At 46.7% G+C, this 271,448-nt stretch overlaps 5 protein-coding genes and 1 long non-coding RNA gene across 11 annotated transcripts; 3 read left to right on the top strand and 3 right to left on the bottom strand.

Moving 5' to 3' along the window:
- The first annotated feature begins 3,303 nt into the window (after positions 1–3,303).
- On the top strand, positions 3,304–43,450 carry CCDC175 (coiled-coil domain containing 175). Its single transcript, XM_079991948.1, has 21 exons — positions 3,304–3,446; positions 8,455–8,540; positions 9,114–9,225; positions 10,690–10,825; positions 11,900–12,128; positions 14,692–14,814; positions 17,555–17,664; positions 22,812–22,893; positions 23,384–23,520; positions 25,705–25,815; positions 26,823–26,894; positions 28,428–28,563; positions 30,637–30,768; positions 32,452–32,590; positions 34,306–34,385; positions 35,988–36,140; positions 37,843–37,945; positions 39,568–39,611; positions 41,209–41,370; positions 42,281–42,401; positions 43,327–43,450. Exons 1-20 carry the CDS (start codon positions 3,368–3,370, stop codon positions 42,299–42,301), a joined length of 2,247 nt encoding a protein of 748 aa, XP_079848074.1. The 5' UTR covers positions 3,304–3,367; the 3' UTR covers positions 42,302–42,401; positions 43,327–43,450.
- LOC307208904 lies at positions 29,468–30,630 on the bottom strand. The gene is made up of 3 exons (XR_013835263.1): positions 30,481–30,630; positions 29,870–30,437; positions 29,468–29,725 (listed from the first exon to the last, which is right to left on the bottom strand). It is a non-coding gene; the product is annotated as an uncharacterized lncRNA (long non-coding RNA).
- Positions 43,355–51,842, bottom strand: JKAMP (JNK1/MAPK8 associated membrane protein). Of its 5 annotated transcripts, none has more exons than XM_079958775.1 (7): positions 51,734–51,842; positions 49,839–49,927; positions 49,418–49,572; positions 48,376–48,582; positions 47,141–47,322; positions 46,557–46,633; positions 43,355–43,990 (listed from the first exon to the last, which is right to left on the bottom strand). In XM_079958775.1, the coding sequence occupies exons 1-7, from the start codon at positions 51,735–51,737 to the stop codon at positions 43,772–43,774; spliced, it is 933 nt and encodes a 310-aa protein (XP_079814901.1). In that variant the 5' UTR covers positions 51,738–51,842; the 3' UTR covers positions 43,355–43,771. The 5 variants fall into 5 exon arrangements, with proteins under 5 accessions (XP_079814901.1, XP_079814903.1, XP_079814904.1 ...); XM_079958777.1 differs by having other exon boundaries at positions 49,839–49,921; positions 51,734–51,812; XM_079958778.1 differs by having other exon boundaries at positions 51,697–51,745.
- A 779-nt stretch (positions 51,843–52,621) lies between these two features.
- Positions 52,622–62,329, top strand: L3HYPDH (trans-L-3-hydroxyproline dehydratase). The gene is made up of 5 exons (XM_079963697.1): positions 52,622–53,197; positions 58,191–58,360; positions 59,353–59,475; positions 61,575–61,712; positions 62,163–62,329. The coding sequence occupies exons 1-5, from the start codon at positions 52,636–52,638 to the stop codon at positions 62,286–62,288; spliced, it is 1,119 nt and encodes a 372-aa protein (XP_079819823.1). The 5' UTR covers positions 52,622–52,635; the 3' UTR covers positions 62,289–62,329.
- A 4,104-nt stretch (positions 62,330–66,433) lies between these two features.
- GPR135 (G protein-coupled receptor 135) lies at positions 66,434–67,777 on the top strand. The gene has a single exon (XM_079953135.1). The coding sequence runs from the start codon at positions 66,454–66,456 to the stop codon at positions 67,774–67,776; it is 1,323 nt and encodes a 440-aa protein (XP_079809261.1). The 5' UTR covers positions 66,434–66,453; the 3' UTR covers position 67,777.
- Positions 67,778–75,899: 8,122 nt separating this feature from the next.
- Positions 75,900–258,044, bottom strand: DAAM1 (dishevelled associated activator of morphogenesis 1). Of its 2 annotated transcripts, XM_079986770.1 has the most exons (26): positions 257,787–258,044; positions 196,502–196,724; positions 174,613–174,702; positions 145,120–145,191; positions 136,138–136,232; positions 133,655–133,988; positions 131,907–132,017; positions 131,001–131,104; positions 129,768–129,834; positions 128,865–128,982; positions 126,571–126,709; positions 124,008–124,066; positions 122,836–123,023; positions 120,476–120,784; positions 119,516–119,623; positions 108,860–108,889; positions 105,571–105,674; positions 96,347–96,431; positions 94,852–94,958; positions 93,122–93,210; positions 92,255–92,423; positions 90,754–90,861; positions 88,290–88,350; positions 84,930–85,061; positions 81,331–81,501; positions 75,900–80,502 (listed from the first exon to the last, which is right to left on the bottom strand). In XM_079986770.1, the coding sequence occupies exons 2-26, from the start codon at positions 196,682–196,684 to the stop codon at positions 80,293–80,295; spliced, it is 3,243 nt and encodes a 1,080-aa protein (XP_079842896.1). In that variant the 5' UTR covers positions 196,685–196,724; positions 257,787–258,044; the 3' UTR covers positions 75,900–80,292. The 2 variants fall into 2 exon arrangements, with proteins under 2 accessions (XP_079842896.1, XP_079842897.1); XM_079986771.1 differs by lacking the exon at positions 108,860–108,889 and having other exon boundaries at positions 257,787–258,043.
- Between the last annotated feature and the right edge of the window lie 13,404 nt (positions 258,045–271,448).

Raw genomic sequence — 271,448 nt, 5'->3', positions numbered from 1 at the left:
TGAGCCTCTATGAGCTTGAACCTCTGGCTCATGTACTCCATTTCTCCCCCTCCTATGCGGTCAAGACACAGACTTCTGCCAAGTTTAATTCTGCTTTTCAAATAATCTCAGCATGAAGTAGAACCAGGCATCCTGGTTTAAAACAAGCAGTAGTTAAACCATGGTTTGCAGTTGACATGTTTAACAACTGACCACTGTTACACCTGACTAATACATAACACTGTGTCAAGATTATTTAAAATCAAACTAAACTCAGCTGAAGTCCTGCGCACAAGGAGAAGGCAATGCACAAGCTGAGGGCTTGCTCATGGAGGCTCACTTTTGCGGCACTAAACTATGGTTTAGTGTTATGTGCAAAGGCAGTCCGTGAGAACACTCAAGGCAGAATCAGTGCAGGCTCCCAGAGTCCTAGGAACTCACTATGCTTTTGCTTCCAATCCCCAAGACAGCCTGTTTCAAAACGATCTTGGACTCCAGGATCGTACCTGCAGTCACTACCGTTAAATTGCCTGGAAACATTGTACATTCTGCATGGCTCAATATAGCCAAATAGTTCTGGAGGGTTTTTTGGCTGCAATGAAGTGGCAACTTACGGTTCATTTAAGTACAGGGAAGACTGGAAATGGAGCAGAAGGAACCAGGAGATCTTACACTTGTTAAGGCTCTTCTCACAATGGAGCATTTATATGGCTCCTCCCCTGTATCAAATCCAATGCCGAACATGGCCTGATTTATCCCTAGAGCTTTGCCAGAAGACTGAATATCTACCTACTTCCTCCTCTGAATGTATTCCCCCCATACCGAATAACGATCTCACCCAGATTCAACGCTTTAGGAGCGTTTGTTTCTGAATGGTTTGTACAGTTTGTAGTAAGGATCTCGCTCCGATGGAAAGTGTGGCAAGTAACGGGGGGGCTGGTGATTAGTAAAAATGGAGCACCGCTCCAGCAACCTCAATCTGCCCTCAACCAGCCTCTGTACTCCTGCCTTTTAAATTACAATCCAGTCCATGTGGTGGCCTTGGCTGGGTTTCCCTTGAAGAATTTAACAGGGGAGAGAATGGTACCAGTGGGGAATTGGAATTAGGTGCCTCCGCTCTCAATGGCCTCTGTCTCCACCTCCTGTTGATTTCCCTGTCTTCTGCCTTGCCAGTCCCAATGGGAACCAGCCAACACAGTCAAGCAGGGAGCAATTTGGGTATATTGAACTCCTGGAAGCAAAGAGACACATTATTTTGGCCCGCTAAGAATAGGGAAAGGTATATTCTCTGCATGCCTCGCTGAAGATCACTCTGTTTGGCTGCCTAGTTTCTCCATCTCCAGATGTGTTCAATGCTGAAGATACATATAAGATTTTTTTTTTAGGACTGGGACAATGGTGGTTTGAAAATGGTTACAATTCCCAGCGCCCTTAACATATTACAGTCTTCAGAATTTTGTTGTGGGTATGAATGCAATCGCGGCGTCACATGCAAACATGTTTCTTTTCTGCCCCAGGATGAGCTCTACAAAACACATCCTGCAAGTTTTCCAGATGGCTAATTTACATCAAGAAGCAGGGGGTGGGGAGGTGTTTGTGGGCAGTGTTTATTAGCAACTAGCTAATGATGCCATCGATACACCTATCTCTTCAAATCTGTGAAACAATTCTTAAACATTTTTAAAAGAATGTTTTGTGATGGGGGAAGGAGGATGGGAGTATACAGTAACTGTACACATGCTGTTTTAAAAAAACCAAAAAGGCAGATATCCCACCTAGTACATATAAGGAGAGGAGTAAAGCTGATAGCTGATCCAGCATTTGACTTGCTGGGATGTACTGTAAATCTATAAGGCTATGTATGAAGCTGGATTTGCACTGCACATGAAGAACTCATAGTGACTTCTCTTGAAGTGTTATGGTTATAATCAACCAGAAATGTCCCTCTACTGACTTCTCCATTCTTTATATTGTCTGTTCATGATGATTTATGCACATGACATTTCAGGGTAGCCATCTGCAATCCTGCTTTCAATACTATTTCCACCTGCAGAAGTTTTAGAGTGGTCTTGCTGTTTCAGTGAATATCTTATAACTTTTTTTCTGAATCCTGTAGCTTTTCAAACCACAATTGGTCTTTTTGTGGGGGCGGGGGAGGTTGATCCACTTTTGTTGTGCTATAGTCCCTCCAGACAGCAATAATGTGGTAGCCTTGGGAGAGCACTGCAGAACAATTAAAAAAGCAGAATAACTCCACCGTCAAGTAGATGCTGCAGAATATATATACCTGCAGTGAAACTCGAGTCTGGAGCAGCTCCGAGGGGGAAATACATCATGGAAAGTTGTATTTCAATTTTCATGGTTCTTGAGCATAATTCAAGAGGCTAGCAGCTCAGATGCTACATATTTTCGCATTTGTACACACAGAACCCCACGCACCAGCTTATGCTGCGTTGTTACACTGTATTTTTGTAATTCAAGAAAATCTTTAATAAAAAATATATTTAAAAAGATGAGAAAGAAACTCGGGGGTGGGGGGAGGGAGCCACATATTGCAAGGAAAACATTGTGGAGAGGAGTGTTGTCTTGGGGCCAGAAGAGTCTGTAGGCTAAACCACAAATAGTTTGCCCAGCACAGGTGATAAAAACCACACATAGTTTCAGGACCTTTTCATATTGCTTTTAAACAAACCGCTTTGAGGGTGGTTGTTTTTTGTTCTCTTTTTTCTCCTTTTTACAACCTGGCGGTGTATACATTTTATGAAACAAATAATTTAAAAAAAAATTCTTTTCCCTTCTATGTCAGTCATCATGTGAACTGAAAGGGGGGGGGGAGCTAATAATGATCAATTCATTCTACTTAGGATGTGATGATTAGTTAGACGTGATCATTAAACAGGGAAGGTAAGGTAGGCGCATTATTGCACATGCAAGTGCACACGCTGTTTAGGAAGTTTTTAATGCTTAATGTTTTAGCATGTTTTTAATAATCTGTTGGGAGCTGCTCAGAGTGGCTGGGGAAACCCAGACAGATGGGCGGGGTATAAATAAATTATTATTATTATTACTATTATTATTATTACTATTATTAATTTTAAAAGCACCCCTTTAAAAAAATCAATGAAAGCCTCAAACAAACAAAAAATAGGGAGAAGGGTTCTGTTCGTTGTTTTTAAAGCACGGGCAGCGCATTTGAAGCGTCTGCGGTGTTGCTGCCCGGCCCCTGCAAACAGCGCAGCTCCCTGCAGGCCTCCTCAGAGGCAAACCCCACCGGATCCCATGGTTCTTGCTCCCAGGCAGGCGCGCGCAGGATCGCAGCCCGCGCGCTAGGCCGCCTTTCGTCCCGTTGCCGTGGCAACCGCGCGGCCTAGCCTGGCTTTCGGCCGCCATGGATCCCCGGCCTCCGCCCTGCACCCGACCCGAGTCCACGGCGGCAGCGACGGCTCTGGGCCACTTGGGCAGCGTGGGTGAGCTGCTTTCCCTCCTCCGCCCCGCGGGAGCAGTTTCCTTCCCGGGGGTTCACAGGAATCAGGGTTTCTTTTTGGGGGGGAGAGAATGAGGGGAACCCCCAATTTTGGCTTTTTTTTTGGCGCACAGCTGGTGCTGCTCTCTGAGCTGGAGTGGGGAGACATTATTCTTTCCCGCGGCCAGCCCACTATCTGTCTGTCTCTCTGTATCTATCTATCTATCTATCTATCTATCTATCTATCTATCTATCATCATCTATCTATCATCTATCTATCTATCTATCTATCATCTATCTATCTATCATCTATCTATCTATCTATCTATCTATCTATCTATCTATCTATCTATCATCTGTCTATCTATCATCTATCTATCTATCTATCTGTCTATCTATCTATCATCTATCTATCTATCTATCATCTATCTATCATCTGTCTATCTATCTATCATCTATCTATCTATCTATCTATCTATCATCTATCTATCTATCATCTATCTATCTATCTATCTATCTATCTATCTATCATCTGTCTATCTATCATCTATCTATCTATCTATCTATCTATCAACTATCTATCTATCAATCATCTATCTATCTATCTGTCTGTCTGTCTGTCTGTCTGTCTGTCTGTCTATCTATCTATCTATCTTTCTATCTATCTGTCTGTCTGTTTATCTATCTATCTATCTGTCTGTCTGTCTATCATCTATCTATCTATCTATCTATCATCTATCTATCTATCAATCATCTATCTATCTATCTATCTATCTATCTATCTGTCTGTCTATCATCTATCTATCTATCTATCTATCAACTATCTATCTATCAATCATCTATCTATCTATCTATCTGTCTGTCTGTCTGTCTGTCTATCTATCTATCTATCTTTATTAAATTTAGATCTCGCCATCATTTAATCTGAACTCCGCCTTCCTATGGTTAGAGCCATGCTCAAGGTGACTTGCCAGCCAGATGGGCGGGGTATAAATAAATAAATATATGATGATGAGGAGGAGGAGGATGAAAAATAGCAGAAGTAGTCATAAACCATAAGTAGAATAATAGGAGTGTAGAATTGGCAGGGATCCCCCAGGATCATCTAGTCCAGCCCAATGCACATCGAGAAGCATCCAGTCATAATAGGGTTGCCACGTTCAAAAAGTAAAAATCAAGATACAAAAATTTGCCGAAATCTACACAGGTTGCCATACATCCAGATTTTCGTGAACAATTCTGCAATTTCCTGCCCGGAGGGTTTCCGATGGCCGAATCCCAGCTATGTCTGGGAAATTCCACATGTAGGGCAGCCCATGATTGAGCAATTTCCACATAAATCATAGAAGTTGGAAGGGATCCTGAAAGTCTACTAGTCCAACCCTCTGCTATGCAGGAATCTCAATGAAAGCATCCCTGACAGATGGCCACCCAACCTCTGTGCTTTGTGGTGTAAGAAAAAAGCAGAAGCTTAGCCCCCCCTTTAAAAAAAAATAATAATTTTTATTAAGTACAAATTAGAAAACATACATATTTACAACAAAAGAAAATACAAAGGAAAAAGAAAATACATATAACCAAGGGAAAAAAATTAGAGAATACTTTGCCTCTTTTCATATTTACAGTTATTTAAATAAATAATAAAATAAATAGCTTAGCCCCTTTTTGATTGTCCTTTTCACCCTTATTAGTCCTGATTGCTGTTGTCTTTTTAAGAGCACTCCTGATGCAGAAAGTTAAATTGAGGGTGCTTTCCTATGTCCTGCTCATTTGAGCGTTCATTGCAGGGAGGTTAGATGAAGCTGACGTGTTTTTATTGAGCGGGTTTTTTTTTTATTTGTTTGCAAGTGGGGAGATTAGACGAAGTTCCATAAATAAAGCGCCACCCCTGCCCTGCATCATTTTTCCTTTTCACTTTGGGAGAGCATGTTTGATGAGCCAGATCTCCAAATCGGCTTTAATTGCCCAACCTAAATTTGCTGGAATGTGATTGAATCTCCCAGCCAAAAACAACCATTTGAAACTGCCCTAAATCTTCTGCATTTTTTACTTCTGTAGTACATAAAGCTTGCCTCAGACACATAGCAATGAATTCAAGCTGTATCGCTAAAGCTGGTTTGGAGGTCTGCTACAACAAGCCCACTTCCTTCCAAAATTGGACCTTTTGCAATAAGGAAAGTGACAGGAAAATGCTCAGTTGACTTCAAAATTATTCAAAATCACAAGCAAAGGAATATTTTTGACATGTCCTGAGGTTCCCTGTGCACGTTAACAAGGTGGTTGTAATACTATTAAAACAACAAGCTCTGAAAACTTTGAGAATCCAAATTTGTATTAAAAACATAATTAAAAACCTTAAGGAATCCCTTATTCCCCCCTCGGAATAAGTATGCTATTAATAACTATGCTATTATTAATAATTCTATTAAAAGAAGTACCACAATCTTGTTGCTAAACTCTGCCATTATTGCTCCAAAGTAAGTAAGAGTAATGCCAGCTGTACAAAAACATCTTCGGGTACACAAATCTCACGTCCGGAGCATACCAAATCCAGATTAGAAGTCTGTTATAGGAGGAATGGAATAGTTGATGATGCATCTTCTGTGCAACATATGCCAACGATTCGTAGTAGCTTTTAATTATAGCTAGTGGAGATTTCACCAGACTGGACTTTTCTGGGAATATGTTGCAAGGCTCATTTCAAAAGTTGGAGGCTGTGAATCTTTATGGTTGTTTTTGTTGTGTTCTCACGAGAGAGACAAAATTGATTTCTGTCATTCAGAACTACTTGGAAATATGTTGAACGCTCTTAGGATGATACCGCTGAAAAATGGAAGCTGGCTCAGGAAAGCTGATAAAAAGAACTTGCCTAAATAGGGATTGCAACACTTTTTACATGAATAACAAAGCCACCCTTTTGTCACCTATTCTAGGTTTGATAATCTAAAGTGCTGGGAATCTTGGACTGGCAGTATGATGGTGGAGCCCAGACATCTAAGGGCCAAACTATATATTCACTTAATTACACAGTGTGAGGTTTTTCCGTAAATAATTAAGAGCCCAATTTTTAATGGGAAGGCAGGATGAGGAAACTGAACACTAAAGCCCTCCTCTCCCTGTGCTTTTCCTTCCCAGTAAGACTCAATCTCTCCTATGCTTGCAATTATTTAAGGAAATGATATGTGGCTGTATGCTGCATAATTATGTGAATATAATTTTGGCCCTTTATTCTCTGCACTGCATTGCAGACTGAAAGAACGATGTTTCTGATCTCTGCTGTACTGCAGCGCCATCACCACCAATGGCCAGAAGGTGGCATTGCAGCTCCCTCTCCATCAGGGAACTGCTGTTGTGTAGAATCAGTAAGAGTTTCATCTGGCCCTATAAAGCTGCTGATTCTGGCTTACAGTTCCTCATTGACTGCCTTCTTCCTTTTGACTGTTTGCCTCTGGGCCACCAGCCCTGACAGTGAAATGTAAGGTATCGAAGAGTGTGTTGAATTGAACCATTAGCAGATTATTGTAGTCAGTATGGCAGGAGATGACATAACATCACAAGACAGCTGTAAATCTTAAGTGCGGGTGAGTTCCCTTTTAATGCGCTCATTGGTACATAATATTTAGCAGCTGGCAAAAGAAAACTAAAATCTGTTCCTTTCAGCTGATCTGATGCATAAATCTCGCAATCTACCTCCTAGATTGCCACACTGTCTTCAAATTAGAACAGCATTTTTAATTAACGTGAGGACCCAGGTAACAGTCCGAGGCAGCATAATTTCAAGGCTCACTAGCCAGATTATTTTTTCAAAAAACTTGCCTTGGTTGGAAGAACCTTGAGTGCCAGCTAGATTGAACAATGTGACATTCATTTATATGGTATACTCAAAGGCCCGATGAGCATTATCATTTATAGCTCTAACTGGTAATGCTACTTTGCGATTAACTCAAATAACATTTAGTTTATTATCTGTTGATCTGTAGTTTCTTTTTTAACCAAGCAGAGTTCATGAGACCACTGGGGAAGACCAAGGTCAACATGATTTTGACTGTTTATAGTCTATTGATATTTTTGCATGCTGTGTGATATTTAATGAGGCACATTTGTTCTGTTTATGAATATTGGGTTTATTTATACTCTTCATGTTTGGATTTTAATTTTTTTGCTTTGGATACAGCTAGAGATCCATATTGTTCATTTTTAATTGGTACCATATTACATTAACTTTTTTTGTATTACATTAGCTTGTTTATATTCTTTCATTACGCCTTTAGTTCGTCAAGATTTACTTCCCTTTGACATTACTTACCCCTGGAGAAATTACAGCTGGTGGTGGTTATTATTTTTAATTTAATAAAATGTATTATGTGCCCTTTACCAACAGGTACCCCAGGTGGGTTACAACAGTATAAAATTCAGAATTGAAAACTGTTAAAACAGATTAAAGTCATAGGGATAGGGTTAGTTCAGAAAGAGCTGAGCCCAGGCTTGGACAAGACACTCAGCCAAAACTTAGCTTAGCTCAGTGTGCCAGCAGAATGGAAAGGCCGAAGTAAAGCAGCTGTGAGCTCCTTTCTGGGAGCCAACACACACACATTCACACTATGACAAAGTTTGGATTAGTGGGACATGCAAGCCAGGCCAGTAGGGTTCTGAAATACAATTGGTTTCATCTTTGGCCCTCTTTAAGAGCCAATTGAAAACATTTTAATTCTCCTTGAGTTTTGGGGGGACTGGTGGGGGATATTTTGCTGGGTGGAGCTGCTGCTGTAATGCTGGAGATGGTTTTGGCATTTGCTGCTGGATATTGACAAGTAGGCTTTGAATAATATTGCTGGCTGCTATTTTGTCTTGTGTTTACTGTAAATTTGCAAATTGTTCAATTTAGTAATGTTTTGTTGTCCACTCTGGGATCATGAAAGAGATGAAGGGTGGGATATAATAACAAGTAAATCTGAAAGCTGCAGCATATTACGAAGATTTAAGATTCTATTATTTCCCCAAATTTTATTTAGAAAAACAGCTTCAGAATGAAGGGCTTGTGTTCAACAAGGAAACTGTGCAGCACTTTGAAGATGCTATTAAATCCATCAAGAAACTGGTAATGTCAGAACTTAAACAAGCAAAGCTTTGGGACACATAAAAAATAGGGAACTGTTCATTTCTCTGATTACCAAACTTGGACCTGATCAGATGAGTTGCCTTGGATTTACAGCTGGTTATTTGGGATGCAGTCAGCTGCCTCCCTAGACCATTCTGCTGCTTTACTAGAATTTAACAATCAGAGAGGGTCTTTGCTAGTAGATCTTCAGTCTTCAAGAGCCATACATATAGCTTGAAACTGACATTCTGTTCCATCCTACACCCAGGGCATTGAGTGCCTTGTGTCCAGGATACCTCTATTACTCTAGAGCAGGCATAATATTGCGCACAGGACAGTACCATAGCTGTCAACGTTTCCCTTTTCTTGCGAGGAATCCTATTTGGAATAAGGGAATTTCCCTTAAAAAACGGAAACATTGCCAGCTATGGACAGTACCATGTTGAATGTGCTTCCCAGAGCTAGTGATCCTGGTTTCTGTATGTCTGCTCTCAAATAAAACTGGAGTGGTACTTAAATTAGTGCAGGCGTATCATGCTGAATTTCATTTTTCGGCCATGTGTCCATTTCTAGGAAGAGGAGAGGAAACATACTATTGAACTGTGGGAAGAGGAGACCATCAAAAACAGCAATCTCCGTGTCCAAATCAAAGGGTTCCCAGAGCTTGTAATGAAGGAGTTTGAAGGTATTTCAGAGTCATGGGATAATAGCATGTAGCAGCAGATATAATGTATTTGTAGCGTGTATAACCATTCATTTAAAGCATGATTGATTGAACTTAGGTAGTTTAATTTAGTGGCAGAGTTTAAACTTTGGACCACAGAAGATGGGATATTGTTTTTCTCAAGGGAGCAGGGACATGACAATAATAATACTTTAAAGAAAAAAAGAAAGCAATTATCTGTTTACACACTCTCTCTTATATATCTGCTTCCCCTCCCTTCCCATAGATAATGTGAATGAAATAGCATAAATAAAATGATAAAACCAATATATATAATGAGTTCTAGTGTTAAAGCTCTGCACATTTCTGGATCCCTGATATAGCCATCAGCGAATGCAAATAGGTTACATGAAATATTAGTCTGTTGCAAAAAGTTCTTTTCCCATTAGGTTTTGAATCGCCTTGTTTTAAAAACTTACTGCTTCAGGGGGCAAAAAGAAGCGCAGAGAAATTGGTTGCAATAATTATTACGGAGGATTAGCGTTGTGAGAAGAGTGGGATGCCCACAGAGGCAGCGTGCAAAGTACGCTTCGTTATCAATTGTGAAAGTTTTCCCTGTGCGTGGACTGTAATCCCTGTGGGATTCCTTGAAAAGGAGGGGTGGACCATGACTCCCGGGGGGGGGGGTGCTGCCCCAGGAACCTCATGCTGGAAAGGCAAACGAGTGTTTAGGGAGGAGCCATTGTATTGGCTTTAAGAGGGGAGCAGACAAGTTAATGGAGAATAATTCTAGGAGCCAGAGTTGGCCCTCCAGGCCACCCTATCGCACTGGCACTGCTTTGCATTTTGAGTGGTTTTGCCTGGCTGGAATGTGCCCTTGAATTCAGGATCTGCATCTGACCCTGGGTTCTTTCACCCAGGTGTACCTATCAATTGCCTCTCTTTAAATGTAGCTACCCTGTGGGTTAAACCACAGAGCCTAGGACTTGCTGATCAGAAGGTCAGCAGTTCAAATCCCTGCGATGGGGTGAGCTCCCGTTGCTCGGTCCCAGCTCCTGCCAACCTTGCAGTTCGAAAGCACGTCAAAATGCAAGTAGATAAATAGGTACTGCTCCGGCAGGAAGGTAAACGGCATTTCTGTGCGCTGCTCTGGTTCGCCAGAAGCGGCTTAGTCCTGCTGGCCACATGACCCGGAAGCTGTACGCCGGCTCCCTCAGCCAATAAAGCAAGATGAGCGCCGCAATGCCAGAGTCGGCAACGACTGGACCTAATGGTCAGGGGTCCCTTTACCTTTACCTTACCTGATCTCTTGGGAGTGTGTAGACTTCCTGATGTTGCTCTCATGGGATGAGTGTCAGAGCGGCTACACAAAGCCAGGAAGTCAGACAGAAACACCACACAGGGAATTTTAATGATGTGTGTGTGTGCGCGCGCACGCACATGGGTGTGCGTATTTGTAAGCCTGTCTTACATTTCTTGTTTCAGAACTCGTGGCTGCTGCTCAGCGCTATCGTTTTATCAAGATAAATGAGACTGAGACGTCCATAAACGAGATCTCCACTGCAATAGAATCGGCATATTCAAAGCAGACTGTCTCTAAAGACCAAAACGCTCACCTGTGGTAGGCATGATTTGTTCAACCAAAATCATAGCATTGGGAAATTGTCCAGCCTAAATTGTCCAGTGCTAAAAGTATCCCTGATGGGTGTCTTGAAAGCCCTCAAGAAAGTAGATTCTATAACATGACTAGATAATGTTGTTTCATCACAAAACTGCTATTAATAAGCTCTATCTTAATGTTTAACCTAAAACTGCTACTCTCTTATTTATACACATTGGGCGGTGTACAACTAAATAGTTGTGCTTGTGCAAGGATTAGCACTAGAGAAATCGGATTTCCCTCTTTCTCCTCCCCCTTCATGTACCTTGTGCTGTTCCCAAATCTGCTCCAGAGGGTTGGGAAAACCTCTAGAACAGTTTTAGGGTGAATGCTGGGTGTGGGTGGGTGAGAACGTTCCATTGCTCAAGGAGAATCCTTGCAATGAGGGAATTGTTTTGGTTGTTACTTTGCTTTTATGTTTTTATATTGCAAACCAGACTGTGATCCTCAGATGAAGGGTGGTATAGAAATTTATTTTTTCTAAAAAATGTGTGAACGGAACATTCACTTTATTGCTGTATTGCCTACAGCCTATTGGCTTGTGTCCAATGATGCTCACACAATTCCCTCTTCCCACTGCAACACCTTGTGTCCTTTGCAAAGCCACTTCTGGGGGTCAAGGCCCCCCCAGGAAAAGCCTGGGGTGAGAGGTGGAGGTTTCACTGGGAGGGGTGAAGTGAGGGGAATCAGGTGGCAGCTGCTTGCGCAGAGATCCGTCATGTATCCCAGGACCTGTCTTTCCTGATGTTCCTAACCCTCAGGGGAGGCATCTTAGGGAGCTGCAGTGGGAAAGAAGAAGTAGCACATTCTCTTTGCTTAAGCATCCTTGCATGTTTACTGCATTGGATACAGCTCCTTGTAGCCCTTCCCTATCCTCAATCAATCAATCAATCAATCAATCAGACTCTCTTGCCCTTTTCTGGGTAGCATAGCATAAGATAAAGTTGCAATAATGTGATGGCACGTTTCTGCTGTTCTCTGTCACCATGAAGCAAATTTGATGTCTCAGCACATCCCATGCCATTCTTTTGATAGCGAGGAGGAAATGGAGTTGTGGGCTGAGCACGAAGAAGCTGTTGAATTGTTGAACGAGACGATGGAAGCAAAACATAAGGTCAACATTGAGATAAATGAGCTTCACAATTTGAAAAAATACGAGGAGGAAGAAATCGGCAGGCAAGAAAGTGCCATCCAAGAGCTGAAGCAAATAATGGCTCAAGAGGCCTCTGAGTTTAAAACAAAGAAAGAGTGGCTATATGCACAGGTATGTTTTCTGGAATTGCAGTTCCATAAAGAGACGCTGCCTTGCTCGGACAGTATCAGACCATTGGGCTGTCTGTTCCAGTATTGGCACAGCTGTCCACAGAATCAAACAGGTACCTGGGTTACCTTAAACAGGCGATGCCTGGGCAGTTTGTGGAAAGCACCTTACAATTTAAGGATGATTCTTTTGGTTAGTTTTTATGCCCCCATGCCATAAAAGCTGGCCTGTCTCCCTACCTACTATCTCAATGATAAAGAAACAAATTGCCCTGGTTGGCGGTTAACCATTAATAGGGTTTAAGTTTATTATTATTATTATTATTATTATTATTATTATTATTATTGATTGTTTTTATTGAAAGATTTACATGGACAACAAAGGGACATGTAACATCTGTTGTCAAGTCATAGAGTCCTTTTTACAGGTCAATTACATTCCGTGTGAGATGCTGCTATCATAGGCATTGTGAGGTAGTGGAGGGAGGGAGAGAGAGAAAGGGGCAGATAATGATTTTTAATTCTTTTGCATAGTGTATGTGCAGAGTTTTGTGTCAGCGTCAAGTGGATAGGTTCTTTCTTTCTCCATTTGTTTTTGTTGGTGGTGCAAGAGATTGGAGAGTCTAGAGCATGGTTGGTTGTATTCAGTTGTTTGCAGTGAGTTTTGTCTGTGTGTGTTGGGGGTGAGGGGTTGTTGGTTCTCAGCCATACCGATTTGTATGCTGTCCGAGGGGTTAGGTTGTTGTCTTGTTGGGCTGTAATAAAAGGAAGCCAGCCCAGGGTGAAGGCATCCTCTTTTGTTTGTCCTCATGCTGGTTTCAATTTGTTGGTTAGCTTTTCTAGTACAGTTGTTTCCCACACAGTTTGGTACCAGCTCCCAGTTAAGACCATGCTTCCCTCTCCCATGTCTCAAGTGTTAGGCCTGTACTAACTTACAGACAGAAATGTAAAACAGCTACTCACCAGTAACGACAGCCACATCCCAGAGATACAGAGCATTTCCACACAGCAGTTTATGGTGGACTTGGTGCTACACGTGCATGCAATCTCCCCCCCCCCCATTCACACGATGCCCTCATCAAAATGCCACCCCTCCCCGCTTTAATCCAGCTCTCTACAATTTCCATGTTTGGGGAGTGGGATTTACTACTTTGATTTTCTATTTTTAAAATGGGAAATAGTATGCAGTGGCATTTTGATGAGGACGACTTTGTTTGGATACTGCACAAAAGGGCCAAGTCTACCATAAGTCTTCTCAGGTGCAGGGATCAGGTTCTGCAGCAGGCCCAGATACCGGCTCTACCCCAATGTCAGCACTATGGCAGGTTCATTCACCTGCTCATCTTCCAATGTATACAGTCATACCTCATGTTACGTCCGCTTCATGTTACGTTCTTTCAGGTTACGTCCCACAGTGACCCAGAAGTACCGGAAAGGGTTACTTTTGTGTTTCGCTGTCCGCACATGCGCAGAAGCACAAAATGACATCACGCGCATGCGCAGAAGCGGCGAATCGCAACCCGCGCTTGCACAGATGTGCCGCTGCAGATTGCGTTCTTTTCATGTTGCGAACGGGCCTCCGGAATGGATCCCGTTCGCAACCAGAGGTACCACTGTATAAGTCATTCAGACCAGTCTCTACTCAGAAGAATATGGAGCTACAGTTCTGGTATCAGAATGGATTTTTATCAAGCTACATGTTTTAATTGACTCAGCAGTTCCAGGACGACCAGTTCCATGGGCTTTAGTTCAGATTCCTGCACTGCAGGGGGTTGGACTAGATGATCCACAAGATCCCTTCCAATTCTACAATTCTATGATTCTGTGACAGTGCTATTAACCCAACTGCTTTATGTGAATGGCAACTGTTAAAAATGCCATCACGATCTGTTCTTTTCTGCATTTCAATTCTTTCTGACCTCATGGGTTACAATTCTAACAACTACAACAATACAGATAACTCAGAATAGCACTTCATGCATCTGATGAAGCAGACTATAACGTATTTTTCTGCGTATAAGACAATGTTTTTAATGGGTGGGTGGCAAGTGAGCAGGCGGATGATTTGTGGCGGCGGTGAGCAGGCAATTGGCGGTGGTGACATCCCCCCCAGAAGAGTTCAACAACTCAAGAAATATTGATTTCTTAATTTTGGGTTCAAAATGCAAAATGGGGGTCATCTTATATACAGTAATTCACGAATACTTTGTGCCTTCTTTATTTCTGATGCAAGAGACTTAACACGACAACTCCTCTGGAAGTCATTGGTAGAGCTATCCTTAGTAAATTTATCCAACTTTTAAAAACAAGTATCCTAGTATTCATTACCTCATGGCAATGAACAATTCTGTACCTATTTTTTTTAAGCAACAACAAATGATATAACGCTTCTGAGTGTTAACAAATCAACAGCAAGCTGGTCTGCTTTTATTTAGAATATGAAAGATGCATCTCCCCCTTCCCCAAAGAGATAGACACAGTTAGAAAGAAATATACCCCTTTCCCATCAAGCGCTAAACAATACATGGAGAGTTGCTCTGCTTATATTAAAGTTGTTCTGACTGTAGATTGAAGAAATCAAAAGTAGGCTTGCGGCCAAGAAGATTGAAGGTGCAGAGAAGAAAGAAGAATATGTAGAATTGTATAATGTATGGAGAGATATGCAGAGGGAAATTGCTGAGCTTCAGAAGGTAAAAGAAATTATGTATTTGGGTAATGAGCTATTTGGTAAACGAAGCATAATTTAATTACCATATTTTTTGCTCTATGAGACGCACCAGACCATAAGACGCACCTAGTTTTTGGAGGAGGAAAACAAGAAAAAATATATATTCTGAATCTCAGAAGCCAGAACAGCAAGAGATCCCTCTTACTGTTCTGGCTTCTGGGATAGCTGCGCAGCCTGCATTCGCTCCATAAGACGCATACACATTTCCCCTTACTTTTTAGGAGGGGAAAAGTGAGTCTTATAGAGCAAAAAATACGGTACTTGACAGTATGGGGGACAGGCAGAAATGATCCAGTGAGCGCTTGATTTTAGAATGAATTGGGGTTGCACACAGGAGCACTGCCTGGTGGATTTGCATCCTAGTAAATTGGGAACCGAGCTCCTAATATCGTTGTGGGCTTTGGCATCGGATCGCCAATGTTTTGGACGTAGCCCTTCAAATCTTGTCTTGAGGTGATAGGCAGAGCAGCCACAGGTTTTCCTGCTCGATCCCTCCCTGTCGTTCGGAATCTGCTTCACTTGCTGCGCCAAGCAGGACTACAGATGGTGGATCACAGTGCTGCAAAGGGATGGGCAGGGGGAGCTCTGAGCTTTAAAGGCTGTGCGCAGTGGCCAGGATCTCAGGGGGGGCCACCCAATCTGTGCTTCAACACAATGTACTTGAAAGTTGTGGAATGGAGCTTTGAGAAGGTGGGTGTTAGGGGAGGGGTAGTACCTCTGGTGGGGACACGTCATGCTCCTTCTGGGGTAGGTTTTTTTATTATATATAATATTTATTCAGATTTTGAAGATTACAAAAAAGAACAATAAAAAAGAAAAATAACAAAAACATAAAAAATATACACAAACAATTAAAAAAGAACAGATCAGTCCTTTACGTAGCTTTCTTTCCTTTGCTTATTTCCTTGACCTCCTCACACCTCCCTTTTTTGTATTCTAGTTCAATTAGGTGTTTCAGCAAATCCTTTCCAGCTTTGTTTTTATCCTAATAATTTATCTTAATATATTGTAATTCTCGTCTTTCACCAATTAATAAATCAATTTTAACCTAATCCTTTATATCATTTCTGCTAAAACCACATTACTTCATTCCAACAACCTTCTAACATTCCTTAATTTTACAATGTTCTGTAAATAAACTTTGAATTTTTTCCAATCTTCTTCCACCAACTCTTCACCTTGGTCTCGGATTCTGCCAGTCATTTCCTACCCTTCTGGGGTAGTTTGTCCACCTTTGGTCCCCACCTTGCGCTCAGCTCTCACCTGTGGCTCCTAGAAGCTGTCAGCATCCGACAGTGGTCACACCTCAGGAAATGGCTTTGACTGGCCGGCTAAACCAGGTGAGGGTAGTCAATGGGTCTCAAACATTCATTGAGTTAGGGACTTCCCTGCATGCGAAGACAGGCTCCTGCAGAGTGAGCAGACGAGACCAACAGTGGGTCCAGCAGTCAAGAAGGCGGTATCCATACGTGCTGTAGAGGGAAGTGAGGGGCAGGTGGGGCTTGTCAACCTGGGAAGGGAGCCCATTTAGGAGAAGGAAAACCGTGATCTTAAACCACTGCTGCCTTATGGAACATCTCTGAGCAAAGAAAAGGCTAAGGAGTAAACCCTACACAAATCCAGAGTGGAGTCTCTATGATGGTTGGGTGGCACTTTGTACTCCTCCTTCTGGTAATTCTTGTAGCCAGGCTGGTGCCAGACGTAAAAAGGTAAAGGTAAAGGTACCCCTGCCCGTACGGGCCAGTCTTGACAGACTCTGGGGTTGTGCGCCCATCTCACTTAAGAGGCCAGGGGCCAGCGCTGTCTGGAGACACTTCTGGGTCACGTGGCCAGCGTGACATCGCTGCTCTGGCGAGCCAGAGCTGCACACGGAAACGCCGTTTACCTTCCCGCTGGTAAGCGGTCCCTATTTATCTACTTGCACCCGGAGGTGCTTTCGAACTGCTAGGTTGGCAGGCGCTGGGACCGAGCAGCGGGAGCGCACCCCGCCGCAGGGATTCGAACCGCCGACCTTTCGATCGGCAAGCCCTAGGCGCTGAGGCTTTAACCCACAGCGCCACCTGCGTCCCTGGTGCCAGACTTAGTGCTCTGCTTTCCTTTGGACCAAATCAGCAAGGCCGAGAGGGGGCGGGTCTCAGGACCTCCATACATACAGTACTGCCCAGGCTTGGCCCTTTGAAGGTCACTTCCGTGCTGCTAATGCAGTGGTTTGACTTCACCCCTAGAGGCACACTTCATCGTCTCTTGAGACAGAGAGATGCCAGCAACGAAAAGGTTGGCCAGTCAATTTACAATATTTGCCTGATCAGGAAGAACTTTCTGATGCTAAGAGCTGTTTGACAGTAGAACGGTTTCCCTCTGAAAGTGGTACGTGGTACACGCTCCTTCCTTGGAGGTTTTAAAGCAGAGGTTAGATGGCCATCTGTCATGGATGCTTTAGCTGAGATTCTTGCATTGCAGAGGGTTGGACTGGATGTCCCTCAGGGTGCCTTCAATCTCTACAGTTAATATGGTTCTATATGATTCTAGGACCAGTGTGCCAAGCCTGGTTTTAATGCGAAAACCACCCTGAGCTTGTTTGGATTGCAACCATAATTCCAAATACAAATCTAAATAATCAGAAGCACATCTCTCTTAAAGCAAGGACACAATGCTTCAATAGGAGTGTTAGCAGTTCTGAATTTCACTTTTGCATTTCGTAGCTCCACAGTTCTCAGAGGGGTGAGCTATCAGAACTCTTCAAGAACATCAGACAACTAATTAAAACATATGAAGCAAAAAAGGCAGAGAAGAAGGATCTCATAAAAAAAAAGTAAGCAATTTTTTTACATTTCTTACATTTTTATATGATTTTTTAAAATGTGAAATTTATCTATTTATTTTAAAAGGCCAGACAATTGCTCTGGTATGAAACAAGATATGCTGCATATATTATTTTCCCAATCCATAGGTTTCAAGGCACAACAGAAGCTGCTTTATTATACCAGATCAGACTATACATGCATCCTGGTCAGCGCTTTCTGCATTGACTACTGACAGCTGTCCAGGATTTCAGATGGAGAAAGGCCTTTCTAATAACATGTTCCCTTCTCCTTTTTAACGGGAAATCCCAGAAGCTGAACCTTCAAGCTGAGCCTGCATTCTGCTGATGAGCTCCAGCACCTCTTTTGTGCAAGTGGGTGGGGTTCAATAACAAGAACAATAATAACCATTCACATTAAAGTGGGGTGCAGAGTGGGGAGACAAAGGACCATGCTGCATAGGGAAGCGACGGAAGGTTAGGCTGCAGCCCTGTTATTCTAAAGCAGCAATGCAGCAGCAAGCAAAGGCTCTAGCAGCTCAGTCAGCTGCTTGTGGCTGGAAAGCCAAACAGGATGTGTGTGACTGTTGCCATGGGAACAAAGGGGCAGTCCATTCTGTATTGAGCACCGGATGTTAGCTCAGTGTGTGTGTTATATGACCTGTACTGGAAGTACATGGGTGGAGTTTATTCTTACTGCTGTTGAGTGCAGACATGTTTTCTCTGTACTGAAGTGAAAGACAGAAATAAAGGATGTAAATAGATTTCTGTCTGCTTCTTTCCCCTCCCTGGGGGACACCAAAGGGGAGAGAGAAGGAACGGTCTGTTTTTCTCACAGCCTGAGAAAAATCACCGAGACCTCGCCAGCTTATCTGCCGGGAGTAGCAGCCGGGAGGTCGCCAAGGAATATCTGCCAGTGCCTACGCTGTGGCACATTCCTCTGACCGAGGCAGAATTCCAACAGTGGTAGCAGAGGATGGTTGCTACGATCCATGGGAGTCTGCAAAGATAGTAGCAGAGCTGCTGTTTTCATCGCTCCATGGAAGCCTGAAGCAAGAGGCTGTTTCTCTGCAGCCAGAAGCTGACCAGAAGAAGATGACAGCCAAGCCACGGAGCCCAAAGGTATGAGATTTTCGGGCTTAGAAGTGTGAATGCAGATTGATTCATTCTCTGCTTCACGGGGAGCAGCGTTTCGGGAAAACAGCTCCAGTGAGAAGAGACCTGCATTCCAGACATTCTTGTGGTTTCTTGTCCAAGGGAAGGAATGCTGTTGCTTAGCAACGCAGGCCAGTTTCAAGATAAGGGCTGTACAGTCAGGCTGAGCCTCAGAGAGGCAAAAACAGCCTATGTTATGATTACGCTCTCACGAACTGTTGGAGCTGCCAGGTGCACAAGAGTGTAAACAAGCCAGCTATTGGATTTTAGAGGCTTGTGTTTGAGAGTTAAATGCAAGGGCTTAAAATGGATGCCAGGAAGGGGGGAGGTCTGCCTTCTCCGCCCCTTTTGACCAATGACAATTATGCATCTTGGTCTATTAAGATGAAGGCTCTGCTGCAGCATCAGAGACTGTTTGAGGTGATTGAGAACCCCATCCCTGCAGCACCAACGCGTGCTTGGGAGTCACAGGATGTGAAGGCCAGAACGACTATAATTCTGTGTGTGTCAGATTCGCAGCTTATCCATATACAAAGTTTAGAACATGCGAAAGACGTTTGGGACACGCTGAGAAGGACACATCAGAGAGATGCAGGTTCTTCAGCGTTGCTGTATTTTGAAAAGCTGACTAACCTGAGGCTTGCGCCTGATGGAGATGTTCAAGCGCACCTGACGGAAATGAAATATCTGCGTCAACAGATGGTGGAACGTAATTTCCGTCTGCAGGAGGAAGTGTTTTGCTTCATGGTGATAAACAGCCTGAATCGGACTTACAAAACCGTTGCCAGTCAGCTGGGGTCCCTCCCAGCGAATGATCTCACTTCGGAGAGGGTCTTTGCCGTGGTTCTTTGTGAACATGACAGACTTGCCGCCCTGGAGGTCAAGGACAGGGGGAGGGAAGAACGGAGTTCTAACACCCCCACTGCTGTTGCTACTGGAGAAAATGCTGTAGCTTTGAACGTTGTCCGATGTTACAATTGTGAACAAACTGGGCATCTTCAGCGGACCTGCAAGAAGCCACGTCAGAACAGAAGAGCCAAGGCGAGCTCCACAAAGTCTGAGGCGTCAAAGGTCATACCATCCCAAAGGCAAAGACTGCAAAGGCTTTGATGTCGCTAAAAGCCACACCAGAAGCGGGGAATTTCTTTGCCCTAGACACCGGGTGTACTCAGCATATGTGTCGACACAGGGGACTATTTTCGACGTTTAAGAAGCAAAGCTTCGTTGTACAACAAGCCAACGGTCAAGAGCTGGAAGCCACCGGAATTGGGACTGTGTATCTTAAAAGTCTGAACTTGACTATAAACAATGTTTATTTGGTTCCAGAGTTGAAGTACAATCTGCTCAGCGTTTCACAGATCGCCAAGAAGGGACTAAAACTGTCCTATGATGATGAGAACTGCGAGATCTACAAAGATGGAGAGCTGTATCTTTCTGCCGAAGAGAAAGATGGACTGTATTTGTTGACTTTTGATCAAAGTGATTACATGAATTGTAATTCTAACATGATCTCTTTTGCAGGTGTAGCTGAGAAGAGCGCCAAGCAGGTGACCTCGAGGATCAACAGGGCATTTCAGCGGGTGTATGCTGATGTGATTGGTCCTCTAGCACCTTCTAGAGGCAATGCAAAGTATTATCTAATATGTGTTGATTCTTTTACAGGTTTTGTCTGGATTAATCTTTTGGAGAGACCAAAAGACGCCTTAGAAAGGTTTAAAGAGTTTTGTGACAAAGTTAAAAATATGCATGATGCTGACATAGATTGTCTTTGCACAGATGAGAAGCCAATTTTTCTCTTACAGGATTTCCAGAGGTTCCTGAAGAAGAAAGGGATAAGACACAAAATTGCTAGTTCCGAAGAAGCTTGGAATAGATGTGTCTGTGTTAGGGTGAACAAAGAATTGCAAAAGGGAATGCAAGCCCAATTGCTTAGTTCACATCTGCCACATGAGTACTGGGCTGAGTCGCTGATGTCATTTTGTTATACGTGGTTGAGAAAGTTTTCAAAAGAATTGGGAAGTTCTCCTTTTGAGAAACTGTTCCACAGAAAACCTTCTGTTGCCCATTTCAAGGTTTTCGGGTCTCATGTGAGAACAGAAGCTCCGGGTGGAGTAAAGAATGCCAGAGGCATTTTTGTGGGTTATGAAAAGGGTCTCTACAGAGTAATTTTGTCTGAATCTGGTCAGGTGATTCTCACAAAGTTTCTAGAGAGTGCTCCTGAACAGGAGAGAGTGATTGTTCACACATTTCCCACAGGAGATGATGATGATTCTGATGATGATGATGATGAGTTTGATCTTATTGAGTTCAGTAGTACTGATGATGACAGCGATAGCTCAGACAGCTCAGTTGTCACAGTCATTGAGAGGAAATCTCACATAATGACTAGACCCTCAGAAGAGGAGGATGAACCACTGATTAAGCTTAGTACTGGTTCTCCAGAGAGCTCAGAGGCTGAACCAGAAAGCAGAGAAGAGCAGCACCTCTTACGTAGGTCTGAAAGAGCAACGAAGGGTGTACCACCCAAGAGGTATTCAAAGGAGTTTGCAAACCTAGCTATTGCATGTGTTGCTGTTGTAAACAACCAAGGTCAAATTGAAGCTGTGTCTGAGTCAGAGACAAAGGCACAACAGAGAGTTGCTAACCAAGGTAATGCAGATGCACTCATTCCTTGGAAGTCACACAACCAGAGAGGTACATTGGTAAAACCAGTGGCGGGTAGTTCCAAGGGTGGAACTGAAACAACAGGGGAATGTTATAAGTATAACAACTGTTTGTTTTCTTCTCTGGATGACGCTTTGCTCGCTGCACGCATTGATACTTTAGGGGGAGTATGTTATTCTAAAGCAGCAATGCAGCAGCAAGCAAAGGCTCTAGCAGCTCAGTCAGCTGCTTGTGGCTGGAAAGCCAAACAGGATGTGTGTGACTGTTGCCATGGGAACAAAGGGGCAGTCCATTCTGTATTGAGCACCGGATGTTAGCTCAGTGTGTGTGTTATATGACCTGTACTGGAAGTACATGGGTGGAGTTTATTCTTACTGCTGTTGAGTGCAGACATGTTTTCTCTGTACTGAAGTGAAAGACAGAAATAAAGGATGTAAATAGATTTCTGTCTGCTTCTTTCCCCTCCCTGGGGGACACCAAAGGGGAGAGAGAAGGAACGGTCTGTTTTTCTCACAGATGGAGAAAGGCCTTTCTAATAACATTTTCCCTTCTCCTTTTTAACGGGAAATCCCAGAGGCTGAACCTTCAAGCTGAGCCTGCATTCTGCTGATGAGCTCCAGCACCTCTTTTGTGCAAGTGGGTGGGGTTCAATAACAAGAACAATAATAACCATTCACATTAAAGTGGGGTGCAGAGTGGGGAGACAAAGGACCATGCTGCATAGGGAAGCGACGGAAGGTTAGGCTGCAGCCCTGGGTATAAGCTCTATTAAAAACAAGAGGACTTATTTCTAGTGAGTAGGCAGATATAGGATTGCTCTGTTCTTCTTCTTTGGAGATCACTTGTAGCCAAGTAAGATTGCTTTCCATGAACACAGTCTTAACAGTGAGTCCATAAGTGACTGTGGAGGCCAATTTTGGATCCACATATCCTTCCACAGTGGGGACATAGGTTTCCTGGCGGAAGTTGATCATGGTGAGGGTTTGCCAAATGTGCCTTCCTCTTAGCATGTTTCTCCCTTCTTGAGTTCGAGTGTCTTCAAAGCCCATGACGCCTTTGGTCAAGGCTGTTCTCCAATTGGAGCGCCCCCAGGCCAGTGTTTCCCAGTAGTCAGCTTCGCTCACAAGCCCACTCACCACGACAAGGTGATGATCCAGCGAGTATGATTGCTCTGTTAGTCTTCCAGCTGCAAGGCCAATACCTGACTCTCATTTTTACGTATTGCTAATAATTCTGATACTGCAGTGCTCTTAAAATGGCAGCATGCAACATCCAATGGATGGCAGTTCCTTCCTTTGCGCAGAAATAGCTTGTCTTAATTATTCTATGTTATTCTTCAGGTCCGATCTTACACATGAGGCAGCTAAAATGGGTACAGACTTCGATCAGGAAGCAGAAGCGCTGCGACAACGGATAGAGGAGGTATGAAGACAAGGATATGTATCCTTTGACAAGCTGTTCTCCTGACTCGAGAAATATTATAAAGCGGTGACTATTGGCCCCAGTCCAACAGTGTGCCCTCTTCATGTGCACAGTTCCCTTTTTAAAAGGGCTCTAGCTGTGCTGATTGATTTGCAGGGCTGGGGCGGGATTAAGTCCAGATTTTGTTCCATCCTCGAAGCAACTGCGGTGACGTAATAGCGGCTTCTTTCACAGGTAGACAAAACCCCGGCTACTGACTTGAGCTTGAGAATTGCCACGCAGGTCCCCGTTTGCCAAGGGATTTCTCCTAACTCCCAGGCATAGCTGTCAGTCCCATTATTTCATTCAATTAAATCATAGATTTGCCACATTGAGAACTAGACTCGATGAGGTTTCGGTCTATTTTTATGTTCTGTGGTCCTCTGAAAGTGTAACTTTTTGACAACATTTTTGTTCAGTAAAATTAACCAGCACTGCAATTTGTTTCTAGGCTGAAGAGAAGCTGGAAACGATCATGCGAGCCTATAGAAAGCTAAAAAACGAAAACAATGCTCTCAGCACACAGTTTAATATTTTATCTGAAGAGGAAGATCAGGCCTGTGCTCTAAGAGACCAGCTTGCGGAAGAGTACAGTGACTTTTAGTGACTTGTTGAATGCTACTAGAAGTTCAAGGTTCTATTGTAGTGCTCCATGATAAGGAACCCAGCTCTTTGAATGAGATTTCTTCTGTGGAGAAGAAAACTCTCTATAGTGCATTGAATAACACTTCACTTAAGAACGTGTAAATCAAATGCAAGGGCAGAGATTGTTAAAAGTTCAAAAGTGGTCCTTTAATACAGTTTGTAAGTCGCTATAGGGATGTCTTGTGTGATTTGGGCAGAGATGTCCTCCTAGTTCCCATGCCCTACGGTTAATGAGTATGTAACTAAGCCTAAGCATGTGAAATTGAAACAACTGTAAATTGCTTCTGTATTTACCCCTGCCTCCATTTCTCCCCATGTCAAATTTTGGAGCAGGGACGTACTCTCTTGTACTCCGTAAAGCACCTCGCCCCCTGAAGCTAGTCGTCACCATTAATTTCAGTGGGGATAGTTGAATACAACCCACTGAAATCAAATAAAGCTGTCAGGGTGGACTGCTTGTAAATGAACAGGTTTGCAGGAGATTTGTTCTCTGAAGCAGAATGCTGGCCAGTTTCAAACTACCCATTCCCCAGTGCTGATGGTTGCTAGCCCAGGCTGGCTAATGGGGTTGTCACAGAAAACAGAGCCATCGTGCCACCACAACAATAAACCCCTGAAGCAGGAACTGAGGTAGTACTACTACACTACTACTAATAAATTTTATTATTTTAATGCTGCTCATCTGACTGGCTTGCCCCAGTTACTCTGGGCGGCTCCCAACAGAATATTAAAAACACAAGAAAGCACCAAAGATTAGAAACATCCCTATACAGGGCTGCCTTCAGATGTTTTATAAAAATCTGATAGTTGTTTATTTCCTTGACATCTGATGGGAGGGCGTTCCACAGAGTGGGTGCCACTACTGAGAAGGCCCTCTGCCTGGTTCCCTGTAACTTCTCGCAGTGAGGGAGCCACCAGAAAACCCTTGAAGCTGGACTTTAGTGTCCAGGCTGGATGATGTGGGTGGAGATGCTCCTTCAGCTATATAGAGCCGAGGCCGTTTAGGGCTTTAAAGGTCAGCACCAACACTCTGAATTGTGTTTGGAAATGTACTGAGAGCCAGTGTAGATCCTTTAGGATCGGTGTTATATGGTCTGAGCCACCACTCCCAGCCACCAATCTAGTAATTACATTACCACCATATGTAATGGGTTGATCTTACTTAATTAGGGGTGTGGCGCCTCATACTTGGGGCCCTCAGGCCTTTCAGTGCAGCTTCCATAACTTTCCCCAGTCGGTTCTCCTGCCCCAGGCCTGTTGTGTGATTTTGCCTGGCTGCAATATGTCCCTGAACTGAGATCATGCCTCCTGCTTGCCTGGGAGGAAAGAGGCATGTGTTAGAAAAACCTGTGACCTTTGCATGCCTACTATTTAAAAGTCATATTATTACTCCATTCACTTCTGCCTCCAGCCCTGCTTGCCACCAGCATGCAGACCCAGTGTATCCCTTGAGCTGGAAGAAAGTTCCTCACCCATGTCTGGAATTTGTGGCTGCTTCTGGCCTCTTCTCTGTAGTCCCATAAGGGGAAGTGCATTTCAGAACATCCCGTGTGAATTAGGCAGAAATGCCCTTTGAAGTAATTGGACACCAATGTAATTGGGATCCTGTGGCATGTCTGGTGCTGTAATTTCACCATAGGTTAAAAGTGGTGTTTGGGGGAAAAGCATTAATTATTAGAATTTATTTACTGCCCTATACCCAGAGGTCTCAGGGCGGTTCAGGCCTTCCTTTGTTCTCATCATCCTTATGTAAACGAACTAGTCTTGAATCCGTCTCCTGAGTATATATTATTATGGTTATTATTATGAGCTAGGGTAGCTCAGTTGGTAGAGTATGAGCCCCATTTTGGCAAAGGTTTCCTGCACTGCAGATGGTTGCACTGGGAGACCCTTGCAGCCCCTTCCAATTCTATGATGCTATTATCATGGCTTGGGAATTCTGGGAATTGACCAGCTCTTCACTTTATCTTGATTGTCCTGTATATTATTTTCATATGTTGTAAAACTGCCCCCCCCCAAAAAAATATTTTTTTAAAGTAATCTTTTAATGAAGAGAAATAAATATCTAAAATAAATTGCACATGACCAGATGTGTAACTGGCTCTTCCCTTGCCCTTCCCTTGATAGATTTGAGAAGTTGTCCAACAAGCTCACCGAAAAGCTTGACCTCGTAGCAAAGCGCTTGGTGGAGTTGAGAGACCTGGAGGAGGAGACGGATCGCCTGCAGAACCTCTATGAGTAAGTTCCATTCTGAGTGCTTACCTGTTCATAGACCATCAGTGGCTGCTGACCCTGATAGAAATGCTCCACATCTAGTGCGGAAGGCATCACGCCTCCGAATAACGGTTGCTTGGAATTGCAAGCCCTGGGAGCGCCGTCTCATTCAGGTCTTGCTTGCGGGTTTCCCAGAGGCATCTGGTTGGCCAGTGGTGTAGCATCAGGTGCTGGTGCCCGGGGCGGGGTAAGTGTGGCGCCATCGGTGGACTGGACAGCTTAGTGGTGCTGGGCTGCTGAGCAAGGAACTTACTCGCAAGCCAGAGCCCAGCAGAGGAGAGAGACAGAGATTCTGCCACTGCCTCTCATTCTCGCCTGTCCCTGGTTCAGGTCTGACCCAGGAGTGAAGCTCCAGCAGGGTGGCACTGGGTTGTTGCGTGGAACCTCCTTGGCACCAGAGCCCAGCGGAGGAGAGGCGCCCGGGGGTTGGGCACGCTAGGACATCCCTTCACTGGTCTTGAGAAGGAGACACAGCTGCTACCTCAGCCCCAAAGGCCCGGCCTGGGCATGGCTTCTCTCTCTGTGGCTCTAGACTAGAGGAGGAACCTGTCATGGGGGCGCAACCAGGCGCCCCCTAAAAAAAAATGTGCCCAGGGCAATGCCCCCAGCCCCACCCACACTAGCCTCTGTGGTTGGCCACCGTGAGAATGGGATGCTGGACTAAATGGGTGTTTGGCCTGATCTACATCCCAGATTACTGCACAGTAGGCACCGGCCTATGGGCCCCACACCTCTTAAAGGCCCCACGACAATGGATCAAAATAATATTGTTTTAGTCTTCGACGAAAATTAGCCTCCTTAGTGCAATGTTATCCCACTAGATTGCACACATGAGGGGACCCCCGAGATTTTGACTGCCTAGGGCCACTACCACTGCTTGGTGGTAGTAGCTGGAGAATGCTCCTCAGAACTCTTCTTTGGGAGGTGATCATAGAAAAATTGATTATTCAGTGCCACACTTCTCGTTTCAGTTCCTCACAGACCGGCTATAGCAGAGAGCTAGGAAGTTTAGAGGTAACATTAAACAAAGAAGCTGAGAGAAGGTAAAATATTATCTGAAAGTAAAATATTGCACTAAAGACTTTCAGGACGTTTGTGTCAGATTCATAAACATACATGTGCAATTCCCTTGATGCTGGAACCTCTGGTTACGTCTCGTCCTCCTTACGAATGCTTCGGGTAATGAGCTCCGCTAACCTGGACGTAGTTGCTCCTGGTAGCGAACTTTACCCTGGGATGCGAGTGGAATTCGTGTGGCAGCAGCGCGGTGGCTGCGGGAGGCCCCATTAGCGAAAGCGCACCTCAGGTTAAGAATGGACCTCTGGAACGAATTAAGTTTGTAACCGGAGGTACCACTGTATTTAGGTCTGGATATCAAACTACCCTTTCCTAATTCATAGAATTGTGTAATGTAAACACAGGTACAGGTGCTAGGTTTTCTCTGCCTATTGGGTCAGGCTTTGTTTTCTTTTTCTCCCAATCAGCCTTAGCCCCACCAAACCTACAAGCACACCCTTGCCAAGGTGCAAAATCCCCTGTGCAACTTGCAGAATTTGAACCATTGAGGATCACAGAATTCTCCTTTAGCCAAATGGAAATCCTGGTCAGAAATGGAAAGTGCAGTTGATTTAAGGCAGTGGCTATGCAGAAGGCAAGAACACTTAGAATATAGATTGGGAACCTCTGCCTTGGTCAGACCACGCCTGGAAAACTGTTCTGAGCACCACGATTTAAGAGCGATATTGACAAGCTGAAAAGTGTGCAGAGTAGGGCAACCAAGATGATCAGTGGTCTTGGAAACCAAGGTTTATGACGAATGGTTGAGGGAGTTGGGGATGTTTAGCCTGGAAAAGAGGAGACTGAGAGGAGATAGGATAGCCATATTCAAATAACTCAAGGACTGCCCCATGGAAGATGGAGCAAGTTTGTTTTCTTCTGCTCCAGAGGGTAGGACTCAAGCCAGTGGATTCAAGTTACAAGAAAGGAGATTCTGACATCAGGAAGAACTTTCTGTCACACCCTCTCCCATAGGAGCCATTTTGTGACTGGCGCCCCCAGCACTCTCCCCAAATTCAGAATGTCCCCACTAGTCCAACAAGTTTGGCATCCCCTGTATAGAGATCTTTCTCAGCCTGCATACTATTGCTTGTTGTTTGCCTCCTTGGGCTCCTTTGGGAGGAAGGGCAGTATATATATTTAAGCACAAGTAAATGAATTAGACTAAATTAGTGCTCTCTTTTTCTGGAAAGCTTTCTCTGTTCCAAATATCCTTTTCTTTTCTGGGACTGTGGTTGTTGTTGTTTTTTTAAAATGATGAAACATTGGAGATACCTTTCAGAACTGTCTCTTCAGCTGCTTTATTTTAAGAAATAACTCTTGATCTCCGAGTTACCGTGTATGAAGAAGCACTTTGAACATTTGCAACTGCTGTGTTGTTGTGTTACCGTTACCATAAACATTATCAGCATCAGGAAATCCTTTGTACAAGAAAGGTGACTGAAACCAACATCACTGTTCTAATTGACTGTTCTGCTTAACACTGTGGTGGCTAATATGCGTGGCTCTCTTCTTGCTAGAGAAACCCTTCAGAACCAACTTGCTGAAATCACAGCCAAGTATGAGAAAGTTATGAATGATCAGGAAGAGTTACTGACCACTTCAAAGGAAAAGTCAGACGCTGGTAAAATGCACCTTAATACCTTAATAAAGCAGGTATGATACTGTCTTGGACTGGCTTGATGCAACGGAATGGTGGGTGGCACCAGCTGGGGAACCCCCAAAGTTCAAAGGCTCAGAGCCCAGGGGGTGGTGTTGGAACTACAGTGAGTGGTTGGAAAGGGAAGACTGGGAGGAGGAGGTGTCTGAAGCTGAAGGGGTGACAGGGGCTTGGTGAACAGGAGGAGTCTGTGGCAGAGAGAAGTCCAGGATCAGAAGCTGAAGCAGGGGAGGAGGGAGGCCAAGAGGCAGAGATGAGTCAGGCTGATGCAAGTTTCCCAGGACCAGGAGAGGCATGAAGCAGGAGGAGCAAAGACAGACTTGCCAGTGGAGTCTCAGATTGCTTGGGAAGGACCCAGGAGAGGAGAAGCCTTAAGCAGCTGTGGGAAGGTGGGGACATTTAGTCTCCACAACTGCCTCATAGAGGCAAGATCTACCAAAAAGAGTTGCTGTGTTCATGAGGCCTGGCACTCCTGAGCATACTTTGTTCCTTCTGCTAAAGAGTTAACTCCACTTACCTGGTGTGATTTATTGCTGACCCGCTCCTGTCAGATACCCACTACGTGCCTGAAATGAAATCACAGGGCCACGTGCATTTTCTACAGGTGAAATGAAACCTGGAATATAGCAGGGTTTCATAACCTAGACTCCTAGACTTGTGCTATCCCTGGTTAACATTTAAATACACACATTCTCCATCAGGTCCCCCACCCCACTATTTCACAGGAATGGTAGTTATCACTGCCACTCAGCATTTTATTTTAGTGTATTTTTGGTCTTTGTTGGAAGCCACCCAGAGTGGCTGGGGAATAATAAATAAATCATTATAAATTATTATTATTATTATTATTATTATTATTATTATTATTATTATTATTATTATTTTATTTGGGGTGCATTGATTCCTCACAGAAACATGCAGTATATCTGTGCTGTATTTCCCAGGAGTCTTTATTTCAAGCCATTTCAAATAGTCTAGTTTAGCGACATTGTAAGTGGGTTCAGCTTAGCTGCAAAACATCCTAAGCGTAGAATGTCCGTGCTTTCTACGTATGTACATATGGCATATGGTGCGAAAGTCACCCTGGAGAGCCACCACCAATCAGTGCAAACTATACTGAGCTAGACAGACCCAATGGTTTGACTCAGTATTCAACAGCTTCCTAGACCAGTGTTTCCCAACCTTGGGTCTCCAGCTGTTTTTGAACTACAATTCCCATCATCCCTAACCACTGCCCTTGCTAGCTAGGGATGATGGGAGTTGTAGTCCAAAATCAGCTGGAGACCCAAGGTTGGGAAAGACTGTCCTAGACTGTACACAGATTAAAGACAGGACCACCCATGCTCAGATATTTACAATCTTAAAGGCACGGCACAAAAGGAAAAAGGGATAGGGCAGGAAGAGGGAAATAAACACAAGGACCAGTCCTTAAGTTACATTGTCTTTACCATGGGCAGCTTGAATGGAAACAGTTAATAGAAACCTGCAATGCAGGAATCTCAGCTATAGCATCCATTACAGATGGCCATCCAACCTCTGTTTAAAAACCTCCAAGAAAGGAGAATCCATCACCTCTTGAGGGAGTCTGCCCCACTGCTGAACAGCTCTTACTGTCAGAAAGTTTTTTTCGAATGTTTAGTCGGAATCTCCTTTCTTGTAACTTGAAGCCATTGGTTCGAGAAAACAAGCATGCTTAGGGATGGGAGGAGCCAAAGTCCTCTCTCAGCCCAGCTGTGGAGCGGAACCCGCTTTCTCATCAATTCTTCCATGGAAATTGATTGAAATTGCCAGTCAAAACTGCATCATGCTTAGAGCTAGACTAGATGTGATGGCACCAGATCTGTGAGTTAGGTGTTCCCCTCCCATGTGTCTTTTCCCTCTTTAAATGGGATTCTCCTCTGCCCCCCAAACACATCCTTCTTACATATGGGCAGCTTCCAACAGAAAATGCAAGAATATACAGAAGCCCAGAGTTCTATTTCAGTCTGGTCAAATTGTGCCTCTCAGTCTCTTGAGGGCCAAGAATAGCAGAAATGATCCCTGCCCTTGCTTTTGTTCCCTGTGACTAGAATGAAGAACTCACGGTAGAACTATTGAAGACCCAAGACATGGCCAAGCAACTTGCCAGCAAACTGCTTAAAAGGCAAGGTTACTACAAAAAACGTGATGCCAAAGTGGAAGCGGAAATCACTAAACTTGAGGCAAGAGAGCCATCTTTTTGTTATGTGGTATAAATGTATTGTATGTAAGTCTCCAACTCCCATTATCCCCAACCAGCATATTCATGGGCTGGGATGATGGCATCTAGTGGGTAACATGTTCCCTTTCTGTGATTTAGTGCTGAGATCAGAGAGGACAGATCTCTGTGCCCGACATAGTATGATGTCAGATAACTGACATCATGGGTGTGTTTTCTGAGCCAAATTCAGAGGTTTAATGGGCCCAATTAGGCCTGCAGGGCAGAGATTCTCCCAACTTTAGAGGTTCCAAGTGTAGCCCATAGAGTCTCCACCACACTCAGCACCAGATACTGACCTGTTGAGGACATGGCTTTGGTAGGGTTAAGGGCCCTTCTGCTACGGCATGCCTCAAGACCACCCATTCTGTATAAATTACTGCTGCACGTGTGAGAGGGTCAGAAGAAGTGTGCTAAACTTGCAGCCAGGAAGGAATATTGACCTCTGGTCTGTAGCAAAGATGCCTGAGCATCAAGATGATGGGAGACGCCTGACTGGGCATGGAGGGCAAGCAGTGGTTTGTGGGATGGAGGCTCAGCTGGAGATGCAGGGGAGGGGTGTTCAGTCCTAGGGAGGGGAGGGGCTGTGTGGGCAGATGTCCTGCTGAGGTTGGGTCACAGTGGGATAGATGGATAGATAGATAGATAGATAGATAGATAGATAGATAGATAGATAGATAGATAGAGTGGCTTCCCTACCAGCCCTCTCCTTCATCAAAGCTGGTGCAAAAATATATAGCCATGACCTCTGGTCATCTAGCAGTTGGAAAGTTTGGCCCAGCAACCCGTCTTAATATGTCACTATTGCTTGCCTTGTTAGCATCTGTCTGTCTCAAGAGACAATGGAGTGTGCTTCCAAGGGTGAAGTCAGACTGCTGTGTTTGCAGCACCAAAGTGACCCCACGGGTCACAGTGTGTATGGAGGTCCTGGGCTTCCCAGACTACAAACCCCACCTCTTGGCTTTACTGATGAGGTCCAAAGGAAAGCAAAGCAGTATATTTGGCACCACCTTGGCTGCAGGAGTTGCCAGAAGGAGGCGTAAAAGGCACCATCCAGCCACTTTAGGGACCCAACTCCGGATTTGTGTCGGGTTTACTCCTTATCCTTTTCTTCTTCTCCCAAGGATATCTTGCAAGGCCATGAAAGTTTAGGATAAGAGCTTTCCTTCTCCTAGATGGGCTACCTTCCCCTGCAGAGGAGCTCCATTTGCCCCTCTACAGAATGTGCAGAAACTGCCTTCTTAACTGTTGGACCCACTTTTGGTCTCATCTGCTCCATCCACCACAGCCTGTCTTCACGTCAGTGGCGTAGCGTGGTGGGTGCAGGGGGGCCCGGCTGCACCGGGCGCAACATCTGGGGGTTAGGGTTAGGGGGCGCAAATCCATGGGTTAGGGGGCACAAATCCACGGGTTAGGGGGCGCAAATTACTTGCCTTGCCCCAGGTGCTGACAATCCACGCTACGTCACTGCTTCACGTGCAGAGAAAGTCCCTAACTCACCGAGGGTTTGAGACCCATCGGCTTAACTGTGCTGTTTTGAGAATCCCAAACACTTTAGACAAGCCAGCTGTTTAATGCATCAGACCATTTAGGAAGCCCGTTGCCTCTTCGTTCATTCCTTGTGTATGGCTATTCATTTTCTCTAAAGAACGAATATCATACCGTAACAAAACTTACAACGGAAAAGGAAGAACAACTGAAAGTTAATATCCCACTTTCGGAGCAGTTGAGAGTGGAATTGGAGGAACTAAATGCTGAATATACCATCCGGAAGGACTTGTATGACGGTATGCCTTGAGTAGTTTCCATAGGACAGCAGCTTTTTCTCCTGCCTGTTTCTAAACTTTGTACATTCCAAGACATCACAGAGCGATAATGAGCACAAGGGAGCACAGGCTTCCTCTTCCCCCAAACCTTCTTCTTATATTGTATTCTGCAGATAGGAGTCGGGGGACATAGGTCATGGATGGAGCCCATGCTTTCTTAGCCGAAGTGCCTGGCCCCATCCCTGCCCTCTCCAGCTAACCTGGAATGCTGCTGCCAATCTTAGCAGACAGCATTGGACCAGCATTGGACCAGGTGGACTAATACTTTTACTCCCCAATTCAAGGCAGCTTCCTGTGGAGTGATGGTCAGGGTTTATATTTTATGTACAAGACACAACTACTGCTTTTTAACCCCACTGGGTAATCAAAGCAGCTCGTAACATCAAAACTCAATAGAAGCAACCATAAATGCAGCCTACAACCTTAAAAACACAGCCATTAAGAACAAATCTATTAAAAGAAATCCACCAGCAAGTTAGCCATCAAAAGACTGTTCAGTAGGCCAGGTTTTAAATCTTTTCTTCTGAGGCACAGTTAGAGGTCAGTGAGCTCTCCACTCCCTGGGCTAGATTTGAGATGGATTTGGGTAAAAACAGTTAACTTTCAAAACTTTGAATTAACTTTATGAAGTTCAGGGCCTGGAACACTCCCGGCGCAGAGAATGCAGCAAGTCAGGGAAAAGGGTCAGAGTGCTAGACACAGAGCCAAGGGGCCACTACTTTTGAGGAACTTAAACCATGTGGGTGGAGCATATTTCTAGCACTCAGTTACCTGTCCATGGTCCTTCAGGCCTTCCATTTGATCCGCTTCTCTTGAACCCTGGATCTGTATTGTCTGCCTCCTTGCCTCCCAATATAATGGACTGTCCTCCTTGTTCCTGGTTCCTGCCCTGACAGTTGGCTGGACCCCCTACCTCCCTGACTGCCTATGGGCCCTGCTGCCTCAGAAGAGGAAAATCCATGGGCCAAGCATAGGCAAACTCAGCCCTCCAGATGTTTTGGGAGTACAACTCCCATCATCCCTAGCTAATAGGACCAGTCGTCAGGGATGATGGGAATTGTAGTCCCCAAACATCTGGAGGGCCGAGTTTGCCTATGCCTGCCATAGGCAGTTTCAGAAAATGTTAGGGACTAGAGCCATTCTCCAGATACGGGAATTAAGATAGAGCAGGCAGGTCTGAACTTGTGTGTAATGAAAAGCTTCTGCATCTCTCTGGTCTCTATTAGGGAGATCATACTGGGTTATTTGGGATGTGGGTGGCGCTGTGGGTTAAACCACAGAGCCTAGGACTTGCCGATCAAAAGGTTGGCGGTTCGAATCCCCGTGACGGGGTGAGCTCCTGTTGCTTGGTCCCTGCTCCTGCCAACCTAGCAGTTCAAAAGCACATCAAAGTGCAAGTAGATAAATAGGTACTGCTCCGGCGGGAAGGTAAACGGCGTTTCCGTGCGCTACTCTGGTTCACCAGAAGTGACTTAGTCATGCTGGCCACATGACCCGGAAGCTGTACGCCGGCTCCCTCGGCCATTAAAGCGAGATGAGTGCTGCAACCCCAGAGTCATCCACAACTGGACCTAATGGTCAGGGCTCCCTTCACCTTACTGGGTTATTTGGCTGCTGTTGTGGCTTATATTAGCTTAAGTAAAATGGAGTCTTTCCTCCTCCTGTTTTGTTTCTAGAACTCCAGGAAGAGATGCTCACACTAACTAAGTGCATAGACAAGTCGACAAAGGAGACCGCCAAACTCACCAGGCTAAAGGTAATCACTCTGGTGTGATCTGTGCTTTTGGGGGCATCACATTTCTGGCAGCTCGGCTTCTGTGATGCTTGGTCCCTTATGCAAGCACCCCAGAGGTAACTATGCACACAACTTGAAGCTGCAGACCAGCTGCAGACCCTAATCCTAATGTTTAAGCACAGCTAGTATACTACACGAACACATCACATGCTGACTATCATCTCCACGTTATTTTGCTGATGGAGTTAATTAAGCTGGTCACTTGGGAACTTTAAGGTGAGAAGGACCAGTTTCATGGAGAAGTGGCAACGCCCAGCATTCAGCTTATTCAAATAGGTCACACAAGGAGGCCACACAGTAACGGCCTCTTCCTCAGGCCTGGGTTATGGGATGGATGGCCCCACTGCAGAATGTGGCCGTTAGCTAAGATGAGGAAAACCTTTTGTGGCCCAAAGATAGAAATCCAGAAAGAAAGTAAATTATCAAACCATCAATTCTAGCACATGGGGTGGGGGTGGACCTAAATTGTATAATTTGGTATTTGAATCAATTGTATTAGGAATTGTAATGAGGCTATTATTGGATTATTGTAATTGAAAACTAATAAAAAATATTATTAAAAAAAGACTGCATTCCAACTTCTAGGCCGGGGTTGTTTGTGTGCATATCAGTGATGGGCAGAATAACAGATTTGACAATTTCATCGTATTATTTATTACATAAAATTTATACATTGCTAGATTGTAGGGGGGGAAAACAACAGGAAAGGCGATTTACAAACGATAAAACTGTAAAGCCAGTAAAAAGATTACAACCCTAATTTAAAACATACAAAATATTTATGCAGTTTGTAGTATTTTACCTTTGTATAGTAGGCTTGTTCCTACAACCCCTCACATATCCCTTTCTGCCTTCCGTCCAGGCCGGCGAAAAGGGTTATCAGAGTTTAAGGACACATTCCAGCTGGGCACAAACACCCCAAGATGTGAAAGAGGGCCAGTGAGGGGTGTGGCTGGGGAGAATCCCAGGAGCCAATTACAGAGGCCCAAGGCGTTGCTGGATAAATAACCGAGCAATCCAAACTCACACCTGTTTGATGGGGTGCAGGTGCCCCTCCCTTAGGTGACCTCCATTGGTGGGGAAGTCCTGCTAGCAAAGAGCACCTGACCAAAAGGTGTGCAGACAGAGAAGCTACCACCAGTGGGAGTTTCAGGAAGGGGCTGGACTGGTGTAGGATCTGATGGATCCTATGTAGACCCTGCTGCCATCATGTGACAACAGCGGGCAGAATCCAGGTCTCTTCTCGGTGCCAGCCTGGGAGCTGTTGCAGCAAAAGGGTGTTTTTCCCTTCTGCCTTGGTTGGCACAAGCCCTGGGATGTCTAGGTGTGGTGCTGTTTGAGTTGACACTGGGCAGAATGGAAGCTGTATCGGGGGCGACTGCCCCATGGTGATTCATTTGCACATGGAAACACTGGATGTCACAGCTAGAGTAGCACGAGCAGCAGCCCTGAACTTAGGAAGAATTAGTTCCCCTACTTTGTTTTCCTGCCTCCTCCCCATCCCTTTTATATGGTGTCTATTAGACTGTCAGTGCTCACTAACTAACTATTCTTTCCTCACAGTCTCACGCAAAGAACGTAATAAAGACCAACAGGGAGAAAGCATTGCATCAGCTGCAAAGCTTCACACATTCTCTGAAGTACCTTGAGAGAGACATCTATGAGATTAATAGGAGGCTGTACATTTTGAATGGAGAAAACGACAGATTGAGAGCAGTGAGTATTCCGAGTCTGACTCTGGCACATAAAGCCCACACCTTCAGGAAGTGGAAGTTAACATATCGCAATAGCGTGACACGCAAACCAATACAAGTACCAGGAAGAGCTTTGAAAAAGTTGTTTATTGGACTTCATTATTGCTTTTTGGATATTTTGGTTGTAGCGAGGAATGCATGTATTCTGGGTGCACCAAAATAGGAAGCTGCCAAACTGGGAAAAGATGGCATTGTGCAGTTTGGTCTCTGCAAACCCTAGAAATGGCTGCCCCACTGCAGGAAGCCATTCTTAGGCATTATTTTACCCTGGTGATCTTGCTTTGCCTGTTTGGCAGCTGCTGGCTGCAGGGAGGGTGTCATGCTCACTGTGGTTGCACATTTGACTGGGTTGTGGATTCCCAGTACAGTGATTGATCCCATTTGCTGCTCTCTCTTGCCTTTGGCCTCACTTTGTAATATATATATATATTGCCCCTCTTTTTCTCTACCTCTGTACTGTTAGGAGCCTCTGTCATGCATTTGACACCATGGGCTTCCTGGCCCATGAAAACTTACTTGTCTGCTGTTCAGCTGCTATATGACCATTCACTGCATATGCACACCAAGATTTCAGACCCTGATCTCTCCCAGCCCTTCTTGGAGATGCCAGAGAGTGAACCTTCTGCATACAAACCACAGAACTATGACCCTTCCACACAGAACCTGGGGGGAGCTGCTATGCCTTTCCTCCTGAAATGTGGTCCACAACCCAAATCTCTGCCATCCCTCCATTTTCTTAAAAGTTTGTACATCACCAGCTGCCCCAGCCCAGGCTTCCTTCTTAAATCACTGAAGTTTACAGAGAATTTGTGGTTCTATCCGAGATAGCTTGGGGAAATTCAGTAATTATGCAAATTTTAAATATTCAGTCCAATTTAGGTTTCCTTGGGGCAGAGTACACAAGGTGCAGATATGTGTGAAAGAGGCATATAGAAGTGAATGGAGAGATGTTATATTCACTGGAAATTTTGTATGTTTTCATCTGAACCTTCTTAGGTCACAGGAAATTTCTAAATAGAACCAGAATTGAAGGGGTAAACGTTGGGTGGTTTAATGAGTGCAAGGGTACTTTCAGGTACTTACAAGGACTCAAATCACAGGGCAGAGTATTAAACTCACAAAAATAAGCAGCACAGTAAAGCGTTAGGAATATAGATTGTTATACCTTTTTAATCCCCTTCAGCTGTAAGCAGCAGCTGACCTGTTTTTACCCCTCGTGCAATGAGCAGACTACACACTGTTAAGTAAGTTTAAAATTATTTACTTACAGATTCAAGGTCTCAGTCCTGCATTGTTCCATGCAGCAGCAAGGATAACATAGGCAAAATACTCTTGTGTAGAAAATACAGAATATAGTTTCAAACATGTGTTTTAAGCTTGGGAGCAAGCCTAGACATGTCTTTTTCAGTGCAGAGAGAAAGGAAGAGCAAAAGGCTTCACTTCCTCCCTCTAGAGGGTGTGACCTAGCTGAGCCTATCTAGCAATGCAACTCTGTGGTCCTTTACCACTTTGTGCGCTAACTAGTCCTATGCCTGCTAGTTGTATTTGACTGCAATCTCCCACAAGAAAAACAAGATGTGACTTAAGAAGTGATAGGCTTGTTGTATATTATTAACAAGGACACGTCAGATGCTGACACTCTGGGAACGTTTTTACCCTGGCAGGGCATTGCCTTTCTCAAAGAAGATATCTCTGAAATCGAAAGTGAGGCAAAACTCTTTCGGTCAGAGAGGCAAGAAACCCAGAAAGCTACAAAAGAGCTTCATGGTGAGTGATGTGTGGCATGAAGTTGATTGCTGCAATACAAAAGCCCCGCGTTGGAAGGTTCCTTCCAGACCGCTGCTGTTTTGCAGGTGGGAATCAATCACATACCTGCAGACTCAGGTCGCACAATTAAAGCGGATTTGGCACTCTTGCACAACAAACCTACTTACCCCACCCCCCACCCCAAGAAAAAACCACCGCATTGCTTGACATAACATCCCTCTGTACAGACAGATCAGAATGAATTTTCAGTAAACTGGCCATCACACATCTCCAGCGATATGGGCCGTGGCTGGCTTCACCAAGAAGTTTTTTAGGTCTGTGGCTTTATGGCTGCCTTTCCTCATGGCTGGTCTGCCATGCTGAGCAATCAAAACTGTCTTCTCTGAATTGTGGCTCCGAGCTGGTGCTCAGCCAGAATGTACACACTGCACTGAGTAGCCACAGACCCACGTATGCAGTGCTGCAGTATGAGATTCTGGGGAAGGTCTATAGCCCAGGGGTAGCAGAGCAGCTGCCTTTGATTCAGAAGGTCTCTGGTCCATGGCATATGCACAGAGGACTGGAGAAAGCCTGGAGAACCATTGTCAGTGTAGAGAACACTGGGCCAGACAGACCAGTGCTCTGACTGCAGGGCAGCTTCCTATTCCTGCATTGCAGGAGGTTCACAGAATTGTAGAGTCGGAAGGGACCCCAAGGGTCATCTAGTCCACCCCCCCACACACACAATGCAGAAATCTAGATGACCCTCAAGGTCCTTTACGTTTCTATGATTCTAAGCTGCATTATCGCTGAAGACCAGGCTTCCTCAACCTCGGCCCTCCAGATGTTTTGAGACTACAATTCCCATCATCCCTGACCACTAGTCCTGCTAGCTAGGGATCATGGGAGTTGTAGGCCAAAATCGTCTGGAGGGCTGAGGTTGAGGAAGCTTGGCTGAAGACAATGCATGCCATGGGGGATTCCTTGGGGCTGCCATAGATCAGCATAAAAGGCCAGATGGAAACAGGTGGCAGTCAAGGGGGGAATCAGTGTGTATTCATGCACACACAGACACACAGAGAGGTATGTACGAATGATAAACATATATCTTAATCTGCTCCCTGGATTGATACCCCATGTACAATACATAGGGCAGTTTTTTGTTTCGTTCTTGCATTTGCAGTGTTCCCATTATTGAGAGAGGAGAGTGCCAACAACCACAGTGGGATTCCTATTAGTAAGCTACCCAAGTTCAGAGGTGTAGAGCAGGTTGCTTTCTCCACAGAAACATCACCAGTGTAATTTCCCTTTCCCCTGCAGGAATAAGGGGTCACTTGCACCGGAGTGGGATTTAAACCTGCCCCTGCCACCAACCACTGGGACCAAACCCCCCTCCTAGCTGTGGGTTTTCAGCGGTTAGATTGTGTTCTTAATGCTTTTGTTTATAACAGAAAGATATTTTCTTAGCTAACTGGCACTCTAGAAGCACCAGGTATCCAACGCTTTTGATAAAAGTATTTCATTTGGTCTCATTTGCTGTCTGGATTTTCTCTTTCTATAGATAGTAGAAAAATCACTTTTAAATGGCAGACTTTTTGGCAGACATTTCCCTAAATGCTCTAAAATGTCTTAATTTCTTTTAGGACTTTATGTCAAGAAGTGGATAAGGGACACCAAGCTTCAAAAGGTATGATGCAGTATTGGGTTAAGAACAGCTTTTGGGACACGGTGCCCTGGGTTTTTCTCCTGTCTTATCTCCCTGGAAAGAGAGCAGCTTATACAGGATTGGCTGTCAGGCAGGAAAAAAGAAATATATATTGCATATTGGACTTGCGTTGCATAACAAATATGCTTTTGACTACTTCTGCCCTTAGCCCCTGGTTGAAATAGCTCATGCGGGTATCTTGCTTTTGAAACTGCAGTCCCACTTGTACTTTAACAAAAAATGATTCAAATACAGTACAATTGCATCTTACATGCATTTAACTTCCGCAGTTTCAATTATTGAAGGTAGGATGGTTGAAATTTCGTGAGAAATCCATCAAGGTGGAGAGCTTAAAAGCTCTTTTTGCGCCAGATCCGCTTGAGTTCCCCAGTGCGAAGAGAGCTTTTCACGCTCTCAGCCTTGCTTGCTGGGCAAGGCTTACTTGATGTATGGGCTCTGGGAGGAGAAATGATTCTCCCTCTCCCTGAGAGCCAGTGTGGTGTAGTGGTTAAGGGCGGTGGACTCGTAATCTGGTGAACCGGGTTCGATTCTCCGCTCCTCCACATGCAACTGCTGGGTGACCTTGGGCCAGTCACACTTCTCTGAAGTCTCTCAGCCTCACTCACCTCACAGAGTGTTTGTTATTGGGGAGGAAGGGAAAGGAGAATGTTAGCCACTTTGAGACTCCCTTAAGGTAGTGATAAAGCAGGATATCAAATCCAAACTCTTCTTCTTCTCTCCCCTTCACCTGCTAGCCTTAGGAGCAGCTCCAAAGCTTTGGGTATACATGATTTTTGTGTATATGCAGAACCTTTGGAACGTCCCACATTAGATGTGATCGCACTGTAACAAAACTATACACAGTCGTACCTTGGAAGTCAAACAGCTTAGTTCCCGACCGTTGCAAACCCGGAAGTGACTGCTCCGGTTTGTGAACTATTTTTGGAAGCCGAACGTCCGACAGGGCTTCCGCGGCTTCCGATTGGCCGCAAGAGCTTCCTGCAGCCAATCAGAAGCCATGCTTTGGAAGTCGAACAGACTTCTGGGATGGATTCCATTCGATTTCCAAGGTACGACTGTAAACCGTTCAGCCCGGACACTGAGATCCAGCGCCGAAGGCCTTCTGGCGGTTTCCTCATTGCGAGAAGTGAGGTTAAAGGGAACCAGACAGAGGGCTTTCTCGGTAGTGGCACCTGCCCTGTGGAATGCCCTCCCTTCAGATGTGAAGGAAATAAGCAGATATCTTCTCTTTAAAAGACATCTGAAGGCAGCCCTGTTTAGGGAAGTTGTTAATATTTAATTCTGTATTGTTTTTAACACTCGATTGGAAGCCGCCCAGAGTGGCTGGGGAAACTCAGCCAGATGGGCAGGGTATAAATAATAAATTATATTCTATATTATATTATATTGCTGCCATCTCTGTAACACCTAAGTTACAGACAGATTTTCAATGGAAACAAGAGTTACACATTCGAATGTGGGTATTCAAGAAAAGAGGCTGGGGCAACCCTAACCAGCCTCTTGCAATAGAAAGTTTAACAGCCCAACTTGAAGGTGAGCCATCTTTCTTTCGCTGCAGTTTTTCTTGAGGTACCAGAAAGATGTCATGATTATTCTGGATGAGTATATAAGGAAACACAGGAAAAGGAACGACAAGCTTGACTATGTTTCCGACGGGCTGCAGCTAAACTATATGGCAATGGAGTCTCTGTTAGAAAGCAGGTCGGACCTGGGTGACGAGGTGAGCTCACTCTGCAGGGGTGGCGCATTGGTTCAGTTCTACACAAAGGGCGGCTGAAACAGCAGAACTTACACTCCGTGAAGCAGATTCTTGGCAACAGAAATATACCACGCACAAGGCGGCTGGGGAAGATCTGGAACAATATATTTTGGCAGCACTTACAATTTTCAGTAGCTCAAGACAGGTGCCATTTGTTGCAATGTACAGAAACCCTATCGGGATGCAGGTGGCGCTGTGGGTTAAACCACAGAGCCTAGGACTTGCTGATCAGAAGGTCGGTGGTTCGAATCCCCGCAGCGGGGTGAGCTCCCGTTGCTCGGTCCCTGCTCCTGCCAACCTAGCAGTTCAAAAGCCCGTCAAAGTGCAAGTAGATAAATAGGTACCACTCCGGTGGGAAGGTAAACGGCATTTCTGTGCGCTGCTCTGGTTCGCCTGAAGCGGCTTATTCATGCTGGCCACATGACCCGGAAGCTGTATGCCGGCTCCCTCGGCCAATAAAGCAAGATGAGCACCGCAACTCCAGTCGGACACGACTGGACCTAATGGTCAAGGGTCCCTTTACCTTTACAGAAACCCTACATGAGACATTCAGGAGTCAAGCTGCATTTCCAGTAGGGCTTTATTCCGGTTGCAGTCTTGCATCATCATCAAGTAGTCTTCTTACATCCAGGAATCAGCACACATATACACGTACAGGGGAGAAGCCAGCGTGGGGGAGTCAACCATATCTCTTTATGCTGCTGAGTCAGCATTTCTGCTTAGCGGAGAGTGATAACTCTGATACCCACAACAATCCAACACCTTTCTCTCTGTTCCCACTCCCTAATAAACTTGCTTAGAAAGGAAAAGGAAACACACCAAAAGAGCTTTAATTTTTCATTCTTTCTTTTTCTCCCTTTCTTTTTGCTAGGGGCAGGAATCTGAACAGTAATCACAAAGGCCCTGCGACCGCATATATCCTTCTCTCTTAGCCTACCTTTCCTGCAGCAGGAAGCCCAAGATTGACAGTACCTATTTGCGAATGGTCAGAGGGAGGAGGAGCACATAATACAGGGATTGAAGATTTCAGGTTTCCCTACTGCAAAATTTGGATTACCTTGACACAGAATGTTAATTAAAAATATTAATAGGTGGCTCTATAAGAGAACTTTTGCTCCGGCAAAAGATAGAACATTTATTCTGGGAAAGCAAGGTGCAAAACCTGGTAGGTGCTAGAAAGAGCATGCTCTCCCACAAAAATTTTTCCTCTGCAAAATTGGCTGACGTGAATTGGGAGATTTTCCTAATCACGATTTAAATCACTAGTCCGTAAGACTTGATTTAAATCTACTTTTTTTACAGAAAGACTCATTCTTGCTGGTATAATCTTACCATTTACAACCAGATGAAGGTTTCATTTTTGGAATAATAAATTTTCAGAGTAGTTTTTACAGTTATATCAAAAATTTCTGATTTGGTTATACTATTAGAAATACATAGACCAATAATTATGAAATTATTGTCAGGTTTAATAAGTTTATGTTTGGACAACTTTTCTGCTGTACTTTATGGGAAGGAGAAAAATAATCATTTCCTTAAGAATTTAAACAATGTATTTAACTAAAACAATAACATTATAGCATATGTATCCATGTTTGTTCACTGATGTGATCAAACAATTTTTTTAAATAAAAAAAAACCTTTAACTGTGTTTTAGTACACATGAAAAACTTAAACAAATCCTTATTTCCTGATGAATAGCCTTTAGACTAGAAGATTATCTTTAGAAAGATTTCCCCCCCAAAAAACCATTTTATTTTAAAAATGCGATTGAAATAAAAAAAATCTGATTTAAATAAAAAAATCTGATTTTTAAAAAATAATTGATTTTTATCCACCCTGCATCAAAGGGTTGTTACAAACAGATATTAATAAAAATAATAACAACTGCATTGTTCTCCCAAACCTCTTATCTAGAAATGAAGAGACTGCAAGAGCTGTGGACTGAAGTCAGAACACTGAGCTTTATTCTTCTACATATCATTCTTCAAAGACGCGATAAAATACTGCACTCAGAAATAAAAGTTACACCGTTTCCAGATACGCTGTACAAAATGTTTCACGCTCGCACAGCATGGGCAGGTAATAAACATATTTCCAGGGGACGGTAGCCTTGATCGTTCACCATGAACAGCAGCGGGGACTCTGGCTCCTGTGGCTGACGGAACACTTCTAAGGCATTATACGCACAGGTGTTGCTTAGGAGGATAGAATCTAGCTGATGTGGGGGGACGGGACTAAGCCTTGATCCTAAAGAAACTTTACCTGAAAGCTGGCTGATAGGAGAACTGAGAGCTTCCTATAAGAGGGGAAGGATGTGTGGGCCCCCGAGAACCTCAGCCTACAACGCTGGATTCTTGGCTCAACGTCCGTTTGCTCCATCGGAGAGTATCCGCGAAGGATCCGTGTACTTTGCAGTAAGCAAGTAAAACAGAGCAGGTGCCGGCACCAAAGCCAGCAGGGGCAAGTCTTGGTACACGTTGTTCAGCTTGGAGATGGAGATGATCCCGTAGGCATGCAGGAGCCAGTGGCTGAATAGAACAATGAGCCTTTTCTTCCTGACAAGGAGATCCTTGAAAGTCTGGTAAAACAGGAGACAAGATGTTGCCGTTAGTTTTTACACAGACGTCGCCTGAGGCTAATGCAAAGATTTCAGAAAGGGGCAGAATGAAATCACGGTGCCTTCTGAAGCCTCTCCTTTTATATTGTCTCTCGGTGGAGAGAGCTATCTGAACTAAGCCGTTCTTAGTTTCTCTCTTTATCATATTTTCGGGAGAGCTCTGAGGAAGGGAATGGCACAACTGCAGGTGCCACATAATACCCCGTTCTGCATTTGTAATAACTTGGTCTTTTCGTGTGGTAGCACCTACACTTTGGAACTCCCTGCCCATTGCCATCAAGCAAGCCACTTCACTGTGCTCCTTTTGGCACCTGCTAAAAATTTTGGGACGAAGGTGGCGCTGTGGGTTAAACCACAGAGCCTAGGACTTGCTGATCAGAAGGTCAGCGGTTCGAATCCCCACGACAGGGTGAGCTCCCGTTGCTCGGTCCCTGCTCCTGCCCACCTAGCAGTTCGAAAGCACGTCAAAGTGCAAGTAGATAAATAGGTACTGCTCTGGCGGGAAGGTAAACGGCGTTTCCGTGTGCTGCTCTGGTTCTCCAGAAGCGGCTTAGTCACGCTGGCCACATGACCTGGAAGCTGTATGCTGGCTCCCTCGGCCAATAAAGCAAGATGAGCGCCGCAACTCTAGAGTCGGTCACGACTGGACCTAATGGTCAGGGGTCCCTTTACCTTTACCTAATAATATTTTTGTCCAGACAAGCCTTCCCATATATTTAGAAAGTTTGCACAAGTTTTAATCCACTGCTATTTTAACTTTTAAAAAGTTTTAGATCATTATTAATTTTCCATACCAATAATTTAATCTTTTTCCGTTAACTGCTTTGAGAGTTTTCTTTTAACCATCAAGGAATGTACAATTTTTATGAAACAAACAAAGCCCTAACTGGAAAGGCAGGAGAGGGTCCACTGTTCATTATTCTCTCTGAAGGAGAGGAAGCAGGCACACACATTTGCCAATACCAACCCATCCTCTTTTGCACTAACAGTTGCTGCTCTCCTTTAAAAGAAGCCACTTAGCAGTTGCAGCAGTTACAGATGCCTTTGCTTAAGCCCTTCCCCATAGCAGCATCCTGCTTGTGAAATGCTCATTCCTCAAGAGACCCGCCTGATACCAAGCCTGTTTTCATTTTGCCACCATGTGTAAGATTATTATTTTGTTGTTCACTCTTTATTTGCATTTGCTGTTTTAAGAATTGGTGCAACCCCACCCAGAAATCCTTGGCTGTTAAGGTTCCAAGGGGTTGCTTGAGAGCAAGCAGGCAAATACCTCCCTGCTTGGCTGTGAAGCCTTGCTTTTGATGCCAAAATAAACTTTATCTGCCCAGAACACCACTCTCCCGTGGCTGACTCATTCATTGGCAGAATCTGTGAGTGGGTGGTCCTTAAACCTTCCCCAGCAGAGTGGTTTCTTGACGCCCAGTCTGCGCTTCCGCTCTCTGCACTGAAGCCTACTGCGCAGGGAAGGCGTGGGTAACGGAGGACCTCTCTCCTCCCCGCTTTGCCCAGGCAAGGTGTCCTAGCCCCGCCTCGCCTCCTCCGAGCCCTGAAGCTCCTCTCCACTGGAGGCGTGGTTACTCTCCTCCAATGAGGAGGTGCTGCTTCCCACGATCTTTGGGGGCTCTCTGTAATCCATCCGGCTTTTCCCATCTCCCCCCTGAGCCGATGGCAGTTCCCTGACATTGGCTAAAGATTAAAATAGTCAAGCGACATCAGGCAGGGAACAGCTTCTTTGAAGAGCCAGGCAATAATACAGTGGTGCCCCGCAAGACGAACGCCTCGCAAGACGGAAAACCCGCTAGACGAAAGAGTTTTCCGTTTTGGAGGCGCTTCGCAAAACGAATTTCCCTATGGGCTTGCTTCGCAAGACAAAAATGTCTTGCGAGTTCCTGCGGTTTCCCCCCCCCCTTTTCCCCCCTTTTCCTAAGCTGCTAAGCCGCTTATCAGCTGATCCGCTGATAAGCCGCTTAACAGCTGATCGCTAAAAGCCACTAAACCGCTAATCTGCTAAGCTGTCAATGGGCTTGCTTCGCAAGACGAAAAAACCGCTAGACGAAGAGCCTCACGGAATGGATTAATTTCGTCTTGCGAGACACCACTGTACTGACGAGGAAGGATTCTTATGCAATAACTATGGCTGCTTTTCCTCCTCGGTCATGAGGGACTGTATGAGATGGTAACCAGCTGGTTCTTAAGCCTCTCCTGATATGCTGACTGTTCAGAATGCTGATCAGAGCCTCCTCACAAATCTAAACAAGCAGAGAGGTTATCTCCCTCTCCGGTGTAGAATGTGTGAACAAAGACTTTAGCTGTCTCAGGCTTTTGAAGATAAAACAATTAAAAATAGCAGCATAGACCTCTTTGCCAACCCAGGGTGGGGGTGGGAGAGCGGAATCCCCGGCGGAATAGCCCAAGGAATTCAATCACTTATTGCTGACCATTTCCTTTGTTTTCCCATTTTCTCCCTTCAGTTGTAGGTCACTTTTTAAAAAGGATATATTTTAAAATGAAACAGTGTTTTACTTACATCTACTTCGGAAGCTGACAGATAGACAACCAGGGTGACGAGAGATAACACTATGATGATATACGGGAATGCATAGTCTGGAAGAAAACAGTTGTGCGTTACATTGACACACCAACACAGTTTTACCGCACCAGTCACGCAGAAGCTATAAATAGTTGTTATGGGGTGCAATCCTGAGCATGCCTACTCAAAAGTAAGTCCCACTGAGTTCTATCAGCCTGACTTTACCCAGTGCCAGAGTGTGGGGGAAAGGTTGGATAGAAATAGACATAATAAAATTCTGTATCCTTGTAGTAACCAAAAGTGAGTGGTATGAAAAGTGCTCAGCTCACAAGGTGAAATAGTCCTTAGGCAGCTGCCACACTCAGACAGTCAAATCCTGCTTTAATAATCCAGGATATTCATGAGCTATGGTTAACAGCTTCCAAACATGCCAGATTAAACTGAAAATTAGCTTCCAATTGTGGCTTGTTTGGAAGTCATTAACCACAGTTCTTGGTTTGCATGTTAGGTGCAACTACCTGGTTTGTTCCACCAGTTGTGCAGAGGGGAAAGTGAGGGGGTGGAAAATAAAGGTGACTTACAGAGCAAGCCGCCTCCAACTGCTTGAAGCACAGTTAGGATCGGGAAGAAGTAGAGAGCTGCATAAATGCTCTTAAATCGATCAGACTTCCCTAGCCCACAAGCAATCTTCTTCACCAATAGGGGTCGAAGCATCATCATCAACACCAAACAAAAGGCATAGTATATAAATACAATGGTGTAGCTGGAAGAGAGAATTGTTTATTTCAGAGCACAGTAGTGCCAAAAACTTCACACCTCACTCAATATGGCCAATAAACACAAGACACATATATGCCACAAGTTCTATACCTGCCCCCCCCCATTATGCAAAATCCTTGCTTGATGCTGTTTCTTCACATCAACACTGTCTCCTACTTTCTTACGTCCTCCTGGCCCACAAATCCAGGCCCTGAAGATCTTGTACCTAAATTCATGGCAATCTGCATAATATCCTCTTTATCTTATTTCCTATCCTTATTCTCCCTCCAGCACAAATGCACAGTAGCCTCTTATTCCCATTCATTTTCTTCCACTGCCCTGGAGAGACATGTGAGCCATGAGCGACAGGGAGGGAAGGGCTTAAAAAATTCCTCTTGGTCATAGGCATGTTCACCATGTCAAAGTATGGCTTACTGGGACAGCTTAAATGTGTTTGCTCCCGGAGAGGAGATCACACCTGCTTTGTTCATTTCCTGGTCCCTTTAACTCAGCATGGCACAGGAGCCAAGCCAAGAACAAAATTTGGCTACAGGTTGTGGTTATGGAGGGGAGAACTTAACCACAGTTGGGATGGCGTTAGACTGAAGCTCTAAAGATCCCTGGTTTGATCTTGGGTTTCGGGAACAGTTGGGGGTTGAACTAGATAATTATTGGGATCCCTTCCAGCTGTACAATTCCATGATTCCGCTGAGCAAGATCCCAGGTTCAGATGACATGCTAACCCGAACCTTGGCTTAGTTGCAGTATGGAGCTGAAATGACCAAGGAGGAGCAAAGGAAATGCAATTTCCTCCCCAGGAGTTGATGTGTTCATTCTAAGCCATGGTTTGACCTAGCAAATATGGGCAGAGTAGTAAAAAAAAACACTGCAACTATATATAAGGGTGGGAGTAATCCCCATCAATAGGGCTTGCTTCTAAGTAAGCATGCATAGATCAAGACACCAAGATTACCTGTCTGGGAACAGCTGTTAAGAGGTGGGGATTCTTACAAAACAACAGCAATCTCACAGACAAGGCCACAGAAAAGATACTCACAGAGGGTAGACTGCTTCGTGGGTACAATGAATAGTGGTGATATAATCAGGACTCGGGTTGTAGAGCATGGTGTACCAGTCAGAAAGCATCACCACCTTGCAGGAGCGGATATGCAAGGAGCCCAGGGGGTCGCTCACAAGCAGAGTAACGATGGCTGCCACGCTGCATTCAATTAAAGCAGTGATGTGCTGGAACAGAGCACTGGAGCTGGAAAGAGGGAAAAGAATGAATCGAAATCAGGACAGGTAATTTGTATCTTATTCACGGTAAAGGTAAAGGGACCCCTGACCATTAGGTCCAGTCCTGACCGACTCTGGGGTTGTGGCGCTCATCTCGCTTTATTGGCCGAGGGAGCCGGTGTGCAGCTTCCGGGTCATGTGGCCAGCAGGACTAAGCTGCTTCTGGCGAACCAGAGCAGCGCACGGAAACACCGTTTACCTTCCCGCTGGAGCGGTACCTATTTATCTACTTGCACTTTGATGTGTTTTCGAACTGCTAGGTTGGCAGGAGCAGGGACCGAGCAACGGGAGCTCACCCCATTGCGGGGATTCGAACTGCCGACCTTCTGATCGGCAAGTCCTAGGCTCTGTGGTTTAACCCACAGCGCCACCCGCGTCCCACTTGTATTAGACTTGTGCAATTGTAGCTTTGAGTGGGTGGGAGAGAATAAATAGAAGAAGAGCATAAGAAACCCACTCTCCATCTATTTATTCCCACCGTCTCACCCATGCACAACTCTGATCGTGGGTATACCCAGCTTTGGAAAGGCAGCACAAAGGCTCTGGTAGCATCCCAGAGCCCTCTCACCACCCTCCCAAAGCCAGGTAAGCGAAACACCCAGATTAGGGAAGGAGGCGCGAGGGCTCTGTTAGCATCCCAGGACCCTTGTGCTGCCTTCCCAAAGCCAGGTAAGCAGTCCTCCAACTTGCAGAGTATTTGGTTCCCCCCCCCCCCAGCGCCTTCAATAGCAAGGTAAGTGCACCTTTAGATTCAAAAGCTACATTCAGTTTCTTGTTTGAAACAGGGCTTAGGAAACATTTACCTCTTTTTCCCTGAATACCACTCAATGAAGAACCAATGCAAAATCAGAGGAAGCATTGCCATAAAGCCAAGGTAAAGCCAATCGTAGCGTTCTGGAGATCCCATACATGGCCGACAGATTTTGTGAGCATCTGTCCTTTGCCCTCTTGGACACACCTGGAGAGTTTAATCACATATTGTTTTATAAAGATATCTATTAACGTTTTGCACACACACAAAATGGCCTGGGAAAGGGATGCAGACAAATGATAGGGACTGAATAATGTGCTGTATTTGAAGGACAAGCAGTTTCGTTGAGCCCAAGATGTGTTCAGGCCATCCTTTCCCCAGCCAAACCCACTAATGGTTGGATAATAGCAGCTAAAACATTATACTGTGCCAGCTTCAAATACTCAAGTGTCTTTTCACAATCCTCTACTTACCCCACAATCGCCATGGATTTCAGTCCCATTTATAAATTCCGCTGTTCTTCCACAATAAAGCCCAAGGCAATCTGGTTGAATATCTACAACTTATACAAAAGATAAAAAGGCCAAAAGAGTGGCAGATACTTGTAAGCTAATAACAGTTTGCACACTTGAAAAAAAGAGACATTGCACATACTTTTGTAAACCAAGAAATCTTTAATAATATAATAATAATGTTTTATTATTGGTTTTTATTATCTTTAATAATAATAATAAATACATTTTTTAAAAAATAACAGTTTGCACACAAATACCTTCAAACATCTTGCTTTACTAGTTTTCAGTTAGCTTTTGCCCCCTAATCATGGAAGGCAGAACCAGGTAAACAGACATGCAACAGCTTCCACATTAAAACTATTCCAACATCAGAGAGCTCAGAGAAAGGGAATGTTTAGAAGTGCTGTCATCTGACACAGAAAATCAGACATCGTTGGGAGGGGGTCTATCTACAGGAAAAGGGGAGAGAAGCCTGGGCCATAAAAGATTTTTTTTACAGCCTTTATACCCTACCCTTATGGGCTTCTTATGGGCTCATAAGTTGTTGTTGTTGTCGCCATCATCACTGCCACCACCAATTATTACTATTCCTGTTGCTACAAGAGCAGCCCCCCCCGCCCATGTTGCTGAACTGCAACTCCCATCATCCACAGCCGTTCGCTGTGCCAGCTGACGAGTTGGAATGCTAAATTTAAAAGGCCATAGGTTCCCCTCCAGGAACTTAGAACTCAGCCTGTCCCAACCTCGGTTCCCCTGATGCTGTTGGGACTTCTGTCCCCCTGGCCAGCAGGACCAGGGCTGAGGGATGAGGGGAATTGTAGCATCTCTCCCCTGTTGAGGGCAACGCTTCCTCGCTTTAGCCCAAGGATAAGGTAAAGGTAAAGGTACCCCTGCCCGTGAGGGACGCAGGTGGCGCTGTGGGTTAAAGCCTCAGCGCCTAGGGCTTGCCGATCGAAAGGTCGGCGGTTCGAATCCCTACGGCGGGGTGTGCTCCCGCTGCTCGGTCCCAGCGCCTGCCAACCTAGCAGTTCGAAAGCACCTCCGGGTGCAAGTAGATAAATAGGGACCGCTTACCAGCGGGAAGGTAAACGGCGTTTCCGTGTGCGGCTCTGGCTCTGGCTCTGGCCAGAGCAGCGATGTCACGCTGGCCACGTGACCCGGAAGTGTCTCCGGACAGCGCTGGCCCCTGGCCTCTTGAGTGAGATGGGCGCACCAACCCCAGTCTGGCAAGACTGGCCCGTACGGGCAGGGGTACCTTTACCTTTACCCCTGCCCGTACGGGCCAGTCTTGACAGACTCTGGGGTTGTGCGCCCATCTCACTTAAGAGGCCAGGGGCCAGCGCTGTCCGGAGACACTTCCGGGTCACGTGGCCAGCGTGACATCGCTGCTCTGGCCAGAGCCAGAGCCAGAGCCAGAGCCGCACACGGAAACGCCGTTTACCTTCCCGCTGGTAAGCGGTCCCTATTTATCTACTTGCACCCGGAGGTGCTTTCGAACTGCTAGGTTGGCAGGCGCTGGGATCGAGCAGCGGGAGCGCACCCCGCCGCAGGGATTCGAACCGCCGACCTTTCGATCGGCAAGCCCTAGGCGCTGAGGCTTTAACCCACAGCGCCACCTGCGTCCCAAGCCCAAGGATGCTGACATGCAAAAAATATCTCTTCCCCACCTCCCCTCCCCTATAACATTATATAAAGAATTATATTTATATTATCTACTTATCTAGCTATGCTTTTAGGATACTGGAGGGCTACTTGCTTTTGCAGCTAAGAAACCGGCCTGGTCAGCTGCCCAGCAGGGAGAAACAGCCCCTCTCACCTGGGAAAAGGTAATAAACTCAGCACCCAAAACTCACCCATCTCCACCTAGTCACCACCAAACTCATCCGGGTTCTTGACAGCGACAGCGGCTGGCTTTGCGTCACTTCCTCTCGGTTTCCTCTAGTCCTCGTTGATTGGCCTCATATAGCCACGCCCCCGATAGGCGTGGGTTTGGGACCTCCTCTGGGTGGCGAGCGGGGCGTGGCTCGGACTAAGCTCCTCTTTTCATTGGGCATTGAGACTGAACGAGGAGGGGGCGTGGACTCTTATGTTCGGCTCTTTTTCATAGTAGAGCTAGAAAAATGAAGAGCGGCGTGAGCTTCAAGGAAGCTGCCCCTCTGTAGGCCGACGCTCTTTCCCACAGCATTTCTATGAGGAGAACGCCGCCTACATTGCATGCATGCCTTAAGATGTGATTTCTCAGTAAGCGATCAGCTCCTAGATCCTTGTTAAATTCTTCATTTATAAGCAGTTTAAGGAGTCCAGCTGTGGTAATATTTTTTTTTTTTAAAAAAAGATATCTTTTTCATATAAATAAATTAAATAGACGCCACGGCGTCAGAAGAAAAATGGGCGAAGCATATGGAAGCGAACCCGGAAGCGCAACAAAAAAATTCAATGAAGTGTGTGTGACTCTACATCTATCTATGTTTACGCCGCCTGCAGCTTTGCTATCCATGCCCTTCTGACCAATCCTGGACAGGCGAACGGGCACACCCCTCAGCCAATGCCCGTTCGGTGTGCGTCAGTGGGCGGTGGCGGTCGCCTTCTCCCACCAATCCCGGGCGTGCAACTCCGACACGCCTGACCAACGGCCCAGCTCTCCCCGCCCTTCCTCTCTCCCCCTCAGCCAATGCCTGCTCGGAGGGCGGGGCCTGGGCGGGTGGCGTCCGTTACAAACCAGCGTGAGGTAAAAAAAAAAAACCGTTCAACGGCCATGGCGTCGCTTGAGGCCCAAGGCGGGGCGTCCCGGCCTCTCCCTCCCCGCGCGCCCGGCTCCCCCGTTTTCCTCACGGTGGAGATGCAGGCGGGCGGGGAGCCGCTGCGGGTGGTTCCTCCGGGCGGCCTGGGCCCCTTGGAGCCCCCCCGGGACCTTCCCCTGCTGGCCCGCCGCCGCCTCCTCCTGGAGCGCCCGGAGCTGGACGCGGCCCGGCGGCTGCTGATGCACGAGCCCCGCGGGCACCGCGACATGTACGGGGCGGCGCTGGTGCCCAGCGAGCTGCCGGGCGCCGCCTTCGGGGCTCTCTTCGTCCACAACGAGGGCGGCAGCGCCATGTGCGGCCACGCCGTCCTCTGCCTCGCCCGCTTCGCCCTCGACTACGGGCTCTGCCCGCCGCCGCCGCCGCCGCCTCCGGGACCCGACCAGGCCGCCGCCGCCGCCGCCGCCGTCGTCATCCACTGCCCCTGCGGGCCCGTCACCGCCTTCGCCAGCTGGGACGGCCAGCGCAGCGGCAGCCGAGTCCGCTTCCACAGCGTCGCCGCCTTCGCCGCCGCCACCGGTAGGGGGCAGCGCTGTCCCGTCTCGCCACGTCAAACGCTGCCTCCTGGATGGACGCGCTTTTTTTTTTTTTTAATAAGATTTTTATTGGGTTTTCACATTTTATAAAGACAGACACACACACACGGACAAAGACAACACATATAAAATTTCATATCCTTACTTTCCTAACCCCAGTTCTTGACCTCCCCCCACCCCCCCTTCATACATCCTAATTCAATTAAATTAGCTCAGCAAGTTCATATCTCTCATCCTTTACATATTATTATTATATATATATATATTTAAAGAAATACTTAATTCTTATTACTTGGCCAAATTTTACTTATCCAGTTTTCTTATAAATATTAAATCCTTTTCTAAGGTCGACTCGAATTCCTTCCACGAATTTCCCTTTTATCTTAAAAATAGGTCATAATAATCAAACACAAAGATCATAAACATATTTTTAAAAATTCTTTCCCCCCCCGCCCCGGTTTCTGTCCCTTCCCAATGTCCCCATGTCCACAAAAACAGTTTTTAGCCTGGATTCCTCACATCTGAGGCCTTTAAATCTCTGTCAGTCTCTCTCTGCCGATTTTGTTGGTAGCCCTCTTTGTTGGTCCTCGGGTCTCGAAGGAGTTCTAGCTCAGTCTCATCAGAATTTCTTCCATCCAAAGTACTTGGTACCAGCTGCTGCGAAAGGTCAGCTAATCCATACTCAGAGAGGAAGCCCCAATCATATTTCTTATTTCTTTTAAATTCAAATATTCCAAGTGTTCCAGGGGCTTCCTCCCTCCTCTTTCGCATCTTTCGCAGATTTGTAATCCAAAGGTCTTCTTCTTTGTGTTCTGACAGTGTAGGCTTCTGGTTGGTACTCTCCATCTGTACTGGCCCTTGTTCCCTCTCCTCCTGTTCCGAAGTTATCTCTTCTAATTCAGCTGCAGATTTTTTCCCGGTCAAGTCCATTGTGCATTCAGCAGAGTCACTTATTTTAGAGTTCAAGGTTGTAAGTTGTTTACTCATAGCCGTAGTCTGCTCCTGCAAAATTCCCACGAGAAAGAACATTCTTTCTATCTCTGCCTGTAATTTTCCATCTGCAGCCATTGTAGTGTTTCAATGTTTCCCCTAGGGGGATTCTGGTTACTTTCCCCTAGGGGGATTCTGGATGGACGCGCTTTTGTCCTGTGTTTCGGGGCATCTCTCTCTGCCAAGTTAGCTGAAATATACTCGGAGTCGAGAGTGGATTTCATGCTCTTTATTCAGCTCATAGTGGTGAGGAGGAATGGGAGCTCCCCCAGAATGACCTACCTTATTTTTCGCTCTATAAGACGCACCAGACACAAAGACGCACCTAGTTTTTGGAGGGGGGAAAACAAGAAAAAAAATATTCTGAATCTCAGAAGCCAGAACAGCAAGAGGGATCGCTGCGCAGTGAAAGCAGCGATCCCTCTTGCTGTTCTGGCTTCTGGAATAGCTGCGCAGCCTGCACTTGCTCCATAAGACACACACACATTTCCCCTTACTTTTTAGGAAGGAAAGAGTGAGTCTTATAGAGCCAAAAATACGGTACAGTGGTGCCCCGCAAGACGAACGCCTCGCAAGACGGAAAACCCGCTAGACGAAAGGGTTTTCCGTTTTGGAGGCGCTTCGCTAAACGAATTTCCCTATGGGCTTGCTTTGCAAGACAAAATGTCTTGCGAGTTCCTGCTGGTTTTTTCCCCTCCCCCCCTTTTCCTAAGCCGCTAAGCCGCTTCTCAGCTGATCCGCTGATAAGCCGCTTCTCAGCTGATCCGCTGATAAGCCGCTTCTCAGCTGATCCTCTAAAAGCCGCTAAACCGCTAATAGCGCTAATCCGCTAAGCTGTCAATGGGCTTGCTTCGCAAGACGAAAAAACCGCTATACGAAGAGCCTCACGGAACAGATTAATTTCGTCTTGCGAGGCACCACTGTATATACATTATTTACACAATGGACCCCACGTGATTGGCTAATTCCGGGATTCTCCTGCAGGCCAATCAGGTTGTGGATTCCCTTCCAGCTGGAGCTGGATTGGGTGGCTCCTGTGGACTAATCAGACTGCTGCATTCTGGATCCTATTCTAGGACCAATCAGACTGCTGCATTCTGGATCCTATTGTTCTAGGACCACTCAGACTGCTGCCTTTTGGATCCTATTCAACTCAGTACATAACATTAGGGATCCTCTCCAAAGGCATGTGTGTGAAACATAGAATCATAGGATCTTATGAACTGGAAGGGATCCCCAGGGGCAGTGCCAGATTTACTTACAAGCTAAACAAGCTACAGCTTAGGGCCCCACTCTCTTGGGGGCCCCCAAAAAATTTAAAGGGGAAAAAAACTGGTACATTTCCAAAATATAAGATAAAAAACAAATAAAATAAAACCTACATACAAGAACAGTGGCAAATGGCTTTAGATACCTATTAGGTCCATAAATTATCATATAGCATATATTCAACATATATTGTAGGTCGATTAAATGTCTTGGCCATTTGTTCTGTCATATTTATTGGCTACTAGGTACATCTGCATTGGCCGCATTTTCACATAACCAAACCAAACTATGGTTTAGTGCAAACATACTGGCTCCCAGGTAAGAGCTCACTTTTCCCCTCCTCAGTCGTTGGGATCTTGGTTAAACTCTCTCCTTAAGGTTTGTTCTTGGCTGCAGATCTTTGTTAGGAAGAGAGAGCTTATCCACAATCCTGGGTTTGGACAACATGCTAAGCCAAACCTTGATTTGCACTGCACTGAGTTACAGGACCTGATGAGAAGCAAAGTGGATGTGAGATCTTCTCTCGGAGCCACCTTTATCATGTAGTCCCAGAAAGCCATTGTGTGGCTTTCCTTGATTTGCAAGGCAGGTCATTTTCTCATTCCATTGTTACAGCTACAGGTACATCATGCTCTACTTTCTACCTAAGGTGGGCTTCCACTCTGTTTCCATACATAATTGCCTTGCTGTGGTTTCAGGTATCTTTCGTTCACTAGTGCTATTTGTTTTATTTATTTATTAAATTTATAGCCCACCCTCTGTGCCTGGGTGGTATGAAGCACTTAACTACTTTTTTATCACACTGAGTGGAGATGGCGACCCAGTATCATTTTCTTCTTGCAGGAAGCAGCAAGTTAATTGCACAGTTCATAAAATAGCAAACTTAGTTGGTCTCTAAGGTGCTACTGGAAGAAATTTTTTTATTTTGTTTCGACTACGGAAGTCCCAACACGGCTACCCACCTGTAACATAAAATGACAATTAGCTTTAGTTTAATGGGATCCTCTTTTTTTTAAACCACATTTTCTCCTAAATTCTGACTGCACAATCCCATAACTGGTAGGAGAAATTTAGAATGAACTTCTTATTTAGTTCCCAGGTGTGGGGAGAATCTAAATGAAGTCATGAATTCTCTCATGGTCTGAATAGTTCCGCAGTAGTAAATGACTTGCCTCCACTTAAGACTTCAAATAAAAGTTTGGTTTCCCCAAGGAATCTTGAAAGCTACAGTTCTGTGAAGGTGGGTGTGGGCAGGAACCTCTAATATAATTCTTGGTATCCTCTCTAAAGTTAAAATTCCCAGGATCCTTTTTGGGGAACCACAATAGTTCAATTTTAACTGATAACAAGGCTCATAAATGTGTAGATTTGCACAAAAAGTAGATTTCAGGTCAGGTGTGTCGGAATATGCTTTTTATTATTCTGACCCTGCATGCTAGATAATCGACAAATATGACTAACCTTCTTTTCTGCTATTCCCCAGGCTCTAACTTTGCATCTTGGAAAGAACACCTATCTGCACGACACTTCCTTTCTTGAATGTTCTAGTGAGCTGTACGTTTTGTTGTCTGAGACACTAAGTTTGCAGTTTATTTTTAAAAATAAATAACACCCCCCTATTTGCCCAGTGCATGCTCAGTGAAATCATGCTCTGTAGTCATGCAGTGTTGATCATTGGTTGGAAAAGAAAAGGGAGAGGAATGAAATGGACTTTTCTAAAGAAGAGAGTAGCTGGCTGGAACCTTGAACAGGAGCTCTCCTGGTAGGAGGCAAGGATATATTGGGCCAGATTCAACTAAATAGTTGGGAACCAGCACAAGTCATCTTAGCACAACAGGGCTTCCCCCTGATCTTCTTCATGCCCTCTTTGTCCCCATCAGCTCTTGCGGGTAGGGAGAACCCCAGAACAAGGCGGGGGGGGGGGGGGAGAGATCATTCCATATAGCAAGCAATGCTTGCACAGACAGAACAATTGTAATATAGCATGATGTTGTTCCACTTGTTTCAAATAATAGTCTTTAAGTTACTGGGGGGATCCTAATTGTTTCTGTGTCTGTTGTGCTGCCTGAAAAAGAAGTCTATGTTAATTTGCAGGATGGTAAAAATGTTCTGATGACTGGTGCTCGATTAATTACTCTTAAGGAGCAGACCTAACTATAGGAAGCCAGAATTTAAACCGGTTTAAACTAAGCTGGCATAAATCACCCCTATTCCAAGCTGTTCAGTAACAAGGCTACTAACTGTCTGACTTTGCCTAAGCCTGGTAGAGGAAAGACAAACCTTTATAGAGATGGACTTATTCCACCGTTTTTCCAGTGTAAATTCTGCTGGTTGCCAGATTAGGATACAGTCCCCCGATATAAGTCCCCCTGTCCAGTCTCTCCCCCAGAACACCCATTCTTCAGGGTTTCTGCTGCCATAGGTCTCAGCCAGCTGTCCTGTCCTGAGGGAGTTATGCTGGCATCTCTCAGGCTGAGCAGGAATGTGCTTATGCCAGCATAGGCTGGTTGAACCAGATACCTCACTCATCCCAGCAGATCTGGGGTTTGCATTGCTCCCTTAGTCTTTAGTTACCAGACTGCTTTTCAGCATTCTTAAGTGATATTACTGTCACCATAATAGGTAGATAGGCACTCTTGTTTGGGGTGTCAGAACAGATTACAGAGAGGAAACGTGAATTATTTGCAGTAATGCCATGTCCTTTTCTTGATTATTAGATTTAACTGTTGATGTTCCTGGCTATGGAAAAGTAGTTGTGGATGTTGGATATGGCGGCACTTTCTATGCATTTGTCAGTGCTGATCGATTGGGACTTGATCTTTCTTCTTCAAGGATTAGGGATCTAGTGGATGCAGCATCTGCAGTAACTGAAGCAGTAAAGGCTCAGGTATAGTCAGATTTCTCTGTATTGTACAATGTAACTAAATTATTTCTATATTTTTAAATAAATCTATGAGTTAAATGTCTTTAAATTACTAATCTACTTGTTCATATACAAAAGAAAACCAGTGTTGTTATGCCTCTCTGCAAGTTCACTTGCAAGCAAGTCTTCCTTGCCATCGATTACCACGTTACTGTTTACAAGCCTGATTGGCAGACTGGATAATATTGTGACTGCGGTTTCTCTCTTCCAAATGGAGCTGATGCAAATCGTGCATTGATTGTTAAAAAATATCAAAGTCCTGTTTTTTTGTGGGCAGCTAATCTTTTTCCATAATCCTGTCAATATAACGTATACATTATTTTGTTAGACAGAAATCACTTTGACTAGCTTTGTCTTAGAAACAGATTTATGCAGTTTTGTCCACTCTTGAGTATCTAAAAGTCGTTTGCTGTTCATATAGTGAGATGCTTTGGAGCAGTTGAGAGTGGGAACTGGGGTGTTCAGTGCTAGGGAGAAGACGTGTGTGTGTGTGTGTGAGAGAGAGAGAGAGAGCGAGAGAGAGAGAGAGAAATCCAATAAAAGTCTCCAGCAGAAACTGAACTGTGATATCCTCAATGATAATTCCATGGAAGCTGCTGTTTTCTCATTGGGAGGTTACTGCAAATAAGTGCAGCAGCCTCCTAACATCTGTACAAACTTGGCCTCAAGGCATATTGTAAGGACCTGGACCAGGGACTAGCCAACATGGCACCCTTTAGATGTTTTGGACTGCAGTTATGATCATTGTTGACCATTGGCTTTGCTAGCTAGAAGCAATGGGATATAGTTGGTCTTTAAGCACGTGGTTCCAGTACTACAAAGAGACTGTCAATTCCTTCTCCTGAGCTACACATCCTCTTAATAATAATACTAGATATGCACATTGTGAGGTCCTTATTATATTATTGCTATTTTGTTGCATTTATCTGATGCCATTTACTGTTTTCTTCTTCTAGTTCAAAGTTCACCATCCTGAGATTGAAGACACAGCTTTCATTTATGGGACTATCCTGACAGATGGGAAAGATGCATTTAGTGATGAACCAACAAGCAACATATGTGTGTTTGCAGATGCACAGGTAGAGAATACTGTGCAAAATAAGTTCCACCTTGCCCCTTTTCATCACAGGGGTTCCCAATTTGTATTTGTAGTAGAGAAAAGGAAAAGGCAGCATATCTGTAGGATGCTTAATTCTGCATTCCTTGCTCTATACAGCTCTTAAATTCTGAGAGACTAGGAGCTGTATAGAGCTAGGAACATAGAACTGAGTAAAAAGTCCAAGATCTGACTGACAAGTGAATCAAGAAAGAAACAAAATGTTTCCTGCCCTCACAAATTGACCCAGGTGATGCTTGATGGGGAATGTATCTACCATCTCGGCCAGGAAAAAAGAAAGACTAGGCTTCTGTTGTGGAGCTAGCCAACTTCCAACTAAAGTTGGAAGCTCAAAAGAAGAGAGTCCCAGGGAGTCATTGGTAACACTGGAGAGCCTCTTGTATGGATAAGAGCTGTAGAAGCATCCAGGTGCACTGCGAAGCAAGAAGCTGCCCAGCTCAGGCTCCAGCCATTACTCCCAGCATGTGTGGAGCCCAGAATCATTCAGTGGAATGGAAATGAAGATGCCAGGCAGCTTCAGAATGAGTTATCCGCCTCCGGCGCTCTAGCCGTCTCAGCGATTGTTTCATTGCCCTCAGATCTGTGGAAAACCACGGGGCTGTCCGGGCTCCATGCAATCAGAGAGGGCGCTTTGGAGCCAAACAGTCAATAGCTCTGGTTAACACCACATTCCAGCAGGCCACCAGGGAATCAGCTGAAAGGCCATCAGCATGGGAAAAAGCATCCCCTCCACTCTTTGGAAACCATTTGGATCCATTAAGTGGCGGGGGCGGACCATCCGAATCGGTCCCACCTCCCTGCAGAGGGGAAGGGTCGCGGAGAAGTCCAATTGCACCAGGAAGTGATCTGACCATGGCACTTCTTTAGTTTCGCTTTTACTTAGTGTCAGATCATCATAGAGGTGAACGCCAGGTCCAAGGCATGTCCACGGCTATGAGTTGGGCCAGACTTATTCAGGGACAGCCCCATGGAGGCCATGCTTTCCACGAAGTCCCGAGCGGCCCCTTGTAAGGCCGTGTCGATGTGGATGTTAAAATCCCCTAGGACAACCAAGCTAGGGATCTCCAGGAGAACAGCTGCCATGTCCTGAAGCAGCTCGGACATGGAATCCTTGTTGCAGTGGGGAGGTTGGTACACCAAAATGAATCCTGTACTGCCCCTATTGTCCAACTTCCAGAACATGCACTCAGAGAACTGGGTCTTCCCAATAGGATGCCTGGTGCAAACTAAGAAGAAAGCCGCATTGAGTTCAGTGGGGCTTACTCCCAGGTAAGCGGGGCTATAGTGTTTTATCTTGGCAGCCTGGTGACAAGATCTTTTTGCACCATGTCAGTGAGGATCACTTGCTTTTTAAAATTCTCCTATATATACAGAACTTCCCGTGTGCCTTTTGTACTGTATCTGTAGGTTTCCCCCTCTGTGTCAAATAACGGGTCAAATAAGTTTTGTTTACTTTTTATATTACATGGAAGATGGATCTCCCTCAGGAGGTTCTGCACTCTTCCTTGGAGGTTTCTAAGCAGAGGTCGGATGGCCACCTGTCATGGATGTTTTAGCATGGGGTTGCACTAGAAAGATGACCCTTGGGGTCCCTTTCAGCTCCATGATTCTGTTTTTTCTGCTTCAACAATATTTCATTATGTTCCTATCATTCTATGTAATTGTATTTTGTATAAATTATAAATAAAACATGTTCTATTTACAAACAAAATATTTAAATAGCTACCTTTCTACCAATACGATGGGGAAGGGGCATTGCCAAAGCCAGGATTTTTGTTAGGGGGCAGGTTTGCTTCCCCCTCCCCCCGGCTATGCCCATGGGGAGAGACAGGAAAGAAAGTCAGAAGGGGGCCACAGTCAGAAAAAGGTAGGGGAAATCTGTTCTAGGTAGCTTTTAAGTTTCTGGGTGCACATACCCACTTTCTCTCTTTAATATTGAATAGCATAATTTAGGGATATAATTCAGGCACGTGCACCTTTTAAAAAAGTAAAAGTCATTAATTACATTTGTTGCATTCCTGAATGATGCAGCTAAAACACGTCTGCTTCTCTCCAAACTAGGTTGACCGAAGTCCTACCGGGTCGGGTGTGACAGCTCGCATTGCTCTACAATACCATAAAGGACTCATTCAGCTGAACCAGACCAGGACCTTCAGAAGCAGTACAACTGGTTCCCTGTTCACTGGAAAAGCAATAAAGGCAAGCTCCAAACATTTATCTTTGGTAATTTAGAAAAATAAAAAGTATGTGATGGACTGGTGGCTTTGCTGTGCCCTGGGTCTTCTTTAGTCGGATAGCTTGAATTCTTCCAACATTCACAAGTGAGTAGGGTTACTTCATTTGTAGATGAAATGCTCTCAGCAAGCCAAGAAAAACTGATCTTCTTATAAGATCATGATGCCATAATTAGGACCAAATGATTAATGGTTTTCATTACTTTTAGTAAATTGTCTCACTTTTGCTTAAAACATAATGTAAACAATTTAAGCCTTAAATACTTGCTTTATATTCTGTTCTGTTCTTTCATTGTCACTTTAGTTTAGATGTATACATCATTACATGTATTCAGATGCTGCCTACAAAAGTTTGTGCTGTAAGTAAACCAGTGTATTTTTCCTAATTAATCTGAAGCATTTTCTTTTGACCCAGCAAACCAAATGTGGTGACCACAATGCTGTTATTGTAGAAGTCTCTGGAGAATCCTTTTATACTGGAATGTCAACCTTCACTTTTGAGGAGGAGGACCCACTGAAATACGGTTTCTTTCTTAAGTGACTGTGCTACTATACTGCTTCCAATAACCCTGTTTGCTTTGATACGTGTATTTTGCTTTCTTTTAAGTGCTGGCGTTACCCTCTATCTTACCAGTGATTAAGGCTCTCATTCAGTTTCACCAAAGTGGTCTGAAGCTCCTTGTCTGTATATAAAATGTAATAGGAGATAGTGTGGCACTATGACTTAAGGCTGAACTGTGAAGTAGCAGGTTCATTTGATTGCCTTAGGTAGGCCCTACTAAGTCTACACCCTCCCCATCTTCAGTAGGGAGATAATAATACTGACATGCTTTACAAAGTTGTTGTAAAGATTACCAAGATACATATTGTCAGGGGCTCAGGAGCAGAGGCACAGGGAAGAGAGGAGATGGAGAGCGAAGGGGAAGAATCCGAGGGGAGCGTAGGAGAAGAGGACAGTGGACCGAGGGATTCCATGAGCCTCTCCAGCGAATTGGAAGATTCACAGAAGGGGGCGCCAGTGGCCAGGGGTAGGGGGTTCCCAAGGGGAACGCCCCAGGAGCAAGGGGGCAGCAGGGACTCCCAGAGCAGTAGCTGGAAATCAGGACCAGCTTCCCCACCAGAGCAGAGTGGGGGGGAAGAGTCCCAAGGATCGGGGCCAGTGCATTCCCCACCAGGGAGAGAAGATAAGGCAGGGCTGACCACGCCTCCATCAGAAAGTCGGACAACGGAGGAGAGGTCAGATCCGGCCAGTGTCCCGGAAGAGGGAAGCAGTGACCGAAGTAGTGTAACGGTTAGGAGAAAGGTCACTGGGCTGGCGCGAGAGGCAAGTTCAAATGTACAGGAGCGCGGGACAGCAGAGAATGAGGATTGGGAACCGGGTCCTAAAGCCCGCCGGAGGGAGGGGGAGGAGCTAAGCGACTCAGCGTCGGAAGAGTCCAGAAAGGGCAATGCCCCAGCGGGCAGGAGGACCCAGAGGAGGAGAGAGCAGCGTAAAAGGTGGAGCAGGGCTAGGATCTTAACCTGGTGTCATAGGGGAGGAGACTCAGACGGGACTTCGCCGATCTAGGGTTTAAGACGTAGGGCTGCACGCTGTGGCTTTGAAATGGAAACTGAACTTCAATAAAGACTTTTGTACATTACTACAGCCTAGCGTTGGTCCTCTGTGAGCTGGGACCTAGAGGCAGCTCTGACACATATATAAATGCTTGTTCCTGTTACTAGCAGTAGGCTGGTCAAGATTGATAAGCAGGAAAGGGATGGCGGTTTCTTCCCCTTTCTCCAACCCCACAGGCTCATTCACCTGGTCTGGTCTGATAAAGAATAAAATGAAAGCTCATTTATGTGGGAGATTCTCTTGGGGGGCGGGCAGTGTTGAACATGTCTTTGCCATTAGCCTCCAACCCTTGAGATCAGAGCTTGGGCATACCTGTATAACACCACAAGTTTATCTGGGTAGTGTTGCACCTTCTTGACCAAATACTCTGATTATCCTTGAAACACCTACATGTCCCCCTCCTTTCTGCCTGGCACTTTCAATTTCAACTTGCGTGACTTTGTAAAAACATGTCAAACTAGTTAAAAACAGCAACTTAGAAGACCTCTGAAGGCTTCAAAACTGTTCAGAAGCCAGCCTGTTTTGGCTACCGCAGCTTTGGAGCCAATCTGCTTCAAATTCCAAGACAGTTTGATTTTTTCAAAGATGAGGGTTCTACCTCTGACTTGTGTCCTGCCTGAGGTGAATGCAGTACCCTAATGAACAAGACTGCGAAATAACCCCTGCAGGGGGCCATTTTTATATTCAAAGTGCTACAGAATTTGTATGTTACATTTCTTAGAGCTTTTTGATTGCTGTTATGTCTCTTTATGCTGCTTTCATTGCTGAACTTCTTTAACCTTTACTGTAATGCTGCAGTGCAGGTGCAAATGTTTGAACGCAATACTTTAACATTTCCCTTCTTTGTGTGAAGTTCCTGGGATATCAACAGGCACCTGATTAAAGAATGTGTTATAAGTTCTTTATTTCCTGTAACAGACTCTAGCAATAAGTCAAGCTCTGGAATCCTGATTCTCAAAAGAGGAAGAAGGTGTGACTTCCGCACCACAAGCTTCATTTAAAATATGCTTTAGTTTTAACATTTAAATTTATCAGTATTTTAGTTAATATTTTATATTGTCTTATGTAAAACCACTTAGGGCTTTTTGTTTTTAAGTGGAATACTAAGCATGCTGCAGCTCCACCTTGTAAAATAAAATTAAAGAATTATGTCGTCATACTATGCTTTCTATCTATAATAAAAATTTAAACATTGCCTCCTTAAGAGTTGTCAAGGGCAACGAAGGTTGTGACCTTCGTTGGAGACAAATAGTTTGGTTTGAAAATAGTATGATGCAGCCATTCTTCCCTAGGGTGTCCTGCTGTACGTCTGGTTAAATAGATTTTTGCAGGTTTCTCTGAATACCCCAAAAACCTGTTCAAGAAGGAACAGCTGAGACATATACCTCTATCATTGCACTGTTTGGTACCTCATATCAGGATAGCATCTTCCCAAGTGTGGGTTGCATGAATTATTCAGAACACTTTGAAGTCTTCAGCTTGAGAAAATCCTTTGTACCCAAAGTGTTGGAATAGTTTCATTGACCTCAGAGCCCTGTTTAATTAATAGCAAACCTGCTCAGCCACATGTCCTTATGATGACCATCATTGCATTTGTGAGCTGTGTGTCATGGCAAGTAAAAGTTGAGGGACTGTTTGGCTTAGAACAGGAGTGGGGAACCTGCTGCTGTTTCTGAACTGCAGCTCCCATCATTCTAGCTGTTGTCTGCGTGGAAAAAGTGGGGGGGGGCTGGCAAACTGCACACGGAGACTGGCAGTTCCAGTTGTGCAACGGTAAGAAAAAAGCTGCACTGCTTTAACTTGCCTCTTCACAAAATGCTGCATTTGGTCACCCAGCGCTGAGTGGAAACTGTGCAGCAGCAATGGTGAACCCCAGGCCTGGAGGCCAAAATATGTCCCTTCACTCCTCTGTATCTGGCCATTGGGACTGTTGGCAGCCTCCATCCTCTCCCCAGACTGCACCCCTCAAGTGCTTTTTGGGTTGCTGTAGACTGAACTTTCCAGGACAAAGAAATGAGTGTGCGTGCATTAAGACCTCTTGGGTGTATGTGGCTGGACTTGGCCTAGGCTACTGAACAAATGTTATTCGTTAGATTCCGAACAAAAGTTAGGAATCGCATTCCTTGGTCTGCCCTCACCCCTCACTTGACATGGTTAAGGAAGGGAATGAAAAAGCTGCTTCTGCTGACTTGGATGAAGCAATGGCCTTGCTCCATCTAGTTCTTGCGTGTCACCTTTCTCCAAGGTCTGCAAGAATGAATGCTTTTCCTAGCAGAGAGGGAACCTGATGGCGAGGCTTCCCTCCTTTTCCGTGGGTCCGGCGCTGTTTATTCTTGAGCCACTTAACAGGTGGCAACTCGAAACAGCGCAGGAGCCCTTTAAAATCTCTGCCCTGCCTGCTGCAAACTTCTCCTTTCTCGCCCATCCGCAAGGATCTGCACGCTTGACCCCTGCGCGCTTGCCTGGCACAGCAAACGCCCCCTCCCTCGCCATGCGCAGAAATCCAAAAAGATGCCGCAACCGGTGAGAAGCTGCGCTGTTGGGAAGCAGCTCTTGAAGGAGGCAGCCGTCCAGGAAGAAATGCATGGGCCCGTCCGCACGGCGGCAGAAAAGAAGGGGCCAGAAGAAGGGCGTTTGGGGCGGGCGGGGGAGAGAATGGGGTAGTCGCGGCTGCCGGCTTCTCCGGCGTGTGCGCCATGGTGGTTTCCCGGGGCAACCGACTGCGGAGACGTCAGCGACTCCCCGAGCCCCGCAAGGTTTCTCTGCCACGCGGAAGAGAGCGAGAGATGTGCCGGGCGCGCAGCGAGCGCCGAAGCAATCCCGCGCCTCTGCGGCAAGCGGAGGCTGCGCCACCCAAGGAGCCGCCGCGTCCCTGCCAGGCGCCCCCTTCCCCTCCGACCAGGAGGCCGGGCAACGATCCCCAAGGCCGGCGCCTCCAGCTGCCTTTCGCGCGGGTGAGGAGCCGAGGGCAGAGTCCCCAGATGGAGCTTTGCGCCCGGGGCTCTCCAAGCGCGCCTTAAGTCAGCCCCGGGACCTCGGGCCGGCCGGAGCGCGCCTCTCTCGCTTCTCGGGGCCGGGAAGGCGCCTGGCCATGGAGGGATCCGCGCTGCTGCTCCTGATCAACGGCTCGGCGCCGGGCTGGCGCAACGAGAGCGGCGGCGGCGGCGGCGGCCAGGTGTCGGTGCCGGAGGCCCCGTCGGAGGCGGCGGCGGCGGCGTGGGGCTGGTCCGGGGCGTCGCTGGCGTCGCAGGCGCTGCTGCTGCTGCTGATCTTCGCGCTGTCGGCGCTGGGCAACGGCGCCGTGGTGGTGGTGATCGCGCGGCACCGGCCTCTGCGCACGGTCACCAACGCCTTCGTGCTGTCGCTGTCGCTGTCGGAGCTGCTGGGCGCCGCGCTGTGCCTGCCGCCCGCCTTGGCCAGCCTGCTCAGCGGGCGCCCCCCCGGGGCTTGGCTCTTCGGGCCGCGCCTCTGCCTGGCCAGCGCCGCCGCGCACGCCGGCCTGGGCATCGCCGCCACGCTCACCATGGCGCTGCTCTCCTTCGACCGCTACTGCGCCATCGTGCGCCAGCCCAGGCGCAAAATGGGCCGTCGGAGGGCCGCGCAGCTCCTGGCCGCCGTCTGGCTGGCCGCGCTGGGCTTCTCGGGGCCCTGGTACCTGCTGGGCCGGAGGGAGGACGAGGAAGAGGAGGAGGAAGCGGGGCCCCAGGCCTACCACTGCATGTATGCCCTGCCCTGGGGGTCCTCGCGCCTGGGGCCCCCCTACGGCGCGGTGCTGATCGTCCTGTGCTACCTGCTACCCTTCGCCCTCATGTGCTTCTGCCACTACAACATCTGCCGCGCAGTACGGCGCTCGGAGAGCAGGGTGCGCCCCCTCACCACCTACGGGCACCTACTGCGCTACTACGGCGAGATGCGGACAGCCACCACGGTCCTCATCATGATCGTCTCCATCATCTGCTGCTGGGGGCCCTACTGCGTCCTGGGCCTGGCCGCCGCCACGGGGCACGTCTCCTTCTCGCCCGCGGTGGACACTGTGGCCTGCTGGATGGCCTGGGCCAACGGAGCCATCAACCCCCTCATCTACGCCGCCCGGAACCCCAACATCGCCATGCTGCTCGGGCGCAACCGGGAAGGGGGGTACAGGACGAGGGGCAACGTGGCTGCGGTGGCGCTGGCTGCCACCCAAGGCCGCCGCCTGGAGGGCAAGAGCCGGGCGGAGCGGTACGCCAGCCATGGAAGTGGAGGCACTGTGGGGAGCACCCTCACCTCCTCCAGCCCGGCCAGCGGAGGGGAATTGGGGGTGTGGGCCTGCAGGAACCCGGCGCTGCTCTTCTGCCGGGATGGGTGGCCGGACACTGCTTCCGAAGGCGGCTTGCACCAAGGGAAAATGGGCGCTGCCGATACCAGCCTGTGAAACATTGGCCTAATGGCAAGGCCGGGAAAGCCAAGTGCTCAGAAGCCTCAACATCACAACTGGAACATTGTTACAGAGACTGGAAGGATGTGCTGTGAATCAAAGGCGTCACTGTGAATCCTGAAACCCAGGACTTTCCCAATCAGTCTCTGGGCTCATCCACTCTTTCTCTTGCCCTAGAAAACATGGGTCCGAGCAGATTTTGAGGCATGGGCCTGTGCAAACATCAATCCAGAGAAAGCCCAAATTGCCATTTGCTCCGACTTCGCTCTAAAGAGCATTCCCCCCCCCCCCCCGGAAGCAGGTGGGAGAAGCAAGCAAGAAGAGGGAGTTTGGACAAGCCCAATTATTCCCTTGGCTGATCTGCAAAATTGCTGCAGCTGCTGGGTGCTGCTTCTTTCCGTGTCCTTGGGACATGGGAATTAAAAGGTGTGTAAGAAACTGGCTGAGCCTCATCAAGAGCCCAGCACTGAGCTGAAGGGAGAGAAAGTGAGCAGAGTTTGCTTGAGGGCAGAGGTGAGGAACTGAGGGCCACATGCGACTCTCCTGGCCCTCCGCTCAGGAAACTATGCCCCTTGCTGAGCTTGCTGTGACACCTCATCAAGTCCTTCTCCCTGGGTGAGGCAGGTCCTTGATGATTGTTAAGGTGTTTAGGGAATTTTTTAATGTTTGATGTTTTATTCTGTTTAATATTCTGTTGGAAGCCCCCCAGAGTGGCAGGGGAAACCCAGCCAGTTGGGCGGGGTATAAATAATAAATTATGGAGGTAAGAGAGAAAAGGGTTGTGTGTTTGTGTGCAGGGGAGAATTGACTCCGATTGACTCCCCCCCCCCCCCCGTGCACATTTGTGTACACAAACACATAGGCTGGGAACCTTAAAGGGCGACCCCCAGAAGACATCACCAGGGACAAAAAACCTGGCTAGACACCACCACCACCCCGGCAGCAATGAGAGAGAGCACCAAGCTGTTTGGATAGCAAGCGTGGAAGGTTTGAGCACAGCCTCGCCCAACTTGGCACATTAAAACACATTACATTAAAAAGACCAGAAAGCAGAGCATTGCAGAGGTTCCCTCTTGGGCTACTCCCGTGCTCCTTAGGGGTCTGTTGTGCCAGTCTCTGCACACACCCCCCCCCATATTTTTTGCAATCACAAGAGGCACTAGGTATGGAGACAGGCAGCTCTGCTGGTGTCCTTGTTGCATTAGCAGGTGAGGTTGTCACTTGTGACTTGCAGGATGTCCCATCCTCGTCACAGCTGACCTGTTTCAGTGCTTATCAACCCCCCGCCGCCCTACAAAAATCACGAACCTTTTGCATCCCCCTTCCATGGATGATGAGGCTACCCATGGCTGCTAGCCACAATGGCTCTATGTCCCCAGGCCACCGTTGGAGGCAGTATGCCTCTAAAGGCCAGCTGCCGGGAATTGCAGGTGTGCAGTGTGCTGTTGCAATTAGGTGTTGCTTGCAAGCTTCCTGTGGCCATCCGTCTGGTAGCCGTGAGAATCAAGTGCTGGCCTCTTGGCCTCAAACAGCAGGGCTCTCACAATATTCAGCACACTTAGGAGAAAAGCAGAAGCCCCAGCTGCGCCCCCTGAACATTGGGGGGGGTTTAAAAAGAAGGGGGCGGATCTGTATTGTGTCCAGGTGAGCCTAGGTGTGTGGGGCTGTGGTTCAGGTGAAAGCTGAGACTCCAAAGCCTATGATCCATTCTGCCAATGCCGTGGCTTCAAGGACACAGCTGGCAGAAAAGTTATTTCCATGTGTTCTCCAGAGGCCTTAACTGAACTGTTTGCCCTACTCTGTGTGAAATTGTTACAAATACAAAGACCCTCTATGTATATATCATTTTTTGTAAGTGTGATGTTACTTATTTCGCGAGAGAAGAAATAAAGCAGGTGCTTGGGGGTCCTGCCCCCCCGGCAAAGGAGCACAAAGTATTTCCTTTCAACAGGGAGTAGGGAACATTTTCCATCCTGGGGGCCACTTTCCTCTCTGGAAAAGATTTTGGGGGCCACATATACCAGTGGTCGATGGAATCAGAAGCAAAAGTAGGTGAAACAATGTGATTATTTGTGCAGTAAGCTAGTATACTCTAGCTAGTATACACTAGCGGGTGGCGTGGTCTAAACCACTGAGCAGCTTGGGCTTGCTGGTCAGTGGTTCGAATCCCCATGACGGGGTGAGCTTCTGTTGCTCTGTCCCAGCCCCTGCCAACCTAGCAGTTCAAAAGCATACCAGCGTGAGTAGATAATTAGGTACTGTTGTGGCGGGAAGGTAAACAGTGTTTCTGTGCACTCTAGTTTCCGTCACGGTGTCCCATTGCGCCAGAAGCGGTTTAGTCCTGCTGGCCACATGACCTGGAAAGCTGTCTGTGGACAAACGCCAGCTCCCTTAGCCTGAAGTGAGATGAGCACCGCAACCCCATAGTCGCCTTTGACTGGACTTAACCGCCCAGGGGTCCTTTACCTTTACACTTTTACTATCAGAATGTTCTTCCTAATATTTAGTTGGAATCTCCTTGTTATCTGAAGCCTTTGGTTCAGGTCCTACTCTCTGGAGTAGCAGAAAACAAGCTTGCTCCATCCTCCATATGACAACTCTTCAGATATTTGAAGATGGCTCTCATATGTTGACAAACTGGAACATGTGCAGAGGAGGGCAACCAAGATGATTAAGTGCCTGGAAACTAAGCCTTACCAGGAGCGCTTGAAGGAACTGGGTATGTTTAGCCAGGAAAAGAGACTGAGAGGAGATATGAGAGCCATCTTCAAATATCTCAAGGGCTATCACATGGAGGAGGGAGTATGCTTGTTTTCTCCTGCTCTGGAGGCTAGGACTCAAACCAATGGCTTCAAGTTACAAGAAAGGAGATTCCAATTAAGAAAAACTTTCTGACAGTAACAACTGTTTGATGGTGGAACAGTCTCCCTCAGAAGGTGATGGACTCCTCCTTCCTTGGAGACTTTGAAGCAGAGGTTGAATGGCCACCTGTCATGGATGCTTTAGCTGAGATTCCTGCATTGCAGGGGTTGGACTAGATGACCCTTGGTGATTTTATGATCACCTCTCAGAGATATCGTCTTCTCCATGCTAAACATAACTAACTCCTAAGGCTGGGTTTCCAGACCCTTGATCATCTTGGTTGCTCTTCTCTGCACATGTTCCAGCTTGTCAATATCTTTCTTAAGCTGTGGTGCCCAGAACTGGACACAGTATTCCATTTGTGGTCTGACCAAGGCAAGAATAGAGTGGTACTATTACTTCCCCTGATCAGGGTACTAGACTTCACTTGATGCAGCCTAAAATAGCATTAGCTTTTCTTTTTCTTTTTTTGCTGCTACGACACACTGTTGACTTGTATCTGTACCACCATTGCTACCATGGGCAAGCAGCACTAAAGCAGCAAATTTGTATTCATAACACAAATGCAAAATGCACCACAGATTGGAAGATCAGAGTTTGAAGCAGGCACGTGAGTTTGAAGCAGGCACCTACCTAAATGCCTGATGCCTGCCTGAAGCTTATTATTAAGGAAACATTTACGATGATGATGCTACTTTATTATTTATACCCTGCCCATCTGACTGGGTTGCCCCAGCCACTCTGGGCAACTTCCAATATAATATAAAAATACAACTGAACATCAAGCATTAAAAACTTTCCGATACAGTGGTACCTCAGGTTACATACGCTTCAGGTTACAGACTCCGCTAACCCAGAAATAGTACCTCGGGTTAAGAACTTTGCTTCAGGATGAGAGCAGAAATCATGCACTGGTGGCGCGGTGGCAGCAGGAGGCCCCATTAGCTAAAGTGATACCTCAGGTTAAGAACAGTTTCAGGTTAAGAACGGACCTCCAGAACGAATTAAGTACATAACCAGAGGTACCACTATACAGGGCTGCCTTAAGATAGCTTCAGAATGTTGTATAGTTATTTATCTCCTTGACATGTGATGGGAGGGCATTCCACAGGGAGGGCGCCACTGCTGAGAAGGCCCTCTGCCTATGTAACTTCACTTCTTGCAATGAGGGAACCGCCAGAAGGCCCTCGGCGTTGGACCACTGCTCATGCAGTGTTGGCTACAACACAAAGCTTTTACTTTTATTTTTTGCAGGAGTTTCTCAGATGTTTTTGGGTGCCTGACCAGCAAGGATCTATTAAAGTGTCTTTTTTAAAAATAACCTGCTGCCTAAAATTTGTTGGTCTGTCCTCTGTTTGCCATTTTTGTCCCATACAGTAATTCTCATACTATTAACAGCCTTAGGATAACATGTGAAGTCAACCACCTGCCTGTTTTGAGTAACTTGCTCTGTTTCCAAGAATCGTAAGAAGTTGCCTTTTAGCTCAATATTGTCTGCACTGACTGGCAGCAACCACCCAAGGTTTCCGGAAGGAGCTCTACCTGGAGATGCCAAGGTTTGAACCTGCAGCTGTCTGCATGCAAAACCTAAAGCAGACGCCCTAAGCACTGAGCCACAACATTTCTCATAGAAAACCAAAAAATGCTACTTCCACTCACAGCCACTTTGCCACTGTCTAAATTTACTTTGGGGCGGTGTGTTGTATTGTTGTTTTGCATATGTTAATCTGTAAAGTGAGACCCACACTGATTTGTTAGCTATTTGTTCGGTATTATTAAAAGGACTCTGATGTAGCAACCGCCAGAAAGATGCGAGCAGCACAGGTGAAGATGCCGAAGGAAGGAGACTTTGAACCAGTAGATGGAGCTGCTGCTTTTCACTCCATGCAGTAGGAGGAATCTCTGCGCAATCTTGATTAAATTAGTCTCTTTTAAAAAGAAAAGAAGAAAAGAAAGCTGGTGGTCAAGGAATCTTCCCAAGCTCTGCAACCAACACGGAGGATTCTCCCGAGAAATTAAAGGAAGTTGTGGAGGAAATCCTCTCCTATTTTAATGTACACCTTCTTCTGAGTCTGTGCTTGGGAGAAACACAATCATTCTCCTGGAACGGCCTTGGGGATGCAGAATTGGCAGGGGCTGCATATGATGAATTTATGGCCATACAGATTAGATTGTGGCTGCTTGCAAAGCCAAAGAGGAAAAAAAACCCGTTCCCAAGCCCAATGGCTTCTAATGCCACCGTAGCTGATAGATGGATTGCTCTGCCCACCTGTCAAATTTGTCCCATAGGGCAAGTGAGAGGAAGATCTTTCTCTCCAAGCAGATCCAGCTGCCCTGCAGCAAACAAGAGTGAGTTGCCTGGACCAATGGTAGGGCATGGAAGTTTCCTGTGTTGCCAGGGATCGAGTTCTTTGATGTGCCCGTGTGTGCACACTCAAAACGAGGAGGAAATTGTTCCTGGCTCATTGACATGGACTCCAGAGTGAAATGCAGCCCCAAAGCATGGGGGAAGGTTGCCAACTGACCTGCAAAATAAGCCAGCCCAACTGGCTCTTGCAACAGCAGTTTGTGCAGGGATCACGCGTCCTGCAAACCAGCAACATCACTGCCCCCCTCCCCGAAATATAGGTTCCCGTGAGACGATCCAGGTGCTGAATCAAATTAGCAGCCCTCGCAGTGTGACTGTGTGCAGGGTCACAGAGGGGCGGAAAGGAGAATAAAGAAGACATCTTAAACTGGTTAGCTTTACAATGCAAGGACTAAACAGCTTCCGGCGGAAGACATAAAATCTGATCAGGCTGCAGCTGGGAGAAGACGTCACCTAAGCCTGTTGCAAGCTTTCCAGGAGTACTTTAGAAAGCTCCCATTGTAGGCAGGTTTCGCCTGCCTGAAACCATCTGTGGCTGTCCTGAAACGTGCAGGGCAGTTTCACACAGGTTCTCTTTCATGGGCAATTCATCTTTAGCAGCAGCTGAGCCTCTGGGTCTGGATGCACCATTTTGTTGAGCCCTCCTGACGTGGCCACACACAAGCACAAGTGGTTAAGAATGCAAGCCGCACATTCAGATTTTGCAGGGGTTGCCAACATGGCATCTGTGGGCACCAGTGGCTCCGCCAATACCTCCTGTGGCATCTGTGAAAAGGTCTCAGGTGTCAGGCTTTGGGGAATCGATTTTCTCCCCCGTGGCCGTAAATGAGCAGATCAAAGGAAAGGAATTCTTACCAGTTGGTTTCTTTAATAAACACAGCGAAGGGCAAAATAAGCGTCAACCCAGAATGGCGGTGCTCCCAATTAAGGCTCACATCCCCCCGCTCCCTATTAATCTACGTCACTCCTACGTCTTGTAATCTGAGCTACTGCGCTTTCTGTTCTGAGACTTTCTGAGCTCTCTGTGACTTTGGAGAAGGGGGGTGAAAGCTATCCAGAGATTGTGAAACTTTTAACTCTCTCTCTTCCAGTGTTTCTTCTGCTGGCTGTTCCCCATCCAGTATTTCCCAGCTTCTGCCTTCTGAACTATGCCCCTCTGCAAACCACTGTTCCAAATCTATGCTGTCCTCCTGCTCTTGGGAAAAATCAGGATCAGGATCAGGGGGAGGCTCCCACAATTCCTCCTCAGTTCAGCCCTCCTCAGCACGCTCCCCGACATCATGTAACAATCCCCTCGTAATTTCACAGTGCGTGAGAGACTGTTTGCTGTTCCATCTTATTTCTGTTTGCACTGACACAGCCTCTCCAACATGGAGGCCCTCCTGCCACACTGTCATGACAGCCCTTTCATGACTGGCAGACATAGTACTTTCGCAATCCTCCAACTTTGCCCGTTGGTTCCTCAAAGGTTGGCAACTCACACTTTACATCCTCACTTATTTTTTTCACACAATGGTGATCGCTGTGTAAAATACTTGGTGGCGGGTGGCATTGTTTGTGGAACGCCCTCAAGGTATGGCTGAGAGGCAACGCATTTTCTTTTCAGTGCTGACTTTTCAGTGCGGCGTACCAATTTGCCCAGCCATTTGTGGGCTGCTAGTTTACTCAGCATAATGTTGGATGACTCAACTTAAATGCTGGGCAGATGGATCCAGATTGGGTTGGAGGGTAGTTATGATTGTTAGTTCACCTGTTTATATTTGTGCCTGTGTGTTTGTGTGTGTGTGTGTGTGACCCATCGTGGGACTGGCAATCATAGAGTTGGAAGGGACTCTGAGGGTGAGCTAGTCCAAAGCCCTGATATGCGGGAATCTCAACCAAAGCATCCATGACAGATGAGCATCCACAAGCATTTTAGCTTTGTAAGAGAAGGATGCTCACACACGTGCACTGAAGACGTGTCGGGAATGAGCCAGCAGTAAATCAAATGAACTCTCTTTTAGAAGAAGCAGGGTCTGCATAGGAGTGGCAGTCCTCATGAGAACAACCATTCTTCTTCAGCCGGTCTTGCCCCTATGAAGCAGCTGTAGAGACTGAAGGTCCCTGCCTTCCCACAACTGTCTAAGTCCTCTCCTCCTCAAGGCTTTCCCCACGCAATCTGAGACTGCACCTGCATGAAGTTAACTTATCCTCCGCTCTTTTCATGCCTCTTCTGGATCTGGGAGTCGGAGGAAGGGAGCTTGTTGCAGAAGGTGGAGACACTCGTGCCTCTTCACCAGCCTGCCTCATCTCTGCCTCTTGGCCACTCTCCTTTCTAGCCTCTGCTTCTCTACCATCCTCTGCCACAGACTCTCCCAGCTCACTAAGACCTGTTACCTCTTCAGCTTCTGACACCTCCTCTTCCCAGTCTTCTCTCTCTTCTCCCTCTGACCACTCATCATTGTCCCATCACTACTTCCCTGGCTCTGAACCTTCTTCCCTTGGGGGTTCTCCAGCTGGTTCCTCCCACCATTCGTGTGTCCATTCCATGACACTTGGACTAAATGGTCCCTAATGCTTCTTTCCACACCAGATCAGCCTTATCTCCCTACTTCTCACGGACCACTGGGAAATTTCTCAGACATGCTCTTCCCTAGAATGGGAGGGGCAGAGCTTCTGGCCCTCCAGATGTTCCCATGACCCCTGTCCATTGGCCAGGCTACCTGGGGCTATTGGGAGTTGTAGTTCAACAACATCTATTCCCCAAGTCTGACCAAATTGTGGGAGGCAGTGGAAGACAGGAGTGCCTGGTGTGCTCTGGTTCATGGGGTCATGAAGAGCCGGACACGACTAAACGACAACAATTATAAATTTTAACCATACACTCCAGAAATAAGCCTCCACGCACATATTGTTATGTACACTCTTTATTGCATATTGCCGTCTTCTTCTGTTTTTTTAAGAAAAATGTACAGTCTCATAACATACACAGCATTTCCTGCTAGCTAAAAAACATCCTTGAACCTAGGAATCACTAAACGGTTTGCTACCACTAAGCTACATTAGTATACTTCAGTTTACAAACGATCACTTTTTTGTCTCTTTTCTTTTTTTTGGCATGAATTGGAAAAAAAAAAATCTTTAGAATGACACACCCAGGAGAGAGACACAGAGAGGAAATAAAACGAAAAACAAGAACACAAGAGTGGCTACGTCCACCAGCACCAGTCTACATGTAACAAATGGCACATGGAATTTTCATCCGGACGCAGATGGTTTAGGAAATGAGAACTCGAGAAGAAATGGCAAGTGTAGCCCAACAAGCAAGGCTTGTTGCAAAGCAAGAATGGTTTTGGAAGCACAAGGAAAGATTTCCCACCGGTGCCCTTGCTTCCCCCTATCTGCAATCAGTTCAGCGTGGATCCCTGGAAATCCCGGAAGATCCAGCAACCCAGGCTGCGTAACAGACACAAACTCACCTTTCAAAGTTTTGTACAGCGCAGACAAGAGTCCGTCAAGATCCAGCTGAAAGCGTGGCTTTTAATGCAATAAATGCCAGAGGACTTACTTCACAGTCCCAACTTTGCAACGGGTCATGGTGGATTCGACTACCGAGCCCGGTCTACTCTGAGCCTAAATAGGAACGTGGTGCTAGCAGCTGCGACCACTATGGGCGAGCTTTCAAAACCAATGTCAAGATTGACATAGCTTCCTTAGGGGCACTGACTTTGTCCTCAACTGGACTGAACAGGCTCGGGACGCAACAGTCACTTTGCATGCCACATCCCCAATGACCTCGCTTCCAGTGGGATGGCGAAACGGTTTGTGTAATGGTGGAGGCACTTGGCAAAATGGCTTCCTTGCACTTTCCTTTCGATTGAGCCGGACCCAACTGAACTCCCTCCCAAAGAATGCTTGCACAAGGCAATTCTTATTCCAACCGGAAGTTTGAGGTTCAGCTACAGGAAGCCGTTTTGCAGTATGTAGGCGGGGGGCACAGTTGCAGACTGCACAAAGCGCCCCCTCCCCCGTGGCAGAAGTGGGGAATGCTGGGTTTTCCAGCATTTGATGCACTTATGGATGAGCCCACTGGGAGAATCAGAAATAGTAGATTGGGGGGTCTTGTTTCTCAGAATGCAACAAACAACTGCAGGATGTCTCAAGTCCATCATGGTGGTCTGTGCTAGGACACACGGCTGTTGCTGAAAGGTGTTCCACACAACCTGCTTCCTCCAATGAAATATCACTCTGTCCTAGAGGTTAAAAAAAAACAGTGGCATAGCGTGGGGTTGCTCCAGGTGCAAAATTTCAACACCCGGTGCTGCCTCAATACAACTGTGTGCTTTTGTCACAGGGCTCGGCTTCTTCGTGAAAACCAGGAAGTGACCTCTCCAGATAATGGAACAACTCTTCTTTTCTTATCTCTGTGGCTAGATGACGCAGATGCCATTGGGCAGTTGAATGCGCAAGCGCACTCCATCCTTTTCTTGCCCTCCCACCCCTCCGTGTGGCCCCGGCCACTGGCAACCCTAGCTACGTCACTGAAAAAAAGGCACCTTCCTTTCCCCAGGACTTATCCTGCAGATCAAGAACCTGATGAATTTTTAGATGCCCCTCTAAATCTGTTAGGCTGCAGGGCAGATCCCTTGACCAGACTGAACCTCGTGACCGACGGCACCCTTTCTGCGCTTTCCTATTCCAAAGCACGCTGCATTGTTTTTCTCTCCTCCTCCCCCCCCCCAATCTCAAATCATTTTAACGCAACCCTTTGACCAGTCTGAACTCTCTCCCACCCTCCATTTTGAAAGTCAACTCCCTAACAATACCATATCCGACCAAATTTCCTCCCAGCTACAAATAAAAATATATATAAAATAGAGGCACTTTAGTTTAAGTAACAGTAATGAACAACTTGGTTTTTATTTTGCTTTTCGAGCAAAGTGCTGCCTTCGCACGCCTTGTACTCTGCAGAACTCCAGAGTATCGGGCGTTTGCATTCTTACCGTTGACAAGCTACTTGAAGAGCCATCAGTACACGTGGGTCCTTCGAAAAAGTTGCGATGAAGAAAAACTAAATCGTAAGAACAAGGGGGAAAGAGGCAAGGGATTGCCCTTATACTCACGCACACACAGAGAGCTCTTTTCGCAGCTCTCGCTGGTGTGATCTTCACAGCTTTCGTGTTGCAACGGGATTTGGGGATTCCGGGCAACAGGAACTGCATTTTGTACAAACTCGTTTCTATATAAATCCGCACATTTGCTGTACAGTACACAACTGGGGGAAGGGGCGGGGCAGAGAACGGCCCCCCCGGCCCCCCTCCAGTTAACATCCTTTACAATAGCAAAGCAAAACAAATCAATTAAAAACCTATTTCAAACAGCATCAGCTATCTAGTGCAACAGAAAAAAAACACAACTCAAAACCTCCACAGGAAAGAAGTGAAAACAACAACAACAACGGCAACATCAGCAACACACAAAAATCCCCGTTCGGTTTTGGATCACAATGTGGATGGTATAAAAATCACTTAAGAGAAAAACCCGCAAATAAATAAAAGCAAAAAAGAAAGAAAGTAACAGTCCTCTATATTCTCTATAATTTAAGGATATTAAGCCACGCTATAAGATTGGCTTTTTTTTTTACTTTTCCAATTTTTTTAATATTTTGTATTACTGTTTCATTTTTTAAATTATTAATTACTCCCTGAGCAATCTGGGTTTAAGGAGATTTCGGATTGACAACTTGACAAATTTCTTACAAATCTGCAAGGAGAAAAACACTATGAACAGCAAAGCCCGTTTGCAAGAAACAAGAATTTTCGCGGCCTTTTTCCTGCTACCCTTGCGCTATACATTAGGTCCCTAACATCTCCCAGACCCCTTCTTTGCAGAAACTCCCTACTAACCTCTTTCGAGGGGAAGGGAAACCCTGGAGCAACACCCCCGGCAAGCATGGTTGCCCTTCCAAGATCCATGCTCATCATTCTGGCACAGATCTGTAAACAGAGGCAGCCTTAAGTGGGCACTCTGTCTGATGGGGAAAGGAGAAGGGAGGCAGGCTGCATAATGGCAATGCCATGCACGGGAAAGGCTCTTCTGGATCGGGGCCAAAGTTTGCACATTACGCCCAAGGCGCTCCTGGAGTTATCCTGCATTGGCCGGGTACATTACAGCGAAACTGGTCTGAACGGAGCCAATTCTGAGCGACCTTTACAGAGAATACAGTTTGTCCTGTCGGGACGGGGAATGGGAAACGGACTATAATGAATACACAGACGCTTTCTTCCGTTAAAACGAAAAGTTAAGAAGAGACCCAGCCCCCTCCCCCAAATCCCCACCCCCACCCCACCAACTGGTCTCGAGCAAAAAAACCCCACACACGAGTGAATTCTACATCGGTGTCGTTACAGCAATGAGAAAATCCTTTGGGTCGCCTTCAGCTGGTTCCCTGAAGGTCCCCAAAGAGAGAGGTGCGTCTTGTTCAAAAGGAACAGAAGCACAACTCCCCCCCCCAAAAAAAAATGGGGGTTACGGAACACAAAGGAGCTGGCACAACGGCCACAAGGGATGTTCAAGTTCTGAGTGAAAACAGAAACAAATAATAATAATCTCGGCTTTCCCCCAACAATGCTACGTTCAGACTGAACAAGAGCTGTTTATAACGGACGTCTCCCGCCACCTGTAGCCTCAATGGCAACAGGTTTCCGAGGCTGGCCTGTCCATGTCAAAAGGCCCTCGGCGCTTCGTAGCACAATAGCAGCACTTCTTTCCCCCTCTTAACTCCAAGCTGTTTCCCCCCCCCCCACCCCAACTTTATATCAAAATAAAAGGACCCCCCAGAACGGACCCAAGTGGTATCGCCCACCAGCCTCTCTCATTTCCGTGGTTTTGGGGGGGATGTTTTCGCCTCCCCCTCTCTTTCTCGATCACCGACACTTGTGCTTAGACAGCATGAAAGCTACTTTTTGCGACGACGCTGCCCGTCCCCCCCCTCTGACAGAAAAGGGAGAACTCATCCAGGCAGCGGTGGCTGTGCATGTTGACGCCCGCGCTCGCGCATGCACACAGTTCCGAATCCCAGCCGCACCACCAGACTCTGGGCGCAGCGCACCTGCGCACATGCTCCCACTGAAAACATTCATGCACAGGCAGGACGAGATGAGGGAGGGAGGGCCACTGATGGCCTGGCAAGGCAGAAGGTAAAAAGACCTGGGGTCCTCCAAGACGACTGTTGGTTGGTTTAGAGTTTTCTTCTGAAATATATATATACATATATAGATATATGTATATATATACACGCGCGCTCAGAAGTTGAGTTTCGTGACCGGCCTCTCGCGGCTGCCATCCGCCAGCTGGTTGGTGATACGCTTGCGGTTGCGCTTGAGTTTGGACAGGTCTTTGTCAAAGACTTCGCCGGACCGCAAGGCCGAGACGAGGTCGTCAAACTCCCCGCCCTCCTCGCTGTTTTCTTTCGCCTTCCTTGCCTTGCGCTCCCTCTCTCGCTGCTCTTTGAGCTATCGGGAAGGGAAAAAGGAAGGGTTAACGGGCAGGGATTTGACACATCCTACGAGCAACACGCTGTAACTTAAAACATTGGGAAATCGATAAACCGAAACCAACAGATTCCCTGTTTCTGCATCACCTTCTGATATATTTTTAAGTCCACATGAAATTTGTCCATGTGCATTTGTGTTAATGTATGCATTCCCCATGGGACGCGGGTGGCGCTGTGGGTTAAACCACAGAACCGAGGACTTGCCAATCAGAAGGTCGGCGGTTCGGATCCCCATGAGGGGGTGAGCTCCCGTTGCTCGGTCCCTGCTCCTGTCAACCTAGCAGTTCGAAAGCACGTCAAAGTGCAAGTAGAGAAATAGGTACCGCTCCGGTGGGAAGGTAAATGGCGTTTCCATGCGCTGCTCTGGTTTGCCAGAAGCAGCTTAGTCATGCTGGCCACATGACCCGGAAGCTGTATGCCGGCTCCCTCGGCCAATAAAGCGAAATGAGCGCCGCAACCCTAGAGTCGGTCACAACTGGACCTAACGGTCAGGGGTCCCTTTACCTTTACCTATGCATTCCCCCAATAATTTTTATTGGTTTTCATTTTTGCACACAATTTTTCTTGCAATTTCTCTACCCCTCATATCCCGAGACAGACACATGGCAACTTAACACCCCAACAACTAGATGCACTGACAGCTTGACTTGCATAGCTTGCGTCGTTTGCGAAGCAGCTGTCTGAAATGGAGTCAAAACCATGGGTGCATTGAGCCACCTGGGCCCCCCTTCAGCTATGGGCTGCCAAGGACATGCGAGGGAACCCCACCCTACACAATTATCCCCACCTGGGCTTCCATGCGTGCCCGTCGCTCCTCTTCCTCCTTCCTCTTCCTCATGTTTTCATTCTCCTGTTTGGCTTCGGTCACAGCCTGCAGGAACTGGTCAAAGATCCCGAAGAACTCGTCCGGTTGCGTTTTGCCAGCGTCTTCCCCAAAATGCTTCACTGCCTTGGCAAACTAGAGAAAGAAAATATGCCTTTTGTTTACTTTGTGGGGACTTATTGGCCCAAAGCAACCCTTCTCAAAGAGAGCCTCTTTGGTTTAAATCAGTCACTGATTCAGGAAGGAGATTTTCTCTGCATGCATCAACCTGATTTTGTATCCTTCTTTAGGCTATATCCCCAATTGGCTATGAAGATCACTGAGTGACCTCAACCTCATCATCTTCTCTCAGCCTAACCTGGATCACAGGGTTGTTGTGTTGGGTGGGGGGGTGAGGTTGTGAAGAATCACACAAGCTGACTTTAGCTCCTTGGAGGGAAATTTGGGGTGTGTGTGTAAAATTATAATAACTAAAGAAGGAAGCAAAAACTATTTGGAAACTACAACTAATCTAGGCAGGTGACTGGGAGAGGCTTCTGGAACCATGTAACACCGGTCCTGAAAGACCTACATTGGCTCTCAGTACATTCAAGCACAATTCAAAGTGCTGATGTTGACCTTTAAAGCCCTAAATGGCCTTGGCCCAGTATAACTGAAGGAGCGTCTCCACCCGCATCGTTCAGCCCGGACACTGAGGTCCAGCTCTGAGGGCCTTCTGGCAGTTCCCTCCCTGTGAGAAGTGAAGTTACAGGGAATCAGGCAGAGGGCCTTCTCAGTGGTGGCACCCACCCTATGAAATGCCCTCCCATCAGATGTCAAGAATGTACATGCTGGAAGCCGCCCAGAGTGGGGTAACCCAGTCAGATGGGCAGGGTGCAATGCAATGCAATACAAATAATTCCGAAATCGAAACACATTTGTTTCCTAATTTCACCAGGTCCCAAACAACCAGTGTTAGGTCAGACTTTGGCCAGTTCAGCTCATGATGCAAGTCTTTAATCCCTTACATATCTGGAGAGTACAAGCCAAGGCCTTGCTCCGCTTTGCCACGTTACACCATTCCTTGCCCCCAAATCCGAATTCTGGTGGCTAGAGTTAGACCCCAGGCCTCACCAAACCTCCCTTTCCAAAGGTCTGTTCTGCCTCCCCTGTCGGAACAGCTCCTGCCATTCTGAAGACATCAAGGAAGTCACACCTCTGCTTTCAATTAATGCCCTTTATCCTCTACCTCCTCTTTTTTTCATTATTAGTATTATTAACTCAGGAGCAATAAAACCAATGGGGCACAACACTGCAGCAGAGGAGATAATAAAACTCGAAGGCACAACAGGGAGAGGGGCAAACTTGCATTTTCAACTTCTCTTTGAAGGTTTGCGCTAGTATTTATCGTTGCCACATGCTTCAGCATTAGAACCAAATGTGCTATTGAAGCTTTTGGAAAGGAGGTGTTTCCCCCCAACCCTCCCTCTTTTTCAAAAACGAAACTTTGCCCATCCAAAAGCACAAAGTTTGTGCTATCTACAGAAGTGTGCAAAGCAGATAAAATTTGCAAGCCAAACGCTCATGCAAGACGTGTGTAGCAATGTCAAGGGTTTGTAAAATAAAGAAACACAATCAGATCCCAAGGGGCTTCTTGGTGGTCCTTTAGGGTCACTGGCTTTAGATGGTTTTAAGAAAAGAATTAGAGAATTAGTTGTGGACATCCAAAAAATGAATTCTGGGAACTGTAGCTTGTTAAGGGTGCTGAGAGTTGCTAGGAGACCCCTTTCCCTGTCACACAGCTACAGTTCACAGAGTTCCCTGTGAAGAGGGATTGGTTGTTAAACCACTCTGGGAATTGTAGGTCTGCGATGGAACTTGGGAGTTCAAGGTTCCGGTTTAGTCAGCCATTCAATGGTTGCCTCAGGCAAGCCACATTCCCTCAGTCTCAGTTATCCAGCTGTAAAATGGGAATATGCAATCATGACCCAAACCACAGACTGCCATGCCTAGCCCTGAGTTGGTGACAGGCACTGTGTCCTTGGAGGATGAACCAGACACTCCACAAGCCGAGGACCTTGGGGCAAATGAGCAGGCAGGGAGGGTCTCCTGGAACCAGCGCTGAGGATCCCCAAGTCCTGCTTAAGAAGCCTTGGAATAGTCAGAGGAGGAGATGAAAACCGTCCTCAAGAATGCCAGCACCTAAACACTCAGGCTGACATGTAGCAACATAACATGAATCTATGGACGCAGAGTAGTGGCATGGTTCTTGCTAAAAAAAATGTAGTATAAACACTGACAACTGGGAAACACTGGCCTGTGAGCGCTGCAATTGGAGAAAAGCCTTTACCGAAGGTGTCATGGGCTTTGAAGATGCTCGAATTAGATGGTTTATCAGAAAAAATAAAGAATAAATCAAAACAGGAATTTGTTTCAAAATGGGAGGTTTTCAAAGAATATCTGAAAAATAAATATAGTAGTTTAAATTCTGTTGCAGCATTCGAGGAACTTCAGTAATAGTTGCAAGGTAGATATAAGAAATTAGATTTATTAAGAATAAGTTTAAATATGATAAAAGTGTGTATTGGCAATAAGTAATATGAATTTGAAATATGGAATAGACGGGAGGTTGGGTCTTTAGTGTTAAGACCAATAGATGTTTTATTGTTTGCTAAGAAAATTATGTGTCTATGGTTATTCTTGTGTGTAATTTGGTATTTGTGGTTTTTTTCTTTTTTCTTGTTGTATCAATAAAAAACTTTATTTAAAAAAAAAAGAAAAAAAAGAAGACGCTCGAACTCAGGACGCAAGGGAGAAACGTGCTAGGAGGAAGGCACGCTTGGCAAATCCACACCGTGATCAACTCCCGCCTGGAAACCAATGTCCCCACTGTGGAAGGACGTGTGGTTCCAGAATTGGCCTCCACAGTCACTTACGGACTCATAGTTAAAATCGTGTTTATGGAAGACAATCTTACTCGGCTACAAGTGATCGCCAGAGAAGAAGAAGAAAAGAAATCTGGTAAGCCAGATAATATAAGGCATTCTTGAGCCTTCCAGTGGCTCTCTGTCCTTGCTCCTCATTCTACAGTGGTACCTCGGGTTAAGTACTTAATTAGTTCTGGAGGTCCGTTCTTAACCTGAAACTGTTCTTAACCTGAAGCACCACTTTAGCTAGTGGGGCCTCCTGCTGCGGTCGCGCCGCTGGAGCACGATTTCTGTTCTCATCCTGAAGCTAAGTTCTTAACCTGAAGCACTATTTCTGGGTTAGCGGAGTGTGTAACCTGAAGCGTATGTAATCTGAAGCGTATGTAACCCAAGGTACCACTGTAGTTATTCCTCTTTGTGGCTATCCCAGACTTTGGACTGTTTCATGACTTCGCTTCCGGGTCACATTTTGGACTCTGACTGATTCTCTGTGCTTGACCTTGGCTTGTTTGGACTGACGCAACTGTAGCCCTGCCCATGTTGGCAACTGCCTTTGGTGAGGGTCTTCTATCTCCTGGAACTGAGGATGAGGACCCTATCCCTACAAAGCAGAGAGGTTTGGAGTGCCAGGGGTCTCCGGAGGCTTCACTTTCTTACCAGTTCTTTGGCCTCTGCCAGGAGATCTTCCACATCTGAGAAGCTAAAGCTGGCTAGCGTGATGAATTGGCTGACGACGGAAACAAACTTGTCTTCTGGGTGGGAAGGCTGAGTTTTCTGGTACGCCAGTTCCTTTGGAGACAGGAGAGAGAGAGAGAGAGAAATTCATTTTGGTTATTGGGAGCTCAAGGAGAGGAACCATGGCAGTCATCCACCCAGGTGTTGGCTGGGATCCAGAAAGACCTGAACGGCAGAAACCCAATGCTCAACACATGCTCACCAAGCATGAGAGAGCTGCTTCCGTGTGGCACTATCTCATGCATTTAAGGTACATGTGTTGAATACTGCAACCACATGGGTGTAGGGATTATTGTGTGGATCACAGGAACACAGAAAGCTGCCCTATGGTGAGCCAGGCACATCCTTAGCCCCACCTGGAGATGCTCAGGATGGAACTTTCTGCATGCCAAGCAGATATCCTACCTTGAGCTGTCACCCTTGGCTCTATCCAAACCAAGAATTATCCTCCCTCCCAGTTAGGTATCAGCTGGGCAAACCCTCCATCCTTGGAGGTTTTTAAGCAGAGGTTGGGTGGCCACCTGTCATGGATGCTTCAGCTAAGATTCCTGCATTGTGTGTGTGTGTGTGTGTGTGTGTGTGGACTAGAGCAGTGTTTCCCAACCTTGTGCCTCCGGCTGTTTTTGAACTACAACTCCCATCATCCCTGACTAGCAAGACCAGTGGCAAGGGATGATGGGAATTGTAGTCCAAAAACAGCTGGAGGCACAAGGTTGGGAAACACTGGACTAGAGGACCCTTTTGGTCCCTTCCAACTCTACAATTCTACGATTAAACTGTTTTTCATGCTATATTTTATATTGCTGCAACCTGCTCTTAGACCTTCCTGATGACTGGCGAGTTATAATGACCCAGATTATATTTGAGGGAATTTGTGTGTGCAACCTACAACCTTATCTCTTATCCACAGTTCCCCCCCCCTTTCATTTATATTCCACTTTTCTTTATCAAATAAGTTTACATTTACATTGTTGTTTTTTTAAAACCCCTTATAACATAAAAAAGAAAAAACAAAATAAAAGAAAAAAAATTCCTTCCAGTAGCACCTTAAAGAACAACTAAGTTAGTTCTAGGTATGAGCTTTCGTGTGCATGCACACTTCTTCAGATACACTGAAACAGAAGTCACCAGACCCTTCTATATAGTGAGAAGGTGGGGAGGGGTATTACTCAGAAGGGTGGTGGGAATGGGTGATTGGCAGATAGCTGTGATGAGCCTGTTGACGACTCTTAACGACTGCAATAGGTCTTACAGGAAAAAGCAAGGGGTGAGAAGGTGAAAAATGGCTTTGTCATGTATAATGAGATAAGAATCCAATGTCTTTGTTAAGACCAGGTCTCTCCATGGTTTTAAGTTTGGTGATAAGTTGCAATTCAGCAGCTTCTCTTTCCAGTCTATTTCTGAAATTCCTTTGTAATAGAACAGCTACTTTGAGATCTTGTATAGAATGTCCTGGGAGATTGAAGTGTTCTCCTACTGGTTTCTCTGTCTTGTGATTCCTGATGTCGGATTTATGTCCGTTTATCCTTTGGCGTAAGGTTTGGCCTGTTTGTCCAATATAGAGAGCTGAAGGACACTGTTGGCATTTGATGGCATACACAATGTTAGACGATGAGCAATTAAATAGTCCTGAGATGGTATGTGTGATGTTGTTGGGGCCAGTAATGATGTTGTCCGGGTGTATGTGGCAGCAAAGTTGGCATCTGGGTTTATTGCAGGCTCTGGTGTCAGTGTCCGTGTTAAGTCTGGTTGTAGCATTATTGCGGGTTAGGAGTTGTTTAAGATTGGGAGGCTGTCTGTAGGCAATGAAAGGTCTTCCTCCCAGAGCTTGAGAAAGAGAACTGTCATTGTCCAGGAGAGGTTGTAGATCTCTGATGATGCGTTGTACTGTTTTAACTTGAGAGCTGTATGTGATGACTATAGGTGTTCTGTTATTTTCTTTTTTGGGTCTGTCTTGCAGCAAGTTCTCTCTGGGTATCAGTCTGGCTCTGTTGATCTGTTGTCTAACTTCATCTGCTGGGTATTTTAGTTCTAAAAAGGTTTGCTGCAGATCTCTTAGGTGAGAGTCTCTGTAGAATTGGAACAGATGCGGTTGTAACGTAGTGCCTGGCTATATACAATGGACTGTTTGGTATGTTTGGGATGCCAAAGGATAAACGGACATAAATCCGACATCAGGAATCACAAGACAGAGAAACCAGTAGGAGAACACTTCAATCTCCCAGGACATTCTATACAAGATCTCAAAGTAGCTGTTCTATTACAAAGGAATTTCAGAAATAGACTGGAAAGAGAAGCTGCTGAATTGCAACTTATCACCAAACTTAAAACCATGGAGAGACCTGGTCTTAACAAAGACATTGGATTCTTATCTCATTATATATGACAAAGCCATTTTTCACCTTCTCACCCCTTGCTTTTTCCTGTAAGACCTATTGCAGTCGTTAAGAGTCGTCAACAGGCTCATCACAGCTATCTGCCAATCACCCATTCCCACCACCCTTCTGAGTAATACCCCTCCCCACCTTCTCACTATATAGAAGGGTCTGGTGACTTCTGTTTCAGTGTATCTGAAGAAGTGTGCATGCACACGAAAGCTCATACCTAGAACTAACTTAGTTGGTCTTTAAGGTGCTACTGGAAGGAATTTTTTTCCTTTTATTTTGTTTTGACTATGGCAGACCAACACGGCTACCTACCTGTAATAAAAAAGAAAGAACAGCTTTGCAAGGAACAAAAACAGCAGTAGCAAATGAACATACAAACTATAGCAACAACAATAATAATAATACACACACAAGCAAACACAACCACAGCAGCATATAACAAGATCGGTCAGGCTGAGTCTAAGAATATTAAGCCCCATCAGCAAAAACTCTTCTAAAAATGCGAAGACTTCCAAGCATAGAGAATTAGGTCTTCTCCAGCACAGCTGGCCGGGGTTCTAACGGAAGCTGTGATCCAGAACATATGCAGGGAACCAGGTTGGCAAAAACTGGCAGGAAGGTGACATCTGCACCAGCTGTGCCTATCCCCAAACAAACTTCCTTTTAAAAAAATGCTTATAATTAAAGAGACAAAGGCTAGCGACTCAGGTCCTTAAGAGTTCCATAAAACCATAATGAGCAGTAATGAGCTGCAGGTCAGGAAGGAGGAGAAGGAGAACGGCCTCTGGGAAGGGAGATAAAAGCAGCTCCAGTCGCCTTCGCCTCCTTCCTCTCTTAAGGACGACGGGTGCTTAAAAAAAGCAGGGGGACCATTAAGTGGGTGAACAATACTTACTGTCTCCACAGCTCTCAGCCCACTGCGCAAGGTGCCAATTTCCTTCTCCAGCTCAGTCATGCTGCCAGAAATAAAGGAAGCCAGTTACATTTCCAGAAATACAGCTCCAAAGCCGGCTGCATGTCTCCCATTGAAAAACAACAACAAATAAAATGCATAATTTGCATGTCCTCCTGCTTTGGGGTTATGCTCTCGCCTGCAGCAAACTTTGCATCAGCATCTTCTCTAAAAACTGGTGCCAGAATTTGGCTCCCACCCCTTTCCCCTCCGCATGCCTCTTTCCTTTTGTGCCCTGTCTTTTAGAATTCAAGCTTCCAAGGGACTGACTTGTTTTTTAATTGATCGTACATAACCATAACTTTATCAACAAAAAGATCATCTGTTTGCCTGCCTCATCTGTCCGCCCATCCGTCCAACTTCAAATAGATTGCAAAAGCAAACTGGGACTAATAACTTCCACTTAAAAGGCTTGCTGAAAAACAAGGATAAGATCTTCAACAGGTACCAAAAAGATGCTAGAGAAGGCATTTGTCTGACATGCAAACAAATAAATAATTTCGGGCAATGTGTGTTAAGATTCAAAGTGGCCGTAAAGGTAAAGGTAAAGGTAAAGGTAAAGGGACCCCTGACCAGTCGTGGCCGGCTCTGGGGTTGCAGTGCTCATCCCGCTTTATTGGCCAAGGGAGCCAGCGTACAGCTTCCGGGTCATGTGGCCAGCATGACTGAGCCGCTTCTGGCGAACCAGAGCAGCGCACGGAAACGCTGTTTACCTTCCCGCCGGAGTGGTACCTATTTATCTACTTGCACTCTTGACGTGCTTTTGAACTGCTAGGTTGGCAGGAGCAGGGACCGAGAAACGGGAGCTCACCCTGTCACAGGGATTTGAACCGCCGACCTTCTGATCAGCAAGTCCTAGGCTCTGTGGTTTAACCCACAGCGCCACCCGCGTCCCATAAAGTGGCTGTAGCAATGTGCATTATGTAAAATTCAAATTTTCGTATTGACAAGCCTGTGAGCCTGTGACATTCACGGCCTGCAAAAGAGCAGACCGAGAGGAGATAGGATATCCATCTTCAAATAGCTCAAGGGCTGTCAAATGGAAGAGGGAACAAGCTTGCTCTGGATGGTAGGACTCGAACCCAAGGCTTCAAGTCGCAAGGAAGGAGATTCTGACTCAGCATCAGGAAATGTCCAGGCCCCCCACAACAGAGTGAGCAGAATGTCCCCCCAAACGCCATAGGGCTGGCTCGCCACGTTTCGAATCAAATGGAGTAACGCATGTTGCAGCCGAGGAGCGTGTCAGGATCCCCATTGCACCACTAAACCCAGGGTGGAAATTCTGAATCTGCAGCACTGGCGCCGAACATCTCCTGCATTGCAGCATTGCAGCAAATAGGCCTGCAGGCCTTGGACCCAGACAGACTGCCTCCGCTCACCTTTTGCACAAACAATCAAGCTCAAAACTGGCGCCTGGCTTTTGACTCCCGCAAACTACAGGTGCATTTATTTTAGAGTCGATCATTGTGCTCTCCTGCTCCACTTGTTGCAGGGCCTCCCTATAAACCCAATAAAGACCTGTTTGCTTCTCCTTAATTCACTTCAAACTCCTTTACGAGGCTGTCTGCACATACCAATTAATGGTGAAATCCCTCAAAGCGTGTTGATTAAAACCAGCAAGGAAGAAAGTGAAGAGAGGGAGAGAGCAAGTATCTGATTTAAAAACCAAATACCCTATCTTTGCAACCACGGATTTCTTGAACATGAGTGCGTGCTAATTGGCTCACAATTAAACCACCCTGGCTTGCAGCTAAATAAAGCCAGTGGTTTTTTGGGGTGTGTCGTGTTTCTGGCAGCTGCTGCTGGGTGTTCACTTCTATTTGGGTGGGTGCAGTGGGGCTCCCCCATCAGCAGGCCCTCCTTCTGGGTGGAGGGACACTTTGGCCTCATCCAAACCCTCTTCAGCCTGGGGAGAACCCTCCCAGCAATGTCCTCATTTCGCTTTGCTTAGGGCTCAGCTCTCGATAGTAAAGGTAAAGGGACCCCTGATCATTAGGTCCAGTCGTGACCGACTTTGGGGTTGTGGCACTCATCTCACTTTATTGGCTGAGGGAGCCGGCATGCAGCTTCCGGGTCATGTGGCCAGCAGGACTAAGCTGCTTCTGGCGAACCAGAGCAGCGCACGGAAACGCCGTTTACCTTCCCGCTGGAGCGGTACCTATTTATCTACTTGCACTTTGACGTGCTTTTGAACTGCTAGGTTGGCAGGAGCAGGGACCGAGCAACGGGAGGTCACCCTGTCGCGGGGATTCGAACCGCCGACCTTCTGATCGACAAGTCCTAGGCTCTGTGGTTTAACCCACAGCGCCACCCGTGTCCCTCAGCTCTTGATAGAAACGTGTTAAAAATCATGAACACAGTTGGTCTCCCGCAATCCCAGGTGTGGACCCAATCGTACGACACTCACTTTACTTTGGCAGCCTGGGGGACATCCTTCAGTTCTTCGTGCAGGTTGAGAACTTTGGGGTACTTCTTTTCTACGATGGTGATGAGATAATGCAGCAGGGTAATGTTCCTACAACACAAGAAGGGCAGTGATGGATATATATGGATGCAACAAAGGTTTGTGGCTCCTGTATTCAGCTGCAAAAATTGCCTCTATTTGTGAAGGATAGAATTGTTTAGGAGGAAGCAAGAGGATTCTGAAAAGTTACTGTGAAAAGGGGCTCGTCGCACAGGGCAAGCCACCTGCGCAGTACAGGAACGGGGGTGCAAGAGAAAGGTCTTCTGGGAAACAGACTTTTACTAGGTGCAAGACAGGCAGTCATAACAAATAGCAGTGCCACTGCTGGGTGCTGCGCAGTTGCAGTTTTATCCATGATACGGCCTTCTTGGTGGTGGCTTCCCATTTGTGGAATGTCCTCCATGGTGTGTTGTATTTTTATTAATTTTCAGGAGGAATCCAAAGCATTCCTGTTTACCCAAGCATTTGCTGGCCGAAGGATAACAACAATTTTATTATTTACACCCCGCCCATCCGACTGGGTTGCCCCAGTCACTCTGAGCAGCTTAATAGCCCAGTAGGTTTCTTCCATCTCAAAAAACTTAATAAAACATTAAACATTAAAAAAAACTTCCCTATGCGGGGCTACCTTCAGATGTCTTCCAATCTTCCCTGGCACCCTTGAAATTATTCACTATCAGGATATTTGATTGTTTTACAACTCTTTAGATGCTGGACTATTTTAGGATATGAACTTAATAAACAGCTAAATAGCCGGGCTCCAGACACATCGCCTTGAATGAGGGTGCCTGACATAATAATGGTGGGGTGAGAATTCATTTGCAAAGCAACCGTTCCGTTATGATAACCCTTTAGCTGATAAAGGTCCTGAACACTTGGCAGCAAGGTAGAAGCAGGCAAAGTTTAGGTGACATGAAGGGTTTCGATGTAAACCTGGGCTGAATCTCAGAAAGTGTTTCTGCAGCTGTTCCTTGTGGGCACTGAGTAAAGGTAAAGGGACCCCTGACGATTAGGTCCAGTCACGGACGACTCTGGGGTTGCGGCGCTCATCTCGCTTTATTGGCCGAGGGAGCCGGCGTACAGCTTTCGGGTCATGTGGCCAGCATGAATAAGCCGCTTCTGGCGAAACATAGCAGCGCACGGAAATGCTGTTTACCTTCCCGCCAGAGTGGTACCTATTTATCTACTTGCACTTTGACATGCTTTCAAACTGCTAGGTTGGCAGGAGCAGGGACCGAGCAATGGGAGCTCACCCTGTTGCGGGGATTCGAACTGCCAACTTTCTGATCGGCAAGTCCCAGGCTCTGTGGTTTAACCCACAGCACCACCTGCGTCCCTTTGTGGGCACTGAGTACAATCCCACAAAAAGAGATTCTTCCTGCATCTCATTCTCACAGAAAGGAACTGGACTCACGCTCTCGAGGCAGAAGCGGCTTGGGCTTACTTGTCAATGCTGGATTTGGTGTCCGCAATCTTGTTGAGGCTGGCGATTTTGAACCCGTACGCATTTCCCCGTTGGCCTTTGTTCATGTAGTTCCCAAAGGCCAAAACCACCTCCAGCAGCTGCTTCAGGCTTTTGCTCTGGAACGTCTCTGTTGAAGCGGTGCGGATTGCTGCAAAGAGGAAAAGATTTTGTTAGTAATATTATTATCGTCATCATTATTGTTGATTTATGAATCCCACACAGTCGCCCCAAGGAGGTATACAGCAGAAAACAGTTCAAAACACAACCAGCAGCTATGCAGTATGCTTTCCATTATGTTTTTGTTATGATTTTTATAATTGATGTTCTGTAATGTATTTTTAATGTTGTACACCACCCTGGGATCTTTTGATAAATGGTGGTATATGAATTGAATGAATGAATGATATTTAAAAAAACAAAATGGGCACCCATGGCACAGACTCTTTCATCTAGCTGGGAAAGCCTGCTGGATTGAAGATGCCTTTAATTTTATCTGGAAAATGCAGCTAACAGGTACCTGCCATATTTTGTGCATGAAGACTTTTCTTTGAGCAAGTGGTATGCACAGTGTCGGAATAAGACTTCCTGCACTACCATTAGAAAATAACTTAATCCTTCAAATACTGTAGAAGTCCTTTGTATGTTCGTGGAAGGAAGGAGAGTTCAGGGTGCAGGGTAACAGTAACTGTGCTGGAATGTGATCTTTATCCCTGCATCTCTATCATTTTGTTGAAAATATATATTTTTTTAAAGTTGATTTTTTTTTTGCTTTGTTTAGGAAGATCCGAGCTGAAACACCCAAGGATTTAAAAAGCACTTTCCCCCCCCTTATAACACAAGACTTACCTTCCACTTTAGGCTTAACTTCAGCAACTCGCTCAGCAAACTTCTTTTTAAAATACAAGGACTGCAGCCTTTGCTGGTAATGGTTTATCCTGCAAGAGACAGAAAGAACAAACCTCGAGTGGGCAACTAGTAAAAGATCTGGCGGGAAAGGGCTGTGTCTCGGACTGAGATATATATATGGCTAGCAGCTCAAAACAGGTTTTGAAACCTGAGGACTTGCAGGGGGTACAGGGCTTGTCCTCAAAGGACGTGAAACCACTCCCAAAGCCTGCAAGGGTTAACACTGTTTCCTTAGACAGCAGGCACAGCTAGGGCTCGTCCCATGGAAGGAAGGTAACCAGAAGTACAAGGTGGTCAGACACAAGACCAGTCCAGTTGCAGGTAGTTCCAAAGGTGCAACGGGTACCACAGGGGTATACTATGTGTATGACAACTGTATGTTTACGTCACTTACTGCTGCGTTAGCCTCTGCAGCTTCAGTTACCTGAAATGGGGGAGGATGTTAGTATTTCATGCCTCCGATGCTGCAGATGAGATTGGTGTAAATCACATGCCTGTCTGGGAAGAGTGTGGGAATGGAAGACAGTCTTATCTCTTCCGCTGTATGTACTGTACTGTACTTTTGCTTTTACTTCTGCCTGTTCTTCTCTCGGAGCTGGAGAGAGAAGACGCTATGACCCTTTGTCTGTACATAGTGTGTAAATAAATACGTAGATTAGCTCTACGATGTCTCACGCTTCTTGCTGTGTTATGCTAGAAGATTAGTGTGCATATATCATTTGATGTATGTCGCTGAAGCGCACTGGAGAAGAAGGGAAATGCCTTTTCCAGAACTGCAAATACCGGAGGACATTCGGAGTTCGGGGGCTGCAGAAGGGGCGCCCCCAGGGCATTTTCCCAACATGACAGTGCCTGCTGATGTCTGGATTGCCAAAGCCAACCATTTCCAGAAGACATCTCCGTGCCCTTGACCGAACACGACTTTCAATGGCGTTTACTGCAAGGATCCCTGAGCTTTCCTAGGAGCTAAAACCACCACCCAGACTCCATTGTTACACTGGCTGCAGGTCTGGAGAATGACCCCCCCCCAAAGTGTGTATCGACCCAAACTTATATTGCCTTGGACACTTTTAGATAAAGATCTGCCATTTTTGCCAGAGTCCAGTGGGTTAAGTCATATGTACTGGCATTGCTAATTATGTAACGCAGAGATTGCCAACCTTTTCGGCCCGGAAGCTCTTTGCACCACGCTGCTGGGGTCACCACAACCACGCTGCAGAATGGAGCACCAGAGGCAGGGACCTCCACATTTTAGCTGCTGAAATTTGAGAGCCCAAATTCCACCACTGCTTTGCACCTCTTCCATTGAGAGTGTGTGTCCAGTCTTGGCATCCAATGGAATATGGGAATGTTTAAGGGGGGTGTTCAGTGTAGGAGCAGCATAGCCAGTGGAACTGAGCAGGAAGAACAAACAGTGCCTCGTACATTGTGGATCTCTGAGGGGATATTTCCTGGGACTTTTCACAGGTGGCATATGAGGCCTCAGTGGCCGCAATGTCACCCACAGGCACCATCTTGGCACTCCTGATTGCAATTCACAATAATTATTGTCATTCTTTCCAGTTATTGCCTATTACGTTTTTGCAAACCGCCCTGAGAAGGGGCCGCAGTCTGCCACGGCCTGCGCTTTCGGCCCAGAGGGCTACTGCGTTTTTCCTGCCGAAAATCACCTGCTCATTTCGAAGAGGAACCTGTCTGCCTTCGCCATTCGGTCCAATTCGTGCTTGTGCTCCTCCAGCAGGTCGATGTCAGCTTTCTCCGGAACGAATTTTAGAAGCTGAGAAAGGGGAGGTCGGGGGGTGGGGTTAGAGAGAGAGAGATAACACTTTAAAACACACTCGCCCCTCTCCTGTGTGGTCAACATCTTCCTTCAGTGGGACGGACAAAGGGCAGCTGTGAAACTGGCCCAAGGTCCTCTAACATGGCCTTTGCCAATCTGGTGTCCTCCAGACGTTTTGGACTACAACTCCCATCATCCTATGGGTACCTTGCAGGAGACTTGCCCTCATCTGGATCCAGTTAACCAATTACGGAATGGCTGTTTGCAAAGAGAGCCATTCCTACTTAACCTGAAGGGGAGGCCCCCACCCAGGGCCGGACTAAGGTTTGATGAGGCCCTCAGCTACTGAAGGTAAAGGGGCCCTTATATGTCCAGCTGTCCTTTGTCAACAACAAATTGCCGCTCTCTTTTTTTGCGTTGAATATATGCTATATGGTAATTTATGGACCTAATAGGTATCTAAAGCCATTTGCACATGAAGAATGTAGGCACCCTATACAGTGGTGCCCCGCAAGACGAACGCCTCGCAAGACGGAAAACCTGCTAGACGAAAGGGTTATCCGTTTTGGAGGCGCTTCGCAAAACGAATTTCCCTATGGGCTTGCTTCGCAAGATGAAAATGTCTTGCGAGTTCCTGCAGGTTTTTTCCCCTCCCCCCCTTCCTAAGACGCTAAGACGCTTAACAGCTGATCGCTAAAAGCCGCTAAACCGCTAATAGCGCTAATCTGCTAAGCTGTCAAGGGGCTTGCTTCGCAAGACGAAAAAACCGCTATACGAAGAGCCTCACGGAACGGATTAATTTTGTCTTGCGAGGCACCACTGTATGTAGAAATGAGCAATCCAGTGGTATTTGAGGGAGCAGGCTAGCAGGTGGGGCCCATGACTTACATCATAGGAGCCTACGCAACACAAAACACACTTGCTGTATCTAGGTTTTATTTTATTTGTTTTTTATCTTATATTTTGGAAATGTGCATCCAATTTTTTTTTCCTTTAATTTTTTGGGGGCCCCCAAGAGAGTGGGGGCCTAGGCTATAGCTTGTTTATCTTATATGTAAATCCAGCACTGCCCCCAACCTGCACTTTAGAAGTGAGTAACTTTAAAAAAACAAAAAGACCCCCACGTGTTTGCACCTTTACAAGGATTCGCCCAGCTTCCCAAAAACGTAATTGGAGGGATTTGTAGAATTTAGATTTTTTAAAAAATATATTAAGATAGAGAATGTGGTTGGGGTTGTGTGAGAGGGATGGAATAATGGCTGTGCAGCAAATGACAAAGGCACATAAGACCCACAAAAGTGGGGCCCAGGTTTCCAAGTGTTTTGTTAAACATATTCTCATTTTTTAAAACCACGGCTCTTTTATGTGACTCCAGGCGCCCTCACCTGTTCTAGCATATCTTTTGGCAGGTCCTCTTGTTCATCCATTGATAAGATGGCACGTTTGATTTCGTCGTTGGACAATTTTAGCCTGGAAAAGCAACAATGGGACACCTTGTTAGGCAGGCAGACCGGACAAGTATCTAAAATCTTGAGGTTCCAGCTTTGGTCCCAGCCAAGCCCAGTCTCATACGTGGAGTTGTATACAGAAGGCAAGAAGGGTGTTCGCCCAAACTGTCCATGCCAGCTGTGGTTTTATTCATGTGTTGCATACAACTTATACAGACTGATTGCAAAACCCAACCTTCAAAAGCGATTTATAAAAAGAATAAAAATACCACTATAAACAGCTGAAGACAGCTGTTTAAAACACTAACACATTAATTAAAATATCAGAACGTTTGGCAAGCTAAAAACAGATTAAAACACATGTAAACAGGCTGCATTTCTGGTTATGTAGGAGAGGAATCCTGGACCAATCCTCACTGCGGTCGTTCAGCCTGGACACTGAGGTCCAGCTCCGAGGGCCTTCTGGCGGTTCCCTCACTGTGAAAAGTGATGTTACAGGGAACCAGGCAGAGGGCCTTTTGGGTGGTGGCACCTACCCTGTGGAACACCCTCCTGTCTGATGTTAATAATAATAATAATAATAATAATAATAATAATAATAATAATAATAATGTTATTATTTGTACCCTGCCCATCTGACTGGGTTGTCAAGGAGATGAGTAACTACAGAACCTTTAGAAAGCACATGAAGGCAGCCCTGTATAGGCAAGTTTTAAATATTTAATGCTTTATTTTGTTCTTATATATGTTCAAAGTTGCCCAGAGTGGAAACATCATCATCATCATCATCATCATCATCATCATCATCATTTCTGTTACTATTGTTAACAAACCTCTGGGTATAGGGCGGTATATAAACTCTAATAATAATAAAATTTGTATACTGCCCTTCATCAGGAGATCACATGTCGCTTGACAACACAAAAACACAAAAACACAAAAGGAGAACACAAAATGCCTAATAATGGCAAAAGCAAAACATACCAATAACCCCCCTCCCACAGACACCTTTAAAAGGCTATAGAATGTTAATCTTTTTTTATTTTTTAAAAAACACCCTTTACCATATGTAACTGCATCTCTGTGTTTTTAAACGGCATATGCTCTATGCATGGCTCCCATATTGTTTGTATGGTTATGTTATTTTGTTCATATGTTTAGGGTAAATTGGGGGAGGGGAAGCTCTTTTTAAAAGGATGCACTTTTTCCGGTTTTAGAAAGGCTGTGGTCTAAACCACCAAGCCCCTTGGCCTTGCTGATCGGAAGGTCGGCAGTTCGAATCCCCACGATGGGTTGAGCTCCCGTTGCTCAGTCCCTGCTCCTGCCAACCTAGAAGTTCAAAAGCACACTGAAAAGTGCAAGTAGATAAATAGGTACCACTCCGGTGGGAAGGTAAACAGCGTTTCCGTGTGCTGCTCTGGTTCGCCAGAAGTGGCTTAGTCCTGCTGGCCACATGACCCGGAAGCTGTACGCCAGCTCCCTCGGCCAGTAAAAGCAAGATGAGCACCGCAACCCCAGAGTTGTCTGCGACTGGACTTAACTGTCAGGGGTCCTTTACCTCCCCACCCCATTTTTTTTTTGTCTCATTGAACCCTCCTTACGATCACAGCCTGAAAAGGCAGTCAAGAGGGAAAGGGGGAAAGAAAAAAGGAGACAATGGAAGGAATACAGTGGTACCTCAGGTTACATACGCTTCAGGTTGCATACTCCGCTAACCCAGAAATAGTGCTTCAGGTTAAGAACTTTGCTTCAGGTTGAGAACAGAAATCCCCATTAGCTAAAGTGGTGCTTCAGGTTAAGAACAGTTTCAGGTTAAGTACGGACCTCCGGAACGAATTAATTACTATTTGCATGCTAAGTGATGACAAGAATAAGAGGTTTGCTGGAATACAGGAAGCTGTAGGGCAGTGTTTCCAAAACTTGAGTCTCCAGCTGTTTTTGGACTATAATTCCCATCATCCCTGACCACTGGTCCTGCTAGCTAGGGAAGATGGGAGTTGTAGTCCGAAAACAGCTGGAGACCCAAGTTTCGGAAACACTGCTTTAGGGGAAGGGGCACAACATTAGGGGAAGGGGTAGGAGAGGAATTTGACTTGATAACAATGATGGAACCGCACATTTCTGAAGAGGTTTTGTACATCTCTCCTGGGTGTGGGCACTGGTGGTGCCTGTCCGCTGTGTGGACCAGCAAAAGGAATCAGCAAGACCTTCCTGGGGCTTTTGAGGTACAGGATAGGCTCAAAACCAGCTCTGTGCATCCAGGAAAACAGAAAACCTCTGTACGAAAGTGCCCTTAGAGGCTCTTTGAATGCCGGTGGGGGAAAGAGACGTCTGCCAGTGCCAAAATAGAACAGCCTCAGCTCCGACAATATCATGGGAAAGAGGCCAGCCAAAAAAAGCTATAAGCTGATAACTGAGGGAGGGAGGGAGGAGGAGGAAGCCCCCCAGCCCAAACACACAATAATTATCTTTTGCTGGCAACAGCTGCTGGGCGCAGACGGGCAGCGGATGGAACTGGGTCACGGTGTCGGCCGCCGCGAGGATTTAAGCCCCGAACTTTGTCAATGGGATGTGGCAGCTTGGGAAAAGGGGGTGAAAAACAAACACGCAGGGGCTTCCCATAGGGGACAGTCTTCCCCCTTTGGCCTCATCCAGGCTCCTTTTTAGCTGCTTGTAGAGGAGCAACACCAAGGCAGAAATGTGTTAGCAAACCCAAGAAATCAGAGTTGCACGGGCAGCTTAAATTTTCAGTCCAGGGGTTTGGAAAGAATCATACACCGAATGAGATTTTTAAAAATAAGGAGGAGGAAGTAGAAAGTGCCTGGACTCCTAAACGGACGACCAGCAGTGGAGACATGGTGAAGGTCAAGGTTGTGTCAGGGTCCAGGGAACCGGGCAGTTCCTGAGCCTGGCATGGCTTCTTCTGCCCTGCAGAATCCGTTTTATGGGTCAAGGTTGTGTCAGGGTCCAGGGAACCGGGCGGTTCCTGAGCCTGGCATGGCTTCTTCTGCTTCTCCAGAATCCGTTTTATGGGTCGTGGGGTGCTGCCATTGGGGGCAGCCATGCCCTGGGCACCGGGGAGATGGAACAGAAATTTACTTCACTAGGGAAGGCTCAGTGGTAGAGAACTTGCCTGGTATGCAGAACATGATGGATTTAATCCCGTGCATCTCCTGGGAATGCCCGCTGTTTGAAACCCTGGAGATCTGCTGCCAGCCAGTGTTGGTAATACTAAGCTTGATGGACCAGTGGACTGACTCTGGATAAGGGTGCTTCCTGTGTTTCCATTTCAATCAGCCCTTTGTTCCGAAACATGAGGACTGTCATCTTCCTTCTTATGCAAAGGGCTGTGGATGTGAACTGACCTGGATGGCACCTACTGTACCATGCAGAAGGCCCTGGGTTCAGTAGAGCATTTCTGTGCATGCACGTGTGGCAAAACCCAGAAAAATACTTCTGGGTTTGCCACGTTCGCATCCTGAAGGATACGCAACCAGAGGTGTGCATATCCAGAGGTACCACTGTATGTAAAGAGGAATGTGAAAAGGATCTAGGAGTCTTGGTTGACCATAAACTTGACATGAGCCAACAGTGTGACGCGGCAGCTAAAAAAGCCAATGCAATTCTGGGCTGCATCAATAGGAGTATAGCATCTAGATCAAGGGAAGTAATACTGCCACTGTATTCTGCTCTGGTCAGACCTCACCTGGAGTACTGTGTCCAGTTCTGGGCACCACAGTTCAAGAAGGACACTGACAAACTGGAACGTGTCCAGAGGAGGGCAACCAAAATGGTCAAAGGCCTGGAAACGATGCCTTATGAGGAACGGCTAAGGGAGCTGGGCATGTTTAGCCTGGAGAAGAGGAGGTTAAGGGGTGATATGATAGCCATGTTCAAATATATAAAAGGATGTCACATAGAGGAGGGAGAAAGGTTGTTTTCTGCTGCTCCAGAGAAGCGGACACGGAGCAATGGTTCCAAACTACAAGAAAAAAGATTCCACCTAAACATTAGGAAGAACTTCCTGGCAGTAAGAGCTGTTCGACAGTGGGATTTGCTGCCAAGGAGTGTGGTGGAGTCTCCTTCTTTGGAGGTCTTTAAGCAGAGGCTTGACAACCATATGTCAGGAGTGCTCTGATGGTGTTTCCTGCTTGGCAGGGGGTTGGACTCGATGGCCCTTGTGGTCTCTTCCAACTCTATGATTCTATGATTCTATGAATGGAAAAACTTTGTGGATTACTTGGCAAATAATTGTAATCAGGTGAAAACGTTAGCAGGATTAAGGTAAATTCAGTAACAGCGTAATACAAAATAAAGGAAGAATAAAGGGAAAAGAGAACTAAATGCATATATAAGAATATGCAGAAATGGTGGGGAAATCAAAGGAACCAGGGAAGGGGAAGAAGGGAGGACGCAAATGGCTGTTTTAACTTAAAGTAAGATATGAATGAGGGACACGGGTGGCACTGTGGGTTAAACCACAGAGCCTAGGACTTGCCGATCAGAAGGTCGGCGGTTCGAATCCCCATGAGGGGGTGAGCTCCCGTTGCTCGTTCCTAGCTCCTGCCAACCTAGCAGTTCGAAAGCATGTCAAAGTGTAAGTAGATAAATAGGTATCGCTCTGGCGGGAAGGTAAACAGCGTTTCTGTGCGCTGCTCTGGTTTGCCAGAAGCAGCTTAGTCATGCTGGCCACATGACCCGGAAGCTGTACGCCGGCTCCCTCGGCCAATAAAGTGAGATGAGTGCCGCAACCCCAGACTGGACCTAATGGTCAGGGGTCCCTTTACCTTTACCTTATTAATGAGGGGAAGTGTTGATTTTAATGTGACTGTGCTTTTGGAAATTGTAATAATGAAAAGAATATAAATAAAATTCAGAAAAAGAGTACATTGGGAACTGTAGTTCAAAAGCAGCAGGAGACCCAAGTTTGGGAAACACTGGACTAAATGTTTCTCAGGTCCCTTCCAAGTCGACAGTTCTATGATTCTGCGTGGCAGCTCTGGAGCAGTGGGAGGGAATGATTTAGCATGCAAGAGAGAAAGATGGAAAGGGGGAGTCTGCTAGGCACAGACTGAAGGTGAAATGATGACAGATTCTCCATTTCATTGCTCAGTGGCAGAGCCTCTGCCTTGCAAGCGGAAGGACCGTGGGGTTCAATCCTCAGCATCGCCAGGTACGACAGGGAGAGACCTTTACCTGAAAACCAGCTGCTACCAGTCATTGCAGCCAGCACTGAGTTAGAGGGACCACAAGGTAACTTCCTATGTTTCTATATCAGTTCCCCCACTGGCCTCCTAATGAAACCTAACAGGGCAGGAATGCTTACAGAAGCACACCTGTCCTGGATGTAAGGAACAGGTATATCTAGCCCTGTTCAGCACAATTTAAGCCCCCGGTCGCAGAACCCATTAGATGGCCATGCGGCGCTTGCAGGAAAGGGGCACTGGGAGAAAATCGGAACGACAAAAATACTCGCCTGCACGAGACGAAATCTAACATGACCTCAACGTGCAATCATTTTCCCCAGAGCGAGAGAGATAAAATATCTCGCAAGACAGAACCTCTCTCTTTGCTGCATGCCAGACAATATCTGGTTTGCTTTACGAATGTCTAGGATAAATAAGGAGACTGCTTGCATGCAGAGGTCCTCCGTCAGCTCCATGGTGCGAGGAGAAATGCAGCAAATAATGGCACTGGAATCCCAAAGCTGCGAAATGTGGCTCACAGCCTCCAAGGCAAAGAACTGCAGGATTGTTTTGTTGACCGCAAGAGCATCCAGAAGTCAAGGTCATCCTCAAGGACAACCCCCCACCCAGGCAGGCCAGGCTTAGAAGAAGCCAATGGCGTAGGACCACCCAGTTAGCTTCAAAACTGAGGGAAATGGACCCAGCCCCCTGTCTACTATAAGGTGACCAGATTTTTTTTTCAATGGATCTGGGGACATTTTTCAACTTCCTATTAAATAGATAGGAAGGACAGATTGTGAAGCTGAGACTCCAATACTTTGGCCATCTCATGAGAAGAGAAGACTCCCTGGAAAAGACCCTGATGTTGGGAAAGATGGAGGGCACAAGGAGAAGGGGACGACAGATGGTTGGACAGTGTTCTTGAAGCTACCAGCATGAGTTTGATCAAACTGTGGCAGGCAGTGGAAGACAGGAGTGCCTGGCGTGCTCTGGTCCAGGGGGTCATGAAGAGGCGGACATGACTAAACGACTAAACAACAACATTAAATAGATGGATTTTGTCAGGGGACTAATTTGTACATCCAGGGACTGTCCCCGGGAAACGGGGATGTTCTGGTAACCTTAGTCTGGTATGCTATGCTACTCACTGCCAACCTCGCAGTTCGACAGCATGTCAAAGTGCAAGTAGATAAATAGGTACCGCTCCAGCGGGAAGGTAAACGGCGTTTCCGTGCGCTGCTCTGGTTCACCAGAAGCAGCTTAGTCATGCTGGCCACATGACCTGGAAGCTGTACGCCGGCTCCCTCGGCCAATAAAGCGAGCTGAGCGCCACAACCCCAGAGTCGGCCACGACTGGACCTAACGGTCAGGGGTCCCTTTACCTTTACCTAAGAGATTAAACTTGTGTATTTTATGTGAGAATTACCTCTTATCCTATGTAGTGAAGAATTTTAGCAGACCAGTTAGCAAAAACCCAATTGGGACGGTGGTTTTATTGCATATGTAGCGACTGTTGTTAGATGATGCCATGGCCTTTGGCTAGTATAATAAAGTTTGTGACGATGACTATGCCACTCGTGAGAGCCAGTGTGGTGTAGTGGTTAAGAGTGGTGGACTCGTAATCTGGTGAACTGGGTTCGCTTCCCTGCTCCTCCACGTGCAGCTGCTGGGTGACCTTGGGCTAGTCACACTTCTCTGAAGTCTCTCAGCCCCACTCACCTCACAGAGTGTTTGTTGTCAGGGAGGAAGGGAAAGGAGAATGTTAGCCGCTTTGAGACTCCTTAGGGGAGTGATAAAGAGGGATATCAAATCCAAATTCTTCTCCTTCATGTGCTTTTTGTGTCTGTCCCAAGAGGCAAAGGCTGCATTTATATCCACAAAGCTGCAGACCTAACCCCAAAGCACTGGCTATAAAGGTAGGTTACCGGAGTTAAACGAGAATTCATATGGTAGTTGGGTGGTAGAGTATCTGCTTTATACGAAGAAGGTCCAAATTTCAACCCCTGGCATCTCCAACTACCGTATTTTTAGCCCTATAGGACGCACTTTCCCCCCTCCAAAAATGAAGGGGAAATGTGTGTGTGTCCTATGGGGCGAATGCAGGCTTTCGCTGAAGCCTGGAGAGCGAGAGGGGTCGGTGCGCACCGACCCCTCTCGCTCTCCAGGCTTCAGGAAGCTATCCGCAAGTTCCCACCGTGCTTCCTAGGTTTGCGGATAGCAGCCTGCATCCCAAAGCCTGGGGCGTGCTGAGTAGCGCACCCCGGGCTTTGGGCAGATATCCGCAAGCCTGGGAAGCCTGGCGGATAGCAGCCTGTTCTGGGGGCTGGGGTCGGGGGAAGCTCGGGCTTCCCCCGCCCCAGCCCTGTGCCTGGGGGAAAAAATAATTTCCCCCCCTTTATTTCCCCCCAAAAAACTAGGTGTGCCCTATGGGCCGGTGCGCCCTATAGCGCAAAAAATACGGTACTTGGGAAAGACCCCCTGCCTGAATCCCCAGAGAGCTGCTGCCAGCCAGTGTCGACACCATTAAGTTGAAAGGACCGATGGTGTGACTCTGTGTAAGGTATCAAGGCAATTGCAGGAGAGGTACAGATGGAAGTACGTAAGATGAGCCTGTTTCAGGCCAATGGCCCGTCTTGTCCTGCTTCCTGCCCTCAAAGTGGCCGACCAGATGCCATTGGGAAACCTTCGAGCATGATTCGAACACAGAGCACTTTCCCCACTTGCCAGCAATCAGCAATTCAGGCGATTCAGCTTATCATAAGATAAACTGAAATGATGTACATGTGTGGTTATTATTAGCAATGAGACAGGGAATGTACATCTGGCATTATTTTCTATAGTTGTATTGTGTTTGCAGGGATATGTCCTTCAAAGGCATTCTTCTTTCAAGAAGATTTTTAAGTGGAGATCTTCATCCAAACTGGTACCTCCATTGGATTTGAATTTATTTTGTGTCTGCTGTTGTTTCAATCTCTCTCTCTCTCTCTGGGTAGGTTTTTTTAAAAAATGTTTTTATATACGCTAATAGCTCCCCATCTCTCTACTCCACCTACAGACCCCTTGAAAAGAGCTGAGAGTCTTGGGGGACCACTTAATAATTGTTCTGTCCGTCGTAATGTGCTTTGCTAGACGCTGTATGGCTTTTCATTGCAATTTTGCAGACATGCCACAGACCTCCTGAACGAAGCTCGCAGATGACCGGCTGTCTACAGACTCCAGCTTAGGAACCCCTGATATATGCAGTTGCTATACCTGTTTCAAACAGCTCACTGATTGTATTTTTTTTTTTTTAAATAACACTGTAAATCACTTCAGGATGTCTCATGGAAAGAGATCCATAAACAAAATTATTTTTTCAGTGGCATGACCATGATGAATAACAAGCTGCAAACAGCTTTGCAATTGCTGCAGTTGCCCTGCAACAGAAAATCATAGCATTCTGGTGTTGGAAGTCCAACCCCTTGAAAAGAAGGAACCTTTTTGTCCAACGTGGGTCTCGAACCCACAGCCCCAAGGTTAAGAGTCTCGGGCTCTACCAACTGAGTTATCTGTACAAAAGCATCCAGCACCTGGGTGGATCAGATGCAATAGTCTTCAAAAATTTCAGATAATAAACTTTAACCCAAACATGCATTTGGGGACTCATTCCTTTTTAAAAAATAATAATAATCTTTTTCTATGGTAGTAGTGCTTCTGCTGCAACCCACCAGCTGAAAACCAGCGGATCAGAGAAAACCTGATTGGATTGCTCCAAAATTTGGAACGAGATTGGTCAAATTTCCCCCTTTGGACTCAAAGGAGCTATTGCGCTGTCCATGCGCTAAAACAAATGACTGTTGCGGTTAGTGAGCGATTGCTGTATTGTTTTACGCAATTACGGTTCCAGCTACAGAAAACCATTCAGCTGAGATAGCTGCAAGATTCGCTCCACCTTAAGGCAGGGAGGTTCCAAAGGGAAAAGAAAGGGAGAGGTACCTGGAGAGGAGAATATTGCAGTTCTGAGCTCTCCGCCCGTCTATAACCGAAAGCTCCTTGACTTTATGCCGCGAACTGAGGGTGTCGTCCAAAGCATCTTCTTTCTGCAGTAAGCATGAAAAGAATCCATTAATAAGCAGATGCGCACACCGACGTTTCAGAACTTCCGGCGCATGCCAGCATCCCGAACATCAATCAAAAACCTTTACCGCGGCAGACGAGAAAAAACCGGAGCCTGCAACTGAAATACAATCAGCTGTTTCATAAACCGGAATGTTCTTTTGGGAAAAGAAGGGGGGGGCAGCTATTGGTTACAAGTGTATAAATATTTATCCAGATGGAAAGATTTAAGAACCCGCAAGTGTGTGGACAGTGGGGATCATGTAAAGGCTTTCCTCGCGCACACAAATTACGATATTCTATTTGGAACTGTTTGCCTAGCAGCTGGGAAGACTGCAGAGCTCCGTTCAGGAGTTTCAAAGTCTTGTTTCATTTTTTGAAGAGGTGGCGCTGTGGTCTAAACCATTGAGCTTCTTGGGCTTGCCGAACAGAAGGTTGGCAGTTCGAATCCCCGCAACGGGGTGAGCTCCCATTGCTCTGTCCCCGCTTCTGCCAACCTAGCAGTTCGAAAGCATACCAGTGTGAGTAGATAATTAGGTACTACTGCAGTGGGAAGGTGAACAGCGTTTCCGTGCACTCTGGTTTCCGTTAGTGTTCCTTTGTGCCAAAAGCGGTTTAGTCCTGCTGGCCACATGACACAGCAAGCCAACTGTGGACAAATGCCGGCTCCCTTCGCCTGAAAGCAAGATGAGTGCCGCAACCCCATAGTCGCCTTTGACTGGACTTAAGCGTCCAGGGGTCATTTACCTTTTACCTTACAGCCCCAGGACAGTGCCAGAGGTTCAAATCCTTGGCATCGCCAGGGATTGGAAAGATTCCTGCCTGAGACTGTGGAGAGATGCTGCCAGCCAGAGTAGACAATACTGGCCTAGGAAGAGCAATATCCCAATTCAATATACAGACGCTTCGTGTTCAAAAGGGAACAATCGCATACAAACCTATTTTATACAAAGTCAGAGCACTGGAACCTAAAATAGCACCACAGCTAACACCAACCAGCTTGGATCCCACAGTCAGCAGGTGTTTGTGCCATTACTGGGGGCTGCCTACTTGGTGTTGACCCCCCACTTGACAGAGCCTTTTCAGGGATGGCTCCCCATTTGTGGAATGCCCTCCCTGGTGTGCTCTCCCTGTCTCCCTCCTTATTGACTTTTGGAAGGAATCTAAAAACTGAATTTGATGGCTGGAAATCACTTCCTGAAATCACTAAGAGAAATATCTATTTATCTATCTTGTTTTTGATGTGCTTGCTACCCCAGACTCCTCTGGGAGGAAGGGCAGGATATAAACTGAATCATTGCCATCAATAACACTCCTCCTTCTCCTCCAATATAGTCTACTCTGACTAGCAGCAGGGGGCTGGACTAGATGACCCTTAGGGGTCCCTTCCAACTCTACAATTCTATGATTCTAGGTCCCTGGGGGTGGTCTTTCCCAGCCGTACCTGGAGGTCCCAGGGATTAAACCTGGGATTTCTTGCTGCCAAGAATGTGCTCTATTTTCGCGCTTGGCCCAGCAATGGTACCCTACCATAGAAGACTTTGGGGACAGATCTAGAGGACTTAGGGTGGGGGAAAGAAGCTTCAATTCAAAAGACAACCAACAAAACATTGGGCTGCAGGCAGAAACATTTAGGATTTTTCACCCACAGTCCCAAAAGCTGAGCAATGCAAATGTGAGATTGGTTTGGGAAGTACACATGGGGCGCTCTGAGACATCAGTGGCTCATTGAAATGACAACAGCTGTCTCGAACCTTGGATGTTATACCTCGAAATGCGCAAATATGGGAAAATGCCCTGGGATTGCTGCACAAGTAACCTGGCACATAAATACAAACCAGTAACATAAAATAGAGAGAGATTCATTCTGCCAACATATATGCACACACTTTCCAGTGCTTGAGTGACCTGCGGCCTCTCTGCAACAAGACACAGCATAGGCCGAGTGCGAAACACGCATGTAAGGATTAGAGAAGCAAGGAATAAGTCACTGCTGTTAAGCACAGTCATTTAATTTACTGAACCTGGGAATGCTTAAATGCATTCTTGTGTTTAATTCCGGAATGCTCCCCAGTAACCCTTGTGCAATTGGTTAAATCTGGTCTCATGGGAGGTATCTTATTACAGTCTTGATTTTGTTTTTTGTGTGTAAGTGACTTGACTGCAATGGCTACATCTCCATGAACACTGAGGAAGAGACAGCGTTAGATAACTGTGGCTGAATCTACACAGATATAAAAAACGCTGCAAAAATGCTTTTTTAAAAAAAGAAGTTGTAAAATATATATGGAATTTGCCATTAGCTCATCGGCGCCATCTAGTGCCACATTTGTATAATGCACTTAGAGCACACTTAAAACGTTATATTTGCAGCTGTATAGCTGAGTCCCCTCTCTCTCAGAGCAATAGAGGAGAGGCGTGCTAATGTTTCTGTGTGAATGCATGTGACAGAAAGAAGTACAGAAGTCGATATTCTCCCAAAGAAGCAGTAAGAAGAAGTCTGCTGGAAGGAGAAAGTGGAGACCTCTCCAAAGGAGCTGCATGGCCCGGCTGGGTCATGAGTGGAAAGAGAGAAAGACACAGTTTGTTCGAAAGTTTAAGGAAGAAGCTGTAAACTTCAGCTAAGAAAAACTAGACCCGTGCTTCGATAAGCACGTGAATTCAAATACTTTGCATGTATTCTTCGTCAGCTGTATGTTCTGCAAGTAAAAGATTCTGAATGTTTTAACAAGTGTTCGGACATTGTTTTAATTTCAAGAAATGAGTCGGTATTGCGCATGATTTGGCTTCTGAGTTGCAATTTAGCTGCTCTGCCAACAGCTACTGACCGTGAAGGAAAAGCCCAAATTCAGCTGTGCTGGATCTGCTGAAAAAGAGACAGATCCATTCCTCTCCAGCTACTGCTGCTCTGAGACGAGGAAGTTATTTTAATGAATTTAAAATACACCTAAGGCTACATTAACAACCTCCTTGCAAACAGGGTGTAGGTTTTTTTTTTACTTCAAAGCACCAGAGCCCACCAACCTAAGCTTCTGTCCCTTTGAAATAAAACCAATAAAATTTGGGAGTCCAGCGTTTTATCGCTCAAGGGAATTCATCGGAACTCACTCGTTCAATGGAAGATGGGGTTTTTTTCAGGTGTGGGTGGGTGGCCCAGAAGCACACTTACCTGTCTGGAGTTATTGTTCACAAAGAAGTCCTACAGCCAGAAGCATGGGATAGGCGGGAAAAAAGCGAGCAGTTCAGTGGTCACAGCAAAAAATAAATAAACAAAAGGAACAACCACAAAACAAGAGAGAAGAGTCAACAGTACAGTTGGGAAAGGGTATATTTATATAATTCAGCGGTGCTCTTTTTCGCCCCCTTCTTCTCAACCCCCCCTTTGCAAAACGAAACAAGAAGCCAACAAGCCCCCACAGCTCTCTGGATAGACCAGCTGCGGTCCCAATAATGCAGACCAGGAGACATGGCAAAGTAAACGGAGATTAACAGAAGGGGTGCACCAAATCAGACTGGCATGCAGAGGCAGAGACAGGCAACAGGCAAGGCAAGGCAAGGCAGCTTGTTAGGAAGACGCTGTTTCATTTCGCCAGTCATGCATATTTGCGCCAACGCAGGGCGGAGAATGAAAGTGAACAAGCAATTATTCCATCCCCTGGGGGCTTGTCAGTGCCAAGAGAGATGGCCCAAGGTGGCTGCAGATTCATTATTTCACGGCGTTCGTGCTGGATGCTGGGTTGGTTCTTATGCTCTACGAGGGCAGAGAGGATGCTGCTGCCTGCAGTGATACCAGAACGGCGAGCATCATGTAGAAGCGCCATGGAAGTAGCACGCAGCCATCATGGCCAGTGGCCTCATCTGCCTAATCCCCTGCAAAAGCTGTCGTAAAAGTTGACAGCTGCCACCGCTTCAAAAGGCAACCGACTCCATCGCGTAGCTACGTGCTGGAACCACCATGTGAGACCCTTAGGCAACTCGCCACAGTCCCCTCTGCCGCCCCAAGGGGACTCCGTGGTACATCTCACTTCAGGCGGAGCCTGCCAAGGCTGCAGGCCGCATCCAATTTTGCCGTGGCCTGAATGAGAGTGGCTCCCAGAATCCCCTGCTCCTGTGTCCCTGAGGATTCTGAGAGGAGGGACATGCTCTCCTTTGGTGCAGAGCGCAGGGGGACCAGAGTCGACACACATCACAGATCTCCAGGCCCCCTTTCTGCTTGGCTACCAACGCCCCCCGCCCTGTGGCCAGGTGGGAGGTTTGCCATCTTTAGGAAACTCTCTGCATTCTCCTCAGTGACCTGGAGGCCGTTGACTAGAGCCAGGTCATGAGGTTGGTACGGGAAAGGAGGCCGCAGAGGTTTTCAGAATGCAGGCAATGGTTAAGGCACGAACACTGCCCCCTCACTGCACTTTCAGAGTATTGGAAAGGAAAGGAACTGTTATGTACTGAGTTGAATAGGATCCAAAATGCAGCAGTCTGATTGGTCCTAGAACAATAGGATTCAGAATGCAGTAGTCTGATTGGTCCTAGAACAATAGGATTCAGAATACAGCAGTCTGATTGGTCCTAGAACAATAGGATTCAGAATACAGCAGTCTGATTGGTCCTAGAACAATAGGATCCAGAATGCAGCAGTCTGATTGGTCCACAGGAGCCACCCAATCCAGCACCAGGTGGAAGGGAATCCGCAATCTGATTGGCCTGCAGGAGAATCCCAGAATTAGCCAATCACGTGGGGCCCATTGTGTAAATAATGTATATAAGGCAGACACTCTGGGGGAACTTCCATTCCTCCTCACCACTATGGGCTGAATAAAGAGCATGAAATCCACTCTCGACTCCGAGTATATTTCAGAAACGGGCCAGCTAGAGAAGATTAATCCTTGGCGGCCCTAATCTTGGTTTTGGTTTTCATTTGGTTTTCAATCTGGCAGATAAACCAAGGTCTTGCTGACCTTGGCGGCTCTGGACGGATGAGTATGGAGACCAGATGAGCAGTTTCTCTGGTCCACTAGATACGAAAGCTGCTCACAGCTCACAAACATGATATGCCCACTTGCGCTGGCCCCATCTGGGGTGCACCTGAATTGTGGGCAGCGCAAGACATTTTCCTATCCAAAGCAGAAAACTCATATGGCTCTGTCCGCTTTCACTGGGCATGATCCCACTGGGCATGATTCCCTGAGAGGTTCTCTTGCGCAAGTCCCACTGAAACAATAGGAGCTGCATAAATGGACCTCTGTCTAAGCCAAATTCTGCAGCGTCCTGGAAGAGCTGGCTCTTAGGAATGAGCTGCCATCTTAGATTTTCTCTGTATATGGCTCTTGGCAGCTTTCCAACCATCCCCCCCCCAACGCTGAACTTTGCTGAGATATGCCAACATTTCCAAGGTTAGGTAAATATCCTTTACAGAACTGGGACGGAACAGAATGTTAGTTATTGTTAAGCCCATTATACGAGATTATAGGAGGGTAAACGAGTTTGGGTTACAAAGAGTTTTTCAAACCACCAAATTAAGTTTGGATTTTGTCCCAATACCCAGGGGATTACTTTAACAACTTGTGCGGCTGAGTAATCACTGCAGGAAAACAAAACCATGGATGGTTTTCTATTGCAAGTTTACACAGCATCTCCATATTTAGAGAGGCCTGTTTTCAGTATCAGAGAACCACCATGCAGAAGTTATCTGTGTGATGATTAAGATAATAAAATAGATTTTGGGGGGATCGGGCCACTGGGCCCTTCAGGTCCAGCATCTTATTATTGGAGGGGACACCGGGATGTCTCAAGCAGAAGTCTGCCAAGCTTCCCACCGTCTCCCACGCTCTGAGTCTCAGCTTGCAAACCCTTGGAACCAGGGACCCATTTCTTAGCAAACTATACTATCGTAAGCGGAAAGTGGCCTTTAATTGCGCCATTAGCTTGAAATGCCACAGAAGATGGATGCTAGCCCTCATCCCATTTCTCATTAGCGGATGGTTCGGGGGCAAAACACTTTGCATCCATCCGACTGCGCTGGGATCCTGGAGAGAGAAGAAAAAGGAAGGCACTCTTCGGGAATGGTGGGTCAAAGCACGGCAGAAGAACGCTGCAAGCACTACAGAAATGACTCATAAATTCAGTTCCACCGAGATGGCTCTATGCACACAGCTCTGCAGCCGGCAGCTTTATTGCTTTTGCAGTGTCAGAAGAGAGGATCTTCAAATATATGCATTGTGCAGGGCGGCAGCCTAAGGAAAGTGAGATGCACTTGGCATCATTCAGCCCGTAAAAGCCAAAAAAACCAAACCACCTTGTAATAACCAAGGAGAAACGTATATGTTACTGATTCCCTCTGCCCCCGTTTTCAGGCTACGCTGGGTTGCCAATAATTGCACTGAAACAGAATTGTTGCTCTTTTAATATTGCACCTTCCCAAACATCTGCTATTTGCTGCGCTTGCTTTTTACTACCACGTTTTTCTGGGGGAGGAAGAGATTGTGGCAAGGCAGTTCAGCAGTGGGGAACTTGTGCCCACCCCATGATGGTATTGGGCTTCAGCTCCCATCAGCCCCAGCCTACTTGGGAGCTGATGGGAGATAAGAGGACAAAAGAACCTGGAAGGCCACAGGTTCGTTTCATATACACTGCAGGGCCTTTTCCGGGGTGGCCCCTACCGTCAGGGAATCCACCTGCTTTAGTGCGGCTTAAGACATTAAAAGCAGCACAAATGACTCATGATTTCTTCTCTGCTTCAAGGGTGAGGTTCCAAAGAGGGGCAAGAGCAGATGGCCTCTCAGTACAAGGGCAGAATGCGAACAATGACTCAGAAAAGGGAGCATGTCTGAAAGTGGCCCTTATCCCAGGGCTTCCAGATTTGCCGTGCAGCTCATGTTTAATCGGCTGACGGCCAGTGTTGTTTCTTATGGTTTCCTTTTTTTCCTTTCGTTTCACTTGCATTGCTTAATTGTGATCCCCACCCCCCAAGGAGCACTATGAACACAAAGTTAAGCAACAGCAGGGAAGCTGCACCTGAAAGTGCTTCAGTTTGGGTGGATCGCGACCACACGCTGTATACGTGGTGTTGGTGAATTGTGAGAGAAATGGACGCATTTCAGCTATGGCGTCATTGAAATCGTGAATGTTTTATTGGTCTAATGCTGCTCTGCTGTGTTTTAATATTATTGCCATCCCTTAGAACGGGTGCTGTTAAAGGTAAAGGGACCCCTGACCATTAGGTCCAGTCGTGACCGACTCTGGAGTTGCGGCGCTCATCTCGCTTTATTGGCCGAGGGAGCCGGCGTACAGCTTCCGGGTCATGTGGCCAGCATGACTAAGCTGCTTCTGGCGAACCAGAGCAGTGCACGGAAACGCCTTTTACCTTCCCGCTGGAGCGGTACCTATTTATCTACTTGCACTCTGACGTGCTTTTGAACTGCTAGGTTGGCAGGAGCTCACCCCGTTGCGGTGATTCGAACCGCCGACCTTCTGATCAGCAAGTCCTAGGCTCTGTGGTTTAACCCACAGCTTACATAAATGAAGAACATTATAAGTTCTGATAAGAACAGTTTAACGGAATCACATGGCTGAAGCTTACTGTTTTTGTTTTGATAAGGTATTTTGTGGATTTTTATTTTTATTTTATCCTGTGAACTGACCTGCGACCTGCAGGTACAGGGCGGTATATAAATTAAATGAGTAAATAATAATAATAATAGTAGTAGTAGTAGTAGCAGTAGTAGTAATAATAATAATAATAATAATAATAATAATTAATAATAATTTTAAAAATCCCTAATGATGCACAGCCAGGAATGTTAATGCCTTTCAAATTCAAAAGCTATATGGAAGAGGCTGTTCTTTCATTCCCTCTTGCTTTGAGGACAGATTTTTGTGGACAGAAAGTGGCTCAGGGCCAAACCTCTCTGCCCCTCTCTAGCCCTGTAAATAAGCAAGCATGGATGTATTTGTTATTACAAGTGCAACAGCCCTTTTCTGATGTTCATGGCAATCTTCCCTATGCAAATATTTACAAATTCAGGGGGGAAAGGACTTGATTCACCCCGGTTCTGGCTCAGGCCGAAAGGCAAAATGAGACCCACCCCGAACTGATTTGCAGGGAGCAGGCCGCCTACCAGAAGTGCCTATTCAAAGGGCCCCATTCATTTATTTAAAAGATCTATATCCTTCCTCCCGGATATGATCTTTACGAAGACCACTGGCAAAATATAAATATAAAAATAAAAAATATACTACAAAGCAATAAGAATAAAAATGTGCACCCAATCACCGAGACCATTCCGTTATAACTATCCAACCTCCCAAAATTTCCGCACCTCTTGCGATGGTTTCCATTTTAACAGTACAAATTCTACAAAGACCTTCCATACCTCCTCAAAATCATTTCTCCTGCATATTCCCCCGCCTTACCTTACTAGCACGTTAATTTATCATTCATAGCTTTATCCCACACCCATCCCCAACACAGCACTGAAAATTCTCTGCTCAGAGGCAGCTGCCTCGTTGCACTTTGGCGATGAGTCCACTAATACCGCACATTTGCATTCCTCCTCTTTGCCAGAATTCTTAGATTACCAGGAGAATAAAGAGAGCCTAGTTATACGTCTATGGATCCACCTAGATTTGGATGTCATGGTGTTGGTGCCAAATATTTTGACTGCAGAGGCAACGGAAAGCAATTTTCTTAAAGGTTGCTTTCTGTTGCAGTAGTCGGTGAGTCATTAGAAGTTGAAACACACTCTCCTCTCCGCCCCGCCCCACCCGGGTGTACATGTGCTTAAATCACGACAATGTGCTGTAAATATTTCAAGTCGAAATTATTGGGGGAATTTAAGCAATCAAAGCAACCCAGGGCATTAGAATTCAGCTCAGGGACTGGAATGCTGCCAGAGTCCACTGGAAGTAAGAGCTTCTTGAACAATAAAACTGAGCTGCGTAAAAGCACAGCAAGAGGAAGGGGTTGGATGCTTCAGACATGATCAAGGGAAGTCAAAGAACTGCTCTGTTCTGCCTTGGTCGGACCACACCTGGAGTCCTGTGTCCAGTTCTGGGCACCACAATTTAAGAAGGATGTTGACAAGCTGGAAGGTGTGCAGAGGAGGGTGACCAAAATGATCAAGAGGCTGGAAACCAAGCCATATGAGGAACAGTTGAAGGATCTAGGTATGTTTAACCTGGATAAGAGGAGACTTGAGATATGAGAGCCACCTTCAAATATCACATAGAACAGTGATGGCCAAACTTGCCCCTCCAGCTGTTTTGGGACTACAATTCCCACTATCCCTGACCGCTGGGTCCTTTTAGCTAGGGATGATGGGAGTTGTAGTCCAAAAACAGCTGGAGGGGCAAGTTTGGCCATCACTGACATAGAAGATGGAACAACCTTGTTTTCTCCTGCGCTAGAGGCTAGGACTCCAAACAATGGCTTCAAGTTACAAAAAAAAGGAGATTCCATCAGGGAAAACTTTCTGACAGTAAGACCTGTCTGACAGTAGAACAATCTCCCTTGGAAGGTGGTGGGCTCTCCTTCCTTGGAGGTTTTTAAGCAGAGATTGAATGGACATATGTCATGGATGCTTTAGTGGAGATTCCTGCCTTGCAGGGGGTTGGGCTAGATGACCCTCAGGGTCCCTTCCAACTCCACAATTTTACAATGCTAGGACCAGTATCCCCCTATCCTTCTGGTGTCTGTAGGCATTATGGGACAGCAGAGGTCATGTTTTACCCCATTAGATTAATACTGAGGGCGGGGGGATAACCCCAAACACAAATATCAACAGGTTCTGTGGGCGAGGGTTTTTGTTCTTTGCTCAAGGTGATTTTCATTTGCAGAATGAAAACTGGTGATGGCAAGAAGAAGAAGAGGAGGAGGAGTTAGGATTTGATATCCTGCTTTATCACTACCCAAAAGAGTCTTAAAGCAGCTAACATTCTCTTTTCCCTTCCTCCCCCACAAGAAACACTCTGTGAGGTGAGTGGGGCTGAGAGACTTCAGAGAAGTGTGACTGGCCCAAGGGCGCCCAGCAGCTGCATGTGGAGGAGCAGGGAAGCGAACCCGGTTCACCAGATTACGAGTCTACCGCTCTTAGCCACTACACCACATTGGCTGAAATTTGGGGACAGGAGACAATAAATGAGGAGACCCACCTGCTTCTGTGCTAAATATATTTCAACCCACCTTCTTGGAAGCTGCCAAGTATAAAGGCAGCCTTGTACCTGCACTTTGTTGTTGTTGTTGTTGTTGTTTAGTCGTTTAGTCGTGTCCGACTCTTCGTGACCCCATGGACCAGAGAACGCCAGGCACTCCTGTCCTCCACTGCCCCCCGCAGCTTGGTCAGACTCATGCTGGTAACCTCGAAAACACTATCCAACCATCTCGTCCTCTGTCGCCCCCTTCTCCTTGTGCCCTCCATCTTTCCCAACATCAGGGTCTTCTCCAGGGAGTCTTCTCTTCTCATGAGGTGGCCAAAGTACTGGAGCCTCAGCTTCACAATCTGTCCTTCCAGTGAGCACTCAGGGCTGATTTCCTTCAGAATGGAGAGGTTTGATCTTCTTGCAGTCCATGGGACACTCAAGAGTCTCCTCCAGCACCAGAATTCAAATTCATAATTCATAATTCACCTGCACTTTACCTTTCACCAAACACTCCTCAATGGCTTCATACCTGTAACCATTTCTCTATCTCCCAAGCATCAAGACCCGCTTCCCTCAAGCTGGCACCTTTGAATTACAGCTCCCATCACGCCCAGACCCAGAACCTCCCAAGATCCCCAGGTTGGTGCAGGCTGATCAAGAGCGATGAAGACCGAAAGTTGCTCTTTTGGACTTCAGTGCTTGGTAACTCTTGACATCTGATCTTGCTCCTAAGATGGTGGGTCATCCTTCCCTAGATTAGCATCAGGAAGAGATTAAACTTGCACCTTCTAAAGAGCTTACTGGTTGACGCTGCTTCTTCCCTGAAACGGTGTCTGAGTCCTCAACCTTCAGAGCGCCAAAGGATTACTCCACCAGACTAGACAAAGCTGATTATTCTTCACATAAGCATCAGCTCCTCCTCTATACTCTGCTGTCGTTTACTTACACACAGAGACACACTTCCTTATCTACGCTTCAGATTCAAGGAATGAAACCCTCTCTTCAAAACTGGGCTGGGGAGCCTGTTGCCCTTGAGATACTGCTGGACTACAACTCCCATCATTCCCAGAGCCTTTGGACATACTGGCTGCAGAGGCTCATGGGAGCTGCGGTCCAGCAACACCCGGAGGTCCACAAATGCCCCACCTCGGATTTAAAAGAAATCCAAACCACATGGATTCCTAAGCAAGGAAACAAAACAAGCAAGCAGGTAGCAAACCAGTATAGAGCGCAAGTCAACCTGCAAATGCAAACCCGAGAGAAAATCTATACAGCTTTCTGTAGCATAATGCGGATATTTTGCCTAATTTTTTAAGCATTTGTGTGTGCTTATGTGGCAGTATACCTGAATCAGCTTCTCCATCCCCATCGTTCAGCCTGGACAGTGAGATGCAGCGCCGAGGGCCTTCTGGTGGTTCCCTCGCTGCGAGAAGCCAAGTTACAGGGAACCAGGCAGAGGGCCTTCTCGGTAGTGGCACCCGCCCTGTGGAACGCCCTCCCACCAGATGTCAAAAAGAAAAATAACTACCAGACTTTTAGAAGACATCTGAAGGCAGCCCTGTATAGGGAAGCTTTTAATGTTTAACAGACTATTGTATTTTAATATTTTGTTGGAAGCCAAGTGGCTTGGGAAACCCAGCCAGATGGGTGGGGTATAAATAAGAAATAATAATAATAATAATAATAATAATAATAATAATAAGCTGAGATTCCTGCATTGCAGGGGGTTAGACTAGATGACCCTTGGGTCCCTTCCAACTCTAAAATTCTACGATATTAAAAAGTGTTAGGCCAGGATAACGTCATGTATTTCTGTAACGAAAAGGCCATTGTGCTTCAGCTCACTGCCCTCATTTCTACTACCAACACCTTAACGTTTTTTAAATAGCGATTATTACAAGAAGAGCCTGTTCTCAAGTAGCCAACCTGATGCCTATGGGGAGTCAAGCAGGACTTGGAGGCAACAGAGCCCTCTCCTCCTGTGGTTTCCAGCAAGTGGAATCCAGAACCACACCTCCTCTCTCCCGCTTGGACTACTGCAATGCGCTCTACGTGGGGCTACCTTTGAAGATGACTCGGAAACTGCAATTAATCCAGAATGCGGCGGCTAGACTGGTGTCAGGGAACTGACATCAGAGTGAGAGGCGGAGGCAGGGCTCCAGAGCGATGCCGGAGAGGGGACCAGCAGGGGGGAAGGAATTCAGCGTAACACCAGTGGAGAAGAGAGGGAGATGGAGGAAGTGGAGACAGCGCTCTAAGACCCTTCACCAGAGACTAGTGGAGAGAGCGCTGACACGCCCCTGCCTTCCCCGTACTTGCGCAGACGAGTTCCGCGCAGGGAAAGTAGGAGGAGACTAGGCGTCAAACAGCTCTTATCCTGGAAGAGGTTCAAGAAACGCCCACTGACGGATTCGGCAAGTGACTGACCGGCCACGGAGTGTGAGCTGTCAGCCAAAGCATGGTTGGCCAGGCAATATAACTAAAACTGAAGGCAACTTACGCACAAGTAACCCCCTTACAACCATTACAACTGGTGACTGGGGACGGCCGCCGAGACCACATAACACCAGTCCTGAGAGTTCTGCATTGGCTCCCAGTATGTTTCTGAGCACAATTCACAGTGTTGGTGCTGACCTTTAAAGCCCTAAACGGCCTCGGTCCAGTATACCTGAAGGAGCGTCTCCACCCCCATCGTTCTGCCCAGACACTGAGGTCCAGCATCGAGGGCCTTCTGGCGGTTCCTTCATTGCGAGAAGTGAGGTTAAAGGGAGCCAGACAGAGAGCCTTCTCGGTAGTGACGCCCGCCCTGTGGAATGCCCTCCCTTCAGATGTCAAGGAAATAAGCATCTATCTTACCTTTAAAAGACATCTGAAGGCAGCCCTGTTTAGGGAAGTTTTTAATATTTAATGCTGTATTGTTTTTAACACTCAATTAGGAGCAGCCCAGAGTGGCTGGGGAAACTCAGCCAGATGGGCAGGGTATAAATAATAAATTATATTATATATATATTCTATTATAACTTAGTCATTGTGGCTAGTATCAACTGAATAGTCTCGTCTTCCATGCCTTTTAAAGCCACCCAAAATGGTGGCCATCACTACTTCCTGAAGCAAGTTCCACAGTTTAACTATGCACCGTGTGAAGAAATGCTTTCTTTTATCTGCCGTGAATCTTCCAACATTCACCTTCTACGCTTGGGCCCAGGGTTCTCCTCTTTCTGTACATGAGACATAATTGCAGGCAACTCTATCAAATCTCTTCTTGTTTTCCTTTTCTACAAAGCAGAACGCCCCAAACAGGTTACATTGTGAACAGTTCAGAGAAATTACCAACAGCTAAGAGAATAAAGTTGTCATTCAGATACGCAACTGAAAACGTATTCTCGAAACTGGGGGTGCGCGGGATGATTCCCATGCAGTTAAATCTGTGGTTAGTTTTTAGTCATTCCCAGCAATGTTGTTACTCGTAACTTGAGCACAGCATGCATTGCCTCTCAAAATGCTGTCACACCAACCATCAAAATCACCAACACGGATATGCCCAGAGGCGTTCAGTTGACAGGACGAATTAAAATGGTGTTACACAAGTAAATGAAGGATGGTAAAAATAAAAGCCAAAATGTTGCATTCCAATGATCACCCGACAGAGGCGGTTTTGGACCATCTTACAAAACACACGTTGGCAGTACTCTACCTGCTGCCTTTGGTAAGCGGAGAATGTCCTCTCAAGGTCTTCGAGATCTAGCACCTTGAACACCTTTGCGTCATCAATGCCAGCCCATACGGTGCCTTCCAGCTTGTTCTGGGAAGAAGGGAAGAGGATAGGGTAAGCACCACTTATCCCATACAAGCCGCCATTTTGTAAACTGAAACCATACGCTATAAACTTATGGACTATGCAGAAGTGGCGAAACTTACCGGAAGAATAAGAAATCAAGATAACAAACTTTTTATAAAAGAAGGGAAATGGTCTATTGCATATTTACGGACAAACTGTAAACAGATAAAAACACTGGCAGGATTATTGTAATAACCTGCAGCTACATAAGAGTAAATATTTAAAGAAGATAAATAAATGAGTAAGTTAAGCTAATTTGGATATGCAGAAGATGTTAAAAATAAATTTAAGGAACCGCAGAAAGAGGGGGAAGGACGCCAAGTTTTAAAATGTCAAAATGATTGTAAAATCTATGAAATGTATATATCTGAAAAGTATAAATATATATATATATATATTTAAAAATAAACCATATGCTATGGGAACAGAGTCCCTTGTCAAGGTCACCTTTGCCTTAACACACAAATTTGGGTGGATTTGCCAGAGAGGGATAAAATGTCTCTCTCTCTCTCCAGAATAGTCCATTTAGTCCAGAATTGTGCTTCAAGCAGAAGACAGTAGGATGCCACAGGGAAGATGGTGGCCCCAAAGCCCATCTAGTCCAGACCCTATTCTCACAATGACTGCCAAGATCCCTGTGGGAAGCCTTCAAGATGGACCACAGCTTCCACCAGCCCCAACCAAAACGCCTGTGCTTGGCTAGGGCCGACTGAACCACCTGGAGGCCACCAGCCAAACTACAACTTGACGATGGCCACAGAGGAGGACCACACAGCCAGAAGCATTGATTCACACATCATGGAAGAGGCTGCTTACCTCAGGCAGCTTGGACCAGTTGAAGGACTTGAGAGCGTTTGTGGGCTGCGGGATGTTTTTCCTCTTGAGCGCTGATCCCAAGGGTGCTCCCGGGGCTGGGGTGAGGCCGCCAAGCGGAGGTGGCCCTGGTGGAGGAGGCGGTCCACCGGGAGGCGGTGGCGGAGGAGGCGGTGGTGGGAGAACCCCGCCAGGAGGTGGTGGCGGCGGAGGGACCGGGAGAAGAGAACCTATGGAAGCTGTTGGTAAGGGGCCCCCAGGAGCACCTGGTGGCAGAGGGGGCCCCCCTGGGACAGGAGCGCATATTGCTCTCTGGAAGAAAAAGAGGGGAGAGAGAACATACGGTCACTGCAAGGAACTTGAAAAATATACTGTCATATCTTGGGTTACAGACGCTTCCCATTGCATTTTTTTTGGGTTACGCACCTGCCGAAACCTGGAAGTACTAGAATGGGTTACTTCCAGGTTTCGGGGGTCGCGCATGCACAGAAGCACTAAATTGCATTTTGTGCATGCGCAGAAGCGCTGATTCGCAACCCGAGCGTGCGCAGATGCGCCGCTGCAGGTTGCGATAAGTGCATCCCGCACAGATCACGTTTGCAACCCGAGTGTCCACTGTATAAGGAAGTTAGATGGCATTCAGCCTACCAGTGATGGATCCAAAAGACAAATCGCCACGGAAATTGAAAACGAGGAAGAGAAGCAAGGTTTGACGTAGGGAAAGTGAGGAATCTCCACCTTGCATTTGGGATGTGAGGGATAGCAGCAACAGGGAAAGGAAAGTGGGGTAGAGGTTCCTCAAGCCCAAGGGTGAAGAAGCTATGGTTCTCTAGATGTTGTTGGATTACAATTCCCATCATCCTTGATCATGCTGTTAGGAGCTGATGGGAATTGACAATCCTGCAGAATCTGGAAGGCACTGTGTTGGCTACCCCTGCCCTAGCTTAGCTCCTTCCCCCATAATGTCTAATTTATCCCAAAATTGCAAGGAGTGCAGGAAACTAGTTTAGAAAACCATGCTGGGGCTGTCCAAGATGCTGTGAGAAAACTCTTCTGTTTTAATAGATGACACTTCAGTGCCTTTCCTTCATCACTGGATAACCTTAGCTTCTCTGTCCATATGGAGAATGGCTCCTGGGATTGATGGCACACCACCCAGAGGCAAACTTGGGCCCCAGAACCTTGGCTGACTGCTGGTGTGAGCCTGTCCTCATTGAAGTCAAGAGGCAAGGATCCATGCTATATGAAGTCTCCTTCACCACTGGGATCCCATAGCAAAATAATGCACTGCTCCACAATCAGTCGATATTCCTGAAATATACTGGATGCCCAACGACACCAAGGAATTACCACCTTCTCCTTCACAAAAGTGTTCAACTTTGGGCCCCTAGATGTTGTTGGACTACAATTCCCATCATCCCCAGGCAGCTTAACCAATGCTAAGGGTTGGCGAGAGTTGTCAACATCTGAGGACTTAAGGTTGAAGAACGCTGCAAAGCTTAGAGCAGCTTATATTGTGCTCTTCGTTGACTCTCATCAAAATCCACCCATGCTTATCTTCAGCAACTCTACAAAACTGGGTGATCCCGGACTATTCCAGGCAGTGCCGCCATCTTAAATTCTCCTCTGAGAAAGCAAGATCTTAGCTGGAGTCTCACTCAGGCACCTGACTTTGGCCTCTTTCTCCTCTCAGTGACGAGAAAGGTCTTTGACCTGTCTGTATCAAGTTCTGCAGCTGAACCTTTTATTTCATAAAACCAGCCTTGTAGGTTCAGGAGGTCAGTCTAGATAATGTCCACAGGTGGTCCTGTATCTGTGAGGTTAGCATTTACAAGAGGAAACATGCTAAACCAGTCAAACCAGTTTCTTTGTTAAGGTAATGCCCGTAGCCGCTCAGCTAAGTACCTACCCACCACCGACATCTTAAAGAGTGAGCTCTGTTGCCATAGAGACAAGTGGGCGGGTCTCTTCCCGCCTCACCTGGCTAGATGCCAGGACATCCTAGGATGGGGAGCAATAGGTGAAGGGATCTGTGCATCTATGAGTTGGGCTGATGCTGGAGACACAGAGGCTTGTAATGCTCTGTCCTGGCCCCAAATTTCCCTGGCGACCTAACGGGGAGGCAAGATCTGCTGGCGTGTTAATGCAGTGAACCCCACCCTCCTGCGCTCAGGTTGTGTATATGTGTAAATGAAATCATATACCCTAAAGACACCACAGTCTCCATTGACCTTCGTTCCAAGGAAACTGAACTCAGGGGAAACATGGGAACCTCTGGAGTGTCTTGCTGCTCAGAGACTGGGATTGTGTGTGACACTAGCTCATGGCGAGATCTGGCCCAATCCCATGTTAGATGGCCTCACCCTGCTCAGTTCATGGATCTGCGCCGTGAGGTCTGCCACTTGCTGCTTGACTTGTTTATTCTCCGACAGTTCCTTTTCCAGCTTCTCCTTCATCTTATTCAAGGTCTGCATCATCTCCTCCTTCTCCTGGGTCTTGACGTCACACTCCCGCTCTTTCTTTTCCAGCTTCTGCTGGAGCTCATGATGTTCTTTATGATAAGAAAAAGGGATGGGAGATTAAACTGTTTGCAAGGTCAGTATTGTCAACACTGGCTGGCAGCAGCTCTCCAGGGCTTCAGAGAGGGGGCATTCCTAGCCACCTTCTGCAATCCAGAGCTGATGTTCTGCCACTGAACCACATCCCCTCTTCAAGTTTCTGCTGCTCCTGCTCCTGATTCTTTGAATTTGCTCCTTTCTTGATAAAGATTACCTCAGGAAGTTGTGAACTCTAGTTCCTCCCACCCACAAAAAGCCCACGGCTCCCTCCGAGAAATGCTCAAGGAAGGTGAAACTGTTTGTCTGTGTAGCAGATGTCTGGATTACGGCCAAAGGGAATAAACTTGTGTCAACTAACCAATTGCCTCCAACTCCACACTATAGAGGTTCTAACTTCCGCGCTCCTCAACCCCAGTGTTTATAGGCCACCTCCACACGACCCTCAAAGCTCCGGCTTACTACTTAACCTGTTCTAACTCCTGTCCACATGGCTAGGAGGAGTCTGGGCCTCCCGCCTCCATTATGTCACTTCCTCTCATGACCATAATATGCAACAATTTGCCTTAACCAGAGTGAGGCCACAGCTGCATCTAGCTTAGAACCCCAACTGAGGTTGGCTCTCCAAAACTTCAAGCATATTTTTTTCTCCCACCTGAGTCCCAAGATCCTTTGAACCTGGCGCCTTAAGCAAACCACTCCACCATTTCCCCCTGTGGTCCTTTCTCCTACATATGGTATGCTTCACCAAAGGCCTGGTTGTCATGGTAACCCTTCATGGATGGATGGGGAACGCAAGGCCCTGCTGCTGGACTCCAGCACCCATCAGCCCCAGTCAGCATCACCAGCAGCCTTGTAAGATGGGAGCTGGAGTCCACATACACCTCAGAAGGCCACTCCTTCCTCATCCTTGATCTGCTTTACCATACACCTATCCTTCTGGTTTAGGCCGGAATGTTTGTTTATTTTGCATCAGTCACCTTTTCTCATCTTTTCCGCTTGTTCTTTCCATTGCTTCACTTCATTTTCATTAACCAGCCTGGAAAGAAAACAAACCATGGAAACAATAAGCACCACATACAATAGGAAATGAGGATTAAGGAAAGCCTGAGGTTTTCACCCATATGCATTTGTCAATTTCCCTCCCACAAAAACTTCTACAATGGCAATGTTTTGCTTCTGGGTCACTAGGCCTAAGGTTGGGCTCACTCGGTATTGCCAGGTTATTTTCCAGGAGCATTTAAGACAGCCTTTCTCAACCTGTGGGTCCCCAGATGTTGTTGGACTACAACTCCCATCACCCTTAGCTAGCATGACCGGTGGTCAGGGATGATGGGAGTTGTAGTCCAACAACATCTGGGGACCCACAGGTTGAGAACCACTGATTTAAGAGATTAGGAGGAAATCTAGACGCTTTCTAGACACTGTCTGAACCACTACAATGCTATGAATCTTTACCAACACCACTCCTTATGGTAGGGCTGCCATACGTCTGGATTTTCCTGGACAATACCAGGATTTCAAAGGCAGAATTGACATCCGGGGGGGGGGGGCATTTCTGAAATCAATCCTGGATCAATCGAAAAATCGCATTTTTGCAAAAGCTTAACAATTTTGGTGTCTTCCTAAAGAAAGCTCAACAACTTTCAGGGTGTCCTGGTTTTTACTTTTTGAAATATGGCAACCCTACCTTATGGGATGAGGTTCTCAGCCATGAAATGTTGGCAAACGAAAGCAGACTCTTAATAGGGAAGAAAGGTGTTTGAAAACCTTTCAAGGCGGCCATTCTCTTACAGGATTAGAAACAGGTTATGCTAAATGGATGAAGCAGGCTGGGAGCACGGAAAATAGGAATTGCCTTTTCTGAATGTAACAAGGGCCATGGGAAGTATCAATGCATGGATAACAGGGAGAAATGTAAAGTATTGCACTTGGGCAAAAAAAATGAGAGGCACAAATACAAGATGGGGGACACCTGGCTTGAGAGCAGTACATGTGAAAAGGATCTAGGAGTCTTGGTTGACCACAAACTTGACATGAGCCAACAGGGTGACGCGGCAGCTAAAAAAGCCAATGCAATTCTGGGCTGCATCAATAGGAGTATAGCATCTAGATCAAGGGAAGTAATAGTGCCACTGTATTCTGCTCTGGTCAGACCTCACCTGGAGTACTGTGTCCAGTTCTGGGCACCACAGTTCAAGAAGGACACTGACAAACTGGAACGTGTCCAGAGGAGGGCAACCAAAATGGTCAAAGGCCTGGAAACAATGCCTTATGAGGAACGGCTAAGGGAGCTGGGCATGTTTAGCCTGGAGAAGAGGAGGTTAAGGGGTGATATGATAGCCATGTTCAAATATATAAAAGGATGTCACAGAGAGGAGGGAGAAAGGTTGTTTTCTGCTGCTCCAGAGAAGCGGACACAGAGCAATGGATCCAAACTACAAGAAAGAAGATTCCACCTAAACATTAGGAAGAACTTCCTGACAGTAAGAGCTGTTCGACAGTGGAATTTGCTGCCAAGGAGTGTGGTGGAGTCTCCTTCTTTGGAGGTCTTTAAGCAGAGGCTTGACAACCATATGTCAGGAGTGCTCTGATGGTGTTTCCTGCTTGGCAGGGGGTTGGACTCGATGGCCCTTGTGGTCTCTTCCAACTCTATGATTCTATGATTCTAAGGAAGAGGAAGTTGACAGGCAGTGGCCCCCACCCCTCAACTGGTTGTAAGCCAGAAGGCAGGCAGGGTGCAAGAAGCTGGTTGAGAGGAAGACCAGCTTCTACTGATCCAGAGGTTGCATGCTATTTATTGCTGGTTGGTCAGGGGCAACAGTGTGGAGAGGTCTGTATTACTGACTTCATGTACAACATATGGGCATCCTGGAGCCATCTTGTTGGCAGCTATGGAGAACAGGTCTAGATGGACTTTTTGGACCCTATTCAGCAGGACTCTTCTTACCTCCTTAATTTTATACCACAGAGCCTCATGCCCTCAAAACACAGTTTGTACAGGCAGGGACCGGTTTTCGGAGAGGTTACATTCTGGATCCCTGTACACACCAGCCGGGCCTGAATAAGGCTGCCCCATTCCACCCCCGCTCATTTTGGTGGCATTTTTGGGTCACTTCCAGGCTTGGTCTGCTGTGTGCATGCGTGGTCATACACATTTCACACAAGCATGAATTGGTCGCTGCCTGTATTTGTGATCACAGGGAACATATGTTCACAGTTATCCAGGGGAAACACGAAGGATTAAAACTGAATGCCTCGCCCCCAACTGAGAACGGAGGAAGGAGAAAAACCTATCCCCATTTTAGACTTATGTAGTCCATGCAATCGCAATTGGATGGGATCTCTAAAGATCATCCAGCTCAACCTCCGTCAATGCAGGAAACCCAACTTGCAAGCATGTGCTTTTTTTTTTTTTTTTAAAAAAAGATGTTCAAAAAGCAAAACACACACCAAATACAGAATAAAACCAGGAAAGAAAGAGCGAAAGAAAGTCTTCTAATTTAGCATTTGGTTCAGAAGGAGGGAAGAAGAGGGTCTTACATTCGAACAACGTTCTTAATATTAAAGTTCTCCAGGGGTGTTGAGTCTGGGTCCTGCCCTTTGTCGTTCTGAATAACTATTTGTTGTATGATGCGGTCGAGCAGCAACCAATAATGGACCGTGTTGCCATTTCTCTTATCTAAAGGAGGCAGAGGAGAGATAGAGATTAACAAAGACTTTCACACGGGAGAATGCGTGCTAGACCCCCGCAGCAGAGACCCAGCGGTTTTTGCTGAAATTCCTGCTGCTTCCACGTTTCAAACACAAAACCATTCCAAGACTGTAGAGGCAGCTATGCAAAACATTTAAGGAAGCAGCTCTCAAGGGACCTCTTTTGGCAAGCACGGAGAGGCCTTGGAGTTTGGCATCTTTCAAAATGCTTCTGCAATTAAGGCAGATGCCTGCATACGAGTGTGGATCTGGGCAACCCTTAAATTCAGCTGAGCTGTGGAGGGAAAGATGGTTTGTTGGGGTGTTTGTATCTGTGTGTGTCAGACAGGATGAAAAGTAGCAAGTGACATCATGGAAACATACGGGATTTAAATAAATAAAAATAAACATATTTAAGAGTCTATGGGATTACCCCGCACACAACTTTTGAATCAAATATCAGGGAAGTAAATCACACAAGAAGCTGAGCTAGATATGGGGCTTCTAGGAAAACTCAGGCAAATCCAGAGCAATGGGATGTAATTGAGAAAATCTTCTGTGCAGATGACTGCAATGACAGCAGAGCTTGATTGAATGTATTTCCTGGATGCTCCAGGGGGGTTGTGTAAAAATAAGCAAAAGCCCAAAATCCATTGTTTATGAAATTTGTTGCTGTTGTTTGGGATAGCAGCTGTGTTGTTCGAGGGAAGAGGAATGGCACACAATCAATTTAAGCTACCTCTTACGTTGTCAGAGAACTCAGCGGCTTCCATTGTGTTCCCGTGAGCGGAACTTCACTCATGCTGACATGAGCGAGGGGTGGGGTGGGGGTGTTTTTCAAGGATTTCTCCTCCCCACCCCACCCCCACCCCATAGCCCCTTGGAAACCTGTTCCAGGGAGTTGGGGAGATCCTCTAGAACAGCACAGGAAGTGGCTGCAGGAGGGAAGGGGGAAATGGAGCATACATCGCCTCCAGCCTTCCACTTCCTTCAGTGGGAAGAGACTTTGCTAGATTACATTTTCATTGCAAATGAGAAGCACCGAAGTTTTGACTTTGCAGATTTTAACATATATTCATGCTGGTGTATGCAAGATGGTGTATTCATGGTTGTAGGGGAGGAAGAGGGTTTGTTTTTTGGGGGGGTGGGGTGGGGAGATAATTAGGGGTTGCATCTAGCAAACTCATCCCATTCTTGGAAGGACCTGTTTTCCTTTGTTACACTTGTTATTAACGATTGAAAGAGCTGGTTCCAAAATATTCCTGCGCAAACATCAGGCTCAATTCTCAATTCCTTTCATAACATTCTATGGAACGCAACATGGCAACCTACAGTCAACAAGTCCTTGGGGCGCACAAAGATGTAAATTAGCAGAAAACCTGAGACCCAGGAAGGGTGGTGGGGATCCCAGCATCTTCTCTCCAGAGAGATTTCTAGGGACCAGCTCATGAGGAAACCCTACTTTCCTTCGATCTTGCAGTCCAAGCTGCACCTCCTCCCATTGCAAGCACTCATCCCAGTTTTTTAAATAAATGCTACGAATCGAGTCTTGTCATTTTGTCTTCTCTTGCCAGGGTTAGGAAGCCTTCTCCACGCCCTTTGGGGCAGATGATGTTGTCCTTAAAAATTCCGCTTGAGCAAGGCAACTGCCCACCCATCTCCCCCCCCCCCGCATGCACCCCTGCCATCCTGAATTCTGTTTCAGAACAGATTTAAAGGGTGCACAGTGACAGGAAAAAGGGAGAATGTTCTGCTGCACAAGTAGAAATCCTTGAGATGATTCAATGTCCCCCTTAGTGCTACTTGGATTGCAACCCATATTTCCTATTTCTGATCAAGAGGACACCATTCCATTCATCATGAGGACACCAGCTCATTCATCCACTTCCATAGAGAGGGGCTGAAATGAGCACACACACAACCAGTCCTTCGAAATAATGTGGTACGAAGCCCATAGATGTTGCTGATGTTGCTGCTTTCGCAGAACATTGAAGATTTAAGCAACCCATTCTAATAACCCTTATGGAACATGTTACAGCTACAACACTTCCAACTTCAGTCAACAGAAAACAAGAGTCGTGAAACCACCCACAGCCTGCTTTACATGTACAGATACAAAAATACATCTCTATATATTTACTCACAAGGCATTTGGAGACAGTGATGGAGGATAGACATGAAGTGTGGGTACGCTTCTGTATGGGTCAGCCGCTTCCTCGTAAGCTCAAACATCTGGGTTGCACTTTTCGTATCTATATGGACCTGTGTTTGGATAGGCAAAAAGTGACGTTTTGTATTTCCACGCCCCAAGTATGGCTCGACATTGCCACGGGGAGTCAAAAGTTGCTGCCCTCAATTGCACTAAACCCAGAACAATCTGTCTTCAAATCAGGTCTTTATTATATATAATGGGGGCAGGTGTACACACACATTTCACCCCCAATGAATGTTCAAAATTTTGCACGCGTCTATATCCACACGTGCATGTTCACAATCCCAGTCAAGATTTGCCAGGTGTACAAGAACTCTTGACACAGAATATAGAATTGTAGCATTGGAAGAGCCATCCAGTCCATTCTCCTGAAATGCAGGAATCACAGCTAAAGAAACCCTGAGATAATGGCCACCCAACCTCTGTTCAAAAACCTACAACAAAGGACAGTCCACTATTTTCCAAGATAGTCTGTTCCACTGTCAAACAGATGTGAGTGTATGTCCAAATCATGGTGAAAGCAACATGACTTTTAAGCCACTTTTAAGCCACTATTTTAATGTAAATTTTGACATCTACTGTAAAATTCATACAGTGCTCAGGAGTGTGATTCACTTATAGTGATGCTGAACCCATTTGGGATGGGGGGTGGGTTGTGAAAATGCTCATTTAAAAGCACCCCACCTGCTCACCCCATTTTCAGAGGTCACTGCAAAGGGATCCAGTTGTTGCAGTGATTCAAGGCAGGTAGAATTCTATGCTTTTTTATTCTTACAACAGGAAAACAACAACCACCCAGCGCCAGAGTAGTTAGGATGGATGGATGCATACATACCAGTTCAAATCTTTTGGCAAACTCCAATTCATCCTCATTTCTAAGCATTTCAAAAAAGTCTAAATGCCTGGGAAGGAGATAAGAGTCAACACACATTTATTGTAATGGGCTATTGAATACGTTTCCGAGCACAATTCAAAGTGTTGGTGCTGACCTTTAAAGCCCTAAACGGTCTCGGTCCAGTAGACCTGAAGGAGTGTCTCCACCCCCATCGTTCTGCCCCAACACTGAGGTCCATCGCCAAGAGCCTTCTGGCAGTTCCCTCATTGCGAGAAGTGAGGTTACAGGGAACCAGGCAGAGGGCCTTCTCGGTGGTGGCGCCCACCCAGTGGGACGCCCTCCCACCAGATGTCAAAGAGAAAAACAACTACTGGACTTTTAGAAGACTTCTGAAGGCAGCCCTGTTTAGGGAAGCTTTTAATGTTTAATAGATTATTGTATTTTAATATTCTGTTGGAAGCCGTCCAGAGTGGCTGGGGAAACTCAGCCAGATGGGTGGGGTATAAATATATTATTATTATTATTATTATTGAATCAATCTTGGGAGGGAGAAGTCTTAGAAGGTTTATACTACTATTCCTATTTAGAAATTTCTAGAGCAGGCAAGCCATTTATTGACATTTCATCCAGTAGAGTTTGAAGCCCTTACATAATTCATCTTCTTAACAACAATGCAAAGCTTCTCATTCTTACTCAAATTTGTGTGGGAGCCAAACATAACTGCCAGTAAGTAAGGGGTTAGGGACCACAGAGGTGTACATCTCTGGAGAAGACTATTTTATTATTAGGCTGTCTGCCAGTATGCTTTTTATTAGGTTTTTTATCATTGGTGTTCTGTAATGCGTTTTTTATGTTGTACACCACCCTGGGATCTTTTGATAATGGGCGGTATGTAAATTGAATCAACAACAACAACATTGCCCAGTTGCCTGAGAATAGACCAATAAATGCATGAGTTTGACAAAGTAAAACAAAATTGCAAGGGGGGGGGGTGAGGGGAGATTGCAAAGCATTTTGTAAACTAATAATACAGCACACATTTGACTGACAACTGCTCTTAAGTACTGCTGGCATTAGGCATGTTTCAAGAAGCGTTCAGGTACCGTTTGAACTTGTAATTGGAATGCTTCAGCCTAAAGATGGATAACAACACAAAATCCAGCAAGAATGAAGAAGAAGGCACAATGGGGGAAAATCAATCTCACGGACTACAAACCAATCAACCACACTTACCTATCTAATGTGGAGTTTTCGTGTTCTCTTAATTTGTCAATCACAGGCTGAATCCCAAGCATGAGGAATTCATATCGGAGGTGGAGTCTGAAGTCCAGGCTTTCCTGGAAAAGAGAAAAAGAGAAGACCTTTCAAGGACTGTGGGTCTGATCTGAATATCCTTTTGGATGCCAACCTGGTGTCTTCTGGTTGTTCTTGACTACAACTCCCATCACCCCCTGGCCAGAAGGGAAGAGGCGGCAGAAACAAGCCAATCTTATTTTAGGCACACCAGGACAGAGGGCTGGAATCAAACGCTAAGCACTTGGACTTATCAAATCCATCAAACCTCCTTTGGGGAAGGTTCTCAGGCAGGATGGAAGGAGAAAGGAGAAAGGACTCTGTTGAGGGGAAAGGGGATGAGAGAAGGAAGGAGAGAGAGAGAGAGAGAGAGAGAGAGAGAGAGAGAGAGAAAGAGAGAAAGAAAGAAAGAAAGAAAGAAAGAAAGAAAGAAAGAAAGAAAGAAAGAAAATGAAAGGGAGGGAGGGAGGGAGGGAGGGAGGGAGGGAGGGAGGGAGGAAGGAAATGAAAGAAAATGAAAGGAAGGGAAAGGAAGGGAAGGGAAGGGAAGGGAAGGGAAGGGAAGGGAAGGGAGGAAGGGAGGGAGGGAGGAAGGAAGGAACAAGCTATTAGACTGAACGAGGCCCTGCCCCACCAACCTTAAACAACCTCCACCTGCCTGCCTTCCTACTTACAAGAGCTCAGGAGGCGTCACTCCCTGTAGCATGGAGGAGAATAGGGGCAATACTAGGATTAGTTGGCTCTGCCGGCCATTGCCTCTGGCGCCACCTCCTGTTGGACCTCCACCCCACCAGCCAAAGTGGTCGCTAGCCTCGATGGTTAGCGACTTACCCCCACTGGACTTACCACTCCAGCCCCTTGGCTTAGAACTGCGTTGATGAAGGACATAATAGCCGTCTTGAGGCTCACTTCGTCCCGGTATCGGCCTGTGCTTCGGTCCAGGTCATTTATTAGTGTCTGCGGGGTGCAAGGTTTTCAATTAATGACGTCTACAGGTGCAGAAGTGCAGGGGCAAAATGCCACCAGTGCAAACCCATTGCATTAAGAAAAAAAAGAACTAGTTTTTTTTCCGCTGAGGATCACAAAAAAAAGTATGGCCCACCCATACAGCTTCCCTCCCACTGTGGTGTGTTCCAGATGTTTTGGGCAGCTCACAGGTGCTGGCAAAACATCTGTGAGACAAAACATCTGTAGGACAAAAGCTTGGGGAAGGCTGGGTTGGAATTACCTGTCCATGCTAATGAATTGGCTAGAGATAGTTTACACATATTTTGACAGAACCACAGAGTCCTGAGTTAAGCACCCATTTATTAATTGCAAAAAAATTAATCGATATTATTATTGTTCTTTATTGAATTTGTATCCTGCCCTTCATCTGTAGATCTCACGGTGGCTCACAGCATAAAAATACAATGTAAAATCAAGAACGAGAAAGCAAACCAATAAACCTCCCTCCCCACAACCCAGTTGATGTATGGTAGCTTCCAAGCATATTTCTCAAACAAGCACCCTATTCTTGGAACCCTGCATTTTGATATTGGGTTTTAAATTGTTGCCACCTGCCCTGGGACCTTAAGGTGAAGGGCAGATGCTGCTGAAATAATGCAAAAATAAAATTATTATTATTATTATTATTATTATTATTATTATTATTATTTTGTATACAGCCCTATACCTGCAGGACAGCTCACAACCTAAAATCACAATATAAAAACACAAAATTCATAATAACAACAAAAACAATAACAACACCCCCCCCCAAAAAAAAACCACATTTTGAAAGGGCATTGGAAGTCAGTCAGCCAAATGCCTGGTTAAAGAGTAATGTTATCACCTGGCACCTAAAGGTGTATAATGAAGGTACCAGGCAAGTCTCCCCGGGGAGAGAGTTCCACAAACAGGGAGCCAGACTGAGATGACCCCAGACAGCATTAGAATAAAAAATAAATGCAGAGATTGCCCAAACACATGCAGAACTCAAAACACTAAGTAAAAGTTAATACTGGAGGCAGAGGGTAAGCTTTAAAGGGTTGATGCAAGCAGAGATTTCTTGTCCAACTGCTGACTCTGGTAAAAACAGGCATTGCCTGTTTTCAAAAATCTGCAAGCCCTGTTTGATCACACAGAAGCCGTGGGGCAAAAGAAGCACTGATACTCCGTGGAAAGGAAAAAAATGTCTCTCTAACTGCCTTCATTATTTCCCAACGTAAAGGTAAAGGGACCCCTGACCATTAGGTCCAGTTGTGACCAACTCTGGGGTTGCAGCGCTCATCTCGCTTTATTGGCCAAGGGAGCCGGCGTACAGCTTCCGGGTCATGTGGCCAGCATGACTAAGCCGCTTCTGGCGAACCAGAGCAGCGCACGAAAACACTGTTTACCTTCCCGCGGTACCTATTTATCTACTTGCACTTTGACGTGCTTTCAAACTACTAGGTTGGCAGGAGCTGGGACCGAGCAACGGGAGCTCACCCCGTCACGGGATTTGAACCGCATGATCGGCAAGTCCTAGGCTCTGTGGTTTAACCCACAGCGCCACCCGCGTCCCATATTTCCCAACGTACAACCAACTTAAGTGGCAAGAGGCAAGTCCGTACCTGAAAGCGAGTTCTTTCGCTGGCGTATTTTTGGTAGTGCACCATGGCTTCCAGCACCTTCTTGTGACCTCCGGGAACCAGGCACACAGCACCCATGATTTCCAGCACGGCCACCTTGGTCTTAATGTTTTCCGTGCTCAGGCTCTGCGCTATCACATTAATGCTCTCCAAATGGGCCAGGACGTGAGCTCTCCCCAGAGAGTTGTTCATCAGAGCTTTGATGCACCCGATGAGAGAGGTATGTATCCGAGACTCAGAGGTTTCATAGTCCATGCTCTTCAAGAAGTTCAGAATGCACGTCAAGCCATCCAGGTCGATAAACCTGGTTACAAACCTGCCAGAAACAGATCGCCATGAATACAAGAGGGTTCGTCAGGAAAAAAACACCACACAACGCAAATTGCAAATTTTACATCAGATAAAGATCCTCTCCTCAGCGAAGTTTTGTTAGACCCCTTTCTTTCCCCAGGGCTACAACAGTTTAACAAGAAGGTACAGCAACTCGGGCTGTCAGTGGAACTTTTGTGATCAATATCCCTTCCATCTGCCAAAGCTATAATAAAAACTAGGTTGTGGGATACTGAACACCAAGAACTAACAGTAGCAGCAGAGAAAACATGTTCCCCTCTTTATTTTCACCTTTCTTGGGAGCATGAAACTAACCACAATTACCTTGAATTTCTGCTTAACCCCCAAGAAAGAAGGGCATTTTCGCTGGCCAGGTTTAATTCAAATCCATCAAACCTCCTTTGGGGAAGGTTCTCAGGCAGTATGGAAGGAGAAAGAACTTGCCCATGTGAAGGCCACCTGGTGGAAACCCTCACACATATGGTTCTCAGTTGTAAACTATATGCTGATCTCCACCAGCAATTTCTAGATCAACTCTGTATCCCCAAATGGAAACCAGAATCAGAGGTCATACATTTTCTATTACTGGGGAATGATCAGGAGCTCACCAAGTCAGCGGCTAAATATCTCTATTTGGTTTTTTGTTGTCGAAATACACGGCAGACGTCTGATCTCCCTGGAGACAAAGAGATGTGACGATAGACTGCTCTGCCTCCTTTTTTTTATCAAAAGTTTTGTGCCACTGAGGAAGTGGTAATTCTGTATTGATTTGTTTTGGATGTTGTATGTGATGCCAATAAAAGGTTTGATGACGATGAAATTACAAATTACATTAAGCAGAGGTTGGATGGTCAGCTGTCCTGGATGCTTTAGCTGGGATTACAACATGGCAACCTCCAGAAGCTGTTGGACTCCAGCTCCCCAAATGGCCAATGGTCAGAAATCACTAGAGTCAGGGCTTTTTTTCAGCCCGAGTGAAGTTCCGGCACCTCTCAGGTGGTGGGTGCCATTGTGGGGCAGCTTCCTGCCCATGGTCCTGCTGTCTTCTGCTGCCACCAGTTGCCAGAGTGGGAAAGGGGAAGCAGACAGGATGGGAAGCTGGGGAGAGTGTCATGAAATTCTACTCAGTATTGATCCAGAGTAGATTCCAATGTATAGTTAGCAGAGCAAAAGCTTAAACAAGTGTCAGTTTGCACTTATTGGTACAGAAAGTATTGATCTGATGTGCAGATATCTTTCCTATTCTACTTAATTCAAGAGGGTTCTGGAAGCTTCTCTGTGTGGAAGAAACAAGCAGAAGGTTCATGATGTTTGAGTACAGCTGGCTTAAACTGGTTCTCTCATCTCTTTCTGGAACGAATTAAGTATATAACCAGAAGTACCACTGTATTGGATTTGTGACCATTATGCTCATTTGCCTTCAGTAGAAGTAGTAAACTGGGCTGAATGAAATACAATTGCCTCTGGTCTATTTGGGGGGAATCCTGCAATGTGTTTAAGTTTTACTCTGCTAACTACACACTGGAGTTCTGCTCTGCATCAATATTGAGTAGAATTCTATGACAGAGAGGTCACTGCAATTCTGAGCCTCGAGTACCACCCTCATGGAAATGGGGCTGGCGGGGGACGAAGAGAGAATGGGAGGTGTGCATAGGCAGGTGGGTGGGCTTGACATGGACACCCCCCGGGGAAACACCTTCGCCAGGAGAGGTTGAGGCTACTAGCGATGACGGCTCAGTGGAACCTCCAGGGTCAGAGTGAGTCTATCACTCTGAACAAGAGGCACAGCTCCCTATAAGATGGTGCAGACCAGCATCTTGTCGCATGATTTTTGCTTCAAGATGGCAGCGTTGGCAGCGTCTGGGTTGGCGAGTGTGGAGGTGAGTCCCGGCACTTTTTATTCCAGAAAAAAAGTAACCCAGTAACCTCTGTCTCTGGTTCTAGTGATATCTACTCAGCTCCTTTCAGCAAACTTAGCAATGACTGACCAGAACCTTATGGAGATTAACATTAAGAGTTCTTTGGCTAGAGAATCAATTCCAGGAACCCTTTTGCTAGAGAACCAATAGGAAAGCAAGCAGTTGAACCAATAGGAAAGCAAGAAGTTGGGCAGCAAAGCAAGGAAAATCATTTGCCTCATTGGTTTGGTCCTCAGCGCAGTCTTCAAACTCTCTATGGTTTTGCTGCGCTCTTCTTCATCTTCTTTTTCCAAAGCAATCAGCGATTTTCTCTGCAAAAGGTAAAAAGAAAATCAACGCAAGAAATAAGTTAGGCACAGCCAGCTTATTTACATACCGCATTTTGCACGGAAGCCATAATACACAATAAACATGAACATCCCAGCAAAACACAACCCTTCCCAGTATACATAAGGGTCTGGTGACTTCTGTTTCAGTGTGTATCTGAAGAAGTGGGCATGCACACGAAAGCTTATACCTAGTACAAACTTGGTTGGTCTCTATGGTGCTACTGGACTATTTTTATTATTATTATTTTGACTGCGTCAGACCAACACGGCTACTTACCCGAATCTAGAATCCCAGCACAACGTGAAGTAGATCAGCAAAGAGGCGGACTCCCAATTGTTTAGTAACACTAATAACAAAAAAAGACTCCGCTGACCTGTAAATTACACTACTAATTTAAGAAAGCTTGGGGGGGAAAACCAGAAGTGGATTTTTGTGTAACGGGACTGGGAGCTCAGTCTAGTTCTGATTCCTAAGCTAAGCATGTGCACCTATTCTTTACTTCCAGGTGTATGTTGCCCTACCACTGCAAGTCACTGGTTTGCACCAGGCTCTGATTGGTGGACCTCGTAGGCAGGTGGTGGTGGAGCAAGGAGATCCTGTGAGCCTAAAGTCTGTGCAGGCTTGATCTAAAAGCAGATTCATATGCTTGCATTTCCATTGCTTTGTGACACCCTCTTTAATATGCAACAATTCATACTGAGCTGAAAAATATTCAGCCCCAGAGCAACCGATTCTGTAGGAAGTTAATGATAATGAAACAGAAGAGAAGTCACAAAGGACAAGGAGGAAGGGCAGAGAAGCATTTAACGGCACACTAGCAATTAGGCCATATTTAATTTCATTTAGCAATATAGCATTATTAGCATAGTGCCTGCTTATAGCCCAAATGGTTTCTATTGTGCCCAGTACATGAGTCTAAATGAACACAGGAGAATAGCAGCTAATAACTAAGGCTGCAATCTTGTGCACACTTAGGAATAAACTCCATTTAATTCAATGGGATTGATTTCTGAGTAAACATACGCAGGGCTGCCCTGTAAGACTCAAAAGTGTATGGTAATGGACAGATCAAAATCCACTGCAAACCAAGACAGAACAAACGGTGTTCCTACATCTAGTTTAGGAAAAGTGAATACAGTTGAGAGACACGTGTTTCAACTTTTTACAATTTCACGGGAGGAAAGGAGGTTTTGTGAGATTTCCAGTTTTGGGAGAGCATGGACGGCTCATAAATTTCCCAAACTGAATCTCAAGACATTTTGCAAAATTTCAACAGACTTGTGTGGATTTGCACAAATGCAACAGGATGCTTAATTCTCTGTGCCGAACCATGTCCTGAAATTCAACTTTCAAGGAAAATCCTTCTCTAAGTGACATTTTCCCCAAACACCAACCTGACATTCAGAAATCTCCACATGGTTGCAATTGGACCCATGCCAGTTGCAAAATGCGCCTGGCTAATTTCTAACACTGACAACAGACCTGTTCCTGAAACGCTGGAGAGTCACCCTCAGTGTAAACCATGGCTGGGGAAACTGAGACATCCTGGATTCCATTGGACAACAATCCCCATCGTTCCTGGTCACAGGCTATTATGGCTGGGGCTGATGGGAGTTGGAGTCTGAAGGGGCAAATGTACCACATCCCTGGTATAGACAATGTGTTGCTAGACAGGCCAATGGTCTGATTCAGTATAACTTCCTCTCTGTCCCTGTCTCCAAAACATTCCTTTTGGAAAACTCTACCCAACACACTCTTTATAGTGACATGAGTTTGTGGATGCCAGACTTTTAATCCTTATAATCCTAGTGTTATGTACTGAGTTGAATAGGATTCAGAATGCAGCAGTCTGATTGGTCCTAAAACAATAGGATCCAGAATGCAGCGGTCTGATTGGTCCACAGGAGCCACCCAATCCAACTCCAGGTGGAAGGGAATCTGCAACCTGATTGGCCTGCAGGAGAATCCCAGAATTAGCCAATCACGTGGGACCCGTTGTGTAAATAATGTATATAAGGCAGACATTCTGGGGGAACTTCCATTCCTCCTCACTGCTATGAGCTGAATAAAGAGCATGAAATCCACTCTTGACTCCGAGTATATTTCACCTAGCAAGTGTTATAAAATAAGCCAGGCTAACTTCCTCAGGAGGTGATCGCCTGGGCGAAGGGCCATTAAGAAAAAGAAGGGGAGGTGATGGGCCATTAAGAGAGCAAAAGAGAGGGGGCTCTGTCCCAGAACACCAATGGGTGAGTCCCCTCCTCCAGCTCACAGATAGTGAGACGGACAAAAGCCAGAGTTTAGAGTTGAAGAGTGTGTGCAATGTGACCTAGAAGTAAAAAGTTGCAGGCTGAAAAGCCAGAGGGGCCAAGCAGGATGTTTGATTTCTGCTAGAGTCCAAGGCTGCGGCTATGGGAGAGGCAAGACCCTTTGATGTTGTGAACCCCTCCATCCTATGCTCAGGTTGCAGATACGTGGAAATCAACCACACCTATATCCTAAAGAGACCGCAGTCTCTGCTGTGCCTCCTTTGCAAAAGGAAACAAGATCTAGGGGAGCGCCTGGAACCCCTGGAATCTTGCACCACTCGGAGGTCAGGGTGGTGAGCAACAACATGGGATCTCTAGCTGCGGTGGCCCCGTTCCCTCCTGACTTTGTCATCTGCGTCCCATGTTTGCTTTAAAGAGGACACTGCAAAGAGGAGCTTCTGATGGCATTGCCAAGCTACCACACACACACACACACACACACACACCACCCACTGATATTCAAAGCTGCCCAGGCATTCTGCAAAAAGCACTTCAGCATCAGAGAATTTCATAAGTGATCTAATCAACACGGCAAGTGGAAGAGTCCCAAGGACGGATTCTATAAGCTGCCTCCAAACCTTTGCTCCATTGCCAGGGACATCTAAGAAAGGAATCCCTTTCTAGTGTTTACTCAGCCTCTTCTTTCCCTCCCTCTTTTTTGGGGGGTGGAAAAAGCTGCCTGTTTGCACAGAGGAAGTCAGACCCACGGGTCAACCTAGCTCAGTACTGTCTGCTCAGACTGGCAGCGACTCTCCAGGGTTCCAGGCAGGGAGTGTCTCCCAGCCCTACTTGGGAGACGCCAGGGATTGAACCTGGGACATTCTGCATGCAAAGCAGATGCTCTACCCACTGAGCTATACAGTCCTTTCCCTAAGAAGATGCCCTGCACCACTGGGTCTACCTAGCTTAGCCTACACTGGCTGGCAGCACTTTCTGCCCTTCAGACTGTGACTTCTGCTCCCAAAATGTCTTCTTGCTTTTATAGCTCAGTTCGTAAGGTTCGAGACTCTTAATCTCATGGCTGTGGGTTTGAGCCCCACGTTGGGCCAAAAAATAATCCTGCATTGCAGGAGGTTGGGCTGGATGACCCTCCGGGGTCCCTGCCAACTCTACGATTCTAGTTTTCCATGAGTATTAACTAGCCTTCCCCACACTCAGTTGGGAGACCCTGTTTAAAGGGTCTCTTGAAGCTGAATTATCCACCTGCCTCTTGGCTTGCCCTGGCATTACTGAGCTGCTTTCCTCCAGCACTGAATGCAGCTCTTGACTGTGAGGTGGTCGAACCCTAGCGCACGTGTGGTTTTCTTCTCCTGGAATCATCAAGGACGTTTCCCACATTCCTGAGATGATAACAGACTGCACTGTGGAAGGGGAGTCAGGAAGTTATTGCCTTTTGCTATAGTCCCTGTTTTTTCTCATTTCTCTCTCTGTTCAGCAAATGGTGTGCAGAAATAAGTCTGGTCGTGATGGAGGATATCTCTTCCCTGACTCCTGCTTCCCAAACCTTCTTTTTAAAAAAAACAACAAAAAAAACAACCACCCAGATATGCTGGGGATTAAAACTGGGACATACTGTGTGCCAATCCTGCACCAATGAGCTACCGTCTCTTCCCATATGCTGAGTGGGTGGGTCAGGTGAACAGCAAAACCCACCAAATCCTTATCATGTTGTGTGGAATGCCTCAGGGTGCAATACTTTCCCAGATGCTTTTCAACATCTTTATGCGCCCCCTCGCCCAGCTTGTCTGGAGTTTTGGGCTGGGCTGCCATCAGTATGCTGATGACACCCAACTCTATCTGTTGCTGGATGGCCATCCTGACTCGGCCCCAGACACACTGATCAGATGTTTGGAAGCTGTGGCTGGATGGTTACGTGGGAGCCAGTTGAAGTTAAATCCTTTGAAGACAGAGGTCCTTTGGCTAGGAAAGGATGATATGAGATTGAGGGGGCAATTCCCATCTCTTGTGGGGGTGCAATTAGTGCCAGCACCGTCCGGTAAGAGTTTGGGTGTAATCTTCGACACCTCCCTTTCCATGGAGGCGCAGATTGCAGCTATAACAAAGGCGGCATTTTTTCATCTCCGCCAGGCTAAGCAGTTGGCTCCTTACCTCTCTCGCCCTGACCTAGCCACTGTGATCCATGCGACGGTCACCTCCAGACTGGATTATTGCAACTCGCTCTACGTGGGGCTGCCCTTGAGACTCACCCAGGAACTCCAGCGGGTGCAGAATGCCGCGGCGAGACTCCTTACGGGGTCCTCAATGCGGGATCACATTCACCCGGTGCTATACCAGCTGCACTGACTCCTGGTGGAGTACAGGATCAGTTTTAAGGTGCTGGTTTTAACCTTGAAAGCCCTATACGGCCTAGGACCCTCGTACCTACGGGACCGCCTCTCCTGGTATGTCCCACAGAGGAACTTACGGTCTTCAAATAAGAACATCTTGGAGGTCCCAGGCCACAGAGAGGTTAGGCTGGTTTCAACCAGAGCCAGGGCTTTCTCGGCTGTGGCCCCGATCTGGTGGAACGCTCTGTCACAGAGACTAGGGCCCTGCGGGACTTGACATCTTTCCACAGGGCCTGCAAGACAGAGCTGTTCCACCAGGCCTTTAGTCAGGGCACAGCCTGACTCCCTCCTTTGGCAATCTTCACAGAACTCCAGCCTAATGGTTGCCACCAATTTGATTTGATTTAATTTTATAATGAATGATTTTAGTATGTTGTACTATTTTATTGTTGTTAGCCGCCCTGAGCCCGGCTTTATATAAATAAATCTTCTTCTTCCTCTTCTTCTTCTTCTTCTTCTTCTTCTTCTTCTTCTTATTATTATTATTATTATTATTATTATTATTATCATCATCTCTCCTGTCCCAGTAGCCACATGGATTTGGTTTCACAGTGCCAGCAAGAGAAGAGGTCCAGCCGTCTGTGCATAATGAAACTGGGGTGGGTAGATCCTTTGTGTGTGTGTGTGTGTGTGTGTGTGTGTGTGTGTGTGTAAAAAGTTGTTAACATTTCCTCTAAAGCCGTCTTGGAGGTGGTGATGCAATCGGACAGCTGTCACTGGGATGTTAAGGAAGGAAGCTGCCCTGCAGAAATGTTTAACCAATGATGTCATCCTTTCATGGCAGCAATTCACCGTAAAAATCCAAGGGGATAAGGTTTTTCCTCTTAAGTGGAGCTGAAGTGTTTTATGTGCAATGGGGACACTGAACATTTTCAAGGCATTTTATGGTTCCAGCAGAGAAGTGCCCACATCTGAGAAGCTGAAAATCTGAAGCTATGTCCAGAACGCTAGATCTCACCACAAGTGAAGAAAAATCACACACACACACATTCATATATTTCACAAGTTTGGTGGCCCACAGTCGAGACTGCTTGCATCCAAAATGATCTGGAGAGATCAGCACGAGGAAGCTAGAAAGCTTTCAAGCTGCCTCTGCTTTTAATGAGAATCAACTCATTTGTCTGAAAGAGTACTTCCCCAGGTTTTTTTCCCCTTTGGTTTGTGTTTTTATAAATGTTTTTATTTGTAATATTTTAGTGCTGCTCTGTATTGGAGGGGTTGATAACTCCGTCGTAGCTTGTCCTGGGATCAGTAGGAGCACATACCGAATCAGACCATTGGGTCAATATTGTCAACACTGACTGGCAGCAGCTCTCCAGAATTTCAGAACTTCCCTACCTGAGGATGCCGAGAATTGAACCTGGGACCGTCTGCATGGAAAACAGCTGCTCTTTTACTAAGGTAGGGTCCTTTACCGAATGATCTAGTAACACAGAAAGCTGAACCCCATGCATTGCAGGGGTTGGATTAGATGACCCCCAGGGTCCCTTCCAACTCAACAGTTCTATGATTCTAAGTAAGACCATTGTTCTGTTTGGCTCAGTACCTGTTCACATGGCAGTAGCCCTCAGGATTTCCCCAGCCACTCTGGGGGGCTCCCCACAGAATACAGTGGTACCTTGGTTTACGAACTTAATCTGTTCTGGAAGTCTGGTCTTAAACCAAAGCGTTCTTAAACCAAGGCGTGCTTTCCCATAGCAGTGGGGGCTCAATTTACAAATGGAACACACTCAATAGGAAGCGGAGTATGTTCTGCTTCCAAGGCAAAGTTCACAAACCAAAACACCTACTTCCGGGGCTTGCAGCGTTCTTAATCCAAGTTGTTCATAAACTAAGCTGTTCTTAAACCAAGGTACCACTTTATGGAAAGCACAATAAAACATCAAACATTAAAAACTTCCCTAAACAGGGCTGCCATCAGATGTCTTCTAAAAGTCAGATAGTTGTTTATTTCCTTGACATCTAAAGGGAGGGTGTTCCACAGGGCAGGCACCACCACCGAGAAGGCCCTCTGCCTGGTTCCCTGTAACTTCACTGCTTGCAGTGAGGGAACTGGCAGAAGGCCCTCGGAGCTGGACCTCAGTGTCTGGGTGGAGAAGCTCCTTCAGGGATACTGGACTGAGGCCGTTTGGGGCTTTAAAGGTCAGCAAGAAATAACCAGGGCATGCACCACTCTGGTGAGACAGTGCACAGGCAGGTAGGGTCTCAGCTGGAGTACCAGGTGGAGCTGGTACAGCTGCCCTGGATATCCGTGAGTCCAAAATGACTCCCAGGCTGAGCACCTGGTCCTTCAGGGGCACAGTTACTCCATTAACAGACCAGGGAGTCCCTCACACCTGCCCGTCCCCCAGAAACAGTACTTCTGTGTTGTCGGGATTCAACTTCAATCTGTTAACCGCCATCCATTTACCAACCTTCTCCAGACACTCAAATTGGACATTTGCCACTCTCACTGGTTCTTGTAGAGCTGGGTAGTTTTAGTCTAGTAAAATCAGGTGAGTTCCATGCTGGCTATCCCTGGTTAAGCCATTCATCCCAACCCACAAGCTTTCAAGCATGGGTTGGTTGCTATAAGGACGAAAAGCTTGCTTTTTAACGACGTCCACCGAGATAACATCTCTTCTGCAGAATCGCAAGCTCACATCCCTAATGAAGGCCCTCTGTGTGCAACGTTTTTCGTCCAGCAGCTCCGTTTCCCAATTAATTTCTGCTTCTGTGCAGATCAGACTTTTCTGCAAGTCTTTCTGCACGGAGCTCTCTCCTGCACTCTCACGTGCGTCTGGGTGCCAAGAGCTGTGGCTGGCATTTGGCTTAGCCTGCTACGGCCAGAGAGAGAGAGAGAGAGGGGAGGCTGGACTGATCAGATACAGCAGAGGTGAAGGTTGCGCAGGAGACGTCAAGCGACGCTCTGCCTGCAGCTGTCCAAGCAACTGCGGTGGCATCATGCCACGTGTGTGTTTGCAAACGCGGGGAAGATTTGTTTCTACAAACTCTCTAATGACTTCAACAAGAGCCCCTTGATCAAAGAAAACAGACCCGGCTTGTCTTTTAAGTGAGCTGATTTATAGGCCCTTTGGGCGAGTGTTGCCTCGTTACGCCAACAGGAGCAAGCAGAGGGGGCTGGAATTCTTACCGAGGGCGAATAGAGGCTGCTTCTTTTTTTGCAACCGCAGCATCTGCAGATCCCTTGACAAGGGCCAGGGCAGGAGCTGTGACCTGTGGAGGGATTGCGGGGGGTCTGGGAGCACTGGATATGTGCAGCCCTTTCCCAATGGCTGCCAGGAAAGCTGCCGTTTTTGTTTGCCTATTTCTTTCCATGTTATAGCACGCCTGGATAGCTCATCTGGTTAGAGCGTGGCGCTCTTAATGCCACGGTTGCAGGTTTGATTCCCAAATGAGACAACTCCATCTGCCTGCATTGCCGGGGGTTGGACTAGGTGATCATCAGGATCCCTTCCAACTTCAGGGTCCCTTCTATAAGCCCACCCTTTGGAGGCGCAGGTCAATTCTGTGTCCAGGGCAGCCGTCTTACCAGATCCATCTGGTACTCCAGCTGAGACCCTACCTGCCCGCCGACTGTCTTGCCAGACTGGTGCATGCTCTGGTTATCTCCCGCTTGGACTACTGCAATGCGCTCTATGTGGGGCTACATTTGAAGGTGAGCCGGAAACTACAACTAATCCAGAATGCGGCAGCTAGACTGGTGACTGGGAGCAGCCGCCGAGACCACATAACACCGGTCTTGAAAGACCTACACTGGCTCCCAGTATGCGTTATATGTGCACAGAGTGGGCAGGCTATAATAATACTAATACTAATAGAGTTGGTGTCAACCCCTAGAGGGCACCACATTGACTATGCCTGTCCTAAACCATAGTTTTGTGTTATGAGAATGAACCCAAGGCTTCATGGACTCAAAGCCTCCCCACTGTGTAGCCCACAAAGTGAGTTCAGAAGGTCTGACTTACGTTCTGATTAACAGAAGCTGGCAGTGTTGTCCAAACCCAGAAGGTTGTGATTCGGCTAAACTATGGCTAGTTGAAACAATGCCAAACTTCAACCCACGGTTTATGAAGCTGGCTTGCTTTCACTAACCATCGCCAAGAACAACCACTTTTTTGGGTTCCTGCAACACAGCTCTGGTTTTAGTTCTCAGAACCATTCTTCTGTTTAACGAAGCCAGAAAGCAAATTTCTGAATCCTCCACTTACAGCAGCCATGGAGTTAAGCTGATCAATGTAGAACTCTGGCCAGCTCGTGGCTCCTTTATTTTCTTCTTGGTCCTGAAACAAAGAGACAAAGGGAACCAGGTCAGAAAACACAACATTGGTTTTGCATTACCCCAAACAACTCACAGCTGCTCCCTAGACAGATGATTTGGTACATAACGATCCACCCTCCTGAAACTTGCTGATAAAAGTTACCCAGATAGTTCAGATTATAACTGGAAACTCTTGAGACGTGACATTTTTTAAAAGAGGTACTAAATGGGGAAGAGTTTATTCTCTTGCAGAAAAAATGCTACTTGAGTGACAAGAAAACTACGAGCTGAAGATCATTCTTTCGTGTACACAGCAGAAGTGGACAACCTATTTTAAATCAAGGAACTCATTCCCTTCCTGTCCAGCATGCTTTGTGGAGAGTAGCCAACCAGATGACTATGAGAAGCCCACAAGCCTTTGGACATTTGGGGGGGCTTCATGTTAACTGCCCCTAAATCAGCATTAGAAACCCCCCCCCCAGGTGTACTTTGCAACTGGCAACTTTGCAACCACATGCAGATCTCTGAATGCCAGGCTGGCGACTGACTTCTCCATCCAGCTGGCCCCTCCAGCTTTCTTAAGCAGGCAAGCAGAAGACCTTATTTGTTGCATTTATCTCCCAACTTTTCCTCCATGGAAAAGTACATGGTTCACCCTCTTCCTCAGTTAATCCCTACAACGACCCTGTGAGGTACGGTAGGTTAGGAGGCTGCGAATGACTCTGAGGTCACCCCAGTGAACTTCAGGGCCGAGTGGGGATTTGAACCCTGGTCTCCCAGGTCCTAGTCCGACACTCTAACCACTACACCACAACAGCTTCCTAGAGTCCTTCTGCTACGGAGCAGCTCTATAAATGAGGTAGGTAAATAAATATAGCCAAATGTCACTTAGAGAAGGCTCTGAAACATCTTCCTGGAAGCTTGAATTTCTTTCTAGATTGTTTCATTTGATGTTTTAATGTGTTGTGAACCACTCTGAGATTTTTTTCTTTAGATAGGTTTAGGGAATAAGTTTGTAAATATTAAATGAAGTATGGAGAAGATGGGAAGTTAGATGTACTTTAAGAAGATCTACTGTCAGAATATATGATTTTATTCTTTTGTTTATTTTGTGTTTGGTGTAACAATTGACGTAGATGTATGGTTTTTCTTTTTGAATTTTGTTGGTGTTTATAATAAAGCATAATAAAAAAGAGATTTTTTTTCTTTAAAATATAAAGCGGTACAGAAATGAAATGAATAATAGTAGCAACTTTCTTGTGGGGAAAAAAAGGGCACCAAGGTACATTGTGAGTACTGTAATCTAGTTTTAAGGTGCCATTTGGCAATTAGCTTATATATCTGAGTTTCTTTTTTTTTTTTATAATAATTTTTATTAATTTTCCAAACAAATAATAAAAACAGTATAGAACAGTATAACTTCAAGCTCATCAGTTCATACCCTTCTTTCTTTGACTCCCCCATACCTCCCCATCCCTGCATCCTTGTTTAATAATTCTTTAGCAACCCTTAGGTCCATTGTCTTAATTCCCTTTCATAAAAAAATTCTTAAGTTTTTTTTGTTTACTGCTGCAATTCTTTACTTCTTACCCCCTGACATCTTAACATTCCTCAATTTTGCAATTATTTTTAAGATATATTTTGAATTTCTTCCAGTCCTCTTCCACTGTCTCTTTCCCCTGGTCCCGGATTCTGCCCGTCATCTCGGCCAGTCCCATAAAGTCAATCACCTTTGTTTGCCATTCTTCCAGAGTAGGTAGTTCTTGCGTCTTCCAATACTTTGCCAGTAGAATTCTTGCTGCTGTAGTGGCATACATAAAGAAAATCCTATCCTTCCTTGGCACCACTTGGCCCACCATGCCCAAGAGGAAAGCCTCTGGTTTCTTAGGAAAAGTCCACTTAAGGACCTTCTTAATTTCATTAGAGATCATTTCCCAGAAAGCTTTAACCTTTGGGCAGATCCACCAAAGGTGGTAGAAAGTGCCTTCAGTCTCATTACATTTCCAACACTTATTATTAGGCAAATGATAAATTTTTGCAAGCTTGACTGGGGTCATGTACCACTGGTAGATCATTTTCATAATATTTTCTTTTAAGGCATTACATGCAGTAAATTTAATACCGGTGGTCCATAACTGTTCCCAGTCAGCAAACATAATATCATGACCGATATCTTGTGCCCATTTAATCATAGCTGATTTCACCGTTTCATCCTGTGTATTCCATTTTAACAGCAAGTTATACATTTTTGATAAGTTCTTAGTATTGGGTTCCAACAATTCTGTTTCTAATTTTGACTTCTCTTTCTGAAATCCTATTTTCCAGTCCTGTTTAAACGTCTCATTTATCTGATGGTAATGCAACCAATCTCGAACCTTAGGCTTTAGTTTCTCATAACTCACCCTTTCGCCATCATATTCTAAAATCTCATGATATTTTGGCCATTTAGAATCCATATTATATATCTGAGTTTCTAACATTGCCCTAAATAAGCCAAACATGAAGAAAGCTACGCTCATGTGTCAAAAGGAACATCAGGTTTTAAGTGTCCTGGCACTTGTTTCTCAAGTCACCCTTCCAGGTGACAGGCAATTTCATATAAATTAGGAACCAGAGAGGTGTGGAATCTGATAAGAAAACCAAGTTGGCTGCCAGTGAACCAGTTATCCCTGCTTACAAAAAGCTGGCAGATTCACGGTCATTTCTCCCCGTCCCCGCGGAGGGTGGGGAGCACCAGCTGCCTCGAGCGCTGGGTATCACTGAACAATCCACTGCAGGAGAATTAGGTCACTCACAGACAAAACCGTTCACTCGGCTGGCAAACAACCAAGGGCTTGAGCGACGAGTTCACAGGAAGAAGAAGAAAACAGCTCTGCTTTCACGTTGCAAGCTCAAGCCCAACGGTGGATTAATTGTGGTGTTGCTCCAAGAGAGCGCTGCCCAAGGATCAGGATGTGAGGAAAGCAGGGGCCTAACCCAAAACACTGAGAGTTGCATCTAAGTCTATACCCGTTGAAATTATTGGGCATGACTAACTTAGAATCACAGAATTGCTTACTCCATCTTCCACATGACAACCCTTTAGATAACTGAAGATGGTTAACAACAACAACAACAACAACAATTTATTTATACCCCACCAATCTGGCTGGCTTTCCCCAGCCACTCTGGGTGGCTTCCAACACAATATTAAAATAAAGTAATGCATCAAACATTAGAAGCTTTCCTAAACAGGGCTGTCTTCAGATGTTGTCTAAAAGTCTGGTAGTTGTTCCTTCTGACATCTGGTGGGAGGGCGTTCCACAGGGTGGGTGCCACTACCGAATAGGCCCTCTGCCTGGTTCCCTGTAACTTGGCTTCTCAGTGAGGAAACCGCCAGAAGGCCCTCAGTGCTGGACCTCAGTGTCCGGGTAGAATGATGGGGGTGGAAACGCTCCTTCAGTTATACTGAACCGAGGCCATTTAGGGCTTTAAAGGTCAGCACCAACACTTTGAATTGTGCTCAGAAACGTACTGGGAGCCAATGGTTCTCATATCTCCTCTCAGTCTTCTCTTCTCCAGGCTAAACATACCCAGCTCCCACAATCAAGGTCTTGGTTTCCAGACCCTCAATCATTTTGGTTGCCTTTCTTTGTCCATGTTCCAGTTTGTCAACATCCTTCTTAAATTGTGGCGCCCAGAACTGGACAAAGTATTCCAGGTGTGGTCTGAGCAAGTAGAGTGGGACCATGACTTCCCTTGATGTGGACACAAGACTTCTCTTGATGCAGCCTAGAATAGCATTAGCTTTATTTTCTTTTTTGATAAAGTTTTAAGAATAAAAATGTGCACCCCACCACCAAGACCATTCCATTATAACTATCCAACCTCCCAAAATTTCAGCACCTCCTGCGATGGTTTGAGCCCTTTCCATTTTAACAGTACAAATTCTACACAAACACCTTCCACAAACACCTTCTACAAATACTCTCCTCAAAATAGTTTCTCCTGCGTATTCCCCCTCTTACCATAATGGCACATGTTAATTTATCATTAATAGCTGTATCCCACACCTCTTTATACCATTCTTCCATTTTATATTCTGCTTGCCCCTTCCACTTCCTAGCTATCATAATTTCTGCAGCTGTCTATAAATTTGTGAGCAGGTCCTTCATAGCCAGCCTGCAAACCTTCCACCCCATCGTAAACGGATAATAATGCTATCTCTGGACTTTCAGTTAGCTTTAATCCAGTGATTTCTGTTATCTTCTTAAACCCCTTTTGCCAGAAAAATCCTACATATTTACACCCCACCACATGTGAACATAATTCCCAGTTGTGGTGTAGTGGTTAAGAGTGGTGGACTCGTAATCTGGTGAACCGGGTTCGCTTCCCCGCTCCTCCACATGCAGCTGCTGGGTGACCTTGGGCCAGTCACACTTCTCTGGAGTCTCTCAGCCTCACTCACCTCACACAGAGTGTTTGTTGTGGGGGAGGAAGGGAAAGTAGACTGTTAGCCACTTTGAGACTCCTTAGGAGAGTGATAAAGGGGGTTATCAAATCCAAACTCTTCTTCTCTTCTTCTTCAGTGGTAGAGTATTTGCCTTGCATGCCAAGAGTCTCAGGTTCACTACCTGACTTCTCCAGGTAGGGTTGGGAATGTCCCTTGCCTGAAACCCTGATGAGTCATTGCTAGTCAGTGTAGACAATACTGAGCTTGGTGGACCAATGTAAGGTATAAGTACAGTAGCATCTACTTGTAGTCAACGTGCCGATCCCTCTCTAGGTTCATCTCAGACTTCACTACTGCAACAGGGTCCCCATTCAGGGGACCATCCATAACTGATCAAGGACTGCAAGGTGGAGACCTCCCAGGTGAGGTTGTGCTCCCAACTCCCCCAGCAGACATGACAGGAAAAGGTGAAGTCTTTTGGCCTGTTATAACAAGGGTGTCTCTGAACATTAAATTGAAGCTCATACAACAAAATATTTAGACTATACTGGACCCCATTAAGTTTGTTTTAAAAAAAGGGCTATCTAAGGTATCTAACTGTTGGATATGCAAGAGGGATAATGCTTCTCTAAAACATGTTTTTTCATTGTCCTATATTGAAGGATTTTTGGCAGAAGGTAACTGAAACCATCAACGGAACAACCTTACATTTACAGAGCAAAGTATCCTCTTGAATTATATACCCAGCACATGGAACCTCACAAAAGGACAATATGAGTGGACTCTCTGTGCCCTTACCACAGCAAAAAGACTGATACTGATGAAATGGAAAAATAAAAATGCGGCTCCCTTCTATGATTGGATTGAAGACTTATACAAGCTCGCAACATATCAACAACTTGCATATATATGCAGACTTGCCATAGACAAATTCAAGGATATTTGGAATCCATTCTTACAAATACTGTAGTAGGTTAAGATCTGGTGAAGTACAATAACAGCTTTGTAAAGTATACAGTTTGGGGTCCCCCCCCCTTTATTTTCCTTTCTACACGGATTCTCTTTCTCTTTCTTTCTTTCTCTCTTTCTCTCTTTTACCTACGTCTCACAATGTTTTAGTGCACATATAATTATGGACTTCTTGACCTTTCAATAAAGATGTTTAAAAAATAAAAAAAATAAGTCTTCCGGCCAAAAGGTGATGGGGAACCTCTGACCTCTGACCCTTCTGAAGGTGATGGACTCCCACCAGCCTCACCTGGCATGGTCAGTGAGGGGGGGGGTTTGTTGTCCAGCAGACCCTCAAGGCCACAGTTCCCTCATCTCTGTGTTCAGAAATGCAGCAACATTCATTTCCTTGTCTTTAAGTGAACCCATCAATGCGATTGCGAGTGTAAGTCTGTGGGCAGGAGGAAGAGTCGACAGCCTGAGAGGAAATTACAGAGACATTCTCTGCTGATTTCTTGGCAGCCGTGGCTGGAGCTGCTCTTGGTGGAGATTTTAATTGCAGTGGAGGAATCGGAGAGGTCAGCATCGTAAACTTTTCGCTGGGAGCCAAGTAGCTAGAAAGCCAGGACATGTTTGAGACCTCTTCGAAAGCAGTGATCATGAATTATCCTGAGTGAGCAAAACCATCTCGTTCCAGAGCAGAAAACCAATTTGCTAGCGCTCAAAACCTTTTCGTGTTCATTAACTGCAGGAAGAGGATACTCTACAATTGGAAAATCCCACTCTCTCATAGATGTTACTGGGGGGAGGCAGAGAGTGGGGGGTGATATGTAAAGGGCCATCTTGGGATAGGGATCTAAATAACCACTGATCCTACAAGTAAGTTCAACAGGAGTATAACAGGGAATGTGGCCCTCTGGCTGAAAAAGGTTCCTCACCCTTGCTCTAGGGTATTCTGCCACAAATAGTATTGAAAACTTGAAAGCCTCTTTATCACCTCATTTGTTTTCTGGGGGTTTGGAGGTGGGGAAGGAAGTCTCAGGCCTGCACTACCCTGTCTTAACCCCTTTACCCCCCCCCCCCCGCTGACCACATCTAGTTATATTTTAATGCTACATTTCTATATGAAAGGATGTTGGTCATTTCCACCCGCCCGCTGCCCCAGGAAACGGAGTCACATTTGGAAAAGGTGGGAGAAATTAGCTCAGCAATAAAACGTTTCCTGTTCTTCTGTCTTTCCTTGCAGGCCTGGCCAAACTCTCAAAACCACAGAGCATCCCTAGACCCAAACACGAAACATCAACACGGCAGACCAAATGAAACACGTCGAGAAAGAGAGCGAGATGGAAGCGTGCGCAGCAAAAAGTACAGTTCCCCCAGTCGATATATATCTCCACTCTTCTTGCAGAGAATGTGCGCGCTTGATTAAAAACCGAACGATGTGCTACGCTGGCCCAAGCAGAAATGTCAAGCAAAGGAAGCGAGTTTGCTCACTAGAAAAGTTTTGTCTCTTTTGGAAAGTAAATGCAGAACTGTGATTCCCCCACCTTCTCCTCCAAGTAACCACAGGGATCTTACATGTTTATAGCTGCCAATCTCTGTTCCATTTCTGGCCTCGTTTACCAGCACACATTAAAATCTCTGCCTGCCAAGACTTGGTTTGGCTGACTGAAGTCATCCATTCACCGTAAGAAAGAGGCTTCCACAACTGTCAAGAAATTTAACACCTACAGCTCAAGCCAAGGAATGCCATTCAGTCGCCACTGGGGTTCGAGGGAAGGTTGTTGTGCCGCCACAAGGAAGCGGAATACGCAACGAAGCGCGAAGTTTCATGAAGGACAACGGGCAGAGATTCTTAAAACAGTCACGCGAGGGACTGTCAAAAGTGGGTCTTCCACTCAAATGGAGGTAGCGCTTTTCAAGCTCTGCAGATTTCCTTTGGAAGGTGTTTGCTTTAATGTTACTTAAAAACCAGTAGTGATGTATGGAAGTGTATCCCAAGGTGATGTATCCCAGTAGTGATGTATGGAAGTGGGAGCTGGACCATAAAGAAGGCTGATCGCTGAAGAATTGATGCTTTTGAATTCTGGTGCTGGAGGAGACTCTTGAGAGTCCCATGGACTGCAAGAAGATCCAACCTCTCCATTCTGAAGGAAATCAGCCCTGAGTGCTCACTGGAAGGACAGATCCTGAAGCTGAGGCTCCAATACTTTGGCCATCTCATGAGAAGAGAAGACTCCCTGGAAAAGACCCTGATGTTGGGAAAGATGGAGGGCACAAGAAGAAGGGAACGACAGAGGACAAGATGGTTGGACAGTGTTCTCGAAGCTACCAGCATGAGTTTGACCCAACTGCGGGAGGCAGTGGAAGACAGGAGTGCCTGGCGTGCTCTGGTCCATGGGGTCACAAAGAGACGGACACAATTAAACAACAACAACAAAAAACCACCTGACATTGCCGCCACCATCTGGAGGTGCATGCTTGGGGATCATCGGATCTCGACAGTTTCCACACACTAATACCACATCCTGTAGAATTCTTTCGGTTATATTTTATCTGCACCATCAGAATGAATTTCAGGAATTTCCGTGCAGCCTTGAGCAGGAGCAGTGAACAATATTATAGTGAATTGTCGTCTCTTGTCTTCACTTACTCCACTGCCCTGCTCACAGCTGCAAAGAATATTCTCACGTTATGAATGGTCCATGTCACCATTAAGAAAAAGAGGTCGGAAGAGGCCAATATATTTGTGGACTGTCCTTGGATGAAGTGACTTTTCGTCATTTAAGTTCTCAAAGTTCTTAACCTAGCTCAAGGTTGTCATCTAAACAAGCCAGATGTTGAAGGGATAGTCATTCCGTCATTTGAAAAATAAGACTTGAGAGCCATCTTCCTTAAAAATGGCAACTAGACATTCCATTTCAGGGGCTGTAACCTTGGTTTACAAGGGACGCGGGTGGCGCTGTGGGTTAAACCACAGAGCCTAGGACTTGCCGATCTGAAGGTCGGCGGTTTGAATCCCTGTGACGGGGTGAGCTCCCGTTGCTCGGTCTCTGCTCCTGCCAACCCAGCAGTTCGAAAGCACATCAAAGTGCAAGTAGATAAATAGGTACCTCTCTGGGGGGAAGGTAAACGGTTTGCCAGAAGCGGCTTAGTCATGCTGGCCACATGACCTAGAAGCTGTACGCCAGCTCCCTCGGCCAATAAAGCGAGATGAGTGCCGCAACCCCAGAGTCAGTCACGACTGGGCCTAATGGTCAGGGGTCCCTTTACCTTTACCTTTAACCTTGGTTTACATTTGGCGCCTAGGTGATATATCTGAGTTTCTAACACTGCTGATGTTAAACTCAGCTGCAATACTTCAGCTGTTCATTGCACGTGCTGTATCTCAACTTATTCCCTACACACATGTATACCAGCCATACTGGAAACACCCAACGTTACACAGAGCATAGATCCATTGGGAAATCTCTGCTTCTCACTCCAGTTCCCCAAGAGACCAGGCTATACAGAGGCCAGATCTCATCCGCGCCCAAAAGCAGACTACTCATTTTGATTACAGGATGTTAATCAGCAAAGGAAGGGGTGAAAACAGACGATGCTTCATTGACTACATAGGAAGCGTCACTGAAGGCAATAGGCTATTAGCCTGACCCTGACCCAACATCCCCTTCTTCCCATCTGCCGGTTTGTGCCTGGGGGGGGGGGGGGTGGAAGAAAGGTTAAATGAGAAGATTTCCTGGGAGACTAGGAGAATCGGAAAGCCTAAAGCATTGCCAAAGGGCAGAGGAGAGGGAGGCGGAAGAGATTTTGCTATATATTTTATTGATCCCGGATGGGCATAAGACCTAAGGCTTGTTTAAGGAGCAAAATCAGCAGAAGCATTTTTGCACATCTATCCAGGATTAATTTTACATCCCAATGAATATGGGAACTACTAAGGAAGGGCCTCTTTGAGAGCCCCACTTGGGCGCCCCGGAAACTGGCTTTCAGAGACATACTCCCTACAATAGATGTGCGAGTTTTCTGGAGGCTAGGGAAGTAGATATTTTATAAACAAATATGTCCACTAAGAATATGTTCGTTTCTAGAACCCTTATTTTGACAACGTCCCTCAAAGCAGAAAAGATAGAAAAGATTAGAAAAGATAATAAAACAATTCGTTCCAAAGTAAACATTAAAATCAATTAAAGGCATCTATCATAAAGCAGGCACCTTAAAGCAATTTTAAAGCAATTTCAACTCCCAGCAGTTGAAAAACCATGCCAGCAAATTGGGCCCAATAGAACCACCCTGTACATATCGCTTGCCTTGCACTCTCTATTGAAAATTGTACTCATGATGTATAGAGCAAGGGGACCTAATTGTATCTGGCAAATGTTACAAGGTATGGCTTTTTAAACACACACACACACACACACACACACACACACTGCTGCCCAGGGAAGACTCCATCACTTATATTTGTCCTCTCTATTAAAAACAAACAAACCAAAAAAAGGTTCAGCATCCCACATACACACAGTGCATGCATTTACATTTCATTTGCTGCAGGAGCAAAGGAAAATCTGAATTGCGATCTCAAAAATACTACCAAGATCAGAACAGAATTGGGCAGAGTCCAGATTTTTCAGTTCTTCTGCAGTGGTGAAATCATGCTCAATCAGTGGAAAGGCTGTGGTTCAATGGTAGAGCACACACTTAGCATGTAATGTAACAGGAGTCAGGGTTCAACCTCAAGCTAGGAATGAGAAATTCTGGACAGCCACTGACCGTCAGAATACAGAGCTGGTTAGCATCCTACGTTCCCTAGGTAGCAATTCAGAGCAGAACGAAATGCTAGGCAGCCTGCAACTTTAGGATGCCAGCAAAATGCAACCAGTCACATGGGTTGGGAGAAGGGCTTACAGAGTGTAACAACAACACAACAACAACACCATAATTTAACTGCCCAAGTGGTTTCTGAGTGGTTGACAAGCATAAAACCAACTGCAAAAAAATTGAAACGCACATAATTAAAACATGAAATGAAACAATTCCGTCAAAACACCTAAATAGGCAACCAGTTAAAAGATGCAACAAAACAAGCCCTTTAAAACAGCCTAACCACTAAACACGCCGAAGAATTGATGCTTTTGAATTATGGTGCTGGAGGAGACTCTTGAGAGTCCCATGGACTGCAAGAAGATCAAACCTCTCCATTCTGAAGGAAATCAGCCCTGAGTGCTCACTGGAAGGACAGATCCTGAAGCTGAGGCTCCAGTACTTTGGCCACCTCATGAGAAGAGAAGACTCCTTGGAAAAGACCCTGATGTTGGGAAAGATGGAGGGCACAAGGAGAAGGGGACGACAGAGGATGAGATGGTTGGACAGTGTTCTCGAAGCTACCAGCATGAGTTTGACCAAACTGCGGGGGGCAGTGGAGGACAGGAGTGCCTGGCGTTCTCTGGTCCATGGGGTCACGAAGAGTCGGACACGACTAAACGACTAAACAACAACAAAACCACTAAACAAGCAGTTCCCAAGTCAGAAGACCACGGGAACGCTTTTCTGAACAGGTGTGTCTTCCACAGCCGGTGGAATGCCAATACTGATGGGGCCCCATGGATTTCAGCAGGGAGAGCATTCCATGGTGCAAGAGCCCCCAGTGGGGAAAGTCCACCTCTGCGATCATTGCTAGGCCACAGCAATACTAATGAGGCCCCATTCATGGATCTTAATGCCCTTAACTGGACAATATAGAGGGACTTTGCCTAAAGCAACCCTGGACAATTGAGGCCCACAGAATAAGCAGGCGTGTTGGGTCACAAAGCCCCCAGTCAAGCAGAGAGCATGTAGGACCTTGGACAGCTACAAGAGAAGGTGTTTCTGGAGGGAGCTGCAGCCAGCTGGAGCCTTATGGAGGGTGATCAAGGCTGAAGATGCTGGAGATGCTGTCTGGCTGAGGGTGCTTGCCTTATAGCAGGCTTCCTCAACCGTGGCCCTCCAGATGTTTTTGGCCTACAACTCCCATGATCCCTAACTAGCAGGACCAGTGGTCAGGGATGATGGGAATTGTAGTATCAAAACATCTGGAGGGCCAAGGTTGGGGAAGCCTGCCTTATAGCCTATGGAAGAGGAACTGCAGGGGATTCTGAGCCAGAGGATGGCGGCAGGCAGAACCTCAAGAAAGGAGCCAGGAGTTCTGCCTCTGTGGATGTCGCTGGAGCCTGGTTTTCATTTTAAAAGGGCATCAGATGTCAATCAACCAAATGCCTGGTTAAAGGTTTTTGCCTGGCACCTAAAGGTGTTTAACGAAGGCGCCAGACGAACCTCCCCGGGGAGAGCCTTCCACAAACGGGGAGCCATTGCGGAAAAGGCTTTAAACCTGATGAAGCAAGCTGCAGAGTTACTAAATCTCCCTTCCTCCCAAGGCTCAGGAACCTCTTTGAGCTGTGCGATCCTTCAAGAATTGCAGAATTTCCCACTTTGGCTGCTTTTGCACAGCTGCTGAGCTCTGAGTAGCACACAGGCTCTTTGATGAATTGCAGAAAAATGCTTCCCATGCAGTTTGCTCAGCTGCTTGGTCAAAGGTCCTGCCACACTGAACATATGGATTTCAACACGAAGGCTGAAACTCGGCTCTAGCTCAAAAACAGGCCATTGGCTGTACAACTTTTTGGGGGTGAGTGGGAAGGAAGAAACCTCCTTATCTCTGCACCTGTGGCTTAATCCCAGCTGTAGGCTCACAGCAGCTTCCTGGATTTTGCTGATTTGCAGACAAAGCAGGACACGGCACTGTGACATCCCTTTCTGGGGTCAGGTTGTGAAGGAAGAAGGCAGGTGACCAAGCCATGTTTAGCCCAAAGACGGAAACAAGGGAGCAGGGAGGGGGGGAGGAGGTCTCTGAAAGGAAGAGTGGCAAGTGAAAGAAGCTAAAATATAGCAGCGCCGGGTCAGAATTATGTAGCCGAGATGGAGATTTCCTCTTTCCTCACCTCCCAGAGCAATCATTTCCTCCTCTGGGAGACGACGCTTCGCAAGAGCACTCTCAGTTAAGCACAACAGAAACCCAACTGAGGAAATCAAACCTGGGACAGATATCTGCGGGCAGCGAAAGAGCGGAAGAATGCTGCTGTTCTCATCTTTCCCCCAAGGCCAATCTTTAAAACGCATTACACAGGAGTAAGCCACCCAGTTGAGATTCCCATTTCCATGCGAACCTCTCTCTGTCATACTTCCCAAGACAACACAAGAACTGAAACACAGTTATCCCACCATTTTGTAGTGTAATCCTCCGAACAAAATTAATGTGAACTTAGATGCATTATATTAGTCTGCCTAAAACTGCGTATACTAGTGAAAACACCATACAGAAGCTCATTATATTATTGAATGTATATGCCACCTTTTTGCAAAACACCACGGCAACACAAAAAACATTATTATTATTTCATTTATTATGCTGTTGTGTCCCAAACAATTTGGCAAGCCACGAGGGCTGCAAATACTCCCAAGTTGCAGTTCTGCAATCTGCTCCACTCAAAAGTTCAGCCTTTTTTTTATTTTAAAAAAGGGGAATCACAAGAGATTATGTGTTTATTACAGTTGCCCCCATTTTATAGGGGAGGAAGGATTCGCAAACTCAGCCCAGCCCTGTTCCTGTTATGGAACATTTGGGTATGTGACCTTCTGGCTGGGTAACGAGAGGCAGATAAGTCCTCACACAACTATAGAATGGGAAGTTCTGTTTAATAAAAACAAGGGTTTAAGTAAAACAAGGGGAGGGGGAGAATTGCAGGTGCAAGTCACAAAATGTACTAAAAATGTTCTTTCAGGTCTGGGGATGATGAAGCTGTGGCACCTCAGAAGTTGTTGGCTTCCAGTTCCTATCGCCTCAGAGTCCAATAGAGAGGTGCCATTTTGTGCCCAAGATTGAGGAGCACGTCGTGCAACACATCATTGGCAGGAGACCAATCACAGAGCCCGGCATGGCACAGAATCTGCGCCACGTTTGGTGTCCTCTGCCCCCTCAACACTGAGAGGGCCCAGACCCCCGCCAGCAGATATTGAGGGGGGCCAACGACACCTTGCCCCTAGAACGTTAGCGCACATGGTGGCCATCCTGGTTGGGGATGATAGGAGTTATACACACACACACACACACACACACACACACACACATATAATATAATTAGTTTTAACATATCATTTTCAACAGTAATTAAACATACTTTTACATCTTATTCAAATTTTTGACTTCCATCAATCCTGTCTGAAAATTTTCCAATCTAATCTCTCAGTGTGCATTTCTTATCTTCCCTATTACATTTCAAACTCATAACCAATATCTCTATCTTTTTCTACTTTGTAACACTTCGTATATTTCTCCTTACAAAACTTCTTGTAGTCCTACTAGCGTAATTTGTTGATTGCAGTTGCTCTTCAAATAATTCATATACTTCTTCCAATCTTCTGTAAATCTCTGGTCCCGCAGGTTTCGAATCCTTACCTGTCATTTTTTCCAATTCTGCGTAGTCCATTAATTTCGTCTGCCATTCTTCTTTCGTCGGAATTTCTTCTTGCTTCCATTTCTGGGCTAACAATACTCTTGCCGTAGTTGTTGCATATAAAAACAATTTCACATCTTGCCTATTAATGTCCTGACCTATAACACCAAGTAAAAATGCTTCTGGTTTTTTAAAAAAATTATATTTCAAATGTATATTTTCAGATATTGAAGGGGGCCAAAGGAACGGCTAAGGGAGCTGGGCATGTTTAGCCTGGAGAAGAGGAGGTTAAGGGGTGATATGATAGCCATGTTCAAATATATAAAAGGATGTCACATAGAGGAGGGAGAAAGGTTGTTTTCTGCTGCTCCAGAGAAGCGGACACGGAGCAGTGGTTCCAAACTACAAGAAAGAAGATTCCACCTAAACATTAGGAAGAACTTCCTGACAGTAAGAGCTGTTTGACAGTGGAATTTGCTGCCAAGGAGTGTGGTGGAGTCTCCTTCTTTGGAGGTCTTTAAGCAGAGGCTTGACAACCATATGTCAGGAGTGCTCTGATGGTGTTTCCTGCTTGGCAGGGGGTTGGACTCGATGGCCCTTGTGGTCTCTTCCAACTCTATGATTTTAAGATTCTACCTTGCCCCTAGACTGAGTTGGCCATCCTGGTTGGGGATGATAAGAGTTGGAATCTAGCAGCATCTGAAGGACTGAAGGGCTCCTTCTCTTTCTCTCTCTCTCCCCCCCCCCCCACAACTCCAATCCATGCTGTGGGTAGGGCTAAAAGATGGGTTATTGCTCTGTTTATTTCAACAATCTATACCAGTGTTTCCCAAACTTGGGTCTCCCGCTGTTGTTGGACTACAACTCCCATCATCCCTAGCTAGCAAGGCCAGCGGTCAGGGATGATGGGAACTGTAGTCTGAAAACAGCAGGAGGCCCAAGTTTGGAATCTGCATACTTCTTAATGATAGCCATCTTGTGATGTATGTCCAAGAATACAATATAAAAGGTAAAGGTAAAGGGACCCCTGACCATTAGGTCCAGTTGTGGCCAACTCTGGGGTTGCGGCGCTCATCTCGCTTTATTGGCCGAGGGAGCCGGCGTACAACTTCCAGGTCATGTGGCCAGCATGACTAAGCCGCTTCTGGCGAACCAGAGCAGCGCACCGAAACGCCGTTTACCTTCCCCCCGGAGCGGTACCTATTTATCTACTTGCACTTTGATGTGCTTTCGAACTGCTAGGTTGGCAGGAGCAGGGACTGAGCAAGGGGAGCTCACCCCGTCGCGGCGATTCGAACCGCCGACCTTCTGATCGGCAAGTCCTAGGCTCTGTGGTTTAACCCACAGTACCACCCGCGTCCCAACAATACAATATAGATCACAGTTTAAAAGCTACAAAAAGCTATAAAAGCTATAAAATCAGAACTTTGTCTTCTGTAGCCACCAGAAATTCAACAGGGAGGGTGACTTGTCTGACTGAAACTGGAAGGGGTTTCCATGAAATTGAGCTCATAATGCAGAACTCCTGGCTCCAGGTGCATGAGAGCCATGGGGGACCACTGACAAGAGACCGCCCAGAAGACCTCAATTGCCTAGGAAGGGATATAAGGGGTCCCCGGAAGTCCCTGAAATCTCCTGGATCCAAGATCTTAAGGGATGGGGTTCAATCCTGCTTGGTTCAGCTGTGTATGCTAATTCCTCACAGAGAAAGAAGGATTTGACTCTTGCTGGCAGATGAGGGTCTGACCCTGCTCAGTCACTCACTAACTTTCCCCCACCCCACCCTGTGTGCCAATTTTGGTAGGTGGATCACTCACCTACCTGTCCATCACTCTGTGTCATCATGATATCACAGGAGTGGCAGGCAGCCCATGCCGCCCACCAGCTAAAGTTGTCCCAGAGAGGTAGTGGGAGATAAACAACGGCCACCTCCTCTGAAGCAATCTTCCCCAACCGTGGGTGCCCCCAGATGATGCCAAACTACAACTCCCATCAGCCCTTGCCACTGCGCCATGCTGGGGCAGTGGTCCAACAAGATGTGGAGACTCTGGGCTGGACAAGGCAGCTCCAAAGGCTCAAATTCCACACCCACGTATGCTAGAGAAAGGACATTTCGCCTTGTACAGCCCCAGCCCTAGATATCAGAATAGAACAGGTTGACCCAATGTGGTTTCTCTCCTCTTGCCTCCCCTGCTTTCATTTCCTTTGGAAGTTCTTGCTCTCCAAAGATCTGGCCAGAGGGATTCAAAAATGTGTGGCAGAAATGTCAGCTTCTTCCTAGAGCGCTGAAACGGACAGATGCACTAATGTGCTCATTTCACACCATCGCTGGAAGGGTAAGAGAGTAAATTGCTACCTTACCAGTCACACACACACACTCAAAAGGGCGAGCCAATTTCAGTGGTCACCAGCGCCCTGGGGCAAAGTGGCAAATGAGATTGAAATATCCCATTAAAGGCAGAAGAACTTTGCAGGAAAGCCATATGGTGCATGCACATCATAGAATCATAGAGTTGGGACACCAAGGGTCATCTAGCCCAACCCCTGCAATGCAGGAATCTCAGCTGAAGCATCCATGACAGATGACCATCTGTTGTTGTTGTTTAGTCCTTTAGTCGTGTCTGACTCTTTGTGACCCCATGGACCAGAGCACGCCAGGCACTCCTGTCTTCCACGGCCTCTCGCAGTTTGGTTAAACTCATGCTGGTAGCTTCGAGAACACTGTCCAACCATCTCATCCTCTGTCGCCCCCTTCTCCTTGTGCCCTCCATCTTTCCCAACATCAGGGCCTTTTCCGGGGAGTCTTCTCTTCTCATGAGGTGGCCAAAGTATTGGAGCCTCAGCTTCAGGATCTGTCCTTCCAGTGAGCACTCAGGGCTGATTTTCTTCAGAATGGAGAGGTTTGATCTTCTTGCAGTCCATGGGACTCTCAAGAGTCTCCTCCAGCACCATAATTCAAAAGCATCCATTCTTCGGTGATCAGCCTTCTTTATGGTCCAGCTCTCACTTCCATACATCACTACTGGGAAAACCATGGCTTTAACTATACGGACCTTTGTTGGCAAGGTGATGTCTCTGCTTTGCTTTGGACATCTAGCCTCTGCTTAAAAGACTCCAAGGAAGGAGAGTCCACCACAGTCCGAGGGAGACCTTTCCCCAGTCAAACAGCTCCCACCGTCAGAAAGTTCTTCCTAATGTTTAGTGGGAAATCTCCTTTCTTGTAACTCAAAGCCACTGGTTCGAGTCTTACCCTCCAGAGCAGGAGAAAACAAGCTTGTTCCCTCTTCCATGTGACAGTCCTTGAGATATTTGAAGCTATCATTGGTAGGGTTGCTGAGCTCAAGCTTGTAGCCAGAAACCTTGTCATCGAGGGCCCCAAGAGTGCAGCCAGGGAAATAGGCCCAAGCAGAACAGCAGAAACCTACATTCAGGTACCCTAAGAGCTTATCAAGTGGCTTATAAATATGTTAAAGAAACAAACACTATAAATTCTCTCTTTCCTAGCATACAAGTCCTTGTGTCTAAGCTATTTTATCTGCAGATGGCCTTGTGTGAATCACCCTAAAGAGGGAAGAAACATAGTTCAGGGGGTTGCATGAAAAGGGCTGCGGGTTCAAACCCCAATGTCTCCTGGTAAGGCTGAAGGTGGGGTGGGAAGACTCAGTGCTGACAATATTGTGATAAATGGACCAACAGTCTGGTGCTTTTTAAGGCAGCTAGCTCCCTGTGTTCCTACTTGCACTGGAAAGCCAAAAAGTAATCATATTAAATATTAATCCGATTCCTTTCATCATCAGTTTATTCCTGCAGCTTTGGACTCATGGGTCAAAGCACCGGGAGGCGACGTTTATTACATTTATTGAATAAATAAAATACAATTTGGTTTCCTCCTTGTATCTCGACAAATGCAATTGGTGCAAAGAACGCGACTTTTCTCTCTTTAGGAAATGAGAGCCGGCTGGGAAGGGGCCAGGAAGCCCTGGAGGAAGACAAGTTATGATAGCTGGGATGCACAACATATACAGGCACACCCAGGCTGCAGCCTAGGTTGGAGACACAATCCAGCATCTCTGCTCACTTCACCAATCCCGCCTGTCAGCCTCTAGACTCCCGAAAACAATGGATAAGTCTGGGAAGGGAAGGGGTGGAGAGAGAGAGAGAGAGAGAGAGAAGAAAGAGGAATCCAACAAGAGATTCCGTATATTAATAAATACTGGAACGACTCCATTAAAATTCGGGGAGCTGCGCCAGCTCTCCAAATGATATGATCCACTCTTGGCCCCTAAAGAGTTTGGAGGTTGGTTGGTTTGTTGCTTTTGCGTCTTGCGGTCAAGATCGCTTCGCGCAAACGCTGCCCCCCTCCAAGGAATCATAGAATCATGGAATTTTAATAATAATAATAATAATAATAATAATAATAATAATAATAATAATTTATTTATACCCTGCCCTTCAAAAACCGGGCTCAGGGCAGCTAACAACAAATTTAAAACACTTAATTGTAAAAGCAGCATAAAATACAGTATAAAAACATGGATAACAATAAAATTCAAAATTCAGAAATCAATTTGGGGGAAATAAGCATTAGATAATCCCCAGGGCTAGCTGGTTGAATTGGTCCTACTTGGGCCAGCGAGGAGGCCAGGGGAGAATTAGCTGTGGGGTCTCAGAGTGGGTAATCTTCATAAAAGGGGACGGGGGAAGGAAGAGAAGGGAAATAAAGGATCAGGCTGAGTTCAAATTAAAGGCCAGGCAGAATACCTCTGTCTTACAGGCCTGATGGAAGGAGGTTAAATCCTGAAGGGCCCTGGTCTCATGGGACAGAGCGTTCCAGAAGGTCAGAGCCATCAGTGAAAAGGCCCTGGCCCTGGTGGAGGATAGCCTGACTTCCTTAGGGCCCGGGACCTCTAAACTACAGTTACCGTATTTTTCGCTCTATAGGATGCACTTTTTCCCCTTCAAAAATGAAGGGGAAATGTGTGTGCGTCCTATGGAGCGAAGACACCATAGCCCCGTGACCCTCTCCCGGCTGGAGAGGAGACGCGCGGCTACGGCAGGAGCCTCTATAGTCGCGTGTCACCTCTCCAGCCGGGAGAGCGCGCGGGGGGCTAAAGAAGCCCCTCTTACTCTCTCCCAGCTGGAGAAGTGACGCACGACTATGGCAGCAGCCTCTCCGCTGCGCCTTTCCGCTGCTCCCTGACCTGCTCTTTGGGGCTGGTGGTGGGCTTCCCCCCGCCAGCCCCAAAGAGCAGGTCGAAAGGAACCTGAAGCCTGGAGAGCGAGAGGGGTCGTTGCGCACCGACCCCTCTCGCTCTCCAGGTTTCCAAGGTAGCTGCCTGAACGCACCTTAAACGGCACCTTGTTTTAGAGCGGGAAAACAAGAGGGGGAAAATTCTCCCCCTCTCTGCGCAGCACCTCCTGCCGCTTCGCTGAAGGGGCGCTGGTTCTCCCCCCTCTCAAACAAGGTGCGTCCTATTGTCCGGTGCGTCCTATGGTGCGAAAAATACGGTATGCATGGACCTTAAGATCCTCTTCTGTGGGGCATACCAGGAGAGGCGGTCCCATAAATACGAGTTGGAAGGGACCAAAGGGTCATTTAGTCCAACCTCCTGCAATGCAGGGACGCAGGTGGCGCTGTGGGTTAAAGCCTCAGCGCCTAGGGCTTGCCGATCGAAAGGTCGGCGGTTCGAATCCCTGCGGCGGGGTGCGCTCCCGCTGCTCGGTCCCAGCGCCTGCCAACCTAGCAGTTCGAAAGCACCTCCGGGTGCAAGTAGATAAATAGGGACCGCTTACCAGCGGGAAGGTAAACGGCGTTTCCGTGTGCGGCTCTGGCTCACCAGAGCAGCGATGTCACGCTGGCCACGTGACCCGGAAGTGTCTCCGGACAGCGCTGGCCCCTGGCCTCTTAAGTGAGATGGGCGCACAACCCCAGAGTCTGTCAACACTGGCCCGTACGGGCAGGGGTACCTTTACCTTTACCTTTACCTGCAATGCAGGAATCTCGGCTAAAGCATCCATGACAGACGGCCATCCAACCTCTGCTTTAAAATCTCCACGGAAGAAGAGTCCACCACCTCTCAAGGGTGTCTGTTCCACTGCCGAAGCGAAAAGGCGTTTTCAAGCATAACTCTTTCCCTTGGCCTTTGAGAAACTGCCTAAGTTTTGTGCGGCTGTTCTCCGGTCAAGATAAGGAGCTCCCTGACAAAGAATCAGGCCATCTGGCTTAGCATTGTCTAACCCTGACTGACAGTGGCTGTTCAGGGTTTCAGAGAGAGGTCGCTCTCAGCCCTACCTTGTACCTATGGACCGCCTCTCCCAGTATGCCCCATGGAGGACCTTAAGGTCCATAAATAGCAACACTCTAGAGGTCCCGGGCCCAAAGGAAGTCAGATTAGCCTCAACCAGAGCCAGGGCCTTTTCAACACTGGCCCCGGCCTGGTGGTACGCTCTGTCTCATGAGACCAGGACCCTGCAGGATGTGATTTCTTTCCGCAGGGCCTGTAAGACGGAGTTGTTCCGCCTGGCCTTTGGCTTGGAATCAACTTGATCCCCTCCCCCTCCCCCTCTTTCCTTTCTCCTTCTGTGATGGAACTCCTATTTGGGGACTTCCCTGGCTTTTTTCTGGCCCACGTAGGACCAGTCTGGACAGTTGGCCTTGGTGAAGATTTGACATTTTCATCCCCCAAAAAGTTTTTGATTTGCGTTTCTACTGAAATGAGGCTGCATTTTTAATGTATTTTAATCTTGTTTTTAAGTTGTATTTTAATCAATTCTTTTTATACCTAGTGTTAGCTGCCCTGAGCCCGGTCTTGGCTGGGGAGGGCGGGGCATAAATTTATTTATTTATTTATTTATTTATTTATTTATTTATTATCATCTGGAATTGACAGGAATGGAACTCAGGGCCGCCTTCTGCATGCAGGGCAGGTGCTCTAACCACTGGGCACAGCTCCTTCCCTGTGGGACAATGATTCCCTGGACAGGCTGTAACCAAACAGTGTTTCTTGCTGACCAGTCAGGAAAGGATTCAGATCAACGTTGACTTTGCAAATCTACTGTACTGACAGGATGTCCCTATTTTCATTGGAGAAAGGTTGGAGGGTATGGAATGGCCAAGGGACACGGGTGGCGCTATGGTCTGAACCACAGAGCCTGGGACTTGCCGATCAGAAGGTCGGCGGTTCGAATCCCTGTGACGGGGTGAGCTCCCGTTGCTTGGTCCCTGCTCCTGCCAACCTAGCAGTTCGAAGCACGTCAAAGTGCAAGTAGATAAATAGGTACCCCTCCGGTGGGAAGGTAAACGACATTTCCGTGCGCTGCTCCAGTTCGCCAGAAGTGGCTTAGTCATGCTGGCCACATGACCTGGAAGCTGTACGCCGGGTCCCTCGGCCAATAAAGCGAGATGAGCGCCGCAACCCCAGAGTCGGTCATGACGGGATCTAATGGTCAGGGGTCCCTTTATGGAATGGCCTTCCTTTGCTTCACACGCCACCCCCCAAACCCCCAAACCAAAGGCTTGTATTTCCCAGGTTCTCTGCTCATCCATCCATCCATTCCCCCCACCACACACATAATAAGCAAATACAGCATAATCAAATACCTTTCATTGTCAAACGGCTCATTGTTTAAAAAGCTTCAGTTGAAAACCCTAAAGATTGCTAACAGATGCCTTTTTTTGGCTTCAGATGGGAAGACGGGGGGTGGGGTGGGGTGGGGGAGCCGCTCTGGGGGTGGGGGAGAAACAAGAGCAGGTATTGAAAAGGGGGAATTATTTCAAGGTTCCACTTCCATATATCACTAAAGGATTTCCAGCATTGGCCAAACAGGTGTCTTTCCAGTAAGGATGGAAGCAGACCAGTCTTCATTCATTGCTGGTCCCCGAGAAACTGGTACCTGGCACTTCACGGCCCCAGACATCAATAAGCCCTGGAGCTTGTGGTTCAATGGCAGAGCAGGTATGTTGCATGCAGAATGCCCCAGGTTTGGTTCCTAGCTGCTCTTGGTAAGTTTGGGAAAAGACTGTAACTCTGGCTAGCTTCTGCCAGTCAATGTAGCCAATATACAGATAAGAATCAGACAGCAGGACAATGAGAAATTCCCAAAAGAATGGTCCAAATTTATGGTCTACTTGGAGAAAACTGTACATAGTGTTTATTGTAAACATTTGGTTAGACCATAAGATGTAATGTGGTAATATAATAAGGATTGTATGTTTAAAGCATAATACAAAAAATTATTAAGGAATTATAGACATTTATAGAATGTATATATAGTAAACATGCTTAAGTAAAAGCAATATAGAGAAGCCAGAAGAGAGGTGGTGGGAAGTTAATTTGGATAAGATATAGATTTTTAAGGAGAATAAAGCTGTATTGTTTTTAGGCTATTTGAAAAAAATCAATAAAAATCACTGAAGGGAAAAAAAAGATGATGATGATGATAATAATAATAATAATAATAATAATAATAATAATAATAAATAAATAACATAAAAATTATTTGTATCCCACCCTCCCCGGCCAAAGCCGGGCTCAGAGCAGCTAACATCATATAAATAAGACAATATAAATAATACAAAATACAATATGCAAATAAAATAGCATTCAACATTCATTAAAATAATATAGAATAATATTAAATATCAGCATTTCAAAATTAAACAGAAATCCACTCTTAACAGTTACAATAAGTAATTTCTAAACTCCAATCAATAAAACCACAGCAAACCACAGTGCACAACATAATACAATACAAAATGAGATAGATAAGACCAGTGGTCTGACTCTGTATAATGCAGCTTCCTGTGTACTGAATTGTCCTGTGCATTTGTTCCTTAAAATACCAAACAAACAAACAAACAAACAAACAAACCACTGTGCCAACAGTCACTATAATACAACGGGCTGTTGTTCTTTCTGTTGCACAGAGACATCTAACTCTGCACCTGCAAAAAAAACTTGCAACCTGCAGCAAAATAGCAAATCCGGAAGAGGTACCAACTGCAAGGTATCAACGTGGCCGATGCTGTTCTCCATCTACACAAAGCAGTCATTCTTGCTAGCCGCCTGCGATTTTTATCACAGGCTGTCTGGCGACTGGAATTTCTATCCACAAAGGTAAGAGTTTAAATACCTGAGGGAGACAGGGAGGGAGGTTGTGTTTGAATGAAGTTGATGCTGCTGCTGTTTTTTTTTTTTATGATATAAAGTTGCTGATTTCACAGCTCAAAAGAAACGCTTACTGCCTGTTCTTGGTTAATTACCAAAGCCTGGAAACCGGACTTTAAACGAGCTACTCCTGCAATGCCTGAACAGCTTTGGACTGTGCAAATCTTTCTCTGGCAATTTAGCAAAAGCCCTTCTCAGGATTCAGGAAACATCATATCAGCTTCCCACAAGCTGATGCTCCTTTCATATGCTTCAGAGCGTAACACTCTCATCAGATGGCAGGGATGTTGACGGAAGCTGTGGTCCAAAATATCAGAAGGGCGCTGGGTTGGGGGAAGCTGCTTTTGACTTAAGAAGGCAACAGTTTTCAGTCTGTAAAATCGCCCGCTGAATAGTTTCAGTGATCTCCATCTGGCTGTTTGCGCTAAGCTATTGAAATATGCCTATAATCTGGCTTGAACCCGATCTCAGGTTATCATTCCACATTCTTCCCGCACTCCCTGTTCTCAGTTTACACTTGTGCGCACAGCTTCATTTCTTTCTTTAAATGCACACAATTGAAGGATTGCCAGTGGGCATCAATTGCAATGCTTCGAGGTCAGTGAATTCCACTTTTTATCTTTTGCCATCTTAGCACTGAGGGCACAGCTACATCCGAGGAGAGAATTCCAACAGAAACTGCTATTGACATTTGCAAGGCAGGACCAATGGATATTTCTTCTTCTTCCTCTTCGGTGATCACTTGTAGCCAAGTAAGATGGTCTTCCATAAACAAAGTATTAACAGTGAGTCCGTAAGTGACTGTGGAGGCCAATTCCGAATCCACACATCCTTCCACAGTGGGGACATTGGTGGGAGTTTATCACGGTGTGGATTTGCCAAGCGTGCCTTCCTCTTAGCACGTTTCTCCCTTGCGTCCTGAGTTCGAGCATCTTCAAAGCCCATGACACCTTAGGTAAAGGCTGTTCTCCAACTGGAGTGCTCGCAGGCCAGTGTTTCCCAATTGTCAGTGTTTATACGACATTTTTTTAAAAGATTTGCCTTGAGTGAGTCTTTTGTTGACCACCAACATTACGCTTTCCATTTTTAAGTTCGGAAAAGAGTAGTTGCTTTGGAAGACGACAATCAGGCATCTGAATAACATGGCCAGTCCAATGAAGTTGTAGTTGTTGAAGAATCATTGCATTCGGGTTTAACCGTACCGCCACCTGCTCCTACAAAGTGTTGTTGTTTAGTCGTGTCCGACTCTTCATGATCCCATGGACCAGAGCACGCCAGGCACTCCTGTCTTCCACTGCCTCCCGCAGTTTGGTCAAACTCATGCTGGTAGCTTCGAGAACACTGTCCAACCATCTCATCCTCTGTCGTCCCCTTCTCCTTGTGCCCTCCATCTTTCCCAACATCAGGGTCTTTTCCAGGGAGTCTTCTCTTCTCATGAGGTGGCCAAAGTACTGGAGCCTCAGCTTCAGGATCTGTCCTTCCAGTGAGCACTCAGGGCTGATTTCCTTCAGAATGGAGAGGTTGGATCTTCTTGCAGTCCATAGGACTCTCAAGAGTCTCCTCCATAATTCAAAAGCATCAATTCTTTGGCGATCAGCCTTCTTTATGGTCCAGCTCTCACTTCCATACATCGCTACTGGGAAAACCATAGCTTTAACTATACGGACCTTTGTTGGCAAGGTGATGTCTCTGCTTTTTAAAGTACTCCTCCATATTTAAACATCCCATATCCATCTGAGAAGGAGAACTCAGTATCTTCATTTCCCTTTCTTATTCCACCCACCCACTGGCCTTAAAAACCCACAAACCCACAAAATCCAAATGAACTTCAAAGGCCTTTTCTATCGTAATCCGAAAATCCCTCCCCTGAGCGGAGTCATCGCTTGGGCTTCACTGTTTCACGTGCGCTGCATTCCTTTCTTGGGGTCACTGCCCAGCGACTTTCTATTACTGCTCCGCAGCTTCGCTCTTCTCTGGTTCTGCCTCCCTTTTCAGAAGCAGCCAAGCCAGCCTCAATCTCCCATCTCTCGCCGCAGCTATTATGTAATAAATCCAGATCCCCCTCAATCAGGATCGCTTTTGTTCCTCGCGGCTTTGGAGTCCCCTCGATCGCTCGCACGGCACAGGCTTCTGCAACCATTTGGCAGCCATGGGGAGGAAGGGGAGGACGGGTGGGCAGGAAAATGAGAAGGAAAAGGCAGACTCTATTCAAGTGGGAGGTCAGACTCCTCCGCAGATTGGATGCAAGCAGTGTGGGAAGAGGGGGCACCTTGGGAGAGAACTAGGGGTCCTCTTTCTGGCATCTCCACGCAACTTAGACGTTCATAATGTATTGAAAACACACCATCAAACACCTGTGGAGTATCGGCACTCATCGGAGGCCCCTGCCAAGCCATTTTCTCAGTAGTTCAGGGATTTGTGAATGAAGGCATTAAGGACTGGTCCCCTCTACTACGGTATTCTTTGGGTGCATTCACCCCATACATTTAAAGCAAAGGGACGCGGGTGGCACTGTGGTCTAAACCACTTACCCTCTTGGGCTTGCTTATCAGAAGGTTGGCGGTTTGAATCCCCGCGACGGAGTGAGCTCTGGTTGCTCTGTCCCAGCTTCTGCCAACCTAGCAGTTCGAAAGCACACCAATGCGAGTAGATAAATAGGTAACACTGAGGCGGGAAGGTAAACGGCGTTTCCGTGTGTTCCGGTTTCCGTCACGATGTTCTGTTGTGCCAGAAGTGGTTTAGTCCTGCTGGCCACGTTTCAGGGACTCAGCGGGAGCGCAGGGAGGAGAGGAGATGGAGAGCGAGGGGGAGCAATCCGAGGGCAGCGTAGGAGAGGATGACAGCAGCCCGATAGATTCCGTGAGCCTCTCCAGCAAATCGGAAGATTCACAGAAGGGGGCACCGATGGGCAGGGCAAGGGGGGACCCAAGGGGGACACCCCAGAAACAAGGGGCCAGCGGGGACTCCCAGAGCAGCAGTTGGAAATCAGGACCAGCTTCCCCACCAGAGCGTAGTGGGGGGGAGGAGTCCCAGGTATCAGAGCCCACATATTCACCACCAGCGAGAGAAGATGAGTCAGGGGTGGCCATGCCTCCATCGGAGAGCGAGGGAACGGTCAAGAGGAAAGTTGCAGGCTGGGCGCGCGCGCCAAGTTCAAATGTACAGGCGAGCGGCACAGAAGGTAGCCCGGATAGGGAACCAGGTCCTAAAGCCCGCCGGAAGGAGGGGGAAGAATCATCAGGGTCAGCGTCAGAGGAGTCCAGAAAGGATGAAACCCTAGCGGGCAGGAGGGCCCAGAGGAGAAAGGAACTTAGGAAGAGGTGGAGCAAAGCGAGAGTCTTAAACTGGTGTGGAAGGGGCGGTCTAGGGTTGAGACGTAGAGCTGCGCGCTGCGGCTTTAAAATGAAAACTGAACCTCAATAAAGACTTTTGTACATAACTACAGCCTAGCGTTGGTCCTCTGTGAGCTGGGACCTAGAGGCAGCTCTGACACCACGTGACCTGGAAAACTGTCTGTGGACAAACTCCGGCTCCCTTGGCCTGAAAGCGAGATGACCGCCACAACTCCATAGTCGCCTTTGACTGGACTTAACCGTCCAGGGGTCCTTTACATTTTACCTTTTTTACATTTAAAGCACTGTTATACCACTGTGTGCAAGGACAGGTTCTGGCAGATTGAGCGGAGGAGACCAAGAGTAGGTCCAATGGTCAAGAAGGCGGTTTCTGCCCATGCTGTAGAGGGACGTGAGGGGCAGGTGGGGCTTGTCAACCTGGGAAGGCAGCACACCTAGGAGAAGGAAAACTCTGATCTTAAACCTCTGCTGCCTTGTGGAGTATCTTCCCTATATCTCGTGTACAGGGCAGTTTTTAATATTTGATGTTTTACTGTGCTTAATGTGTTTAGCCTGTTGGAAGCTGCCCAGTGTGACTGGAGCAACCCAGACAGGTGGGCAGCATCTAAATATCCTAAAACTGATTCTAAACCTCCACTGCCTTGCGACACATTTTCAGGAAAAGAAAAGGCAAAAACCCTACACAAATTAGGAGCGGAGTCCCTAAGACAGTACGTTGTATGCCTTCCAGCAACTCCTACAGCCAAGCTGGGGGGCAGAAGGGGTTTTTGGGATGTTGTTTTTATTTTGATTATGCATTTTGTGGTTTTATATTTTGATTTTATTCTGCGAAGCACTCTGAGACCTCCGGGTATAGGGCGGTATATAAATTCAACAAATAAATAAGTAATAAAACAAATAAAACAAATGTCTTGCTCTGCTTTCCATTGGACCACAGCAGTGAGGCTGAGAGGAGAAGGGTCTTGTCATCTGGGCAGCCCAGGACGCTGCCCAGGTTTGCACCCCAAGGAGGTCACTTTGGTACAGCTAACACAGCAGTCTGGCTTCAGCCCCGGAGGCGTACTCCATTGTCTCTTGAGACGGATGGATATCAACAAGTCAATTCCGCCAAATTCAAACCATAAGCGTTGTTCACAGACACCGTGCAGACCATCTGAATGAAGTTCATGGACTATCGGTGGTCCACAGACCACAGTTTGGGAACCCTACTTTAAAATTACTGCATTGCACAGCGTTGGACTGGATGACCCTTTGGTCCCCTTCCAATGCTACAACTCTATGAAAAGAGCCAACTCCACCTCCATGCATCGTTCCTCTAGAGACGCCTCGTTCCTTCCAAGCCCCGTTCGCTCCCCCCCCCCATCGCTGATCACCCAGATGGCTTGCCGCCATAAATACAGCGATGCTGCTTTCGCACTCGCTGCTTTCTAAACTGAACACGTCCTCATTCCGATGGCTTGTGAGGCTGCCTGCTAGCTCAGCATAAATTTTGCACCAGCCTAGGAAACGTGGCCACAATTCGACATGGGAGTCTACCAGGCGCATGCAAATCTAATGGGCGATGAAAATGGGCAAGTAGGCAAATTCCTGCCCCCCCCCCCAAAAAATGCATCGGTTTGTTTTAATCATGCAGGATATATTAGGCCCTGGGGTCATGAGAGGAGACCATAAAGAGTCCACAAAGCAGCATTAAAGATTTGGGCCTCTGCAGGGTTGTATTACACAAGGCTTGCCTTTTCGTTACCTGAGTTGTATTAAGATGCTTTGAGGGCATCCTTTGTATCCCATGAAATTACCGTGTTTTTCTGTGTATTAGATGCCCCCATGTATAAGACACCCCCTATTTTGGGGGACTCCAAATTAAGAAACACCCATGTATAAGATGAGTCCCAATTTTAAACCTAATTTTTTGGTTTAAAAAACCCTAGTCTTATACACGGAAAAACACGGTATATAAGATTCATCTGGTCTCTAGGCTCAGGCCAGAAATAGCGGAATGCTCTGCAGAAGACTTTTTAGTGCAGAAGGGAAATATTGAGGGCTGAATGTGTTCCTGTGTACGAGGAGAAGGCTCACACTCTGCACCCATCCTCTGCTGGAGTCATTGCCAATACTCGTTTTCAATTGGCGAGTTAACTGCTGTTTTTTGTTTTAAGCGGGCTTCTTAAGATTTTAGTTGTTTCACTGCAAATTTCAGCTTCGCCTTGCACATGGATGCAGATCTGCCTTTGCGATGTACACAGAAGATATGTGATCTGCCTTTTCTCAGTTACGGATTTAGAGAGGTGGTTCCCAAACTTCACACACTTGAAAACAGCTGTTGGGGATCACTTAATGATTTCTCAGTCTACTGTGGAAATTGAAACGCACTGTGCTAGGTCATAAGATTGTGGAGTTAGAAGGGACCCCCCCCACAAGAGTAATCTAGTCCAACCAATGAAGGAATCACAGTGGATGTGGCATGGTTGGCAAAGAATTCAAACTGTAATTCAATAAAATGCTATATTATAAATAAAAGCAGCTATAAAAATACAGTCAAATGGCAACATGCATATTCAGTGTGATGGATGTGCTGTCTCCTGTCTTCAATTGTAAATCCACAGATGTGCGGACCACCTGAATAAAGCTTATAGATCACATTTTGGGAAGTCCTGATTTAGGACACAGTCGTGCCTTGGAAGTTGAACGGAATTCATTCTGGAAGTCCATTCGACTTCCAAAACGTCCGGAAACCAAAGTGTGGCTTCTGATTGGCTGCAGGAAGTTCCTGCAGCCAATCAGAAGTCACGGAAGCCCCGGCGGACGTTCGGCTTCCAAAAATAGTTTGCATACCGTATCAGTCACTTCTGGGTTTGTGGCGTTTGGGAGCCAAAACGTTTGGGAACTAAGCTGTTCGAAAACCAAAGTACAACTGTATTGCCTTTAGGGGTTCCTCAAAACCGGCCCCACACACCCTGCAAGATTCTCTTCTTTGTTTCTCAAACTTGTCCCACAGAAGAGAAAGCAAAGAGCTGTGGAGGCAGTATTATCGTACTTTTTTAATCATTCTCTTACCTTTTTCTTGCTGCAGTAGATCTGCCATTTCTTTTCTGCTGGAAGAGCAAACATGGCTTCTCTATGCTTATCTGAAAGGTCGAGTTCATCCTGAGGAGAGAGAGATGCCGTACGTCATGAAAACATCCAATTTATTGCATAGATTAGCATTAACAACTGTGAAGGAGAAGGGGAGAAACCCCCCAAAAAAGAAAAGCCCTGCTGGACAGTGATGGTGAGGGGAGCCCTGGCCCCAGACGCATAATTCTGAGGGGCCACAATCCAGGACCCCATGACAGGCTTCCTTGCTGAGGCTGTGTGGCTGCCACCTTCTGGAGCTGTGGGGAGGTGAGCTGAGCCCAGGATGGGCCGTTACGGCCACAGTGGCACCTCCTTCTCATTGTGGCTGAGTCGGAGCCTGGACTTTTCCCAGCCCGCACTGGTCCTTCCCAGGGTCCCCCCTTCCAGCATGTGCCCTGCAGCAGGAGTGCAGGGATGAGAGTCGCCCACTCACCCAGGACCCACCTTTGTGCCAAGCAGAGGCGGCTGGGAAAGGGCTGTGCTTGGCACCTTGGCCTGCTCTCCTCTCCCCTCCGCCTAGGCCTACTGCAGCTCTGGCGCTGCTGGGATGCCATCAAGCCCACCAGGGAGCACCGACTGCTGGGAGCTCGCCGAGGGTGAACACGGCGACCAGCAGGCAACCTTCGTGAGAAGCGGCCGCTGCAGAGGCGCAGCGAGCCAAGTCTGCCTGTTGTCTCCTGCCTGACGCACACAAGCAGGTTAGGGGGCCTAATCCTTGCCTTGTCCTGGGCACTGCCAATGCGCATTATGTTGACATTTCCATTCCACCTTAAGGAACAGGCATGGGATTGTTACGTGTCACATGTCTGTTTACATTCCAGCACAGTATGCTGGGAACTTCCGTTTGTGTATAGCTTTTGTTTTTCCCCGTTCTCTCTGAGACGACACACGAGAGAGACAACATGTTTCTTTGTCCTGATTTATGATTCATAAATCTGTAGTTGTAGTATGCTTCCGCAAGCCTCACGCCTGTTCTGTGGGAGCAGTTCGATCTGCTGATAGTGTGCCCTGGTTCTGAAGCCCGGGTTGCTGATTGACGTCAGTGTACAGGCCGATGGAAGGAGACGGCACAGCTGGGGCTTGCCAGCTGGCCTCCCAGCCCTCTGCATGTCGACACATTATGCGGTTGTTGATGGATCAGGTTTGCAGTGTCTCTGGGCAATCATGTCTGGTGGGTCATACCTCTCCATGCCCACACACCTATCATTTCTGCAGCTCACAAGCTTCTAAGACACCCTCCCCAATGTTGGGTGATTCCCACAAGAGGGTTTGCTATCTCTGGGTGAGTTTCCCTTTCCTTCTCCAGCCCACAGCAGAAAGAGCTCCTGGAAGAGCTCTGGCTCAACCTGTCAATGGAATAATTTTGGAGGCCTCTGAAGAGCTTTATCCTGCATCCTGTACACTGGCCTGGTGCCCTCCAAATGATGCTGGACTCCCAACTCTGATCATCCCTGAGCAATGGCCATGCTGCCTGGGACTGATGTGAGTTGGGAATCCTAGACCTCAGGCAAGAGGCTGGAGAAAGCTGCTCAACAGCTATGTAGAAGGGAGAGTTTGTAGGACCTTTGCTGAGAGCAGATGCCAAGATGGGGAATTTCACAGCTACTGAAATTTATGGGAAAGGGATAAGCACATCTTTGGATTAGAGGTGATCTACAAGACAAGCCATCACCATGGGTCACTAGGGGATTAATTACCCAAATTGATCTCCAAAACTCAGGTCACTCTGTAGATGGTTCGCTGAATATTGAGACAAGTTACTATGAATCACAGGCAATAAATAAGGTGACGGGTGAATTCTGTGACCTCTTTTAGAGCTCTTCGCAATCTCTTTTTCTATTAGCAACCCCAAACAATTTAGTATCACCAGCTCCTCTCAATGTGGAAAGCTAAGGAAATACTCATTTAGCTTTCAGAAAAAAGCCCACCCAAAACATTCATGATGCACTTGGGTATTATCCCATCTCCCTAACCCCATCCCATTTATTTATTGAAAATATTTTTAACGCACTCTAAATTACAACAGCATCCGATAGATAAGCAAAAAGCAGAGGCCTAGGTGAACAACCGTGTCTTTAAACAGCACCCAAAGCTTGGTAAAATCTACACCACTCCTATGCCAGCAGGAAGTGCGTTGCAAATTGGGAGGTATATCAATGTGAAATGCTATGGGCCTTTTATGCCCGTGGTAAGCCGCCCTCAGAAGGAGCCTAGCCAGAGTGGGATTTGCAACAGCTACAGCTTCTAGGTCAGATTCAAAGGCAGCCCCACAAAGAGCACATTACAGTGATCATCAAGGATCACCTCTCCCCATATGAACTGACTCGGACCCTGCTATCATCATCTGAGGCCCTTCCTTGTGTGTGTGCCTGCTCTGCAGTGGCTCCCCATTTCTGGAGTGTTCTCCCCAGAAAGGCTCACCTGGCACCTTCATTATGTACCTTTAGGCTCCAGGTAAAGCCATCCCTCTTCTCCCTGGCCTTTGGCTAATTAAACAATCTATGGCATATCCTCCAACATGATGTGTTCCGAAACCAAGTTCTTCCCACCTGCGCTCCCGTGCAAGAGCGCAAGGCACTTTTTGGGTGTGTTCTTACTGTGCTCCAAAATGCGCATTTGAGTGACACACGAGATCACGGGCCCCAAAAGCGCTTTTTTGGGGGGGTCAAAATTGCACAAGAACATGGCAACAAAAATGGCCGCCGTGCTCTCACAGGAAAAACCCGGGATTCCATGGCCATTTAAACTGTGGGTAGGGTTTGTGATTTCTGTTTGTTACTATACTATGTATTTTTGTGTTTTTACATTGTAAACCGCCCTGTGATCTTTGGATGGAGGGTGGTAAAGAAATTTAATTAATAATAATGGCGATAATGATCTTCTTGAGGTTATCAGCACATGGGGTCACCGCGGCATGTTTGCAAACCATGAAGAATACTGGCTAGCTGGCAATCTTATACATGATGACCCAGCTTTTGGAAGGGTGCACAAGAAAACTCCAGAGTTTTTTTTTGGACCCAGCATATCGACAGGCGCCGAGTCAGGAGGCAGCTGAAGCAGGCAAGAATTCAAAGCTGCCACCAGCCACACTCACAAACTGGATATAAAGGAACAGAAAATGGCCCCTTAAAATCAGCCCGAATGAGGGAAAGGATGCTTTTCTAAGAGGGAGGCACTGCAGCAGTGACAGAACACTGCCTTCGTCGCCCCAGCTTGAAATTCTGCCACGAAATCCCTCCAGAAATCTGCACACAAGCTTCATCGCAAGCAGTTTCAATTAACAATCACGAAGCAGACTAATTAGTGAGCAGGAGATGCCAATTGGCAATTAGCTTCACAGCCCATCTGCATTTGTCCGTTTGGGCATGAATGGCGCTTGCATATTAGGTAGCTAGAAAGGGGTCTGGGAGGCAGGGAAAGAGAGATAAAAACCACATTACTGAACGACCACAAGTCCTGCTGGAACCTCAAATGCAAGCAGGAAAAGCCTCAACTCGGTATTTCCAAGTCTCAATATTTTTAGAACCAATCGTGTTATCTTTTCAAATCAATTGTCTCTGAACAGTCCTCGTGCATTCTCATATCGTTTTAGTTTTGGTTCATTTAATAGTAAAAATAATTTGGCCACCCAAAAGGAACTCACACACCACTCTGCCTTAGTTCGTTTCCATTTTGACTGTGCATCTTTCTCCTTCTTGCCTACTGGGGCAAGTGAATTGTTGTCAGAGCAAGCTACAGTCAAGCAATGCAGCTGATGTCGTAGAATCGTAGAATTGTAGCGTCCAACCCCCTGGCAAATAGACATTGTGTTGTGGCGACTGCATTGTAGGTTTAAGGTGCCATTTGGCACCTAGCTTATATATCTGAGTTTCTGAGGGACCGTTGAAGGAGCTGGGCATGTTTAGCCTGGAAAAAGAGTACACTGGTACCTCAGGTTACAGACGCTTCAGGTTACAGGCTCTGCTAACCCAGAAATAGTACCTTGGGTTAAGAACTTTGCTTCAGGATGAGAACAGAAATTGCACGGCGGCAGCAGGAGGCTCCATTAGCTAAAGTGGTACCTCAGGTTAAGAACAGTTTTAGGTTAAGAACGAACCTCCAAAATGTATTAAGTTCTTAACCTGAGCTACCACTGTAGACTGAGAGGAGATATGAGAGCCATCTGAATGGGTGTCACACAGAATAGGGAGCAAGCTTGTTTTCCTCCTGCTCTGGAGGGGAGGACTCGAACCAATGGCTTCAAGTCACAAGAAAGGAGATTCCAACCAAACATCAGGAAGATCTTTCTGACAGTAAGAGCTGTTCAACAGAGGAACGAGCTCCCTTGGAAGGCGGTGGACTCTCTCTCCTTCTTTGGAGGTTTTTAAGCAAAGGTTGGATGGCCATCTGTCACCGATACTTTAGCTGAGTTTCCTGCATCCGCTGATCGTCTTCCAAAGCAATTACTCTATTCTGAACTTAGAAATGGAAAGCGCAATGCTGGTGGTCAACAAAAGAGGTTTAAAGACTGCCTCAAGGCAAATCTATAAAAAAAAACGTACTTTGCAGGAGCAGGTGGCTGTACGCTTAAACCCAAATGCAATGATTCTTCAACAACAACTTCATTGGACTGGCCATGTTGTTCAGATGCCTGATTGTAATCTTCCAAAGCAACTACTCTATTCCAAACTTAAAAATGGAAAGCATAACGCTGGTGGTCAACAAAAGAGGTTGAAAGACTGTCTCAAGGCAAATCTAAGAAAATGTAGTATAAACACTGACAATTGGGAAACACTGGCCTGTGAGCACTCCAGTTGGAGAGCAGCCTTTACCAAAGGTGGCATGGGCTTTGAAGACACTCGAACTCAGAACTCAAGGGAGAGACGTGTTAAGAGGAAGGCACGCTTGGCAAATCCACACCGTGATCAACTCCCGCCCGGAAACCAATGTCCCCACTGTGGAAGGACGTGTGGATCCAGAATTGGCCTCCACGGTCACTTACGGACTCATTGTTAAAACCGTGTTTATGGAAGACAATCTTACTTGGCTACGAGTGATCACAGAAGAAGAAGAAGAAGAAGAAGAAGAAGAAGAAGAAGAAGAAGAAGAAGAAGAAGATGATGATTGCAGGGGGTTGGACTGGATGACTCTTGGGGGCCCTTCCAACTGTACGATTCTACGATCTAGTCCAGCGTTCTGTTCTTGGTGGCTAAGTCAAATACAACAGCACCCCCTGCGTTTCTGACCAAGGGGCAATCAGGTGCACACATTGCCTCTGTCAGTGGAGGTCAAACATACTGTACGTTGCAAACCACTTAGGGTTCTTAAAAAGAAGACGTATAAATTGTTCAAATAAATAAAAGATAAACAGAGCTAGTAGCTAGTAGACACTGAGTAGTCTCATCAGGCTCTAGGCTGGCGGGGCTGGTGGGGGCATTCACAATCCTACTTAGAAATGTTGGGGATTGCGCCCCAAACCTTTTGTTTGCGAAGTATACACTCAGCCACTGAGCTACAGCTCTTCCCTGACCTCACAGAAAGGATGCAAGGATGAAAATGGGGTGGGTAGAGAACTATGTGTGCCTTCCTGAGTGCCTTGGAGGCCAGGAGAGGAAGAAAGACAGTAAACAAAAGCCAGGCACGGATTGCAGGAGTGCTGCTCATGCTTCTAGAGGGAGTCGTGATTCCTGCAAAACCAGTTTGCCAGGTGAGAACAGCATCGAAAAGGGAGCATGTGCATCTCTGACAGCAAATGCTGATAGCTAGAATACTGTCTTCCCGGTGTGTTAGCAATGCTTTCAGGGCAAGAAGCAATATTTCGCCTGGTGCCTTCACCATACACCTTTAAGCGCCAGGCAAAATAATAAAATAATAATAATAATAATAATAATAATAATAATAATAATAATAATAATATCCCGCCCTCCCCAACCGAAGCCGGGCTCAGAGCAGCTAACAACAGTAAAAGTAACACAGTTTACATAAAATAAAAAATATTCCCTTTCAGTCAGGCCTTTGCCTGACTTGATCTACATCCTCTACCAGGGGTCAGCAAAATTTTTCAGCAGAGGACCGGTCCACTGTCCCTCAGATCTTGTGGGGGGCTGGACTATATTTTGAAAAAAAATAATGAACGAATTCCTATGCCCCACAAATAACCCAGAGATGCATTTTAAATAAAAGGACACATTCTACTCATGGAAAAACACGTTGATTCCCAGACCGTCGGCGGGCCGGATTTAGAAGGCGAGTGGGCCGGATCTGGCCCCAGGCCTTAGTTTGCCTACCCATGTCCTATTCAGTGGTACCTCTGGTTACGAACTTAATTCGTTCTGGAGGTCCGTTCTTAACCTGAAACCATTCTTAACCTGAGGTACCACTTTAGCTAATGGGACCTCCCGCTGCCACCACACAATTTCTGTTCTCATCCTGAGGTAAAGTTCTTAACCCGAGGTACTACTTCCGGGTGAGCGGAGTCTGTAACCCGAAGTGTTTGTAACCTGAGGTGTTTGTAACCCAAGGTACCACTGTATTCTTTTAAAAAATGCTGGCTCTTATGGGGTTTTTTATTGGGTTGTTGGTTTTGTTTTGATTTAATTATTTGATATTTTATGTGAACCACCCTGAGACCTTCGTGTATAGGGCGGTATAGAAATTAAATTATTATTATTATTATTATTATTATTATTATTATTATTATTATTATTTCATGCTTCCAACATACCGTCCAAGTTAATAATTTCAATTCATAAAGCCTATCAAACTGGGTGTAGTCTTAATACTTGGTACCAACCAGCCCGTTTTTAATCCTCCATTGATGTCATCCCAAACCCGGTTCGATGGGTGTGTCAACATCCTTTGAAAAGTAAGGCTACATTTCCATTTCGAATCGCCCGGAAAATAATGAGCAAAAGTCAACATTCAGGGTGTGTGCACACCCTGCTTGCACCACACAGTTACACACACTCAGAGTCAGCAGATATGAACACAGCTGCTCCATCCCTTATTTCTCATACAGCTGGATCAAGGGCTTTGGGCTGCGCTGCAAGATTAAGCATCTCTCTTGTGCTCACATCGGTTTGTGCGGCATTTCGTCACAGACTGCGGGCTCCTTCCCAGGGCACAACATTCAACGAGCTTCTCCCAAATCAATGTTTATTAGGAGTGCCAGCTCTAATCCATTTAACAGCGGTAGATCAGCTATAGTTTAATCACAGATTTGTTTTTTTACAATGCCCTAGAGAGATCCATGGGGTGCCCTAGACTGAAGGACCCAACGACATCAGGAAAGGAGGGAGGATCCATGCTGGTTTCCTCTTTTCAATTTTCACAGAGAGAAAAATGGGTGTTCCCTTCTGCTTGTACCCCGTACCTGGCAGGAATGTTTTAATTCCAGGGGGAAAACAATAAGACCATCTCAGGAAACTGAAGCTGACAATGTTTGTCAAGTGGCTCTTAAATCTAGATTTCTATAGTACCAAAGGGATACAAAGGTGTCCCCATTTTTGAAAGGCATTTGGTTCTGGCATTACTAGAAAAGTACAGCGGTACCTCCAGTCACGGACGGTGTTAAGTTGTGGGTGAACATATCAGACGACACAGCGATTCTTCAAACAGCTCCTGTTTATTCACAGTCCCAGAACTGAACTGAACAGAAGGGTTCAGCCAGCCTGCTTATATAGAGCTCCACTACAACGCAACAGTAACAACTTTCTGTAACTATCCAATCATTGAACGTCACTTTCAGTTCCTTATTTGCATATGTGGACCTGAGTGAAAATTATCTACAGTATCCCCCTGCTGGCCCAGGGTGAGAACTTCAGTACATAACAGACGGGACCTGTCCCGGGGCTCCAGCCAGACCCTGAGGTTTCCTGGAGGTGGCTGTTCTGCGCATGCGAATGGCACAGTAGAGCGCTTCTGTGCATGCGGCGAAACCCGGAAAAATACGTCCGGGTTTGCCATGTGCGTATCCCTCAGGATACGTAACAGGAGTTGAACGTAAATATGGGAACCACTGTAATATTCTGTAAATTCCCCCAAAGATAGATTAAAGAGATATGCTTCGCAATATCATCCACTCTCCAGAATTTATTTCCCACAATTCAATAAAAAGGTTTTCAAAACGCAGCTCACGGTAGGATTAAAACTGCAAAAAGCCAACCGAACATTTAAGATGCAATACAATTAAAAGTTAAGAGCAAGCAAATTGATTGTAGTTCTAGTTTGCATGAATCCAATTAGGCTGTAATAAAGAGGCCTAATTAGCAAACGGGTTGGCAGGAAGCCTTAGAGGGCATACAAGTTGGGAGGCTAGACAAGAACTGAACAGGCAACACCCAACTCCACCTAGTCACCACTAAGTCTGGAGCCCCCTGCTGTACAGACTGTATAAATACACTACTCTGTGTCTCCTGCTTATTGATGGGCAATATAGTGGTACCTCGGGTTACATACGCTTCAGGTTACAGACTCCACTAGCCCAGAAATATTACCTTGGGTTAAGAAGTTTGCTTCAGGATGAGAACAGAAATGGTGCGGCGGTGGCACAAGGGCAACAGGAGGCCCCATTAGCTAAAGTGGTGCTTCAGGTTAAGAACAGTTTCAGGTTAAGAACGGACCTCCGGAACAAATTAAGTATGTAACCGGAGGTACCACTGTAGGGACAAGGAGAATAAGAGGAAGCACTTTCCCCCCATACATTGAATAACTTGCTACCACAATATATTGCAATGGCCCCTAACTGAGTTAAGCCAATTTATGGAGGACTGTTTTTCAAAGGCTAAAAGGTAAAGGTAAAGGGACCCCTGACCATTAGGTCCAGTTGTGGCCGACTCTGGGGTTGTGGCACCCATCTCGCTTTATTCGCCGAGGGAGCCGGCGTACAGTTTCCGGGTCATGTGGCCAGCATGACTAAGCCGCTTCTGGCAAACCAGAGCAGCGCACGGAAACGCCGTTTACCTTCCCGCCGGAGCGGTACCTATTTATCTACTTGCACTCTGATGTGCTTTCGAACTGCTAGGTTGGCAGGAGCTGGGACCGAGTAATGGGAGCTTACCCCATCGCGGGGATTCGAACCGCCGACCTTCTGATTGGCAAGTCCTAGGCTCTGTGGTTTAACCCACAGAGCCACCCGTGTCCCTTCAAAGGCTAGGTAGCTAAATAGAACCTCCAGCTTCAGAGGCAGTATATCTGCGAATATCTTGGAGGATGAAACGGGGAAGCTTTTACCTTCTGGCCCTGATTGTGTGCATCTGGCTAGCCGCTGTTGGGAACAGGACACTAATACCTCGTCCTGCATAATTGCAATTTATATTTGTGTTTTAGCATGCAGAGCACTGCGGAATTTTGTTTTGTAGGAGAATGACAGGAGTGGGGACCTACGGAACCCTCTGTGCTCCTTTGAGAGGGAAGGAGGGACATAAAAGGAATAAATAATGTGCATTTAACGCCACCTATTCGCACTCTCTCGGATGAAAATCTCCAGGAACAGGCAGGCACCTGTCAGAACTAAAGAGTGTAATGCACACCCTCAAGAATAAGGCAGGGTGGATACTCATAGCACCGCGACCTTCCCGGCGTCAGGTTACGCTTAAACCTTTTAACATAAAAGCTTTGCCTGACATTTCTTCAGCTGACTTATGCTAAATCGTTCGTTACCAAGAAAACAAATTCACACCTTCTTTAGACTTAGACCAGAAGCCAAAGTCAGACATCTCTGACTAATAAGCAGGAATAAACAAGGGAGAGGCTCCTGAAAAGAGTAACTCTCTCCTCCCAGCTTCCCTCTGCTTATTAGATGAAGACGTGTGATCTAAAGACACCAGAAGAATCTTCTGGCATCCTATTCTCACAACGGCCAACCAGACTGCTTAATGGGGAACCTGCAAGCAGCATTGGCGACCGTGGAGGGAGACCCTTGTCAAACTACAGTTCCCAGGATGCTCTGGGGGGAAGTCATGCCTGTGGTACGACGCTGCTTTAAGGCATCGCGCAGATGAGCTTTGTAGGCAGCAATCATCAAAGACCTCAGGCGTCACCACCAAGGTGGAGCAGCGCTCGATGCTCGTTTTTAAGATGCAATGATTCAGAAGGCTGCTACCACTTCACAGCCCGGTTTTTTTATTGCCGGATTGCTTTCCTTGCATCAGCAGCGTCGAGCGCTTCAACATGTGTCGTTCTCATCTGGGTGGGGAAATGTTAGTGCTGGGGAGGGGCGGGCAAAGCGCAACAGATGCGAAATCAGATTTGGTGAGAAGAAAATGGGACGGCTCAGTTGGTTAGAGTGTGGTCCTGATAACGCCAAGGTTGCAGGTTCGATCCCATTTAAGGGACACTGAATATTCCTCTTTTTTGTGTGTGTCAATAAATTTTTATTATTTTCTTTACACATTCTTTCTTACATTACATTAATCAGCATATAAACATTTTAGCTCTGCCGATCTTGTGACTTCCCCCCCTCCCTCCAGTTGGTATCTCTTATCAGATCCATTTGCGTATTTTATCTTTTCACATCTTCTATCATCTACATTGTAGGAGTTACTTCGGTCCTGCTAGTGTTTTTAAATCTGTACAGCTGAGGGACAGCTGCATATACCTGCATTGCAAGGGGTTGGGCTGGATGATCCTCAGGGTCCCTTTCAACTCTACAGTTCTATGATTCTAAACACAGAAATCTAGCATGTGGAAGCAGAGGAGGAGACCACCGTTCAGCGGTGGGTTACATGTTCCCTCACAGAGCGACCAGACCCAGAGGTGTTTAACACACAATCCTTCTTCCCACGGAGTTCTGGCAATGGTGTCGTCTGCAACTGACAGCTCCTGTCTCTGTTTTCACACAGGAAACAATCCCAGCCCGACCTCCACAACCTGGAGATGCCAGCGATTGAACCCAGAACCTGCTGTGTGCAATCCAGATGCTCTAACCCAGTGATTTTCAACCTGTGGGTCCCCAGATGTTGTTGGACTACAACTCCCATCATCCCTGAGCTCTGGCCTTGCTAGCTAGGGGTGATAGGAGCTGTAGTTCAACAACATCTGGGGACCCACAGGTTGAGAAAAGCTGCCTAACCCATGGGTAGGCAAACTAAGGCCTGGGGGCCTAATCTGGCCCAACCGCCTTCTCAATCCGCGGACGGTCCGGGAATCACCGTGTTTTTACATGAGTACAATGTGTGCTTTTATTTAAAATGCATCTCTGGGTTATTTGTGGGGCATAGGAATTCGTTCATCTTTTTCCCCAAAAAATATAGTCCGGCCCCCCACAAGGTCTGTGAGACAGTGGACCGGCCCTCTGCAGAAAAGGTTTGCTGACCCCTGCTCTAACCCTTAGCTTCAGCTCTCCGTTGCTTAAAAAAAAAAAAAAAAAGATATTTAAAGATACCCTCAGGAATCCTGTGAGTTTCAAGCAGCCCTGAAGTGCTCAGTCAGTTTAACAATTCAGGGGATCAAATGAAGTAAGCGATCTCAGCTGGTGGTTAATTTATAAGATAGCGTCGCTGTAAACGCCGCTGACACCGCTCAAAGTTTTGGAAAAGGCAGGCAGGCAGAGGGAAGAGTCTCCATCCAGACCAGGCAGTCATCTCCAACTAGAAAGTGGAGAGATTATGGAGAGATACAATCCATCAATGATATCTGGCAGGGCAGTTGCCGCTGCTGCTCCTGTTGTTGCTGCTGGGGTATTCAGACTCCCCACCTCTTTATTATTAGCAAGTGGCACTTAATTCATTTGCAGTTTCAGAAAGATAAAAGAAACAAGCAGAAGCCTTCCAGAAATATAATACCATCTGAAGACATGTGTAATTTGGGGCAGGTGGGCTGTGGGGGATGAAAAAGCCAATACATACAAAATGCTAATTTTATGCAGCTTTAAAAAAAAAAAAATTAGGAGGAAAGTATAGCAGCTCTGGGAATCACAAGTGGGGAGAGTGGCTCATAGTCAGTGGTGGTGTTGTTGTGGTTAAGAGTGTCGGTCCAGGACCTGGGAGAACAGGATTCGAATCCCCACTCCAGCCACGAAGCTCCCTGGGTGATCTTGGGACAGTTACTGCCTCTCAGCCTAACCTACCTCTCACGGTTGTTGTGAGGATTAAATGGGGTGGGGGGGGTGGGAAAACAATGTACGCCTCTTTGAGCTCCTTGGAGGAATATAAATGTAAAGAAATGGATAACTATCTAACGTGGTGCATGTCGCGAATTCCTCGCGGCGCTTTCAGCAGAAACGCTCAGTCCCAGGTTTCTTTTCAGTGCAGTCTTTTTAATGTGAGCTATATACAAGTATTTTTGGGACGCAGGTGGCGCTGTGGGTTAAAGCCTCAGCGCCTAGGGCTTGCCGATCGAAAGGTCGGCGGTTCGAATCCCTGCGGCGGGGTGCGCTCCCGCTGCTCGGTCCCAGCGCCTGCCAACCTAGCAGTTCAAAAGCACCTCCGGGTGCAAGTAGATAAATAGGGACCGCTTACCAGCGGGAAGGTAAATGGCGTTTCCGTGTGCGGCTCTGGCTCGCCAGAGCAGCGATGTCACGCTGGCCACGTGACCCGGAAGTGTCTCCGGACAGCGCTGGCCCCTGGCCTCTTAAGTGAGATGGGCGCACAACCCCAGAGTCTGTCAAGACTGGCCCGTACGGGCAGGGGTACCTTTACCTTTACCTTTTTATATACAAGTATTTACAAAAACAGTCCATACAGAGTACCTGCTCCTTAAGGCAAACGAATACTCTCCACCACAGCACCACCACACCACAGCACAACCACAACATACTGTTGCACAGGCTTTCCTTTTAAAACAGGTGATAGCCAATCACATTCCCGCTGAGTCACTCTGACCCAGCACTTCACAGAGTATTGCATCAGCCTGTTGAAGCCCGCAGACTTACCGTATTTTTTGCTCTATAAGACTCACTTTTTCCCTCCTAAAAAGTAAGGGGAAATCTATGTGCGTCTTATGGAGCGAATGCAGGCTGCGCAGCTATCCCAGAAGCCAGAACAGCAAGAGGGATCGCTGCTTTCACTGCGTAGCGATCCCTCTTGCTGTTCTGGCTTCTAAGATTTAGAATATTTTATTTCTTGTTTTCCTCCTCCAAAAACTAGGTGCATCTTGTGGTCTGGTGCGTCTTATAGAGCAAAAAATACGGTACTCAGTATCCTGCGAATCCCAACAGTGCAATAGTTTTATGCTTGCCAAGCGGAACTTTACCCCCACAAGTACCCCATGCCCACCCCAAGTCTGCTCCAGGGGGGCTGGGGAAAACCCCAGAAAAAAATTAGGAAGATGGGTAGGTGGTCCCCATTGTGAAAGTAAATCTCACCTACAGCTGCTTGCATGCTCTTCATGGTCACTGTAAGATGGAGATGCTGGGATAAGTGGACCTTTGGTCCAAACTAGCAGGGCTTTTCTTCTGTTGGGCCTATGGTCTCGGTCCAGTATATTTGAAGGAGGGACGCGGGTGGCGCTGTGGGTAAAACCTCAGCGCCTAGGACTTGCCGATTGCATGATCGGCGGTTCGAATCCCCGTGGCAGGGTGCTCTCCCGTCATTCGGTCCCAGTGCCTGCCAACCTAGCAGTTCGAAAGCACCCCGGGTGCAAGTAGATAAATAGGGACCGCTTACCAGCGGGAAGGTAAACGGTGTTCCGTGTGCTGCGCTGGCTCGCCAGATGCAGCTTGTCACGCTGGCCACGTGACCCGGAAGTGTCTGCGGACAGCGCTGGCTCCCAGCCTATAGAGTGAGATGAGCGCACAACCCTAGAGTCTGGCAAGGCTGGCCCGTATGAGCAGGGGTACCTTTACCTTTACTCCATCCCCATTGTTCTGCCCGGGCACTGAGGTCCAGCGCCAAGGGCCTTCTGGCAGTTCCCTCCCTGCGAGAAGCCAAGTTACAGGGAACCAGGCAGAAGGCCTTCTCGGTAGTGGCACCTGCCCTGTGGAATGCCCTCCCATCAGATGTCAAAGGAAAAAACAACTATCTGCTTTTAGAAGACATCTGAAGGCAGCCCTGTTGGTTGGAAGCGGCCCAGAGTGGCTGGGGAAGCCCAGCCAGATGGGCAGGGTATAAATAATAAATAAATTATCATCATCATCATCATTAGTATTTATTTTGTAAGCCAATCAAAGACTTAATATTTCTCTCTCTCTCTCCCCTCCTCTTCGAAACACCTCCAAGTTTTCAAAAGCTGCTCACTGACACAAGTCTGCCTGCCATGGCTTAACCCACTGTCTTTGATTCCCCCCCCCCCCCGGTCAGAGTTTCCATGGGACAGCTCTTCTTCAAGCAGGAGGGAGTAACAGGGAAATGTTCTCCTCTGCTGGTTTCAGTCCAAGCTGCAAAATTCAAGTTGCAAGAAAGGAGAGCTCGGCTAAACATCAGGAAGAACTGTCAGAAGAGCTGTTTGACAGCAGAATGGTCTCCCTTGGGAGATGGTGGACTCTCCTTCCTTGGAGGTTTTTAAGCAGAGGTTGAATGGCCACCAGTCCTGGATGCTTTAGCTGAGATTCCTGCATCGCAGGGGGTTGGACTAGATGACCCTCGGTGTCCCTTCCATTTCTATAATTCTATGATTCTAATGATGCGCTCCTAGACAGCATCTTAAAAAGCAGAGACATCACCTTGCCAAAAAAGGTCCGTATAGTAAAAGCTATGGTTTTCCCAGTAGTGATGTATGGAAGTGAGAGCTGGACCATAAAGAAGGCTGCTGAAGAATTGATGCTTTTGAATTATGGTGCTGAAGGAGAATCTTGAGAGTCCCATGGACTGCAAGAAGATCAAACGTATCCATTCTTAAGGAAATTAGCCCTGAGTGCTCACTGGAAGGACAGATCATGAAGCAGAGGCTCCAATACTTTGCCCACCTCATGAGAAAAGAAGACTCCCTGGAAAAGACCCTGATGTTGGGAAAGATGGAGGGCACAAGGAGAAGGGGATGACAGAGGACGAGATGGTTGGATAGTGTTCGAGAAACTACCAGCATGAGTTTGACTAAACTGAGGGGGGCAGTGGAAGACAGAAATGCCTGCCGTGCTCTGGTCCATGGGGTCACAAAGAGTTGGACACGACTAAACGATTAAACAACAACAACAACAACAACAACAACAACGATGCGCTGTCTGAAGCTCACCAAGTCTGAAGCTAATTCCAGGGCCCACATGCAGGAAACTTCACTTTGCAGATGAAATCTATCTACCAGCATTCAGCACCTCATTTTTCAAAACTTAACCTTTGGTTCTCCATGCTTCCGCATCTATCTATGGCACTTTTTAAAAATGTCCTCATGAAAACCCATCAGCATTCTAGTGTGCATCTCTCATAGCATCAAGATTTTATAAGCAATTTTGCCTGGTACACACCCCAGCAATCTCCCCATACGCAATGCATTTGTGTACATTATTTTCACTAAACGAGTGTAATTGCCCTAATATGCCCATTTTTGTGCACACATTGTTTTGTTGGGAGCGTTGCATCATAAAATTCAGAGAAGTGCAAATTTCTAATGACACCTGTGTTTAGGTGTACTGTTTCAGGAAGTGTTAATCAGGTCGGTTGGCCTTTTTCTCCCTCCTCAACTAAGCCCTAAATTAGAGTCAGTTTAGTATCCCAACCTGCTTCCTTAGCCTCATGCACTTCCCCTGAAATCACAGCTATTAGGATTCAAGCCATTCTAGGAGGTAACATGATAATAAGTGCGAGATCACCTTATTGATGCCTACCTTCATGTGCAAAACTGAGGAGCTCTTTCATGTTCATTTTCTGAGATTAACATGCACCAGCTCTTACGATATGACATATTTTGAGGTCTTAATCCTGAGAAAATTAACCTAAACTTATTTCCTCATTTTTCTTTTCCCCCAGGTAAATACGAAATAAGTCGTCAAGTATAAGGGACCCCTGACTATTAGGTCCAGTCATGGCCGACTCTGGGGTTGCAGTGCTCATCTCGCTTTATTCGCCGAGGGAGCCGGCGTACAGCTTCCAGGTCATGTGGCCAGCATGACTAAGCCGCTTCTGGCGAACCAGAGCAGCGCACAGAAATGCCGTTTACCTTCCCGTGGAGTGGTACCTATTTATCTACTTGCACTTTGACGTGCTTTTGAACTGCTAGGTTGGCAGGAGCAGGGACTGAGCAACAGGAGCTCACCCCGTTGCGGGGATTCGAACCACCGACCTTCTGATTGGCAAGTCCTAGGCTCTGTGGTTTAACCCACAGCGCCACCCGCGTTTCCCCCAGGTAAATACAAAGTAAGTCGTCAAGTATATTCACAGCCTAATACACCCCTCCGTCAAGATCCATTTGGAACGGGAACAGATAATATAATAGATTCGCTTCCAGCCCGCTGTATATGAAGCCAAACCACTGACCTAAAAAGTTTCCCTTGGGGGTTTGTCTGTCTTGCTGCCTTAATTTGCTGCAAGAGTCTTTCCAATAAAGCAGCTTGCCATCCTAAATTAAACCACTTTTGGGTTGAGCCTCCTTCAACAGACTTCCAGTTCCATGCTGTTGATGCTGGATGCAAGTTGTAATCCCAGACTTTTGCAGGGAACCAGCTTTGGAAAGAATGCTTTCGTTGGTGCAGCGATGTCCTGACCTGGACAAAGTACTCAGACTTTGTTTGCTGCTAGAGACTTTACTGCTCAAATCGGAATGGTGCATAAGCAAGGAATTGGTCACCGGCTGTGTTTGAAATCCCCCCCCCCCGGCGCATTTTGCAACTGACACAGTTCCAATTGCGACCATATGGAGACTTTCAGCTGTTTGAAATGAGCAAATCAAACAAAAGCAATTGAAACTGCAATGAAATTGCAGCTGAAAGTCTGTGGATTTTGATAATAAACCTGATTTGCAATGGGGGTTGAATAGTTTTGATTGCATGTGTGTGTGTATGACAGAAGTATACAAATATTTTCATAAATAAATAAATCTTTGGGTGGCTCCTACCCCTCATCCTGGCTCCTCAGAGTCCATGACTAGTATCTATGCCAAGAGAGATGATAATAATAATAATAATAATAATAATAATAATAATAATAATTTATTTATACCCCGCCCATCTGGCTTATAAGAATAAGATGATCTCTCTCTCTCTCTGACACCCACAGAAGGGGAAATCCACATATTACTGGAAAGTTGGCACTTACTCCCTGCCAGAGAGTATCACTTAAGGCTGCTCAGCAACACACCTGTTCTGAAAGTCATTGTCTCAGGCTTGGATTACCTGTGCCTTCAACGCTGCCTCCCCCATTCTGATAGCAAGCATGATCCATAATGCATGATCTAATGATTAAAATTGCTCTGCGTCTCTAATGGCTGCTGATGACATGGAAGGCTTAAGCGCCCTCTCAAACCAAAGGGGTTAATCTGCCCCAGAGCTATGCTTGCTCCATGCCTTTTAACTGCAACGAGGTACATTTGCGCACCTGAGGATTATACCATATTATAGGGATATCAATTCCATTGCACTCTGAATACTAAAGTGCTTCAGTATGTTGCTGGGAGCGTGTGCACACTGACGAATGGAAATGAGAATTCTGCATCCCCCAAAAAGAGGCATGCCAAAAACTGTACAAATTACACCCATTGTACTGATGAGCAAAGACCTAGCTGCTTTTTCGCTGCTCCTCTAGAAAAACCCAACTCGGCCCTACCCATTCCAATCAAACTTCCAAGATTTCAGGTTCCTCAGTGCGGCTCACATGCTTTCAAAGGTACCCCAGCAATCAGGATGTCAAGCTTTTTCCTTCTTGTAATCCTGATTCTCATAGGGAATCAGGGCCATCACTTCAAAAGGCAGAGGCGACACCGTTCAAAGGCGCAGGAGAAGGCAACAGCTACATTTCCTCTGCCATGGAGATATGGACCAACGAGAAAAGGTGCGCTCCCTGATTTTCGACCTGTAATGCCACTGTTAAAAGGCTTGAATGCATCTTCCATTAATGGAAGCAACAAGCCTTGTTTTCCAGTCTGTTTCAGCACAAACAGAAGATGGAGGCAGTATGTGTGAAAAGGATCTAGGGGTTTTAGTGGACTACGTGAGCCAACATTGTGATGCAGCAGCAGCAGGAGCAAAAGAAGAAGAAGAAGCTAGTGCTAATCTAGGCTGCATCAACAGAAATCTAGTGTCCGGATCAAGGGAAGTAAATAGTACCACTCTATTGTGACTTGGTTGCAGGTGGCGCTGTGGGTTAAACCACAGAGCCTAGGACTTGCCGATCAGAAGGTTGGCGGTTCGAATCCCTGCGACGGGGTGAGCTCCTGTTGCTCGGTCCCTGCTCCTGCCAACCTAGCAGTTTGAAAGCACATCAAAGTGCAAGTAGATAAATAGGTACCGCTCCGGTGGGAAGGTCAACGGCGTTTCAGTGTGCTGCTCCAGTTCGCCAGAAGCGGCTTAGTCATGCTGGCCACATGACCTGGAAGCTGTACGCCGGGTCCCTCGGCCAATAAAGCGAGATGAGCGCCGCAACCCCAGAGTCGGTCACGACTGGACCTAATGGTCAGGGGTCCCTTTACCTATTGTGACTTGGTCAGACCCCGGAATACTGTGTCCAGTTCTGGGCACCACAATTTAAAAATGATATTGACAAGCTGGAACATGTGCAGAGAAGGGCAGCCAAGAAGATCAAGGGACTGGAAACCAAGCCTTATGAGGAATGGTTGAAGGAGCTGGGCATGTTTAGCTTGGAGAAGAAAAAAACTGAAAGGAGATACGATAGCCATCTTCAAATATCTCAAGAGCTGCCACATGGAAGAGGGAATGGAAGAGGGAACAAGCTTGCTCTCTCCTGCTCTGGAGGGCAGGACTTGAACCCATGGCTTCAAGTTACAAGAGAAGAGATTGTGACTAAACATCAGGAAGAACTGTCGGAAGAGCTGTTTGATGGTGGGACGGATTCTCTTGGGAGGTTGTGGACTCTCCTTCCTTGGAGGTTTATAAGCAGAGTTTGGATGGCCATCTGTCCTGGATGCTTTAGCTGAGATTCCTGCACTGCAGGGGGTTGGACTGGATGACCCTCGGGGTCCCTTCCAACTGCAGAATTCTAGGATTTCATAATCTGGGATCGACCGAACAAATCCTATCTGCGTGAACTGCTTACCCTCCCAACAAGACGTCTCATGCCTGGGTTTTTTTCCATTGTAAACATCCCAGAAGTGCTCAACGTCTTGATGGACAGATGAATTGGTGAGATTATGCAACAGCTGGTGCCAGATGGGGCTGGAGCACAAAGAGATTTAGGGGTGGGAGCAAGACAAGAGCCTGGAAGAATTTGACCTTCTGGTCCGGCAAGCACCAAAGGTATTCACTTGGTAATTGTCCGAAGATCCCATGGTCACGGGCTTTGCCCACCCACCTGCCACACCAACCCTCATCCCTCCCCAATGACCCCGCTGCTCCCTCTCCTATTCTTCCCCGAAGCCTGAAGGTAGCGTTAACCCAAAAGCTGAAACACTGGAAGTCAACAAGGCATGTCCCCCCCCATCACCCATCTGAGGAAGCCTTGCAGGTTGCCTCGGCAACCCCATCCATTTCCAAGCAGCTGCGAAACTGCACCCCATCAAAAAGCAAAGCCAGGGATGGCTGCCCTTTTGTGAGAGCCTCTCCCCCCCTCCACAAGCCCCTCTCTCCTTGTGTGTGGCGGAAAAAGCAGGCAAAGCCCTGACAGGCAGCGAGACAAGCGGCTCGCCCTCATCTCACAATGCCCAAGCGTGCGGCCATTTGTGTGTAAGGGCCTTGGCACAAGGGGGAAGCCAACATGCCAGCCAAAGACACAGCTGGCACTGGCATGCTTGGATTCAGTTTTGCTTGTCCGGCACTGGAAATGGCAAATGAGTTGGGGGGTCTATAGCAGGGGTAATTAAGGTGCCTCCCTTGAGGTCTTCCTCTGTCAGTAGTAGTAGTAGTAGTAGTAGTAGTAATAATAATAATAATAATAATAATAATTTTTATTTATAACCCGCCCTCCCCAGCCGAAGCTGGGCTCAGAGCAGCTAACAACAGTAAAATGGTAAAACATTCTAAAATCATTTCATTATAAAATTAATTCCAATCAAATTAATGGCAACCATTTGGGCTAGAAGTTCTGTGAGGATTGCCAAAGGAGGGAGTCAGGCTGTGCCCTGGCCAAAGGCCTGGTGGAACAGCTCTGTCTTGCAGGCCCTGCAGAAAGTCCTGCAGGGCCCTAGTCTCTTGTCTCTTGTGACAGAGCGTTCCACCAGATTGGGGCCACAGCCAAAAAGCCCTGGCTCTGGTTGAGGCCAGCCTAACCTCTCTGTGGCCTGGGACCTTCAAGACATTTTTGTTTGAAGACTGTAAGGTCCTCTGTGGGACATACCAGGAGAGGCGGTCCCGTAGGTACGAGGGTCCTAGGCCGTATAGGGCTTTCAAGGTTAAAACCAGCACCTTAAACCTGATCCTGTACTCCACCAGGAGTCAGTGCAGCTGGTATAGCACCGGGTCAATGTGATCCCGCAGCGAGGACCCTGTAAGGAGTCTCGCCGCGGCATTCTGCACCCGCTGGAGTTCCTGGGTCAGTCTCAAGGGCAGCCCCACGTAGAGTGAGTTACAATAATCCAGTCTGGAGGTGACCGTCGCATGGATCACAGTGGCTAGGTCAGGGCGAGAGAGATAAGGAGCCAACTGCTTAGCTTGGCGGAGATGAAAAAATGCCGCCTTTGTTGTAGCTGCAATCTGCGCCTCCATGGAAAGGGAGGTGTCGAAGATTACACCCAAACTCTTAATGGACGAATGAAGTCTCTGAGCCCCCAACCCAACAAATACGTCCAGTGCCCCTTTGGTGTCTTGAGGCAGTGAGGGACGTTATTCTCTCCTCCCTTGAAAGGCGCACAGAGCAGAAGGAGGAAGTTGAAAAAGCGACATTCTTCCCCACTTCCTCCTTGAACCCTGTGAGCATGCTATAGGTGTCTTTCTGTGGGTGGGGGGCTGATCAGGTGGGGTGGCCCCTACAGCACTCCCTCAAAAATCCCAATGTCCCTAAAAAGGTTGGCAGTCCCTCGCCTGCGAGAAAATTGAAACACACGCTTCATCATAAACAGTCATACTGGGAGTTCTATACTGAAGGATGGCTTATGCATCTATAAGATAAATGAAAATATATTATTGTTATTAAACTTTATATCCCATCCTTTCTCCCAAAGGAGCCCAAACTGGCAAACAACAAGTAATGAAACCTATTATGATAGGTTCTTTCTTTTATCCTCTGTTCTTCAAAAGGACACATTCTGCACCAACTCTCTGATTAAAAACTTGCTCCTCGATTTATTAGGTACATCATCCCATAAGTCAGTTATTTTCAACCAGTGTGCCATGGCACCCTGGGGTGCTTGGAAAGATGGTCAGGGGTGCTGTAGGCAACTCTGGGCTCTGTCCCTCTTTTCTCCCTCCCTCCTCTGATGCCCCTTCAAGTCTCTGCCTCCCAAAGGCTTGCACAGCTGTTTGTTGCAGCAGCCCTGGCTACAAGCTCTCCAGGCGAATGGTGCTTCTGGGGCTGGCCAGGGGGTGCTGAGTGCCAGGAGCTGAGGCGGCCTCGGAGCAAGCAAGCAAGCAAGCAGACGAAGGGGCCCAGCCAGCTAGTCCACCACACACGTGCTCATTGCTGCCAACCCGGATGTGGCCGGAAAACAGGGCAGAACAGGGCGGACTTATGCCTGCTCCATCGATGCGCACAGGGGTCAGGAACGGGGAGGGGGAAAACCTGTACATTAAAAAATAAAAACAGCAGACCTAATCTACGTTTTCATCATTTTGCTTAAAGTCTGGTTTTACTGTTATTTCTAATGAAAAATAAATACTTTTTTTTTTATGGAAATAAATAAAAGCAGCAATACAGACAAGCGCGGGGCGATCACTCACCACAAGCTCGCTGAACATAACGTCCAGCTCTTCCACCGGAGGCATGGGCAGGGAGGGCTCCATTGTCTGCAGGGCAAAGGCGCTGTCATTCCGCAGCCGGTAAGTGATCTCCGGGTGGTCATTACTCCGGAAGCAGCAGAAGATAAACGAGATCCCTCGCCCGCTCCTTTTCCGTGGGGCCATGGCTGGAGTTCTCCTGGTTCGCCTTCCTAGACGCTAAACCCTACAAAGGAGGGAAGAGGAGAACGTGTTAACAGTTTGGGCTACCAGCTGAGCTGGGCTACCCCCAGCACTATTCACCTTTTACCAATCCCACTACCCACCTCTATTTAAAGCCCTGTTCTTCAATAAGTAATCCCCAGTACATCATTCCGACGGGGAGCCTTTGGCCTGAACACCATCATCCTGGAAGTATAAACCGGTCGCTGGCAGGAACTGACTGAGTGGCTGCCATGCTTTTTAACGATATGGGAGTATCAAGTGCACCAATGGTCATTGCAGGTGTACTGAATAACACCAGAAACAGTTACAGATAGGTAGCCGTGTTGGTCTGCCATAGTCAAAACAAAATAAAAAAATTCCTTCCAGTAGCACCTTAAAGACCAACTAAGTTAGTTCTTGGTATGAGCTTTCGAAAAGTTCATACCAAGAACTAACTTAGTTGGTCTTTAAGGTGCTACTGGAAGGAATTTTTTTATTTTGTTTTGACCAGAAACAGTGCGGTGCAGTGGTTATAGAGTGTCAGACTAGGACCTGGGAGACGAGGGTTCAAATCCCCTCGCTGTCACTGGACCCTGCTGGTTATTTTCCTCGTTCAGCAGATTATTATTATTATTATTATTATTATTATTATTATTATTATTATTATTATTAAAATGTTCTTTTTCTCCTCCAGCCTTTTAAAGCAATGGTGCTCGTGTTTTGCAGGGAGATGGGTGCCGCTTGGAAACTTCTGGAATCGGAAAGCCCAGTGCTCAGAAGGATGTCATCATCTCCCCTCCCCTCCCCTCCCCTCCCCTCCCCTCCCCTCCCTCAGTTCTTCTGCCAGCTGGTCTGCAGAGTTGATTGGAGAAAGCCACAAAGTACTAGTTGCTTTTCCGTGAGCTCCTGTTCATCCACACCACTCCCTGCTTCCCCAGTCATTAAACTCATAAGAGGCTAAAGCAAAACAGAAACAACAACAACAACCCCCCCCCCCACAAGAGACACATCTTTAAATAGGGAAACCTAAGAGTTCAGCGTCTGTCTAACAGGCTCGCTCCCAGGGAGCACGTCTGCTGCAAAAAGCCTGGAATTAGCAATTTACATTGTTTTCTCTATTACTAAGAGATAATAGGCACGCCAACGCTTGTTGTTAGTTGCAGATCACGGCCGAACCTTCATGCTTGCAGCAAGGGATGCGTTAAGAAGCAGCATTGCTAACAAGTGGAGCTTCTCAGGAGGAGACGCCAGTCTTGCCACCAGTGAACCGCCCTGTGATCTTCGGATGAAGGGCGGTATACAAATTTAATAAATAATAATAATAATAATAATAATAATAATAATAATAAAAAATGTGTTGTCATGTGACATCTACAAAACTATGCCGGAAACATCTAGTTCACGTGGGCAAATGGTGCAACGTGATTGCATTTATGGGGAAAGTCTGTGGCTTGATGGCGCAGGCCGTGCCTTACATGCAGAACATCCCACGTTCCATCCTAGAACCGCCAGTTTTTTAAAATGAGAGGTAATAGGCAACAGGGAAGTTGGGCTGGGCAATATCGTCATACCTCGGCTTACATATGCTTCAGGTTGTGCATTATCGGGTTGCACACCGCGCCGAACCCAGAAGTACCAGAACGGCTTACTTCCGGGTTTTGGCGCTCACGCATGCGCAGAATCACCAAATCATGACCCACGTGTTTGCAGACGCAGCGCTACGGGTTGCTAACGTGCCTCCAGCACGGATCACGTTCATTACCAGAGCGTCTGCTGTATATCCTCCAAAACCGCTTTGAAGTCCATATCGTGACAGTGGTTATATAATCTTTGACCTGGTAATATATTGTGAATCATGATATGTGTGTTTGTTATGCAAAAATCACAATGTGGGAAAAACTGTGAAGCCAGCCGACGCCTCTGCAGAGCTCCATCACTATTTCAGACATCGCGACATATCAGTATATTGCAATGTTTAGCTGGTGATATATCATGATGTTGAAAACCAGTTATCACCCGGCCCTACTGTTTGCCTCTACAAAGTTGCATCCTTATTTCAGACCTCATGATATACTGTTATATTGCTGATATTTAGCTGGTGGTATATTGCAATGTTGAAAACCAGATATCGCCCAGCCCTATCAGGAAGATCTCATCCTGGCAACCTGGAGAGCGGCTGCCAGTCAGAGCCAACAAACCTAGATCTAAATGGTCAAATTGGCAGAGTCACACAATGGCAGCTGTTGGTTTGGTTATTGTAAAGGCTCCCTCCCCCTTTTTTAAAAGGCAATAGGGGAAAGTTTATTTCAGCAACGTACTGGAAACAAGTTCCTAGCAGCCTGGACAATCAAGTCTCTAGGATGGGAGGTTAGCAACAGCAAGACAAGTCCCATGACCCACGCTGCGTTGCATGTGAAGATCACGCAAGGCTTCTTCATTACCCGCTTTTGGCAGAAGCCCAGTCCCATTCCTCAGCTCCGCCAGTGTTTCCATGAAAAGGAAGGCGTTCTGCCAACACACTGCCACGGACTTTCCACAGAAATCCCACCCAACGTTGCACAATGCCCTCGAGGCAGATGCCAGCTTAGACAGCACAAAAGTTGCTCATGCAGTCTGGCTGGGCTGCGCCACATTCCTGCCCTCAGCCTCCCAACGGTACAGAAGCAAGGTTTTCAAAAGTAGGTTGGGAGAGACATTTATACGGGGACTTACAGGCGCAGGAAAGCTTCTCAAGGTAGAGGCTGGAACCAATCCACCAGGACTCATGTGCCTTTGGGCACTGTGATACCACACACACACACGGATCCACAAACAAGAAATGCCATTGTGTTTGCATGGGGAAGTCCACAGCCCAAATGATTTCAACCAGAGCAAAAACAGAAGTGGGCCTCACTCCCTGCTAACTCAATGATTCTTTGACCCTTGCACTTTGACACCAGGCTATGTTGTTGTTGTTGTTGTTTAGTCATTTAGTCGTGTCCGACTGTTCGTGACCCCCTGGACCAGAGCACACCAGGCACTCCTGTCTTCCACTGCCTCCTGCAGTTTGGTCAAACTCATGCTGGTAGCTTCGAGAACACTGTCCAACCATCTCGTCCTCTGTCGTCCCCTTCTCCTTGTGCCCTCCATCTTTCCCAAGATGAGAGTCTTTTCTCTTCTCATGAGGTGGCCAAATATTGGAGCCTCAGCTTCACGATCTGTCCTTCCAGTGAACACTCAGGGCTGATTTCCTTCAGAATGGATAGGTTTGATCTTCTTGCAGTCCATGGGACTCTCAAGAGTCTCCTCCAGCACCATAATTCAAAATTCAAAAGCATCAATTCTTCACACCAGGCTATAAAGGTAAAGGTAAAGGTACCCCTGCCCGTACGGGCCAGTCTTGACAGACTCTGGGGTTGTGCGCCCATCTCACTTAAGAGGCCAGGGGCCAGCGCTGTCCGGAGACACTTCCGGGTCACGTGGCCAGCGTGACACCGCTGCTCTGGCAAGCCAGAGCCGCACATGGAAACGCCGTTTACCTTCCCGCTGGTAAGCAGTCCCTATTTATCTACTTGCACCCGGAGGTGCTTTCGAACTGCTAGGTTGGCAGGCGCTGGGACCGAGCAGCGGGAGCGCACCCCGCCGCAGGGATTCGAACCGCCGACCTTTCGATCGGCAAGTCCTAGGCGCTGAGGCTTTAACCCACAGCGCCACCTGCCTTGTAATTAAGTACTAGCCTCACAGCGGTAAGCAACAAGGCAACAAGGCATTGCGTATGGGTTGGCCAGGGAGTTCCATGCCTCTTCTGTACCCAGCACAGAAACCAAGTGAGGCGCTCCCTCTCTTTCATGCCCAACGCAGAAATCTGGCCATAATAATAATAATAATTTATATGCCACCTATCTGACTGGGTTGCCCCAGCCACTCTGGGCGGCTTCCAACAAATTAAAACATCAAACACATATCCTACAATCCCTTCAATGCTCCTGAAAGACAGGACCAGTTCTTGTTAATATGCTTACTGCCCATGTATCTGTAATATGTGAGTAGACATCAGCCTTTTTATTCAGTTAAGTTCTGAAGCAAATTACCATGGCAAAAAAAAGGACAGATTTGGTAATAATTAGTTTCTTATAATAAAAGTGGTTTGGGGGGGCAGGGGGAGAATTAGAAACATCCAGCCAGCTGGTGCAAAAAGGATGGAGTTCTCCTTCTATCCTTTGCCAATCCACAGAAGGATGGTGACGATGCTTTTGCCTTTGTGGGATTATTTACAAAGTTGCTACCGTATTATTAGCCCAGCATTCGCTTAGCATTCTTTTTAAAATGTTCAAAGGGCTTTACATACATTGCCTTACTTTAATATTTTGCAACAGCTCCATAAAGTAGGCAAATAAATAAGCCTTGTATTGCACAGGTGTGCCCATCACTGACTGGCAATAGCTCTCCCAGGTTTTAGACAGGGCTCCTTTCTTAACCCACTTGAAGACATAAAATATTGAACCTGAGACCTTCTGCAAGCAAGCACCGGCTCCAACGCTGATCTATGGCTTCCCTGACAAGGAAATCTCCTGGGCCTTTATTTGATTTTGGAATATTTCTTTAAAATATAAAGCGGTATAGAAATAATAATAATAATAATAATAATAATAATAATAATTTCTACTGCCAAGCAAAAGGCGCCTAGACATTCCATTGTGGTGACTGAAGTCTAGGTTTAATGTGTCATTTGGCAATTAGCTTATAGATATGATTTTCTAACACAATTTCTCATGGTGGACTGGCTGGAGGAGACCCCCAAGGCAGGACACAGGAGGCTATTGACAAGGCACAGATTAGACATTAGCGACAAGGTCAAAGCAAGTTCAGTGAAACTCCACTCAACAGGCTATCAAAAGCAGCCGACAATCAAACACCACCGATCAATACCTTTTCAAAGGGACCTCGCTACAGCAGTCCGCAACCTAGATGTAGACTGCATCACTGCCATGGGCTTTGTCCAGAGGTGCCTATAGGACAGTGCTGGCTGGAGCTATGGTAACTGTAGTCGAAAACATGGCAGGCGTAAGACAAGGGTAGGCAACGTAAAGCCCGTGGGCCAATCGCCTTCTAAATCCGGTCTGGGAATCAGCGTGTTTTTACATGAGTAGAATGTGTGCTTTTATTTAAAATGCATCTCTGGGTTATTTGTGGGGCATAGGAATTTGTTCGTTTGTTTTTTTCAAAATACAGACCGGCCCACCACATGATCTGAGGGATGGTGGACCGGCCCATGGCTGAAAAAGGTTGCTGACCCCTGGCATAAAAGCGTAAGAAGAGCTTGCCAGAACAGTCCAAAGGGAGCCCACCTGTTCCAACATTCAATAATAATAATAATAATAATAATAATAATAATAATAATAATATATTATTTATACCCACCCATCTTTCTGGGTTTCCCCAGCCACTCTGGGAGGCTCCCAATAGAATATTAAAAACACGATAAAACATCAAACATTAAAAGCTTCTCTAAACAGGACTGCCTTCAGATGTCTTCTAAAAGTCAGATAGTTGTTTATGTCCTTGACATCTGGTGGGAGGGTGTTCCACAGGGTGGGTGCCACTACTGAGAAGGCCCTCTGCCTGGTTCCCTGTAACCTCACTTCTCGCAGTGAGGGAACCGCAAGAAGGCCCTCGAAGGAGGACCTCAGAACGATGGGGGTGGAGACGCTCCTTCAGGTATACTGGGCCAAGGCCGTTTAGGGCTTTAAAGGTTAGCACCAACACTTTGAATTGTGCTCGAAAATGTACTGGGGGCCAATGTAGGTCTTTCAGGACCGGTGTTATAAGGTCTCGGTGGCCGCTCCCAGTCACCAGTCTGGCTGCCGCATTCTGGGTTATTTGGGGTTTCCGGGTCACCTTCAGCAGTAGCCCCAAGTAGAGCACATTGCAGTAGTCCAAGCGGGAGATAACCAGAGCATGCACCACTCTGGCAAGATAGTCTGTAGCCGACCAGATGCGTCAAAGGGATGTCTGCAAGGTGGACACAACAGCACTCTGCTCACCTGCAATTCCCTGGAACGGGTAGAATACAGCATGTACTAGGGGTTGGTGAATAATAATAATAATAATAATAATAATAATAATAATAATAATAAAATTTACTGTACTTGTATCCCACCCACCTGACTACATTGTCCCGGCCATTCTGGTCTGCTTCCAACAAAATATAAAAATACGTGAAATACATTAAAAGCTTCCCGATACGGTGGAACCTCGGGTTGCGAACGTGATCCATGCGGGAGGCATGTTCACAACCCAGTGTTCGCAACCCGCAGCGCCACTTCTGTGCACGTGCGGGTTGCGATTCGGCGTTTCTGCGCATGCGTGAGCGCTGACACCCGGAAGTAACCCGTCCCAGTGCGCAACCCGAAATTTCATAACCTGAAGCATCTGGAACCCGAGGTACCACGGTACCTTCTGGTGAAGGCTGCTCAGTAGTGTTTAAAAACGGTGGCGGCCTCTGTTGAATTAAGACACCATTCTGCTAACTTAATTAAATTAAGCAAAAACAAAAACACAAGCTTCCTCAACACAAGCAACAGCTGTCGGGAGGTGTGTGGGTTTTGTTTGTGTTTTAAACCTGTTAGAATATGAAAATCTCAAAAATGCAGTTTTGCAGCCACGGTGCTGGGGACCATGGCGGCCCGTTGCCATGACACCCGCACGGGACCGATGGCTCTGCATCTGTGCGCACCAAAAGGCTCGGCGCGGAACCATTTGTAAATTCTGATCCGGCTGCCGGATAAGAGGCTTAAGATGGGGAAAGCCTGCACACAGAGCTCGCCGCGAAGGCTTCCAATTTGTCGCGCCCCGGGAATCAACAATGGAGCAGCGAGCGGCAAAAGGGAATGCCCAGCAAACGCGGCTTTGTACTTGGCAAACAACGGCCGGTCGGCACAGACACACGAGAAAAAGTAATTAAGAGAGCTGCCACAACAAAAAAACAAGGGAAGCAGAGACTGGCTATTTATCATTTTGTTTATGTGGGAGAATGGAGTGCAAACAATTCGCTGTGCTTATTCCACCCCACCCCCCGTATTAACAGACCCAGGAATTAGGCCATTAACATCCCCGCATTTTATAGACTACCCATCCCCTGCCACCACAAAGGCAAGTGGTCCCAATGTGCATGTTTTTGGTTTAAATCATCAAGAATACTCAGTAATGTTGCTAATGCCTCGGTCCAGTATACCTGAAGGAGCGTCTCCAACCCCATCGTTCTGCCCAGACACTGAGGTCCAGCGCCGAGGGCCTTCTGGCGGTTCCCTCACTGTGAGAAGCCAAGTTACAGGGAACCAGGCAGAGGGCCTTCTCAGTGGTGGCACCCGCCCTTTGGAACGCCCTCCCACCAGATGTCAAAGAGATAAACAACTACCAGACTTTTAGAAGACATCTGAAGGCAACCCTGTTTAGGGAAGCTTTTAATGTTAAATAGATTATTGTATTTTAATATTCTGTTGGAAGCCGCCCAGAGTGGCTGGGAAAACCCAGACAGATGGGTGGGGTATAAATAATAAATTAATAAAAAATTAATTAATAATACTGCAGGATTTCAGGCAGGATACCTATCTCAATTCTTACCTGGACATGCCCAGGATTGAACCTGCAAGCAAACTGATGCTCTACCAGTGAGCTAAAGACCCTTTCCAGATCCCAGGCTACAGTGATCCAAATTAGCCAGGTGCCAGGTGCGTTTTGCACCTGGCTATCCACCAATTGTGACCAAGTGATGACGTCTGGGCCCCAGGATGGAACCTGAGACCTCCACTATGTGGAGCTGCATGCCTGGGGAACATTGGATCTGACCTGTTTTCACACACCAATACTGCATCTTGTAGAATTGCATCCGTTGTATTTTATCTGCGTGATCGGAATGAATATCAGGAACCAAAATGGTTTTTCTGTGCAGCCTGAGCACGATCAGTGAATGACGTTACAGTGGTACCTCAGGTTACAGACGCTTCAGGTTACAGACTCCGCTAACCCAGAAATATTACCTCAGGTTAAGAACTCTGTTTTAGGATGAGAACAGAAATCGTGCTCCGGCGGCCCGGCGGCAGCAGGAGGCCCCATTAGCCAAAGTGGTACCTCAGGTTAAGAACAGTTTCAGGTTAAGAACGGACCTCCAAAATGAATTAGGTTCTTAACCTGAGGTACCACTGTACAGTGAATTGACATCGCTTGTCTTCACTTACCCCACTGCCCTGCTCACAGCTGTGAAGAATATTCTCTTGTTATGAATGGTCTGTATCTCGATTAAGAAAAAGAGGTCGGAATAGGCCGATCTATATGCGGACTGTCCCTGGACCACGTGACTTTTCTTCTTTAAGTTCTCAAAGCGCAAGGTTGTCATCGGAACTAGCCAGATGTTTAACTATCAATCACAGACAGCCCGTCATTTGAAAAATAATACTTTAGAGCCATCTTGTCCAAAAACTGCAACTAGACTGTTTTGCTGACTGCAACCTTGGTTTAAGGAGCCATCTTATATATCTGAGCTTCTTTTTTATATACTTTTTATTAGATGTTCTAAATTACATTTCAAAATATTCAAACAACCTTAAATCAACAACTTCCCTTCTTCTCCTTCCGTGGTTCATTTTGCATACCATACACCCCTGCATATTTTACATGAAGTAAACCATTCAGTAATCCATTGTTACATCCATCAGAACTTATTTACACTGTTGAATTTATCTTAATGCTACCAGTGTTTTTAAATAAACACAATTTTCACCTATTTGTTGTTGTTGTTTAGTCGTTTAGTCGTGTCCGACTCTTTGTGACCCCCTGGACCAGAGCACGCCAGGCACTCCTGTCTTCCACTGCCTCCTGAAGTTTGGTCAAACTCATGTTTGTAGCTTCGAGAACACTGTCCAACCATCTCATCCTCTGTTGTCCCCTTCTCCTTGTGCCCTCCATCTTTCCCAACATCAGGGTCTTTTCTAGGGAGTTTTCTTCTCTTCTCATGAGGTGGCCAAAGTCTTGGAGCCTCAGCTTCACGATCTGTCCTTCCAGTGAGCACTGAGGGCTAATTTTCTTCAGAATGGAGAGGTTTGATCTTCTTGCAGTCCATGGGACTCTCAAGGGTCTCCTCCAGCACCATAATTCAAAAGCATTAGTTCTTCGGTGATCAGCCTTCTTTATGGTCCAGCTCTCACTTCCATACATCACTACTGGGAAAACCATGGCTTTAACTATACGGACCTATATTTTCACCTATATATTCAGCAAAAATTGTTTTCCAGTTTTCTTTAAATGTTTATTCTTCTTGTTCTCTTATTCTATAAGTCTGCAAGCTGCACGTATTCCATCAGTTTAAGTTGCCATTCTTCTTTAGTTGGGACCTTACTTATTTTCCATTTTGGAGCTAACAAAACACAGGCCGCGGTAGTAGCGTACATAAACAGCCTTCTATGACACCTGGGGGTTTCTCTTTTACCCTTTTACAAGTCCACCACATATGATAAAACATGTATATTTCAGCTTCTAACACTGCAAGCGCAACTCTTTTTCTCTGGTGAATCCCTCTTAGAGAAGCGGTCAGAGAGCGGCAGGTAGCAGCTCAGCCTGGGGTCAAGCAACAAAACAGATTGGCAGGATGTTCAGGACAGGTAAAAGGAAGCTGGCTAATGATGAAGTTTACTTCCTCAAGGTGTCAGGAGCATCAGCTTGGAATGGCTTTAGAAAGGGGAGATTCGGCGGGGGGGTCAAACTCTATATGCAATTGCTTAATACATGTTTTTATTGTTTGTGATATCAAGAGAAGGAGAAGGAGATTTACTTGCAAGAGACAACTTCTATTTACAGTGGTACCTCAGGTTAAGAACTTAATTCGTTCTGGAAGTCTGTTCTTAACCTGAAACTGTTCTTAACCTGAAGCACCACTTTAGCTAATGGGGCCTCCTGCTGCCGCTGTGCCGCCGCTGCATGATTTCTGTTCTCATCCTGAAGCAAAGTTCTAAACCTGAAGCACTATTTCTGGGTTAGCGGAGTCTGTAACCTGAAGCGTATGTAACCTGAAGCGTAGGTAACCCGAGGTACCACTGTATTTGGAAAATACAACTTCTGTACAGCTTCTGTTGAGCTCACTGGAGAAAATGATGGGGTATAAATGCAAGGAAAGGAAAGCAATGCAATGTGCATGTATGTGTACACACACACAACAACAACAACAACAACAACAACAACAACAACAACAACAACACAGTGCTTTTGCAGCTGTGAGCTCTTCTTAGCCTCTTCTCACAGTTGCTGTGTCTCAAATCCCCCCTGTACCCCAAAATTTTAACCTGCTTTGCCACACTCAAGTCGCTGCATTCCCCAGATTATTAACACAAGGCAAACACACATGTTTTGTTCTGCTCTTACAGGGAAGCCCATCATGCCAGGCAGCTGAAGGCCCATGCTCCGCTTAGCAAGCTGTGCAAGGAAGCACAAGATTTGCATGATCTGTACTGCAAAGGTGGCAGGGCATGCCAAACCTTGAAAGCCTCTCTCAGGAACATCAGAAGTTACTGTAAACAAGGAAAAATGCTTATGGAACCCAAAAAATGTTTCCTAACACATTGGCACCGAGCCAGGAAGTTCTGGCGTGTCAGCATCCCTGCTTTGGGAGGAGTAGGGGAAAAAACACATGCCAAATGCCCGTCAACTCTGGGGAGGAGAAGGCGGCAGTCTTCAGCATTTTTTATTCTGAGTCACCAAAAAGTTGTTTACAAGGAAGTGCTTCTCCGGCAGCTAATGATGTGCTTGACTTTTAAATGCCTATCTTTAGATCAAAGTCAACACACAGCTCAACCCCTTTTATCAAGTCACCACAGCAGGCAGACAAGGTGACTGAAATGCACTTGTAAAGAGCGGAATAGAGTCGAAACTGGCTTGCTAATTGCACTTTTCCTTCAGTTTGGTGTAGCCGGTCGTTTAACCGGCCCATGGACCTGCCCACTCAGTCGGCTCCCATGTGCCAAGCTAAACCGGCACGGAGAAGATAGGGGACCGCCTTCCGCAATGCTGGCTAGCTTCCCATTGGCTGCTGGAAGTTCCTGCAGCCAATGGGAAGCTGCAGACGCCTCCTCCGTGCCGGAAGGAGCGCCAGAAATAGCGTTTGCGCCTGCATGCGCACTCTGGCCAACCGCAACGTCTCTGGGACCGTGAACAGGCCCAAGCTGCAAAAACTTTGCCGACCCCTAGGTTAGAGTGTCAGACTCGGATCTGGGAGACCAGGATTCAAATCCAGACTTCGCTACAAAGCACATTGGGTGACCTTGGGCCGGTCACTGCCTTTCAGTCTCACCTACCTCACAGGGTTGTTGTGAGAATAAAAAAAAAATGAGCAAAGGGAGAATGATGTATTCCACTTTCACCTTGTTGCAGGAAAGGTGAGCTATCAATGGAACAAATAACTTTATACTGTGCATGTTATTTATGCACACTTCTCCCCTGACTAGATGTTCTATATTAAGTGGTTTGCAAACCCTTAAAGCAAATTAAATTTAAGGGTGCAAAGGTGGGAGTTGTCCAAAAGGAACCGATCTGCAGTACATGGAGGGGGCTCTACCGCTTACAAGATGCAAACCCAGCGTATTCCCTGCCGCAATCCAGAAATGTCAAAATTACTGACCTGCAAAACCGGGGACATGAAGACGAGCTTCTGTGCCACCGAGAGTTTTGCCCTACTTTTCTCTCTCTCTGCGCCTGATGAGTCAAGATCGCTCCTGCATCCCTAGAGACTCTTCCACTTTTGGAGCTTTGTCCAGCGCGAATCTGTACACAGCGCACAGTTAATGCAGGTCTGGACCATAAAGAAGGCTGATCGCCGAAGAATGGATGCTTTTGAATTGTGGTGCTGGAGGAGACTCTTGAGAGTCCCATGGACTGCAAGAAGATCAAACCTCTCCATTCTTAAGGAAATTAGCCCTGAGTGCTCACTGGACAGATCGTGAAGCTGAGGCTCTGACACTTTGGCCTCCTCATGAGAAGAGAAGACTCCCTGGAAAAGACCCTGATGTTGGGAAAGATGGAGGGCACAAGGAGAAGGGGACGACAGAGGACGAGATGGTTGGACAGTGTTCTTGAAGCTAGCAGCGTGAGTCTGACCAAACTGCAGGAGGCAGTGGAAGGCAGGAGTGCCTGGCGTGCTCTGGTCCATGGGGTCACAAAGAGTCGGACATGACTAAACAACTAAACAACAACAACTATAATCTTAGATTGCAGAAGGGCTCAAATATTTAGGCCGGACCCAAAAGGAGCAGGCAAATGATGGCAGTCAGGGTCCTGAGAACTATAGTTTGTTAGGGACGATGGGAGCTGAGGCTCTGGGAGGGGTGAACTACGCTTCCCAGGAATCTTTGGGGGAGGCTATTTGTTTCAATGTGTGCTGTGAGTACAACCTATGACCAGAGCTTCTCAGAATCCTAATGTACGCAAGGAAGCCGGCTACAGTTGGGCTGGAAATGCCAATTACCACCTTGTGGGGTTTGGGAGTCAAACAATCCAATTCAATAGTTAGCATTTGCCTCGGGAAAGTCAGCTCCCGACTGAGTTTTTCTTGGCTGTTCACAATGTGGGCGCTGGGTCTGATTGAAAGGCCACCCACCCCATTTCAGCCAAACACAGTAACCAGTTTTATTTACTCTCAGATAAAAAGAAGCATGTGCCCAGTTTAAGTACAGCTTCCGGGGGGCATGGGGGTGAGGGAGAAAGAGAAATCTGTATTCAGTTATAAGGGACCACTTTACAAACAAGAATTTCCCTATGTTTTGGGGAAATTGGGGGGTGAGGTGGTGGAATGGCAGCCCTAAGCCCTTCTTTCAGGTTTTATTGATTATAGATCACCCCCTATTTCCGATGTGAAGACAGTGTATCACACAGAGGGGGAAGACTACAATCACACACACACACACACCCTACTGCCTATATGAGCAGTGATTCTACATTTCTGAGATCAGATGTTGCCAACCTTTTCCGATCAGTGTGCATATTTGGATTTTGGATTGAGGAGTTTGGATTTGATATCCCGCTTTATCACTACCCGAAGGAGTCTCAAAGCGGCTAACATTCTCCTTTCCCTTCCTCCCCCACAGCAAACACTCTGTGAGGTGAGTGGGGCTGAGAGACTTCAGAGAAGTGTGACTGGCCCAAGGTGACCCAGCAGCTGCATGTGGAAGAGCAGGGAAGCGAACCCGGTTCACCAGATTACGAGTCTACTGCTCTTAACCACTACACCACACTAGCTCTCTCTCCCTCCCCCAATGCACACAGATCATTTATCTCCAGCAACCCTTAAATTTTGCTTTTCCAAGGGCTCAGGGTCAAAATTGGATCCAAAGAAACCTATCTTGAGTCCTGGGGAGCACATAGAGCTGTAAGAGGAAGTGGAAATGAGAGCTATTCTTCTATGGTCTTTTCCAGGGAAAAGTAAGGAATGGCCCTCGCTACCTCATGACCAAGGGGGAAGTACATTGGTGCCTCGGTGGGTTTTCAGGCACCAGAAGAGATCACCACAGCTTCCGCAAGCACCACATTGGTGACCTCTGGGCAAAGAGTCTGATGAAAGATGTTCTGCCTCTTGTATGAGGAACAGCTGCAGCAATTTCTACATTAAACCACATCTGGCACATGAAGAGAACGGACCCACAATCTGTTCTCAGATTTCAGAAGTCAAATAAGCCAAGCTATCACGGTCCATTTTAGCTTCTTTCCACTGAATAGGATGCATGTACTGAAAAATAGATCAACCCTGGGGATCCTCCACTTTGCACCTTATGGATCTTGCCCAGGCAGTCAAGATCCATTTTTGCTTTGGGATTTTTTTCTTTAAAATATAAAGCAGTACAGAAATGAAAATATAACATCATCTCATTGCCAAAAACAAATCACCACAAAAGGTGCCTAGCGACTGTAACCTAGGTTCAAGGTGCCATTCGGCGATTAGTTTATATGTCTGAGTTTCTCACACTGAACAGGATAGAAATTTCTGTGCTTTTTAGAAGATCCCATTGCAATGTTCAAAACAGGAGTAGGAAAACGGGAATGGGCGTGGGAACAGGTATCCTGTTAATCACACATCACAACTGTCAACTGCAGTCCATTTTTTGGTGCTTCGGCAAGGAGTGGGCAGGATGGTTGAATATTGATTGTTGCTTCTTGTATAAATCAGTGAAATAAATAAAATATGCTGGTGAGGCCGGGGAGCCTTATCAGTTTTATATAAATCTTCCACTCCACAGAAATATCTCCTGTGGTTATCTACTCCTCATCTGAAAATAAAAGCCGTGCAATTTTCAAAAGAAAAACAATAACACCATTTAGAGCAGTCTTGTGCATCCTGGTATCTGTTGAGCCAAGCTGGCTGGCTAGGGGTTAAGGGACCTGTGGTCCAAACATGCCTGAGGGCAATCAGTTCAGACTCTAGGGAATTTCACTAAACCAATTTGGACCAAGGAGGTATTTCACTCCTTCCCCAGCGAGACCCAAGAAAGCTTCATTCATATCTAATTTAGAGGCCGTCTACCCAAAACACAAATATTAGAAGTCCGGTGGTGTGGAATTTGCCTTTCTAGCAGTAGGGGTGGGCAGCATCATTCAGTATTCCCCAAAATGACTTTTCACCACCAGATGGATAAAAGAGAACGAGAACGAACCGGGGGTGAAGGGAACCAGAGGCAACAGTGGCGCAGTCTTTGAAAAGCCTCCAAACTCAATGTTTTTCTTCCCCCACAGATTACTGGCAACTGTTCTTGGTTCCATCCTGCTAATGTGTGCGGATACAGTTTCTAAAGAATGCAGCATTTTAAAAGCAGAGCCTAAACAAGGGAGCACTGACTGCCCACAGTGTGTATGAATGAAATAGTTGCTGTCGGCGCACAGTCTTCAAAAAACCATCAGGAGCCAAGCAATTAAGTCTCAAACTGAGGGCTTTTCATATATTTGCGGCTACAGAGGGGTTGGGTGAAGCTTGTAATTTTCCTCTAAGCAAAGCTCAAGCTAGCATATCGCAGGGACGGGGGCTTTAAGTAATAACCCCTCATCTTTGGAACTTCTTTCTGCAGGAAATCACTTCTTTGATATGGTCCCTAAAACCTTTATTCCTTCAAGCTGTTTCTCATTTTTTATTACAGTTATACATATTTAAATCTGGGCTTGTTTCATGGGTTGTAGTTATCTGAAGGAAAAATACCCTGTTAATGTTCTTATGTTCTAAAACATTTTGTGAAGGTTTGGGCTTTCCATCACAGGATAAAAAGAAATAACTTTTCATCCAATCATATATCTAATCTTCCCTGCAAAGAAGTAACACAACTTTGGATAGCAGTGTGGAAGATTAGGGTCCTTTCCTTATCATAACCTCTGGGCGGGAATTACCAGAGGACATGTCTGCATTTTTCAGAAAACAGACAAGGCTCACCTCTGCAAACTGCCAACATACTTCTTAGAGTCATACCTCGGGCTGAAGTAGCTTCAGGAGAAGTACAGTGGTACCTCGGGTTACATACACTTCAGGTTACAGACTCCGCTAACCCAGAAATATTACCTCGGGTTAAGAACTTTGCTACAGGTGAGAACAGAAATCGTGCTTTGGCGGCGCAGCAGCAGCAGGAGGCCCCATTAACTGAAGTGGTGCTTCAGGTTAAGAACGGACCTCCAGAATGAATTAAGTTCTTAACCCGAGGTACCACTGTATTTTCGGATTGCACGCTGCGGCGACCCGGAAATAACGGAGCATGTTACTTCCACGTTTCGCCGCTCGTGCATGCGCAGACAGTCAAAATGACGTCCCACACATGTGCACAAGCGGCGAATCGCGACCTGCGCATGCGTAGATATGAGGACGTGGGTTGCATTTGCTTCTGGATGCGAACGGGGCTCCGGAACGGATCCCGATTTGCATCCAGAGGTACAACTGTATTTTTGTTACATCTTCAGGAAGGTAGATCAAGAAATCAAAATATGAGCTGCTGTCACTGCAATTACTCCCAGGTGGGTTTTGTAGCATTTCAACATATGGGGTATCATTTATGTATATATATATTTAATTAAGCTCCCTTATTTTTAGGAAAAGCAGGATATGACAAAAATTGCTAAGCATATTAAAAGAACTGGGTTTGTTTAAAGCTTTAAACATGGTGGAGGTAGCCAGTTTTATAAAATAAAAAATGACTCCAACCCTGGCTATATGATAATTCAAAGGGGGGCGGATTCCCTCAAGGCGTCGATGAATGCACGCATTGCCCTTCATTTCAACTTTCCAATAAGTCTTAGATCAAAGTCTTTATTGCCTTGTGTCTGTCCAAAAGCTACACTCTGCAACGTAGCTCGTTTCTGACCCAACAAAACTGAAAGGGCTTCTCCTGATCTATGGCTTCCATGATCAAAGCTCTCACCTCCCATTTGAAGTCCATCTGGAATCTTCGCTGCCATGTGTGCAGAAACCTTTCAACTCCCTCCCAAAATTCAATCCAGCCCAGAGTTTGTTCTTTTCTCTACGCTCTCTAAGGCTATATCTGTCACGTACAGGTAGCTTGCATTTCTAGGTTTAATAAGCCAGCAGGGACAGGAACGCAGACCGTAATCCTCATGGAACAGGAGAAGGCAAAGCTCAGCAAGATAATGTGAGGGGAAGAGGAAGCTTTTTCCCATGTTGAAGAACAGGAGTTGCTGTTTCTCCCCACGCTTGGTTCAGCGTCTTGTGCTTGTTGTTGTTGTTTAGTCGTGTCCGACTTCGTGACCCCCTGGACCAGAGCACGCCAGGCACTCCTGTCTTCCACTGCCTCCCGCAGTTTGGTCAAACTCATGCTGGTAGCTTCGAGAACACTGTCCAGCCATCTCGTCCTCTGTCGTCCCCTTCTCCTTGTGCCCTCCATCTTTCCCAACATCAGGGTCTTTTCCAGGGAGTCTTCTCTTCTCATGAGGTGGCCAAAGTATTGGAGCCTCAGCTTCAGGATCTGTCCTTCCAGTGAGCACTCAGGGCTGATTTCCTTCAGAATGGATAGGTTTGATCTTCTTGCAGTCCATGGGGCTCTCTAGAGTCTCCTCCAGCACCAGAATTCAAAAGCATCAATTCTTCAGCGATCAGCCTTCTTTATGGTCCAGCTCTCACTTCCATACATCACAACTGGTACCAGGGGTCAACTAGGCGCCTCTGGGAAGCAAGCAATCAAGACCAGAGCATGACAGCACTCTCCCACCAACTGGTATTGAGAGCCACTTATTTCCTCCAACAACATTTTCCATTTCTGTTCAGCCAGCAACTCGTCTCTTATTATCATTGAAACCTGCCTTCCACCTCTCCTTATCTACTGATGAAAGAACTTGAGAATGCACAGAGCAGAGCTGGGGAATCTGTGTCCTCCAGATGTTGGACTACCGATCCCAACAGCCTCGGCAAGCATGGCCAATGGCCAGGGATGATGGCAGCTGCCGTTCCAAACATCTGGAGGGCAGCAGGTTGAGGAAGAATGCTTTGCACAGCAACAGATCATTGCTCCATCCAGTCCAGTGCTGGAGAGTAGGAAGGGACCCTGATGGTTATCTAGTCCGACCCCCCGCAATGCAGGAATCTCAGCTAAAGCATCCAGGACAGGTGGCCATCCAACCTCTGCTTAAAAACCTCCAAGGAAGGAGAGTCCATCACCTCCCGAGGGAGACCGTTCCACTGTCAAACAGCTCTCATTGTCAGAAGGTTCTTCCTTACAACCCGAGGTACCAATGTATAAAGATTAAGAGTTGACAATTTCATAGAGGAGGAGGCGACATTTTTCCACCTTCGCCGCATCAAGCATTTGGTCCCTTACCTTTCCCGCCCCGACCTGGCCACAGTGATCCATGCGACGGTCATCTCCAGGCTTGACTACTGTAATTCGCTCTACGCGGGGCTGCCCTTGAAGCTGACCCAGAAACTCCAGCGGGTGCAGAATGCTGCAGCGGGGCTCCTCACACGGTCTCTGCCATGGGAGCATATTCACCCAGTGCTTTTCAAGCTGCACTGGCTCCTGGTGGAGTACAGGGTCAGATTTAAGGTGCTGCTTTTGACCTTTAAAGCCCTTCACGGCCTAGGACCCTCGTACCTACGGGACTGCCTCTCCTGGTATGCCCCACGGAGAGCCTCAAGGTCCATAAATAACAACACCCTAGTGGTCTCAGGCCCTAAGGAAGTTAGATTGGCTTCAACCAGAGCCAGGGCCTTTTCAACTCTGGCTCCAGCTTGGTGGAACGCTCTGCCTCATGAGACCAGGGCCCTGCAGGATCTGATTTCTTTCCGCAGGGCCTGTAAGACAGAGTTGTTCCGCCTGGCCTTTGGCTTGGAGCCAATTTGATTCCCTCCCTCCCTCTCCCCCCCTCTCTCTCTTTTTTTTTTCTTTTCCTTCTCCTCCTGCGATGAGGCTACATTTTAATATTTTAATGTTCCATTATTTTAATGTTGTATTTTATTTTTGTTTTTAAGTTTGTAATCATTCATCTTGTTTTTATTATTGCTTGTAAGCCGCTCTGAGCCCGGCCTTGGCTGGGGAGGGCGGGGTATAAATAATAAAAAATTATTATTATTATTATTATTATTATTACTGATGGCCAGCGGGTTTTCCGTCTTGCGAGGCATTCGTCTTGCGGGGCACCACTGTATCTGGGTGGCCACTGATGAGAACACGACACAAGTCTAGATGGGCCACCAGCAGGCTCTTCTGATGCTAACATTTGCCATTTTAGCATCCGATATCTTAGATCTTAATAACCATTTTACTCCGCAAACATACTTCTACAAGCATATTAGACTTCCGGGTTGGCGCCATCGCCGAATGGCGGACTCCCTCCGAGCTCCGGAGGGAGCCTGCTCGGCAGGCGCTGGGTCCTACCGCGCCGGCGACGCGGGGACCCTTAAAAACCATGGGCGCTGAAACCCATGGACATGGTGACTCGGCTGGCACCTTTTGCGCCCCCCCGACCCGTGAAGGAGCCTTTTTAAAGGCTGCGGAGCGGGTGACGGGGGGGTGGTGCTTTGAGTCCTTCGCTTCCCCTGCCGAGCGAAGCCGCATGCCATTCGACGGAGAGCGCTGACTTCTTCCATTGAAAATCTGGACTTAAAAGAATAACCCGTGAGTAATCGGAACCTGGACTAAAAAGGGGGATAAAATTTTTAAAAAAATTCGGAGCGAGCGGGGGAGGCGCAAAAAGGAAGTCAGCCCCCCCCTGTTGTAGAAGAGTTAAAGCAAAGGATTTGACAACTAAGATCGAGCGCAACCCTACTTTGACAAAGTTATTAACTTCGCGAGGGAAAATCATAAGACTGAGCTGGAGGAGAAAGGTGGAACTGAATTGAATTAAAAAGCAACCCCCCCCCCCGGAACCCTGGGAGCGATTTGTGAGAGCGCCGGGAGAAGAGAAATAGAGGTTTTGACAGCTGTCAAAGAGCTGTCAAAGCGGAAGAATAAAATAGAGAACTTTGTTACGAGGACTTTGCCGGTTACATTTGTTACAAATTGGATATAAATTGTTACAAACAAGGAATAACAAGTTATTTTGACTGGTGGACGTGATCTGGAAGGGAATTTAGTTATTGCAAACCACCTAGAGGAGCCGAGGGACATTACAAGTATTGTTGGCGTGGAATTTGACCAGAACTTTCTATCTCCTGGGAAACTGCAGAAATGGAACACTATTTTGTCTACAGAGGTCTACGCACTAAAGGAGACAATAGATTTATCTATTGAAGAATGAAAGGGACTTGACGTAATGTTTTGTCCTTGAACAACAAGCCTCTGCAGAGGAATTAGAAGCTTTTGGAATTGGAACATTTGTGCAGGAGAGCAGGGGGGAAAAAAAAGGAAGAGTGAGATCAACAAGAACAACAAGAATAATAAGAACTGGACAAAGCTGGAAGTGGGAACATTTGGGACATCCAGATTTGACAGGTTTAAAGAAATAAAATTGGAGCTTTTACTCCTAGATATAAAAATCTGGATGGAAGAAATGGGCCTTTTTTGAGACAGACTCCTTCCAAGATTGGATATTCGAAATTAAAGATGACTGGGAAAGGACTATGGTTTAGAGAGATGTGGGAACTCCAGGAAGACATCAGACGTCGAGGAACATTGGGAACGCAACCGGGAAAGGGGGGAGGGAAATTTGGAATCCAAAGGGTGTAAAATTATTTTTTTATTTTTCTTCTATTTTAATCTGTATTGCATATTAAAGGGGGGAACTCGCGGAAGGGAACAGGTCGATTTTAGGGGATGGGAAAATATTTTTAAAATTGAGTCAATGATAATAAGTTTAAATTTGGGATAAGAATTTGTTGAAATTTTTTTGTTTATTTGTAAGAATTGGAATACAGGAGGGGGAGGGGAGGGGAAGTCCCGAAAAGATGTTATTGGGGAAAAGATTTTAAAATTGGATGTTTTGTTTTTTTTTATTTTTATTTTTTTGTTGTAATTGGAAAATCTTAATAAATATCTTTAAAAAAAAAAATACAAGCATATTATGCGCTGAAAGGAGGTTGGATAAATCACTGCTTTGCCTGAAGGTATGTCACTGGAGCGCAAGTCTTTTAGAGATGTGCAATAGGAATGCACTAATCGGGTAATTCTTTTCCAGCTCTAGGCAAAGCTGTAAAATCAATGCTTAAGATTCTTAACTCAAGGTAAATTCAGTAAAGCACACCACATAATAGGCTTTTGTCTCTAAAACATGCTTCAAATTAGCAGTGTGTGTGTGTGTTTAAATGCAGGAGTGAGATAAATCACAAGAAGTTCTTCTGGCTTATCACATTCAGTACTGCTCCCTTTAGCTTAGGAGCAATATGACATAAGAACCGTTTGTCGACTTTCTAACTGGTTTCTGGCGTGCAAATTTACAGCTAATAAAAAACGGAACACATCTTCCAAAGCAGCTGCGTCTATTTGGCTGCAAAAGAAGGCGAGTTTTTCCTGAATGTGTGAGTAAAAATCTATGTGGCACCCTGCGCCTCACTTGTCGAGCTAGTATTGCAAAGTCAAAAAGTTTATTGGGGGGGGGGGCGAATTGAAGATCCTTTTGTAGTGTATTAAAATAACACCTTCGCTTCATTGTAAAGAGGAATGCTCATATGTACAAATGCTAATGGTATTATTAATATTGTGCAACACACTAGTTTAATTAAAAATAAAAATAAAGAACAGTTTTGTCGGGAATGGGAGGTCTCGCAAACTGTAGTACAGTGGTACCTCAGATTAAGAACTTAATTTGTTCCGGAGGTCTGTTCTTAACCTGAAACTGTTCTTAACCAGAGGTACCACTTTAGCTAATGGGGCCTCCCGCTGCCACTGCACCGCCAGAACACGATTTCTGTTCTCATCCTGAAGCAAAGTTCTTAACCCAAGGTACTATTTTTGGGTTAGCAGAGTCTGTAACCTGAAGCATCTGTAACCTGAAGCGTCTGTAACCCGAGGTACCACTGTACATGGCCAGGTTTGAGACTATTCTAAGTGACATCGCTTCCAACTGTAACTGGAGAGTCTTAGGGATGGATTTAGGTTCAGACCCCAGGTCAGAGAAAAGCAAGACGCAGGTTCTATTTAACCTAGGATTGGAGGTATAGGAGCATCAGTGAGCAGAGGCCTATCCACACATCTTCAAGTGAATACAAGGCAAAAAAATACCTAAGAAAAGAAGTTCGATTATAAATGGCACTTCACGGTCCCTGCATTACTTGTATGCATAGAACATGTCCTAGTTCATTATGTTTTAGTTTGCATTGTTTGATTGTATTTGTTTATGCTTCTTTTTGGAAAACTCAGTTAAAACAAACAAAACTATTAGTAAAAAAGGAAAACAACACCTGACAGTCAAAAAGAACAAGCACACCAGCTTATAGGATCATGTTCTTCTGGAGAAAGCACACATGCTGTGATCTTTTTCATCGAATTCCCCAGACAGGATTTCCAGTTTTTATTTAAATAAAAAGGCAGGACTCTGATCCTGGGTGTCCGGTTACATGTAAGAGGCAAAGCTAGATGCGCTCCTCGCTTGTAAAAATCAGACGCAAAAATCAGGATCATGTGCCTTTTTGAAGTTCAGCAACCTTAAAGTAAAAAACCTTCCAAGCTTGATTCATGTAGCAGCGCACCATGTGCCAACCACATCTGCCAGGTCTTTCCACACACACTCCTGAACCTAGAAGTTATATAAGGAGGGCGAGTGCATGAAAAGATCAGAAGCTGTCTCAGCTGATTAAGCAGGTTTCAGACAAAAACCAGCCAGGAAGGTAAATACGCCCTTTGGAAGTTCTAGAGGGGAGGGAACACCAAAAATGTAGACAGTAAATCATTATCCTAAGAAGGCTTTTAAGGGCTTCGAAAACACACACAAACACGAATTACTCAACAACACCGGGAACAAAATGTGACATTTTTTGCATGCTCTCCGATCAGATACTTTGCATCCTTCACCTGCACATATTTTTGCTTCATTCTTATCTTAATAGGCTAGAGAGCTACAAAAGGTATTTTTATACTAGCGCAGGCGATTCTGTCAACCTTTGCTAAAATTAGGCCTTGGCAAAAGGCGAGTACTTTGCAAAACTGTTAATTATTGCCGGGGATCCAACAATTCCTAAACTCGCTACACAGGTTTCTACGGGTAGGTTCACGTTATCAGCTTAAAACATAGCTGAGAAAGCTCAGTTGGTAGAGCAAAAGATTCTTACATTGCAGGTAGTTGGACTAGACAACTCTCATGGTCCATTCCAACGCTACAATTTTATGATTCTATGAAATGTAACGAACTTAGTCTCCCCTGCCCCCCAACTTTGTGTTTCAAGATGAATTTGTACCTCAGAGAGAGGGCAGGGATGTCTTCACCCTACATGTTATGACCTTCCTTGTTCCCTCCCCCCTTGCAAACCCCCTCTGTCCACAACTTCAATTTGTGACGTTGTCATCTGAGCATGCCCAAACGCCTGCCTCAAATGCACACACCATTCTTAAGTGTAACGAGAATGCAGCTCGATTTTTCTAGCTGGATTGAAGCTGGTTTGAGAAGTGCATATCAAACCGCGGTATCTGTCGACCAGTTTGCCTTAACCAAACCAACTTGGCACATGCAACCTTTCAAATGCCTTTTCCCTGGGAAATCACACATTATCTCTGTTGTTCCACTGGCGGTTTTGGAATCGAAGAGTTCCGTAGGAGGGCAGAGCAAGCACACTATGGTGTTATATAAGGCAACTCCACCTCCCGAGGCATGAATACTGATAGCTGTTTACCATTGATCCATGGAAAATGCCCTGAGAAATTAGTTCACATTGGATGAACAAGGAGACACGAAACGAAGGTATGCTGTCTGTGATGCGTTGCCCTATATCTATAGAGCAACACGAAGTCAAAGAGGTCATTGCCCTTCGCTGTCAAAAAAAGGAAACGAGAGGCTGCGTCCGGACATTAACTCACTAGCATTTGTCTGTGGGGTCATCTGACCTACAATGCGTTCAATATCTGAACTGTCTCCACTTCTGTCATTCTTAATGCAACTTGCACATAACTCTAGTGACAGGTAGGAAGCCGTGTTGGTCTGCCGTAGTCGAAACAAAATTTAAAAAATCCCTTCCAGTAGCACCTTAGACACCAACTACCGTATTTTTCGCTCTATAGGATGCACTTCCTCCCTCCAAAAATTAAGGGGAAATGTGTGTGTGTGTCCTATGGAGCGAATGCAGGCTCCTTGGCTTCAGCGATAGCAACACGCAGCCTCCGAAGCGCAGAGGGAGCTACGCGTTGCTTTCGCTGAAGCCTGGAGAGCGAGAGGGGTCGGTGCGCACTGACCCCTCTTGTTCTCCAGGCTTCAGGGATAGCTGCCTGAAGCCTTTGGAGCACAGCGGGAACTCGCACTGTGCTCTGAAGTGTTCGGGTTCCTTTTGCTGAAGCCGGGAGAGCAAGACTCTCCTGGCTTCAGCAGAGAGGGAGAGCTGCGCAGCGCCCCTTCAGCCAAGTGGGAGGAGAAATGGAAGGGGCTCTGTTTCTCCTGTTGCTTCGCTGAAGGGGCGCTGAGCAGAGAGGGGGAGATTTTTTTTTTTCTTGTTCTCCCCCTCCAAAACAAGGTGCGTCCTATGGTCAGGTGCGTCCTATGGCGCAACAAATACGGTAGGTTTGTTATTGGTATGAGCTTTCGTGTGCATGGTATCTGAAGAAGTGTGCATGCACACGAAAGCTCATACCAATAACAAACTTAGTTGGTCTCTAAGGTGCTACTGGAAGGATTTTTATTATTTATTTATTTCACACATAACTGTTTCTTGGCTAACCCATGGTGAATGGGCTCTCTAGGTCCAACCTCCCCAACAATCTAAATGTTTTCGAAAACTCAATTCACTTCCAGCCAGCACAGCCAGCAGGAATGATGGGAGATGTGGCCGAGCACCAACGACCAGAGACTAACCACACATCTGCACCAGTGGTTCTCAAACCCTTTTTTCACTGAGCCACATTTTCAGAATAAAAAATTGCTGGCGTATTATTATTATTATAAAATATTATTATTATTATATTCTACCAATGAGCTGCAGCCCTCCTCCAACAATTACCATGGCAGCACCATCATTGCACTAGAACAGCGTTTTCCAAACTTGGGTCTCCAGCTGTTTTCGGACTACAATCCCCATCATCCCTGATCACTAGCCCTGTTAGCTAGGGATGATAGGAGTTGTAGTCTATAAACAGTTGGAGACCCAAGTTTGGGAAACACTGAGCTAGAAGATGTCTCACACTGTTTCAAGAAAAAAGACTATGCCTTTGCAGTTTTTTTATTTCATAAAATTAATTCACCATCCGTTCATAAAAACAAAAGAAAACACCAAAAACCTTTAGAGTGGTTTACCCAAAAATATAATTATCGGAAAGTTATTGATAAAAAGAACCAGAGTAATTCAGAACGTTCCAAAAAAATCAGCAATGAACTAAAATAAATATCAGCATGCTAGATATCAGGAAATCAGCCCTGAGTTCTCACTGGAAGGACAGAACCTGAAGCTGAGGCTCCAAGACTTTGGGCTCCTCATGAGAAAAGAAGACTCCCTGGAAAAGACCCTGATGTTGGGAAAGATGGAGGGCACAAGGAGAAGGGGACGACAGAGGACGAGATGGCTGGACAGTGTTCTTGAAGCTACCAGCATGAGTTTGACCAAACTGCAGGAGGCAGTGGAAGACAGGAGTGCCTGGCGTGCTCTGGTCCAGGGGGTCACAAAGAGTTGGACACGACTAAACAACTAAACAACAATCAGCATGCTAGATATAAGAGAAGGCTTGTTTTAACAAAAAAGTTACAAGCCTTTCTGTGATTAAGGAGCCGAATTTAGGAGCAAGCAAAGGCAGCAGGCTGCACGGTTTTGGAAAGGCCACAACTTCTCACTTGAGCCACCTCAAAATGCATTCCTAATACATGGGAAGTCAGGGCAGGACCCCGGCAGCAGCTGAGCTCGAGTTCGGGATCCTGTGCCGCCTGATAAAGCCTGCTGAGGCCGTCCAAAGGGAGGCGAAAAGCTGCAAACGCGCCGGAACGATAGCCAACGGGAAAGGGCCCAGGTGTTTCCTTTCTGGCAGGCCCCCGCCAATCAGACAAGATGACAGACGGCTTCCCATGCAAGAGGAAACCAGGATGCTTTCCCCCAAGTCGCAGCAGAGCAACCGGCAGGGATTGGGGGTGGGGGTGGGGGAGGGGCAGGTTACACATGTCACCGTCACGTCTCCATTTGACTTCCCACCAGATGTGGACGTCTCCAAACAGCTGAGGCGTCAGGGCATGAACTCGGTGCCCGAGGACCCGAAAGCACCCGTCCCTCTGCCGTTCTGTTCCAGTCGCTCACTTTTACCTCGAAAGCATAGGGCGCAGGTGTCCTCAGCCCTGGTCTAAGGGCCAGGTGTCTTGTTCTGCCCCTCTTAAATTTTAAGAGGGCGTTTTTGAAACACAATAGCGCAACGCACGCCAAGGAAGCATGCATGCTCCTTGTGGGACAGGCCTGCTAGAAAGCATATTACAGCTTCCTTCATGCTTTGCCTGAGAGCCACTCCCCCCCCCCAATCCTACTGCGGGTTTATCTTTTAAACCCGGGAGGGGTAACCTGAGGCCGGTTGAGCTCTCTTCTGCAACAGTCCACATAGCCAAAGGTCAAACACCCGTCCGTGTGTTGTTCATGAAGCAGAAAGAACAGCAAGCTTCAAACGCCCTCCCATCAAATACCAAGGAAATAAACAACTCTCTGACTTTTAAAAGACATCTGAAGGCAACCCTGTTTATGGAAGTTTTTAATGTCTAATATTTTACCATTTTTATGTGCTGTAAGCCACCCAGAGTGGCTGGGGAAATCCAGCTAGATGTGTGGGGTACAAATAAAATTATTATTATTATTATCATTATTATTATTATTACCAAACACCTCCTGAAGTCCCAACTCTTCAAGCTGGCATTCCCAGGTTCATTAGATTCATCACATTCATCACTATCTGGTCATTCACTGATATTTACTGTTTTTTACTGGTGGCTCCTCCATTCTTACCGATGCATTTCTTTGTCTTTTCCGTTCAAAATGTTGTATCTACATTTTTCCTTTTTTAAGTTATCCTACACAGTGCCTGGAGACAATCAGCCAGAGGAGGAGGAGGAATGACCTCCGGGAGGAGCACAGAGAGAAAAGAGATCGTGGTGCATCTGCAGCAGCACAACTGGACGCCTTTCTCTGCCCCAGCTGCAACAAAACATGTCTCTCCCGCATTACTATCTATGGCCACAGCAGGTGCTGTAACGGTTTGACTTCACCCATGATGGTGCACCCCTTCCCCACTCCTCCCTCTCCATGGCAGGAGGAGAATAAGCTGGCCACTGAAGCTGGCCACACTCGGCTTCATGCTTGACCTCCTTTTTTGAATATTGGAGGGGCCCTGGCCCCCTCCCCCCAAAATACTGGGGGGCCCCAAAAGGGTTCAGCCACCAGGAGATACCGTATTTTTTGCTCTATAAGACGCACCAGACCACAAGACGCACCTGGTTTTTGAAGGAGGAAAAAATGAAGGAAAAAATATATATTCTGAATCTCAGAAGCCAGAACAGCAAGAGGGATCACTGCGCAGTGAAAGCAGCGATCCCTCTTGCTCTTCTGGCTTCTGGGATAGCTGCGCAGCCTGCATTCACTCCATAAGACGCACACACATTTCCCCTTACTTTTTAGGAGGGAAAAAGTGAGTCTTATAGAGCAAAAAATACGGTAGCTCCTCTTGGCTGTGCCATCAGGTGTTTCTAGAGAATATAAAAATGCCTCCTTTCAATGCCGGGGATTTTCCAGTTATTTTAGGTGGAAGAATTTCCAGACACTTAAAGAGGAAAGGTTTCTTCCCCCAAGGGGCTTTGATTGTTCACTGTGAAATGTACCTAAAAACCAAAGGGAAATTTGATGTACCATAAAAATCTCAAATAGCAAGGAGGGCTGCAGCTTAGCACATGCAGAAGACCACATTGTCCAATCCCCAACATCTCCAGAAAGGGCTGGCGGTGGGGGGGACGGGGACCCTGGAGTGAAGACAATAGCGTTAAATGGAGAAACAAACCACAATTCTGTATAAGGCAATCCTACATTTCTATCTGAACACAGTTATGTGATTGATGGCGGGCAGGGGAACTAAGCACACTTAATGCTGTTTAAATGTTCAAGTCAAACAAATCCAGAGCTTCTCTTGGGATAAATATTTAGAAGGCACTGGATATATAGATATTTCCCCAAGTATGCTTATCTGACAACTAAAACTAAAAACTCTGGAAACTGTGCAATTTGACAGCTATTTCATCCATCAAGCTGCAGGCTAATTTTACGAAATGACACAGTGTTTAGAAAGGAAGGGGTTGGGTTTTTCTTGTAACCGGAAAGCGGAAAAATAAGAGCTGCAGAAAATTTTCCAGAGACACAGAAATGTTTCGCGTTGAAGGAAAGGCAGGCCATCTCCTAACGCTTCCCGGAGCTACAGTAGCAATCCAAAGGTTTCATTCTGAACACAGCAAAGAGTCACCATGCGCCCAGTCAAACAAACAGGCGCCCAAGGTAACTTTGAAGGGGAAAGCCCATCGATCACCAATTGCGCCAACTCGCCACGACATTTTATCCCTTCACCGAGCCCTCAGAAAGGAAGCCCTTCAAAAGGAAGGCAGTGAAATTGGGGGATTTTAAAGAGCAGCACTCTGAGGGCGCGGAAAACGCAGCAGTCTTGCTTTCTAGGCAACTGGTGCTTGAAAGGCGTTTGGACAATAGTAGCTAGAATATTATATGCACAGAAATAGAAAGAAGAGCTGGTTGCAACAAAGGAGGAGTGGCTTTTGAAAGTAATGGACTATGAAGAAATGGTAATGCTGACAGCGAAATTAAAGAGATCCAAATGATAAACTTTTTGGTAGAAGAATGCAGGGCTTCCATGGACTTCGGGTTGTGAACGTGATCCGTGCGGGATGCACATTCGCAACCCACAGCAGCGCATCTGCGCACATGCGGGTTACAATTTGACGCTTCTGCGCATAGCGTGATTTAGCACTTCTGTACATGCGCAACCGCCAAAACCCGGAAGTAACCCGTTCCAGTAATTCCGGGTTTCGGTGGTCCGTAACCCAAAAAACCGCAATCTGAAGTGTCTGCAACCCGAGGCGTGACTGTAGATTAAAATATAATGAAATAATGTAGTTATACATATATGTGTGTACATATTTATACACACACATCTAAGCAATGCTGTGAACAGTTTCAGTGTGGCTTCAGGAGAGCAACTGCATACCCTCCAACATTTCTCCGATGGATGAAAATGGGGACATCCTATTTCATTCATTCATAGCCTGCCTATCTGACTGGGTTGCCCCAGCCACTCTGGGCAGCTTCCAACATACCGTATTTTTTGCTCTATAAGACGCACCAGACCACAAGACGCACCTAGTTTTTGGAGGAGGAAAACAAGAAAAAAATATTCTGAATCTCAGAAGTCAGAACAGCAAGAGGGATCGCTGTGCAGTGAAAGCAGCAGTCCCTCTTGCTGTTCTGGCTTCTGGGATAGCAGTGCAGCCTGCATTCGCTCCATAAGACACACACCCATTTCCCCTTACTTTTTAGGAGGGAAAAGGTGCATCTTATAGAGCAAAAAATACGGTATATAAAAACATAATAAAACACTGAACATTTTAAAAGTTCCCTATACAGAGCTCCTTTCAGATGTCTTCTAAAGGTTGAATCTTACGGCTTGGCTCAGTGGTCACATGACTCCTTACCCTCCAACATTTCTCCATTGAAAACAGGGACATCCTGAGGAAAAGCAGGACATTCCGGGATCCAATCAGAAACCACGACGGCTCCTGTAAATCCAGAACTGTCCCTGGAAAATAGGGACACTTGGGGGGTCCGTAAGTGACATACAACTTTCAAAGCAGCCTGGGCTCCAGAAGACCTGCTGTGGATTAGCTCTCAGCCAGCCAGCCGTGATCAGGAGGGGTTCATTCTACAGCGGCAGTGCTGGCAGTCAGGTTATTCAGGAAAGGGAGGGGAGCCTGAAACGCCTCAACTCCCTGCCCTTTCACACCTACGGCTAGTTTGCAAGGATTTTTCCTTACTGTTTGCTACACAGGAGTGTGTTGATTAAGCACTACAGTGGTACCATGGGTTAAGAACTTACAGTGGTGCCTCGCAAGACGAAATTAATCCGTTCCGCGAGTCTCTTCGTCTAGCAGCTTTTTCGTCTTGCGAAGCAAGCCCATTGACGGCTTAGCAGATTAGCGCTATTAGCGACTTTTAGCGGCTTGTCGGCTTAGCGGATAAGCAGCTTAGCGGCTTAGAAAAAGGGGGGGGGAGGAAAAAAAACCCGCAGGAACTCGCAAGACATTTTCGTCTTGCGAAGCAAGCCCATAGGGAAATTCGTTTTGCGAAGCACCTCCAAAACGGAAAACCCTTTCGTCTAGCGGGTTTTCCGTCTTGCGAGGCGTTCGTCTTGCGGGGCACCACTGTAATTCGTTCTGGAGGTCTGTTCTTAACCTGAAACTGTTCTTAACCTGAAGCACCACTTTAGCTAATGGGGTCTCCCGCTGCCTCTGCGCCGACACCGCGTGATTTCTGTTTTCACCCTGAAGCAAAGTTCTTAACACGAGGTACTATTTCTGGGTTAGTGGAGTCTGTAACCTGAAGCGTCTGTAACCCGAGGTACCACTGTACCCCTGAGCAGAGGCAGCCCGACTGGACTCTGTCTTTCGGGTTGATGCCAGTTTCTCCTTCCAGATGCTTTTAGGGGTCAGGCAGCAGTGGAGCAAGCTCATCGGGTACCTGGGGCAACACATGTGACCTGCACGCAGCCGGGGCAGGACGCTCCATGGGGCCTCCAAGGAGTCTGCCTACCTCCTCCGACTCAGCCACCCTACAGCTGAGGGGGAGGTGGCGGGCGGACCGTTTGGGGGGGTCAGCAAACTTTTCCAGCAGGGGGGCAGTCCACTGTCCCTCAGACCTTGTGGGGGTGCGGACTATATTTTTTGGGGGTAAATATGAACACATTCCTATGCCCCACAAATAATCCAGAGATGCATTTTAAATAAAAGCACACATTCTACTCATGTAAAAACACCAGGCAGGCCCCACAAATAACCCAGAGATGCATTTTAAATAAAAGGGCACATTCTACTCATGTAAAAACACGCTGATTTCCAGACCATCTGCCGGCCGGATTGAGAAGGCGATTGGCCAGATCCGGCCCCCGGGCCTTAGTTTGCCTACCCATGGTTTGGGGCAACGCGGAGCCTGTGGGCACCCAAGCCACTGTGTCACTCCCAGGAGCGGCTCGGGCGCGGGGCAGGCCCCGCAGTGAGTGCCACCCACCATTTTGTCATCCCCCTCAGTGGCGACACTCAGGGCGGACTGCCCCCACCGCACCCCCTTGCTCCACCCCGGGGTCAGAGACTGCCCATGCCATGAGAGTGGCACACAGCTGGCGTAAAGGACTTTGTGCACGGCTTCCATGCGCTGCCGCCGGTTTGTCACTCCTTCGCATTTCTCATAACAACTTTTGTTTTATTAAAGACATTTGCATTTCGCAGGGGATGAGATGCAGAGTTTATGGCTGGGTTTAATGCCGACACTGTGGGTAATTTGACGTTGCTGCTTGCTATGCATTGCTTATTATGCATTGCGCATTATGCATTATCTGATACAGTATTATGTATTGCTTATTCTTATGAATTGTATTTATACAAGTGTTTTAATTTTCTGCATTGTATGGTTGTTACGTTATGTATATATATTATGTTGCTTGTTACGTTGGAAACTACCCTGTGCCGTTTTGACCGAGGGCAGTGTATAAATTTAATTAAGAGGGTGTTTTTAAAATAAATAAAAAAGCAAAAAACCCCACCTGCCATCACAATTTCAAGATTGCCTCTGCAACAAGGGATAGGCGACCCTTTTTTTTTAAGTGCTGCAAAACATGCTTTGGTGACTCCTGATTTATCTTTAGAGAATGCCCAAAATACTTTCCAAACCATTCTCCCCCAAAAGAAAAGGGCACACACTACCTTCCTGCTGGGAAGCTGGAAGACAAGAGTTCATCTTCTGTAGCTGAAGTGACAAGCCCTAGGAAACCTCTGCTGCCCTGTCTATTCCAGTTGTAGTCATCTTCTCAAGAGGCGTTGTCAAGCCACGCCAAGCATTCGAATGGCAGCACATATTTAAGCCATTTAGCATCAAGTCTCTCCCTCCTTTGAGAAAGGAAGCCAAGCCAGTACAGTGGTACCAGTAGATACAAACGGGATCCGTTCCGGAGCCCTGTTCTCATCTAGAAGCAAATGTAACTAGCAATGGCACATCTGTGCGTGTTGCTTTTTGCCGCTTCTGCGCATGTGCGTGATGTCATTTCGAGTGTCTGCGCATGCGCAAGCGACGAAACCTGGAAGTAACACACTCCATTACTTCCGGGTTGCCGCAGAGCGCAACTCGAACGCGCTCAACTCGAAGCGTATTCAACCCGAGGCATGACTGTACCGTGCAAACACAGGCGATTGTACCTGGACACAATTTCAGCATCCATGGGATCCAGGTCTTCCTTAAAACACACACACCATACAACACAGGTTTCTAGTCCCTAAGGCTGCTTGAAAGTCTATGGACAGTTGCCACAGTGTTAGAAATTCTGATAAATAAGCTAGGCGTCGAATGGCTCCTTAAACCAGAGTTACAGTCACCGCAACAGAATATCTAGTTGCCATTTTTCAATATGACTTTGGGATTCCTGAAATTCATTGTGATTGTGTAGATAAAATGTAACAGAGAGAATTCTACAGGGTGTGTTGCTAGTGTGTGAAAACAGCCCAGATTCAAGGGTCCCCATGCATGCACCTCCAGATGGTGGACGCATCAGGCGCCATCCTGGCACCCAGGCATCCTCACTTGGTCACAGCTGGTCGATAGCCAGGAGCAAAATGCGCCTGGCAAATTTCAAACGCTGAGTGCCTGGTGAAATGACTGCCAGCTGGGGTGGGAAAGGGTTGAACAGGAGCACATGCAATCTGCATCGTGCTATGCTTGTACGCATGAAATTGCACAAGCAAGAATATATTACATGCAACAGACTGCTCTCCCAGCTATTTTACACCTCTGAAAAGGCAGCCTTTTGCACCTTTGTGGTTGCAGACAAACCATTTTATACGCACATCATCAGTCGATTTTGTGTGGGGTTCTGCACAGATCAAATATAACTCGCTGGTCTGCAGCAGCCATCCCCAAACTCTTGCCCTTCAGATACTCCAGGCTATAACTCCCATCAACTGCAGAGAGTCATCTTTGGCTGTTGGGAATGATAGTTCAAAACACCAGAAGGCCACCAGGCTGAGGAAGGCTGGACTGAAGCCAGTGTCGTGACAAAAACACTTTGCTTGAGATGCAAAACTCCCATGTTCAGGTATCTATTCCATTAGATAGTTCACTGGGTAGCCTTCAGCTAAGATGTCTCTCGACTTTACATAGATTTTGTTGCAAAGGGAGTTTTATTATCATCAGTTTTAAATACATGTATATAACATCTCCACACTGGATGTTGTCTGCACCTCTCGAGGGGAAAACCGCTACAATGAGAAGCATTGTTGTAAATGAAAACCCGATGGCTTGCTATTAGAAACACCACTGTGGAACATTTCCCAGAAGTGTTACGGCAAAGCAGTTAATTTACAAGGGCTCGGGAAGGGGGGGGGGGAGCCAGCAGCTGCACAGCAAGCGGGTTAAGAAGCCTTGTTGCATGAGGGCTTGGCAGAAGTTTGAGGCAGGTAAGTCTGCAATTCCCCATTGGAACTTCTGCATTCGGGTACCAGATCTTTGGGGTGGCGCTGTGGGTTAAACCGCAGAGCCTAGGACTCACCATGACGGGGTGAGCTCCCATTGCTCGGTCCCTGCTCCTGCCAACCTAGCAGTTCGAAAGCACGTCAAAGTGCAAGTAGATAAATAGGTACCACTCCGGCGGGAAGGTAAACGGCATTTCCGTGCGCTGCTCTGCTTCGCCAGAAGCGGCTTAGTCATGCTGGCCATGTGACCCGGAAGCTGTACGCTGGCTCCCTCGGCCAATAAAGCGAGATGAGCGTCGCAACCCCAGAGTCGTCTGCGGCTGGACCTAACCGTCAGGGGTCCCTTTATCTTTTTTACTTCTCAGGGGAGAAAAAGGTAACAACCTTCACCAACGCATGACCAAGGGGGCAGTGAGGGAAAAGGGCTCAGAAACATCTGAGGCTCCAGGAGAAGATCTCAAGGACCTCTTTGTGCCCCAAGGCACCATGTTGGCGATCTCTGCTCTAACTTTAGTGTTCCTCATGGGGAGGCACCAAGGGCACTTATACCAAGCAGTGAGTATTGGCACCTCATCTTTAACCAAAAAAAAAAAAAAAACCCCTGGTGGGCATTAAAACAACTTAACATACCATACAGGGCTTAGAATTGTAGAGTTGGAAGGGACCACGAGGCGGTTGTGAGAAGGAAAGCAAAGTGAAAATCCTGAAATGATGTGTTCTATAGAGATATTCAACAGCCGTGGTTTTTAAAAGCGCACACACAGGGAACACCTGGCAGGTAATTCCCATTTAAAATCAAATCTAAATGCAGCAGTGCCAGCTCAAGAATTAGCCCTGGCACCTGTAGACATGGGATCACGTGGTTAAACCCGCCAGACTTGCAAGATCACCGCTCACTTGCGGCAACAAGAGTTGTCTCCAGCAGATGCAGCGAGGAATTTCTTTTAATTCCTTTATGCCAGCCGTTTTGCGATAGGCTCATGTAGGTAGGAACAGATGTGAAAACAGTGGCCAGGATTCACGCACCCAAACGGCCTCCTTCAGTGGAAGCCCTGAGCAAGGATTTCCACTTCCACAAGGGAGATTCCCTTCCTTTCCTCCTCTGCACACCCCCCCCCCCAAAATTGGGCGGTCAGGAGAACCCCCAGAACAGCACATGCGGGAAAGAGGGGGTGGGGGATAATTCCACCTGGGAAGCCAACATGCTTGCGCAGGCAGAACCCTCGAGACAGCTCATCACTGAAGGAAGCTTCACAGTTTTGAGAAATCGTGTGAGAGGAAAACCCAATACGCACCACAACTCAATAAACACTGCGAAGTGTGCTTCTATATTTGGCCAGGACATTCCATTAATTAATCCTCTTTGCTATTAGTGGAAGCAAACACTTCAGCTGGACAAGACGGCTGGCAAAAATCTCATTTAGGGATCAAGGCAGACTTAATTGGGCTTCAGCAAGACCTGGGCAAGGAAGGGTTATTCGGCAAATAAGAGTTGCTAATCTGTCAGTAGATGCTCCAGGGCACCCCTCTGCAGGAGGAAGCGACTATAAATTTAATACTTCCAGAATGAGATAATGCTTTTCTCGGGTCCTCCAATGCAACCAGAATCACCATGTAAACCAAACCAGGATAAATCAAACCCTTTGGAAACTTTCCAAGGTTAAGCAAATAGGTCCCTTTCAGAAGTGTTGTCCATGGCCTGTTTAAATGAGCATTTCTATCCCATAATAGATGCAGGATAGTATCGCTTCAGGCATGCTCAGCTTCCACCCAAGGAGAGAAGTAGCATATGGGCAAGACTGCTTTCACCCATGAATCTACACCTAAACAGTACAGGTAGAGTGAATACCTGAGAAAACAGAAATCTGGTAGCACTTTAAGGTATTAATTTCAATTTCTAGCCAATCCTACATGCCCAGGTGAGCTTACAATGCAAATTGCGAGCCACAAAAAACACAGGGCAGAGACCAAACGTGAAGACTAAGCATCAAATAAAAACCCAGAACAATATTTATGATATAAATTGGAGACAATCCGTTATCTCCAGCTGATCACAATTTGAATCGTGCCACAGTAAAGGCTTGGGCAAAAAAAGGAAAGTCTTCAATTGGCACCAGTAAGTAAAAAAAATAGTAACGATGGCACTGGTTGTAACTCAGAAGGAAGGCCATTCTATAAACAAGATGCCAACACAGAAAAGGCCCTGTTCTATGACACCTTGCAACAGCCTCAATCAATGTTAACTCAGGGTTGGAGCCAATAAAGTCGCTCCAGTTCTGCAAGGACTTCTGCTTACACAAGAGGACTCTCCACTGACCCCCCTCCAAAAAAAAAAAAATGCAGGACAGATTTGGGATGATGCGCAGAGAAGGGCATGTCCCGAGGTTCAAGTGGAGGTCTTTGCACAATCACGGCGACTTCACTGCATACGAACCTTGGTTCATATTGCAGGCCAAACTCTAGAGCAGTGTTTCCCAACCTTGTGCCTCCAGCTGTTTTTGAACTACAACTCCCATCATCCCTGACTAGCAAGACCAGTGGCAAGGGATTATGGGAATTGTAGTCCAAAAACAGCTGGAGGCACAAGGTTGGGAAACACTGCTCTAGAGAACCGAGGCTCGCTTGGTTGTGTGGGAGACAGTTGAAGAAAACTCTTTGCTTCAGTCAGATGCCTTTCGGCTGAAAATGCCGCTTGAAAATGTGGCCCTCTCAAATGCATGGAGTTCAGTTATTTTCAAAAAAAAAACCCCACAACCTTTGCTTGAGGAATGTACACACAGGATTAGACGCTGACCTCCAACCACAGAGCCTGTTTGGCTTTCAAATCCAAACACAAGCATATGAACACCTGGTATGCAAATCTCTCATGCAAACTTTTCTTTCAATACACACACATCACAGGGCACACATTCAAAATGCACAGAGTTTTTCCACAGTCCTCTGGGATTTATGCAGTTTAAGCCGCCCTCAATAATACTGTTTACCGGAGCCTGAAATAGGCAAGATCAGCTTTTCATATTCAAAACCTTCCCCCTTGGGCTCAAGGAATGCAAACATGGCTCATTAACCCTTAAAGGATCAATGTATCTATATATTGCTGTCTTTGAAGCTTGTTTTCTCTTGCTCCAGAGGGTTGGATCCAAACCAATGGATTCAAGTTACAAGGAAGGAGATTCCAATAAGAAAAGTGGGAAGAGCTTTCTGACAGTAGGGGCTGTTTGACAGTGGACCGGACTCCCTAGGAACATGGCAGACTCTCCTTCCCCGGATGTTTTTAAGATGGTACTTAATAGGGACGCGGGTAGTGCTGTGGGTTAAACCACAGAGCCTAAGACTTGCCGATCAGAAGGTCAGCGGTTCAAATCCCCGTGACGGGGTGAGCTCCCGTTGCTCGGTCCCAGCTCCTGCCCACCTAGCAGTTCGAAAGCATGCCAGTGCAAGTAGATAAATAGGTACCACTCCGGCGGGAAGGTAAACGGTGTTTCCGTGTGCTCCTCTGGTTCACCAGAAGTGGCTAAGTCATGCTGTACGCCAGCTCCGTCGGCCAATAAAGCGAGATGAGCGCCGCAACCCCAGAGTCGTCCGCGACTGGACCTAATGGTCAGGGGTCCCTTTATCTTTACCTTTACCTATGGTACTTAATATGGGCAGACACACCAAAATGCAGTATCAATCCAGTGCTACCTCTACTTGCGTTGACCTCCGGTTTTGTATCCTTCGGGATATGTATGCCGCAAACTCGGAAGTATTTTTCTAGGTTTCGCCCCCGTGAGCATGCGCAGAAGCGTTAAACCGTGCCGCACACATGTGCAGAAACAGCACTTCCGGTTGCGAATTCCTCAGGATGCGACCGGCGCTCAGGAAAGGATCCTGTTTGCAACCAGAGGTACCACTGTATTAGAAAATAATATTTGGCCAATATCATCATCATCACCATTTTATTTGTATCCTGCCTTTCCACAATTAAAACAATGCTCAAAGCGGCTTACAATATGAAAAGATTTACATGACTTCCCTGGGCGACAGCAGCAGCAGTTCTCATGAACAGCGTTTTTCGCCAACATACTCCAAATTCGAACACAGGAACAAAGGTTCTCACATTAATTTGGTTTTCTATTCTCTGAACCGCCCTGAGACCCCCAGGTATAGGGCAGTATATAAATTCAATTAATAATAATAATAATAATAATAATAATAATAATAATAATAACAATAATTTTACAAGGCCCTTAACCGATCTGGGTCCAGGATCCCTCAAAGACCTCTTCATCCCTTATATCCCTGCCTGTTCTTTTGCCAGGCTTCATTTATTTAATTAATTGCATTTATATCCCACCTTTCCACGCCCTCCCCAGCAACGAGGTCAAGATGGTGAACGTGGTTTTCCTTCCTTCTCCTTCCACCCCCAATGACAACCCTGTAAAGTAGGTTAAGGCTGAGAGGCAATGACTGACCCAAGGTGAGTTTTGTGACCGAATGGGAATTCGAACCCTGGTCTCTCAGGGACTAGTCCGGCACTCTAACCACTACACCACACTGCTTCTTGGGCAGCATTCTTTGCCTCTCTCCCAGATTGAAAAAAAATATAATTTCATCATGCTCACAGCAGGTGTAGGTACCCTGTGCCCACCTCTTCTGACATTCCAGTGTTCAAAGTGTTGGTGCTGACCTTTAAAGCCCTAAATGGCCTCAGTCCAGTATACCTGAAGGAGCGTTTCCACCCCCATCGTTCTGCCCAGACACTGAGGTCCAGCACCGAGGACCTTCTGGCGGTTCCCTCACTGCAAGAAGCCAAGTTACAGGGAACCAGGCAGAGGGCCTTCTTGGTAGTGGCACCCGCCCTGTGGAACGCCCTCCCACCAGATGTCAAAGAGAAAAATAACTACCAAACTTTTAGAAGGCATCTAAAGGCAGCCCTGTTTAGTGAAGCTTTTAATGTTTTTAATGTTTTTTTAATGTAAGCTCTTAATGTTTTAATGTTTAATAGGTTATTGTTAAAGAAGGCTGATCGCCGAAGAATTGATGCTTTTGAATTATGGTGCTGGAGCCCTGAGTGCTCACTGGAAGGACAGATCCTGAAGCTGAGGCTCCAATACTTTGGCCACCACATGAGAAGAGAAGACTCCCTGGAAAAGACCCTGATGTTGGGAAAGACGGAGGGCACAAGGAGAAGGGGACGACAGAAGATGAGATGGTTGGATAGTGTTCTCGAAGCTACCAGCATGAGTTTGACCAAACTGCGGGAGGCAATGGAAGACAGGAGTGCCTGGCATGCTCTGGTCCAGGGGGTCACGAAGGGTCGGACACGACTAAATGACTAAACAACAACAACAACAGGTTATTGTATTTTAGTGTTTTGTTGGAAGCCGCCCAGAGTGGCTGGGGAAACCCAGCCACATGGGCGGGGTATAAATAATAAATTATTATTATTATTATTATTATTATTATTATTATTATTATTATTATTATTCCAGAACCTCTGGCCTTCTATGCTCTTCTTCTCCTTCACACATCCTGCCCCCCTGCAAAAGCAACACAAGAGTAAATATTTAGGGCACCCAACCATAAGCTCTTAAAACCATGCAGAGAGAGGACGTTACTAAGATGATCATCCTTCGTGCACATCGCTGTGTACTGCCCAGCACATTCCTTTGGGGAGATAAGGAGCATGAAGACACTTGCCTATCAAAGCGCACCGAGGGAGCAAGAGTTTCGCCCTTCGCAGCGTGGGAGCTGACAGCAGAGAGAGCGCCTGAGGAACTCTGCAAGCGGCGCTTCGGGAGGAAGGTTATAGAGAACGAAGAGGCAGAGCCTTCCAGGAAGACGCATTTGCTGACAGGAGCACAGCGAGCTCCGCTAAAACAAGGCTTAGTATTTTTAGAGCACTTTCCCTGCATAAGGACTCAGAGCACTTTGCCACGTTTGTAAGCAGTCGTTCCACAGGTGTTGCAACACCTGTACTGTGGAACTCCCTGCCTCTTGACTCTTAGTCACTGCACTCTTTCAAAATGACTTTTGTTGTGTTTCAGCAGGCCTATCCCAACGCAGGGACTTGGCCGCATCTGGTCTTAGAACATATCTAAACATCTAAAGAAAGTTTATTGTTTTAACTGTTTCAATGTTTTAGGTATGTTTTTATTTTATTTTTAATTGTGTGTTTTTTACAATTACAGAACTGTTTGTTACCCGGGGGGGGGCAGATAGGGCTTCTCAACCTGGGGTGGGGGTGGCTAAGCCATCCAGGGGAAGGAAACTCTGATCCTAAACTTCTGCTGTCTTTGGGGATATCTTTGGGAGACGAAAGGGCTCAGGAGGATACTGGAGAGGACCTTAAGGTCCATGAATAACCATAGTTTAGAGGTCCCGGGCCCTAAGGAAGTCAGACTATCCTCCACCAGGGCCAGGGCCTTCTCAGTGATGGCTCCGACCTGGTGGAATGCTCTGTCCCATGAGACCAGGGCCCTTCAGGATTTAACCTCCTTCCATAGAGCCTGTAGGACAGAGCTATTCTGCCTGTCCTTTAATTTGAATTCAGCCTGATCTTTTATTTCCCTTCTCTTCCCTCTACCTCCCCTTTTATGAAGATCACCCGCTCTGAGACCCCAGAGCTAATTCTCCCCTGGCCTCCTCGCTGGCCCAAGTAGGACTAATTCAGCCAGCTAGCCCTGGGGATTATCTAATTGATTTTTTACTTTTGAATTTTATTGTTATTCATGTTTTTATACTGTATTTTAATGCTGTTTTTATAATTAAGTGTTTTAAAGTGTTTTAGATTTGTTTTAGATTTGTCCTGGTTTTTGAACCCGGAAGGGCAGGGTATACATAAAAATTTATTATATTATTATTTTCTAAACCAAAATGCGCTGGAACACACCTCCCTCAGAAGACCTATCCCAGAGCCCAAAGAGGATATCTTCAGACTGGGGGGGGGGGTCGTCTCCTGGGAGGAAGAAGCAGCCCCCCCCGCCCCCCCTTGCCAAATTCTGCAATGCGGATCTCCTACCAAAAGGCTGATATTAGGGGAAATGTGTGTGAAAATGATTGTGCTAGCGTGAACAACATACAGAAATACATTCTACGTTAGGCAAGGTTACATTAAAAAAAGGCGTTGGGGAAATATCCACTAGAAAGCCATGAAAAGAGAAAGAAATTCGCAAGTGCAGAACTATGGAGAATTGAATTCAAGCCATGCAAAGCTAAACCATGGTTTGGCTTAGCGTGTTGACCTAACCTGGGCTTGTGATTTAGGTCTCCTAGATAAACCATGGGCTGCAAACCATAGGAGGGGCCTTGGTTAAACCTTAGCCTGCAGAGAGCTAAACCACCAGCCTGGGCAGTGTGCTAGGCCCAACGATGGCTGAGGTTCAGAGGGGCACAGCGACAAAATGTCTGGCAAGGAGCCGAGCAGATGCAATCGCTTCTCCTACAGCCCACACTTTCACAACAACCACGGTTTCCATGTCATCCAGACCAGTGAATACAAGCAAGAGAGAAGATGGGGCAGGAAAGAGAACCGTCAATATTTTAGTTTCACAAGCATTTACTAGTTAAATCCTGACATTCTCCCCCTTCTCCAGGAGCAAAGACTTGTAACTCCAAATTGCACAGATCAGGAAAAACAAGATGCACTGGGCAGGATGGGGAAGATGATTATCAAGCTTCGGAATTCCTGAGATTTTTGTTTTGCCTTCTCGTCTTCTGCATACTCAGATCTCCACCCCACAGATCCCAAAAGATAAAGGGCACCCTTCAGCAGTCCGTGAAGAACTTCTAGCGGCGCATCCTTCAAAAAGCATCTACACAGCACTTTTCTGCATACAGTGAGTGCTTTAAGGACTTGTTCCATGGAATTGGTCAGAACTCTGCCAAATGGATTTGATATCCCGCTTTATCGCTACCCTAAGGAGTCTCAAAGCGGCTAACATTCCCCTTTCCCTTCCTCCCCCACAACAAACACTCTGTGGGGTGAGTGGGGCTGAGAGTCTTCGGAGAAGTGTGACTAGCCCAAGGTCACCCAGCAGCTGCATGTGGAGGAGCAGGGAAGCGAACCCGGTTCCCCAGATTACGAGACTACCGCTCTTAACCACTACACCACACTGGCTCTCCCTAGGACAGGCTTAGGCCTCAGCCCTAAGCCTGTCCTTTCCCTCTGCCTACTAACACCCAGCAAAGAAGGGAACCCGCTCCCCCTTGCCTGGCAGCCTTGCCCTCTGATGGTTTCCCTGATGGGCCATTGCTAGCCTTTGTCCCCTACTAACCCTAACCCATGGACTGCAAGAAGGTCAGACCTATCCATTCTTAAGGAAATCAGCTCTGAGTGCTCACTGAGAGTCTTCGGAGAAGTGTGACTGGCCCAAGGTCACCCAGCAGCTGCATGTGGAGGAGCGGGGAAGCAAACCCAGTTCACCAGATTACGAGTCCACCGCTCTTAACCACTACACCACACTGGCATAGAGAGACACTATCAGTCAGAGCAGACAATACTGAGTTAAATGGAGCGCTGGTCTCACTCGGTATAAAGTAGCCTCCAATGTGCTTCTTGGTAAGCAAAACACTTTGCCTCCCTGGAAGCTAAGAAGTTAGCAAAAATGTATAGAACAAGTACAAACACCTGCTGGAAATGTAAAGAAAAAGAAGGTACCTTGTATTACATGTGGTGGTCGTGTAAGGTAATAAAAGCTTTCTGGGAGATGATATATAATGAAATGGAAAAAATGTTTAAAATATTTTTTGTTTAAAAAATGGAAGATTTCTATTAGGAACTATAGGTATAGAAGTACCAACGGACCAGAAAAGTCTCTTTATGTATGTGACAACAGCTGCACGGATGCTACTGGACCAGGGATGGAAAGAAGAAATAGTCGCTACCACGGACCAAAGGCAAGCTAAGCGGATGGACTATGCAGAAATGGAAAAGCTGACCGGAAGGCTCAGGAACAAAGAGGACAAAAAGCATTTTAAAAGAATGAGAAAAAAATATAATCTATTTAAGAGACCATTGCAAGCAGATGAAAACATTAGCAGGATTTTAATCTCACTTGTAATGTAACAAATATTATGGACAATAGGGATTGATATAAAATACAGATTATAGAATAATGTTGTTTAGTCGTTTAGTCGTGTCCGACTCTTCATGACCCCATGGACCAGGTTACAGACGCTTCAGGTTACAGACTTTGCTAACCCAGAAATAGTACCTTGGGTTAAGAACTTTGCTTCAGGATAAGAACAGAAATCGTGATCTGGCAGCGCAGTGGCAGCGGGAGGCGCCATTAGCTAAAGTGGTACCTCAGGTTAAGAACAGTTTCAGGTTAAGAACAGACCTCCAGAACAAATTAAGTTCTTAACCCAAGTTACCACTGTAGTGTCTCGGTTTGAGAACTTTACCTTGGTCTAAGAATGGAATCCGAATGGTGGAAGGATGAGGGGCCACTAGGGGCGCATCGGAAGATGGCTGACAATAACATCTCTCCGACCCACAGGAGGTAATTAGGAGGCTGTGATGGGAATAAATAGCCTCCCTACCCCCCCCCCCCAAGGTTATGGGGGGCTGCCCTTGCCTGCTGTGCCCTATACCACCCCCGAATTTGTGGGGATGGGGGCACTAGGCAGAATGCCCTCCTGTGGATCTCGGTGCTCCTGGACGCTGTCTCTGATCCGCGCCGCTAGCTGCAAAAACTTCAAAAGGAACAATTAGGAAGAAGCGAATGCACATATTTCAAGGAAGGAGGGGGAGTAAAGACTGCTAACTGAAGAGTTCTCTGATAAACAAGACGAGTCGGAGGAACAAGAATCAATCATGAGAAGATATGCCAAGACTCGGTATGGCAAAGGGACTGGATGGGGGAGGGGAAAAAAACTTTCCTTTCTTTCCTCTATGTGATTAAACAAGAATCCCCCCCCCAAGTCAGAAATGCCGTTTTAATGACTTAAGCTGTGGATTTACGACTGTGTGGAGATGAATCTTCTAACCAAAGCATGTTTTAAGAAGAGCGTGGAAAGTTTAAGAGTTTTGGAATGACGCAGTTAAAAATACCGTTGCCATGTTGGTAAGCTCTGTCGGAGGACTTGAGTCTTGGAGGAGGAAAAGAGCTGTTTTTATATTGTGGGTGAGACTCCTCAGTGGGACTTAAGAACGACAGATCCTGAGATTAATGATGGAAAGAGCGATGTTATTTATGAAAGTGATGATATATGGAAACCATCTCGATATGAGGATTGGACGAACGGAAAAATCCACACAGGATATAATTGGTGTTTATCTGCTTAAGGAGATTATCAGAAGAGATCATAAAGAAAAAAAGAAAAAATATACGAACAAGATGAGATGTGGAAACAGCAAGATAAGACTGGATAGAATTATGTACTTTATTTGGACTGATTTGGATATTAACGCAGTAGCAAGAAGATGATCAGAATCCTCCTTCGGAACTTGAAATATGGGTCCCCTCAACAAAAATTTAAAATTCGGCTTTGTAATTCGGAATTTATGTGATGTGATTTGATTTGATTTGCTTGGTCGGTTAATAATTTTTTTAAAAAACACACACCCAAAAAACGAATGGTGGAAGGGCACAGGCGGTGGGAGGCCTCATTAGGGAAAGCGCGCCTCGGTTTAAGAATGGTTTTGGTTTAAAAACGGACTTCCGAAACGGATTAAGTTCGTAAACCAAGGTACCACTGCATTTGTAAAATCAAATAGAAAGGATTTCATAAAAGAAGGAAGCTAGCTAACAGATACAGATGCTGACATTTATTGTACGCTAGCAGGGATTGGGTTGCCATCTGTCTTGGATGTTTTAGCTGAGATTCCTGCATTGAGGGGGCTGGATGAAATGACCTTCTGGGTCCCTCCCAACTCTACAACTCTGATTCCATGAAAAACTACCCGAACTCCATCAAGCTATGGATTAATGCACTTTGTACACGGTTGTGCTTGGCCAAAGAAAGGATGGTTATGTAGCAGAGGATGTCAAACAGCAGAGACCTTAAATCATGTGATACAAGTAAGCTATAGATCACATGCCGCGAGGATTCATCAGCATGATGCTAATTAACTAGGGACAAGTTAGGCAGGGATATCAAGAACCATAATGCAGGTGTTCTAAGGCGAGCTCAGGTAGAGCAGAAACCTCACTTAATCTTGATTTTCAGGATGAAAACAGTGAATGCAGGGCGTTGCGTCCTGGCTGACTTTTGGGGTGATAAGCAGGAGGTGTCAGCAGTTATCACAGGAATATCATAGCAGACGTCGCTTTTGGATCCTTTGACATCAGCCCTTCTGATTACAGCGGAACCTCGGAAGTCAAACGGAATCCATTCCGGAAGTCCATTTGACTTCCAAAACATTCAGAAACCAAAGCCCGGCTTCTAATTGGCTGCAGGAAGCTCCTGCAGCCAATCGGAAGCCCCGTCGGATGTTCAGATTCCAAAAGAATGTTCACAAACTAGAACACTCACTTCCAGGTTTGTGGTGTTCGGAAGCCAGAATGTTCGACTACAAAGGCGTTCGGGATCTAAGGTACAACTGTACTGTAAAACAGAATGCACTAAGCGTTGGATGGTTCAACCACTAACCATTTTTGCAACACAAGGCTGAGCAAAAGGCTTGAAGCCACTTTTTGCAGATGCAAACCCACAAGCTGGAGTGAAACTGCCTTGATACAAAGCCCTTTTCATTATTAAGAACAGCAAAAGCGGTTTGATACTAGCATTGTTTAACCAGCTACAGAAGCAAACCCATGTAGATTTTCCAGCATGAACAAATATTTTATTTCTTTTTTTTTTAAGTGCCACATTTAAGTCATTCCTTTTAAAATCAGGTTCAGCCACCAAACAGAAACCACCTTCTGCTTAAACCTGGTGAGCTGTAAAACTGGCAAAATGCACTATATATATTGAGAGAGAGAGAGAGAGAGAGAGAGGGTGGGTTATAGATATCAAGGCAGAAAGCCAGAAGCATTGCAAAAATCCTAATTTGTGAGAGGTGCTGCATATAATCAACCGCAGGGCTTGCTGAAACTATGAAACCTTTTGCTCTCTTTCTTCTTTCAGAAGGAACAATCAGCAGGACTTTTGTAGCCAGCAAGATTTTTAGGATGTTTATGCATTTCTAACTGTGTTTGTTCCCAGCCTTCTTATACATAATGATAAGGCTCCACAGCTACTTTTAAGACATTCCCAAGGTCAGAACAGAATGCCAATTTGCTAGATTCCACCGCCTACTCACTTACTTTCCTAGTGAGGCTCTATACAGTATCCCTGCAGTTTTGCACTACCGGCGACTTAGTGAAACCACTTTGATGAAATTATATTTTTAAAAAGGTAAAGGGCCTCTGACAGTTATGTCCAGTCGCAGACGACTCTGGGGTGATCTCGCTTTACAGGCCAAGGGAGCTGGAATTTGTCCGCAGACAGTTTTCCCGGGTCATGTGGCCAGCAGGACTAAGCCGCTTCTGGCGCAATGGAACACCAAAATCAGAGTAGAGCACGGAAAAGATGTATACCTTCCCGCCTATTTATCTACTTGCACGGGTGTGCTTTTGAACTGCTAGGTTGACAAGAGCTGGGACCGAGCAACGGGAGCTCACCCCGTCACGGGGATTCAACCCGCCAACCTTCTGATCGGCAACCCCAAGAGGCTCAGTGGTTTAGACCACAGCACCACCCGCATCCCTGGATTAAATTAGTACCCAATTGCTGAGTCCAGTACTCTGGAAGTTTCATTGCAGACTCATCTAAAAAAATAATAATCCACAACTTCAGTCCAGATGTGCCCCAAGTGCACCTCTATAGAGATGGAGGTGGGTTAGATCTCCACGTCAAAAGCTGTCAAGCTAGCAGTCATAAATAAGCCCATTCTGTCAAGCAGTGTTTGAAATCCCCCCAGGTATCAGGCGCGTTTTGTGAATGGCGTGGGTCCAGTTCCAACCACATGGAGATCTCTAGATGCCAGGTTGGAGATTGACATCTTCATCTGGCTGACCCCTCCAGCTTTCTTAACCTAACCTTAACCCTAATCCTAAACAGAATATCTTATTTACTGCATTTAAAGGTAAAGGGTAAAGGGACCCCTGACCATTAGGTCCCGTCGTGACCGACTCAGGGGTTGCCGCACTCATCTCGCTTTATTGGCCGAGGGAGCCGGCGTACAGCTTCCGGGTCATGTGGCAGCAGGACTAAGCCACTTCTGGCGAACCAGAGCAGCACACGGAAACGCCGTTTACCTTCCCGGCCCGGCAGAGAATTTATCTACTTGCACTTTGACGTGCTTTCGAACTGCTAGGTTGGCAGGAGCAGGGACCGAGCAACAGGAGCTCACCCCGTCACGGGGATTCGAACCGCCGACCTTCTGATCGGCAAGTCCTAGGCTCTGTGGTTTAACCCACAAGTGCCAAATCGCGCCGTGCACCTGTGTAGATACGGCGCTTCAAGTTGCGCCATTTTCAGGTTGCGAACGGGCCTCCGGAATGGATCCCATTCGCAACCAGAGGTACCACTGTAATGTCATCTCAGGTTGTTTTTTTGTTTTTTTTTAAATCAAGTTTCTAGGCCATAAGGAATTGTTTTTCCCCCTCTCCCCAAAATACAGTGGACAATGCCTGGCGAAACCTCAGAGTCAGGGCTCTGAATCTATGCAGATTTCTAGGCAAGAGGGAGAGGTTTCTGAGAACACCAGCATAGCCCTTTCCTTGTAGGAGCAAATGTTTCAGCAGTTTTTAAACCTGGAAGTCTGGTGCAGGAAGAGGGGCAGGCAGTGGGGGGAGAGAGAAAAGGATTGTCCAGAGCCTAGGTACTGCTAACAACTCCAGGAAAGGCCGGCACTTACATAGAATCTTAGAGTTGGAAGAGACCACAAGGGCCATCGAGTCCAACCCCCTGCCAAGCAGGAAACACCATCAGAGCACTCCTGGCATATGGTTGTCAAGCCTCTGCTTAAAGACCTCCAAAGAAGGAGACTCCACCACACTCCTTGGCAGCAAATCCCACTGTCGAACAGCTCTTACTGTCAGGAAGTTCTTCCTAATGTTTAGGTGGAATCTTCTTTCTTGTAGTTTGGATCCATTGCTCCGTGTCCGCTTCTCTGGAGCAGCAGAAAACAACCTTTCTCCCTCCTCTATGTGACATCCTTTTATATATTTGACCATGGCTATCATATCACCCCTTAACCTCCTCTTCTCCAGGCTAAACATGCCCAGCTCCCTTAGCCGTTCCTCATAAGGCATCGTTTCCAGGCCTTTGACCATTTTGGTTGCCCTCCTCTGGACACGTTCCAGTTTGTCAGTGTCCTTCTTGAACCCAGACAGAAGGATACAGCAGGTGAGCGCCCTTGGCTGACCGCCCTTCAGCAACTCTCTTTCACACCTCCAGGAGCTGTAGCAGGAAAAACCACTTGGCAGATGGGGGGAGAGGGGGGGCAGGGAGAAAGAGAGAAAGTGACAGGCTGAGGGGGAAGCCAGGAAAACATAAACATAACCTACTTAGGAGATGCAAAGTAGGTTTCTGGGACCAAAACAGCACAAGCACAACGCAATCGTCTGCTACGCTAGCAGAGAAGAAGGGTTTCCTGGAAACGGGAGATACAAAGGCTGCTCCAGCCACACGCTGCTGGGGACACGCTGCAGCCGTACACTCCTAGAATCGTAGAATTGGAAGGGACCCCCAAAGGTTGTCTAGTCCAACCCCCTGCAATGCACTCAACCTAGATCATGGGTAGGCAAACAAAGGCCTGGGGGCCAGATCCGGCCCAATCGCCTCTCAATCTGGCCTGCAGACAGTCCGAGAATCAGCGTGTTTTTACATGAGTAGAATGTGTCCTTTCATTTAAAATGCATCTTTGGGTTATTTGTGGGGCCTGCCTGGGGTTTTTACATAAGTAGTGCTTTTATTTAAATGTGTGCTTTTATTTAAAACGTATCTCTGGGTTATTTGTGGGGCATAGGAATTACAGTGGTGCCTCGCAAGACGAAAATAATCCGTTCCGCGATTCTCTTCGTCTAGCGTTTTTTTCATCTTACGAAGCAAGCCCATTGACGGCTTAGCGGATTAGCGCTATTAGCGGCTTTTAGCGGCTTAGTGGATAAGCAGATAAGCGGCTTAGAAAAAGGGGGGGGGAGGGGGAAAAAGTCGGAAAAACTCGCAAGACATTCTCGTCTTGCGAAGCAAGTCCATAGGAAATTCGTTTTGCGAAGCACCTCCAAAACGGAAAACCCTTTCGTCTAGCGGGTTTTTCGTCTTGCGGGGCACCACTGTAATTCATCCCCCCCCCAAAAAAAATATAGTCTGCCCCCCCAAGGTCTGAGAGACAGTGGACCAGCCCACAGCTGAAAAAGTTTGCTGACTCCTGACCTAGATGGATGAGTTTCTGGGTCATTATTGATAGTCAGGAAGAAATGAAGGCAACTCACAATTCCCTAAAAGCCAGGACCTCTGTAGCCTTTGAACCGCCTCCTACCGCCACAACTAGCTGAAATTGTGTGCCTCTTTCACGAGAGGTCTAGAAGGCAGCAACACAGGACTGGGCCTTTTCTGCAGTGGCTCCCCAGTTGTGGGGACCACCTCTCCTGGTATGTCCCACAGAGGACCTTACGGTCTTCAAACAAAAACATCCTGGAGGTCCCGGGCCACAGGGAGGTTAGGCTGGCCTCAACCAGAGCCAGGGCTTTTTCGGCAGTGGCCCCGATCTCGTGGAACGCTCTGTCACAAGAGACAAGAGACTAGGGCCCTGCAGGACTTGACATCTTTCCACAGGGCCTGCAAGACAGAGCTGTTCTACCAGGCCTTTGGCTAAGGCACAGTCTGACCCCCTCCTTTGGTAATCCTCACAGAACTCTAGCCCAATGGTTGCCATTAATTTGATTTTGAATTGATTTTAGAATGAATTGATTTTAGAATGTATTTCAATTAATTGATTATGATTTTATGTAAACTGTTATTTTTTACTGTTGTTAGCCGTTCTGAGCCCGGCTTCGGCTGGCAAGGGCGGGATATAAATGAATTATTATTATTATTATTATTATTATTAATTATTCTACACCTTTAGGCCTCTTTAACAAGGCCTTTGACATCCAATGCACATTTAAAATGTGTTGGGGAGGGGGGGATTATTGATTTGCTTTTGTTTTGGTTTTTATTATGTATTTTGTGTTTTTATATTGTGATTTTACGTTGCAGCCACCCTGAGACCTGCAGGTTTGGGCGGTATGCAAATAAATAATGATAACTGTAACAATAATTTTCAATCCAAAACAAACACAGAAATGTGGAGAACTGAATTTACAACTGGAAAGATGAGAAACCAAGAGAGTGAAGATGGACAAATCCACTCCTCTCTACTCTGAATACCAGTTTCTGCAATTCCCAAGTGGGGAGGGTGCAGTTGTGCTTAGGGGCCCTGCTGGAGGGTTTGCTAAAGACGTGGGGCTGTGAGAACAAGTTGCTGGACTGATCCATCAGGTCTGCTCTTATGTTTACATCTATTAAAAGGTAAAGGTACCCCTGACCGTTAGGTCCAGTCGCGGACGATTCTGGGGGTGCGCCGCTCATTTCGCTCTATAGGCCAAGGGGTCCGGCGTTTTTCCAGACAGCTTCCTGGTCATGTGGCCAGCATGACTAAGCCGCTTCTGGTGAAACCAGAACAGCGCACGGAAACGCCGTTTACCTTCCTGCTGGAGCGATACCTATTTATCTACTTGCACTTCACGTGCTTTTGAACTGCTAGGTTGACAGGAGCTGGGACCGAACAACGGGAGCTCACCCTGTCGCGGGGATTTGAACCGCCGACCTTCTGATCAGCCAGCCCTAAGCTCTGTGGTTTAGACCACAGTGCCACCCACATCCCATTTCACATCTATTAGATATTATTTATTTTAATGAATTAACTCCCACAAAGTGTTAGCCAGCATTGTGTTTTTCAGGAGCATGTCCACTGTATTTCCCTGCTTCCATACCATCTTCCAGTCCTACATTTTGTCTCTGTACGCAAGTGCCGTTCTCTCTCTCTCAGACACACACACACACACACACACACACACACACAACAAGGCCAGTTTGGGATCCAGGTTTGCTTTCACTTCTGTGATAAGCCGTGGCATTGAAGAGTTATTTTTAGTCCCTGCAGAACTGATTAAGTCGCTGCTTGAAAGGCCCACCCCGTTCCCAGCTGAGCTTCTCCCGCTATCAAAAAAAGAAAGGTTGCCACATTTTCAGAAAGGCGGGAGGTGGAGGCAGCAATAACTCCCGGGCACAGACCGTAAATACAAGCTACTTCAAGGAGAACACCGTGTGTCATTTCAAAGGCAGCCTCTGATCTTGGAAGCCCACTGCATTTTTAAAAATAGCAATAAAAACTTGGGAGCATCGCTTGTAAAATAACTGAATAACTACACACCTGCAAGTGTTGGGTCTTGACCCAGCAAGGTGTTGTGCACATGTCAAGTTTCCTTTATCCCACCCTTCAAACACATGGTCGGACCAGTTCTGGGCTGCTGCATGCTTAGCTCAGCTACTTGGGGGACCCAGAAGATGACAAATTCTGAGAAGCTACAGGAACAGCAGTCTAGGAGAGCATACTCTGATCCGGAGCATGGAAACACATGGAAACACGGCCTCGGTCCAGTATACCTGAAGGAGCGTCTCCGCCCCCATCGTTCTGCCCAGACACTGAGGTCCAGCGCCGAGGGCCTTCTGGTGGTTCTCTCGCTGCGAGAAGCGAGGTTACAGGGAACCAGGGAGAGGGCCTTCTCGGTAGTGGCGCCCACCCTGTGGAACACCCTCCCACCAGATGTCAAAGAGAAAAATAACTAGCAGACTTTTAGAAGACATCTGAAGGCAGCCCTGTTTAGGGAAGCTTTTATTGTTTAATAGAAGAAGAAGAAGAAGAAGAAGAAGAAGAAGAAGAAGAAGAAGAAGAAGAAGAAGAAGAAGAGTTTAGATTTAATATCCCGCTTTATCACTACCCTAAGGAGTCTCAAAGCGGCTAACATTCTCCTTTCCCTTCCTCCCCCACAACAAACACTCTGTGAGGTGAGTGGGGCTGAGAGACTTCAGAGAAGTGTGACTGGCCCAAGGTCACCCAGCAGCTGCATGTGGAGGAGTGGGGAAGCGAACCCAGTTCCCCAGATTATGAGTCCACCGCGCTTAACCACTATACCACACTACACCACACACAAAATACAGACCATTGTATTTTAATATTTTGGTGGTAGCCGCCCAGAGTGGCTGGAGAAACCCAGCCAGATGGGCGGGGTATAAATAAAAAATTATTATTATTAAATTTATATACTGTCCTATATCCAATGATCCTAGGGCGGTGCACAACATTAAGAACATATCAGTACTCCGACGTTTTGGCTCCTGAACGCCAAAAACCCAAAAGAAAGTGTTCCAGTTTTCGAACGTTTATCGGAAGCCGAACGTCTGACACAGCTTCCACTTGAGTGCAGGAAGCTCCTGCAGCCAATCGGAAGCCATGCCTTAGTTTTCGAACATTTTGGAAGTCGAATGGACTTCTGGAACGGATTACGTTCGAGAACCAAGGTATGACTGTACAGAGCATAATAATAGACACGAGTCTGGGGGCCTTTGGATTTGGAGGAACCTTGAAACAAGATTTGAAATACTTTATGGATCCTAGTTTTAACTATGGAAATCTGGCTGACCTGTCGAGATGGAACAAAAGTGCTGCTGGGTCGGAGCTTCCCCGAGATCTGCTTTCTAGAATTAAAGAATATGAAGAAGATAGGCAGAAGGAATGTGGAGAAGAGTTAAGAGCCTCGGACATAAGATCTCCAGGTTGATGGACTATATGGAATTGACAGAAAGGACTGGCAGAGGCTGAGACCAGGAAGAGGAGACGGTGAAGAAGATTGGAAAATTTAAAGTCTATATAGGGAAATTTTGTAAAATTTAATGAGGGATAGAAAAATCTTGGAATGGAATTTTTTTTTTTTTTGGCCTTAGTGGAAATGTTTTAAGAGGTTAACTGTAAATAGGTATATTAGATTTAATGGGGAATAAGATTAAAAATATTTTAAGATAAAGGATTTGCTGAGATAACGTATAGAAGTGGAATACAAGGAGGGAGGTGAGAGGAGGTCAATGAAACAAGGGAATGAAAGATAGATTATGGTAAAGGTATGGTGTGTGTTTTTAAATTGTTTTTGTTTTGTTTTGTATAGTTTATGGTGTTTAGATGTTAAGGTTGTGTTTTGTATTGTCTATATTGTATTGTTTCTTTTGTTTCTTCTCTCTTTTTCTTTTTTTTCTGTAAGTTTTAAAAGTAATAAATATCATTTAATAATAATAATAATAATAATAATAATAATAATAGACAGAGTCAACCGGGGTAGTGAGCCAGTGTAGTGGTTAGTGTGTCGGACTGGGACCTGAGAGAAACCAGGGTTCAAATCCCCACTTGGCCATGAAATTTGCTAGATTACCTAGGTCCAGACACTACTTCTCAGCCTAACCCACCTCACAGGATGGTTGTGGGGATGAAATGAGGCGGAAGAGAGCCATGGATGCCACCTTGAGCTCCCTGGAGAAAGAGAAGCTCCAGTTTCATCTCCATCCTGCTGAGTTCGAGAAGGGCAACACTGAGGCTGAGAAAACAGACAACCAGCTCCCCTCCTCTGGACTGCTTCGAAGGAAGAAGGCAGACAGGAAGGTGCAGGGTGGGTGAGGGCAGACTTAAGCTTGGGTCCCCAACTACTGTTGGACTACAATTCCTATCATCCCTGACCACTGGTCCTGCTAGCTAGGGATGATGGGAGTTGGAGTCCAACAAACACCCGGAGACCCAAGTTCAAGAAACCCTGCCTTAATGGACTAGACACGATTGGGTCTCTCCTCTTTTTGCTAGGTTAACTCAGATTCCTCCCCAAGGCTGCCTGCAATCTAACAGGATATTTTAATACAGAATCATAGAATTGTGGGACGTGGGTGGCGCTGTGGGTTAAACCACAGAGCCTAGGACCTGCTGATCAGAAGGTCAGCAGTTTGAATCCCCGTGACAGGGTGAGCTCCCATTCCTCGGTCCCTGCTCCTGCCCACCTAGCAGTTCGAAAGCACGTCAAAGGGCAAGTAGATAAGTAGGTACCGCTCCGGCGGGAAGGCAGACGGCGTTTCCGTGCGCTGCTCTGGTTCGCCAGAAGCGGCTTAGTCATGCTGGCCACATGACCCGGAAGCTGTACGCCGGCTTCCTCAGCCAATAAAGCAAGATGAGCACCGCAACCCCAGAGTCGGCCATGACTGGGCCTAATGGTCAGGGGTCCCTTTACCTTTACCATAGAATTGTAGAGTTGGAAGGGACCCAAAGATTCATCTAGTGGACTCAGCAAACTTTTTCAGCAGGGGGCCAGTCCACTGCCCCTCAAACCTGGGCGGGGGGACTATATTTGGGGGGGGGGGGGATGAATGAATTCCCATGCCCCACAAATAACCCAGAGATGCATTTTAAATAAATGCACACATTCTACTCATGTAAAAACACGCTGATTCCCGGACCGTCCGCAGGATGGATTGAGAAGGCAATTGGGCCGCATCCGGCACCCGGGCCTTAGGTTGCCTACCTCTGATCTAGTCCAACCCGCTGTAATGCAGGAATCTCCGTCTGTAAGCTTTTAAGATTCCTCTTCAAATGCCATTTCTACAGCCCTTCAATTGGCCATGGGGGGCATCTATTCCTAGGGGGCAGGGATGGGGCATGTTGCCTTCTTGCTACCTGTATGCTTCCCATAAAAATCTGGCTAGCCCCTGCTAAAAAAAGAACAATGTGCAAAAGCAAGCCCTGGATCTGATCCAGGAGGACGTGGAATTTGAACATGGCAACAGAATATGCTCGATGTTCCCCACCTGTACCCAAACAACTTGGAAGCGGTCCTAGCTTAGCAGCGACCCAAGCTAGCGTTTCTTCAGGGAGCAAATGCTAGCTCTGCGGATTTGCAACAAGCTCTGTAATCAATAATAAACCACCCTGGATTTCTTGCAAAAGCCCCGTCTCCACCCCTGCCTAGAGCTATGCAGTCTCTCTTTACACAGATGGCAGAATTAGCAATCAAGCCACCAGCAAACAGAGAAAGAAAGTGGGGGAAGCTCTGCCTCCTGATCTCTGTTTAAAGCAAAGCTGGGGAAACAACCAGTTCAACGAGGCAAGCAGAGATCGCCCAAGATGCTGCAAAGGAATGCGTGGAAAAGGCGGTTTTGCTAAGATGTTGGCAACCCCAACTTTGGGGAAGACAGGCTTAAAGGACAGTGACTGGCTGGCAGCGTGCCCAGGCCTTTTGGCCATGCTGAAAGACTGTGGGCACAATCGTTCTATCACCGACATTGCCACCTATATACATGGCGTGTCAGATCAATATGAGAACAGGTCCCTGCCTGCAATGAGCTTGCAACTGGCCTATATTTCGACAGAGGGAGAAAGGGATGGTGCCGTTTAGACAGGGCGAAGTGGGGATTTGAACCCTGATCCCCCAGGTCCTACTCCAACACCAGCATGGTGTGGTGGTTAAGAGCGGTGGACTTATAATCTGGTGAACCGGGTTCGCTTCCCCGCTCCTCCACATGCAGCTGCTGGGTGACCTTGGGCTAGTCACACTTCTCTGAAGTCTCTCAGCCCCACTCACCTCACAGAGTGTTTGTTGTGGGGGAGGAAGGGAAAGGAGAATGTTAGCTGCTTTGAGACTCCTTCGGGTAGTGATAAAGCGGGATACAGTGGTGCCCCGCAAGACGAATGCCTCGCAAGATGGAAAACCCGCTAGACGAAAGGGTTTTCCATTTTGGAGGCGCTTCGCAAAAAGAATTTCCCTATGGGCTTGCTTCGCAAGATGAAAATGTCTTGCGAGTTCCTGTGGGTTTCCCCCCCTTTTCCTAAGCCGCTTATCAGCTGATCCGCTGATAAGCCACTTAACAGCTGATCGCTAAAAGCCGCTAAACCGCTAATAGCGCTAATCCGCTAAGCTGTCAATGGGCTTGCTTCGCAAGACGAAAAAACCGCTATACGAAGAGCCTCACGGAACGGATTAATTTCATCTTGCGAGGCACCACTGTATCAAATCCAAACTCTTCTTCTTCTTCCTCTTCTTACCCAGGGGTCGGCAACCTGTGGCCCATGGACCAGAAGTAGCCCGCAGGGGTTGTTTAAAAGGCGCACAAGCCGCCCCCAAACTGATGTGCCCACTTGGCGAGTCCCAGTGCACTGCGCTAAACCAGTGCAGCACGGAGTGGGGACTTGCCTCCGCAGCGCCAGGAATCGCATCTGCGCAGATGCAATCCAGCCCATGGAGCGATCTCCGTGGGAGTGAACTGGCCCAGGCGAGGTAAACCTTGGCCCAGGCGAGGTAAACCAGGCGAGGCTGACCTCTGTTCTAACCATTACACCATCATGGCTTCTTATAGTACTTCTGCTATGGGGCAGCACTATAAATTGAGTAGACAAATAAATATGGGGAAAGCACTTAGTGAAGGATCTGAAATATTCTCCCTGAAGCATGAATTTTATTCTGGATTGTTTTATGTGATGTAAATGAGTAGAGGGAGACCCATATACACCACCTTGAGGAGGAAAAGGTGGGATATAAATGCAATTAATAAAAATAAATTCCCATCATCCTCCCACCTTCAACTCCCATCCTGCTCTTTCTGTCCCCCTAATGCCAAAATAAGTCCATGGTGACAAATGAATGTGGTACATCTCAATGCAAATGTCACTCCCTGCAAAATCCTTCCAGTAAAAGATTTAAGGTCTATTGTTTGACCGCTGCAGAAACTTGGGACTTATTCCCTCATGCCATACGGCCTGCTCCTGAGATGTTGTTTCAAGCATGTCAGTTCCCGCTAACATCAACGTTGCCTCAGCCCCTTGGCCTGAACATGGACTGAGCGTCAATTCAGCTACATCAAAATTGGCAACACATCAGCCGAGTGAGAATATCTACTGTCCAGCCTGGAGCTGCATCAAGTAGCGCAATGGTCTCAACAGCCCAAGTTCAACTCCCTGCCTGTCTCTGAACTCAACAGGAGACTGGGCTAAGCCACCAATCCTGGACTCCGGTTCCCTACATAAAAAGGCAGGGAATCGTCGTCATGTCATTCACAGGGTTACTGGACTCAAAAGAGATAAGGATTATAAACGCATGTTGCTCACTTGAAGCTTCCGAGATAAGGATGCTATTGACTGTTGGCCAACATCTTGTGCAAATGACATAGGCACATGTCCATTTCACATGCAGGTATGCACATGCATACAAATCTTGTCGGCCATATATGTTGGAATCAGACGCCTGGGGAGGGAGGAGACTCCGCCACTCTTTCAAGCTGGCCATTGAGTCGGTCAGATTTTAAGGATCCTTCCCCAAATTTCTAGGCCTTGCAAGCTTTCCATGATCCTGAAAGAAGCGTTCTTCTGAAATGCACAGAGCTACAACACAAAGGTCCAGAAGTCAGCATCAGAGACTGCTCTCCTCTTTCCTTTGTCTGGACTTGGGCCCCATCTGTACTATGTATTTAAAGCAATATCATACCACTTTAGGCGGCCGTGGGTTTCCCCCAGAGAATCCTGAGAACTGCAGTTTGTTAAGGGAGCTGAGAGTTGTTAAGGAAACCCTTATTCCCCTCGCAGAACAGCAATGCCCAGAGTGCCCTATGGAAATTGTAGCTCTGCAAGGGGAGTATAGGGGTCTCCTAAGAACCCTGGGTGCTCACTGGAAGGACAGATCCTGAAGCTGAGGCTCCAATACTTTGGCCACCTCATGAGAAGAGAAGACACGACTAAACGACTAAAGCACAACAAGAACCCTGCCCCCCCCCTTAACAAACCACATCTCCCAGATTCGTTGAGGGAAGCTATGACTTACACAGAGTGTTCGTGCTATTAAAGTCAGTCTGTCTTGGCCAGCCTTGCCTACTGTCACTGGCAGACGACATCCAAGGCCCCAGGCAGAGGTTTCTTCCTCCTCTGCCTTCTACACTTGCTCTGCTGCTGAACTATGACCACACCTTAGGCTGAGCATAAAAAGAAGACTTTGCATTTGTATATATTTACACAGATCCTGCAGAGAAAATGGAATTACAGAACAAGTTTTAGTGCAGGGGTGAAATTCGGATAGAATGAAGAGCTCTGAAGCAAGATTCTTATTGTACATCGCTGCGGGCAATCCCAGAGGATGGTATGAAGGCAAATGAGGCCACCAGCACCTAAGCTAAGCAGAGGACCACATCTGGCCAGTGCCTGGGTGGGAGAGCACCCAAGAGCTACACATAACCAGTTTGAAATTAGCCAGGCGCCACGCGCATTTTGCACTTGGCTATCGGCCACTTGCGACCAAGTGAAGATTCCTGGGTGCCAGGATGGTGCCTGACATCTCCAACATCTGGGGATCATTGGGTCTGGACTGCTTTCTCACACTAATACCCCATCCTGTAGAATTCTATCAGTTATGTTTCATCTGCACCATCAGAATAAATTTCAGGAACAAAAATGCCTGTTTTTCTGTGCAGCCTGAGCAGGAACAGTGAACAATGTTCTAGTTAGTCGCTGTAGCTTGTCTTCACTTACTCCCACCCCACTGCCCTGCTCACAGTTGTGAAGAATATTCTTACATTATGAATGGTCCGTGTCAACATTAAGAAAAAGAGGTCGGAATAGGTCAATATATGTGTGGACTGTCCCTGGATCAAGTGACTTTTCTTCTTTAAGTTCTCAAATCTCTTAAACTAGCTCAAGGTAGCCATCTGAACTAGCCAGATGTTTAACTGAGAATCAATCACAGTCAGTCCATCATTTGAAAAAGACGACTTTGGAGCCGTCTTGCCCCAAAATGGCAACTAGACATTCTGCTTTGGCGACTGCAGCCTTGGTTTAAGGAGCCATTTGGCGCCTAGCTTATATACCTGAGTTTCTATCACTGCACAAAACACACTGCCCTGGCTTCCATGATGTGAAGCAAGGCGAGCTATTAACTCATGTAAGAAAACGTAACCAACGAAGCTATTTCACAACGCCCTCTCTGCAAGAGTTTCTTCCAACAGTCTCGGCCTCCCCCCAGGCTTTGCAAGGCTCCCCACATCGAAGAGCTTGTGCAAGAAGAACAAAGCTGAACCGTCTTTCTCCCCACTGTCTCTTGCAACAAGTGCCAGTGAGCAGCAACAGTGTCACCGTGGAGTGGAGTCAGCGAGGAGGAGGAGGAGAGGGAAACACCCCATGGGATTAAGAGTGTGCGATGCCTGCCTACGCATCTGCACAGAGACAGCTCTAGAAAATGAGTAGGTACTCAAGGCTGTTCCACAAACGTAACAGGGGAACCCACCCACACCCATTGCTAATAAAGCAGCTTTCCTTGTTCACAGCGTGTCGTACAACACACGCCCAAACCACCCATATTCACTGCTTTAATATAGGGGCAGAGCAAGGAGAGAGAGCAAAATGGGCTTCTCAGTTGCACTGTCGCCATGAAATAAAATAAAGCTATGAAACGGCTACAGGCAGACACTCATTTTTCTTTTGACCATAAAACGAAACACAGCCGTCACAAGACTCAAGACCGCAGACACTCATCTGAATTCTGTCTTTTGAGAGACTTTTCTGTGGGGGAGACCACACCCTCCCAGTTACCAGGCAAAGGGGTGGAGAAGACTCCAGATCTACTGGGGAGGGGGCCCTGTGCGTGAAAAATCGCAATGATTCCAACTGCAAGAGTAACCATAGCAACCAGATTTCCAATGCCCCCTCCCCTCTCTTTCTCTCTCTCCTGTTGCAGACACTTTCTCCTTCAAAAATCCTCAACTCGGATGAGGTTTTGTTACCGCTGGGGGGGGGGGGGACACAGCATGCAGTGCACATAGGAGAAAACGGAACTGAAATTCAACAGATACATCTATATGCACACAGGCAATTGCTGCCTCACCTAGTTGGCCACTGGTTTTCTGACGGCCTGCCGCCCAAGCAATTGTGCAACTGATTCATTTCCCCTGAATCTGGGGAGCGCAGAAATACCACCCAGATCCCTCAGTGGGTATGTTAAAGGTGCAGCTAGTTATAATAAGGCAAAGAGCGGGAGCAAGCCTCATCTCCCTAAATCCTTTGGGTGGCGGGGAGAGAGAAGGGAAGGAAGATAGAGAGACCAGGTGGCAGGAACAGCCAACAGCAGTTTCTGCATCTTCCACAGGGGGAGGGAAAAAAAAAACCTGATTAGCCCATCTTTTCCCCTGGAGAAAATAGGTTTAAATAGCTGATTATCTGGAACCCTGGCTGCTCTTTACCAAAACACAGGGATGGCACAGATCGAGACATGTCCTCCCCTGAAAATGTGAAGCAACAGTGCTTTTTAAAAGGAAGAGTGCATCTGTGCATGCGTAAACATGGAAGTCTCAATTTTTTTTTCCTGAATGGCATTCCAAACTCATATTTCTGAAAAGGCAGCGCTGGCTCCGCCTTGCAACTTTTGTCTCCTAGACATCCAATTCCTTCATCATTAAGGATTCCAATTCCTTAGACACCGGGTATCAGCATTTCAATATTAGCGTAGTCATTAATATTAGCTGGCAGGCTTCCCATGGGGGCATCCAGCTGGTCAATATGAGGGCAGGATGCTGGGTGAGATGGGCCTGATCCAGCGGTGGGGGGGGGTTGCTATTATGTTCTTAAAGGGACTGTAAGAAACATCAGAGGGGGGAGAGACCAGCTGTCCGCAACCAGGAGGCGTTCTTGCTTTTATTTTCTTTTTCTGTTTTTGCAACTCCTTCTGCAAGCGTGTAGCTCAACTCTTCAGGAAAGGTAATTGGGAAGGTGAGAAAACGGGAGAAAGGTGTTGTGATCCCGAGGTGGCAACACGCGTGCAGACACACGCTCCCATACTGCGGTATTGCTAAAACCAGTGGAGACATCCACGCCTCCTTTTCCCCTGGATGGAGAAAAGCCACCCCAAGAAATTCGCAGGAATCAAAACTCTCCTCCCCAACCCCCCCCCCCGCTCCAGGCACCTTTGAACCCGAGGGGTGGGGTAGGGGTGCGGTGAGAGCACATTTTAACACGCCCCTCCCAAAAAAGAGACAGAGAGTGAGAGAACTCGTGGAGGTGGTTTTCTACTCGACCTCTCCCTCTCTCCAACCGACACCCCACCCCACCCCGGCCGGTCCCATTGAAAAAGGAAAAGAAAGCCGCAGCCGAAAAGAAAGGGAGCAACGAAGCCTCTCTCCACCCGCCCTCTCCGCATCTGCCCCTTTTGTTAGCCAAAAAAACCACACGCAGGCACAAAAACACGTACACACACACACAGGCTCGCTCCTCCCGGCGCAAACTGCAGAGGGAAAGCCGCACAAACCCAGGGCGCCCCCTTCCCGGCCGCCGCCCCCCAGCTGTTCCCAGAGATGCAGAGCCTCCAGCGCCCGGAGAGATTCCCCCCCCCCATCCCATGGAAAGGCTGGGAGTTTAAAGTTTGGCTGGTTTTGTTCCCAGCCCGTGCCGCCCCCTTGGCAGACTTGGGCGCTTCCCTTTCCCACCCCACCCGCCCCCTGTTCGCCCCAGCGGACACCGCATCCCCATGCCGCCGCCGCCGCCCAAAATAGTCCGTTTCCTTCGGGGTCCTTCTCCCCTGAGGAAAAGGGAGAAGGAAAGAGCTGCTCCGGAGCTCACCTTCCCCACCAGCGCTTCCCCCTCCCCGGAAGGTAGCGCCGCTTCCTCCGGCCCCGTGCGTAAAAACGCAGAGCCCGGCCCGGCTCTCCAAGCGAGCGGCGCGTCCGATGAATGGCGAGGGGCGCAGGAGAGGCTTACCTGGCGCTCGCTCCATCCCGGAGGAGGCGAAGCCCACTCCGGCTGCTTCTTCTCCTTCTGTCCCCGGCTGCTTACAAAAGGAGCCCGGGAATCGGGCTCGATCTCGCTTCCTCCTCCTCCTCCTCCTCCTCCTGCCGCCGCCACCAGCAGCAACGGCAGCAGCGCCTGCCTCCCCTCGCCTTACCAGCCCGCAGGTGACATCATCCCCTTTTGGCCCGATAGGATACAATGCGAGTCTCCGGCTGTGCGTAAAGGGAGGCTCGCGCGCTGCAAGCCGCTCCTACCAACCAACCCGCCCGCCCCCCGCGCGCTCCCGCCTGCCTGCCGCCCCGCGCGCAGCCGGGAGATGGAGTCCGAGGACGGGATTCTTGGGCACGCGCGGCGCTCCGGGAAGGACTACGTTTCCCAGGAAGCACGGCGCGGTCTCCCTCCCTCTCCGGCAAGCGCCAGCTGCTGCTGCCGTAGCTTGGCTGACTTTCCCCCAAAATCCAAGACGGGGAGTTTCGTTTCGGTCAGCAAAGGAGGCGATTTGACACCAAACTGGGAGGGGTAGTCAGTGTCACGGAAGACAGGATCGCGAACCCAGATGACCCCAACAGATTGGAGACCTGGGTCCAAGCTAACAAAATGAATTTCAGACCACAACTGGAATACTGTGTCCAACAGGGCTCCTTGTTTTCTAGAAAAAGAGGTGCCGGAACAGCTGCAATCGCCCTCCTGCCCGCCACCTCCACTGCACAGCCCCGAGCGCCCTGCTGCTCTAAGGGAACGGCACCGCAACACCCCCCCAGCCACGCTGGGTGGCTTCCAGCAAAATATAAAAAAGTAATAAAATGTCAGACATTAAAAACTTCCCTGAACAGGGCTGCCTTCATATGATTTCTAAGTGTTATGTGATTCTTTATATCCCTGACATTTGAAAGGAGGGCATTCCACAGGGCGGGTGTCACTACCGAGAAGGCCCTCTGCCTGGCTCCCTGTAACTTTACTTCTCGCAGTGCGGGAACCGCCAGAAGACCCTCGGAGCTGGACCACAGTGTCTGGGCTGAACGATGGGGGTGAAGACGCTCCTTCAGGTATACTGGGCCAAAGTCATTAAGGGCTTTAAAGGTCAGCACCAACACTGAACTATGCTTAGAAGCGTACTGGGAACAAGTAAAGGAAAAGGTAGGTGACATTATTAACATTCATAAATAGCTCAGTTGTTGCAACATGAGACTCTTAATCTCAGGGTTGTGGGTTCGAGACCCACGTTAGACAAAAGATTCTGAATCCTGCCGCAGGAGGTTGGACTAAATGACCCTTGGTGGTCCCTTCCGACTCTACAATTCCATGATTCTACAACTAAGGGTTGAACTGCCACTTTTTTATTTTGCAAAAATCCACAGAGTCCCTTTGCTGTAACTACACTACTCTCCATTTGCTTTCAGTGGATAGAGGGGGTGGATTTTACTATGCATCCACTCTAGTAGTAGGAATGGCTTGTAAAAGAAAAGCCCTTTCTCACTCCAGTTCTCCTAGTCTATTGCATAATTGGGTGGGGGTGGAGAATCGAGGACGACAACAACAACAATGTAAAACTTGGGGTTAGATCAAACTATGGTGCACAGTTCACTAGGCTAATTGGGCAAAATAACAGGGCCATTCACTAGAAATAACACTGTGAAACCCACAGCCTTTGCAGTTTCTCATGTCAGGGAGACAGGCCTGTCAGCTGTTGTAGTAATAACTGCATTCTAAATCACGCAAGCAGCGGGGTGTTCTCATTTTCCTCTTAATTGCGGAAAACTTCGCTCAAATTAGCATCTCTTTCTTGCTGTGGAAAATGAGTCTAAAGTGGGCGTCCACCTCCAAAAGCAACACCACTGCTCTCTGCTGCAAAGACATGCTAGAGTTTTTAAATCTGGGTCCTGCTGCAAGAGTCTTTGGCTATTAAAAGCACTTTTTAAAAAAGTGGAACAAAAATATGATGCATTTTCCCGTGTGCCTGGAGATGAGACAAATTACAGGAATCACGATGTGCCCTTTATCACAGAATCACAGAGTTGGAAGAGACCCTTATATATTGATATATCTCCCAGCTCTACCTCTGGGAGGAACACAGAGAGAATAAATGCCGTGATGCATCTGCAGCAGCCCAACAGGATGCCTTCATCTGCCCCAGCTGCCACAAAACATGTCTCTCCTGTATTGGTCTCTACGGCCACAGCAGGAGCTGTAACTCTCCAACAGCTTGACTTCGTCCCTGAAGGTGGACCCTTTCATCGTCTCCCAAGACAGATGGATGCCAACCAATGTAGTTACAAGCTGAGACCTTTCCTATAGCCCTGGCCTTGAGAGGAATAGTTGTCAGCTTGGTGATTTAAGTGTTCCTAGTCAGCTTCCTTAACCTGCAATGTTCTCCGTCTGTCGCTCTGCATTTTGAAAATTGCTCTTTCCCCCTGCGTTTCGCTTAAGTCAGCACCCTTTTCCCTCCTCCTTTCTTCTAACACCCCATCCCAAGCGACAGGAGTGCAACGTCTGCTGTAACAACCTATTTAGATAAGATAAGGCTGTGTGGACGGGCACTTCATCCATGCAGGGAAATTAATGACGTATCTTGAAAGCAAACCAAGCTCTGAAGATCAAAGCAACAGTCTGCAGCTTCAGTCTGTGCCAAGGCAAGGCTTTGGGATGACCCTAAAGCCCTTGCCAAGGGACGCGGGTGGCGCTGTGGGTAAAAGCCTCAGCGCCTAGGGCTTGCCGATCGAAAGGTCGGCAGTTCGAATCCCTGCGGCGGGGTGCGCTCCCGCTGCTCGGTCCCAGCGCCTGCCAACCTAGCAGTTCGAAAGCACCCCCGGGTGCAAGTAGATAAATAGGGACCGCTTACCAGCGGGAAGGTAAACGGCGTTTCCATGTGCGGCTCTGGCTCGCCAGAGCAGCGATGTCACGCTGGCCACGTGACCCGGAAGTGTCTCCGGACAGCGCTGGCCCCTGGCCTCTTAAGTGAGATGGGCGCACAACCCCAGAGTCTGTCAAGACTGGCCCGTACGGGCAGGGGTACCTTTACCTTTACCTTTAAAGCCCTTGCCAACAACTTATTCTATTATTGGGGCATCTGAAAGCTTCATTAATGTGTGACCCCGAAATTCTAGATCCCCCCCAAACTGATGCCAAAGTTTAGTACCCGTTTTGTGCCACAAAGCCCAAGTTTTGTGTCACTTTTGCCCAAACCGAGTAACTGACACAGCAAATCAGGGTCACAAGTTGGCACTAAACTTTGGCATCAGTTTGGGGGGCGATCTAGAATTTTGGGGTCACATTAATGAAGCTGCATCAGTAGAAGGAGGTGGAGATTGCTATGATGGAACTAAGCAGAGACACTCAGGTTGCTGGGGGAAGCCATGGAGGGAAACACTAAGGAAACTTTGACCAAGAAGTCTACAGAAGGAGCACCTCCCTTCCTGGAGTTTCATAAGAGAGCGGAATTACCAGTAACTGTTTTCCCCAATGAGCTTATTGTCTAAGTTGGCAGGGCAAGTCTGCACACGGCTACCCAAGGTGGACAGCTGTCAAGTTCCATGACTGCCCTCATTGTTCCTTCCTTGCACACTTTTGCCTCTGGATCAGCAATGGGACAGGCAGTGTCCTCCGAAAGGCTGGATTTGACCCTGGGGTGCCAGCTGTTGATCCACCACCACCACCTTCGTGACTGCGTACTAGATTTCCAACATCCTTGGCAAGAACTTCATTGGCCAGCCTTTCCAATGTGGATTCCAGTCTTTCTTCTTCTTCCCAGAACCCCTTGCTGGAAAGCTCCCTTTTCCTGTCCCCTCAAACACACAACCCGTCATCTTGCTAACATCTCACTCCTCAGGCTAAAGGATTCTTCTCCCCAGTGTCCCATCAACACCTTTTGTCATGTTAACATACCGTATTTTTTGCTCTATAAGACTCACTTTTTCCCTCCTAAAAAGTAAGAGGAAATGTGTGTGCGTCTTATGGAGCGAGTGCAGGCTGCGCAGCTATCCCAGAAGCCAGAACAGCAAGAGGGATCGCTGCTTTCACTGCGCAGCGATCCCTCTTGCTGTTCTGGCTTCTGAGATTCAGATTTATTTTTTCTTGTTTTCCTCCTCCAAAAACTAGGTGTGTCTTGTGGTCTGGTGCGTCTTATAGAGCGAAAAATACAGTATTTGCTCTTCACTAAGTCAGCCAGGCTGGTTTGCAGAAGCCAGCCCAGGAATTCCCTGTCTGGCACAGCTCTGCCAGTTCCTGCCAACCTATCAGTTCGAAAGCACACTAGTGCAAGTAGATAAATAGGTACCACTGCAACAGGAAGGTAAACGGCGTTTCCGTGCGCTCTGGCTTCCGTAATGGTGTTCCGTTGCGCCAGAAGCAGTTTAGCCATGCTGGCCACATGACCCGGAAAGCTTCCTCGACCTGAAAGAGAGATGAGCGTCGCAGTCCCATAGTCCCCTTTGACTGGACTTAACCATCCAGGGGTCATTTACCTTTACCTTTTACATCCATATCCCAATTAATTAAGAATATTACTTGCTCCAAAATGAAAAGAATAAGAAGTCCCAACAAAAGAAGAATGGATTCAAAAACTTTTAGACTATGCAGAAATGGTGAAACATACTGGAAAAATAAGAAATCAAGATGACAAACTTTTTATAAAAGAATGGAAATGGTTTATGGAATATTTACAAGCAAATAGTAAACAGATAAGAATATTGGCATGATTATTAGAACAACCTGCAGTTTCATAAGGGTATATATGTAAAGTAGATGAATAAATTAACAAATTAAGTTAATTTGGATATGCAGAAAATATTAAAAATAAGTTTAAGGAACCGCAGAAAGGAACTGGGAAGGAAGTCAAGTTTTGAAATGTTAAAATTATTGTAAAATTATTGAAATGTATAAAACTGAAAATCATTTTTCATATATATGAGAGAGAATAATAATAATAATTTATTATTTGTACCCTGCCCATCTGGCTGGGTTTCCCCAGCCACTCTGGGCGGCTTCCATAAAAACCAGAAATACACTAAGAAGAGTTTGGATTTGATATCCCGCTTTATCACTACCCGAAGGAGTCTCAAAGCAGCTAACAATCTCCTTTCCCTTCCTCCCCCACAACAAACACTCTGTGAGATGAGTGAGGCAGAGAGACTTCAGAGAAGTGTGACTAGCCCAAGGTCACCCAGCAGCTGCATGTGGAGGAGCGGGGAAGCGAACCCGGTTCCCCAGATTACGAATCTACCACTCTTAACCACTACACCACACTGGCTCTCTGCAGGGCCACAGATTCCCCACCCTTTTATTACAGAGGCTATTGCAGTGCTCTCCCTTAGCCCCAGTTAGGTGGCAGAATGCAGGGTGAATTGCCGCCTGTTTAGTTGTTTAGTCGTGTCCAACTCTTCATGATCCCCTGGACTAGAGCACGCCAGGCACTCCTGTCTTTCACTGCCTCCCGCAGTTTGGTCAGACTCATGTTTGTAGCTTCGAAAACACTGTCCAACCATCTCGTCCTCTGTCGTCCCCTTCTTGTGCCCTCCATCTTTCCCAACTTCAGGGTCTTTTCCAGGGAGTCTTCTCTTCTCATGAGGTGGCCAAAGTATTGGAGCCTCAGCTTCACGATCTGTCCTTCCAGTGAGCCCAGTATCCATTACCCTCCAATTAACCTCCGAAACAGGTATAAACAATCCAAGAGGCTGGAATGCGTTAAACGATGTTTGCGTCTTGATTGATTGCCGTGCGCCACTCCTAATTAGCTGGCAAGGTTGTCCGAGAAGATATTTGTTTCACGTTAAGGGTCTCTTAATTTCCTTCGGCTCACTTATGTTTGAGTCTGGGAGAGCTGGGAAACTAACCATCATCTCTGTCTCAGGTGGGTGGCAATCGCTTGCTAATCAGCTCACCTGTTCGTAGCACAAAAATGCCAAATCATTCCTGCTCATCCGCAGCATGTTGCTTTCAATCTAGCTCCTGCCATCCATAAGTGTGGGTGTGGTTATTTCATTTTGTCCTGAGACCTGTGGTTATAGGGCAGTACAGTCATACCTCATGTTATGCTTCATGTTACATTTTTTCAGGTTGCGTCCTGCGGTGACCCGGAAGTACCGGAAAGGGTTACTAAATCACGCTTTGCACATGCGCATAAGCGCCAAATCACGCTGCGCACCTACGCCGATATAGTGCTTCAGGTTGCGGGCTTTTCATGTTGCGAATGGGCCTCCAGAACGGATCCCGTTCCTAACCAGAGGTACCACTGTATACTACTACTACTACTACTATTAATAATAATAATAATGATGATGATGTTGTTGTTGGTGTTGGTGTCCATCTGCCTCGAGAAACAATGGTGTGTGCCTCTTGGGTGAAGCCAAAGTGCTGGGGAATCACAGCACCTGCAGTAGCTGCAAAAACCGGTAACTCGTAACTGCTGTCTCCCACGTTGTCGGTCTCTACAACCATAGCAGGTGCTATTGGCATGTGGGTACCAGAAAGTTGCCCAGAAGTGAAAGCTACCCTAAGGCTGGAAAAGGTTCCTCACCTTCCATCCGATGCTCTGATCGCCTTCTTTGAACCTGCTTACCCTCAACTCTCTTTGTTCTTTCTTTCCTGGGTTGCATCTCATCTTGGAGTTAGCCAACCTTAGTTAGGTGTCCACATAAGTTAAAAAAAAGGTAAAGGACCCCTGGACAGTTACGTCCAGTCAAAGGTGACTATGGGGTTGCGGAACTCATCTTGCTGTCAGGTCGAGGGAGCTGGCGTTTGTTCACACATCTTTCTAGGTCATGTGGCCAGCAGGACTAAACTGCTTCTAGTGCAATGGAAACACTGTGATGGAAACCAGAGCACACGGAAACACCGTTTACCTTCCTGCCACAGTGGTACCTATTTATCTACTTGCACTGGCATGCTTTCAAACTGCTAGGTTGGCAGGAACCGGGACAGAGCAACGTGAGCTCACCCCATCGCGGGGATCTGAACCGCTGACCTTCTGATCGGCAAGCCCAAGAGGCTCAGTGGTTTAGACCATAGTACAACCCATGTCCGGGGACGCTGGTGGCGCTGTGGGTTAAACCACAGAGCCTAGGACTTGCCGATCAGAAGGTCAGCGGTTCAAATCCCCGTGACGGAGTGAGCTCCCGTTGCTTGGTCCCTGCTCCTGCCAACCTAGCAGTTCAAAAGCATGTCAAAGTGCAAGTAGATAAATAGGTACCGCTCCAACGGGAAGGTAAACGGTGTTTCCGTGCACTGCTCTGGTTCGCCAGAAGCGGCTTAGTCAAGCTGTATGCTGGCTCCCTTGGCCAATAAAGCGAGATGAGCGCCGCAACCCCAGAGTCGGTCACGACTGGACCTAATGGTCAGGGGTCCCTTTACCTTTACAACCCATGTCCACATGAACCTGGTTCTGTGACAGCACCTATGCTTGGGCCCCGCCCTTCCCATGTCTCCCTGTCCCATGAATGCTCCCTAGGGCCTGCAACCTGACACAGGGTCCAGATGTTATTGCAGCCCCAGTCTCTGACACACTTTTATCCCAGAATGCAAACTCTTGCTTGGGCACAGATGGAGGTGGGGTGGAGAAATGCCAGAGATCAGTCCGCTGAATCTTTTGAACAAAAGGTCAAGTGTCAGAGATAAAGGGAGCACGCTATCAGCGTAATTTTGTGGGATGCTAGATCCCTTCTGCATTCTTCATGGGCTCTCATGATGCAAATCCAGGAACAGAATTTGCCATAAAGGACTTTGGAGGGCCTGAATGGAACACGAGTGCTGTCCATCACAGGCATTGTCAGTGGTGCAATTCTTTTTACTGCTTCCTTTCTGTAAACAGCTTAAACCTGCAGAGACCAAATGACTCAGAGGAGCAATAATGGGATGTACGGAATTCACTGTCTTGCTAATGACATCGGAAGCCATTAATAACCTGAGATTTAAGCGCCTGCCCAACCGTCTCAATGGCTTTTTCTCAATGCTTTGACGCGGTTGTCTGTTGGCATTCTCTCATGCCGAGACGACTCGGAGGGTTCACTGCCGCCAAACAAATGGGCTTGTGCTGTGGCACTACGTAAGCCAAGGTGGAAACTTTCATGGTCTCTGATTAGCACTTCCCAGACGGATGCTGAGATGTGTCTCAAAATGACGATCAGCAACAGGAACCTCCCAGCCCATTCACTCTGTGAATAAAACTTAGCACAGTCTGCTTAGACTCAAGTGCATTATTATTATTATTATTATTATTATTATTATTATTAAATCTATATACCGCCCTATACCCACAGGTCTCAGGGCGATTACAACATAAAATCACAATATAAAAACACAAAAAGACTTAATAAAAACAAAAACAAAACAACCCAATAAACCCCTCTCCCCAGCACATTTTAAAAGGGCATTGCATGCCGCTGCCACTCAGCCAAAGGCGTGGTTAAAGAGGAACGTTTTTGCCTGGTGCCTAAAGGTGCACAATGAAGGTGTCAGGCAAACCTCCCTGGGGAAATGAAGCCACAGCATTGCATTGTCACTTAGCTAGAAGCCTAGAGTTCGGTGCAGCAAAATGAAGGGAGGAGTAGGAATATTAACTCAGGATCCAAGCCGCTCCCAATGTGAGTTAATGGTTTTGTGGTGGCGGAGGTGTTTTTTTTAAAGACATATTTATCGGGCCAATTATTCATCAGGAAAACTACTGTTGGCGCCCAGCCAAAGAGAATCTCTCCAGTTCCATAAATACACTCCAATTATCATCAAAGGAGACTGAACCCCCTCAGACTCTCTTGGAGAGCCCAGCCGGGCACTGAAGTGCCGTCCAATCACTGCCTTCGAGGGAAGAGCACACTCCCAACTGCTTCACTATGCTTGAAATCACGGCCGCCTTTTCTCCCTAGTCCTCTTTCCCTCCTGTTTCCCTCACCTCACATGAAGACCCTCCAAGTGTCCCTATTTTCCAGGGACAGTCCTGGATTTACAGATGCCATCCTGGTTTCTGATTTGATCCCAGAATGTCATGTTTTTCCTTGTTGTTGTTTTTGTTGTTTAGTCGTTTAGTCGTGTCCGACTCTTCATGACCCCATGGACCAGAGCATGCCAGGCACTCCTGTCTTCCACTGCCTCCCGCAGTTTGGTCAAACTCATGCTGGTAGCTTCGAGAACACTGTCCAACCATCTCGTCCTCTGTCGTCCCCTTCTTCTTGTGCCCTCCATCTTTCTGAACATCAGGGTCTTTTCCAGGGCGTCTTCTCTTCTCATGAGGTGGCCAAAGTCTTGGAGCCTCAGCTTCAGGATCTGTCCTTCCAGTGAGCACTCAGGGCTGATTTCCTTCAGAATGGATAAGTTTGATCTTCTTGCAGTCCACGGGACTCTCAAGAGTCTCCTCCAGCACCAGAATTCAAAAGCATCAATTTTTCGGCGATCAGCCTTCTTTATGGTCCAGCTTTCACTTCCATACATCACTACTGGGAAAACCATAGCTTTTACTATACGGACCTTTTTCCTTACGTTTTTCCTTAGGCCACCCCTATTTTCATTGGAGAAATGTTGGAGGGTATGCAGGTGTTTTGCGCTACAGCTCTCTTCAGCCCCCGGGGATGATGGGAGATGGAGTCCAACAACCATTCTTCATCCCCGATCTTGTGACTACTTTTTTAATTCACTCACCTTAAAACAAAATTCATTATTCAGGCTGCATCTGGCACCTTCATTGTTTAGTTTTTGGCACATGCCGGCAACAAACCTCATTTCCCTGACCGTTGACACCTGAGAGATATGTTTTAGGATCCGCCCTATTCTTCTGACTGTAACATGTTTTAATGTTAATCATGTAACCTTGTGATTTCAAATCGTAAACTATGGAAAATGCTCCCACTGGAGGCAGTGATGGTCAACTTGAATGGCTTTAAAAGAGAACTGAGATGTGAATCAGATGAGACCATATGATATCTACTTGGTCAAAATTCATTGTGTAGAGACTAACTGCATTCCATTCAGGGATTTTGCTTCTGAAGCCTGATTTCTGTTTCGGGATCATGGGTTCTCTCTGGCAACCCAAGACTGTCATGGGTGAAGGCAAATGTATCCGTCAATAGAAGTTCTTTGGCTGTGGAGTGAGCACTGTCTTCTTGCTTTCATTCTCATAATGACATACGCACAGCCTACGGATTAAATCCTAACTGCTGCTTCCTGTTTGCCCGCCAGACCCATGATTCAAACAGGAAGTCTACTTTAGTTCATTCATTCAAATGCCTGGAATGATAAGCTGATCAAATCTGTCTTTGACAGTTTTGAGAGAGACAGACAGACAGACAGTGTGTTATGTGGTTAGTTCCTCACATTCTTATATTATGCTTTACAGTGGTACCTCAGGTTACATACGCTTCAGATTACATATGCTTCAGGTTACAGACTCCGCTAACCCAGAAATAGTGCTTCAGGTTAAGAACTTTACTTCAGGATGAAAACAGAAATTGTGCTCCAGTGGCGCGGCGGCAGCAGGAGGCCCCATTAGCTAAAGTGGTGCTTCAGGTTAAGAACAGTTTCAGGTTAAGAGTGGACCTCCGGAACGAATTAAGTACTTAATCTGAGGTACCACTGTATTCCTTATTACCTTTATATACCACCCTGATCTTCCAAGGACCTCAAGATGATGTATATGGCTCTCCTTGTCCCCATTTCAACCTCACAACAACCCTGTGAGGTAGGTCAGAGGTCACCCAGGGCATCTCTTACACTAAGCAACCTAGAGCAAAATATAGATAGGAAGCTTTGTTTGGTCAGAATCAAGTATACACTTCCAGAGTTATTTCCAAAAACATGACTTCTGGAAAAAGAGCCACCGTAGCTGCTAGAGGGCCATGAACACTTGTGTCCCAGGTTTTTTAGACTCCTCTACGCAGGTGGCGCTAAGCCTTGGGCTTGCCGATCAGAAGGTCGGCGGTTTGAATCCCCGCGACGGGGTGAGCTCCCGTTGCTCGGTCCCTGCTCCTGTCAACCTAGCAGTTTGAAAGCACGTCAAAGTGCAAGTAGATAAATAGGTACCACTCTGGCGGGAAGGTAAACGGCGTTTTGGTGCGCTGCTCTGGTTCGCCAGAAGCGGCTTAGTCATGCTGGCCACATGACCCGGAAGCTGTATGCGGCTCCCTCGGCCAATAAAGCGAGATGAGCGCCGCAACCCCAGAGTCGGCCACAACTGGACCTAATGGTCAGGGGTCCCTTTACCTTTACCCATGTACTCTCTGAAACCAAAGGGGCACATTGGTTGCCAGATGTGATTTCACCCCCCAGCTCTCCTACCCCACTACTTGGCTGGAAAACTATTTGGTGATTTTCTCTCTCAAATTACTTTGGGGTGTTGTGGATTGGCACATTTTTTGATTTATATTATATTTTTAAAATTTCTGTACCGCTTTATGTTTTAAAGAAAAATCTCAAAGCGGTTTACAGCATATTAAATCAATAAAACATACATAAAACAATCTGAAGAAAGTAGAGTATACAGTCAAAGCAACATAACAGAAAACTAAAATATTATCTTGAAAATTTCAAAATAAAACATTACAAAGGAGGTCAACTACAGAATACATATTTAACATAGTAGGGCTGGTGAGTGTGGGCCCTGCCCCCTAGGCCAGGAGGAAAGGGCCTTGCAGGGAGCGGCCTTCACGCCCCACAGCTGGGCGATGTTCCTCCATCCTCATGAGGAGCCTCTTCAGTGGGGCTGGTGAGGGTGGGCCCTGCCCCTAGCCCAGGAGGAAAGGGCCTTGCAGGGAGCGGCCTTCACGCCCCACAGCCGGGCGATGTTCCTCCAGCCTCATGAGGAGCCTCTTCAGTGGGGCTGGTGAGGGTGGGCCCTGCCCCTAGGCCAGGTGGAAAGGGCCTTGCAGGGAGCGGCCTTCACGCCCCACAGCTGGGCGATGTTCCTCCATCTCTCATGAGGAGCCTCTTCAGTGGGGCTGGTGGGTGTTGGCCCTGCCCCTAGGCCAGGAGGAAAGGGCCTTGCAGGGAGCGGCCTTCACGCCCCACAGCTGGGCGATGTTCCTCCAGCCTCATGAGGAGCCTCTTCAGTGGGGCTGGTGAGGGTGGGCCCTGCCCCCTTGGCCAGGAGGAAAGGGCCTTGCAGGAAGCGGCCTTCACGCCCCACAGCTGGGCGATGTTCCTCCAGCCTCATGAGGAGCCTCTTCAGTGGGGCTGGTGGGTGTTGGCCCTGCCCCTAGGCCAGGAGGAAAGGGCCTTGCAGGGAGCGGCCTTCACGCCCCACAGCTGGGCGATGTTCCTCCAGCCTCATGAGGAGCCTCTTCAGTGGGGCTGGTGAGGGTGGGCCCTGCCCCTAGGCCAGGTGGAAAGGGCCTTGCAGGAAGCAGTCTTCACGCCCCACAGCGGAGTGATGTTCCTCCATCCTCATGAGGAGCGTCTTCAGTGGGGCTGGTGAGGGTGGGCCCTGCCCCTAGGCCAGGAGGAAAGGGCCTTGCAGGGAGCGGCCTTCACGCCCCACAGCTGGGCGATGTTCCTCCAGCCTCATGAGGAGCCTCTTCAGTGGGGCTGGTGAGGGTGGGCCCTGCCCCCTTGGCCAGGAGGAAAGGGCCTTGCAGGGAGCGGCCTTCACGCCCCACAGCTGGGCGATGTTCCTCCATCCTCAAGAGGAGCCTCTTCAGTGGGGCTGGTGAGGGTGGGCCCTGCCCCTAGGCCAGGTGGAAAGGGCCTTGCAGGAAGCAGTCTTCATGCCCCACAGCCGGGCGATGTTCCTCCAGCCTCATGAGGAGCCTCTTCAGTGGGGCTGGTGAGGGTGGGCCCTGCCCCTAGGCCAGGAGGAAAGGGCCTTGCAGGGAGCGGCCTTCACGCCCCACAGCTGGGCGATGTTCCTCCATCCTCAAGAGGAGCCTCTTCAGTGGGGCTGGTGAGGGTGGGCCCTGCCCCTAGGCCAGGTGGAAAGGGCCTTGCAGGAAGCAGTCTTCATGCCCCACAGCCGGGCGATGTTCCTCCAGCCTCATGAGGAGCCTCTTCAGTGGGGCTGGTGAGGGTGGGCCCTGCCCCTAGGCCAGGAGGAAAGGCCCTTGCAGGGAGCGGCCTTCATGCCCCACAGCCGGGCGATGTTCCTCCATCCTCATGAGGAGCCTCTTCAGTGGGGCTGGTGAGGGTGGGCCCTGCCCCTAGGCCAGGTGGAAAGGCCCTTGCAGGGAGCGGCCTTCATGCCCCACAGCCGGGCGATGTTCCTCCAGCCTCATGAGGAGCCTCTTCAGTGGGGCTGGTGAGGGTGGGCCCTGCCCCTAGGCCAGGAGGAAAGGCCCTTGCAGGGAGCGGCCTTAATGCCCCACAGCGGAGTGATGTTCCTCCATCCTCATGAGGAGCCTCTTCAGTGGGGCTGGTGAGGGTGGGCCCTGCCCCTAGGCCAGGAGGAAAGGGCCTTGCAGGGAGCGGCCTTCACGCCCCACAGCGGAGTGATGTTCCTCCAGCCTCATGAGGAGCCTCTTCAGTGGGGCTGGTGAGGGTGGGCCCTGCCCCCTAGGCCAGGAGGAAAGGGCCTTGCAGGAAGCGGCCTTCACGCCCCACAGCTGGGCGATGTTCCTCCAGCCTCATGTAGCACCCTGGGAGATTATGTGCCTCATCCCATCCTTGTCCCACAGCATCATTGGTGGAAATACAGTGGTACCTCGGGTTACATACGCTTCAGGTTAC

The sequence above is a fragment of the Podarcis cretensis genome, assembly GCF_951804945.1.
Source record: "Podarcis cretensis genome assembly, chromosome: 1".
Lineage (NCBI taxonomy): Eukaryota > Metazoa > Chordata > Lepidosauria > Squamata > Lacertidae > Podarcis > Podarcis cretensis.
Note: the sequence above shows the minus strand (reverse complement) of the source record. Positions and strands in the feature narration are given on the sequence as shown.

What these genes read in the sequence shown, in the direction of transcription:
- CCDC175 (XM_079991948.1), top strand. Translation starts at nt 3,368, where the DNA reads ATGGATCCCCGGCCTCCGCCCTGCACCCGACCCGAGTCCACGGCGGCA. An exon ending in AGAGACCAGCTTGCGGAAGA is followed by an intron (nt 23,521 to 25,704) that starts GTACAGTGACTT and finishes TTCCCTTGATAG; the next exon opens with ATTTGAGAAGTTGTCCAACA. An exon ending in CGGAAATCACTAAACTTGAG is followed by an intron (nt 30,769 to 32,451) that starts GCAAGAGAGCCA and finishes TTTTCTCTAAAG; the next exon opens with AACGAATATCATACCGTAAC.
- JKAMP (XM_079958774.1), bottom strand. An exon ending in TGGTATTCAGGGAAAAAGAG is followed by an intron (nt 48,583 to 49,417) that starts GTAAATGTTTCC and finishes CCCTCTTTCCAG; the next exon opens with CTCCAGTGCTCTGTTCCAGC. An exon ending in CACGAAGCAGTCTACCCTCT is followed by an intron (nt 47,323 to 48,375) that starts GTGAGTATCTTT and finishes TCTCTCTTCCAG; the next exon opens with CTACACCATTGTATTTATAT.
- L3HYPDH (XM_079963697.1), top strand. Translation starts at nt 52,636, where the DNA reads ATGGCGTCGCTTGAGGCCCAAGGCGGGGCGTCCCGGCCTCTCCCTCCC. An exon ending in CTGAAGCAGTAAAGGCTCAG is followed by an intron (nt 58,361 to 59,352) that starts GTATAGTCAGAT and finishes TTCTTCTTCTAG; the next exon opens with TTCAAAGTTCACCATCCTGA. An exon ending in GTGTGTTTGCAGATGCACAG is followed by an intron (nt 59,476 to 61,574) that starts GTAGAGAATACT and finishes TCTCCAAACTAG; the next exon opens with GTTGACCGAAGTCCTACCGG.
- GPR135 (XM_079953135.1), top strand. Translation starts at nt 66,454, where the DNA reads ATGGAGGGATCCGCGCTGCTGCTCCTGATCAACGGCTCGGCGCCGGGC.
- DAAM1 (XM_079986770.1), bottom strand. Translation starts at nt 196,684, where the DNA reads ATGGCCCCACGGAAAAGGAGCGGGCGAGGGATCTCGTTTATCTTCTGC. An exon ending in AGCGGAAAAGATGAGAAAAG is followed by an intron (nt 123,024 to 124,007) that starts GTGACTGATGCA and finishes CTTATCATAAAG; the next exon opens with AACATCATGAGCTCCAGCAG. An exon ending in CAAAAGATATGCTAGAACAG is followed by an intron (nt 94,959 to 96,346) that starts GTGAGGGCGCCT and finishes CCCCTTTCTCAG; the next exon opens with CTTCTAAAATTCGTTCCGGA.